The sequence below is a fragment of the Dromiciops gliroides genome, chromosome 3, assembly GCF_019393635.1.
Source record: "Dromiciops gliroides isolate mDroGli1 chromosome 3, mDroGli1.pri, whole genome shotgun sequence".
Classification (NCBI taxonomy): domain Eukaryota; kingdom Metazoa; phylum Chordata; class Mammalia; order Microbiotheria; family Microbiotheriidae; genus Dromiciops; species Dromiciops gliroides.
The window spans coordinates 600,079,400-600,323,189 of NC_057863.1; the positions used below are offsets into that span (position 1 = coordinate 600,079,400).

At 42.2% G+C, this 243,790-nt stretch overlaps 1 protein-coding gene across 6 annotated transcripts; it reads left to right on the top strand.

The window, feature by feature from the left end:
- Window positions 1–26,978: 26,978 nt before the first annotated feature.
- Window positions 26,979–200,263, top strand: PHC2 (polyhomeotic homolog 2). 6 transcript variants are annotated; one of them, XM_043991690.1, is made up of 16 exons: window positions 26,979–27,056; window positions 103,643–103,841; window positions 129,092–129,331; window positions 136,387–136,545; window positions 136,926–137,003; window positions 137,807–137,971; window positions 141,074–141,226; window positions 142,435–142,750; window positions 163,240–163,664; window positions 164,030–164,195; window positions 193,345–193,547; window positions 195,446–195,575; window positions 196,531–196,645; window positions 197,371–197,512; window positions 198,298–198,574; window positions 198,874–200,263. In XM_043991690.1, the coding sequence occupies exons 3-16, from the start codon at window positions 129,146–129,148 to the stop codon at window positions 199,026–199,028; spliced, it is 2,670 nt and encodes an 889-aa protein (XP_043847625.1). In that variant the 5' UTR covers window positions 26,979–27,056; window positions 103,643–103,841; window positions 129,092–129,145; the 3' UTR covers window positions 199,029–200,263. The 6 variants fall into 6 exon arrangements, with proteins under 6 accessions (XP_043847625.1, XP_043847628.1, XP_043847627.1 ...); XM_043991693.1 differs by having other exon boundaries at window positions 141,140–141,226; XM_043991692.1 differs by lacking the exon at window positions 103,643–103,841 and having other exon boundaries at window positions 26,985–27,056.
- Window positions 200,264–243,790: the final 43,527 nt, after the last annotated feature.

Genomic DNA, 243,790 nt, shown 5'->3' on the forward strand with positions numbered 1-243,790 from the left:
CATAGTTATGGCATGCCCACATTGAAGATAGCACCGTGCTCTGAGTGTTGCAAATTTCAGTGGCTTGAAAGAAATGTAAGAGGTACAAATTTGGAGTTATCTCCATTACAAATCTTTATATGGACTATTTGCGCCCTATTTTTGGTAGAGCTTCCTATGCTTGTGTAGGTCTAATCAGCTATAATCAGACACACTGTACCTTGACCCCAACGTAGTGATGTCATTTTGGTCCTCTTTGAGTATGAGGGAAAACAACTACTTCACAAAGTAGTAGGGTTCAAATTAATGTCAACATAAAGCTAAAAATAAAAACCTAAAATGACACTCTTAGATTAATTTTTCTCTAGGTGACAACTGTAATAGAATTTTATAGCACTATAAAGTTTAAAAAGTGCTTTAAAATATTATCTCATTTCATCTTCACAACAATCGTACCCCCTTTATTTCACAGATAAGGAAACTGAGGCATTAAAAGCTTAAATGATTGGTCCAGAGACCTATAACTAATAATTGTCTGAGGAAAGCATCAAATTCAGGTTTTACTGACTTCAGACATAGCACTCTATCCACTGTACCACCCAGCCAGATCTATGTAGATATAATAGATTATATTCATATGTAGTTCCTATAATTCTATTTTCAATTAGGCTTTTCCCCTTAGACATTTGAAAAAATGTGTTTTATAATTCATTCTATAAAATAATTTAAGGGAATGAGCTCTTAAACTACATTTTCATTAAAGAAACAAATTCTCATTGTAGATATTCTTCACAAGTAGAACTATAATTTATATTCTTTCTTAGTTCCTTGAGAGCACTGATAGGTTAAGAAACTTTTTCATGGTCAAGCAGTTAATGTTATCAAAGGCAGATCTTGAACCCAGGCCTTTCTTGACAGAAAAGCTGTCTCCCTGCCTACTCTATCACGCTGCTTCTCTAAATAAATGCAAATTAGAGTAAAATTTTTAAAATAAGATTTTTTAAAAATTGGAGATGTTGAACAGTAGGTAAAAAAGTTATTGTCAATTAAAAACTGAAAAAAATATATAACAAAGGCATCATTTCTTGAAGAAGAAAACCAGCAGAATTTAAGCTGAAATTGAACAGATGAACTAAAAAAAAAAATGTTAAATACTTACAGATGTTCTTTCAAAGTAACACCCTGAGCTAAATATCTGGTTTCTATATTTAGGACAATAAAGGAAAAAGGACAAAGGAAAAAGGAAATGAACTGACTGTATGGAACATACAAAAGTTTATGTTCCTTTGTGAATATTTCTTTCTTCATATATACTGAAATATGGTGGTATTTAAAGAAAAGTATTTTGAAAATCTGTAAACAGTTTTAAACTCAAGAAATTTTAGTAAAATAACAAATGAGGGACAGCTAGGTGGTGCAGTGGATAGAGCACTGGCCTTGGAGTTGGGAGTACCTGAGTTCAAATCCAGCCTCAGACACTTAACACTTACTAGCTGTGTGACCCTGGGCAAGTCACTTAACCCCAATTGCCTCACTAAAAAAAAAACAAAAAACAAAACAAATGACGCAACAAATTTATCAGCCAAGAGAAAAAAGAAATAAAAATGTTTACTTTCTCCCACACCAAATTCTTGAGTGCATTTTACATTTTTAGCAAACAATCCATATCTGAGAGATGATCGTAGAATGACTTGAACAGTCCAGCAGAGAAAATTACTGCAATGTGAGAATATTTCACATCCATTGTCTAGTCCCCTTTTACATCAACATCAAATATTCCCAGGATCCACATACTTATTACTCAATCACAACAAAGACAACAAATAACAGAAGGAAAAGGGGGCCATTTTGTATATTATAAAACACACACACACACACACACACATATATGAAACTTCTATCTTGTGAAGATTAACTATTAACCAATACAGCAATAGAGACCAAAGGGAATTTGAGGGAGTCTTTGGAGATAAAGGATCTAGGTTTAAATTATTCCCCTCCCATTTACCAATTATCAGTGCACCCTTGAGTGTTTCCCCTTATCTGGATCTCAGTCTCTTCCTCTGAAATATGAAGTTGGATTTGATGACCTCTAAGGTCTCTTTCCCCTCCACATCTCTGCTTAAATGAAGTTGAACAGTAAGACCAAGATCCAGTGGCTCTCTATCAAGTGTATTCAGTCACAATTTTATACTATAGAGATTTCATAAAGAAGTTCCAGACTCAAACACATCACAACATGGAAACCACAGGTTCTTGTCCTACTTCCCACCCACAGATAGAGCATAAGTTCTAAATACCATTGAAGAAACATTGTTCAATTCATTTCACCATTGACCTGAATTTGAATGAAATGCCTTAGCAGAGTTATTTATAAGGCAACACATTCATTTTTACGTCTGTTCAACTTACTGATATCCCACCACCACCAACATGAGTGAAATGAATCCAAAAATTTTGTCAAATTTAGCCAAGAAAGAGTAGGGTTCAGTTGGCTGTTCTTGGATATTGTTTTTATCATCTATTATAGACTAGGATCAAAAACTTATTTAATCAGAACCAATTGCCCCCACACAGTTTTCATTATTTAGTACATACCACTAGTAAACATTATTAGAATAACAGACTGTTGAGGATTTCAGCATGGTGTTCGCCTCTCCTCCTATATGATTTTGTCCCCATTTTGCTCTTATGGGATATGTCCAGTGGCACTAACAATGTTTTAGAATGATTTCAAACACTAGGGTTCTTTCCCAGTGACAAAAAAAAAAACCAACAAAAAAGGAATCGCTTCTCTTGGAGGCAGGTGGGCTGGAAATGAGCCCAGGCTTGGAATGCTGGTAAAACTGGGTGCTTCGACGTGGCTTTCAAATGGGATCTCATCAATATGGGTCCTTCTTCTGTTGGTGTGGAATATAGTCTTTGTCATTGTGTGCAAAGTATAGGCCACCTGGCCAGGAAGAGAAAATACATAAAGAGTTTAGAAAATGGGAGACTTCAATCATCTTAGACACCTGCCAGACATCTGCTCTGCCAACAGCAGGAGCAGCTCACAAGTTCTTGGCTTGCCTCAATGATAAATTTATCCTTTAAATATTCTATTATCCACCCAAAGGACTAGAGACTTTCCTCTACTCCTTTTACAGGTTGATGGGTACTGGTGCAATCTTTATACTATTCATTTGCTAATTTCCCACTCCCATGATATAATTTCCCTACCTCCTTTTAGTCATACCAGTCCTTGATGATTTATTTGACACCACTCCATGAGCCACCATAGTACACAGTAACAGGAGCCAGCAGTAACTATGTGCCCAGGGGACTAGCATCTGCCAGAGATAGAGTCAAGTGGGGGTCAATGGGGAGCAAGCTTAGGGGAAGTAGCCCTATTATAAGCAGTCCTGCAATGCCAGAGGCATGAGTTGTCCCTCCAGGCATGCACCCTGAACACATGGGTTTTCTATGTGTGAACTCCAGATGTGCACTTTAGCTATGTGTTTATCTCTCATTAATTTGCCCTACAGGAGTCTATTCTTCCTAGGGATGGTCAGTGTATCTGTGGGAGGGTATGATCGAAGTTTATTAGAGAAAATGTCCTATTATCACATTCCAAACCCTACTATTTCATTAAATGCTTTTTCTTGGAACAGATTGTACCCTCTGACTAATAAAGGTAAACATACTGATGGGAGGTTTTGAGCAGATATGGACTCAAATGGTACCTTGAACCTGGAATAGCTTTATCTGGGTGGCCCACTCTGTGCTACCTATATGTGCATGTATATACATACATATACATATATGCATGTACATAGGCATGTATATTGTGGTGGTATATGTGATATGGAAATGGAATAACAATAATAATAGCCAACATTTATATAACACTTCAAGGTTTGCAAAGATATTATATAATTTTATTTTCACAATAATCCTCGGACGTAGTTGCTATTATTATCCCCATTTTACAAACGTAAAAACTGAAGCAAAGTGACTTTCCCAGGGTCACACAGCTAGTAAGTGCTACAAGCCAGATTTAAACTCAGTTTTCCTGACTTCAGTTTAAGTGCTCTATCCACTGTCCAAACTAAATTACTGTTTCAAGGGCATGTGTAATATGGGCAATGTGTACTTGTCATCTGCTTTAAAGATGCTTACACCAAACTCCTCTAAGGGTAAGGAAATAGTGTATACATACATCAAAGGCATCATTAATGAAAGATTAAGTAAACAACCACTTTGTTGTTGTTGTTGTTGTGTCCTTTATTCTCGAAGAGTGCTGTGGGAATGTAAGTGGGACCCCAAGAAACCTAAAGGTCCCAAAGCCTAAGGAATCCTTAAACTTTCCCAAAGGAAAAACAGCTCTGTCTCCCACCTTAGGAATGGGTGTTGCCAAGCATGACCTGGAACACTGATTAGCAATACCAAGGTCTGTAAGGTGATATGCAAGATATGGATGGATGCTGCATATCCTATGGATACCCCATTACTCAAAGGTCCCCTCCTGATTATCTTGCCCTTCCCAGTTTTCGCATTTCCTCCTGCTTTGTAATACCCGCCCCCCTTTGTTTTATAAACATACAAAAGACCAGGTCTTCTCTGACTCAAGTGGGACAGTTTTCCACAGTGATCTGTCCCCCGTCCCCCCATATATTCCTCTCTCCTAATAAATCCTCCAATTCTTTGGGTGAGCTACTCTCCCCCCTCCCATCCAGGTCACAAGTCTCCCCAACAAGGGGACCAAAGAGAGCAGTGGGATGGTGTCTTGATTTGCAAGTGAATTGGATTTAAGTGAGACAGATCTGTGCAGAATCATCAGCCTCACTCTCCTCCAGAGCTATTCCGAGGTCAATGGCAAAACATAGGTCTGGATCACAGGTTGGCCCCATGCAGTGGGAGACCTTGGCCTTTTTCATAATCTGGCTCCTTCCTAGCTTCCCAACCTCCTCTTCCTCCTCCTCCTCCTCCTCCTCCTTCTTCACCACATTGGCCTTTTTAAGCTTAGGTCTTTCCCAGGTCTGAGTTTATCTGGGGCAACACCCATTCAGTGATTAAAGGATAGGTAAGAATTGAGGCAAAAGATGGCCTTTTGAGAAGGCAAAAGAATCAGTCTGGGTGGGGAAGATCCACAAGAGTTTCTGGTTGGTGTGGAGAAGAAAGTCTAAATTTGTGATTTTCTGCTTCTATTCTTAGAGAGCTTCCAGGGGCACTGAGAAATTAATTTACTTGGCTTGATGCACAGTCAACAGGAGTCACAGGCAGGACTTGAACCCAGATCTTTCGGTTGGTAAGGCCAGTAAAGTGTGCTGCCTATTAATCAACAATTCTTAAAGAGATCTAATATCTATCTATCTATCTGTATCTATATCCATCTATATATTTGTATACGCATGTGTATTAGAACATATATACACATGTTTTTATATACATATACACACATGCATGTATGTATTACCACAAAAGAGAGAGCCAAACTCAGAATCACTTTAGTTGACAGTTAGACATAGTGGTCAAAGGCAGTGATGGTTAGAATAAAAGTTCATTTGCAAAACATTATAGAGGAGAATAAAAGAAAATTGGGATTTCTATTGCTTCACAAACCAGCAACAAGTAGATGGAGGAAAGTGAGCCTGCAGAAAGTTTGGTGTGATCTTAATTAAGTCATTAAGAGCATTTATAAATGAAACCAAAAGGCAGGGAATGCAACAGATTCACCAGAATTTCTGGGTGATCAATTTCCATTATCAATGGCAATGTAACCACCATTTTGGCATGATGACTCCTCAGTGGTAATGCAAATTGGAAGTAGATGTGGTGCTCAAGATGAAGTTGGAAAAAAGCAGAAGAACCTAACCAAATACATGCAGAAGAAATTCATGTAATCAAAGGAATGCCCATCAATTGGGAAATGACTAAACAAACTGTGGTATATCATAGTGATGGAATATTATTGTGATAAGAAATGACAAGCAGGATGATTTCAGAAAGGCCTGGAAAGACTTGTATGAACTGATGTATAGTGAAGCAAGCAGAACAAGAGAACATTGTGCACAGATACAACGATATTATTTGATGAAGAACTGTGAAAGACAATTATTCTCAACAATACAATGATCCAAAAAAATCCCAAAGGACTAATGATGAAGTATACTATCCACCTCCAAAGTGTGGAGGCCAAATTTAATATATGGAGAGTTAATTGGGTGGCTTGCCAAACATTGGGGTCCCAGAAATAATGAGGGACCTCTAGGTTCAAAGCTCCCTCCCTTCCAAACTGCCCTTTTAGATATTTCTCCCAGGCCAATAAGAGAGGAGCCTTACAGCTTCTTTTCCACAAAAGGATCAGATTTTATTACTTGGGAATTCATTAAACAAGAAAAGTGAAATTAATAAAAATCAAAGATAAGGAAGCAGAGAAAAAGAAATATAGATAAATTCTCCCAGCTCTAGCCTAAGTCTATACAATCCCCAGCTCATTTCCAATTAAGCTAATTCAAAGGAATGCAGGGCTATTGTGTTCACTCACCATACCTGGGAAGTCTGCTAGTTGCTTGTGCCACCAGGAAGGCAAAGGAGAGAGCAGAGAAGCCCGAGTTCTGGAAGCGACTCAGCCTCCCCTCAGTGAGCGTTCAATCTTCCTCCCCCAAAAGGGGAGGTCCTTCAAAAACTGCCTATGGAGAGGTTTCTCCTTCTAACTTCAGTAGCATAAGTAATTTCAGGGTGGTCCAGGTGTGGCCCCTCCCAAATGAGTCAGCTAAACTCCAATAATTTTTACCACAAAAGAAAGAACTGATGTTGATTGAACGCAGACTGAAGCATGCTATTTTTCACTTTCTTTCATTTTTTTCCCTTTTATTCAAGTTTTCTTATACAAAATGACTAATTTTGTAACATTTTACATAATCATACATTTATAACCCATATCTGATTGCTTACCACCTCAGGGAGGGGGCAGGAGAGGGATGGAAGGAGGGACAAAAACTGGAACCTAAAATTATAAATAAAAATGTTGTTACTTTTTTTAAAAAGAAAGTCATTATTAAAATTCTAGACTGCAAAAAATGATTGACTGGAACAAATCTCTAATTTATGTAAAAAAAAAGAAGAAGAAGAAGAAGAAGAAAGAGGAAATCCACATGGAACCACACAATTTTAAAGATAAATTTTTAAAATATGGTGGAGAGGAATAATAACAATAATAGTAATAAATTACATTTTAATGATCCTTTTAGATTTGAAGTGCTGTGTATACAGAGCATCTCATTTGATTGTCACAAACAACCCTGTGAAATAGAAACTACTGGTATCATTATTTATAGATAAGAAAACTGAGTTTCAGAGGGGTGACTTGCCCAGCTGTTAAGTGTTAGAGATGAGACTTGAATCCAGGCATCTCTTGACTCTAGGTTTAGTGAGTTGTGAATGGGGTGGCATCTAGATGTTGCCAATCAACAATCAGGCAGCAAAGCTCTTAGATGAGGAGTTTTTAGGGATGAAAGGATTAAATCATTGATTCATGGTTTCTGATCTGTGTGGCAAGGTGGCTGGTTTTAGGGATGAAAACAAAAGTTATCAAGAGGTCATTAAAACTGTGCAGATATACAGGATAGTTACCAATTAGCATAAGTAGGAGTTCTCACAGGAAGTTCCAGCTCTAAACTGTCTGGTCAGTGCAAATTGGAGATGGCATCTAATAGTTTTCTGGAATGAAAGATCAAAGATTCTTTGGAGTCAATCGGTCAACAAGCATTTAAAAAATATTTAATATGAGCCAGTATGCTAGGTACCAGGGATACAAAGAAAGATCATTCCTACCCTCAAGAAGATAAAATTCCAAACATGCCAAAAATTATACATACAAGATGTGTACATTGTAGATAAAAGTTTATCTCAGAAACAAGGCAATAGTGGGGAGGGCAGGTGGGGCAGAAGGTGGTACTTGAGCTTGTTTTGAGGAAGACAAGAATCAGGTAAGAAAGGAGAGGATTATAGCCATGGGAAACAGCCAACACAAAAGGACAGAGTTGGGAGATGGACAGTCATCATCAAGTGCTTGGAGGGCAGCAAAGTATAAGAACATTAGAAAGGTAGGAAGGGATTGGGTTGTGAAGAGCTTTAAATGTTAAACAAGGGGCAGCTAGGTGGCGCTGCAGTGGATAAAGCACCGGCCCTGGATTCAGGAAAACCTGAGTTCAAATCCGGCCTCAGACACTTGACACTTACTAGCTGTGTGACCCTGGGCAAGTCACTTAACCCTCATTGCCCCGCACCCCCCAAAAAAGTCAAAAGGTTTTACATCTATATTTGATCCTGGAAGTAACAGAGAACCACTGGAGTTTATTGTGTGGGGATTGACATGGTCAGACCTTCAATTTAGGAAGATTGATTTGGTAGCTGAATGGATGATGGACTGGAATGGAGAGAGACTTGAGGCAGGCAGACCAGTCAAAAGGCCATTGCAAGAGTCCAGGGGTAAGGTAATGAGTGGTTGGTTGGTGGTTGTGTGAGTGGAGAGAAGGGGACATAGACCAGAGATGTTTCGAAGTATGAAAAGATTTAGCAATAGACTGGATATGTGGAATGAATGCAAGAGAGGAGTCAAATGTGATGCTGAAGTTAAGCACCTGAGTGAATGGAATGATAGTGGCACGCTAAGTTTGGAAGTGGAGGCGGTTTGGGGAGAAAACATAATGATTTCCATTTTAGACATACTGAGTTGAAGATGTCTAAAAGAAATTGAGTCTAAGATGTCCAGGATGTAGTTGTCGATGAGAGTGAAGATCAGGAGAAAAATTAGGGTTGGATATATAGATCTGGAAATAATCTGCATAGAAATGACGATTGGATTCATGAGAGATAAGTTTAACAAGTGAGAGCATATAAAGCAAAAAGAGAAGAGAACCCAGACAAAGTCTTAAGAGACCCCAACGTTAGTGGATATAGCCTGGACAAAGAACCACAAAGGAAACTGAGCAGTATGCAGACATGTAGGAAAAGAGCCAGGAGAAAGCAATGTCACAAAGACTTAGTGATGAGATAATATCCAGGAGAAGAGAATGATCATCTGTGTCAAAGGCGATGAAGAGGATTGAGAAATGACCATTAGAGATAGCAATTAAGAGATCATTGGTGACTTAGGACAGTCTGTTTATGAGGTTGGAAGCCAGTTTATAAATTATTTCATCTCCTTGAGCCCATTTTCCTCATCAGCAAAATGAGGAGGCTGGAAATGGTGGCCACTAAGGGGCCCTTCTAGCTTTTAAACCCCAACATGCAAATATAATCATCCAGTGCATCCTCTCCTCCTAGGGATAGCTAGGTGTATGGGTGTTCAGGGAAGACTGGATACCGCTAGTGTGAGAGCTGCTAAGTCCTTTTCAGGGCTGCTCATCTACCTTTGGTGTCCACTTCACACCCAACTCTCATCTGTGGCTCCAAGAAGCTGTAGTATGTGCAGTTGCCACACCCCAGTAAACTGTTTCAGCTAAATCTGATTGAGGGTAACCAAGAAGTCTCAAACCTTCAGTGAAGCATTTGAAGTAGGCGCTGTGGAGCACTTAGAGCTTGGTTAGACATAGAAGAGACCAAGGTCATCTACTGCTTCCCAGGCCGTCACCGGTCATCCTAATTTCTTTTGTCTCGCCACTGGACTTCAATGACTCTGGAAGAGAAAGTGATACTGACAACTTTGTGCAATTGTGCCTCACTTAAATCCAGTTTATGAGTGAGTAAGAAATACCACCCATACCATTTTACCATTTTTACTATCTCAAAGTCCTGTGGCAACAGGCAAGTGACAAAGTAGCAGGTGTGGGTACGCTGGAAGCTATAGTCACAGCCCTGTCCATAGGTAGATCAGGCCATAGGGCCATCTTCTCACCAAACTGAAGCAGCAGTGAGATTTAGCAGCCCCTTGGGTATCTGAGCAGCTTTTCTAAAGGACCACACTGCTTACCTCCTAGTGTAAGATAGGAGTTAGAAAAGGTACCCTAAAAATTGTCTGCTTTCCCTAACTTAACCCTGCTCTGCTTACCATGATAGGCAGGGATCCTACCCTGTGGCCCAAAACAAAAAAAAATGTACATCTTTTGCAAAGATGATTCTCCTCACCACTGGTACAAAGAATGTGTGCACACTTATGGAAAACATGAAATCCAGTAGACCTGAAAGACGAACAGCTCTTGTTGTGAGAGAATTCAACAGATATTGCATCCAAACAGTAGCCCTGAGGGGAACAAGGCTGGCAAATGAAGGCCAGCTTACCGAAGTCAGAGCTGGATACACATTTTTCTGGAGTGGCTGCAGTGATGGGAGAATGCTGTGTCACAGGCATAGGTTTCACAATCATAGCTAATCTAGTCAGGAAACGTGTATGCCTCCCAAAGGCATCAGTATGCATGCTTCCTCCATGATGACCCCTGATGAGGTCAAAGAAAAATTTTACGAAGACCTAGAGATGTTCATCATCAATGTGCCAAAAGGGGACAAGCTTATAATTCAGAGCAACTTTAATGTAAGAGATTATCAGTCCTGGCAGGGAGTCCTTGGAAGAAACAGAGTCAGAAACATCAACAGCAACAGTCACTTACTACTGAAGACTTGTGCATCTCATGACCTTTTCATCATCAACAGTGTCTTCCATTTATCTAAATACAATAAGACTTCATGGATGCACCCTCTCAGCAAACATTGGCATTTAATAGACTATGTCATTGTAAGGTACAGAGACAGGCAGGATGTGAAAGTGACAAAGGAGATGTGTGGTACAGAGTGCTGGACTGACCATACACTTATCCTCTCCAAGCTAAATATTTGCATTCAACAAAAGTAGCAGACACAAGGCAAGATGACTACCAGAAGCCTTAATGTCAACAGATTAGAGTACTTCTTTTTGTTTGGACAGTTTGCTGTTAACTTGGAGGGAAACCTGAGACAATAATGGTTAGCAAAAGGGGAACAGAAAAGGAATGGGAAGCTTTCAGAGATTTGGTTTATCGCACCACATTTACTCATCTGGACCAGAACACTCACAAACATTAAGATTGGTTTAAAAAAGATTATGGGGAAATTCAGAAGCTGCTAAATGAAAAATGAGAACTACAAAGGGTTACCAACAGGTTAGTTCATCTTTCTCTAAGAAGGAAGCATTTAACTCTATTAAAGTAAAGTACAAGTGAAACTTGGAGAGATGCAGGATTCTTGGCTCAGTAAGAAGGCAGATAAAATTCAGTTTTACTTTGATAGTAACAATGCAAAGTGCTTTTATGATGCCCTGAAGACTATTGATGATGCCCTGTTTGCTTCAGTTCCTTATTGTAAAATGAGCTGGAGAAGGAAATGGCAAATTACTCCAGTATGTTTGCCAAGAAAGCCCCAAATGGGGTCACAGAGAATTGGATATGACTAAAAAATAACTCAACAACAACAACAACAGCACAGAAGTGATTAAATGATGCAGTGATATATTTGTATGTCTGCCACAGTCAAATGATTATTACTTCACTGGGTTTGGAATCAGGAAGACTCATCTTTCTGAGTTAAAATCTGGCTTCAGACACTTACTCGCTATGTGACCTTGGGCAAATCACTTAACCGTGTTTGTCTACAATTCCTCATCTGTAAAATGAGCTGGAGAAGGAAATGGCAAACTACTCCAGGATCTTTGCCAAGAAAACCCCCAAATAGGGGTCACAATTCTCATTGTCATGGGACATGACCGAATAACAACAACATAAGAAGGCCATTTATGGACCAAAGACCTATGGTGTATATCAACTACTTAGCACTGATAGAGCCACATTGATTGGTAATAAGGACATGATTCTGGAGAGATGGGCTGAACACTTCCATAGCATTCTCAATAGACTGCCATCAACCAATGCAGAAGGCATTGACCATTTGCTTCAGGTTGAAGTCAGTCTCTCTCTAGCTGAACTTCCAACCGAAGAAGAGTTTTTGAATGTCATTAAGACTCCTTTTATGTAACAAGCCGCCTGGTGCTGACTCTATTGCAGCTGACATTTACAAGGCAGGGGATCCACTGCTCATACAAAAGTTGACAGAAATCTTCTAGGTTATATCACAAGATGGGGTTATCCCCTAGGAGTTCAAGGAGGTCTCCATTGTCCATCTCTATAAAGAAAAAGGAAATAGGTTGTTCAGTGGCAATCACAGGGGACTCTCTCTCTCTCTCTCTCTCTCTCTCTCTCTCTCTCTCTCTCTCTCTCTCTCTCTCTCTCTCTCTCTCTCTCTGTCGGCTTAACCAAATAAAACTTTATTACACTGGGAAAATCATATATACAGAGGGAGGATCCCAAGGGATCAGTCTTTACACTATATTCCTTTTGCACTGCCCTGTGGCTTTGAGGGTCCTGCCAGGGATCTGGCACTGTTTATGTGGTGGAAGGCCAGAGGGTCGAGGGGGAGGAGACAGGATAGACAGTAAGTTTATGGCCCAAGGAAGGAGAGATGGAAGTGCCCCTTGATTTAAAATGCAGACTTTCCAGGTAAACATTAATAGAGCTTTAGTATCTCAGTTCAGTTTCTCCTGATAAATCCCAAGGTCTGGGATTGGCACTAAAAATGCTTCCCTGGGAAGCTCTTGAGAATTTTCCCTCATATCGGGGCTGAACTATGGGTTAAACATGCAGAGATGGGCATCCGACTAAATCTTCCTGGGGTACACTGACCAAACCCTGAAGTCTTGGCAGGAAACTGACAGAAGCCATCTAGCTTGGGTTGAGGTTGGATACTCATTCCTTTGTCAAAAAGAGAGGCATCAGATGCCTGGAAGACAGCATGACCTTGGAGCAACACTGTAGCTCTTCTGGACCATCAGGTGGCCAGATTGAAAGGGAAGAAGAGGCCAAGAGGTAATGCAGCCACAGCCAATAGATTCATCCATCCCAACTTTCCTACAATAATACTCTCTCACAGAAACACTTCTCCCAGATTGCTGTAGAAGGGGCTGGGGGGTGGGGGGCGGCGCTGCTGCCTCTGTTTTATGTGTGCAGCCCCATGACTGATAGAAGCTAAAGGACTATCAATGCATCCCTCCTACTGTATGGCAGTGAAGGGTAAGAGCAAGAGGAGAGGGAGGGTGGATTTTGGTGGCAATAAGGGGCAGACGAATGAGAGGAAGGTGTGAGACATGTAAGAGAGCCTGAGTGGAAGGGAAAGAAGCAAAATGAGAGTTATGATAAATAAGGCTCCATTTTTTTTTGAGCCACGAATATGTAGATATGTGAAGAGACAAAGGAACTATTCTAATTCTAGCACTGTGGATGATTGGACGTCCCAGCTTCCCATGATCTTTTCATTTTTGCTGCCCTGTCATCCTTCCCTACTATGGGCAGAACAGACAAAGGGAAGTTGATCAGGGAGAGAGCCTTTTTTTTTTCTTTTTGCGGGGCAACGAGGTTAACATGACTTGCCCAGGGTCACGCAGCTAGTAAGTATCAAGTGTCTGAGATCAGATTTGAACTCAGGTCCTCCTGACTCTAGGGCTGGTGCTTTATCCACTGTACCACCTAGCTGCCCCCTGAGAGAGCCTTCTTAAAGAAGTTCTGGAAGCCTCCTGAGCAGGAGAGATGGGTAGGAAAGTGGATGAGAGGAGGCATGAGTAGAGTGATATGGAATCAGCTATTACCCACTCTTCTCTTTGCCCCAAATCTCTTCTATACACCTCAACATTCCCCATCCCTCCCCCAAATATAGCCCTGAAAAAGTCAAGACCAGCTAGACGATTGGGACCAGGGACTGCTCATTTAGCTTCACATAAGAAGGAATCTCAACTGAGCCATATGTTACTGATGGAATTTCATCCATCACTCCACTGGGGTCCTTTATCCTTTAAAGATTAGATTTAAGCCAAAATAGGAAGAGGCAGATGGGCTTAATCCACCACAGGACAGAAGGAAAAGAAGTCTCATAGCCCAGGACTTTCACCTAGGGAACAGAAACTATCTCTTCCCTTCCTTAACCTCAACGCCAATGGTGAGTAAACCGCGGAAACAGCAAAGAATCAAAGAGTAGCCAGAAATCTCAATTTCAGTTTTTCTGCTCTTCTCCTTGACTAATCCTCCCCTCCCAATCCAGACTCAAGAAAGTCCATTTCGGGGAGTCTCTCTCTCTTAATCTTTGCTGGCAAGATTCTGGCCAGACACTTCCTTAACAGGCTGATCCTTTGCTAGAAGATGGGTCACTTATCTGAGAGTCAGTGTGGTTTCAGAAAGGGCTGAGAAATAGTTGATAAGGTGTTTGCTGTCTGACAACTCCAGGAGAAATGCCAGGAGTAGAACAGAGGTTTATACACAGCATTCTTCAGTCTGACCAAGCCTTTGATACTGTCACTTGTGAGAAGATCATGGCAAAATTTGGTTGCCTAGAGAACTTCATCAGTATCATATGCCACTTCTATGATGTCATGATTGCACAGGTTCTGGATAATAGATGATGCTCTTGCGTTTTCATAGTCACCAATGGGCTAAAGTAGGGTTATGTGCTTGTTCTCATGTTCTCTCTCAGTTTCCCTATGCTGACATGGGCTGGACAAATCACTCATTACATTGTTGTTGTTTTTTCTTGAATTTCCAGTTCAGGACTCTCTCTGGTCAGTGTTCTAGATCTATTTGGAGGTTTTGTAGAGCAGGAGGGGAGGCTTAGCTGTGATTCTTCTTGTGAGCCACCTTATTATTTCCACTCAATTAATTTGAATTAAAAATAAGATTACCTTATGCTCCTTAACTTTCTATTTCAGCTTCTTCTGTCATTTCTCATTTTGGGGGGTGGGGTGGGGTGCAGGGTGAGGCAATGAGGGTTAAGTGACTTGCCCAGGGTCACACAGCTAGTAAGTACCAAGTGTCTAAGGCCAGATTTGAACTCAGGTACTCCTGAATCCAGGGCTGGTGCTTTATCCACTGTGCCACCTAGCTGCCCCCCATTTCTCATTTTCATAGAAAAGTTATATAACTATTGGTCCCCAAGCTCTGGGTTTATATGGGTTAGGTTCAAACTTGGAGAGTAGCTCTTCTCTATCCCACCCTAAATCAAATATCTTTGAGTCACTTTACTCATAGTCAGAGTTCCCTCTGTGAAATCTCAATATGGTTCATGTGTAGGTCTCCACAAGGATGAATAAAAGAATCCTTCAAATCTGTTACAAGAATTCAAAGTAACATACATATTGAGTATAAGGTGGCTTTTATTCAACTCCACAAAAATACTGAAAACACATAAAAGAATTACAGTATTCCATTAACAATTGATACAATCCTTCCTCTCCAATGAGCCCCACTTTTCCCCAGGAGTCTATAGTCCTACAGAAGAAAACACCATCCTATTTTTTTTTGGATTACTCTCAGAATAAAATCAAATTTGAAATTCCTAGTAGGACAATCCACTGACATTCCAGATACTTCTTTGGCCCTAGAGACACAGGCATCCAGGCTTTTGGTACCATCCTAAGTGCTTGGATAGCCCATAGAAGGAAAATAAAGTTGGGTTTGCTAAAGAGTCACAACTTTTCACTTGAGATTTGAGCCATATGACTAATTCATGGTAATAGCAGAAGACAAAACCAGGTGGTGGTTGTTTTTTGTTTGGTTGGTTTTGTTTGCTCTCTCATACAGTGACTTTAGTCCCTTTCTACCTCACTCTTCTGCTCTGGGGGTCATATCCATAATATTCTCTCTCCAGAAAGCTAATGCTATTGAGGAACTACCTTTTCCTTCTAAAATATGAGGTCTAAAACTCTTGAACTTGGTTCTAGTAAGGTCATACTAAGTCTGGTGGTTCCCAAGAAATCTCTATTCTCTTGCTAGAAGGTTGGATTCCAGTATTGTGCTGACCAGAACCCTGGAACACAGCTCATTCTCTTCCTCCACAAACCTTCCCTTCTTCCAAATTTCCCTATTAGTGTTGTGAGTACTACCAGCTTCCCATTCACTCAACTTTCAGTGTTATCCTTGACTCTTTTGCATTCATTCTGTTGCCATCTTTTCATTTTTATCTTTAAAACATTTCCAGTCAATGTCCCCTTCTGTCCATTCACATAGCTATCAATCCCACCTGGTGCAAGTTCTCATCTCACTGCTGATGGGTCTGCCTGCCTCATCTCTCTCTACTCTCGTACATCCTTCAATCAGATGCCAAAGGGATCTTCCTAAAGGAAATGTCTGACCATATTTCTCTTTATACAGTAAACCCCGATGGCTCCTTATTGCTTCTGTGATCAATTAAAAATCTTCTGTTCAGCATTTAAAGTTCTTTACAACCGGGTCCTTTCCTACCATTCCAATCTTCTTACACTTTACGCCCCTTTGTGTACTCTATTGATTCAGCAACAGGACCCTTCTTGCTTTTCCTCACATGATACTTCATCTTCAAATTTTGTGCCTTTTCTCTAACTGTCTATCACATTTTAATTCTTTCCTTTTCCTCATATGCCTCCTGGCTGCCTTCAAATCTCATCTCAAATCCTACATTCTACAGGATGCCTTTCCGATGGTTCCCTCCTCCAACTCCTTCCCTCACTAGGTCCTTTTCTTTGAGATTACCTTCTCCTCCTTCTCCTCCTTCTTCTCCTTCTCCTTCTCCTTCTCCTTCTCCTTCTCCTTCTCCTTCTCCTTCTTCTCCTCCTCCTCCTTCTTTGCAGGGCAATGAGGGTTAAGTGACTTGCCCAGGGTCACATAGCTAGCAAGCATCAAGTGTCTGAGGCCACATTTGAACTCAGGTCCTCCTGAATCCAAGGCAGGTGCTTTATCCACTGCACCACCTAGCTGCCCCTGAGATTACCTTCTACTTAGATTTTATATATCATATACATATAGTTGTTTGCATGAGCTCTTTGAGGGCAGAGAACACGTATTACCTTTCTTTTATCCCCAATATTTAGCACAGATAGTACATAGTAAGCACTTAATAAATGCTTGTTGCCTGACAGAAAGCTAAAGTTCAGTAACTCTTGAAACTTTCCCCAACTAGTTACTAGAGTTAAGGAACTACCGCTTGGACAATGTGGACACTTTATGGTTTCTACAAAGTTGAGACCCTGTGTGTCTATGCTACTCTTTCACCAGGGCTTAGTTCAGATGCTCAGAGTCAAGGAAGTATCTTCTTTGCCTGTGTAAGAGAAAATGCAACTATTTTGTGTCTCTTGCTACAAGGCTGCCATTAATGGCACCTGGGATGGCAATACAACACCACTCCACTTCTACAGGTAGAGAGGTCTGATTTTAGGTCTTCTGCTCTTTCAGGATCCCACATTTGAGGCTAACTCTGAAAATGATTTTCTTTTCAAAGTAGGCCCAGTAAAAAAGGGTGTTAGCCCACAACAGTATGAGCCAACCAGTTTATCCTTAATTACTGAGATCCATCCTCCATAAGATGTCAAGGGGAATGTTCATTCTATCCTCAGGAAGATATAGTCAAAGTCCTAAACAAAAGTTCACTTCGTTAAGTTGATCAGGGAAATTTCCTGATCTTGCTTCTAAGGAAATTTATAGAGTTATCTCTTTCATGTTGTAATCTTGAAGCTTGATAGTAAAATGTCTGGGTGAATTGGATTTTTGCTTCTTTCCTGTTGGAATCCTATGAATCAATTAATGTCCCTGATGGGCCTAACATTTTCCAGTTCTGTGGCATTTTTTGCTTTCATAATACACATCCAAAGGAAGACAAATATCTTTATCATGGTTGATACTATGTTGAAATGTGTCACTTTAGTCCTTGCTCTAATATCATCCCAAAAGTCCAACTTTAATGATTCAGGGTTCTCAGAAGAGCTTCATTATTGGAATAACACCACCCTACACATTTTAGACATGGAAGACTTCAGAAGTTATCTGAAAGACCTGTTTGTCAGTGGCATTATCTTAGAATCCCATATTTTATATGCATCATCCAGTATTAGTATGGAAGAAGACTGGAAAGATTCATATACATATACATATATATACATACACACACACACACACACACACATATATATATATATATATATATATATATACACACACATTCCTGTCTACACATATATACACAAAATGTATGTATACACATCTATGTATATATAGGTGTATATATATTCTATCAGATCATGAATAAAATAATTAAGGTGGACCAGAATATCATTCCTTTTTACTAGAATCCAATGTTTTTTTTAAATTTGGATTTCATTAATCCCAATAAGTACTTTATTAATTTTTAAAAGCTACATTTTAAAAATGATCTTCAAGCAGAGCCTAAGGGACCATTCATTGTATATATTATAGTGGAGATGCTTTCGTATAAGGGGTTAGACTAAATGGCCACTAAGCTCCCTGCCACATCTTAAATCCTGTGATTTTTAAAAAAAACTTTATTGATCATTCAGCTATTATAAAAATAGTACAAGTTGAATATGAACATCATATACAAACATAAATAAGTTGACTAAGAATTTGTAATGAAGTAAAAATGGGCATTAAAATTTAGTACTATAAACAAATATATGCAGAAATTAAACATAAGCAAATTACATACATTATCTATATTAATCTATAAAGCACAAAAATGCAGTAATGTTTCTTTTCTCCAGTAAATAGCTTTCACCAATAGTTGTAGATATTCCACACACATATAAATCTGCCAAGGTGGATTTTAGTTGACCTGCTACATACATACTTTAGTTAAAATGACATTACAGTGAGCTTTCTGTAGATACTTCATTAAAATAATATATTGTAAACCCCATGCCAGTATTAAGAAGCATTACTTGTCTTTCATTATTTTTGAAATTTCCAAGATATCAAACCTCTGACAATTTAATGTTTGTCAAAAGTAAATCTATTGGGGCAGCTAGGTGGCGCAGTAGATAAAGCACCAGCCCTGGATTCAGGAGGACCTGAGTTCAAATCCAGCCTTAGACACTTGATACTTATTAGCTGTGTGACCCTGGCAAGTCACTTAACCCTCATTACCCCACCCCCCCAAAAAAGTAAATCTATCCCTTTGCTACATTCCTTTACAGAACATCACACATACAAACTGGTTAGTGGTGTTTTGTGGTTTGTGTTTTATGGTTGATTAACAATGATAGCTGAGGGGCAGCCAGGTGGCTCTATCCCAATCCTGGATTCAGGAGTACCTGAGTTCAAATCTGACCTCAGGCACTTGACACTTACTAGCTGTGTGACCTTGGGCAAGTCACTTAACCCCAATTGCCTCACCAAAAACAAACAACAACAAAACAAAACAAACAAACAAAAAAACAATGATAGCTGAAATAGATGTAAAGGTAAGAATATTTTAACAAAATATTTTAGTAAAGCAATTACTTTTCCACTTGAATATAACAAATCAGACCATGGACTTAGCTGAAATGTTCAGAGGAATATAAAATGAATTTCAATGCTCTAAATTTATAGGCTGTAGCTTTTACCACTACATCAGAAAAGGTTTATTCTACATGTAGCCCAGATATTCTGATACTATACTCTCTGGAATGGTTCACTCACTCAGTCTGCATTCATTCTGAGAGGTCTGAGGTTCCAAAAGAAGGGTACAACATACTGCTACAAGTCATTACTCTTTCTCATGGTCCTAGGCATAATTTTGATGTGGGGGTATAAGGTCCTGCTACTCACCACTATAACTCCTGAGCCCCAAATGATGTATTTCTCATTCACATAGAATCAGTCACCATGACAACATTAACTATTAAACATAACACATTTACTAAATGAGAAGGCAAAAGCAAGAATGAACATAACATTCACTCAATAGGGCAAAAGCAGAAATAGCTAAAACATAAGTCTACCCATGAACAAGGGTCACACTTCTACCAATGAATTCAGTGTCTTTGGGAAAGAATGGACACATACTTATTAGCACGTAAGTGGGGAAATTCACATGCCCTGGGTGATTTACAATTCTGTACATCAGTACAGAACAGCACAGTACGTCTTTGGTCCCTTCAAAAACAATATGCACCAACATGAAGCTGCTTCTCTGCTAGCTTCTCTCTTTCCATTCCTCACTGTTCTGCTGGACTAAGTGACTCCTTTTCTATTCTCAAGTCAATAAGGCAGTTCTTTTTGTTCATATCCATCCTTAACAGGGGTCTTAGGAAAAGTGTTATGCTTTTTTGGTGATGAGAAATACCCATAAGCTAGAGAATTGTCAAATGCCTTAAATCTTCAAATAACAGGGGATTCTGCTGTGCCTAATATTCTCTAAGCCTCACTCACAACATGGCACAGTTCATAGAAAAACAGATACAAAGTCTGTCTTTCCCAATCATTTCTCAAGAGATTTGCCTTCTACTGTCTATGTTGTTTTTTATTGACCTCTCAAACCATAGAGGGCAATAGAAGGCAACACAGGGATCCATGAAAGTTTTCTCTTTTCTTAAGCTCATTAAGAGCTAAAGGTAAATGGAATGTTGAGAAAAGCAAGTTGTACTGAAAGTTTTGAAGTGATAGTTGAGAAATGTTTGACTATATGTTCCTCCTATGGATTCATGGAGAGAGTGTGTAGTTTTGAATTTTTATCTAAAAGGCTCTACTTGCCAAACTGTGGAGACTATTAAAAGTGTTAGCTCTATAAAAGTGGAAGAGATATTTCTTATCATTGTTGGAGAAAAGCTGAAGAAGGTAGAGAAAAAAAAAGATGAAGAATTATTTTCTGGGTAAGCCATTTCAATTTTATCTTTCAAAGATTTCTGAGAAGAGATGTTACTTAATATTTTGAGAAACTGAATAGTGTGAAGACTGAATTTCCAGACAAGTGAAATTAACAGACTTTATAGTGAGGGTTTGAAGTAACTCTGTTCTTTCTCACAGTGAAAGTATTGTAAATAATTATATAGTTTTGTTTATTGTTGCTTTCATTTGTTAATGACTTATAAATTCAGTAATTTTATTTTTTTACTATGCAGACAAAATAAAATTAAGAGCAATTGCCATTGGAAAAAGAGGTTTTTCAGTCCATTAAATGAACTGGGGTGATGGTTGACATTGAAAGAAAGAATAGGACCACTTCTTAGGATAGATAGGGTAATGATAACTGACAACAGAGAAAAAGAGTTGCTTAATTATTATTTTGCTTCTGTTTTCTTTGCCAAAGAAAATGACCCTTGGACTAGAAAGAACAGAATGAAAATAGCTAATTGGGAGTTGACCACAGACAAGTAAAGAGGTAGCAAAAGTATGAATTCAAGTCACCTGGCCCAGGTGGACTATATGTTCAAGTACTGATGTAACTAGTGAATGAATGGATGGATGGATTTACTAAGTGCTTAAAATGTGCCAAGCACTGTGCTAATCCCTGAGAATGCCTAAGAAAAAAGTGATTCAGTCTCTGGCCTCAAGGAGTTTACATAGAGACAACACATATATGGGAAGGGTGGCCTGGGATGTGTATTTTTGTTTGGGAAATTACAGGGATTGTGACTAGAAAAATAGTGCAGAAGTTTGATATACCCTTCCCAGAGGCAATGTATTATTGATTTGATAACAATTTTTATCTCAAAAGGTGGAAAGTGAGAGTTGGTGGAATGATTCTGAGGTCTCAAACCTGTCTGGAAAGATGGTGCTGACCTCAACAGAAATATGAAAGTTTGAAGAAGGGATGAGTTGGAGCATGGAGGGTAAATGAATTACATTTTGACCATGTTGACCTTGAGATGCCTATAGGATAGAAGTGAAGTTATCTAGCAGGAAGTTGGAAATTCAGTATTGAGATTAGGAGACTGTATATAGATTTGAACCCATAAGAGTTAATGAAATGACCAAGACAGGATATAGTAAGAGGAGACTACCTTGAAGGACACCCAGAGTTAGGGAGGGACATGGATTATGATCCAGTGAGATGATAAGAGAAGTCTGAGACAGAGAAAGTCAAGGGAAGAGAGAGTATATAGGAAGAAGGGATGATGTCTAAAAAGCAATATCAAAAGCTACTCCCAAATCAAGTAGAATACAGATGTAACAAGAAACCACTGGATTTAGCATTTAAGAGATACTGATTAACATTGGAGAGAACAGTTTCAGCCCAGTGGTGGGATCAAAAGTAGACTACAAGGAGTTGACAAATTCCTCTCCCCTCTGTTTACTAGTTACTAGTTTTTCCCCTTTCTCTCATAAAAGAGAGTCCATTAATCCCATAGAGCCTTGGCTATGATAAGGCTAGGGTTTTTTTCTCCCGAAAGAAGTCTTTAATCCAGAGGTTAAATTCTTTGGAATGCAGAATAGCCAGTAAATTTAATAGTGCCAATAGTCGTTAAATTTGTTAAATTCATTCTTTACCCTCGACTTGCTACTCACCAAGGGCAGTGTCTCTATGGAAAGGCTCCTTCTGGCTTGGGCATACAAAGCCCTAGCAATTCCTGCTTAATTCTCTTATGGGGAACCTATACCTCCAAACCTAAAGGAGTTTTCTGCTGAAGGAATTTCATAGAGTTGTGTGGGTCAGACACAACACTTTTTTTTTGAGAGGCTCTAAAATGCAGTGAGTCTTGCCATAAAACTTTATTAAAGCAAGCATAAAAGCAAGCTCAGAGGACAAGGTCATTCGTCTTCCTCCTGACTGGCCACATCTGAGCCTTTATTGTAAATGTGTGGTGCCAAGACTCCAGACTTTGAGCTTCCAGTGAGGGTTTTTTAAGAATGAGTTAGATAACTGGGAGGTGGAGCTGGGGGTGGACACACACCTGTAAGCCCTGCTACTGGGGACCTGGGGCAGATAGGTTGTTTGAGCTTAGGAATTCTGAGCTAACATAGGGCTAGAAGCCTATCAGAGCTGTCTGCATTAAGTCCAGTACCAATATGCTAAGTGTCCAGGATTAGTGGGCCACCTGGCTGCTGAGGACAGGTGAATGAAGTGGGTCAAAACTTCTGTGATGATCAGCAATGGGATCAGGTCTGTGAGTAGCTACTACGTTTTGAACTTGGGGCAAGATAGGGATCCCTAAGAGAGAGAATGGGGAGGGAAGGAGGGAAAGAGGGGGAGAGAGAGACAGAGAGAAAGACAGAGAGAGAGACAGAGACAGAGACAGAAACAGAGAGAGAGACAGAGACAGAGAAAGAGACACAGAGAAACAGAGACAGAGAGAGACAGACAGACTGACAGAGACAAGGAGATAGAGAGATAGAGAAGACAGAGAAACAGAGACACAGAGACACACAGAGACAGAAACAGAAAGAGAGAGACAGGCAGACAGCCAGACATATTTGTATAGAGTGGGAGAAGGATCCAATGTATAATGAGAGATTTGTGATAAAAGAGAGAGAATGACTGAAGGGGCAGGTTCCTGGAGGAGAACGATGATTCACATGTTGTTTTTTCCCTCACTTCCTTTACCTTCTTTGCTCTTTAGCTTCTGAAATTTGCACCAAAAGGCCCCAGTTCCTTTAGCTGGGAAGGACAGAATGAGTCCCTGACAGCAGCTCTCTTCCCTAATTAAGGAGTGAATAAGTGATTGAAGGAGTTTGAGCCCGACTGACGGCTTTCTGCCAGTCCGGATTCCAGCCACTTATCTGATACAGCGTTGCTGGATTATGCAGGAGCAATCCCTTTGAGTCTGTGAATTATTTATGATCCCAGGAAGGGATCACTTCTATCAGCCTTTCTAATATTGCCAACTAAGGGGCTGGGTGAAGGTGTGATAGTATTCCAAAGCTAACAACAATACTGAGGTTGGCTCTGAAGCTTCCTGGAAGTGCCAGCCTTAGGGCTTTGGGGGGGGGGTGGCATCAGATCATCTCAGGCAGGAGACAGGGCAAACAGTCGCAGAATTCCAGTGCTGGAAGCAACCTTGGAGATGAAAGAGAATCTGGGTTTAAATCTCTCTTCTGATGCTTCCTACCTAAGTGACCTTGTACAATTCACTTCTGTAAATGTAAAACTGTAAAATTTAATGTCAACGTCAATGTCAAAAGCCCTTCATCTGTAAACTGAAAAGGTTAGTGTCCCTTCCAGCTCTAGCTGAACCTTGAAGGAAGTTAGGGATTCCAGAGTCAGAGGAAAGTAAGAAATGCATTTCAGAGAGGGGAGTCAGCTTTGAAGAGGGACAGAGGCTAAGGACTGAAGGCAGAGTTTAGGGAAGAACAAATAAGTCTGCTTGGCTTAGAATGCACTTTGTTATTCAAGGAATCCCACAAGTAGGTTTTTATTAATATGTGACAGGTGCTGTGATGAACACTGGGAATCAAAAAAACAGAAGTGAGACAGATAGTCCTTGATGTCAAGGAACTTACAGGGTAGGAGCCATATACACCTAAGGGAGAGGTAAGGACGGAGAGAATTCCAGGCATGAGGCACAGCCAATACAAAGGCCCAGGAGCAGGAAATAGATGATTGTGTGTGAAGAACAGCAAGAATGCCAGTGTTAGTGATCCTTGAGTGGATGGAACTATACCAAAGTAGAAAGTCAAGTTTAAGAAGATCAGGAAGATAAAAAAGGATCAAGTTATGAAGGATTTCAAATGCTAGAGGATTTTATACTTGATCCTGTCATGGGAGGATTATGGGCCCCGGTTACCCCAACAGTTCTCTGGGGGGTTCAAGGAACCTTTTCTTGGAGTTTACTGAGTAGAGAGGATGATGGGCTCAGACCTGCATTTTAGGAAAATTACTTTGGCAGCTGAGTGGGGAAAGACTTGAGGCAGACAGAGCCCAAGCAGGCTATTGTAATAGTCTAGGTATGAGGCAATAAGGACTTGCACCAGGGTGACTGCATGAGTGTAAACAAGATGTATACGAGACATTGTACAGGTGAAAAATAGTAAGATTTGGCAACAGATGGACTATGTGGGGTGTATGTGAGTGAGGGATTGAGCATGACACCAAGGCTATGAGGACTAGGAGGATGGTAGTGCGCTTCCAAAGTATGGAAGAGGGAGAGGAGGGGAAGAAGCTAATGGGTTCTGTTTTGGACACATTGAGTTCAAGATGCATATAGGACATCCAGTTTGAAATATCCAAAAGGCAGTTAGTAATGAGAGACTGGAACTCAGGATGGAGAATTGGGCTGGTTATGTAGCTCTGGGAATCAGCTGCATAGAGATGATAATTGAACCACAGGAGATGATGTGATTGCCAACTGAGATAGCATAGAGAAAGAAGAGAAGAGGACTGAGCACAGAAATGAATGGGAGACAGGGGTGGCTAGGTGGCGCAGTGGATAAAGCACTGGCCCTGAAGTCAGGAGGACCTGAGTTCAAATTTGGCCTCAGACACTTGACACTTACCAGCTGTGTGACCCTGGCAAGTCACTTAACCCCATTGCCCCGCCAAAAAAAAAGAAAAAGAAAAAGAAATGAATGGGAGACACCTACAGTTAGTAGCCATCACTTGGGTGAAGATCTAGTAGATCTAGCACAATAATATAGCATCGCTTTCATATAGCACAGCTTGTTTAGTCACTCCCCAATTAATGGGCATCCCTTTGATTTTGAATTTTTAGCCACAGAACTGAGTCTTTTTTTTTTTTTTGCAAGGCAATGAAGGTTAAGTGACTTGCCCAGGGTCACACAGCTAGTAAGTGTCAAGTGTCTGAGGCCGGATTTGAACTCAGGTCCTCCTGAATCCAGGGCCTGTGCTGTATCCACCACACCACCTAGCTGCCCCATTGAACTGAGTCTTGGAAACCAGGGATTCCAAAGAGATTGAGGTGAGAAAGAACATTGTATGCATGGGAGACAATTGATGCAAAGGCACTAAAAAGGGAAATGAAATGTGTCAAGAATATTAAAGTACTATGACTGGATTGTAGAATGTATGGAAAGGAGTAATATAAAAGACTGGGGAGGTTGGAAGGGAACGGATTGTGGAGAGCTTTAAATAACAAATAAAGGGGTAGCAGGAAGCTACTGTTGTTTATTGAGTGGTGGGAAGGAGGATGACATGGTCTGATTTGAACTTATCATTTTGGCAGGTTTGGGGAGGATGGATGGATAATGTATGTATGGAGATGATAGATAGTCTGGTAAGTCATCTGCACAGAGATGATAATTGAACCCAAGGGAATAAGTCACTAAGGGAGAGAATATATAGAGAAAAGAGAAACCAGTATGAGCCTTAGGGGACACCCATAGTTAGGGAAGGCAGCAAAGGAGTCTGAGGAGCAGTAGGACAGCAATAAGCCTAGAGTCCTTCCTAGCTCAGCCACTTACTGGTTGTGTGGTCCTGGGCGAATTACCTGAGTTTCTTCATCTACAAAATGGGAACATTATCTATGTCTAACCCACCACGTTAATTGTTTCAAATGAAAAATTCATGTCCTGATTATTCTGAGAAGTGCCAAGTGCTACAAAAAACGAGAAATAACAATGAGGATTAAAAACAAATTCTTCTTGGCAAGTTTCCCCCCCTGCTCCTAGTCCTAACCCCTAGAGCCAAGCTTATATGTGGTGTTGTTTAGTCGTGTCTCACCCTTCCTCATCCCATTTGGGGTTTTCTTGGCAGATACTAGACTTGGTTGCTATTTCTTTCTCCAGCTCATTTTAGAGATGAGGAAACTGAGGCACATAGGGTTAAGTGACCTGTCCAGGGTCACTCCACTAGTAAGTGGCTGAGGCAGCATTTGAACTTGGGTCTTCCTGACTCTAGGCCCAGCACTCTATCCATCCTGCTACCTAGTTACCACTCTTCTACACGACAGTACTTCAAATATTTGAGGACAGCTAACAGGAAAACCTTCCCTCACCTCCCCAGCCCCAGCCCCAGCCCCCAATCCTCTCTACTCCAGGGCAAACACCTCAGGAGCCTGCTCAGCTGAGTAGCCCAGAAGCGCACGTGGGAGGCGGGGCAGCTAGACCCAGCTGTGACCACTAGGGGGGGGAGGCAGGAGGTCAGGACTGGGAGGAGTCCCTACCCCGGAGCCCCACCCACCTTTCCGTCGCCATGGTCACGGGCTCAAGTTCCCTAGCCCTGCAGCCTTCCATTGGCTGTAATAAACACGTGACCAGGGCTGGAATGCTAATGTGACGGTTCTGGTCCCCCGCCCCCTCAGTCGGAGGCTCAGGCTGGCCGGCAGGCGGGCGTCGCTCAGCCCGCGAGGGGCGGGCCGCGGGGCGGCACCTGGGAAGAGCGGCCAGGTAGGGGGAAAGGGCGCGCGGGAGACCGCAGGGAACGGGAGGGGCGGCGGCCGCGGCTCAGTCGGCTTAACCCTTTGGGCACCCAGCTGTCACGCGCAGGAGCGAGCCACCCGGCGTATTTCCGTGGGCGCAGGAGGAGAGGGTGGGGGGGAGGGGGGAGGAAGAGGGGACGGTGCGGAGCGCGCGCGTGCACGCGCGGCCCGCCCAGGACGAGGAGGGGCTGGGACGCACCGCGCGGCCCCGGGAGTGGCGTGAGCGCGCGCCCCAGGCGGAGGGAGCTGGGTCTACACCGGCGGCGCACGGAAGCTGGAAAGCCTAGACGTTAGGAGAGGCGGGGATAGACAGTCTGTTTGCTCCGGGGCAGGACACATCTGGACAGCTGCGGTATCCCACTCTAGGCATCCCAAGCCGGGAAGAGGGGAACAAGGAAAGGCCGGGGCCTCGAAGGACCATGGGAAGCTTAGTCTGGAGAAGAGATGAGGCAGGGGCGGGGCGGGGGGGGGGGAGAGGGTAGCCCAGATGAAGGTCTACAAGTATTTGAAGGAGGGATTGTCTCTGGCCGGGGTCATTCAGCAGGCAACCAACATTTATTAAGCACCTACTGTGCGAGGCACTAGTCTAAAGCCTGAAGTAAGACAAAGAACAGCCCCTGCCCTCAAGGAGTTCACTCTCTAATGGGGTAGTGGGGGGAACAGACATACCAGCTATATAAAGAATGGGGCGGAAATGGCAAAGAGAGAAATTTAGGTTTGTTGTGAGGAAAGAGTCGCTGACAATCAGGGTGGAATGGGCTGCCTCAGAAACTGGTGGGTTTCTTCTCCTTCGTGGTCTTTAAGCAAAGTCCGGGATGATCTTTTGTCCAGGAACTTGTACTGAGGATACTTTTTTTTGGTTTGGTTGGTTTGGTTGGTTTTGTTTGTTTGTTTGTTTTTGCGGGGCAATGAGGATTAAGTGACTTGTCCGGGGTCACACAGCTAGTAAGTGTCAAGTGTCTTGAGTGAGGCCGGATTTGAACTCAGGTCCTCCTGAATCCAGGGCTGGTGCTTTATCCACTGCTCCACTTAGCTGCCCCTAAGGATACTTTTTGAGTGTGAATTTTTGCATTGGAGTGTCCTTCGGGGCAGTTAGGGTCTCAGAAGGTGTGAATGTCAATACTGCCTCAGATATTTGCATATATGTTCCGGAGAACCTGACAGCCTCCGTTTCCTCCTCTGTAAAATGAGGATAGTTACTACTTGTAGTATTTGCCTCAAAGAATAGTTGTTAAGATCCACAGTGAGATGATACGTGTAAATGTGATTTGCAAACCTTAAAGCACTGTCGAGTCGTCACATAGTGTACCTTGATCTTTATAACATTGTGGTGTCATTGGTCTTCCAATATGAAGGACTAACAACATGTAGAGAGTAATGGATCTGAAGTCTGAGGACCTAGGTTCAAATCCTAGTCCTGCCATTTATTCACTTGTGTAACCTTGGATTTATTAACAGCCCCAGTTTCCTTATGGGGGAAACAAAATGAGAAGTTAGTTACATTCCTCGCTCTAAATCTGCGATCCTGTGACACGAAGCTTATTTTGCTTAACTTTATAGGGCACAACTATAAGCAATGGTGAAAGCTGTAAAGACAGATTTAAGCTCCATATGGAGAAAAACTTAAGAGGGAAAGAACTGCCTTGGCAAGTCAAATATGCTCCTATATTAGGGCTATTAATTTGATTATGTTTAATGACTACTTGCTGGGGATGCCTTAGAGCTTATTCCTTTTGGAGTATAGGTTGCATTAGGTGGAAATGTTCAAGCTTTTGGCTAAGAGCTGCCTTAAAAGACAGATTGCCCACCTCCTGTATACCCTTGAGTTCGCAACAGATTGAATAATGATAAAGAAGTTCAATGAGAAACTGCAGCAAGCAAATTATTCTACCCCAGAAATGACCAAGAGGTCACTCAGAAACCCGAGGTCATTAGGAAAGGGGGCCCATCAGCAAAGCCAGAGCCAGCCAGCACAGGATAGCTTTTCACTGCTATCAGAGAGAGGACTATTATGTATAGCTTGCAAGACTCTGTGTCCCCAGGCATCAAGAGTGAGGCTTCCCTTAGAAATCTCTAAGGTGGAGTTGGTACAAAGCCCCAATTCAGGAACTAAAGTTGCAGAGATTGAGTAAATCAGAAAACACGGACCAGTATCAAAATTCATCTCAAATCTAGAGCACCCTCAAAAGAAGGGAATGAGTTAACTCCATAACAACTGCAAACAGATTCTGAAAGGAAAAAATGGATTTTCTTTAGGGACTACATGAATACCTAGAAGAAATGATGCAAGAAATTTAAATATGAAATAAAAACTCAGGAGAAAATAATTTAAAGGAGAATAAATAGAAAAGAAAATGGTAAAAATTTTGACAAGAAATGAACTCCCTGAAAACTTTTTTCATTCTTCCTCAAACCTCCTATAGCTTCCCCTTTCACTACCCTCTCAGCTGAGGAACTTGCCTCATATTTTACAGAAAAAAAATTGAGACCATTCTTCCTGAGTTCCTTCTTCTCTCCTCCTCTTTCTTTCCTATCACTCAGATGCCCTCTGATGTTCTCTCCCCCATCATCCCTGTTTCACATGACAGGCGACCTTATTCCTTTGTAGGGCTAACTCCTCTACCCACTAAATTGATGCCATTCCTTCCCATCTCCTCCAACAGTTTGCCAATTTCTTTGTCATCCCTACTCTAACAGTTTTCAGTCACCTCCTGTACTAGCTCCTTCCCTAAAAACCTGCCTGTGTTTTTTTCATATTCAAAAAACCCTCACTTGATCCTTCTATCCCCACTCTCATCCTGTATCTTCTCTTTTGCTCTTTATCGTTAAACTCCTTGAAAAGGTCATCTACAATAGGTGTCTCCACTTTCTCTCTTCTCACTCTCTGCCTTACAGCCCAGCTTTCAACCTCATCATTCCACTGAAATTGCTTTCTCCAAAGTTACCAGGGATCTCTTAATTGCCAAAGCCACTGGCATTCTCTCAGGCTCTCTGTAGCCTTGGACACTAATGATCACTCTCCTCCTCCATACTCTCTTCGTTTTAAGGACATAGCTCACTCCTAGTTTTCCTTACTATCAAATGTCTCCCTCACTCTCTTTTGCCGAATCCTCTTCCAGATTACACTCTCTAACTTGTAGGCATCCCACAGTCGTGGGCTCTCTTCTCACTCTATATCAGAGCTTCTTCAACTTTTTCCACTTACTACTCCTTATGACCTGAGAAATTTTTCCATGACCCCAGATATATAGGTATATAAACTAGGTATACATAACCTTTTACTGTTGCCAAATTTTTGTGACCCCCACATTCAGTTATGAGACCCCACAGTTTAAGAAGCTTTGATTTATAGTACTTCACTTGGCTTATCCCATCAGCTCCTGTGGATTGAATGACCATTTCTCCACTGACAATTCTCAGATCTACCTATCCCGCCCTAACCTTTCTGATGACCTCCAGTCTAACAATTTCCAACTGCCTTTCAGATATTTCAAATGATGTCCAGTAGACGTATAAAGCTCAATATGTCCAAAACAGAATTCATCATCTTTCCCCCTAAACCTTTACCACTACCTATCTTCCCTCTTATTGTAGAGAGCAACACCATCTTCCCAGTCCTTCAGGCTTTCAACCTAGGTGTCATCCTCTTTGCCTCACTGTCGCTTCCTATATCTACTCTGTTGCCAAGACCTATTAGTTTTGCCTTTACAAGATCTCAGCAATTTGTATATGCAGTGTTCGGGGAGAACCAGCACCTCTAGTGTGAAAGCTTGCCGAACCCTTTTTAGGGCTGCTCATCCACCTGTCACCCACATCTCACCGGTGGCTCTAGGAAGCTGTAGCAAGCACAGGGGCCACACCCTGGTAAAACTGTCTAGGCAGATGGGCTAAAGCAGGTTGAGGGTAACCAATAGGCCTCAAACCTGTTGGTGAGTTAGTGGCAGGGAGAGAGTCTGCCCCAAGCATGTGAAGACTTCCCCAGGGTGAAAGGGCAGCTGAGAACAGTTTGTACCCATAGCCATGGAGGTGGCTGAAGCAGATACTATGGAGTGCTTAGAGCTTGGTCAGACACTGAAGAAGTCAAAATTGTCCACTGCATCTCAGCCCATTACCAGTCATCCTGACTTTTGTCTTGCCACTGGACTTGTAACTCTGGAAGAGAGAGTGAGGTTGATGTCTTTGTACAACTCCACTTAAATTCAATTCACTTGAAAGTCAAGACATCATCCCCCATTTATGTCATTGGTCCTCTTCAAAAATGAAGGACAGGGGCAGCTAGGTGGCGCAGTGGATGGAGCACCGGCCCTGAAGTCAGGAGTACCTGAGTTCAAATCCGACCTCAGACACTTAACACTTACTAGCTTTGTGACCCTGGGCAAGTCACTTAACCCCAATTGCCTCACTTTAAAAAAAAAAAAAGGTGAAGGACAAAGATCAACACCAACACCCCCCTTCTCTCCTCTGACGCAGCCACCACTCCTGTGCAGCCCCTCAGCACCTCATGCCCAAACAGATTATTACAATAGGTTGCTTGTGAATGTGCCTGCCTCAAGTCTCTCCTCACTATTCCAATCCCCATTCAGCTACCAAAGTAATTTTCCTAAAGCACAGGTCTGATCATGTCACTTCCCTCACTCAAACTCTAGTGGCTCATCTACTGCAGGATCTTTTTTTTTGGGGGGGGCTCAGCAGTGAGGATTAAGTCACTTGCCCAGGGTCACACAGCTAGTAAGTGTCAAGTGTCTGAAGCCGGATTTGAACTCAGGTCCTCCTGAATCCAGGGCCAATGCTTTATCCACTGTGCCACCTAGCTGCCCCTCCCCTACTGCAGGATCAAGCACAGAATCCTCTGTTTGGCATTCAAAACCTTTTATAACCTAGTCCCTTCTTACTTTTCCAGTCTTATACCTTACTCCTTGCCACATGATCTTCAGTTCAGTGATACTGTCCTCCTTGCAGTTCATGAAGAAGAGTCTCCATCTCTCAACTTCAGGCATTTTCTCTAGTATCTCCCATGCCTACACTGATTTTCCTCTTCATCTCTACAAGTTCTTCAGTCATATCTGACTCTTTATGGCCCCATTTGAGGTTTTCTTGGCAAAGATACTGGAGTAGTTTGCAGTTTCCTTCTCCAGCTCATTTAACCAATGAGGAAACTAAGGCAAACAAGGGTAAAGTGACTTGGCTAGGGCAACATGGCTGGTAAATTACTGAGGCCAGATTTGAGTTCATGAAGAAGAGTCTTCCTGACTCCAGGCCCAGTGTTCTACCACTGTACCACCAAGCTACTCCATCTCTACCTACTGCCTTCCTTTAAGTTTCAACTAAAATCCCATCTTCTACAGGAAACCTTTTTCAACGCTTCTTAATTCTGATGCCTTCTCTCTCAATTTACAATTTTTTTTTGCCTTTTACCCCCAATTTTTTTTTTTTTTGGTGAGGCATTTGGGGTTATGTGACTTGCCCAGGGTCACAGAGCTAGTAAGTGTTAAGTGTCTGAGGCTGGATTTGAACTCAGGTCCTCCTGACTCCAGGGCCCATGCTCTGTGCCACCTAGCTGCCCCTCCCCCCCAATTTTAATGTTTTTATTTAAAGTTTTGAGTTCCAAATTCTATCCCTCCCTCCCCCCTCCCAGAGACAGTTTACAATTATGTAAAACAAAGTCATTTTGTACAAGAAAGCTCAAAGAAAAGAAAGAAAGAAAGAAAGAAAGAAAGAGAAAAATAGCATGCTTCAGTCTCTTCAGTAAATATCAGTTCTTTCTCTGGAGGCAGATAGCATGCTTCATCATTAGTCCTTTGGAATTGTCTTATTGAGAATAACTATATTGCTGTTACTGTGTACAACGTTATCCTGGTTCTGTTCACTTCACTTATATCAGTTCACATAAGTCTTTCCAGGTTTTTCTAAAATCATCCTACTTGTCATTTCTTATAACACAATAATATTCCATTACAATCATATACCACAGCTTGTTTAGCCTTTCCCCAATTAATGGGCACCCCTTTGATTTCCAGTTCTTAGCCACCACAAAAACACCTGCTATAGTTTTGTACAAATAGGTCCTTTGCCCTTCTTTTAGATGTTTTTGGAATGTAAACCTAGCAGTGGTATTGTTTGATAGCCCTTTGGGCATAGTTCAAATTGTTTTACAGAATGATTGGATCAGTTCACAACTTTACCAATAGTTCATTAGTGTCCCAGGTTTCCTGCATCCCCTCCAACATCCAACATTTTCTTTTTTTGTCGTATTTGCCAATCTAATGGATACGAGGTGGTACCTCAGAGTTGTTTTAATTTGCATTTTCTATTCAATAATGATTTAGAGCATTTTTTCATGACATTAGATAGCTTTAATTTCTTTTGTCTGAAAACTGCTTGTTCATATCCTTTGACCATTTATCAATTGGGAAATGACTTGCATTTTTATAAAGTTGACTCACTTGTTGAAAAAAATTTTCTCCCAGCTTTCTGCTTTCCTTATAATTTTAGTTGTGTTGGGTTTTTTGTGCAAAAGATTTTTAATTTTATATAATCAAATTATCTATTTTACATTTTGTAATGTTCTCTTTATCTTCTTTGGTCCTAAATTCTTCCCCTGTCCATAAATCTGACAGATTAACTATTCTATGCTCTCTTAATTTGCTTTTGGTATCACTCTTCATGTGTAAATCATGTACCCATTTTGACCTTATCTTAATGTATGGTGTGAGATATTGATCTATACCTAGTTTCTGCCATACTGTTTTCCAGTTCTCCCAGCAGTGTTTTCCCTCACATTTGAGTTGTCTTATAGCACAAGAATATTCCATCACCATCATATACCACAGTTTGTTTAGCCATTCCCCAATTGATGGGCATTTCTTTGATTTCCAATTCTTAGCCAGCACAAATATTGCCGCTATAAATATTTTTGTACAAATAGGTCTTTTTCTCTTTTGGGGGATGTCTTTAGGATATAAACCTAGCAGTGATATTGCTGGATCAAAGGGTATGTGCAGTTTGATAGCCCTTTAGGTATAATTCCAAATTGCTCTCTAGAATGGTTGGATCTTTTCACAACTCCACCAGTAGTGGATTTGTGTCCCAGTTTTCCACAACCCTCCAATATCCAACATTTTCCTTTTTTGTTACATTTGCTACTTTGATAGGTATGACATGGTACCTCAGAGTTGTTTTAATTTGCATTTCTCTGATAAGATGTGATTTAGAGCATTTTTTCAAATGACTATGGATAACTCAGGAACTCAGCAGCAGTGTGACAAAGGCTCTTTTATTTCCTTCTCCTGAGAAGGAGGCACCCTAGTGTGCAGCTAGTGAGTGCAAAGAAAGGGGGCTCAAAGGCCCTGTTTTATACCCTAGTCTCTAATGGGAATGGACCCTCCCCTTTTTCATCATTGGTCTGATTACGCAAGGGTTACAATCTACACACAAAAACTAGCTAATTGGAATACAGTATTCCCATCCCTCTTCCTTATATGGGCATAACTTGGGAGTGGACCATATTCTTCCTTATATGGACACAACTCCAGAGTGGACCTTATTTAGAACAGGGCTCCTTGAACCATGTGATTTTTTTTTAATTGAATAGAATTTTATTTTCCAAAATATATGTAAAAACAAATTTTGACATGATTTTTTTAAAACTTTGTGTTCCAACTTCTCTTCCTCCCTCCCAGTTCCCACCCCCACCCACAAGAACTCAAGCAATTCAAAATAAGTTATACATGAGTAGTCATGGAAAACATTCCCACATTAGCTAGGTTGTGAGAGAAAACAGTTAAACAACAAAACTTCAGATTAAGGAATTGTCAAAGAAAAACATTTTAAAATGTGTTTCCATCTGTTTTCAGATACTATCAGTTCTTTCTCTGTAGATGGGTTGCAATTTTCATAAGTCCTTCAGGGTTATATTGGATCATTGCCTTGCTGAAAATAACCACATGCTTCCCAGCAGATCATCTTACACTATTGCTGTTATTTTGTATACAGTACATTTCACTCTGCTTCAGTTCATGTAGGTCTTTCCAGGTTTTTCTGATAGTTTCCTATTCATCATAACCTGTATATAGTACATTAGACTTGACAAAGAATTTTCTTCATAATAGCCCAGCAAAGTAGGTACCATACGATTTGCCATTATAATCAATCATCATAACTATTTCCCTCCATCCTATTCCCTTCCCATGATATTTAATCTATTTTCTATCTTCTTTTAACCTATTCCTCCTCAAAATTGTATTATTTCTGACCCCTCCCCCGTTCTGCACTCCCTTTTTTCACCCTTCCCTCCTTATCCTCTTCCCCTCCTACTTTTCGGTAGGGTTAAAAGAGACTTCCACAGTTGATCATCCTTAACAATATTGCTGTTACTCTGTACAATATCCTCCTGGTTCTGCTCCCTTCACTTTTCATTAGTTCATATGCCTTCCCACGTTTTTCTAAAGCCATTTTGCTTGTCATTTCTTTTTTTTTTTAAAATTAATAAAGTATTTTATTTTTTGCCCGTTACATGTAAAGATAGTTCTCAACTTTTGTTTATACAGGCTTTCCAATTTCAGATTTTTCTCCCTCCCTCCCCTCCCTCCCCCCTCCCCTAGACAGCAGGTAATCTGATATACTGATATAGGTTTTATATATATACATATATATATATATATAAAACCTATATCAGTATATCAGATTAATGTTATTATGTGTATATACATATGTATATATGTATATACACATAATAACATTAATCCTATTTCTGCATTAGTCATGTTATAAGAGAAGAATCAGAGCAATGATGAAAAACCTCAAAATAGAAAAAACAACAGCCCCAAAAACAAAAGAAATAGTATGGTTCATTCAGCATCTTACTCCACAGTTCTTTTTTTTTTTTTTCCCTTGGATTTGGAGATCCTCTTCTATCATGAGTTCCCTGGAACTCTTCTGTACCATTGCATTGGTGAGAAGAATATAGTCCATCACAGTAGATCAACACTCAATGTTGATGATACTGTGTACAATGTTCTTCTGGTTCTGCTCATCTCAGCCCACCCAAGACCCTCCAGGTTTCTCTGAACTCCTCCTGCTCATCGTTTCTTACAGCACAATAGTATTCCATTGTATTCATATACCACAACTTGTCCAGCCATTCCCCAATTGATGGGCATCCCCATAACTTCCAGTTCCTTGCCACCACATAAAGAACAGCTATAAATATTTTTGTACATGTGGGTCCCTTTCCCCTTTCCATGATTTCTTTGGGAAAAAGACCCAAAAGTGGTATTGCTGGGTGAAAGGGTATGGACAGCTTTATCACCCTTTGGGCATAATTCCAACTTGCTCTCCAGAATGGTTGGGTCAGTTCACAGCTCCACCAACAATGCATTAGTGTTCCAATTTTCCCACAGCTTCTCCAACGTTTATTATTTTCCTTTTTTGTCATTTTAGCCAATCTGATAGGTGTCAGGTGGTACCTCAGAGTTGTTTTAATTTGCATTTCTCTAATCAATAGTGATTTAGAGCATTTTTTCATATGGGAATAGATAGCTTTGGTTTCTTCATCAGAAAACTGCCTGTTCATATCCTTTGACCATTTCTCAATTGGGGAATGACTTGGATTCTTATAAATTTGGTTTAGTTCCCTATATATTTTTGAGATGAGGCCTTTATCAGAAGTACTGGCCACAAAAATTGTTTCCCAGCTTTCTGCCTCCCTTCCAATTTTGGATGCATTGCTTCTGTTTGTACAATTTTTTTTTAATTTAATGTAATCAAAATCATCCATTTTGCATTTTATAATATACTCTAACTCTTGTTTGGTCATAAACTGTTTTCCTTTCCAAAGATCTGATAGGTAGACTATTCCTTTCTCTCCTAATTTACCTATGGTATCACCTCTTATGTCTAAATCGTATATCCATTTTGACCTTATTTTAGTGTAAGGTGTAAGATGTTGGTCTATGCCTAATTTCTGCCATACTATCTTCCAGTTTTCCCAGTAGTTTTTGTCAAATACTGAGTTCCTATCCCAGAAGCTGGAGTCTTTGGGTTTATCAAACACTACATTACTAGTGTCATTTACTACTGCATTTCCTGTGCCTAGCCTATTCCATTCCATTCCTACCTTCCTGTGAATTTTTTTTCATTATTTCCCTGGATATTCTTGATTTTTTGTTTTTCCAGATGAATTTTGTTATTATTTTTTCTAGCTGTATAAAATAATTTTTAGGTAGTCTGATTGGTATGGCACTGAATAAGTAAATTAATTTAGGCAGTATTGTCATTTTTACTATATTAGCTCTGCCTATCCATGAGCAATTGATATCTTTCCAATTATTTAGATCTGATTTGATTTGTGTGAAGAGTGTTTGGTAGTTGTGTTCATAGAGTTCCTGGGTTTGTCTTGGCAAGTAGACTACCAAGTATTTTATATTATCTACCGTTACTTTAAATGGAATTTCTCTTTCTATCTCTTGCTGCTGGACTTTGTTGGTCATGTATAGAAATGCTGATGATTTATGTGGATTTATTTTATATCCTGCTGCTTTGCTAAAGTTGTTAATTGTTTCAAGTAATTTTTGAGTTGATTCTCTAGGATTCCTTAAGTATACCATCATATCATCTGCAAAGAGTGATAAGTTTTGTTTCCTCCTTGCCTATTCTAATTCCTTTAATTCCTTTCTCTTCTCTGATTGCTAAAGCTAACATTTCTAGAACAATATTAAATAATAGGGGTGATAATGGACATCCCTGTTTCACCCCTGATCTTACTGGGAAGGCCTCTAATTTATCTCCATTGCATATAATACTTGCTGATGGCTTTAGGTAGATACTGTTTATTATTGTAAGGAAAGCTCCACATATTCCTAAACTCTCTAGTGTTTTTATTAGGAATGGGTGTTGTATTTTGTCAAAAGCTTTCTCTGCATCTATTGAGATAATCATGATTTTGGTTGATTTTTTTATTGACGTGGTTGATTATGTTAATAGTTTTCCTAATGTTGAACCAGCCCTGCATTCCTGGTATAAATCCCACCTGGTCATAGTATATTATCCTGGTGATCACTTGCTGTAATCTCCTTGCTAATATCTTATTTAAGATTTTAGCATCAATATTCATTAGGGAAATTGGTCTGTAATTTTCTTTCTCTGTTTTTGCTTTGCCTGGTTTTGGTATCACCACCATATTTGTGTCATAAAACGAATTTGGTAGAACTCCTTCACCTATTTTTCCAAATAATTTGTATAATATTGGAATTAATTTTTCTTTAAATGTTTGGTAAAATTCACCTGTGAACCCATCTGGCCCTGGGGTTTTTTTCTTAGGGAGTTCATTAATGGCTTGTTCAATTTCTTTTTCTAATATGGGTTTATTTAAGGATTTTATTTCCTCTTCAGTTAACCTGGGCAGTTTGTATTTTTGTAAATATTCATCCATTTCATTTAGATTGTCAAATTTATTGGCATACAGTTGGGCAAAATAATTCCTAATTATTGATTTAATTTCCACTTCATTGGTGGTAACATCACCCTTTTCATTTTTGATACTGGTAATTTGGTTTTCTTCTTTCTTTTTTTTAAATCAAATTAACCAATATTTTATCTATTTTATTGGTTTTTTCATAAAACCAGCTCTTAGTTTTATTGATTGATTCTCTAGTTTTTTTGCTTTCAATCTTATTCATTTCTCCTTTAATTTTCAGGATCTCTAGTTTAGTATATAATTGGGGATTTCTAATTTGTTCTTTTTCTAGCTTTTTAAACTGCATGCCCAATTCATTAATCTCCTCTTTCTCTTTTTTATTCATGTAAGCATTTAGAGCTATAAATTTTCCCCTAAGCACTGCTTTGGCTGCATCCCATAGATTTTGGTATGTTGTCTCATTATTATCATTCTCTTGGACATAGTTATTGATTGTTTCTATGATTTGTTGTTTGGCCCATTCATTCTTTAGAATGAAATTATTTAGTTTCCAATTGATTTTCATTCTACTTTTCCCTGGCTCTTTCTTACATGTAATTTTTATTGCATCATGATCTGAGAAGGATGCATTTACTATTTCTGCCTTTCTACATTTGACTATGATGTTTTCGTGCCCTGATACATGGTCAGTTTTTGAAAATGTGCCATGTACTGCTGAGAAAAAGGTATATTCCTTTCTATCCCCATTCAATTTTCTCCAGACATCTATCATGTCTAACTTTTCTAGTAATCTATTCACCTCTTTCACTTCTTTCTTATTTATTTTTTGGCTAGATTTATCTAATTCTGAGAGGGGGAGATTCAGATCCCCCACTAGTATAGTATTACTATCTAATTCCTCTTGTAACTCATTTAACTTCTCCTCTAAGAACTTGGATGCTATACCACTTGGTGCATTCATATTTAATATTGATATTACTTCATTATCTATAGTACCTTTAAGCAAGATGTAATTTCCTTCCTTATCTCTTTTAATGAGATCTATTTTTGCCTGTGCTTTGTCTGAGATAAGGATTGCTACCCCTGCTTTTTTTACTTTAGCTAAAGCATAATATATTCTGCTCCAGTCTTTTACCTTTACTCTGTGTGTATCTCTCTCTGCTTCAAATGTGTTTCTTGTAAACAGCATATTGTAGGATTCTGGTTTTTAATCCACTCTGCAATTTGCTTCCATTTTATAGCAGAGTTCATCCCATTCACATTCACAGTTATTATTACTGACTGTCTATTCCCCTCCATTCTATTTACCCCCTTTGTACTTTTCCCCCCTTCTTTCACCCTATTCCTCCTCACCGATGTTTTACTTCTTACCCCTGCCTCCCCCAATCTGCCCTCCCTTTTTATCACCCCCCTCTCTTTTCTTTACCCTTTTCTCCCTTACTTTTGTCCTCCCTTCTATCAGTCCCCCCCTTTCCCTTCCCCTTTTGCTTCCCTAAAGAATGAGCTAAGTTTCCTTATCCCAGTGAACGTATATGTTATTCCCTCTTTGAATCAAATCTAATGAGAATAGGGTTGAAACAATGTTCACCCCTCCTTTCTTTCCCTCTATTGTAATAGGTTTTTTTTTCACCTCTTCATATGATATAATTCATCCCATTCCACCTCCCCTTTCCTCTCCTCCCCATAGACTCCCTTTTTAACCCCTTAATTTTTTTTGTATCATTACATCAAAGACAATTTATATTTATATCCTCTGTGTAAACTCCTTCTCTCTACCCAAATACATTTACAGTTCTTAAGAGTTGTGAGTATTATCTTCCCGTGTAGAGATATAAACAGTTTAACCTAATTAGGTAACCTTTTTTTTTTCCCCTGTTTACCTTTTTAAACTTCTCTTGAGTCTTGTATGTTAAGATCGAATTTTCTATTCAGTTCTGGTGTTTTCACCAGGAAAGATTGAAAGTCCCCAATGTCATTAAATGTCCATCTTTTCCCCTGAAAGAGAATGCACATTTTTGCTGGGTAATACATTCTTGGCTGCAATCCAAGCTCCTTTGCCTCCGGAATATCATATTCCAAGCCTTGCAGTCCTTTAATGTTGAAGCTGCCAGGTCCTGTGCAATCCTGACTGTGGCTCCATGATATTTAAATTGCTTCTTTCTGGCTGCTTGGAGTATTTTCTCCTTCACCTGATAATTCTGGAATTGGGCTACAATATTCCTTGGGGTTTTCTTTTTGGGGTCTCTTTCAGGAGGTGATCGGTACATTCTTTCAATGATGATTTTATCCTCTGATTCTATGATATCAGGGCAGTTCTCCTTAATAATTTCCTGGAATATGGTGTCTAGATTCTTTTTCTGGTAATTACTTTCAGGCAGTCCAATGATTCTCAGATTGTCTCTCCTCGATCTGTTTTCCAGATCAGTTGTCTTTCCAATGAGGTATTTCACATTTTCTTTTATTTTTTCATTCTTTTGATTCTGCTTGACTGATTCCTGGTGTCTCATGGATTCCTTATCTTCCAATTGTCCCATTTTAATTTTTAAGGCATTGTTTTCTTCAATGAGATTATGCACCTTTTTTTTCCATTTGGCCAAATGAATTTTTAAGGCATTATTTTCTTTAGTGAAATTATGTGCTTCCTTTTCCAAGCTGCTGATTCTTTTTTCATAGTTTTCTTGTTTTGCTTTCATTTCTCTCCCCATTTTTTCTTCTACCTCTCTCAATTGATTTTTAAAATCCTTTTTGAGCTCTTCCAGGAAGGCTTTTTGTTCTTGAGACCAATTCCCCTTTCCTCGTGAGCCTTCACATGTAGGCAATTTGAGGCTATTGTCCTCATCTGAGTTTGTGTTGGCTTCTTCCCTATTGATACAGAAGCTCTCAATGGAGAGGGCTCTTTTTTGCTTTTTACTCATTATTGCAGCTTGTTTGTTTATTTTTTAAGTTGAGGTCTGCTCTGGGGGCACCAGGGTCCCTGTTTTGGGCTTCTTGTGCAGGAGTATAGGTGCTGTGTGACTGGCTTTTTACTCTGAGGCCTTTATAGTGTGTGCAGTTTGACCCCCTGCACTTCCTGTCTGGGTGCGCTCGGCCAGGCGCCAAATCCCGCCTGTCCCGTTCGTGGCCCTACCACCTGCCCTCCTGGCTAGTGCAGATAGGTTTTTCTACTGTCCTTCTTGGCCACCAGATTTTTGAGCCAGGTTCCAGGGGCCTCAGTTGTTCGGCTGTGGCCCGCAGCTCCTACTGACTTGCCCCGACCCCCTCGGTGCTGGGCTGTTGCCCTGCGCTGGGCCTCCCTTTTACCTGAGTCAGACTGACCTTTTCCCGAAGTCTTCTAAATTATCTCTGGTTGGAAGACTGTGTCTCTCTGTCTCTTTGCAGGTTCTGTAGTTTCAGAATCCATCCAGAGGCTTGATTTAATGTTCTTTTTGAGGGAACAGAAGGAGAGCTCAGGCAGCTTGCTGCTTCCTCTCCACCATCTTGGCTCCACCTCCCGAACCATGTGATTTTGTTGGCCAGAGTGGGAGGAGGGGATCTGAGACCTTTGTCCTACAAACAGGTCCGGAGGAGGATAATTTTTGAAAATCCTGCGTTGTATGAACTGACAGTGAAGTGAACATATCTAAGAGAACAGTTTAGAAAAGAATAGCAACATTGTAAAGAAAAACAGACAGATCTTAATAACTCTGGTCATAGCAATGACCAACCATGTCTCCATGCTTTAATAAAGCATGTTTGTTAAACATATTTCCACATTAGTCATGTTAAAGAAGAATCAGAACAAAAAAGGAAAAGCTAAGGAGATTTAAAAAAACAACAAATAAAATGAAAATAGGATGATTTGAACTGTATTCAGACTCCATCAGTTCTCTCTCTGGATGTGGAGAGCATATTCCATGATGAATCTTTTGTAATTGTTTTGGATCATTGCATTGCTGAGAAGGGTTAAGTGTATCACAGTTGATTATCGTACAGTGTTTTTACTGTGTACAATGTTCTCCTGGTTCTGCTCACTCAGCATCAGTTCATGTAAATCTTTCCAGGTTTTTCTAAATCTGCCAGCTTATCATTTCTTATACCACAATAGTATTCTATTACATTCACATACCACAACTAATTCAGCCATTCCCTAATTGATGGACATCTCCTTTATTTCCAATACTTTGCCACTACGAAAAGAACTGCTATAAATATTTTTGTTCTTGTGGGCCCTTTCCCCTTTATTATCTCTTTTGGGATACAGTGTGTTGTTTTTTTTTAATCTCTTTGAATACAGTGATTTTGCTGCATCAAAGGGTATGCACAGTTTTATAGCCCGTTGAACATAGTTCCAGATTGCTCTCCAGAGTGGTTAGATCAGTTCACAACTCCACCAACAATGAATTAGTGTTGCAATTTTCCCACATTTTCTCCAACGTTTATTATTTTCCTTTGTCATATTAGCCAGTCTGGTAAGTGTCAGGTGGTACCTCAGAATTGTTTTAATTTGCATTTCTCTAATCAATAGTGATTTAGAACACTTTTTCATGTGACTAAAGATAGCTTTAATTTATTCACCTGAAAACTGCCTGTTCATATCCTTTGATCATTTCTCAATGGGGGAATGATGTATTCTTATCAATTGGATCCAGTTCTTTATATGTTTGAAAAATGAGGCCTTTATCAGGAACACTGACTGTAAAAATTGTTTCTCAGCTTTCTGCTTTCCTTCTAATCTTGGTTGGTTTTGTTTGTGGGAAACCTTTTAAATTTAATGTAATCAAAATTATCCATTTTGCATTTCATAATGTTCTCTCTCTTGTTCGGTCATAAATTCTTCCCCTCTCCATAGATCTGACAAGTAAACTATCCCTCTTCTAATTTGCCTATGGCATCACTCTTTACGTATAAATCATGTATCCATTTTAACTTTATTTTGGTATATGCTGTAAGGAATTGGTCTATGCCTAGTTTCTACAATACTGTTTTCCAGTTTTCCCAGCAGTTTTTGTCAAATAGTAAATTCTTATTCTAGAAGCTGGAGTCTTTGGGTTTATCAAACAGTAGATTACTATAGTCATTTACTACTGTGTCTTGTGTGCCTAACCTATTCCACTGATCCAACATTCTATTTTTTAGCCAGTACCAAATGGTTTTGATGATTGCCACTTTATAATATACTTTTAGATCTGGCATAGCTGGGCCACCTTCCTTTGTATTTTTTCTTCATTAATTCCCTTGATATTCTTGATCTTTTGTTCTTGCAGATGAATTTTGTTATTATTTTTTCTAGCTGTATAAAATAATTTTTGGTAGTTTGATTTCAGTATGACACTCAGTAAATAAATTAATTTAGGTAGAATTGTAATTTTTATTATGTTAGCTCAGCCATGAGCAATTGATAGATATGAATTGCTTAGATCTTAATTTACTTGTGTGAAGAGTATTTTGTAATTGTATTCATAGAGTTGCTGGGTTTTTCTTGGCAAGTAGTCTTCCAAATATTTTATGTTGTCTACAGTTATTTTAAATGGAATTTCTCTATCTCCTGCTCCAGGGCTTTGTTGGTCATATATAGAAATGCTGATGTTTGCTAAAGTTGTTGATTGTTTCAAGTAGTTTTATAATTGATTCCCTAAGTATACCATCATATCATTTGCAACGAGTGATAATTTTGTTTCCTTGCCTATTCTAATTCCTTCAATTTTCTTTTCTTCTCTTATTGCTAAAAACTAACATTTCTAGTACAATATTGAATAATAGTGGTGATAATGGGCATCCTTGTGAGATGTGCATTTTTTAACACACTGTGTGGATTTGTTTATTTTGACTATGTTTATGTATTTCATAAGTTTTTTCTTTCTTTGGCTTTTTCATTGAATAGGGAGGAGTCGGGTTGGGGGATTAACAAGAGTGATGCAAAAAAACAGTGATGCCATTGTAAGGTTTTTAAAAATGCACAGCAGAGAACAGAAGTAGTTTAGAAGGAAGCATGGGCAAGCAGAATAATTTTGAAATTAATGTGTGGAATTTATCATAGATTCCTAAAACGAGCAAAAATTATGGAATGGAGATTCATGATTCCTTATGGAATCCTCTTTTTGTATTCTGCTATATGTATGAAATATACTTTTTTCCCTTTCTGGTGTTTTTCAGAATTTTAAAAAAGGAAAGTTTCAAATTATTTAAACCAAGCTGGAAGGGTTGGGCAGTAGGAAGACCTGCCACCACTGGGGACCTTTCTCCCTTAACTTTCTCTTCCTATCTTGCTCCCTCCCATAGCCATGAACCACCCAAAATAACCTGCTAGTCGGAAGGCCCACCAAAAGCAGGAGTGTCCTTCACTGGTTTTTTCCTATACACTAGAACTGCCTAGAATTCATCCTAGCTATTTGACTCGACACAGCTTGCACAATATGGGAGCCAATAATTATTTCTTCTGTTGAAATGGAGTACCAGGCCTTACCACTATCATTGTCTGTCTTACCACTGGCTCTTAAGGTCCTCCAGACCTTACTGTCTTCCCTGCTTCTATATCTTGCTAATACTTCCCAACCCTGGCATGACCTATCGACATAACATATTAGACCCCTGGGCCTTGCCATCAGACCCCACCATTGCACCCTTGGGATTGCTGGGTTTTTCTAGCCACATTGGGTCTGAACTTTCTTTTATGTGTCATCTCCACTAATTAGAATGTGAGGTCCTTGAGAGCAGGCATCTATTTTCTTTGAATCCTCAGAACTTTGTGCAGTACTTGGCACACATAATACATGCTTTTCATTCATTCATTCATTCAAAGACTTGAGAGAGTCTTTCTGGTTGATAAAAACTGAAATCACCTTGGAATTAAAGAAGTATTATCACACCCAGACAAGCACCTCAGTAGTTCAGTTTGAACCATCCTCAGCTCTTGACTTTCTTCTACCATCACCACTACTCCCCATAACATATACACTCATATAAGTTTGAGGAATCTTGCGATCATCTTCTGTCTCCTTATTCATCCACTATCCTAGTTCAGGTTCTCATGACATAGACTACTGCGATAGCCTCCTAATTGGTTTCCTTGCCTCCAGTCTCTCCCTTTTCCAAACTGTCCTTCACTCAACTGTTGAATGGATATTCCTAAAGTACAGGTCTGATTATGTCACTTCCCTCCTTAAAAAGTTTCAGCAGCTTCCTGAGTGGCCCCTCTCTGAAATACAGCTTCCTTTTTTCACAATTGATCTTCAGTTTATCTTTTCAGACTGATTTCACATTACTTCTCTTCATGTGCCCCTATTCCAGCCAAACCGACATACTTATGGTGTTCTGTGTACCCAAGGAGGCATGGCACTGAATTTGAAGTTAGACAACCGGTATTCAAATTTTAGCTGTACAGCTTACTCCATGTGTTTCCATGGACAAGTCACTTCCCCTCTCTGGCTTCACCTATCTCAGTCTGTAAAATGAGGGGATGGAATAGATGCCCTCTAAGGTCAATTCAGATCAAGGAGTGCTTACTGTGTGCTATTATTGGCTAAGTACTGAGAACACAAGTACAAGCAAAAAAGAGAGGTCCAGTTCCTTGAGGAACTCTTGTTCTAAGGGGGAAGCTGCAGAGCAAAGGGAAAGGGGGCACATGGGTGGAGTATGTAGGATAAAGAAATCTGGAGAGTCAGACCCAGAGCCTGGAGAGGAGTGAAGGAGTGAAGGAGTGAACATGGGAGTTCTGGAAGGAACTGACCATTGAGAGGAAGGGGCCATAGGGTAGGAAGGTTGCTGGTATGTGATGGTGTTAGGAGCCAAGTGTGGAGAGGAACAAAGTCTCCCTTTTAGCCCCAAATCTGTGATCCTGTCACCCTGCCACCATGCCTTTGTACAGGCTGTTCCCCATGCATGGAAGGTTCTGTCTCATCTTCCCCTCTTGGCATCCCTAGCTTTCTTCAAGGTTTAGTTTAAGTGCTACCTTCTTTTGTATAACCTTTCCTGATTTTTCCCTTGTTGTTAGTACTCTCCCCCCTCCCCTGATTCTACTTATTTGCATAAATGTTCCCTCCTCCAACTTACTTGTATAAATTTCTCCCCTCCAACAATAAAATGTCAGATTCTTCAAGGGAAGGTTTTTTTGTTTTGTTTTTAGACTTTTATTTTCCAAATGACATGTAAAAGCAAATTTTGACATCAATTTTATTTTTAAAACTTTCTGTTCCAACTTCTCTTCCTCCCTCCCCTCCCACCTCCACCCCAATAACTCAAACAATTCAACATAAATTATATATGAGTAATCATGGCAAAAAATTCTATATTATCTAGCTTGTGAGAGAAAACAGATAAAAAACAAAACTTCAGATTAAGGAATTGTCAAAAAAAAAATGTGTTTCAGTCTGTTTTCAGATACCATAAGTTCTTTCCCTGTAGATGGACTGCAGTTTTCCTAAGTTCTTCAGAGTTATATTGGATCATTATCTTGCTGAAAATAACCATGTGAAGGGAAGGATTTTTAAAATGTGTATTCCTTGTATCTACTAGAGGGCTTGGTACATAGTAGGTGTTTAATAAATGCTTTTTAAACGGAATTTAATCCATCAAAAGATCTGTGGTTTGACTGTTGTGAGTACTTGCAGCATTAATGAAGATCACCACCCCTTTGTGCCTTATAGAGTTGCTGATTTATTGTAACCAAAAAATTCATCTGCTTTTGGAAGATCTTCTGGAAATCAATTTCCCTACACTTAGGTTGGTCCTCAAATGTATGCATTCCATTGCCAAATCTTGTACTCTATTTCTTTTCACTCTAACTGGACTCTGCACCTATATTGTATATTGTTAACCAGCTTCCTCAGCCACTCAAAAGAGACTGGGTCTAGCAGCCCACACAGGAAAATCCAAGTGGGTAAAGAATACTTGTTGCTCAAATTAAAACAACTCTGAGGTACCACCTCACACCTATCAGATTGGCTGATATGACAAAAAAGTAAAATAATAAATGTTGTAGAAGATGTGGAAAAATTGGAACACTAAATGCATTGTTGGTAGAGTTTTGAACTGATCCAGCCATTTTGGAGAGCAATCTGGAACTATGCCCAAAGGGGTATGGGGCTGTGCATACCCTTTGATTCAGCAATACCACTACTAAGTCTGTGTCCCAAAGAGATCATAAAAAAGGAAAAAGGACACACATGTACAAAAATATTTCTAGCAGCTCTCTTTGTGATAGCAAAGAATTGGAAATTGAGGGGGTGCCCATCAATTGGGGAATGGCTGAATAATCTAAGACAATTCCAAAGGACTTGTGGTAAAAAAATATGAAAGTTTTTAACAGTCGGTTAGGATAACTGAAAGACGCCAGTTTTTGAAGGACCACCCTTTTGGGGAGGAGATGAACAGTCCGCCTGCTGCACACGTCAGACTGCCTGCAGGGCACTCGACTTCCGGGGTGGAGAGAAGGGAAGTGAGGCTTTTTCCTTTAAAACAAGGCTTTTAGAGGCTTAAAGTCTTTAAGGGAGATTAGACAAAGGGAAAGTCCGTGGGGGAGGGGGGGTATTTGGAAAATCCACCGAATTAGCCGGCTTGTGGCCAAACTAGGGAGGGTGGGAGGGTCCTTAAGATCCCTTCGTGGTCGCCAAACTGTGAGATTTAAAATTGGATATTAGATCATAAATCTCCCCTACTTAACCTTTCCCTTAATTTATCTCCCAGACTAGTAAATGGAAGAAGCTTTTGGTTTTCTAGATAGACCTTTTATTGTCAAGGTAGTCACAAGGTGATGTTGATTAAAAGGATAGGAAAGTAGAAACACAATACAAATCGTCTTAAGTCTAAGCTTAGTCTATATTCCTTATAAAAACTCACCAAACCGAAAAGGCCACCTTTGGAGAGAGACCGTCTGTGCCGCGCCGTCAGGAGCCCAGCCAAGCAGGAAAAAGCCTCACTTCCCTTCTCTCCACCCCGGAAGTCGAGTACCCCGCAGGCAGTCTGACATGCGCAGCAGGCGGACTGTTCGTCTCCTCGCCGGCTTGTGGCCAAACTAGGGAGGGTGGGAGGGTCCTTAAGGTCCCTTCAGGGTCGCCAAACTTCCAATTTTAAATCTCACAGACTCCTGATGGAAAATGCTCTCTACATCTAGAAAAAGAACTGTGGAATCTGGATGCAGATTGAATCATACTATTTTTACTTTTTTTTTTGTTTGTTTGTTTGTTTTTTGTCTTTTTTTGAGGTTTTCCCCTTTTGTTCTGATTCTTCTTTCACAACATGACTAATGTGGAAATATGTTTAATGTGATTGTACATATATAACCTATATCAGATTGCTTGCCATTTTAAGGAGGGGAGAGGGAAAGAAGGGAGGGAGAAAAATTTGAACTGTAACAATTGGAATGACGCCACCTGCTGGAGACTTACTGTAGAAGAGTTCCGCCCATGAAGTGAAGGTCTTTGAGGGCAAGACCAGGAGTCTTTTCATTGGCGTCAGGAAGTGACGTTGGCTAGTGGGAGGAAGAAGGAAGAGACTGGCGCTCTGTCTCGCATTCTTTCCTGGGGACTCTGGCGGAGAGCGGATCTAGAAACGTGCTTTCCCTTTAATAGATAGATGAATGTAGGCCTTTCTCTCTCTTTACCAAATTCTTATTCTCCTTAATAAACGCTTACAAGCCTAACTCTTGCTGAAGCTTATAATTTATTGGCGGCCACTCATTAGATATTTTAGACAGAATAGCTAGAATTTTAGCCCTTAACAGAACTCAAAATCTTATAAAAACTAATGTTGAAACTATCTTTACATATAACTGGAAAAAAATAAATTACTATTAAGATTTTTTTTAAAAGAAAGATAAGAGCAGGAGAATATGTCAGGTTTACAGCAGATGAGGCCTGGGGGATTTTGATATATTGAACATAAGAAAGAGAAAGCTAGAAGTTTCTCAAAGTACAAAGAACTAAAATTGTAGCAATGATTGCTTAAAAGGTAAAATATACTGGAAAAGGATATTTCATTTTTACCCTGGCATTATATTTTCTCAAACCTTGCTTTTTAATATTGTATCACATTATTTATAATTAGAATATAATAAATATTTATGCTGTTATTTCAGTAAGATTTTTTTTTTTAAAGAATACTTGCTCAGATTTTGACAAGCTGTTAGGCTGCCCATTTAGGTAGTCTATCAGCACAAATATCTCAAACAAGAACTACAGATGCACAATGATGTGGGCCCTAAATTGAGTCAGAAGAGAGTGGGTTATATTGCATTTAAGAAATTGCACTGCGCTTTTAACAATTCCTGGTTATTTCCTGATTTCAAAAGAAACAAATCATGTTTTAATTTTTCGTTTATTTTTTAATCATGAGTTTAAAAAACATCAATAAATATGAACAAATCCCTTTACAAAGAATAGGTAAGAACTCTGAATCTTTACATATAGCTTGAGATTTTTTAAAAAAAAGTATTTATTAAATTGAGCATGGGCATGTCTGAGGCCAGATTTGAACTCAGGAAGGTTAGTCTCCCTGACTCCAGGCCTGCACTCCATCCACTGTGCCACCTGGCTGCCCCTGTAACTTCTATAAAGAAGAAAATTCTTGGAATATTATATTTCAAAAAGGGGGGGAAAAGGGCTTACAGACAAGAATCACTTACCCTGAAAAAAAGCATCCTACAGAAGAAACTGTGTACATTTAGTAGAATCAAGTATTCCTGAGGAAAAGATAAGGATTGGGTAGAATCTTTGTACAAACAAAGGAAAGAAGAGAAACCCAGAAAAATAAATACATTTGAGCAACTAGAAGGGGCTATATGATAATGCAGTACTTATAATATTCTAACAAGGGGAGAAGAGACATGCTTTCCTTCAGAATCCCACTGTCTGAAGGCTAAGAATTTGGTAAAGAGAGAGAGAAAGGCCTACATTCATCTATCTATTAAAGAGAGAGTGCATTTCTAGCTCCCTTCTCCACGGGAGTCACCAGGAAAGCGCAAGAGTCAGAGCACCAGGCTCCCCCCTTCTTCCTCCCACAAGCAGACATCACTTCCTGATGCCAAAGAAAAGACTCCTGGTCTTGCCCTCAAAGACCTTCACTTTATGGCAGCGCTTTTCTACAGTAAGTCTCCAGCAGGGGCGTCATTCCAATTGTTACAGGCAGCATCAGTTTAGAATATAAACTCATTTGCCCAGTTCAGATAAAAGTGAGATTTATGAGATGCATGCTTCCTCTATCACTATGTTTTGCATACACTTCTTAGGCACCTGGGTTTGGAAGAGTAGTAAGTTCCTATACCCTTTTATTTATTTCTTCCCTAATATGTCCCTTATCCCCTCCTTTTTCTTTCTCCTTTTAAAGCCAGTAAGAAGGAACAAAGCCATCTGTTTGTCTAATCCCTCTCTTATTCTCCTTAATAAATGCTTAAAAGTCTAACTCTTGCTAAAGCTTATAATTTATTGGCAAACACTCATTAGATATTTTAGACAGTCTAGCTAGAATTTTAGCCTTAACATGCCCTTGCTTGTGTTACCATAGTCAAGTCACTTAACCCTGTTTACCTCAGAGCTAGAGAAGGAAATGGCAGACCACTCCAGTATCTTTGCTAAGAAAACTCTGAATAGGATGAGGAAGAGTTGGACACAACTGAACAAACAACAACATAGCAGTTACATCACAATTTTGTGTGATCCTTACTGTAGTGCTTTGGTATTTGAACTCTCTTTCTGGCTAGTTGCAGTATTTTTTTTTCTTTTGATCTGGAAGTTCTGCATTTTGGCTATGACATTCCTGGGCATGTCAGTTTGGGATTTCTTTCTGGAGATGATTGATGGATTCTTTCTAATCTCACTTTATCCCCTATTTCTAATATGGGCAGTTTTCTTTTGGTTTCCTAAAATATGGTATAGAGATTTTTTGTTTGGTCATGGGTTTCAGTGCGAGTTTCATGATTCTTAAATTATCTCTCTTTGATCTTTTTCCTTAGGTCACTTGTTTTTGATAGTACATATCTTATATGTTCTTTTCATTTTTCAGTCTTTTGACTTTGATCTAATATTTCTTATTGTCTCAAGGAATCACTGAATTCTGTTTACTCCATTCTCTTTTTGGGGGTATCTATTATTTGTGTAAGGTTTTCTGCCTTCTAAGCTATTTATAATCTACTGTTTTTTTCCTTAAGAATTCTTATTTCTAATTTTCTTTTTCAAAAAATATTTTCCAGTATTTCTTGGTGTTTGTTTGTTTGTTTGGGGTTTTTTTTGTTTGTTTTTGCAGGGCAATGAGGGTTAAGTGACTTGCCCAAAGTCACACAGCTAGTAAGTCTCAAGTGTCTGAGGACAGATTTGAACTCAGGTCCTCCTGAATCCAGGGCCGGTGCATTATCCACTGCACCATCTAGCTGCCCCTTTTCCATTATTTCCTCCAGCTACCTTTGGAATACTTATGGCCAAGCCATCTTTTTTTCTGAAGTTCTGATTGTATTTGTTATGGCGTTACTCTCTTCTGGATTTTCCTCCTGGGCTTTGTAAAACTCATAGTATTTGATCACTGCATTTGTAGTTTTCTTCTGTTTACTCATGTCTGTGTCTCTTTTCTTAAATTGGGACTCACCTCCTTCTTCACTTTTGGATGAAGTAGTCAGGCTTTGTTTGTTCCTGTCCCCTCTGTGGTCTAGACGCCACTGCCAATGAAGCTCTATAGGGGGTGGCTGGTACTATGGCCATGCCCTCTAGAGTAGTCCCTAGTTTCTTTTTTTTTTGTCCCCTGGCAGCTCCACCAATGTGGGTACTGGCCTCAGGTCTTTTGTTTACTTCTCATTGTACATTCCCCAGTTGGGAGTTGGTTCTATCACTTGTAGGGTCCTAGGCCAGTTTTGTTACCCTCCTGCTGTTTTGACAGGCCTGGGGAGAGGAAGCAGGGCACTTATATGTTTCAGGCTCCATTTCCTAGGAATCTGACCTCCCTTCTGAGTCCCCATTTAAAGTTTCTTTGGGCTTCAGGCCCTGTTACTAGAGCTCATGCTGGATTTTGCTTCCTCTATGACATTTCTTTTCTAAGTATCCTTAATAGTCAATGTTCTTGTGTAGTCCTGAACTGAATAAGGGAACTCATGGATGTTGGTTTTTTTGCAGGGTTTTTTTTTTTTTGGCCATCATGATCATTGTTCCAGCTGGTGTTCTTTTAGGTCTTTGCTGGGGTGTTTGTGAAAGAGCTGAGCTTCTCTAAGATCTTTCACATCATCATTTTAACTATAAGCTCAAAAAAATATTTATTTTAAACACCAGTATACCAGTGGGAATTATTTCTAAAGCATCTGTCTATATATAGTCAGGCCACCTAATCATTAGTGCAAAGATCATGATTAGTTCTTGGATGAATTTGAGATATGCAGCATGCAATTAAAACAACTCCAACCTGACCTGTTTATTTTATTTTTTAATATAGATTTTTGTTGCTGTCTTCTGCTTTTATATCATGTATATTACCCTCACTGTATTCTCTCCTGGAGAGACACCTCTTATAATAAAGAGGAATAAGGAAAAAAAAAAAAAGATCTGCAAAACTAAGCAGCTTATCAGAAGAGTCAGACATACCATGCAGTATTCATCACCCATAGGCCCTCACTCCTGCAAAAGAGTGGGAAGAAGTATCTTCTCCTATTTTTTCTTTGGACTCAAGTTTGAGCATCATAGTTTTGAAGCACAGTTTCTGTTGTTTTGGTGGTGTTCTGTTTACATTGTTTTGGTTATCGTGTATGTTGTTTTCCTGGTTTTGCTTTTCTTCTCTTTGAATCAATTCATTTAAGTCTTATTGTGCTGCTTTTGGTTCATTATAGTCATGATTTCTTTTTAAGATAAATTTGTGGGGCAGCTAGGTGGTGCAGTGGATAGAGCACCGGCCCTGGAGTCAGGAGTACCTGAGTTCAAATCCAGCCTCAGACACTTAACACTTACTAGCTGTGTGACCCTGGGCAAGTCACTTAACCCCAATTGCCTCGCTAAAAAAAAAAAAAAAAGATAAATTTGTAATTTTATCTTTTGTTTTCACATTTCCTGGATTTCTTCTCACATCCCTCTGCCTCTCCCAGAGAGGCATTCCATATAATAGAGGATTTTTTTAAAGGGAATGAAGAAGCCAGTTAAATCAACAAAGCCAGTTAAAAAATTGGATTTTATTTGCAATGTTTCAGACCTGTAGACCCCAGCCTATACAAAGAGTTTGGAGGAGTTATCTTTGGGGCCAAGCTTCTTCCTAATTTCATGACATTCAGTTTCAATTGTTTAGTGGTAGTTGTTGCTCCCATTTGTATTGTTGCAATGTTTGTGTGTATTATTTTTTTTCTGGCAATGCTTACTAATATCAGTTCATGTAAAACTTTCTATGTGGCTTTGTATTCATGATATTATTATTTTAGCCTACTTATATACCATTACATTAATGAACCATAATTTTTTTTATCCATTCCCCAGCTGATGCGTATCCAGTTTTTCCCCAGTTCATTCCTCCCACCAAAAAAATGCTGTTATAAATATTCTGGTGTATATGGAACTTTCTTTTGTCATTGACCTCCTTAACATATATTCCTGGTAGTGAAATATTCAAGTTAAAAAGTATAGACATTTTAGACATTTTGTGCACGTCATTTACAATTACTTTACAGAACTGTTAAACCCAATTCACAGGTCCACTAACAATTCAGTAACAATTTGACCTATTTAAATAAGCTACTGACAACCCTCCCCCCCTTCTAGATGGGAAATAGATACAAGTGATTATATTCACATAGTCTACAATCATTTTTTAATGAAGTTAAGTAATCATTCACAGCATTGAAAAGACCCTCAGATCTTCCTTAGCCATCAAACACTTAATCTCTGCCAGTGAGAGAAATGTGATAGCCAAGGGCATGTTAAGGCTAAAATTCTAGCTAGTCTGTCTAAAATATCTAATGAGTGGTCGCCAATAAATTATAAGCTTTAGCAAGAGTTAGACTTTTTAAGCATTTATTAAGGAGAATAAGAATTTGGTAAAGAGAGAGAGAAAGGCCTACATTCATCTATCTATTAAAGAGAGAATGCATTTCTAGCTCTCTTTTTCACCGTAGTCCCCAGGAAAGCGCAGGAGTCAGAGCGCCAGTCTCCCCCCCTTCTTCCTCCCACAAGCAAACGTCACTTCCTGACACCAAAGAAAAGACTCCTGGTCTTGCCCTCAAAGACCTTCACTTCATGGCAGAACTTTTCTACAGTAAGTCTCCAGCAGGGGGTGTCATTCCAATTGTTACAGGCAGCATCAGTTTAGAATATAAACTCATTTGTAAAATATTACAGAGGAAGAGGAGAGGAAGATTACAAATCATAATGCCTTATAAAACAGCAAGAAGTAATGGAGGGAATAAAAGTTTGCTGAACATTTCTTGAGAAACCCAGATAAGCTAGATTAGCTGGAGGAAAGTTAAGGCTGAGTCCACAAGGACAAAAAAAGATGAAAAATAGAAAATATCTAGGTGAAGAAGTGAATAAAGTACTGGTGCTGGGCCTGGAGTCAGGAAGACTCCTTTTTATGAATTCAAATATGGTCTCAGATACTAACTGTGTGACCCTGGGCAAGTCACTTAACCCTGTTTGCCCTTGTTTCCTTATTTATAAAATAATTTGGAAAAGGAAATGGCAAACTACTCCAGTATCTCTGCTAATAAAACCCAGATGGGGTCACAAAGAGTTGGAAATGACTGAACAACAACAACAGTGTTTTTAAAACAAATAATATTATCTTTCAGTGACAGTAGAGCTACCGCATTTGTATCATAACATTGTAGTCCCCAGTGTGCTGTGCTGCATGACAAAACAGAATTAGTACTAAGAGGGGAAAAAAGTTGGAAAGAGCATTAGGACTAGACTCAGTGTGCTGAGAGGAGGTCTATACTAAGGTAGCAGGTGGTGTGGTGGATAGAGCACCAGCTCTGCAGTCAAGAAGGCCTGCATTAAAGTCTAGCATCAGACACTTAACAGCTCCTTGACCCTGGACAAATCACTTAACCTCTGTGTGCCTCCATTTCCCCAACTTTAAAATGGAGATAATAGTAGCACCCCACATCCCAGGGTGGTTGTGAGGATCAAATGAGATAATGTTATTTTTAAAAAGGTTATTAGCACAGTGCCTGACACATAGAAGGCACTATATTTTTGAGGGCGTTGAGCTATCAATTCTTCAGATATCTGAAAAAGAATAAGAAATGAATAATAAAAAAGAAAAAAGAGTAAAGAAATGAAAAAGAATAAGATTTTGAATACATGGGAAAATTGTGGGTGCTATTACTACCATAATAACTCTAAAGTGCTTGACCACAGAGGAAAAGCACATATTTGAAGAAAAACTATTGTTCAGACTCTGTTATGAATTTGGTTGGAAAATTTACAGAACTCATCCATCAACACATATACTTGGACTGCAAATTGGTTCAAAATTAAATAGAAAGGGATTGAATTTGGGAAATTATGCAATGTTTTTAATTACCCCAAGTTTCTTCCTGAAGCAAAGGCCCATCTTTCTAATACAATGTTCTTCCCATACTGCTGTGTATCTGTGAAGCATGGAATTCCACAGTCTCCAAAAAAAAAATCAGGGCTATATATCAGCAAAAGTCAGTGGAGAGATACATGGCAGACATGACCAAGCTACAGTGTACTGCCCATGAAAACTAGCACACCCAAAGTGGCAGAAAAGATGTCATCAAAGAAATGAATGACTGGAAAAGGAGGTAGATTGTTTTTATAGTGAGAGTGTGTAATAACATATGGACAGTCTGTGGACTCCCTGGAACCCAAAGCAATCTGAAGACATCAAGATTAGGCCCTTGTGGAAAATTTCCAGGAGGGCATAACATGAGAAGAAATGAGTGGGTTAGAATTCTCACTATTGGTGGGAATATATGGATTCGTTGAAGGTTTTTCCACTTGATGCTAGATGGTTATGAATCATGAACATCACAACATCTGAAGAATGGAAATTTCAGGTGACAAAATAAGTGATGAGGTTATGTTATAGATGTAGTAAGCTACAGTATGTTAATGATGATCACTTGTACTCAGGTGCAAGTCCTATCAAAAACAATATACCTTCAAAAGAAGAGGTGTGTAGTTTTCTAAAAGTTCCAAATAAGAGCCAGATTGTTTCACTTGAGCCAAGGAATATTAAAAGACCTAGAAGAATGCCCTCTATACTGGCAGATCCTTTATGGAGCATTTATGAGTGTATGCGGACTAGGATTGCCTAAAACGAAAAGGCAGGGAGACGCTGCCATTTTCACTGGTGGAGGGAGTATCACTACGGAATCACAGAATTTCAGAGTTGGAAGGGAGCTTAGTAGCCATCTGGTCCAACCCATTCCTGAAAAAGAACCCCTTCTACAACATCCCTGGAAAATGGTCGTTTTGCCTTTTCTTGTTTTTTCTTTTTCTTTTTTTTTTCATTTTGCCTTTTTTAAAATAAGACCTCCAGTAAAAGAGAACTCACCATCTCCCGAGGTAGCATATTCCATTTCTGGATAGTTCTAGTTGTTAGGAAGTTTGGCCTGTCAAGCCTAAATTGGTGCTTTGCAACTTTGACTTACTGTTCCTAGTTCTGCCTTCTGAGGACATACAAAACAAGTCTAATCCTCTGTGTGCCCGCCCTTCAAATACCAAGAGCTCTCATGTTGTCTCAAGTTTTCTCTTATCAAGAATAAACATAAACACCCCAGTTTGCTTTTTAAATTTTTATTTTGAATCATAAGAGTATTTTATTATTTTCCAGTTACATGTAAAGATAGTTTTCAACATTTGTTTTCATAAGATTTTTAGTTCTAAATTTTTCTCCCTCCCTTCCTTCCTCCCAGTCCCGATATAGGTTATATATGTACAATCACATTAAACATATTTCTGCATTAGTCATGTTGTGAAGGAAGAATCAGAACACAAGGGAAAAACCTCAAAAAAAAAAGAAAACAAAAACAAAAGTAGAAACATTATGGTTCAGTTTGCATTCAGAATCCACAGTTCTTTGGGGGGGGGGGGATGTGGAGAACATTTTCCATCATGAGTTCTTTAGAATTGTCTTGGATCATTGCACTGCTGAGAAGAGCCAAGTCTTTCACAGTTGATCATCACACAGTGTTGCTGTTATGGTGTACAATATTCTGGTTCTGCTCACTTCACTCAGCATCAGTCTACTTAAGTCTTTCCAGGTTTTCTGAAATCTGCCTGCTCCTCATTTCTTACAGCACAATAGTATTCCATTACATTAATATACCACAACTTGTTCATCCATTCCTCACTTGATGGGTGTCCCCTCAATTTTCAATTTATTTGCCACCACAAAGAGAGCTGCTAGAAATATTTTTGTCCATGTGGATCCTTTACCCTTTTCTATGATCCCTTTGGGATACAAACCTAGTAGTGGTATTGCTGAGTCAAAGGGATATGAACAGCCTCATAGCCCTTTGGGCATAGTTCCAAATTGTTCTCCAGAATGGTTGGATCAGTTCACAACTCCACCAACAATGTATTAGTGTTCCAATTTTCCCACAGCTCCTCCAACATTTATTATTTTCCTTTTTTGTCATATTAGCCAATCTGATAAGTGTGAGGTGGTACCTCAGAGTTGTTTTCATTTGCATTTCTCTAATCAATAGTGATTTAGAACATTTTTTTTCATATGGCAAAAGATAACTTTGATTTCTTCATCTGAAAACTGGCTGTTGGGGCAGCTAGTTGGTACAGTGGATAGAACACCAGCCCTGGAATCAGGAGTACCTGAGTTCAAATCCAGCCTCAGGCACTTGATGCTTACTAGCTGTGTGACCCTGGGCAAGTCACTTAACCCCAATGGCCTCACCCCCCAAAAATCAACAAAAACAAAAAAAACCTGACTGTATCCTTTGACCATTTCTCAATTGAACACCCCAGTTTCCTTTAGCTGATTCTTATATGGCATGAACTTGAGATCCTTCACCCTGCTTGTTGTCTTCCTCCATGCTCTTCAACTCATCAGTATACTTCCTAAAATGTGGCACCCAGAACTGGACACAGCATTCCAAATCTAGTCCAACTAGTGCAGAGTATATAGAATTGTTACCTTATTGCTAGAAGTTATTCCAACAAATGCAAAGGGATGAGAAGTGAGTAAGAGGAAAGGAGGTGGAGGCAATCATAAAAGACACATTTTTTTCTAGAAGTTGGCCAAGAAAGGGAGGAGAAATGTGGGATTATTATAGCTTGGGAAGATGGTAGGGCTACGTGAAGGTTTTTTAAGGATACAGGAGATGTTGTGGGCCATAAAAACAAACCTGGAGTTAAAAAGAAAGATTATAAAGAGAGAGGGTGGATGATTGCAGACCCAAAATTGTGGAGGAAATGCAAGGGGATGAGATAAAAGAAATAAGAAGAGGTGTTGGCCTTGGTGAGAAGGGCCACTACTTCATTAGAGTGAAAGAAGGGAGAAATGAGGAATTATGTCACAGGGTTTTGAGATGTAGAATAAAGAGCTCATGATGAATAGCCTTGATTTTCTTAGTGAAGAATAAAGGAAAGTACTCTGTTGTGAGGGTAGGTAGAGGAGGTGGTATAGGAGACTTTAAAGGAGAAGAGAAAGTTTGAAACAGCTCCCGTAGGGAATAAAAGAAAAGACTAACTGGGGGGGGGCAAAACGTTTGCCTTGATTCAATGAAGTTGATAGTAGATAATATAAATTTGTAGTGGAGCCATTTAGCATGGTTGTATGACCACACCATTCTGCAGTATGTGAATAGGAATGGAGGAGGTAGATGGGAGTAATTTGTCCAGGATGGGAGAGTGGAGGATAGTGTGATGTACTGGTTACATATAGGCTTAATGAGGTCATAAAGGGAGCAAAGTTAAAGCCAGAACAAGGTGATGTAAAGTTGGAGTTAGTGGGCAGGGGAGATGCTAACCAGGGGACAAAGTTCTTCCTTCAATATCCAGGATAAACCAGGGTTATTTGAAAAGACTCCATTTGAGGAGTAAAGCCTAAGATCATGGATAATGTGCTAGACTTTGTGACAGGAAAACATGGTTTCAGATCCTGCCTCTGACATGAACTGAGTAATCATGGAAGTCCTTTAATCATTCTTAATAGGATTTTTTTTTCCTACAAAATAGTAATAATATCTACCTTTCCAGGTTGTTGTGTGGCTAAAATGAAATCATGTACATTAATTACTTGGGGGGGGCAGTGAGGGTTAAGTGACTTACCCAGGGTCACACAGCTAGTAAATGTCAAGTGTCTGAGGCTGGATTTGAACTTAGGTCTTCCTGAATCTAGGGCTGGTGGTTTATCCACTGTGCCACCTAGCTTCCCCAAACATTAATTACTTTAAAAGAAATCTTTAAAGCACTATATAAATGCTAGCTATTATTGTTATTGAAAGGATAAATGAGAATATTTTTTAGCATATCCAGTTTCTGTCTCACTACACTGGACAGTGTTGGTCAAACTACAAGCAGAGTGGGATTGCTATATGGAAATCTCGTTGGGGCCATAACGGGAGGGGGAGGGAGAAAGTTGATTGGGAACATAGGAACTATCTTCATGTGTAGGTCCCTGTTTGGACCATTGCCATGATTCTGGTACAGTCTGTTCCTCCTGCATTTAGTGTCTTCTTTTATCTCCTGTCTTCAGGCAACTTTTATTCTGTACATTTTCATAACAGAAATCTTAACATTATGGGGTTGGCATGGAGACAGTTTCACATGGAAGCACTGTCTTTAGTCTGCATCCTCCCCAATCAAGAGAAGCATAATAAACAGAGATCTCTGGATTTTAAATCATGGGACCTGGTCAGAGTCTGCTACCTGCTACCAGTGTGACACTTAACCTCTCTGGGCCTCTGTTTCCTCCTCTGTAAAATGAAGCAGTTGGAGCAGATGATCTCTCAAGTCACTTTTAGCTCTAAATCCTATGATCCCATCACTGGGTATGGGGGAGGACAAGGAGGATTCCATTTAATTCATCAAGCATTTATTATGTTTATTATGTACAAAACTAGGCTCTAGGGATACACAGAGAAAGAAGAAAATGATCCCTGTGGTCACATAGTTGAGGTGAAGGAGATACAGTCTGTAGGGATCTGGGGATGGGACAGCAAAGGAAGTATTAACTGGGTGGATCAGGGAAGACTTTGGTTCTTAAGGGATACCTGAACTGAGTTTTCGGTGAACATGAAAATTTTGAGAGGTGGAAGTTGGGAGTGGGAGAGTGAATTTTAGACTTTGAAGAGCAGACTCTGCAAAGTAGAGAAACAAGATGGAGTACATAGCTAGTAGTTTTGCTGCAGTGTAGTGTGTGCGAAGTATAGGATTATAGAGTTAGAAGTAAAAGGGACCTCAGAGGCTATTGAGTCTACATTTCTCAATTTGCAGGTAAGGAACCTGAACAACAGAAAAAGTGAAGTGACTTGTCCAGGGTCACACAACAGGTGTCTGAAACAAGATTTGAACCTAGGTCTTCCTTACTACTCCAAGTACAATGCTCTATCCATTACACTGTGCCTTCAAAGAGCAGGAGACAGTATGTAAGCAGGTGTGTAGAAGCATGACATTATATCACAATAGATAAACGGTCATCTGAGATTTTTTTAAAGTAATAAACATTTTTATTTATAGTTTTGAGTTCCAATTTTTATCCCTCCTTCCCTCCCTCCCCTCCCTGAGGTAGTAAGCAATCAGATATGGGTTATATATGTACTATTATGTAAATCATTACCATATTTGTCATTTTGTATAAGAAAACTTGAATAAAAGAAAAAATGAAAGAGTGAAAAATAGCATGCTTCAATTTGTGTTCCATCAATATTAGTTCTTTCTTTGGACGTGGATAGTATGTTTCATCAGTAGTCCTTTGGGATTGTCTTGAATCATTGTATTGTTGAGCATAGTTGTCATTCACAGTTCTTCATCAAACGATATTATTGTCTCTGTGCACAATGTTCCATTGGTTCTACTCACTTCACTATAGATCAGTTCGTACAAGTCTTTCCAGGCCTTTCTGAAATCATTCTGCTTGTCATTTTTTATAGTACAATAATATTCTATCACTATCACATACCACAGCTTGTTTAGCCATTTCCCAGTTGATGGGCATGCCTTTGATTTCCAAGTTTTAGCCACCACAAAAAGAGCTGCTATAAATATTTTTGTACGGGGCAGCTAGGTGGCACAGTGGATAAAGTGGTGGCCCTGGATTCAGGAGTACCTGAGTTCAAATCCGGCCTCAGACACTTGACACTTACTAGCTGTGTGACCCTGGGCAAGTCACTTAACCCTCATTGCCCTTCAAAAAAAAAACAAAAAAAAAACATAAATACTTTTGTACAAATAGATCTGTTTCTCTTTTTTGGGATGTCTTTGGGATATAAACCTAGCAGTGGTATTGTTCGATCAAAAGGTATACACAGTTATATAGCCCTTTGGGCATAGTTCCAAATTGTTCTCCAGAATGGTTGGATCTTTTCACAACTCTACCAGCAGTGGATTAGCAGCCCAGCTTTCCCACATCCCTTCCAACACCCAATATTTTCCTTTTTTGTTATATTTGCCCCTCTGATAGGTGCAAGGTGATTCCTCAGAGTTGTTTTAATTTGCAAATAAATGGCCATCTGAGGGAAGGTACTAGCAGTGGGGGGGGGGGAGGAGCTAGAGTCTCAGAGATGTCTTGCAGAAGGTGGGATTTGAACTGAATCTTGAAAGAAAGCAGGGAAGGCAGGAGGCAGAGATGAGGAGAGAGCAATTCTTAGCATGAGGGAGTCATTGAGAATCACATACAGTCACAGGCATTAGATAGAGTGTAATGTTCAAGGAAAGAAGCCTGTGTCACTGGATGCTAGAGTACTTGGAAGAGAGTAAAATAAGACTTGAAATATAGGAAGGGGCCAGATTGTAAAGGACTTTTAAAAGCCAAACCGAACAGGTAAGAGGGAGTCCACCAGATTTTATTGAGTAGGGTTAGGGGTGTGCTGGAGATTGTTAAATATTTAGTATAAGCATTCACACCTTGGAAAATGGCAAATGCTTTAAATCAGGCCTTGATTTATTGATGTTGATTATCTAGACTTAAGATAAAAGTTTTGGAGAAAACGAAACTAAAGAAAATGAAGATTAAACACAAAAGGTTGTCCTGCTTTTTCCCCTAGAGAACTAGTGGTTAAATATTTACCAGCACACAGCTGGCTAATGGAGGTGTCCGTGGTAGTATGTGTGAGCGTAAGGAGTCAAGGGTGAGATGGAAGTTGTGGGCCTCTGTGACTCAGAGACCAGTGGTGTCCTCAACAGCAGTAGGACATTTAGAAGAGGGGAGGGTTAGGGGGAAGATCATTTTGTTTTCAGCATAAGGTGTTCGTGACATCTATGATGTCTATGACTATTCAGTTCAAAATGGTGGTGACGTGAGACTAGGTTTCAGGAGAGAAGTTAGAGAAGTAGGTCTGGGAACCGTCTGCATAAAGTGATCATTGAATCCATGGCAATTGATGAGGTCATTAAGCGAGATAGTGTAGAGGGAAAGGAGAAAAGGGCCTTGGAGGATATCTACAGTTAGTGGTCACGATGAGGAGGAAGATCTAGCAAAGGAGACTGAGAAGTAGTCAGAGAGCTTGGAGAACAAGGAGAAAACTGTTTTATAAAAACTGTTCCTCCTCCTATGGAGGAGAAAGTATCGAGGAAGAAGACAGCGTCAAAGGCTATGGAGAGGTTAAAAAAAGGCCATCACATTTTACAGTTAATAGATCGTTGGTAGCTTGAAAGAGAAGTTTCAGTTGAATGATGAGGTTAGAAGCCGAATGCACAGACTTTAAAGGCAGGCGAGAGGAGAGGAAGCGGAGCTACTGATTATAGATAGCTTTCTTGAGGAGTTTGACCGCCAAAGGGAGGAGAGATAGAGGGTGACAGCTAGTAAGGATGGCTGGATCAGGTGAAGACTTTTTGTTGTTTTAAAGAATGGAGGAGATGTGGGCATGTTTATAGGCAGCTGGGAAGCAGTGAGTTTGATGAGGAGAGATTGAAGATTAGTGAGAGTACATATGATAGGGGAGGAAATCTGGGGGAAATGGGATGGATTTGGATCAAGGCTGCATGTAGAGGGATTTGTTTGCCTTGGCAAGGGAAAGGGACACCTCTTCATGGGAGACAGGCATCTGAATGATATTAGCTGAGGGAACTCTTGGGGAATGGTCTCATATTTTTAGTGCATTAGGAAGCCAGGTTCTCAGCTGAGAGGCTGGGGGGAGTGGCAGCCATGGGAGATCTAAGGATGCATGAGAAAGTTTGGAAGAACTCTCTGGTGAGTGGAATAGGGAATCGATTAGGGAGGTGTAAAAGGATTGTCTATAGGTCATGGTCAGCAGTGTCAAAAGTTTCCAGAGGGTGAAGTAGGATATCTTTCTCTATACAGTCATCCTTAATCAAAGTAATTCTTACTGAGAATTTGTAGTTAATAGGAAAAAAAACCACATAATCATGTATTTTAGGGGGGAAATGTAAATTTGACCCATCATAACTGGATGCAAAAAAAAATCAGTCTTCAGGTTGGGCAAAAAGGTGGATGTTGGTGGTAAGAGATGAGAGAGTATAGGCAGCACTTTAAAAAGAATCCATTGAAATAGGGAGCCCTGTTCTTTGGATTCAGACTTGAGTTTGAATCTCTCTTCTTTTCTTTGCTACCTGTATGACCCTGGACACTTCTCTTCTCAAGGCTTAAGTTTCCTAGATTGCAAAATGGAGGAGTTGGATTAGATTTAAAGGTCCCAACCCTATATCTTATGATCTTTTGATTTCTGATGGCAATAGTTTGACAGGGCTGTTAGGTCTCTTAATGTCTTTAAAATGTTTTCCTAACACTTAGCTCTGGTATGGGAGACCTGGGACTATATTAAATATTTCTTGCTAAACCTCATCTCTTCTCTTCCCCCAGTTCTTCCAGGTAGTTAACCCAAGAGTCAGTGAGGAAGCCTCACCAGGGAAACATTCTTTGAGAGGGTTGAGATCATTCCAGTGGGGTAATGAAAATGGGGCAGACTTGGCAAAATGTCAGAAACAGAGCTGGTTGTGAGATGAAAGAGGAGGTCAGCAAAGGGAATGGACAGAGGTAGGAAATCAAGATGCAGAGCCCAGGCAGATGTGTGTTTTGGGAGAATAGATAGCTCAGGGATGGGCTACCTTGTTATGTTGGGGTAAATATGGACGCCCTATTCTCCATCTGTTACATCTTGACAGCCCCCCTTAGCTTATTTCATGTGGTTCATGTTTTCCTGGTGGTTTACTAGAATCTAGGGTCACAAGCTGAAAGATTCCCTAAGCATATACCCAATATTAACTGAATTTCCTTGTTTCCTCCCAGCTTCCTTCAAGTCTCAAGTAACATCCCACCCACCTTCTGTTAAGAAGTCTTAGGGGCAGCTAGGTACCGGCCCTGGATTCAGGAGTACCTGAGTTCAAATCCAGCCTCAGACATTTGACACTTACTAGCTGTGTGACCCTGGGCAAGTCACTTAACCCTCGTTGCCCTACCAAAAAAAAAAAAAGAGAGGAAGAAGTCTTTCTCAGTCTTCTTTAATCTTAGTGCCTTCCCTGTGAGACTGCCCCTAATTTATTCTATTTCTTGATTGTGAATTGTTGTTTACGTGTTATCTCCCCCATCAGAACATGAGCTCCTTGAGAACAGTGGCTGGTTCTGCTTTTCTCTGTATCCCCAGTGGGGCAGCTAGGTGGCATAGAGGATAGAGTGCCAGCCCAGCAGTCTGGAGGACATGAGTTCAAATGCTGCCTCAGACACTATGTGGGGGACCCTGGGCAAGTCCCTTAACCTTGTTTGCCTCAGTTTTTTCATCTGTAAAATGAGCTGAAGAAGGAAATGTCAAACTACTCCAGTATCTTTGCCAAGAAAATCTCAAATGGAGTCATGAAGAGTTGGATACAACTGAAAACATTGAACATATATGTCCCCAGCACCTAGCATAGCTCCTGATACATAGCAGGTACTTCATAAGTATGCTAGTTGACTGATTTGTTGGATTTAACACATAGTTTCAACATGATGAGACTTTTTATCCTGATTTCCTAGCTTCTGCAGATTGCTATGTATGCCATTTTGTCTTAATCCAAATCACTTGTAATATTGAACAAAAGAGAGCTTTGCAACATACCACTATACAGTGGAACTCCCTCCAGATTGCCATCGATTCACCAATAAACACTTTTTGAATATAGTTGAATCCAACTTCAAATCCTAATAGTCATTACTCTCATCTGACCTAAATTTGTCCATTTTATTCCCAAAGATGTTGTGATTTTGTCAAATGCTTTGCTGAAATATAGGCATGTCTACACATTTTCCTGACCTAACCATTTTTATAACAGCCAAAAAATGAAATGAAGTCTGTCATGATTTGTTCTTGATTAACCCATATTGCTTTATAGTGATTACCACTTCATTTTTCAAGTACTCACAGCCCATTCATTTAGTGATATGTTTCAGGATTTTTCAATAAACTGACATCCAGTTCATCTCTCTGTGGAATCTAACCCTTACCCTTTTTGAATATTTGGATCTTTTTCTGTCATCTTTCCACTTTTCTAATTCTCCAAGGTTCCTCAAAAGTCTAAAAAATCCAAAAAAGAAAATAGTTCAAGTCACAGCTGTAAGTTCCTTAAGTAGTGTTGGGTATAATTCATTCATGCCAGGTAACTTGAATTCATTTGGGGTAACTTTTTAACCAACTTAAAATTTAAGGTCAAGGAATGAGTTGAAGAAGTATGTTAGCATTGTTGTCAGGGAAAGAGATTGGAAAGAGATGCCCATGGGGTCTTAAGCAGACAGGCAAATGAGTTAATATGATATTTATCTTTCTGTTTCTTATCTGGAAGGAAAATGATACAGTCATTATGTATAGGGAATGTTGGCATAAGGGGTTTTTCCCTCTGTTAGCAGCCAGCCGGTTCTCCATTATGCAGATATTCCAGAGCTAATTAGAGGTAATACTGAACCAAATTAATATATTTTCTCTGATCCAAGTGATCTACAATCTATCTCAACTAATTAAGCTTATACTTGGGCCAGGAACTATGCTAAACTCTGGGTGTACTAAGAAAGACTCAAGGATCTCACATCCTAATGGAGAAGTCAACATGTGAATACCTAGACACATTCTCATTCTCTCTCTCTCCCTCTCCCTCCCTCCCTCCCTCCCCCCCTTCTCTCTCTCTCTCTCTCTCTCTCTCTCTCTCTCTCCCTCCCTCCCTCCCTCCCTCCCCCCTTCTCTCTCTCTCTCTCTCTCTCTCCCTCCCTCCCTCCCTCCCTCCCTCCGTCCCTCCCTCTCTCCCTCTCTCCCTCTCTCTCCTTCTCTCCCTCCCCCCTTCTCTCTCTCTCTCTCTCTCTCTCTCTCCCTCTCCCTCCCTCCCTCTCTCCCTCTCTCCCTCTCTCTCCTTCTCTCCCTCCCCCCTTCTCTCTCTCTCTCTCTCTCTCTCTCTCTCTCTCTCTCTCTCTCTCTATATATATATATATATATATATATATATATATATATATATATATATATATATATATATAAATGGAAGGTAATCTGTGAGGGGAAGCACTCCTTTAAAAGGTGAGATTTGAGTTCTATCCTGAAAGAAGGAGGTGGAGGTGGAGAGATAAGAAGAGGTTCCAGATTAATCTCACATTATTAACATGTCCTGTGTTAGTTTCCACTGTCTGAAATGATCTTCTTCAGCTTTGTCTGCTAAAATTCTATCCAGCCCCCACAAAGCCTACTTGTGACCTTGAGGCCCCTTCTAGTTCTAGATCAAAGATCAAAGATCTAGATCTAGATCAAAGATCCAGTGAAGGGTTTGCATGCCTTCTCCTCTATGGAGGATTTCCTTATTTCTTTCATCTCCCCCGGCTAATAGTGATCTCTTCCTCTTTTGATCTTGGTCTTCACTCTTAGTCTCTCTCTGGTTTCATCAGGAGTCCTCTGGAATCATGGTTGGTTATTGTGATGATCAGAGTCCCTTTAATTTGGTACTTGGGTATTGTAATATTTCTCCCACAAGTGTAGCTTGCAACTCTTTCACTCCTCATTCTTTACAGTTCTTGCCCATGTTTGCCCATAAGGAAGGCAGTGTGATATAGTGGATAGAATGCTGCTCTTAAAATCAGGAAGACCTGGATTTAAATTTTACCCTAGATATCCTGGGAAAGTAATTTAAATCTCTGATATTCAGTTTTCTCATCTGGAAAACAAGAATAATAATAGCATGTATTCCACAGGGTTGTTGTAAGAATCAGTGAGCTAATGTTTGTAAAGCTCTTTCAAACCTTGAAGTGTTATATAAATACCAGCATTCATCCTTCCCAGAGCTCTTCATGTCTACTCAATACATTGGAGAACTTCTTGTTCTTTCAGTATGGTAAGTATGCCCAAAGTATTCCTCAGGCTCTTATCTTTAATTCCTGCTACATTAGTACTCCAACGCCTCCTCCAGTAACACAGATCCACTATGTTTGGTTTTTAGAAGTAATTTCTCACAGAAGTCATCATTGACCTAGTATACAGCACTCTTTTGCCTTTTGGTATTTCATAGAACTGTAGAATGTCAGAATTAGAAGGGACCATGCAGAGCATATTGTCCAGCTCATTTTTAAGCAGACATCACTTGTCACAGATGGATCAGACTCTCCTTAGAGCTCTCCAGTGACAGAAAACTCCCTAGTATGGTAAATCGGGTTAAGTATTGAACTTGGGATCAGGAAGACCTAGTATCAAGTCTCTCCTCAGACACTTACTTGCTCTGGAAGCATGGAAAAGTCTAGATAGAGCTCTTGGCCTCAGGTCTTCATCTGTAAAATGAGAGGTCTAGACTAGATGGTTTTTAGGCCCCTTCTAGCTCTCAAGTCTATGATCCTGTGATCCTGAAACAGTCTATTTCACTTTTGGACAGCTCTGGGTTTTTAGGAAGTTTTTCCTCAGATTATGACAAAATACGTTTTTTATCTTCCACCATTTGTTCCTAGTTCTGTTTTGTAGGGCCAAGTAAAATAATCCTTTTTCCATATATAGTCTTCTATATATTTTAAGACAGCTCACCTATCTCCCCATGTCTTCTTTGGTCTAAATAGTCCTATTTCATTCAACCTATCCTTGTATTCAATCCCTAACCATCCTGGTTACTCTCATTTGGGACATAATTCAATTGTTCAGAATCTTTTTTAAAATGTGAATACCACATTCCAGCAGTGCCTTGATTAGGCAGAGTACAAGAGGACTAATAGCTGTATTCGCCTTTTGTGTTTAATTATAAAAGTATTTTATTATTTTCCAGTTACATGTAGAGATAGTTTTCAACATTTGGTTTTTTGGTTTTTGGGGGTTTTTTTTTGGTTTTGTTTTGTTTTTTTAGTGAGGCAATTGGGGTTAAGTGACTTGCCCAGGGTCACACAGCTAGAAAGTGTTAAGTGTCTGAGGCCAGATTTGAACTCAGGTACTCCTGACTCCAGGGCCGATGCTCTATCCACTGCGCCACCTACCTGCCCCACAACATTTGTTTTTGTAAGATTTTGAGTTCCAAATTTTTCTCCCTCCCTTCCCTCCCCCCTCCCCAAGACAGAAAACAATCTGATAAAGCTTATATATGTACAATCACATTAAACATATTTCTGCAACTTTGACTGTATTTGTCCTTGGTACTATGTTTCTGTTAGCACAGTTTAACTTTCATTAGCTGGTGTGTCACACTGTTGACACCTATGAAGCTTGCTAACCGAGTCCAAGGTCATTTTCACAGAATGAACTGTTGTCTGGCTACACTTCCCTCAGCCATTTGTGTGGCTTCATTCTTTTAGCTTAAGTGTAGGACTTTGCATTTATCTGTGTTAAATTTTGTCTTCTCTAAAGATCTACCTTGATGCTTCATTTTTGTATGTATGTAAATCTGGATCCTCAAAGGCAACAGAGTCCAAAATGTCCTACCAAACTGGAAAGGCTTCAGAAGTGGCCTTGGCACTGGACTGTATGTTATTCAAGGTTCATCCTAGCTAAGTGTAGTATGGTAGTAGTAGCAATAATAATAATCGACCTCTGCTCCACCTCCCCCCCCCCTCTCTATCTCTCATCTCTCTATCTATGCATCTATCTCTATTCCTCTCCCAGTGATTCCTCCCTAGGCTTCAAACTTTGGCTAGATGGATTAAATAAATAAGGGTAAAATTCATTTACCAGCTCAATGAAAAGTAACTGTATACTTAGTATAAAAAAAGGTATTATTTGAAATTGTTGCATAATTGTATATTATATTCTGAGTCAAAGTACATTCACATTTTTTGCAATCATTTATTATCCTCAATTTTTAAATCCATATGAGACTTGGATTATGGGAATTTATCATTTAAGACATTAATTGCCTTTATTCTGAGTTATCAGATGCCAAAGATGCCATCCAATCACAAGAAGAATACATGCAAGAGCAGACATTGAACTGTCACATGAGGGGAGACATGCATGAAGTCAGGGTATGGCCGAGGGAACGGCTTTTGACAAATGTTGAGGTTGGATTCTCTTGGTTTAAATTTGTTTTTCTTTTTCCCCACAATATTGTACAGATGTCTGGAAGTTTTGATCCCACCCGTCTCATTCTATACCTGGCTTCTATGCCCCCTCCTATATGCCTGATGCCATGGACATCTCAATCCCATGCATCTGATTAAGTCTGACGCAGTTTCCTCCAATATGTTCGGTGCCATGGACATATATTCTATCCACCTATTTTAAGCCTGGCATACTGCATGGGCAGTATATATTGCTCAAGTGTGGGAATGTTCATATCCCATCATTTCTCTGTTCTTTTATGGTAACCCCCATAATTTTCTCAGGTGTCATGATAAATACAGTATTGAATTAAGCCTTGACATCTGTTACCAATTATATTAGATTTTTTAATTTCTCATAATGGCATGAGGATAATTAGGCAGGGGATGCAAAAAGTGATGAAACAAAGATAAAAATTATTTTTAAAAATTAATATCGGGGGCGGAGCCAAGATGGCGGAGAGGAAGCAGCAAGCTGCCTGAGCTCTCCTTCTGTTCCCTCAAAACGAACATTAAATCAAGCCTCTGGATGGATTCTGAAACTACAGAACCTGCAAAGAGACAGAGAGACACAGTCCTCCAACCAGAGATAATTTAGAAGACTTCAGGAAAAGGTCGGTCTGACTCGGGCAAAAGGGAGGCCCAGCGCAGGGCAGCAACCCAGCGCCGAGGGGGTCGGGGCAAGTCAGCAGGAGCTGCGGGCCACAGCCGAACAACTGAGGCTCCCGGAACCTGGTTCAAAAATCTGGTGGCCAAGAAGGACAGTGGAAAAACCTACCTGCACCGGCCAAGAGGGCCATGAACGGCGGGATCAGACGCCGGGGTCTGGCGCCTGGCTGGCCGAGCACAATCAGACAGGAAGTGCAGGGCTGGGGATCTCCACACAACATAAAGGCCTCAGAGTAAAAGTCCGGTCACACAGCACCTATACACCTGCACAAGAAGCCCAAAACAGGGACCCTGGTGCCCCCAGAGCAGACCTCAACTTAAAGAATAAATAAATAGGCTGCAATAATGAGTAAGAAGCAAAAAAGAGCCCTCTCCATTGAGAGCTTCTGTATCAATAGGGAAGAAGCCAACACAAACTCAGATGAGGACAATAGCCTCAAATTGGCTACATCTGAAGCCTCACAAGGGAAGGTGAATTGGTCGCAAGAACAAAAAGCCTTCCTGGAAGAGCTCAAAAGGGATTTTAAAAATCAATTGCAAGAGGTAGAAGAAAAAATGGGGAGAGAAATGAAAGCAAAACAAAAAAACTATGAAAAAAGAATCAGCAGCTTGGAAAAGGAAGCTGAAGAAAACAAAGCCTTAAAAAATTCATTTGGCCAAATGGAAAAAAAGCTGCATAATCTCACTGAAGAAAACAATACCTTAAAAAATTCACTTGGCCAAATGGAAAAAAAGGTACATAATCTCACTGAAGAAAACAGTACCTTAAAAAATTCACTTAGCCAAATGGAAAAAAAGGTGCATAATCTCACTGAAGAAAACAATGCCTTAAAAATTAAAGTGGGACAGTTGGAAGATAAGGAATCCATGAGACACCAGGAATCAGTCAAGCAGAATAAAAAAAATGAAAAAATAGAAGAAAATGTGAAATACCTCATTGGAAAGACAACTGATCTGGAAAACAGATTGAGGAGAGACAATTTGAGAATCATTGGACTGCCTGAAAGCCATGACCAGAAAAAGAAGCTTGACACCATATTCCAGGAAATTATTAAGGAGAACTGCCCTGATATCATAGAATCAGAGGATAAAATCATCATTGAAAGAATCCACCGATCACCTCCTGAAAGAGACCCCAAAAGGAAAACTCCAAGGAATATTGTAGCCAAATTCCAGAATTATCAGGTGAAGGAGAAAATACTCCAAGCAGCCAGAAAGAAGCAATTTAAATATCATGGAGCCACAGTCAGGATTGCTCAGGACCTGGCAGCTTCAACATTAAAGGACCGCAAGGCTTGGAATATGATATTCCGGAAGGCAAAGGAGCTTGGATTGCAGCCGAGAATCTATTACCCAGCAAAAATGTGCATTTTCTTTCAGGGGAAAAGATGGACATTTAATGACATTGGGGACTTTCAATCTTTCCTGGTGAAAACACCAGAACTGAATAGAAAATTTGATCTCAACATACAAGACTCAAGAGAAGTTTAAAAAGGTAAACAGAGGGGAAAAAAAAGTTACCCTATTAGGTTAAACTGTTTATATCTCTACACAGGAAGATAATACTCATAACTCTTAAGAACTGTAAATGTATTTGGGCAGAGAGAAGGACTTTATATAGAGGGTATAAATATAAATTGTCTTTGATGTGATGATACAAAAGAATTAAGGGGATAAAAAGGGAGTCTATGGGGAGGAGAGGAAAGGGGAGGTGGAATGGGATGAATTATATCATATGAAGAGGTGGAAAAAAAAACCTATTACAATAGAGGGAAAGAAAGGAGGGGGGAACATGGTTTCAACCCTATTCTCATTAGATTTGACTCAAAGAGGGAATAACATATACGTTCATTGGGATAAAGAAACTTAGCTCATTCTTTAGGGAAACAAAAGGGGAAGGGAAAGAGGCGGACTGATAGAAGGGAGGACAAAAGCAAGGGAGAAAAGGGTAAAGAAAAGAGAGGGGGGTGATAAAAAGGGAGGGCAGATTGGGGGAGGCAGGGGTAAGAAGTAAAACGTCGGTGAGGAGGAATAGGGTGAAAGAAGGGGGGAAAAGTACAAAGGGGGTAAATAGAATGGAGGGGAATAGACAGTCAGTAATAATAACTGTGAATGTGAATGGGATGAACTCTGCTATAAAACGGAAGCAAATTGCAGAGTGGATTAAAAACCAGAACCCTACAATATGCTGTTTACAAGAAACACATTTGAAGCAGAGAGATACACACAGAGTAAAGGTAAAAGGCTGGAGCAGAATATATTATGCCTCAGCTAAAGTAAAAAAGGCAGGGGTAGCAATACTTATCTCAGACAAAGTGCAGGCAAAAATAGATTTCATTAAAAGAGATAAGGAAGGAAATTACATCTTACTTAAAGGTACTATAGATAATGAAGTAATATCAATATTAAATATGTATGCGCCAAGTGGTATAGCATCCAAGTTCTTAGAGGAGAAGTTAAATGAGTTACAAGAGGAATTAGATAGTAATACTATACTAGTGGGGATCTGAATCTCCCCCTCTCAGAATTAGATAAATCTAGCCAAAAAATAAATAAGAAAGAAGTGAAAGAGGTGAATAGATTACTAGAAAAGTTAGACATGATAGATGTCTGGAGAAAATTGAATGGGGATAGAAAGGAATATACCTTTTTCTCAGCAGTACATGGCACATTTTCAAAAACTGACCATGTATCAGGGCACAAAAACATCATAGTCAAATGTAGAAAGGCAGAAATAGTAAATGCATCCTTCTCAGATCATGATGCAATAAAAATTACATGTAAGAAAGAGCCAGGGAAAAGGAGAATGAAAATCAATTGGAAACTAAATAATTTCATTCTAAAGAATGAATGGGCCAAACAAGAAATCATAGAAACAATCAATAACTTTATCCAAGAGAATGACAATAATGAGACAACATACCAAAATCTATGGGATGCAGCCAAAGCAGTGCTTAAGGGAAAATTTATAGCTCTAAATGCTTACATGAATAAAAAAGAGAAAGAGGAGATTAATGAATTGGGCATGCAACTGAAAAAGTTAGAAAAAGAACAAATTAGAAATCCCCAATTAGACACTAAATTAGAGATCCTGAAAATTAAAGGAGAAATTAATAAGATTGAAAGCAAAAAAACTATAGAATTAATCAATAAAACTAAGAGCTGGTTTTATGAAAAAACCAATAAAATAGATAAAATATTGGTTAATTTGATTAAAAAAAAGAAAGAAGAAAACCAAATTACCAGTATCAAAAATGAAAAGGGTGATGTTACTACCAATGAAGTGGAAATTAAAGTAATAATTAGGAAATATTTTGCCCAACTGTATGCCAATAAATTTGACAATCTAAATGAAATGGATGAATATTTACAAAGATACAAACTGCCCAGGTTAACTGAAGAGGAAATAAAATCCTTAAATAAACCCATATTAGAAAAAGAAATTGAACAAGCCATTAATGAACTCCCTAAGAAAAAATCCCCAGGGCCAGATGGGTTTACGGGTGAATTTTACCAAACATTTAAAGAACAATTAATTCCAATATTATACAAATTATTTGGAAAAATAGGTGAAGAAGGAGTTCTACCAAATTCATTTTATGACACAAATATGCTGGTGATACCAAAACCAGGCAAAGCAAAAACAGAGAAAGAAAATTATAGACCAATCTCCCTAGTGAATATTGATGCCAAAATCTTAAATAAGATATTAGCAAGGAGATTACAGCAAGTGATCACCAGGATAATACACTATGACCAGGTGGGATTTATACCAGGAATGCAGGGCTGGTTCAACATTAGGAAAACTATTAACATAATCAACCACATCAATAAGAAAACCAACCAAAATCATATGATTATCTCAATAGATGCAGAGAAAGCTTTTGACAAAGTACAGCACCCATTCCTAATAAAAACACTAGAGAGTTTAGGAATAGGGGGAGCTTTCCTTAGAATAATAAACAGTATCTACTTAAAGCCATCAGCAAGTATTATATGCAATGGAGATAAATTAGAGGCCTTCCCAGTAAGATCAGGGGTGAAACAGGGATGTCCATTATCACCCCTATTATTTAATATTGTTCTAGAAATGTTAGCTTTAGCAATCAGAGAAGAGAAGGGAATTAAAGGAATTAGAATAGGCAAGGAGGAAACAAAACTTATCACTCTTTGCAGATGATATGATGGTATACTTAAGGAATCCTCGAGAATCAAGTCAAAAATTACTTGAAACAATTAACAACTTTAGCAAAGTAGCAGGATATAAAATAAATCCACATAAATCATCAGCATTTCTATACATGACCAACAAAGTCCAGCAGCAAGAGATAGAAAGAGAAATTCCATTTAAAGTAACGGTAGGTAATATAAAATACTTGGGAGTCTACTTGCCAAGACAAACCCAGGAACTCTATGAACACAACTACCAAACACTCTTCACACAAATCAAATCAGATCTAAATAATTGGAAAGATATCAATTGCTCATGGATAGGCAGAGCTAATATAGTAAAAATGACAATACTGCCTAAATTAATTTACTTATTCAGTGCCATACCAATCAGACTACCTAAAAATTATTTTATACAGCTAGAAAAAATAATAACAAAATTCATCTGGAAAAACAAAAAATCAAGAATATCCAGGGAAATAATGAAAAAAAATTCACAGGAAGGTGGGTTAGCGGTACCAAACCTGGAGCTTTACTATAAAGCGGCAGTCATCAAAACTATCTGGTACTGGCTAAAAAATAGAGTGGTAGATCAGTGGAATAGGCTAGGCTCAGGAAATGCAGTAGTAAATGACACTAGTAATATAGTGTTTGATAAACCCAAAGACTCCAGCTTCTGGAATAGGAACTCAGTATTTGACAAAAACTGCTGGGAAAACTGGAAGATAGTATGGCAGAAATTAGGCATAGACCAACATCTTACACCTTATACTAAAATAAGGTCAAAATGGATACATGATTTAGACATAAGAGGTGATACCATAGGTAAATTAGGAGAGAAAGGAATAGTGTACCTATCAGATCTTTGGAAAGGAAAACAGTTTTTGACCAAACAAGAGATAGAGTATATTATAAAATGCAAAATGGATGATTTTGATTATATTAAATTTAAAAAATTTTGTACAAACAGAAGCAATGCATCCAAAATTGGAAGGGAGGCAGAAAGCTGGGAAACAATTTTTGAGGCCAATGCTTCTGATAAAGGCCTCATCTCTAAAATATATAGGGAATTAAATCAAATTTATAAGAATCCAAGTCATTCCCCAATTGAGAAATGGTCAAGGGATATGAACAGGCAGTTTTCTGATGAAGAAACCAAAGCTATCTATTCCCATATGAAAAAATACTCTAAATCTCTAATGATTAGAGAGATGCAAATTAAAACAACTCTGAGGTACCACCTGACACCTATCAGATTGGCTAAAATGACAAAAAAGGAAGATAATAAATGTTGGAGAGGCTGTGGGAAAATTGGAACACTAATGCATTGTTGGTGGAGCTGTGAGCTGATCCAACCATTCTGGAGAGCAATTTGGAATTATGCCCAAAGGGCGATAAAGCTGTGCATACCCTTTGACCCAGCAATCCCACTTTTAGGTCTTTTGCCCAAAGAAATCATGGAAGGGGGAAAGGGACCCACATGTACAAAAATATTTATAGCTGCTCTTTACGTGGTAGCAAGGAATTGGAAGTTGAGGGGGTGCCCATCAATTGGGGAATGGCTGGACAAGTTGTGGTATATGAATACAATGGAATACTATTGTGCTGTAAGAAATGATGAGCAGGAAGAGTTCAGAGAAACCTGGAGGGTCTTATGTGAGCTGATGATGAGTGAGATGAGCAGAACCAGAAGAACATTGTACACAGTATCATCAACATTGAGTGTTGACCTACTATGATGGACTATATTCTTCTCACCAATGCAATGGTACAGAAGTTCCAGGGAACTCATGATAGAAGAGGATCTCCAAATCCAAGAAAAAAAAAAAGAAAGAAAGAACTGTGGAGTATAGATGCTGATTGAACCATATTATTTCTTTTGTTTTGGGTGCTGTTGGTTTTTTTTTTTCTTTCTATTTTGAGGTTTTGCATCACTGCTCTGATTCTTTCTCTTGTAACAGGATTAATGCAGAAATAGGATTAATGTTATTATGTGTATATATGTGTGTGTATATATCTATATATATCTATATGTATAGAGATATATAGATATAACCTATATCAGATTACCTGCTGTCTAGGGGAGGGGGGAGGGAGGGGTGGGAGGGAGAAAAATCTGAAATTGTAAAGCATGTATAAACAAAAGTTGAGAACTATCTTTACATGTAATGGAAAAAATAAAATACCTCATACATTAAAAAAAAATTAATATCGCAGCAATTGTCTTCTCAGTTAACCCTCCACAAGGGGGAACTATAGCAATATTAAGTTTTAGAGAATGTTTCCATTTTTGTTTTATTATATGTTTCATGTGTAACAACTAAGATTCTGAATTCGCTTAGACATGTTTTTGAGAACTTTAATTGTTTGATTTGATTATTGACAAAGCTATTTTAAAGTTGTGTTAAGCTCAATTTTGTAGGAAAGATTCCTGGCTTATTATCAGCATCCACACATAAACCCCTGAAAAGACTTCCATTTCATGACTACACCTAGAGGACATCTGAGAAAAGACTTTCAGAGACTTTAAATGAACAGTTTTGTTTTGTTGTTGTTGTTTTTTCTTTTCTCTTTCTGTTATGATATACACCATCTGTAACATGTACTCTCTGCAGAGGCCCTCCCTTTGCAAGACCAATGTCAAAGCGCTGGTTCATGAGGACAAAAAAAACCACCTCTCTGGACAAAACTTTCCTCTCTCCCTTTTCTATATCGTTATTAACATATTGTTAGTTAGCATAGGTTATATTCTGTTATTTTTGACTGTTTCATCAAGGAAACGCCCCGTTTCTTGAAATAAAATGGGGACTGTAACAATTGGAATGGCACCACCTGCTGGAGACTTACTGTAGAAAAGCTCTGCCATGAGGTGAAGGTCTCTGAGGGCCAGACCATAAGTCTTTTCTTTGGCGTCAGGAAGTGACATTTGCTTGTGAGAGAAAGAAGGGGGAGCCTGGTGCTCTGACTCGTTCTTGCCTGTGGACTCTGGCGGAGAGCGGAGCTAGAAATGCTCTCTCCCTTTAATAGATAGATGAATTTAAGCCTTTCTCTCTCTCTTTACCAAATTCTTATTCTTTTTAATAAATGCTTAAAAGTCTAACTCTTGCTAAAGCTTATAATTTATTGGCGACCACTCATTAGATATTTTAGAATAGCTAGAATTTTAGCCTTAACAATGATAGTAGTAGCAGTAATAATAATCGACCTCTACTCCGCCTCCCCCTTCCCCTCTCTCTCTCTATCTCTCATCTCTCTATCTATGTATCTATCTCTATCTTTCTGTCTGTCTGTCTGTCTATCTATCTATATTCTTCTCCCAGTGATTCCTCCCTAGGCTTCAAACCTTGGCTAGATGGATTAAATAAATAAGGGTAAAATTCATTTACCAGATCAATGGCATGAATATGATATGCAGGTTCTTGGGTCCATTAATCAGAAGTAGAAAAGAAATAATTTATGTGAAGTGCTTTGTAGATCTTAAAGCCCTATGTAAATAGTAGTTATTATTACTAGAACACCATCTCGAGCTGTAACCTATAATCATGGTTCCTGGGACAAGATTCATAAACCATTCCCTCAAATTAACATTTTTTAAAATAAATTTTTATTAGTATCTTTTGTTTTTAAATTACCTACATGTCACAAAATTGAATTAATGTTTTTGTTTTGTTTTGTTTTGTTTTTGCAGGGCAATGAGGGTTAAGTAACTTGCCCAGGGTCACACAGCTAGTAAGTGTCAAGTGTCTGAGGCCGGATTTGAACTCAGGTCGTCCTGAATCCAGAACCAGTGCTTTATCCACTGTGCCATCTAGCTGCCCCAAATTAATGTTTTAATACAAATATATTTCAGACGGGGACAGAGACCCTTGGTCACTGACATATATATATGAAGATTTTAGGTTACTTACACACATTCATGCATGCACTCACACACTCACTCATGCATGTGTATCCTGGTGGTGGGGTTGGAATGTAGGTGTGAGCCCTATTTCAAGCCCAGACACATGTCCCACCCCTTTTTCCCTTTGTTCCTCTCCTTTTCTCTCCTGAAGTGATCTGAAGTGATCTTTAGCAGCACAGAACACTATCACCACATTGGCTGTGCAGCTTCAGCTAATTTCTACAGCCTAGAGTCCAGATCTCTATGGCCCTGAAAAGAGGGAGGTTGGACAGGGGATATGGGGTTGGGTTTTATTGTAATCATGGGCCAGGTCCTTGAGTAAGCTAGTGCAGCCTGGCCCTCAGTAGTGTGGTGGGCACTAGAGGGAGGGGATGCTGAATGAGCTCAGGGTAAGCGCCGATTTATGGAGTTGTTTTATTTTTTTACCTTTCTTTCGGGGTTCCATCTGTCCCAAATCATGGAGACAGGTGAAGTTGCTTTATCTTTGGTCCATAATTTCTATTTTGGAGAGGTTCTGAGAAGACATGGGCATCAGACAAAATTTCTAGTCCTCCATCTTATTGGTCACATGACCCAGAAATTCTCAATGATCTGTGTGTGTGTTGGTTTAACTTTTATTTATGTTTTAAAATTTTATTATTTTTTTTTAAAAATTGAATTCTAAATTCTCTTCTCTCCAGCCCCTCCCCCACTCATTGAGAAGGCAAGCAATTTAATAACAATTATACATGTGAAATTATGCAAAACATTTCCATTTCCATGTCTCAAAAGAAAAATAAAGCGAAAAGATGATGCTTCAGTTTCCCCTCAGAGTTTATCAGTTTTATATCTGGAGGTAGATAGTATTTATGAGTCCTTTGGAATTGTCTCAGATCATTGTGTTGATCAGAGTAGCTAAGTCTTTCATAGATGATCATCATTACAGTATTGCTCTTACTCTGTACAGTGATCTCCTGGCTTTGCTTCCGTCACTACGTCAGTTCATATAGCTCTTTCAAGTTTTTCCACAACCATCCTCCCACCTACCATGGGCACTGCTATTCTTCCAGTTTTTTCTTATAGCACAATAATACTCTTATCACAATCATATACCACAGCTTCTTCAACCATTCCCCAGTTGATGGGCATCCCTCAATTTCCAATTCTTTGCCCCTACAAAAGACCTGATATACACATACATATTACATTTAGCTCCTTTTCCTTTTTCTATGATATCTTTGGAATACAGACCTAGTAGTGATATTGCTGGGTCAGAGAGTATGCATAGATTTATAGCCTTTGGGGCATAGTTCTACGTTGTTCTCCAGAATGGTTGTGTCACCTCACAACTCCATCAACAGTTCATCAGTGTATCTATTTTCCCACATTCCATCCAACATTTGTCATTTCTGATAAGTGTGAGGTGGTACCTCAGAGTTGTTTTAATTTGCATTTTTCTAGTCAATAGTGAGTTAGAGCATTTTTTTTTTTATATGACCACAGATAGCTTTGATTTCTTCTGGAAACTGGCAGTTTATATCCTTTGACCATTTTTCAACTGGGGAATGGTTCTTATTTTTATAAATTTTAATCAGTTCCCTGTATATTTTAGAAATGAGGCCTTTATTAAAAAATTTGCTGTAAATTTTTTGATATTACTTCATCATCTATGATACCTTTTAGCAAAATTTAGTTTCCCTGATTATTTCTTTTAATTAAATCTATTTTTGCTTTTGCTTTGTCTGAGATCATGATTGCTACCCCTGTTTTTTTTTTAGTTCAGTTGAAGCATATTACATTTTGCTCCAGCCCCTCATTTGAACTCTGTATGTGTGTGTTTCTGTTTCAAGTGTGTCTCTTGTAAACAACATGTTGGATTCTGGTTTCTAATCTATTCTGCTATCCACTTCTGTTTTATGCATGAGTTCATCCCATTCACATTAACAGTTATGATTACTGTGTATTCCCCTCCATCCTATTTTCTTCTATTTATTCTCTCTTTCTTTTCACCCTGTCTCTTCTCAAAAGTCTTTTGCTTCTGACCACTCCCTGCCTTAATATGCTCTCCCTTTTATTATCTCTCCTCTCCTTTTTCTTATACCCTTCCCATACTTCCCTGTTGGGTAAGATAGGACATTTCATTATAAATGTTCAACAGGTAGGTGATATAGGACTGAAATTCATGATAAGAGACTAGGACAGGACGTATAAATCTGTTAGATATCTTCAAAGAGATGATAATTAAACTCATAGGAGCTGATAAAGTCACCAAGTGAGAGAGTAGAGAAAGAAGAAAAGTCCCAAGATGGGGCTTTTGGAATTGCTTAAAATGAGGGGTGTGATAATAATAGCACCTACCTCACTAAGTCATTATGAGCATTAAATAAGGTAATAGGTATAAAGTGCTTTGCAAACTTTAAAGTGCTATATTAATGCTAGCTATAATAATAATGGCAATTATTATTAGATAAATATAAAATTTGGAATTTGGTCAGATCTGGTTTTCTTTGTAGGAATACTTCAAATACCTCTTTTTATTGAACATCCTTTTTTTCATTAATATTTAGGCTTAGTTTTGCACACTATTTCCCCCTGGGTTACATCTTGAGCTTCTTTGTTCTTCAGAACACATTGTTCCATTGCCTCCTGAAGTTCCTAATAGGTACAGAATAGTCTTGTGTTATTCAAATTTCCTTTCCTTTATATTTGAAGGTCTTTCTACTAGTACCTTGAAGAATTTATAGAATTGTTCAATTTAACCACTATATGTTTGCAAGCAAAGAGTTTTTTTCTTAAGTCAAAATCTATGAACTCTTTTGAGTGATACTTTGTTTTTTGTGTTTAGAAGTTCTCAGCAATTTTATTGTATTATTTCTTGCATTATGGTGGTGTTCAGATTTTTTTTTTGTCAAGTTTTTCTGAGGGACTTTAAAACCGTGAAGCTGTGTCTGCGCATCCTGTCTTTGAGATCAATGTTTTTCTTGTATAAAATCATGTTTTCTTTTAACATTACTGCTTTTTTCTTCTCTTCTTCAGATTCTTTCATATATGTGTATTTGCTTTCCCAGTCAGTTGTTCTCTTTTTTATTTGATAAGTTTTGCCAATTTGCCAATTATCTCTGCTTCACAGGGCATAAATTCTGTTTTCAAGATTCTTTTCTCTTGAAGCATTCAGAAATGTCCAGCTTGTTATTTAGTGCTCTTGGGAATTCACAGGGTCCTCTGCCCCTTAGGTGTTGATTATCATCTTCCTTTGTCTTGAAATATTAATTTACAGATCCCTAGATGATCTAGAGGCCATGTTCGCTTCTATTTTAATATCTCTCCTGTTGGTTTATGTACTTGGTGTCTTTGAGTTCTCTTCCTATTGAAATCTTTGGTAATGTCAGTCTTTTTTTCTTTATATTCCCCTATCATTCATTTCAGACTTCTGCTTTGAACTTTAGAGTCATAAGGCTATGGGTTCAAATCCTATGTCAGGTGTGACAGTGGGCAAATCACTTAACCTCTCTGAGCCTCGATTTCCTTATCTGTAAAGTGGAGTACCTCTGGTACTTCCCTCACCAGGTTGTTGTGTGGCTCCAGTGAGATGATGCATATATAATGCTTTGCAAACTTGAATATGCTATAAGTATCATCAGCATTATTATTATAAGGAAATAAGACATATATACCAAGCAGCGCACATTATCACAGGCCAAACTTTTGCCCACAATCATCCATGGAACTCTTTTCTGGAACTCCTTGCTACTTAAGTGTGAGATATTTTAGTAATCTTAATTATGAGTCAAACCTCCATTCCAGCACACCTATTCATAAATTTTAAAAGAACATCAAATCCAATAGAAAGGGATTCTATTGAAACTTAACAGCAAAGCAAATAAAAAGGGAAAATAACCAGGCAACAGAATCATTCTCAGCCCCACATTCACAAATGAATTAAAAAATTAAAATTAAAAATAAAAATAAAATTAAAAGGGTTACCCCTTGCAAGCTTCTAAGAAATTATAATTAAATTATTGCTTCTCCCAATCCACACACCTTAATCCTGAAGAATCCACCAATTTATCAGGGGAGATCCAGTAATTTCTGAGACTCACAGTCCCACTAGTGAAAAGGTTATAGGATTGATTGTCTTTTGCTTTATGGAATTCTGCTGATGCTAAAATTCTAGCTAGTCTGTCTAAAATATCTAATGAGTGGTTGCCAATAAATTATAAGCTTTAGCAAGAGTTAGACTTTTAAGCATTTATTAAGGAGAATTTATTAAGGTGAAGAGAGAGAGAAAGGCCTAGATTCATCTATCTATTAAAGGGAGAGTGCATTTCTAGCCCACTCTCCACCAGAGTCCTGAAGAAAGAGTGAGAGAGCCAGCTTCGCCCCTTCTTCCTCCCACAAGCAAATGTCACTTCCTGACCACAAAGAAAAGCCACGTGGCTTGCCCTCGGGCACCTTCTCCTCATGGCGAAGCTTTCCTACAGTAGCTCTCCAGCAGGTGGCATCATTCTGATCATTACACCAGAGAGCAAGCATTTACTCTCTCTTCCCCCAGAACCTGGAAATCTGCTTCTTTGGGGCCAACTAGAGATTTGTTGAAACCTCTCATCTTAATTCCAGGGTTTTCAGGATTCTGCCAGGACTCTAAGTTTGGGGACAACATGGTAGTATTGTTCCACATTTTCATCTTATATTTCCCGATTTTTGACTACAGTTCTATCTTCCTTCCCTCTGTCTCTTGCAACCAACTTCTGACACTCTACCTTTTAAACCTTCCATTTCTTTGTAGTCTCTCCAATAGTCTTTGCCTTGTGATATGACCCAACTACATTGAGAAACACAGGCTCCTGGGGAGTGGAGTCCTGAAAGTTTCTCCCAGTGAATAATTCTCCCTGGACCTGAAGTATTATGGAAAATGTCAGATAGGAAATGTAGTTCAACATGCTTTTATTACAAATACAACACAAAGTATTATGTGATAAGATAAAAAAGAGATAAAGTACTATGGGGAGATCCAAGAAGTGTAGAGACTACTTTCGTTTAGGGGGATTTGTGGAAGGCCTCATGAAAGGGGTGGCTCTGGACTGACTGGGGTTTGGAGGGAAAAAAGGAGATATTTTAACAGGTTAATCTAAGGAAGTAATACATTCCAAGAATAGGAATTGAACTACAGAAAGGCATAGAGACAGGAAACAAGGAAGCAGCTACTATCCCCAATTGAGAAATGGTCAAAGGATATGAAAGGGCAGTTTTCAGATGAAGGAATTAAAGCTATCTGCAGCCATATGGAAAAATGTTCCCAATTACTACTGATTAGAGAACTACAAATTAAAACTACTCTGAGGTACCACCTCACACCTATCCAATTGGCTAATATGACAAAAAACGGGAAATGATGAATGTTGGAGAAGATGTAGAAAAACTGGAACACTAGTGCACTGTTGGTGGAGTTGTGAATTGATGCAACCATTCTGGAGAGCAGTTTGAAACCCTGCCCAAAAGGCTATAAAACTCTGCATACTCTTTGACCCAGCAATACCACTACTAATTCTATATCCCAAAGATATCATAAAAAAGGGAAAAGGACCCAAATATACAAAAATACTTACAACTGCTCTTTTTGCAGTGGCAAAGAATTGGAAATTGAGGGGATGCCCTTCAGTTGGGGAATGGCTAAACAAGTTGTGGTTTATGAATGTAATGGAATACTATTGTGCTGTAAGAAGTGATGAGCAGGCAGATTTCAGAAAAACATGGAAGGACTTACATGAATTGATGCTGAGTGAAATGAGAAGAACCAAGAGAACATTGTACAGTATCAACAACATTGTGTGATGATCAACTGTGATAGACTTAGCTCTTCTCAGCAATACAGTGATCCAAGACAATGCCAAAAGACTCATGTTGGAAAATGTTCTCCACATTCAGAAAAAGAGCTATGGAGTCTGAACGCAGATTGAAACATACTATTTTCACTTTTGTTGTTGTTGTTGTTTATCCTTTCTTGCATTTTCTCCCCTTTTGTTCTGATTCTTCTCTCACAACATGACTAATGTGGAAATATGTTTAACATGATTGTAATATATAACCTATATCAGAATTCTTGCTGGCTTTGGGAGGTGGGAGGGAAGGGAGAAGGGTGGGAGAATAATTTGGAACTCAAAAAATATCTTTACATGTAATTGGGAAAAATTTTAAATCAAATTAAATTAAATTTTTTAAAAAAGAAAACTACTAGTATTCTGGCTAGAACTTAGGGTGAAAGGTAAGGATATAAAATAAGGCTGGAAAAGTAAGTTTTCTCCATAATGTGTAGGGTCTTTTATCCAAAGTGAAGGCGTTTGTATTTTTTTTTCCTGTAGGCAGTAGGCAGTTAGGAGCCACTGAAAGTTTTTAAATAATAAAGTGATGGTCTGATCTGTACCTTCACAAGCTTATTTCAGCAGCTGTGCAAAGAGTGGATCAGAGAGAAGGAAGACTAGAAGCTTGGCATCAAGTTAGGATGTTATTGTAATTGTCTAGATGAGAGGTGAAAGCCTGCCGATACTGAAGTGGTGGCTATATGGGGCTACAAAAACAAAAGATGAACAAGTAGAAACAACAGATTTTTTAAATGGTTTCATTAAAACTTTTATACATGATTTTTTTAAAGTATCTACAATACATAAGCTTGTATTTTAGGCAAATAAAATAATGGAAATATCTAGAGCTTTTTTAAAAATATATATATATCTATATATATATGACAAATATCACTCCATGATGGCAGTGGGACATAATGAATTGAGGCATAGCCTTAGAGGTTGGATAATTGTAATTCCAGTGCTACTCTCAACAGAAGTGTGGGTCACCTAACTTCTCAGTGTCCCAGGCAACCCTCCAAGAATTTAAGTTGGGGAAGAGTTGTCAATTTAAACTAGAGGAAGAAGCTTCTGCAAAGAGAATTCTCTATACCCATGAAAGCATAGGTCTGGGATCACCTTGCCCGCAATCTTTTAAATTTGAGGTTGTTGGCAATTGATGTGGTTCCAATTTGTTAAATGACACAATCAAACTTTTGTGTGTTTTTTTTCACCCATAGTTGGGGGAAAAGCAAATTTTTGCTTTAGTGTACATCTTAAAAATGAAACCTATTGAACAGCTAGGTGGCACAGTGGATAAAGCACTGGTCCTGGATTCAGGAGGACCTGAGTTCAAATGTGGCCTCGGACACATGGCAATTACTAGCTGTGTGACTCTGAGCAAGTCACTTAACCCTCATTGCCCCCTCCCCACCAATGAAACCTATCTCTTATGATTAAAAGTATTCAGTGCTACCCCCCAGTGGATTTTCTGGAAGACCAAATGTTCTTATTTATTCTCCCTGACTAATGATTTAAATGGAAATAGTTTTTATTTAAAAATTGAATCTACTCTTCATCAAGCCAGCATGAGAATAGAGGAAGATGTATTTACATATCCTTTCTGGGCTTTTGTTGATCTCATAATCTAACAAAAAGGAGCCAAAAATCTTAGCTCTTTTTAGATTTGTCTTAAGAAATACATTTATAGGAAATCAAAATTAGCTCGATGGTTGGCATCATTAAAGTGCTTAGAGTTGTTATCAAGTATCTTAAAAGCATTTTGGAATAGTAACTAACATTAATGTTCAGAAGTTGACAAAGCACTCTCCATACATATTTGGAGCCTCACAACCTTGTGGGGAAGCTAGTACAGGTATGATAAGCACCATTTTACAGATGAGAAGCTGAGACTTAGAAAAATCACCAGCTAGTCACATGTCAGCAGTGGGATCCAACCCAGTTCTTCCTAAATCCAAGTCTGACACTCTGCCCATCAGACCATACTTTCATAGTAGGGTGTAATAGATGGAATAAAATGGAATATCAGAACTCAGAGAAGCACCGAAGTGGGAGCTTCATCTGCATTTTTCATATGGTGTTAAACTGGACAGTGTCCTTGCTGTTTGGCAGATAGATTGGAGCAGTAACTAGCCTTAGCTTTACCTTTAGCAGATTCAGTTTGACAGTTGGGAAGGAAACAAGGAACAAGCCCGCTGGAGGTTTCGTTGAGTCAGGAAGAGGAAGTCTGATCCCAGAGAAAGTCCACTTGCACTATGTACCACCAGAGAGCCATGATTTCAAGTGATGGGATGCAGAGAAGGCTGTCACCATGAGGAAGAAGCACCCTTTCCTCCCATCCCATACCCTGGGTCAAAGGTCTTTTATCTGGCTGGTTATGTCTCTAAGCTTGATTTATTATGGTTCCAGGTCTATCCTTGTTTGCTCAAATATGATGACCGTTCTCCCAGTATAGAATTAATTTTGTGTTTACATGTTATTGCTGGGTCATACCATTCAAGTGACTGTTGTTTCTATTAAGGATATATTTTGCTTTTTATTATGGTTTAAACTTAGTAAGAATGATTCATTGCCCTCATGACTGGTTCCTGCCCCCTGCAAATGGAAATAGTACTGAGGGGGACATCAGCTGGTTGAATTTTCTGTTGGATTCTTATTTACATAGCTCTGGCTCCCCAAAGGATTGGTCTGCCCATTGCCTCAGCAGACCTATTGTATAAATAAAATTGAATCAAGCAGATGAGTGAATAAGTGTGCCTGGATAGCAGCCGTGGAATCTCATTGACATTCCCCTACTGAAATCTGCATTTCCCAGCTTGCCTCCAACACATTCTAGGGTACTCAGCTCCATTAGGTCCTCTCATCACCTCCTTTATAGCACTGGCCTTTTCAGCTTCAAGCAGCAACATGACCTAGCCCTATTCAGCTGCCAGTCACAGTTTGTTTCCTTGTATCTGCAGTTTTTGAACATCATATCCCAAACTAGCATAGAGCTAAGCGTCTCTAACACAAGGTCCCCTATCAGTCACATAGCCCTGTGTCAGGAGAAGCAATGGGGCTACCTGGTTGAACAAGGGAATGGGAGATCTGTGAGAACCATAGGTGAATAAAGTGAGCCAGGTTACAAATGAGACCAGAATCAGAGATCATGCAAGGCCAATTAGTGTTTAGCTGGCATTTTTATTCCAGGAAATTCCATCTTAGGCATTTTGTCTTCACAGAGTAAGGGGGCAGGTTGGATTCTCCCATATGACAAGAACAACCTAATAGCAGAGGTGATTGCTGCTTATTGACTCTACTTTGAGCTCCAAAAGAGAAGTCTCTTTATTGTGAGCCAGGATATTGGTGGCTTTGGGGGAGGTGTGAGTTAACTCCCCACACTCCCACAGCCCTAGCTTGGAATAATAGAAACAAGGAAGTTGGGCAGTTGGAGTTAACTTTGTCTGGAGGTGGAGAGCTGGGGCCCCTTTGGGCAAGACATTTTTAGAACTTTAATATGGTGCTTCTGAGACATCGGGGAACCTTCTTGTGCTGACTATTTTCTAACTTTCTTGCTTTGTTTTTATCCTTTGGACTACTTTTTAAACCATCTCAAGGACTATCCCTACCCTAGAGTGTTGGCATTAAAATGATTTTAGTAAAAGAATTGTTTATTTCAGACCCTTGGGATCTGGGTGACCTATTGTACCACATTCATAACAGCAACCTGGACGCCTTTTCTTTGCAATAAGATGACTGAAGTTGGGCAATTTAGGATGTTTTTTTTTTTTTTTTGCTCCTGAATTGAAGGAGTGAATGAACAACAACAACAAAAAGCATTGTTAAGCATTTACTTTTTTGCACAGCACAGTATTAAGCCCTGGGGCTAGTAATAGAAAAGTTAGACAGTCCCTGCTCCCAAGGAGGTCATTCTAATAATAATTTTTTTTTTCAGGCAAGGGGGGTTAAGTGACTTGCCCAGGGTCACACAGCTAGTAAGTGTCAAGTGTCTGGGGCCGGATTTGAACTCAGGTACTCCTGAATCCAGGGCCAGTGCTTTAAGCACTGCGCCATCTAGCTGCCCCAATAATTTTAATAATTGACGGCTAGTACAGAACCAGCCCCCAGTAAGAAATGGTGATTGAGAGTGGAATTTATTTGATAGACTGACATGCTCTTTACTTTGATGTTATACTGTCACTGGTTTGCAGTACTAGACTTCTAATTCAGTTCAATTCAAATTGTATTAAGCTTAAGAGAGGTGGTATGGTATGGTGGGAAAAAACAGAATCACAGAATTTTAGAATTAAAAGAGACCTCAGTGACCATCTGCTCCAGCTTGTACCTCACAAGAATTCCTTCTGTCATATCTTTGGCCAATGATCATCCAGTCTTTTCTTTTCTTTTTTAAATTTTTTTGGGGCAATGAGAGTCAAGTGACTTGCCCAGTGTCACACAGCTAGTGAGTGTCAAGTGTCTGAGGCCAGATTTGAACTCAGGTCCTCCTGAATCCAGGGCCAGTGCTTTATCCACTCCACCACCTAGCTGTCCCCAGTCTTTTCTTGAAGGCTTCCATGGAACAACTCCCCTGCCAGCTTTACTTTAGGAAATTTTTCTATTTGTTGATATGAAGTTAGCCTCTCTGCAGCCTCTCTCCATTGCTCCCGATTCAGCAGAACAAATTGAATCCCTCTTCTGCATGACAGGTACTCAGAGACAGATTTTGTGACCTTCCTAAGATCCTGTGGTTTTATTGGTGGGGGGGACTCCTGCTAAAGAAGCTGCCTGGCAGTAGTTGTCTGCACATTGAAAGGTTAAACAACTTACTCAGGCTTACAAAGCTTACATGTGGCAGGAGTGGCACTTGAAACCAGGTCTTCATGGCTCAGATCATGTCTCTGTTTACTCTAGTGTGTGACATCTCATGAAGTAGTTAGCAGGAGGGGACATTGGTCCCCTTTGCTTATATGGGTTGAATGCAGCCTTCCACCAGAATGACAGCAGGTCTCTTTTAACTATCCAGTGAGATAGTGCAAAGTCAGAATTGCCCACCAGGTGGTGCTCTGTTTAAATCGCCAACCTAGAATTGTGTCTCAAGCACCTGCAGGACATAGCCCTTTCTTAAGAGGTTGCATATATCCCAGATGGCCACTAGAGAGCAATCATCCTGCAAATATATAGCTGCTCCCCTATGTCATTAACTTGGATTAACTGCTTTCTGACCAGGTCCAAATTTAATTGCTCAGAATATTAAAATAGGAAATCTTCTGTGAAGACTCTCACTTCTCCCTCCACCCCCATTCCATCTGGGCTGTAATCTCATAGTTCACTTTTCACTGCATTCATGAACATAGACATTCATCATTCTGTGATCATAAGATTAATTGTATGTAGAATAAAATGAAAAGGAAACTAGGTTACATGAAGCCATTTGCTCCAACTATATCCTGGTCCTCTTTCCATGCCCTTGCAGATTTCCAGTTATCACTAGAAAGAAATCACCTGATACACACTGAAGGGAAATGGATAGGGCTTGGCATAATAATATTTTATATAACAAAATAAAACATAGTATTCCATTTTAAAACTAAGTCAATATGTGACCTGCAGGGATCCTTATGTAAGAATCACTGTCCCCCATTTCTATTTGAATTTGACACCATTGGTGTAGATAGTCAAGAATCATCTGTCGGGGCAGCTAGGTGGTACAGTGGATAAAGCACTGGCCCTGGATTCAGGAGGACCTGAGTTCAAATCCAGCCTCAGACACTTGACACTTACTAGCTGTGTGACCCTGGGCAAGTCACTTAACCCTCATTGCCCTGCACACACACAAAAAAAGTCATCTGTCTAATCTGATCCTATATAAGCATTTTGTAAGCAATTATGCTCAACTCTCATTCTGAACACTTTGAAAGAACTAAAATTAAAACTACTACTTGGCTGAAAATCAACTGCACAAGACATGTTGCTGTTAGAGTCAATCATATGAAGGCTCCACAGATTGGTGGAGATCTTTCTGGTAGACTAACACACTGTTGCCAAGCCTAGAAAACCAAAAATGTCATTTAAAATAAATATGCATCACATTTCCTGCTTCATTGGGTAAGTCTAAAACAAGTTGACACTTACTGAATCTTTATTGGTTTAGCAGCAAGTGGAAGTGGAACATGGCTTTACTCATAGTTTTGGGGAAAATGCTGTCTTCCTGAGTGTTACATGTCAAACCAAGACCAGAGTCTTAAGTACCATAGGGACCACCCCCTCACCACTCAAATCAGACCATGTTCATGCCAGCTTCAAAGCAACCCACAATTTCTATGTTACTCCCACAGGAGTTTTCCACTGTTGAAATTAAAATAATATTTTAAACCTCATTGTCAGGAATCCATTGACACTGATGGGAGCAACTTTCATATGCTTCTACCCAGGAATTTAAGCAGCACACTTAGCCTTTGTAGCCTTGAAAACAACATGTAACCTACCATATGGCTCTCAAAGCAGAGAGCATGGTACATTGAACTAATATCAGTGGAAAAGCTACTTCTTGGTCATAAATTTATATAATAACCTGTCAAATAGCTAGGGAGGAAAGGTAGATCAATCAATGAGCATACAGAGGAGAGGGGAAAATTCAAGAGATCTGGAGATGGAATTAATAGAACCTTGTAACTAATTGAATATGAGAGGTAAGGGAAAGAGTGAGTCAAAGATAATTAAGATGAAGAACATGGAAGACCAGCCAGGTGGTGTGTTATGGATAGAAGTAATGAGGTAAAAAGAAGATTTAAGATTTAGAGGGAAAGGTTAGTTTGGTTTTGCTATGTGGAGTGTGAAGTGCTAGTAAACCTATGCAGATCTGGATCTCAGAAATGGTCAGAACTGGAAATACAGATTTGGGATTCATTTATACCAGGGGCTCTTAATCATGGGTCTGTGAATTTGTTTTGTTTTAATGTTTTGAAAATTCTATTTTGACATAATTGGCTTCCTTTGTAATCCTATCTATTTCATTTTATGAATTTAAAACATGATCCTGAGAAGGGGCCCATAGACTTCACCAAAATGCAGCCCCTCATCTACATAGAAATGGCAACTTTAGCTGTGGAATTGTTGCGTGCCAAAGGAGAAAGTATAGAAATATAAGAGAAAAGAGTATATCCAAGGATAGATGCTTGGGAAAAACCCACACTAAAAGATCAGGAAGAGGATGAGAAGCAAATGATAGAAAAGAGATCAGGATTCAATTATTCAAGAAGTAAGAGAGCCAAGAAAGTGTGGTTTCTCTGAAGCTGATGGAGGAGAGAGAATATAAAAATAGGAAGTAGTTAACTGTGTCAAAAGCTACAGTAATATCAAAAAAGGAAGAGGATGCAAAAGGAAAACTATTGGTGCCTTTTGAAGGGTAGCGTCAAAAAGTGGTAAGGGAAGAAGCCATACTGCAAGGGTTAAAGGAAAGAATGAGTAGTTTTTTTAAAAAGTGAAGGTATTTAATCTAGAGTATTTTCCAGAACTTTGGCCATGAAAGGGAGGGGGGGTGGGTGGAGAAAATGATGGTAGCCAGATTGGGATTAGAAGGGTGAAGGGGAGGGTTTTTATTTGTTCTTAATATTCAGGAGACATGAGCATGTTTGTAAATAGCTGGAAAGGGACTAGGGCTAAGGGAGAAATTGAAAAAAGAAAGGATGACTTGTGGAGAACAGACCTAAAGGAGGCAGGAGGTTATGGAATTAAAGAGCCCAAGAAGAGGGATTAGCCATAGTGAATAGTAGGCATAACTCTTCTGTGATAGGAGAGAAGGAAGACAGGATGGTAATGGTGAGAAGTATTGAGAAATGGAGCTGAGGAAATTGTCATTGAATGGTTTTGGTTTTGGTGGGCAATGGGGCTTAAGTGACTTGCCCAAGGTCACACAGCTAGTAAGTGTCAGGTGTCTGCGGTTGGATTTGAACTCAGGTCCTCCTGAATCCAGGGCCAGTGCTCTATCCACTGCGCCACCTAGCTGCCCCGGTTTTAATTTTCATAATAAAATAGAAAGCTAAGTTATCTTGTTAAAGTATGGAAAACGATTGGTGGTAAGAGAAGAAAAAGGTTGGAGCAGTTACTATGGAGAATGAAATACTGAGTCAAAAAGGGTAAATTAGAAGGATTGTTGAATTGCAATGAGAGCTATTTGAGGGTATGACCTCTACACCTGAGTAAAGGATCTTTTAGGGAGGCCTTTGAAACTCTTGTTACTCAAATTCAAAAGCCCGGGGAAAACTTAGAATCAATTTTATCAGAGTTGCTGCTATCTTTTTTTTTTTTGTATGAGGTATTTTATTTTTTCCATTACATGTAAAGATAGTTCTCAACTTTTGTTTATACATGCTTTACAATTTCAGATTTTTCTCCCTCCCACCCCTCCTTCCCCCCTCCCCTAGACAGCAGGCAATCTGATATAGGTTATATCTATATATCTCTATACATATACATATATATATATATATATATATACACACACACATATATATATACACATAATAACATTAATCCTATTTCTGCATTAATCCTGTTACAAGAGAAAGAATCAGAGCAGTGATGCAAAACCTCAAAATAGAAAGAAAAAAAAAACCAACAGCACCCAAAACAAAAGAAATAATATGGTTCAATCAGCATTTATACTCCACAGTTCTTTCTTTCTTTTTTTTCTTGGATTTGGAGATCCTCTTCTATCATGAGTTCCCTGGAACTCTTCTGTACCATTGCATTGGTGAGAAGAATATAGTCCATCACAGTAGGTCAACACTCAATGTTGATGATACTGTGTACAATGTTCTTCTGGTTCTGCTCATCTCACTCATCATCAGCTCACGTAAGACCCTCCAGGTTTCTCTGAACTCTTCCTGCTCATAATTTCTTACAGCACAATAGTATTCCATTGTATTCATATACCACAACTTGTTCAGCCATTCCCCAATTGATGGGCACCCCCTCAACTTCCAATTCCTTGCTACCACGTAAAGAGAGTTGCTGCTATCTTAAAAGCAAGATTCCATCCTAGTAGTAATGAAGACTCTCACTAGGGTGGCTCACTTCATGCTCTGTCCTCGTTCTTTCACCAACACCACAGGGAAGTTCTCTTCACATTCTGTTAGTTTGGGGAAATGCTTTCATTGCTTTACCTCTCATCACAAAGAAAATTGGTCTTCCTCCCATCCATTATAAACACTTCCTCCAGGTGATTTTCTGTTATTTTCACTCCTACTTTTTTCATCCTCTCTCCCCCCAAATATATCAGTGACAGATGACTAGCTAGCAGCTTAGACCAGCCTCCAGAAGACACTCTTAAGTGGCTAAAGATGCCTGTGAACAGTGCACACAGAGCCCTGAGGGTCCTTTCAGAATCTCAAAACCCAAAGATGTCCTCAAAGAAACTGGTGAAGCAAACCCAAAGGACCTTTTGCATTGTTCAGAAAGTAGGGTTGGTGGCCACCCAGCTACATCTTCTAGCCTCAGTATGCGTTTACCCCATGTTTCATGAATTTTTGCTCTCTTGTATACACATAGGACCCAAAGTGATCATAAACCAGGGAGGCAGGGCAGCTGGCTTGTAAGAGTGTAAAGGCGGCAGCTGTTCCCAACACCAGTACCTCACACACTCTGAAATTACTTATAGACAGCATATAAAAACATAGAGTACCTGAGCCTCTGGGCTACTGCTTAAGCTGGCCCAGTGCACAAAAATGATAAATCTGAGGGAGGAGAAAAGTGGGAGAACAAGAGTCAAGTGAGGCCTCATCACAGCAGAGCAGTGGGACTGCCAAGGTATAGTATTTTGGGGCAGCAGTCTTTGTCTATCTTTATGTTTTCCTATTTTATGTATATACCTGGTTTTGTCCATTGGTTTGTATAGCAGGCTTCTTGAGATCATTGGTGCAAAGGATGTTCACTGAAAAACTGAGCACTAAATGTCATATGTCACAAGATCAGTAATAACAGCATCTTTGAACAAGACCTTTTGAGGTCTGTTTTATTGGGTACACCTGTGTCAGAGGTCACCTGATGAGAAACCAGGTATACCACACACCTACTGTATAGCTAAAAGCAGAGAGACAAGAGGAAGGTAGAAAGTGGCTAACGTCTGATTCAAAATGTGAAGAGAGGAAAGAAGAGTTAAGAAAGAGCTGAAAGCTTACTTGAGATCTTCTTAATAATGACAGATGAGGGCAGCATCTGTTAGATGAGGGCTTTGTGAGGAAGCTGCTAATTACAGATCAAAGGCAGCTGATCAATGGGTCAAATAAGCATTTTAGAGATTTTAAAACTCTCAAAGGAGCCTCCAGAATGAACAGGAATGGCAGGTAGACAGATTGCCACGGCATTAGGTAGGAGTTCACCACCATGGGCTGGCAGCAAGAACAAGAGTGCCTCTGAATTTCAACAAGTGTAGAGGGTCAAAAGAAATGCTAAATAACCTAAGACATCACACTAGATTTGAGCTTCTGCCTGTTGTTGCTCAGGTAAAATACAAAATGCTCAGGTTGACTTTTAAAGACCTGCACAATCTGGCTCCCATCTCCCTTTCATAAATGCCACATTCCTGTCAAAGCCCTGTTAGTTGTTCTGTTCCCTCTAGGTATAGTGCACAGGTGGCAGTGACTGGAATGCCTTCCCTCCTCACTGAGGCTTCAGAGAATCGGTAGTGCTGGTGTCATTTTTCAGTAGTGTCAGACTCTTCATGATCCCTTTTGGGCAGCTTTTGTGAAAGCACAGCTAAGGTTGTGCTGATTATTAGCACTGGTTCCCTATAGAAATGACTTTGCATTTATTTATCTGTGCCCATACTGGATCTCCTCCATTAGAACATAAGGTCCTGGAGGGCAGGAACTGTTTGCTGCTGCTGTTTTGTTTTGTTTTTTTGTCAATGTATCCCTGATACCCAGCACACTGCCTGGCGTATGAACAGAATACAAGTGATTTTCCCTTCTAGAGGAAAAGGTTATAAGACTTAAGGTACATTTCCCTATTTACCAGAATACAGCATTAAGAACAATGTAGTATTCCTTAAAGGAATGGAAAATGTTTGGAAGACAACAGAGAAGAAAAATAATGTAAAGGGACAAATGGGAATTCTAGTCTCTGTTAGAGGGTTGGAAGGAATAAGACAGCAAGGCAAAGAATGAGAAGTCAGATTAAAGAGTTGTTATTGATAAGTCAGTGTTAACTTGCAAGAAGTTTTGTAATGGAGCACTGTTCAACATTATCACCAGTGACTTGGGTAAAGGCTTGTTGAATGGCCACATCTTACTGAGAAGGAAGAGTGTGTGTGTGTGTGTGTGTGTGTACACACACGTATGTATATAAGATGCATATGCACATCTGTATATATACATATATGGTGTGTGTATCTATCAATCATAACAACTCGGATTTATCTAGTGCTTTTAAAGATTATAAATACTTTTCCTTACTGCTGCTCTGTGAAAAGGGGGGGGATATAGTATTAGTCATATTATTCCCATTTTACTGATCAGGAAACCGGGGATCCAAGAATTTAAGTGACTTGTAGGACTTGTAGAATCCTACAAGCGGCTAAATATCAGAGCTGCAATTGGACCTCAGGTCTCTTGGATCCAAAGTCCAGTGCTTCTTTGACTGTGCCATGAGGAGATAGCATGGTATAATGGAAAGAGCTCTGATTCTGAAATCAGAGAGGCTGGCTGGGTTCGAAATCCCACCGTTCATTTTTTTTGTTGTTGTTTGTTTGTTTGTTTTGGTTTTGGTGAGGCAATTGGGGTTAAGTGACTTGCCCAGGGTCACACAGTTAGTAAGTGTCAAGTGTCTGAGGCGGGATTAGAACTCAGGTCCTCCTGAATCCAAGGCCAGTGCTTTATCCACTGCACCACCTAGCTGCCCCCCTCTGTTGATTTTTACATTTTGTGACCTTGCACAAACCATCTATAAAGTGGTATGGTGGGTTAGATGCTTCTAAAGTTCCTTCTAGCTCTAAACCTATGAACTTTCGAAAAACATGTTTGATGATGGAACCAACATGAGTGAAGATGTGGCAACATGACTTAAATTCACCTTTCATTTATTAAATGCCTACTATTCACAAGACTGGGTACCGGGGATTTTTTGGGGGGGTCTAGACCTATGATTTCATTCGGTAGTATAGAAACTCCCTCCACCTATGCAGATTGTCAATTTGTCTGCAGTTTGTAATCTTAGGAAATTGCTTTGGGCACTGAGAGATTAAATAATTTAATCATCATCAGTAATATGTGTAAGAAGCAGGACTTGAACTCAACTCTTCATGACTCCAAAACTGGCCTTTATACTTTAGACCTCTTTGCCTCTTTCTAGAGTCCCGAGGATGTATATTCAAATCCCATCTCTGATACTTAGCTGTGTGGTCTTAGGCAAGTCACTTGAGCTCCATAGGCTTCATGAGTTTATTTATCTGTCAAGATAAAGGGCTTATCTGAGAGTTTAGACGAGACGGCTTCTGAGGTATTGTCTAGCCTAATCTTGATTTTATCCTAAAACAAAAATGAGAAATCTTTTCTCTTTTCAAGGAGCTTACATTATACTAAATTTAATTGAAATGTGACTCATCCTGTTAACTCCAAGTTTCCAGTTACATATTGGTTAAAATGTGGCAGGTTTGTAAGTGAGGAAAATGATCTACTAGGAAAGGGATGGAGATGCTAGGTGGGACTTTGAAAACTAATACCCCTTGGTTCCATGTATTTATCTTGGTTCCCTATATTTACCTAAGGCTTTAAAGTTTGCAAAATGCTTTCACATAGTTCTTCCATCTGATCATCACAACCACCCTGTCCTATAGGCAAAGCAGGAACTCCTTGCCCTATTTTACAGATGAGAAAACCTAAAGCTGTGTGGTCGGGTGGCCAGTAACAAACGGTGGGGTTATACCAAGTCTTCTGATTGCAAGTATGATGCTCTTTCCACTGTGTCAGCTCCTTAAAGCAAAGCCAAGAAATTTATATTTGATACAAAATAGCAAATCATTAAAGGTTGTTGAGTAAGGGAATAGGAGTAACGAAAGCAGCATATAAGAAGTCCATATAGTGCAGGATCTTTTGGAAGGGGGAGGAAACAAGACAAAAGCACTTTCTTGTTCAGTTCCTATAAGCTTGTACATTGTTTCTGTAGCTATTTTCCGCTCTTCCCACTCTCTCCTTTACCTCCTGTTTCAATTTTTTGCCAGTGTTTTTTGTCATTTTTCAGATAACCATCTTTCATGATTACTCAGACACCACCCTAACCTAGCTCCTTATTGTCTTTTGCCTGCACTCTTGTGATAGCCCCTTTGCTAGTCTCCTCAAGACTAGAGTTTCTTTCCAATCAAGTCCATTTTATACATTTTTATTAGAAAAAAGACTGTTTGGTAAAGTAGGAAGAATACTGTATTTGGAGTCAGTAAACCTGGGTTCAGATTCTGCTCCTGCCACTTATTTTGTGAATTTGGACAAATTACTTTACGTTTCTGGGCCTTCTGGGCCTCTCTTCATCTGTAAAATAAATTAGTCTGACAATTTTAAGGTCCTTTCCAGCTCTAACCCCAATGGTCTGTTTTACAGTTGTATTGATGCCTTTTGTGCTTGCTTCACTATCAACTTTAAATATGACGTCCTCTTTCCCTTAACCAGTAAGCTTTCCCTTTTAACAAAAAAGAAAAAAACAGTTAAGCAAAACTTCATAATACAGCCCCACACATTGAAACGTCTTTATTTCTTCAACAAAAGGAGAGGCTTGCATGTCCTGAATTTTTTCTAGATTCAAGATTGGTTCTGATAAGTAGTCTTTAGTTTTGCTCTATCATTGCTTTCATAAATGTGCTACATATTTAGATCCTAGGCTCTCTATCTCCCCCAACCCTAATTCTTCTGGCATTCCCTTCAAGTAAAACTACAGTTAGTAAGTGTCAAGTGTCTGAGGCCAGATTTGAACTCAGGTCCTCCTGAATCCAGGGCCAGTGCTTTATCCACTGCGCCACTTAGCTGCCCCCTGTTAAGGGCTAAAATTCTAGCTAGACTGTCTAAAATTTAATGAGTGGTCACCAGTAAATTATAAGCTTTAGCAAGAGTTAGACTTTTAAGCATTTATTAAGGAGAATAAGAATTTGGTAAAGAGAGAAAGAAAGGCCTACATTCATCTATCTATTAAAGGGAGAGCACATTTCTAGCTCCCTTCTCCACCGGAGTCCTCAGGAAAAAAGCCCCAGTCAAAGCACCAGGCTCTTCCTTCTTCCTCCCACCAGCAAACGTCACTTCCTGACACCAAAGAAAAGACTCCTGGTCTTGCCCTCAAAGACCTTCACTTCATGGCACAGCTTTTCTACAGTAAGTCTCCAGCAGGTGGCGTCATTCCAATCATTACACCCCTAAGTCATTTGATTTTATTAATATTTGATTTACCTTCAGCTTTTCAGGCATAAAACTTCTGTGTAAAGTAGAACACGTAACTACATATTAATAGAATCTCAGAACTGGAAAAATTTCAGAAATTGTGAAGTCTGTCCTATAGCTAAAATAGTAAGTAGAGGATTCTCTATTTGAAAATCTCCAGTGCTGGGAAATTTACTAGGTATGGAAATACATAGTTCATTCACTCTTGGAGACCTGAGTTGTTCTAAAGTCTAAATGTGTCTCTATAGCTTTCACCCACCTTTTCTACTACTATCTCATGGGAATACCCAAAATGATTCTAACCTGACTTCCTTTTGCCAACCATTCTGATACTTTAAGAAAGTTATGTCCTTCCCAATCCTTCATTCCTTTAGGCTAAATTAAAATCCCCAGTGCCTTCAATAGCCATTTGCCTGGCAGAGTCCACTTGATATCTTCTTTGTGGTTGTCCCCTAGACACACAAAGAGTTATATCAATGGTCTTCTCAAAATGTGGTATCCAGAAGTGAACAAGATACTTTTTTTGGGGGGTGGGGGTGGGACAATGAGGGTTAAGTGACTTGCCCAGGGTCACATAGCTGGAAAGTGTCTGATGCTGGATTTGAACTCAGGTCTTCCTGAATCTGGGGCTAGTGCTTTATCCACTGTGCCACCTAGCTGCCCCCCAAAATACTTTTTAAATGGGGTCTGACCAGGACAGAGGTAGCTAAAATCTTTTGTCTGCTAGGTGCTATAGCTCTCTTGATGAAGCTAACGTTATGGCACGATTGACACAGAAAATACTCAGCCAGGTACTTGCGGTGGGGAGAGAGAGAGAGAGAGTTTGTATTACACACATGCCCAAAGGGGGTTTCAAGCCTCCAACAGTGGGCTCAGAGTCTTGTAGCCCACCTGGTTATATATAAAAAGAGTAGGTGTGGTATAGTGGCAAGTTTATCAAATGAAGATGAGGTCAGTTATTCACTGAATAAAGGATGCATAATGACACCTAGTGGTTTAGTCATCATTACAGGAATACATAAGAATGAGGACCGTAGTTAAGGGGGGCCTGTCATTGCAGTTAGGGTACCTCAAGGTCAGAGCCTGTCTGAGAGACAAGGTCAGAAGGCAGAGATTACAGGCCTGCAGCTGTAGCTGGAACAAAGCAAGGCCAGGGTCTGTTTGAAACAGACGAGGTCAGGGGCTACACGTGATTTTCTACATCACTAAGATCAGGTTAGCTTTTTGGGGGGATGTCATACACTATTTTCTACCATCTGCAAACGCAGTCTTTTTTTTTTTTTCATTTGAGCTGTCTAGTGATTTCTTCTCTTTTCCTTCACTTGTGTTGTTGATTTGTTGAACTTGTGTAGGACTCTGCATGTATTTCTGCTAATTTTCATACTCTTATTAGATTGAAGATCACCTCCTAATTAGGTTTTTCTGGATCCTGCCTCTGTCATCCAACAAGTTAGCTGTCCCTCCCAACTTTATTTTATCCATAGTTTTAATAAACATCCCATCTATGCTTCCATCCACCAATAAAAATTTGAAACTGTGTAGGGGCTATTTCACTTTGTAGAGCACTTTTTAGTTAACAAATAACTGTGAGAGTAGATAGTTTTAGTAATATCCCCTTTTACAAATGAGTGTGCTTAGACTCAAGACATCAACTGGTTTGTCCAAGGTAACATAGCTGGTAAGTGATGGTATTAGGATTTGGACTTAGCTCTCCTGACCTCACAGTCAGAGTTCTTTTCACTACTCTCTTCTCTGTGCTCATTTGTTTGTTACTTTATAAATGTTCTGAAATCTTCAAATGTTTGAGCAGTGTTTTCCCAAATACACTGAATTTCTTGCAGGGCAGCTGAGGATAAGATAGGGTGGGGGTGGGAGAAGGACTGTCTTCTCTTTCATTATCTCCAAAAGCCCTCAGCATATGGTAGCTGCTCAATTAATACTGGCTGGCTGGCTGGCTGGTTGGCAGCGGAAGGCCACTGTAGAAATGCAAAGCAGTTGCATGGCTGAATTCCCCAGAACATAAATCTCCCATCTGGGTCAGGTTACGACTCAGAAAACAAGAGCAGTTGCTCTGAGGCTGAACTGCTTCCCCCCAGTTCTTTGGAGCCTGGCACTGGCATCTCTAGCAGGACATGCAGAGAGCTGCCTTCTTGTTTGGGCATCAAGTTGGCAGAAAAGGTGGCAATTGAATTTTTCATGGACTATTCGCCACCAACCATCCTTGGCTCATCATCCTGCTGATGACTCTGAGCTTCCAGGAATGTGTCTAGCTGTAATTATGTGGCTCCTCAGAGCTTTTAATTTGCAAGTAGTGACAGTGATGATGATAACATAATCGAAATGATGACCCTCACAGCTCTTACTGATGCTTACTCAGATTAGGGTTCTGACTAGAGGTAGTGTGGTAGAAGGAAGAACCTACCAGACTTAGTCTCAGGAAGGCCTGGTTCACATCCTGTCCTTGGTGCTTACCAGCTCCATGACCATGGTCAAGTTCTTTAACCTGCCTGAGCTTCAGTTTCCTCATGTACAATGAGAGAATTGTACTGGATAGTCTCTTCAGGTCATTACCATTCTGGAGTGATCCAAGTCTGTTATTCTAATTGAAGCCAATCAGTTGCTAAGCACTGCCCACAAGAATGAAGCAAAAAACCCTGAGGTCTTCAGGGGATGGTTAGCTTCATATGCCTGTTTCAGAGACAGCAACCTGGGAAATGGAGACCAGGTAGAGGTGAGGGAGGGAGTTCAAAGCTGAGTTCTCTGTGCAGAGGCAGCACAACCCCAGGTTTCTGGAAACCCTTTCTTATTCTCTCCTGCTGTCTGATGTAGAAGGGATCCCCAGAAGCCCCCCCCTCTCCCCCAGCCTTTGAAGTGGGCAGCTTATCAAGATCACTGTCAGGATGCCTGACAGCTAAGTGCCTTTGGAGCTCAGGGGAACTGCTCCAGAGGAAATACTCCTTCAGCCTAGACACCTCCTTCCCTGCCCTCCAGATTCTCGATAACCCTCTGAGAGGGCTCCATTCATGCACATCAGGCTTCCTTTATGAACCTGAGCCCCTTCTCCTTGTACAGAAGGTTTGCCCAGCTAAGGAGGCTGCCTGGATTGAGGTAGAGGAAGGGCACTGGTCCTAATAGGTCACATCTATTTTCATTTACCTTCTGAAAGAGGATTAAAAAGAAGATTCAATTTTGCCTAATGCTTTCCCCAAATGGCTAATTTATATGCTAATTAGCCAGATAGGAATCAATGAAGCCTGGTAATCAATATGATATCCCAGGCACCGGGAATGAAATTCATTTTGAGATGCGCTGCCAGTGGAAATGAAGCAATTATGCAGAATAAATGGGGCTGCTCAGGGACTGGAGAATCTCTAGACTGCAAATGGCTGTAACATTTCTCCTTGCCTTTCCCCTCTCCTCCATTCCATACTCCATTGATTCCAAACCCCATTCAAGGCACTTAAGGAATCACATCTAGCTTTCTTCTCTCTAAATGCCTGGTCATATCATTCGGGTGCAACATCACTACTGGGGGATCATGGGCTCGTGTGGGGAAATGGACCTAGGGCAGCTGCAGAATGTGAAAGGTTCTGCTCTCATAGCACTCCCGACAGATAGTTTTCCCTTCATCTCCCTAGGTGTTCATGCTCTCCTCTTCCTCTTTCACTTCTCACAACTTATTTTTCTGTTTATATGTATCCCCTCAGGATAATGTAAACTTTTTGAGGGCAGGGACTGTTTTTTATTTTGCTTTCGTGGGGCAGCTAGTGGTTAGTTAGACACAGTGGTTAGAGCACTGGACTTGGAATAGGGAAGACTCATCTTGAATTCAAATCCAGCCTCAGACACTTACTAGCTGTGTGCTTCTGGGCACCCTATCTGTCTCAGTTTCCTCATCTGTAAAATAAGCTGCAGGACAACAACAACAACAAATCTCAGCATTTAACACAGTGCCTTGCATATGGTGGTGGTGGTGTGGAATCATTTCAATCATGTCCAACCTGTCATGACTTCATTTGGGGTTTTCTTGGCAGAGAGACTGGAGTGGTTTGTCCTTTTCCAGCTCATTTTACAGATGATGAAACTGAGGCAGACAAGGTTGAATGGTTTGTCCAGGGTCACTCAACTGCTAAGTGCCTGAGGCTGGATTTGAACTCAAGTCTTCCTGACTCCAGGCCCAAAGCTCTATCCACTGTACCACCTAGCAGCTGCCCATGCCTTGCATATGCTAGGCACTTAACTATTCGTTGGATTAGATCTGTTTGAGAGGAAGTAAAGCTCATAGACACTAGAGGATAGATAAAAGCCAAACTAAAGACATGAGTGGGAGGTGATTATAAGATCATAAGAGCATAGATTAAGAGCTAGATGGGACTTTAGAGCTGAAGTCCTGGTTAACTTGAAGTCAGAGCCACAGCATGTCCATACGGTTTAGCCTACCTCTGGGAGGTCTGGTCCAACCCTGGCTTTGATCCAGTGGTTCATGTACATTTCATAATGGAACTCAAATATACAGCAAAACAAGCTGCAACGTCTTGTTTGGTGCTTATCCCTCAAACATTAATCACCAGTCCCTTACCATTCAACCTAGATTACCCAAATTGGATCTTTATCTTGTAGGTTCCAGGTGGGGAAAAAAAATGTCCCTTTTGGATGGGAAAAGCTGTTCCAGCTCAAGGTGACTCTTGCCTTCTTGCCTCCTTTGAAGAGTGGCTTCAATTGCCTTGGAAGCTCAGCCTTGGTTGCTTCATTTGTGCTGATGTGAAGGCCTTGGAATTATCTGGCACCCTAGACCATACCCTTCTTTAGACTCCCAGGGGTAAGTAGGATTTTGTTACCCAGCCATCTGAGGTGAGTAGGATTCTCCAACTCTTGTTTTCTTGGGAGAGACAGATTGGTAACTCTTATAGCTGATGCTATAATGTTATTCAAGTAAATGAGGCTGCCTGGTCATCTCCTAATTACAACTGCTGGAGCATGGACATCTACTCTCTGGGGTGTGGAAGAGAAGCATAGAAATGGTGGTATTAGTACATGGTATTAAACAGGGAAACTGTAAGAGATAAGCATTTATACCATATCTACTATGTGCCAGGCACTGTGCTAAGCACTTTTGTTTTGTTTTGTGTTTTGCAGGCAATGGGGGTTAAGTGACTTGCCTAGGGTCATACAGCTTCTAGTAAGTGTCAAGTGTCTGAGGCCGGATTTGAACTCAGGTACTCCTGAATCCAGGGCCGGTGCTTTAACCACTGCACCATCTAGCTGCCCCTGCTAAGCACTTTTCAAATATTATCTCATTTGATCTTTACAACAACCCTGTAAGGTGTGTGCTGTTATTATCCCCTTTTTTGAGAATATTATCTCCCACAGTTGAGTAAAGTGAGACAAACAGAAGTTAAGTGACTTGTCCAGGGTCACATAGCTGGAAAATGCCTGATGCTGGATTTGAACTCAGGTCTTCCTGACTCCAGGCCCAGCACTCTATCCACTACACCAGCAGCAGCCCCTAACAGCTATGAGAGAGCTACAACATACCATAAATAAGTAACTATGAAGAACAAATTCAAGAAAAATATAAAATTAATTATTGAAAAGGAAGGTGAACTGGTCATGTGTTGAACATGAAGGATAACTGCTAGATGGCATGTTTGTTTCAATGGTGGCCTCTCAATGTCAAGAGAAAGTGAGGAAGACCCAGAGCAGATTGGGTGGACTTCTGGTGGGGAACTGGTAAGAGAGACACACAGTGGGCAGGTGCAGATGGCTGCTGTCTGCATCATCAGAGGAAGCTTTCATCTCTTGTATCCAGTAGTAAGCAGGTCTTTTGAGTTCTTCAGGTAATGCTGAAGGATCATGTGGACCCATTCCCATGCTCTGACTTGGATCCCAGTGAAAAAGAACAGACTGGCAGAGCAGTTAAATGACTTGCTCAGGTCACAAAACAAATAACAGGATAGGCAGAATTGGGATTTAGGTAATCCTGAATCCATGTCTAGCACTCAGAGCATCAGGGTATACTGGCTCTTTGAGTGAGATTTAATTTAATACACATTTATTAACACCTACAGTAGTCAAGGTACTGTGGCAGATGCTTGTGATTTGTATCACATGGAAAAGGACAAGATCTCTACCCTCCCAGTCTTACTATGCACTTTGGAAATAGGGCATGAATATGAATAATGTCACACAAAGCAGAATATGGTAGGGGCAAAGGAAAGATCTAAAGTGCCTTGGGCAAATCTGAGGGGAAAAACCACTTTTGGCTCAGAAGGTTCAGGAAGGAGCTGGCACTTGAGGTCTTGAAGAAAAAGTATTTCAGTTGGTAGAGTTGAGGAAGGAGAGAATTCTGTGATGGGGGACAGACTGTACACATGTATAGAGGTGAGAGACAGTATAATGAGACTCAGGGAGATCAAGTGACTTGGCTAAATTGGCAGACTCACTGTTCATTTTGGCAAAAGGTCAGCCTTGGAGATTCTGAGATTTGATTGAGGCTTGGACTCGGGTGGTGGCCATGGCAATAGAAAAGAGAGAACAGAAACAGATACAAGGTATAGTAGAGATGTAAAATGAATAGGACATGGCAACCAACTGAATGTGGGGGACAAGGGAGAGTGAAGAATCAAGATACTAGATAATTCTCAAGCTTGAAGCCTTGATGACTGGGAGAAAATATGGTAGGGTTATCAAAGGCAAGAAGAAAGTTAGCAATTATGCACTGTTGAAGTTGTGAACTGATCCAACCATTCTAGAGAGCAATTTGGAACCATGACCAAAAGATTATAAAATTGTGCAATACCCTTTGACCCAGCAATACCACTACTAGGTCTATACCCCAAAGAGATCATAAAAAAAGGAAAAGGACTCATGAACAAAAATATTTATAGCTGTTCTTTTTGTGGTGACAAAGAATAGGAAATTGAGGGAATTCCCATCAATTGGAGAATGGCTAAACAAGTTGTGGTTTATGAATGTAATGGAATACTAGTGTGCTGTAAGAAATGATGAGCAGGGTGGGGCAGCTGGGTGATGCAGTGAATAGAACACTGGCCCTGAAGTCAGGAGGACCTGAGTTCAAATCCAACCTCAGACACTTGACACTTACTAGCTGTGTGACCCTGGGCAAGTCACTTAACCCCAATTGCCTCATTCCCCCCCAAAAAAATAGTGATCAGGAGAAATGATGAGCAGGCAGATTTCAGAAAAATGTGGAAAGACTTACATGAATTGATGCTGAGTGAAATGAGCAGAACCAGGAGAACATTGTACATAATATCAACAACATTGTGTGATGAGTAACTATGATACTAAGCTCTTCTCAGCAATACAATGATCCAAGTCAGTGCCAAAAGTCTCATGGCAGAAAGTGTTATCCACATCCAGAGAAAGAACTATAGAGTCTGAATGTGTATTGAAGCATACTATTTTTACTTTTGTTGTTTCTTCTTTCTTGTGTTTTTTTCCTTTTGTTCTGATTCTTTTCTCACAACATGTTTAACCTCTTTGTATGACATATATTTAACCTGTTTGTATGATATATGTTTAACCTGTTTATAATGTATAACCTATATCAGATTGCTTGCTGACTTCGGGAAGGGGGAAGGAAGGGAGGGTAGGAAAAAAATTTGGAATTCAAAATCTTACAAAAATGAATGTTGAAAACTATCTTTACATGTAATTGGGGAAAAATAAAATACTATTAAAACTGAAAAAAAAAGAAAGAAAATTAGCGGCCTTCCCATAGCCCAGATCCCACTGGGGTCTTCCCTTTTCTCCAACATTCTTTTTTATTTATTTAATTATTTACTTGCTTATTTATTTATTTATTTTGGTGAGGCAGTTGGGGTTAAGTGACTTGCTCAGGGTCACACAGCTAGTAAGTGTTAAGCAAGTGTCCGAGGCCAGATTTGAACTCAGGTCCTCCTGACTCCAGGGCTGGTGCTCTATCCACTGTGCCACCTAGCTGCCCCCAACATTCTTGCTAATATCCTTCTTAACCCCTCATGTCTGTATGCTAACCTCTATCCCTATCCTTATGGGAGCCAAGGTTACCAGCTCTACTCTGACCCTTGGGCCTACTCACCACTTCCCAATAGTTATAGGCGCATTCATTGGTTACCTCAGAAAGAGTAGCTTCAGTAGATTGGTGGGAGTCAGAAGCCAGACTGAGGGGAGTAGAGTAGAGTAGTAAATGGGGAGCAATGAAAGAAGAGCCTTGTTCTTGCTTGGTCCAGATTAGTAGTAAAGGTTTTCAAGACTGGGCAGGGGGGCAAGGAATAAGCATTTATGTAGCCCCATTTATGTGCCAGGTACTATGGTAATCACTTTACACATATTATCTCATTTGATCCTCATAACAACCCTGGGAGGTAAGTACTATTATTACTCTCATTTTGCAGATGAGGAAACTGAGAAAGATTAAGTGATTTGCCAGGGGTCATATAGCTAGTAAGAGTCTGAGGCTAGATTTGAACTCAGTTCTTCCCAACTCCAGGCCCACCACACTGTCAACCACCTAGTTGCCTTTTAAGCTTCCTTACCTATTGTCTTTATTCTAAAGTTTTGTTTATAGCTGTTCTTTTTATATTTCAGCCATTTCCAGACATACCTCTCACCCTCACACTCATCTTCTTCCCCTGCCCCCTCCCAAGCTTCACAAAGGAAAAAAAAATAGTTAAACATAACAACCCAATTAATTGACCACATCATTCCATAGTCCTCCACCTCTCTAGGGAAAAAAGGGAGGCCCATTTCCTCTTCTCTGGATTCAAGATTGGTCATCATAGAGAGATCAGCTTCCTTTTATTGTTTTCATTTATATCATTGTAGTAATTATGTATATTGTTCCCCAGGTTCTGCTTGCTTTACCCTGTGTCAGTTCATACCAGCTTTCCTGTGTTTTTCTGAATTTTGCCCGTTTGTCATTTCTCTAACTGCAATAGTATTCATTTGTCTTCATTTGCCACTGTTCATTTAGCCATTTCCCAGTTAGAGGATCCAAGGATGATAGCTAGAAGGGACCTGAGATGCCTTCTAGTCCAACCCCCATATCTTACAGTTAAGGAACTAAGGCTTAACTAAAGGTTAAATGACCTGTTCCAGGTCACATCTGAACATTTACTTTGTTTCCAGTCTTTTGATACCACAAAGAGTGCTGCTTTAAACATTTTAGTCTATTTTGAACCCTTTCTGTCTTTAACTTCCTGTTTAGGCATATGCTAAGCAATGAGCTCTCTGGTTCAGAAGGTATGAACATTTTGGTAACTTTTCTCCAGAATATTTCCACATTGTTTTCCAGAAAGGTTAGATCCATTCACAGCTGTACCAACAGCATGTTGGTGTGCCTGTCTTCCCACAGCTTTCCCTACACCCCCTATTTCTGTCTTTCATCAGCTCTGCTAAGTCCTAACCATTGTCTTTAGCAGGGCCTTTTCTGAGAGGCACCAGGCTGAATGCAGTTGCAAAGCCAGGGTTTTACTGCCGCTCATCTAATAGCAGAGATGCCTATAGAGCTGGTTAAACAGGGCAGAGCCCCACCAGCTGGGAAGCCTGAGGAAGTGGTCGATGGGAAGGAAGAAGGAAAGGTAATTGAGAATGCTCTCTCCTGGTGTTCTCTGTTGACTTGCTGCTGGGAGAGTGACTTTTGGTGCTTTTCCTCCTCCAGTAGAGCACAGGTCACTACAGCCCAGATCTGTCTGCACAGGTAACCAGAGCAAAGGGGAAAAAAGCTCTTGTGAACTTTTGAGCTTCTCTGAGTGAACCAGCTTCAGGGGAGTGAGCAAGAGTGCCCCAGCCAGCAGGAAAGGCTTAGCTGCTTCCCCTGCACACACAGGGGGAAGGAGGCAGTGAGAATGCTCAGACGGCCTGCTATGCAAAGCATGTGCGTGGTTTGGGTAGTCTCCTTTTGGGCTTGTTTTATTCAGTAACGTGTCCCTTGAGAAGAGCAGCCTAAGCAGCCTGGGTTACCCTGCAATTTCTCCAAACTATTTGCATGAAATACTGCAGGCAAAAAGCCTAGCCCCTGATAGGCCGTTGCTAGGTAACAACATAATCATCAAGAAATTAGGCTGTCCTTTTTTTTCCGACCCAGAGTATGTGTGTGATTGCAGCCTTGTGCAGGAGGCGAGAGGCAGTGGAACAAAGAGATAAATGGGATGGTCTCACAGGCCAGGAGGCTGCAGCCACAAACCTGCATCCCACGGTAGGACAATCTGCTTGGGGCCTGGATCTTTCCTCTGTCGGGCCAACCTTGGCACCTTTCCTTTTAAGAAGCCAGACCTAGCAGGGGTGTACCCAGTCACAGGAAGCAGCAGCAGGGGCTAAGCTGGGCAACTTTGACCTTTGGAGTGGTTTTAGGGGCAAGGGTGGTTGGGGGTGGAGGCATGGGTGGTGGTGGGGGTTGGAGGAAGTGTCGCTTAATGTACACATAGGAACCACTCTAAAGACAGGCAGTGTGGTAAAGTGCCTGCATCTGGGAGAATTGAGTATGTGCGCACGCGCATGCACAGGCATGTGCACACAGAAGAGACTGTTAGTGCTTGAGTCTGTCTGAGAGAAAATGGGAGAATGTGTTCATGAGTGGATATGTGTGTGAGAGAATGAAGGCAAGGGCGGGGAAGGGGAGAGAGAAATGGATGGGCAGGCAGGCATTTGAATTGAGAAGGAAGAAAGGACTATGGCTGAAGTTAGAATCCATGTAATTTTTTCAAGCCCTCTTTCTGTAGAAACTTGCCCCATCTTGAGGCATTTGGTTGTAGCATCTTTCAGTCATGCCAGAACAGGCCAGCCTTCTGCCCTGTTAGACTTGACAGATGGATGGAGAGGCAAGAGTACAGAGACAGCATTGGCCTCTGCACGTGTGTGTCTGTGTGTGCGCACACGCGCTCGCACGCATGCGTGCATACACGCACATGCCTGTGCACACACATAGATGTGTAACAGCTCTCTTGTCATTCTTTTCATTTCCATGCTTTAACACCATGTGTACTCACAGCATACAGATAGCCATTTCATACCTGAATGTTTGTTCTAGACATTGTCTATCTGCCTTCTCCCTCATGCTGGACTTAAATTATCTCTTCCATCTTTTAGCTTCCTGCCTTGGCAGTCCTCCACCAGGCCTTCACACCAGGTCTCCCTTTGCCACAGCACATACCTCACTAGGTCACTGCAACCCTGGGCAGCCTAATTGTTTTTTGCCATTCACTGTCTACCAGATTGATGACTCCTCCTGAGTCTAGCTGCCTGGAGTCCCTCTGGGGTCCCTCTCTGTACTGTCTGGCTATTCTTCCTGATCAGTTTCCCTCCACCCCCAACCCCCACCCAAGATCCCTACTTGAAATCTCCATATTCAGCTTGTAAGAATCTACTTAACCTGATTCAGATGGAGTCGGTGTTAAGCCCAGACCTTGGGCAGGGTGGGGAACATTCAGCTTGGCAAAAGAAAAATGGAAACTGTCTTTAGTGGAGACAAGAGCTGCAGAGGAGAAACCTCTGCATTCTTTATCCCCGAGGTGTACAGGTCCAGCTGCTGCTCCAGCTTTGGGATCTTTCCAAAGTACTGAGTGAGCACTTGGCCTCCCGGCCTCTGCAAGCTCTCCCAGCCCCCTCCTCTGCCTGTCCTCATAGGCAGGCTGGTGTGTTTGGAGCCAGAGGACCTGGGCTTGAATCCGGGATCTGATTGCAGATTGTTTGCCTAACTTTGGCCAAGTCACAGCCTCCTTCATCTGTAACATGTGGGAGTTAGACGATCTCCACGGTTCCATGGAGCTCTGAACCTCTGATCTTGGAGCCCTCTGTCCCATGGATCCTCACTCTCTGATGTGCCCAGACTCCTCCCATAGGCATCCCTGCCACCTCACCTCAAGTGGAGATCCTTGGTCACCCCTAACTCTAGTGCTGACTTTCCACAGGACCTTGGACAGCTTTTCTCTTTATGCTTCATTTTCCCATCCGGTCAAACCAAAATGCCCAGCGCCTGCAATCAGTAGCACCTTAGTGTGCAGCCCAGGGGGAGCAGCTGCTCTGGCTCTCAGCTGAGAACCATGGCAGCGTCCTCTTTTGTCCATCTCCACTGGGCGGTGAGACTCATAAAGGTCATTCCCAGGGAACTTAATACGGGGAATGGAAGGCACAGAACAAGCACAGAAGTCCCTGCTAGTCAGCTTAACAAGCATTTAGTAGAGGGTCTGCTGTGCGCCAGGCTGGACCCTGGGACATAAACACAAACCTGAAGAGTTCCTGTCCTCCAGGTACTCACCTTGTCAGAACAACCTCAGGAAATTGGATTAAGGGAAGTAGCTAGGAAGGGATTTGGGGGCCTCCCTTGGGGATCTTACAGGCTCTCTGCAATTTGGTGTAGTAGGTAGTAGGAGTAAGGAAAAGAGGGAGCATGGATCCAAATCTCACAGGGTCACACAGTCTTCGAGCTGTGCGGAGCCTCCAAAGTTATCTATTCCAGCCCCTGCCTGAAAGAGTGGTCTCTCCCAAGGCCTCCCTGACAAGTGGTTCTTAGACTTCTTCCTAAAGATTTCTATTAATGAGTAACCTGCTCTTTCCCAGGCAGCCCATCCTACTTCAAGATACCGTTCTGATTTGTAGCAAATGTTCCCTTAGGTTGAGCCAAATATAAACTGGCTCCATTTCCTACAACCTCCAGACTTGGCCATGTCAGGCCAAGCAGAAAAGTCTAATTCTCCTCTTTCACACGACAGCCCTTCAAAAACTTGAAGATAGCCTTTATATGTCCCCTGAGTTTTAGCTTCTCTAGGCGTGGCATCTCTGAGTCCTTCAGCCTGCTCTGGAAGAGTATTACATCTAGGCTCCTGAACTGACTTCATTCTAGTTTGTATAGAATTCCAGCTATTGGCCTAGAAATGGGAGATGGAAAATCTACTACTACTTTTAAATTTAGCTTGGTAGATCTTTAGCAGATTATGGAGACCTCAGTATGTTTTTCAAGAAATGGTTACATGCACATACATAATCTGCTGACTCAAGCACTGGAAAGATCAAACTTTCAGGTTCTGAAAGTGACCAAACTTGTCCAAGTACAGAGGGTCATAGTGGAGGGATTATTAGGAATGAAGTCAGTAGATCCAGGCTTGAATGCTGTCCCTGCTGCTTTATGGACATAGGCAAATCACTTCAAAGGAAGAGGGGGAAAAAAAAAAGTTCCGGGCCTCAGTTTCCTCATGTAGAAGTAGGATACAGGACTAGATGGCCTCCCAGGTACCTTCTAGCTCTGGAGTTAGGAGAGGCACCTCGTGTACTTGTATTTTTTTTTTAATTTTCATTTGGGGGGGAGGGGTGCGGCAATGGGGGTTAAGTGACTTGCCCAGGATCACACAGCTAATAAGTGTCAAGTGTCTGAGGCTGGATTTGAACTCAGGTCTTCCTGAATTCAGGGTGGTGCTTTATCCACTGTGCCACCTAGCTGCCCCCATGCACATGTATTTAGAAATCAACAAGTGTCCCTTCCTTTTCTTTATCTTCTTTTTCCCCCCAACATAGGCTTTTCTCCTTTTCTTTTACTTAATTACTTTTTTTTAAAGCCCCATGGGGTACAAGGGAATGGCTGGCCTTTGTCTTGGCCCTGGCCAGAATCTGATTGAAGCTATCTGGTATGCTCGGGGCAAGTTTGCTTTTCCATACTTGTAGGCATAGAATCATAGATTTAGAATTGGAATGTACCTTGGAGACCATCTTGTCCATCCCCTTCATTTTATGGATGGGGAGACAGTTTCAGAAAGGGGATGTGATTTGTCCAAAGCAGCTATAGGACAAATCTGAAGCCCAAGATTTAAGCTCAGGGCTTCTGATTTCAAATCCTGGGTTTTACCTACTAGACCATACTGCTTCTTGGGAAACAGTACCCCTTAAATATCACTCCCCAAGGAAACCCAGCTACCTTTTGAAGTTGACACTTGTCTTTCATTTTGCATTCTTCCTTCCCTCAAGAAAGGTATTATACAATAGTTGTCAAGGTGATTTTTCCAGTTAAACAGATGAAAATCAAGTTTGTTTTGAAAATATTGGGATACTTTGATAAAGCTAGTCTTTTTGGCAGGGATGTGGAACTCATTGATGCAGATTAGAGGAGTCAGGAAGGTTTCTGAGACCAAAATAATTCTTCTCCAGGCTACCTGATAGTACTTCATCATTTTTCTAAGGTTCCCTTTCCAAAAAAATAAATGGAGATAACCAAGAAAGACACAAAATTAGGGCTTATAGTCACTAACTTAGCCAGAATCAATCCAATCATTGGAAGAGCATTGAGTGCCTGCTATGATCTGGGCACTATGCTGGCACTGGGGATACAAACATAAAAATGAAACAGTGTCTGCCCTCAGGGAGCTTACAGTCTATCAAAAGAAGACCACAAATACATATAAAACTACATACAAAATAATTACAAGGTGTTGTGTGGCAACTGCAGATTTTTGTGAGAGTAGAGTCCAGCAGCCAGGGGATTGAGGAAAGACTTTATGTAGAGGTTGCTTAAGCAGAGTTGAAGGAAACAAGGAATGGAAGAGTCAAAGGTATGGGAGTGTCCAGGCATCTGTTGTTTAGTCATGTCTGACTCTCTGTGACCCCATTTGGGGTTTTCTTGGCAAAGATACTTTGACATTTTCTTCTCCAGGTCATTTTACAGATGAGAACTGAGGCAAACAGGATTTAAGTGACTTGCCCAGGGTCACACAGCTAGTAGATGTCTGAGACCAGATTTGAACTCATGAAATGCAGTGCTTTATCTGTTGAGCCACTTAGCTACCATGTCTAGGCATCACAGATAGCCAGTTCAAAGGCATGGAGATGGAAATGAAGTGTCACGTGAGAAACAGCAAGAAAGCTAGTTTGGCTGGACTATAAAGTTTGGGAAAGGGACTAATGTATAATAACTTTAGAAAGATAGGCTGGAGCCAGATTGTGAAGGGTTTGAAAAGCTCTAGAGAAAGGATTTTTACATTTTATCCTAAGGGCAGTAGGAGCCATTGGAGTTTATTGAAGGGTTTGAGAGGGAACCCGAGAAGAAACAAAAAGAGGAAAAAGCCCTAGAAAGAAGAACTGAGGGGAGCAGGTGAGCTGAGGTGGGAACAGTTGGAGCCCTTGACCTAGCACTTCCTCAAGACAGAATATGAAAGTGTTTCACTTAAAGAAGAAAAGATGCTGGGACATGATTTTTTCTTTTTTCTTCTTTAAACTTTTGATTTCATCCCTTTCTTGGAGAAGTAGGCTTTTCCCTACTCATGCTGTGGCGGTTGATGTGGTCGCTGCTGTAGTCATCTGTAACTTACAACGTGTGTAGGTCGTTGAAAGGGATGAGGGTCAAGTGGCTTGACCAGGGGTAATACAAAAAGGAGGCATATGGAAGACCTTGAGCCAGGCCCTCATTTGGACAAGTACCAGCTGTGTGACCCTGCAGAGCCCCAATTGCTTCTAGAAAAAAAAAACACAGCAGGTAATAATTGAGATCATAAGGTTTAGAAAGCAACTTAGAAATCTTCTCCAGTCTCTCCAGATGATATAATGTAGAAGTCCATAAAAGGGTAAAATAAACTTCCCAGTCACAAAGCTAGTTGGTAGCAGAAATGAGATTTGAACCCAAGTCTTCTAAAACTCTCAAGCCAATTCTCTTTCCTCTATATCATTTTATACTACCTGCTTTTCAGGCTTGTTTGTGAGGAAAGTGCTTTGTAAAGGCTAAAGTATTTTTAGAAAGGTGAATTTTTATAAAGCAGTAAAGAGAATTTCTGTTCAGATACAAGGTTTGACTAAACAGTTTGTGGTTCTTCCACTTCTGAGACTCTTGATTCTGTAAATTATCACTTAGCAGAGTGGCCAGCAACTTTCTTAGGCCTTAATGCCACCTGGAAAGCTGAGGAATGCAAAGCCTTCTGGGCCAAGAGTCTGGAAACCCAGAGGAAGTGAAGACTTGGCTATGTGATCAGGTGGCCCAGAGCAAAAGTCACTTCTCCCTCAGTTCCTCAGTTCTTGTCTGGGTAAACTTTAATGTTATAAGACCTATACTACTTATTTCACCACATTTGGTGAACTTGATGCTGCTATGGAAATGTGGGCTATTATTAAGGACTGTTTGTGGGGGCCATTGGCATAAGTCATGGGCAGCGGAGAATGGAAAAAGAGAAGAAAAGGAAGGGCAGGCAGAGGGATGGGGACCAGCTGTGCTTTGTCACTACTAATGTGATTCCGCTGTGGCTTTTGGAAACTACCAGTGGCAGAGGCACCAACCTGGGATCATTATGAGCAAAATTCAAGCCCACGTCAGCTCTAAGAGATGGAGTTTGTTGCCTTCTAGAAAGATTCTGTGGCATTCTTCATAAAATCTCCTGCATTGGAAAGGCTCTCGAAAGGTGTCTAATCCATTCCTCCGACAATATTCAAGGACCATTTATTAAGATATGCAAGCTGGGGCTAAGAAAAACAGCCCTAACCCTTCTTTGAACCGACAGCCTTTCAAACACTTCAAGATTGCTCCGTACCCTACTAAAGCCTGCTATGCATCCCCTTCTTCCCGGCCGGTGCCATCCTGGGCAGCAGGTTTCAGATGATAGGGCACTCAAAAGTGAAGGGAGACTCCAGGTGTTGTCTGGACAGCTGTGATCATCCCTCCTTTGACTACAATGGACAATGGCATTTGCTTTTTGGGGCTGCCTTGTCCTATTGAACTTGTGGTCCAGTCAGTCTCCCAGGTGTTTTCCACAGGAGTTGCTGCCTGACCATTTTCCATCTTCCTCTCCCACTCCCACCCCCAGGCCATAGTTATACAGTTGGTTTTTCAGAGCCAGCCCTACTGACCTGGGTTCTGGGTTTTTCCAGAAAGATTATGTAAAACTGGACTGGTACAGACCAGTACTTGAGCTCTGGCCCCTCTTCCCCAGCTCTTTGCTGCTCCTGTTTCCCTTGCCCAAGTGCTGGCAGGGACCCAGAGCAGCAGAAAAGGAGCCCACTCACCTTGTCCTGCCATGGCCTGCTTTGCCCTGCCCAGTTCCCTGGAGACTCCAGCATCTGTTGTGGCAATTGTCACACCAGCTTTTATGGAGCTGACCAGATCTCTCATTTCCTGTCGACCCCTGCCTGAGTCCCTCATAAATGCCCCTGAGAGCCTTCAGACAGAGTTCTCAGGGCTCTGTTTCAATGCCTTTCTCCTCTGCTGCAGCAGAATATCAGTCACAGCTGCAATCCACAGCAAATGGATTTCCCTGACCCTAGAGACAGAAGCCCAGCATTTCCTAGACTTGGTGGCACCTGGGGGGAAGGGAAGAACCTCATCAGCATTTCTCCAGCCACTGGTCCTGGGCCCTTTGGGCAGCAGAGACCTGCAATAAGATCACCATATAAGCCTGTTACAGTCAACATGCCATTGAAAGTGCCCCTCTGATGAAGAGAGTATTTATGGGAAGGGGTATAGAAGAACAAGAACTTAGACATATAGTAGCTTGGAAAAGCCAGCAGCAAAGACCCTAGTATGCCTGGCTTCCAGTTCTTGTTTCACGCTGCCCTTCTCTGTTTGGACATCTTCAGTGTCTCCCCATTGTCTACCTAAAAAAGGCCATGCTTTTTAGTTGGGCTTTCAATGCCTTCCAAAATCAATCTCTGATTTTCTGAGAGCACAGAATCACAGAATGTTAGAACTGGAAAGGACCTTAGAAATAATCTAGTTGAGCCCTCTCGTTTTAAAACTGAAGAAAACTGAGTCATACTTAGAGGAAATAACTTGCTTAAGGTCATACAGCCAGTAAATAGCAGAGGCCAGACCTAACCCTGGGTTTTTGGACTCCAAGTCCAGTATTCTTTCCACCCTGCCATTTATATCTTGATTTTAAACATGTCTAATCAATCCTTCTAGATTGTTGATTGCTTGAAGGTAGGAACCATGTCTTATTTATATTTTTATCTTCTTCAACAAATGCATACTGCATATCAGGGACTTGGTAAATGTTTTAACTAGTTCATGGTTTTATGGATCAAAAGTTGCTGCTGTCACCATGGGGAGGAACTAAAGAACTGAGAAGAAAAAGGGCCTAAGAGATGATGGGTGTGAAATGTCAGGCTGTGAGATCCTGTTGGACACAGTGGATTTGTCAGTTGGGTCTTCTTTGAATCTTTCTTTATTATAAGGGGGCTAAGTGAGGGAGGGAGGATCCTGGGAAATGACTCAAATATTTTTAAAAGGCATAAATGCACAATATTCCAGTATACAATACTCCAGTAGATCTGTGCTCACTTTTTAGAGTTCCCTACAACAATGCAGATTGCATCCCATCCATGCCTAACCATTCTGTAAAGCTGTTGCCCATGTTCTATCCAAAGTTCTCCATGATAGGTATTGCTCGAGGCCTTCCTAAACTTTCTTTTGCTGTTCTGAAGGTAATGGCAGAGAGAGTATTTTGGTGGTTCACTTTTTGTCCCCTTTCTTTTTTTCCCCAATGAATAACTTTTATTTATGCCTTTTTGCAGCTCATGAACAAAGGTTATAAATATTATTCATTGGGAAAAAATGAAGGCAGGGGAAGAATTAAGGGAGCATATTATCTTAGAATCCAAGGGAAATTAAAGTATACAATAGGAGGTGATGCTCAACAGTATAGAAAAACTGCAGAAAGGATAAGGAGGATTTTTTCATGTCCTGTCTACCTTGCTAGACCACAAACTGATTGAAAGTAAGGACCGTGTTTTCTGCTTCTTTGTCTAAGGAGGGATTAGCACAGGACCTTAAATGCCCTAGGGATTCATTGAAGTTTTAAAGATTTTATTTTATTGTGGAAGGAATGAAAAAAATCATAGAATCTCAGAGTTAGGTGGACCTCAGAAAGCCCAACCCTGATCTGAAGCACACAAGCAGTCATCCTGTTAAGACATCTGGTTAAGGAGAACTCACAGCAACCAAGGCAACCTACTCCATTAGTGTTAAACATTGAGTGAAAATCTACATCTCTGTAATATTCATCCATGGGTCAAATTCTTAGAGGCTAAATGAAATGTTGAAATCCTCTTCTACCTAACCACTCTTCATGTGCTTGAAGATAGTGATGGTGTCTCCTGAATTATTCATTAATTTATAAAATTATTAAATGGAGGCAGGTATGCCCAGATTTGGGGTACTTGCCAGGAAAGACCAGAAGTTGGGGGTCTCATTTTTATAGAGTTTTGGTGGGGAACGGACTAATTTTTATCTATGCCACCTTGGGGTTAATTCATTAACATAGCCATATCATCTCAAAGTTATCATCAACATTTGGTATTTTTCTGGTCTTACTGTGGCTGTATAGAACTTATCTGAGGCTTACAGAGCATGGGCAATCACCAGGACCAAAAGTCTCTTATAGCTAGGCCTAGCTGTATTCCCCTAATTTAGCACATCATCTCAAGGATATGATTTTTACTTAATTTGTGATACAGTTCAGCAAGTCGCTGTTATATTCCTTTGATCTATGGGACAGTCTGTAAGTGACTTCTAGGTTCTCCTTTGCAGGCTAACTTCCAACTCTAATTACTTTATCGATACTGTGTAATAATACTGTAAACTCAGATTGAGTTTTGTCCCTACTACAACTCTCCCATGTATTTTTTCACATGAGCTGCAAGTAATATGTCATGGTAGACAGAGTGCTTGACCTGGAATCAGGAAGACATGAGTTTAAAACCTGCCTCTGACAAAATCAATGAGTAAGCCTCTAGGTCTGTTTCCTTATCTCAAAATGGGGATAATAATATACATAGTAGCTACCTTACTAAGGTTAGTATGAGGCTCAAATTAAGATACTGTATTAAAGTACTGTGTAGGGGGCAACTAGGTGGATAAAGCACCAGCCCTGGATTCAGGAGGACCTGAGTTCAAATCTGGCCTCAGACATTTGACACTTACTAGCTGTGTGACCCTGGGCAAGTCACTTAACCCTCACTGCCCCTTTAAAAAAAAAAGTACTATGTGAAGGTTAGAATGCTACATGTCAGTTGCTATTAGCCAGTTATACCTCCCCATTTTATTTAGTGTATTTGGAGGAAATAATGTACACACTCAATTGGGTGGAGTAATCTGTCTAACCCTGCAGGAAAATAGGACTGGAAGGGGATAAAGAGAGAGGGGCAAAAGAAGGAAGGGCAGATTGGGGGAGGGGACAGACAGAAGCAAATCCCTTTTGAAGAGTGATAGGATGAAAGAAGATGGATAATAGAATAAATATCATGGGGAAGGGAATAGGATGGAAGGGAAACAGTTAACAATAGTAATCATGAAAAAGAGAAAAGGGAGGAAATTGTACAAAAAATATTTATAGCAACTCTTTGTGGTGGCTAAGAATTGAGAATCAAGGGAATGTCCATCAATTGAGGAATGACGGAAGAAGCTGTGCTATATGATTGTGGTGGAATGGTCTTGTGCTATAGGAAACGACAAACAGGATGATCACAGAAAAACCTGGAAAGACTCATGAACTGATGTTTAGTGAAGTGAGCAGAGCTGGGAGGACATTGTGCATAGTGACAGCAGTATTGTTCAATGAGCAATTGTGAATGACTTAACTATTCTCAGCAATGCAATGATCCAAGACAATCCCAAGGGACTAATGATGAAGCTTACTATCCACCTCCATAGAAAGAACTGATAAAAAGAGCACTTGTGTATTGTACATATATAACCTGGTTGCTGTCATGTGGAGGGGGGAGGAAAGGGGGGGAAGGAGAAAAATTTGGAACTCTAAATCTTATGAAAATGAATGTTGAAAACTACCCTTACATGTAACTGGAAAAATAAAATAAATGTTTGTTGCTAAAATTAAAAAAAAAAAAAGATGAAATGTACAGGGGAAGCTAGGTGGCACAATGGATAAAGCACTGGCCCTGGATTCAGGAGGACCTGAGTTCTAATCTGGCCTCAGACACTTGACACTCACTAGCTATGTGACCCTGGGCAAGTCACTTAACCCTCATTGCCCTGCAGAGAGAGAGAGAGAGAGAGAGAGAGAGAGAGAGAGAGAGAGAGAGAGAGAGAGAGAGAGAGAGAGAGAGAGAGAAGATGAAATGTGCAGGAGATTGAAGCTAGACCAGGTAATAGAATGAATATGACTATGGCATGTTCTAAAAATAATGTAAGACCTTTGTCTTAGCATAGTGCTGGGAACATACATAGGAGGCACATAATTATTTCTTGGGAAAAAAAGAATTCTAAAAATCATAATCAGCTGTCGAGGGAAGCTAAGGACTACAAAATAGGCTTTTTAGCTCTATTGGGATAAAAAAGAGAATCAGAGAATGGATGGGACCTTTGCTTGAGGTGAATGGGAAAATAACTGACAACAGAAGGCAAAGCTGCTCAATACATATTCTGTTTCTATTCCCTCCGCAAAGCAGAGTAAGTTTTACACTGGAGATGACAGATTAAAATGATTCACAGGGAATTGATAGCCAAGATAAGGAAGGAGATAGTAAGAAAGTGCGGAGCTACTCCTGATGAATTCAAGTCACCTGGCCCAGATGAATCCATCCTTGGTTCCTGAATGAACTGGCAGATGTGATTGATGAGCCACTCTCAGTGATATTTGAAAGATCATGGAAAATGAGAGGAGTGCCACAAAATAGGAAAAAAGCAAATACCCCAGTTTAAAAAAAAAAAAGGAAGAGGTATGTGAGGGCCAAAATTTGATATACAGAGTGTTATTTGGGTGACTCACCTTAATATTGGGGTCCCATAAATATGAGGGACCTTTTAGGTTTAACCCTCCCCTCTGAACTTTCCTTTTTAGATATTTCTCCCGGGCCAATAAGAAAGGAGCCTCTAAGCTTTAGTTCACAAAAGGATCAGATTTTATTACTTGGGAATTAATTAAACAACAAAGGTGAAACTAATAAAAATCAAAGATAAAGAAATAGGAAAATAGAAATACAGATAGATATTCTTAACTCTAAACTTAGCCTATGCAATCCTCAGACCATTTTCTATTAAGCTAATTCAAAGGAATTTAGGGTTTTTCCGTCATTAACTCACCAAACATCCTAACAGCCCACCAGTCTAAAGTTGCTCACGTGCTACCAGGACAGCAGTCCCTGGACAGAGAGCAAACTAGAGTTCCAGAAGTGCCCTCCTTTCTCCCCCAAAAGGGGAGGTCCTTCAAAAGCTGCCTATACCACAAATAATTTTTATCACAGGTAAAGACCACCAACTATAAGCCAGTGACTATGACTTCAATTACTGAGAAAATATTAGAAAAGATGATTAAAGTGATGGTTGGAGAATATCTAGAAAGGGAAGCAGTGGCTTTATAGAGAACAGGTCAAGCCATACTAACCCTGTCTCCTTTTTGCACATGATTAATAAACTAGTTGATGAGGCCAATGCTGTGGATATAGTTTACCTAGATTTTAGCACTATTTTTAATAAAGTTTATCCTTGTGGACAAAATGGAGAAATATCAATTCTATGATAAAACAATCAGATGGATTCAGAATTGGTTGTGTGAGTACTGGGCTGAATTTGATAAGTTGAAAATCAAAAAGGACAAAATAAATCTGAACTTGGATACAGTAATCAATTAGCTTCAAATATTCAGGGTGGGAGAGGCATGGATGGAAAAGGGTCTTGGGGCTTTTAGTGGATCACAAACTCGGGAGGAGTCAGCAGTGGGATATGAAAGACAAAAACGTTAATGTGGTCTTGGGCCATATTAGTCAGGGCATAGCTTCCAGAGGTAGGAAAGTGATAATCCCACTGTACTTTGCCCTTGTCAAATCTCATCTCTAGTACTGTGTTCCACTCGGCACCACAGTTTCAGAAGACATTGATAAAATGGAAAGGAAGGCAACTGGGATGGTAAAGGGTCTTGAGTTCATGACATATGAGGATCAGTTGAAGGAAAGGGTCATGATTAGCCTGGGGGGAAAGAAGTATCAGGGAGCACATGAAGGATAGCTATATTTGTATATTTGAAGGGATTGTCTCATGGACAAGGAGGTCAGAACCAGGAGCAATGAGTAAAAGTTTCAGAGGTCAGCGTAGGCTTGATGTTGGGAAAACCTTCCAACAGAGAAAGCTAATTAAATGCAGAGTAGCCTTCCTTGAGAGACGATGAGTTCCCTTTCCATGGGGGTCTTCAGACAAAGGCTAGATGAAGGCTTGTTGGGTGTATTATAGCAGTCTGGTCTAACTAACATCTAGTCTAACTCATGGCCAGATGGCGGCTGAGGTTTATTCCAACTGTCAAATCCTAGGATTCTGTGATTCTTGTTACCTAGGAAATATGTGAACAACAAAGAAGGTGGGCCAGTCTTAGAGGAAGAATAAGGAAGGACAAGTATGTGCTCAGGCTGAGGCTGTTGGACATTTTAATGAATGACTCTGCCAAAGACATAGATGGAATAGTTGTTAGATGTACAGACGACACAGGAAGGTGAAGAGGAGTGACACACTGAATGACCAGACCAAAAAGGCTCTTGATGCCTAGAATATTGAGCTGAATCTCAAATGGTGATGTCAGATAGGGAACAATGTAGTCTTACTTTGGGGCTCAAAAGGGATAGGTAGTACCTTGTGGTAGATAAGAGTAATAGACTAGGAATTGGGAAAACCTGGGTTCAGATCCTCCCCAGATACTTTCAAGCTGTGTGACTCACTTAACCTTTCTAAGTTTCCTTATCTAAAAGGGGGATAATAACAGCACTTGCCTCATGAAGCTTTTTCTGAGGTTTAGATGAGATAATGCCTATAAAGCATTTTGCCAACCTTAAAGTGTCACATCAGTACTAGCTATTTTCTAAATAGTCATCTGAAAAAGATCTGGGGTTTTTAGTGGACTACAACCTCAATATGAATCAACATTGTGCTATGGTAAACAAGAAGTAATTCAGTCATACCAGATCTCAGGCTCCTGAAGAGCAGATTCTGCTCTGCAAGCCCTACCCTCTGCTGCTTCAGCCTGTCCTTCAGCCCTCCCATCGCCTAGCCTCGCACTGTGTAGCCCCTCCTTTCCACCGTGTCCTGTGGAATTCCTGCTCTGTTGTTACAAACATCTCTTCCTTTTAGACCCATTCCTCTCATGCTTCCATCTTCTGGCTCTCAGGGAGCCCAGCCACCCAGTGACACTGTGTCCTTCTTTCATACTGCCCACGCCCAAGCCCCCCACTCACTGGTCCTAGGGGTGGAGTAAATTTTCCTATCTTTTCATCCCTGCTATCAGATTTTCCCTTTCCTGCCTTCACTTAGTAACTTTCCTCCTTTGAGGTTCTCTCTGTCCAAATCATCAACCAATTCAGATCTTAGCGACTGTTATCTAGATCATTCTCCCTCCTTTCTCAGAGCTTAGTATCTAGCTCATAGTTTTCCCCTCTATCTTAATTCCTACACTAATGTGAAAGGGACTTCAAAATATATATTTGGGGCAGCTAGGTGGTGCAGTGGATAGAGCACCAGCCCTGGATTCAGGAGGACCTGAGTTCAAATTTGGCCTCAGACCCTTGACACTTACTAGCTGTGTGACCCTGGGCAGGTCACTTAACCCCAATTGCCTCACCAAATATATATATATATATATATATATATATATATATATATATGTGTGTGTGTGTGTGTGTGTGTGTGTGTGTGTGTGTGTGTGTATATATTTGATTCCCATGATTTACCCTCCATTCTACCTTAACTGCACATAGGGATAGTCACACTTTTGATCTTGCCTTCACCCACAGATATTACATGTCATAGCTGAGGTCTCCAAAATTCCTTTATCCAAGAATAATCTGTCATTCCCTCCCTCTATATTGATTATTCCTTCTGTACTTCTTCATCCTCACTGCAGTTATCAATCCCTGCATCTGTTGGTACTTCACCAGGCCACCATCCCTGATCTGCAAGATTTGTTTTTCTTCCCAGTGTCTCCTCTTTAGTGGACCACTTCAATGTCCTACTGGCCCTGTTCTTGAATCCCTTGCTTCCTTCTCCTCTCATTGATCACAATTTGCTGAGCCCCAAACTTGGAATATTCCCACAATCCACTTCCTCTGCCCCTACTCATGTTACTAAAGTGCTGCAGGAAGTCACTCGTGTGTGCTACAGATGTATGTCAAATCTGCCCTCATTGCATCAAGGCAGTCTTTTTACTCATCATCTTATTGTCCACAGGACCAGTACAGATCTTCTCTCCTCAAGCCTCCCTCACATGTAATCCTCATCTCACACAGCAAGAACAGACACACAAATACATCCCCCAGAAGTAGGGGCACATACATTCCAATACTACCTCCTTCTCTTTGGAGAGTTGGGTTCAGTTGCTACAAAGAATTTGCCTCACTAAAATCATGAATGCAGCATAGTTGATGGATCAATCAATCCTCTGCTTGAAGGACATGGTGTCTTGCTGCCATCTGCGTCCACTTTTGGCAGGATCCTGGAGACTGCTCCTTGGGGCTATGCTTGGGCATGCATTAGGCTCAGCTGTCAATGGACCTCTTGGTCTTCCAATGTTTCAAGCCTCTTAGAATCATTCTGTCTCCAATATTCCTTCACCTAAGAGCAGAAACAGATTTGCCATAAGTGCCATGTGACCCCAAAGTCACATAGTGAAGCTTCTATCATTTCATTCTCCCAACTGGAACATAGCCAGGAAATAGAGCCTGTTTGATGGATTCGTGACTTCTGTAGGCACAATGTGTTCCAGTTCAGCAGCCAATCAGAAGGCTCTTTTTTTTTTTTTTTTTTTTTTTTTGCCACACAGGAAGCTGACAGGAGATAATCCGGGGTATATCCTGAAATCCACATGGGAAACTTTGCATCAAGAAGAACTTGCTTGACATATTTAGAAGGACTTTACTCTCACAGCCCTGATATCATCCACCTAATGTTTTTACAACATAGTAATTTTTCTCCCAAACCTTACCTGTCAACAACAGCAACAAAATCATTTAAACCAAACGCCGCCCCCATATATGCTGTCGGGGCAGCATATATGAAACCCCACCTTTCTCCTCTCGCCCACCCTCACCACTCTACTGAGAGGAAAATTTCTTTTAGAACTGAGATTCTTCAGTTTAGAGTTCATCTGGCTTTTGTGCTATTATCATTTACATTTTTGAGTCATGTGTAAGTTTTTTTCTTGGGTCTGTTTGCTTTGTTTTATTTCATATAAGTCTTCTTTCTATGTGTCTCTGAGTTCCTTTCATTTCTCATTCCTTACAGCACAACAATATTCCATTATATTAGAATACCACCATTTGTTCAACTATTCCCCAAAATTACGGATACTCATTTTGAGAAAATTAATAGAGGCTGGAAGTCTTGGGTTTTGGGGATAGCTTCCTCACAAATCTGTGAGAGGCCACAATTCAGAAAGAGAAGAGGCAAGAGAGAGGTGACTAGGAGGTGGGAGGCCTGGAGGAACTTAAAAAAAACTTCACTCGCTCCCCACTTTTATTAGGTATGGGCCATGTATGGATAAAGTAAAAGAGAAGCTTTACAGGCCAACCGATAGATCCCCTTCTGCTCTATATTCTCATTCAGAACAATCTTCACAAAGAAATTAGAGATGAAAAGGACCTTAGAGATCATTTATTTATAAAATGCCTCTCCATTTTATAGCTCAGGAAGGCCCAGAGAAGGGATGTAACTTACCCCAGGTCACATGACTAGTAAGTGGCACAAGGAGAGTTCAGGCCCACGTCCAGAATTGTTTCTGCTCTACCATGCTGACTTTTTTCTCTTTGCAGAGGGACTTCATGTACTCTCTTTAGAGTTCTGCCTGACCAAGAAGTCCACTGCAAACTGTATAAGATTCACGTGTGAGATGCTGAGAATATTTACAAAATAAATCACAGAGCCTTCATTATGCTTATAAGCTGGCCAATTTGGCCATTTGACTGCTTAGTAATACTTCTGGTAGTTTACCTTAAGGCACAGAGAGGAGTCGAAACTCACTTCCAGTTTTGCTGAACATTTTGGTTGAGCATGAATCACATAGGATTTTGGAATCAGAGATCTGGAGTTGAAAGGAACTTTAGATGTCATCTAGTCCAATTCACCCATTTATATGAGGAAATGGAGGCCCATAAAACTGAAGCAGTCTACTCCCAAAGTCACTTAGGTAGTAAGTGGCTAAGCTAAATTTGAACCCAGTTCAGAATCAGAATCTCAGAGTTGGCCTGAACCTCAATAACCACTTAATCCAGCCATACCTGAGAAAGAATGCTATTGACACTCCCAAATGATCCTCCAGGTTTTTAATACCTCCAGTGAATCACTTATTCCACTTTGGGATAGCTCTGATTGTTATACTTAATTCTCTCTTTGCAGTTTCCACCATTGCTCCTACAACTGACTCTTTTAGGCAAACCCCGCAGATCAAACAATGAATTGGGCACAGATTTGACTAGGAGGAAAGGGTGGGCTGGGTTGTATTTGGAAATTATATACGGCTTTTATTGAGCCCAAGTTCTCCCTGAAACATTTTTTTTAATATAAGTATTCTTCTGGTGATTCTGTGTTATATCTAGTATCTTCTGCCTTGGAATATCACACTTTTCAAAGAATTAAAAAGTTGCAGGTTATTCAAAGAGTGTACATGATGGGTCTGAATTCTTTCAACATTCCTGAGGAAAAATGAGTCAGGAGATAGGTTGTAAAGGTTACCATTACAGATGTCCAGAAAAAAATAGGTAGACTGGTAATTGCCAATTAATTGCCCAATCTTGATCCCAGAGAAAAAAGGAGGAAATATACTTCCCTCCCCTAGACAGAGGTGAAGGGCTATGGGTGTGGAATATTGTATATACTATCAGGGGAAGTCAGTTTTTTGGATTGGATTTTGTTCCAATTTTTTTTGTTAGAAGAGAGGAGAAGAAGGAATGTATTGGGTAATGAGTCGTTTTCTAAATTTTTATTTATTTTGGGGTTTTGGGGTTTTGGTTTTTTTTTTTTTTTTTTGCAGGGCAATGAGGGTGTGCCCAGGGTCACACAGCTAGAAGTGTCAAATATCTGAGGCCATTTGAACTCAGGTCCTCCTGAATCCAGGGTTGGTGCTTTATCCACTGTGCTACCTAGCTGTTAAATGTAATAATTGTTGATTGAAGAATTGTATACTCACTGAAAAAAATTACCAACTTGTATGGTGCTTTAAAATTTACAGTGTTCTTTACATATATTATATTTTGATCCATGCAGATCCATTTGCAAATGAGAAAACAGTATAAGAGATTTGCCTGGGATTATGCAACTAATAAGTGTCCAAGACAGGATTTGGCCCCAGGTCTCTCTTGACTCCAGGTGCTCCCTTCTTGTCTCTGTACGCTGCTCTCACACAGTCACTCCTGGTACTTCTCAGCTGGTTCTTGGTGATCAAGGGTCTGACAGCCCTGCTTCTGTTTTTAGTTCAGCTGCCTCACTCCATCTTTCTGTACCAGCACAGAAATACAGAATCTCAAAGTGAGAACTCTTATTAGAATGTATGTCTTTATATCCCCCAACACTTAAAATGATGCCTGATGAGCAATATGACTTGCTGTTGTTTAGTCATTTTCAGCTTGTACAACTCTTTGTGATCCTTTGGGGTTTTCTTGGCAAAGATACTGGAGCGATCTCAAGCTCATTTTATAGATGAGGAAACTGAGGCAGAGTGAAGTGACTTGCTCAGGGTCACAGCTAGGAAGTACATGAGTTTGGATTTGAACTCAGGTCTTCCTGATTTCAGGCTTAGCACTTCATCCACTGTACCACCTGGCTTCCCCACAGTATGATGTAATAGATGCTGGATGCGTTTAGACATGATTAGGAGGGATCTTAAAAAGCGGCTAATTCGGCCTCCTCGACCATTACAGATGAGGAAACTTGAGGCCCACGTTAGGTCAAGTGATCATTCAGAACCTCATCTAGGACACAATGGAGTTTAGACGAGCAGCCAAGTTCTCTGAGTCCAAATCCAGTGATTGCTTCTGTGTCTGGGGGGAGGCCTAGGGTGGTGCAAAGAAAACAGGACTCAGAGTCAGCACAAGATGACGTTTCTGTCATGCCTCTGCCGTTAGCTGTTTTACTGTGGACAAATTACGGAGCCTTCATCTCCATGGCTGTAGAATAGAGAGAATTAATAGTGACTGGAGTACTTACCTCGCGTCTGTGTAATAAAGTACCGCACCACTTTCTCTTCCTGTTGTCACTGCTATTGGCCGTGCACTCCTGCTTCAGTGCTTAGAGGGACTAGATGAGCTAAAGTGCTCCATGTTCTTCAAGGTTCTAGGCTTGCTCTTTATGTCTCTTGCAGCTAAAAGGGAAGACTAGGAGCCTAGAGTGGAGGAGAAGGTACAGTAAGGAAACTGGGGCAGTGAAGAAAAGCAGAGGTTTCAGAGCCATCCTTGTGTGGGAGCTGGGCAGTCTCCATCGCTCCTGCTCAGTGTTGTTCCCAGGAATGGGAATAAGCCTTTATATAACATCTCACCATGCCGTGCCCGACAGCTGCCAAGAACTTTTATCAGTATTATCTCATTTAATCCTCACGACAACCTTGTAAGATAAAAGTAACATTATTTGTTATTCACCAGTGCATTGCTGGTCAGCATATTCTGTGATCTCTACTCACTCTATTTCACCGCATCTTACTCTTGACCCAATGTAAAATTGAATTAAGACCTGAGCAGTCTTGTCTACCACTATAGGGCAACCCTAGGGAGACTAATTTCTAATTAGAGACCTAGATTCTGAAATCTTTTCACTACAAACTGTTTGTAAACCTGCCAATCTTGAGTTCTCAAAGGGGTTCGCTGACCCACTCACCACACTGCTTCCCATATAGAATGGAAGGTCTTTGAGGGTAGGCACCATTTCATTTTTATCTTTGTGTCTCTAGCATGTACCATAAATGGGGTTTTTTGGGGGGAATGGAAGACTGGGGGTTAAGTGACTTGCCCAGGGTCACACAGCTAGTAAGTATAAAGTGTCTAAGGCCCGATTTGAACTCAGGTCCTCCTGAATCCAGGGCCAGTGCTTTATCCACTGTGCCCCCTTGTTGCCCCAATAAATTATTTTTTAATGAAAACTAATTGAGGTCATACTTATAAGTTCACTTTTCTCTTTCTTTACAGGCCTTATTTGCCCACCTGTCTCCTGAGCACCCTGCTTGTGTTACCCTGTAGGCCATGGAGAATGAGCTGCCAGCCCCACCCACATCCATCAGCACCACTGTTGCCAGCAGTACCAGTGGAGTCAGTAGTAGCCACAGCAGCAGCAGCAGCAGCAGCAGCAGCAATGGTGGTAGTCGTTCTACTGGAGCTGGGCCTCAGATTTCAGTGTACAGTGGTATCCCCGACCGACAGACTGTACAGGTAAGCCTTAAATTGTTTGGGTAGCTCTACATCCTGGATCCCAGGGCTAGGCCTTAAGGCTCCAAAGTAGAGAACCTAGAAATAGCCTTTCTTAAGTCAAAATTTTTAGTCTGTGGAAATCCTCTGATGGCATTCCGGAGGAGATTAGACTAAAAAATTAGACAAAGGGGAGTATGGTGCTATGTCTTAGGGACTCCTTATACTGAGCAGACATTGCCTTAACTCAGTGGCTCCCAGTGGGATTTTGGCACTCAACAGTCTTGTAGTAAATGTGTTAATCCAATTGTAGCCTCATAGACTTCACATTTTTTCCCCCTTTTCCCTTTTATTTAATCATAAAAGTATTTTATTATTTTCCAGTTACATGTAAAGATAGTTTTCAACATTTGTTTTCATAAGATTTTTAGTTCCAAATTTTCCTCCTTCTCTCCCTTCCCTCCCCCCTCCCCAGGACAGCAAGCTATCCGATATAGGTTATATATGTACAATCACATTAAACCTATTTCTGCATTAGTCATGTTGTGAAAGAAGAATCAGAACAAAAGGGAAGAACCTCAAAAAGGAAAAAACAAAAGTAGAAAGTAGTATGATTCAATCTGCATTCAGAATCCACAGTTCTTTTTGGATGTGGAGAACATTTTCCATCATGAGTTCTTTGGAATTGTCTTGGATCATTGAGAAGAGCTAATGGACTTCACATTCTTAACCTTGTATTGAATTACTTTAGCTTCACCCAGTCTTTGTATTCCTTCTCCCTTTTTTCCTTTCACTGCTCATCTTTTTTCAAACCCCAACCCTGCATTTCTCCCACCATCTACCTGCTCTGCTCCCACTTACATGCTGCATAATGTTGTTGAATAAAGTTGAATAAAGTTCTCTACTTGTGCTGAGTCCACTAGAAATGTATGCCCTCCACTCTCAACTGGACTTTACCAGTTACAGGTCAAACTTTTCACAAGTCTCTGGTTAACCATCATTCTCTCCACAGTCTCTGTTCCAGAACACTCCTAAAACACCCCCTTCCTAATTTTTCTCTGCAAAGGACCTCTCTTCATACTTGATTTTTAAAATTGAGGCTGTCTATTAGGAATTTCCTCAACTCCATAGCTCAAATCATTTTATCATCATTTCTCATTCTGTTCTCCTTTGTTTCACCATGAAGGATGTATTGGCCAAGGCCAACTCCTCTACTTGTCACCTTTGTCCCATCGTCTCTCATTTCTTCTGGCAGATTGCTCCCAAAGTTATCCTTCCTGTATCCTTTATTTTCAACCTCTTCTGGTCCATTGATTCTCTTTCTAATGCATACAAACATTCTCACATCACCTCCATTCTTAAAAATCCTTCACTTGACCCTGTCATCCCTTTAAGTTGTTATTTCCTATACTATATCTTCTCCCTTTAAGAGCCAGACTCCTAGAAAAAGCTGACAACACTTATTGACTCAACTTACTCCCATTTCATTCATTTTGAAAACTTTGAAATATGATGTCCATCCCCCCGCACTCAATTGAAACTAAATCTCCGTAAGGTCAATAAATACACATTGTTGTGTATTTATCTCTTTGTTGCTTACTCTCCTAGCTTTTTTTCCAGTTCTCAAACTTGTTGACCTTTCTGCAGCATTTGACACTGTTGATCAAGTCAAATAAAGTCAATAAGAATTGATTGTGCCAGGTACTGTGCTAGATAGATACTAGGGATGAGCAGAAAGACAGAAACAGTCCTTGCTCTCAAGGAGCTCACAATCTAATAGAGAAGAAGATGTGCAAACAGCCACGTACAAACGAGACACAGAGAGCTATCTTGAAGATGATCAGCAGAAGGGAGGCACTAGCATTAAGGGGGATTTGGAAAGGCTTTCCACTGGAAGTGGCCCTGGAGTCGATTTCCCTTTTCAATTTTGTAGTCATTGTACACATTGTTCTTCCTTTCTGCTTCCTTTGCTTCAGTTTGAGTCTTCCTGCATTTCTCTGAATTCTTCCCATTGTTTCTCACAGTACCCTGATACCCCACTACTTTCACACGTTGTGGTTTGTGCAGCCATACCACAATCCCTTGTTTGTTGGCTCTCAGGGCTCCATCTCTGCCAACATGGGTGAACATGTCTGGATCCTATCTGATTCCTCGTATTTCTACTCCACAAAAAGGGTCTTCTAGTTATCGATTCCCCTTAGAAACACAAAGGGCCCGGAAAAGAGAGCAGCCTGGGCAAAGAGAATGAATGAGACGAGTCCCAGGAGGAGAGTACATGGTAGGAAGGGAGGAAAGCAACCCCAGTGGAAAACAGGGTCCTGAGGAGAAAGAGGAAGAGAGCAAGGGGAGAGTCAGACTTTAGAGAAGGAGGCATGGAAGAGAAAAGCCCCATCAGAAACTGGGCCCAGGTCGGCCTCATCAGAGTCCAGGCTTCGGAAGCTGGCATGTCTGCAATCCAAAGGTTTTCCCCACTAGGAGGCTAGGAGAGGACTTGGCTGGCCTCTAGGGAGGGGAGGGGCTGGTACTAAGGTTGCAGTTCAGCCTGGGCATTTGGCTGAGCTAAGGTCAGGAGGTCCACTCAGGCCAAAGCCCAGCTTGGGGCAGTATTTGCCAGAGAGCTGCAGGTGAGTGACAGGAGAGCAAGGGGGAGGGGCAACGGGGCAGAGGAAGAGAACGTAGAGCTTGGCTTTTTTTTTCTGAGAAAAGGCTGTGTGGGGCGAGGTCAGAGGGCAGCTCTTTGTCACTGTCCAGAGGCCTTTTCTGAGCCAATCACATTGGGAAGGGAGGGCTATGCTAAGAAAAGGGAAGGGGGGGGGCAAGGGAGAGGAGAGCTTAAGCTAAAGAGAGAAAGGGAGGGAAGGACGGACCGACAGAAGGAAGGAAGGAAGGAAAGACGCCGGGCAGGCCAGAGGCCAGCCCCAGCATCCCTGTGGAGCTGGGGCTATGAGGAGCCTGAGCCTTAGGAGCAGAGCTGCATTCTGTAGAGGCCCAGCACTGTGCTGTGCAGCCCAGCCCAGGGGCCTTTGCTTTCTGGGCAGCCACAGGCAGGCCCCTGGAGAGCATCATCAGGAGTCAGAAACACGGACCTTTCTGAAACTGCTGGTGCCTAGAAGGAGGGTCTGTGGCCCCTGAGCTGCATTCAGGTAAGTCCTGGGCCTGCTGCCTACTTTTGCAAACAGGACAGGAACCCTACTGGCCTTTACTCTTCACCATTGCCTCCTTCTTGCTTTTGGTTCCTTTCCCTGTCTGAGCCTCCTTTTATTTACTCCCCTTCATCTTTTTCTTTCTTTGCTACCTACATTCCCACCAAACTGGCCTACTTGCCATTCCTGTCCACCTTTCTCCTATGGGCCTTTACATGGGTTGTGTGTTTCATGCCTGGCAGACAGAGTGGCACATGGATTTGGAGTCACAGAATTTCAAAGTTGGAAGGAAATTCAGTGGCCAGCTAATCCAACTGATCCCAGGAGAAAATTGATTATCAAGCATTTATTAAGTACCTACTATGTACCAGGTACCATTCTAGGCTTTGGGGATGCAAGGAGCTTACCTTTTTTCTCAGGTGAACCATTATATTCCTCTATAATTGTATACAGAATCAGTATTAGATAATTTAGTGGGGAGGTTCTGGCAGCTGGAGGGCAGGGGCAGATCAAGAAAGATTTCATGTAGTTGGTGATTGAGATGATTTTTGAAGGAAACTAAAGGCTTCTAAAAGGCAGAAGAGAGGGAAAAGGTTTTAAATGCCAAACAGAAAAGCTCCTAGTTGATTCTAGGGTTAAAAGGGAGTCAGTGGAGTTTATTGAACAGAGGTGTCACACGGCTAGACTCGTGCTTTAGGAAAACCTTAGGCAGTTGTGCAGAGATGGATGGGAGAAAGGAGAGCTTTGAGTCAGGGAGCCCAATGCATTAGAGTCCAGGTGGCAGGGGATGAAAGGGCTGTATGAGTGGAGAGAAGAGTATGGGCACAAGAGGTATCATGGAGGAATAGACAATAACATTTGGCAGTTTGATTAGATATGTGGGGTAGGGGAGAGTGAGGAGTTGAGAATGACACCAGAGGTCCTAGCCTGAGTGACTAGAAGAATGTTTCCCTCACTAGAGACAGAGGTGATCAGAAGAAGGAGGTAAGTTTTGGGGGGAAAGATAATGAGTTTTGTTTTGGACAATTTAAATCTGAGTTGCCTATGGGACATCCAATTGGGAATGTCCCATAGGCAGCTGGTGGTGTGGGATTGGAGACCAGCAAAGAGGCTATGGTTGAATATAATGTTTGTAAAAAGCTTAGCATGGGGGCAGCTAGGTGGCACAGTGGATAAAGCACTGGCCCTGGATTCAGGAGGACTTGAGTTCAAATCTGGCCTCAGACATTTCACACTTACTATCTGTGTGACCCTGGGCAAGTCACTTAACCCCCATTGCCCCGCAAAAAAAAAAAAAAGCTTAGTATAGGGCCTAGCAAATAGTAAGTATTTAATAAATGTTTATTCTTTTTTTCCAACATATGGACCGTGGGAGGCATCTGTGTATAGTTGATGACAAAAAGGAATTCCCACATTACATACTGGGCCAGTGGTAATCCAATCTTTACTTGAAGGTCCCTAGTGAGGGAATATCCACTCACTTCTGAGGCCACCAATTCCACTTTTGGAAAGTTCTGATTGTTGGAGACAGAAGACATGGGTTCAAATCCTGGGTCTATGTAACTTCCGGCCGTTGCTTAACTTTTCTCATCTTCATAATGAAAGGGTTGGACTGGACAGTTCCTGAGGCACCTTCCAGTGATGTATTCTAGAATTGTGAGAGTGAGCACAGACTGGGAGAATATTCTGCTAGATATGGCCAACAGTCTAGTATAGTCCCGCCTTCTCATTTTATCACCAAGAGGCAGCATTCCAAAACAAATATGTTTCCTTCCTGGAAATGGCATGCATTGAACCTCTCACATTCAGTTTCTGCTCCCCTCCATTCTTCCAGTAGCCATAGTTCTCTAAAAGTAAGGCCCATTTTACCCTTCCTGTTCAGTACACACTTGGAGCACTTCCTGCCACTGGTTCTTTCTCACCAGACTCCAGTTGGAGGGAGACAGAGTGCCCCTCAGCCTGAATAACCAAAGGAAATAGAAGACAGAAAGGACAGAGAGTCACAGGCTAGATGAAGATAAGAACTCGGGGTCCTGGAATCTAGCTCCTAAGCTTATATGATTAGTGCTGAAAGGGACCTTAGACATCCTCAAGCCAGCCACCTCATTTCATAGTTGATGGAACTGAGGCCTAGATAGGTTAGTTCTTACCTAAGGCCAAACAACCAGTAATTAAAGGAAATGGGATTTAAGAAAGTCAGTAAACATTTATTTAGTACCTACTATGCACCAGACATCGTAGTAAGCACTAGAGATACAAAGAGAGGCAAAAGAACAGTTCCTGCCCTCAAGAAGCTCACAGTCTAAGGGAGGAGACAAGCAAATAAACATGTCCAAACAAACTATATACAGGATAAATAGGAAATAATTAAGAGAGGAAAATCACTAGTCTTAAGAGGATTTGGGGAAAGCTTCCTGTAGAAGATGGGATTTGGAACCAGATGATCCTGGCTCCAGATACATCATTTATCAGTTATACTCCTTTGCTTGCTGATTGCCTTTCAGGTGCTGAAAGAGTAGGACTTTGCAGTCTCCTGGGTGTCTGCCTGTGTTGGGCTTTATTTCTAGCCAATATAGAGATCAAGGACTACCTTGGAAGATTTCTCAGTGGACAGGATCCCAGCAGGGTGGTATCCTTTGAGTTAGACCAGATGAGAAAAGGAAAAGATTAGCAGAAAGCATCATGGTAAAGTGGAAAGTTCTCTGGGCTTGGAGTCAGAAGAGCTCTGCTTATGATTCCACCTTGGACATATCCGTGTGGCCAAAGTCAAACCAAGTAACCTGTCTGAGCTTCAGTTTCCTCATCTACAAAATAGGAATAACAATACCTTTAAATCTGCTTTGCTGAGTCACTGTAACAACATAGATGTAAAGCACTTTATAAACCTTTAAGCCCTATGTCCATGTCAGCAATTATCCTATGAGCTGAAGACAGGCAACTTAGAAGAAGAGTCTTGATAGGGTAGGCTACTGGACAGAATAAGATGAAATCTAATAGGGATAGATGGAAGGTCTTACACTTAGATCCTAACCTCAGATTCACACATCCCAAGATGAGAGGCGTGGCTAGACAGCAGTTCATCTGAGAACGATCTAGGGGTGGGGGAGGTTGGGGTTGTTTAGGGGGCCGTTAAGCTCTGTATCAGTTCATCGTGTGATGTTACAGCCCAGAAAAGTGATAGTCTTCAGAGTCATAAAGAAATGACAGTATACTCTGCTCTAACGAGAGTTTATCTGGAGTAGTGTGTTCAATTCTGGGCAACACAAGTTAGGAGGCACTGGCAGGTGTCTGATGGAAGTTAGCCAGCCTGGCGAAATGCCTTGAGTTCAAACTGTATGAGGCTCAGTTGAAGGAATGCTTAGCCAGGAGAAGGGAAGATTCCAGAGGGATGTCATGGCTGTCTTAAAATATTTAGAGGCCTATCAACCATTTGCTCTGTCTGTCCCTAGAGGGCAGAATTAGGAACTTTGGGAGAAATTGCAAAGAAGCCAGTTTAGGCTTACTGTCAGGGAGGAAAACCCTCCTAACAATTAGCCTTATTTCAGAGTGACCTGGCCTGCTTTGGGAGGTTCCTCTTCATTGGAGGCCTTCAAGAAAAGGCTGCGTGACCACTTGGCAGGGACATCCCAGACAGAATTCTTTTTCAGGTTTAGGTTGGAATAGTTGGGCAACTGAAATTCTGTGATTGTGTTGCCCCAGGCCAGGAGAGGTGGCAGAGGAGGTGGAAGGAGCTTGTGCAGTTTAGGGCACGGTGTTCTGCCCCATTCATCTATGGAACATCACTTGGTTCAGTCCGAGGCATAAATTGGAGAACCTGAAGAGGTTAAAACGTGAGTGTTGGGCCTGTTTGCCAAATGGCTCTGGCCGTCATCCTGCTGCTCGGAGTAAACAAGATTTGTTTCCCTCAACTGAGCCATTTCGGTGCTTTCTCCTCAGGTGATACAGCAAGCCCTGCACCGACAACCTAGCACTGCAGCTCAGTACCTCCAGCAGATGTATGCAGCCCAACAGCAACACCTCATGCTGCAGACGGCAGCACTGCAGCAGCAGCACCTCAGCAGCGCCCAGCTCCAGAGCCTGGCAGCCGTGCAGCAGGTGCCAGCCACACACACACACGTGTGTGTGTGTGTGTGTGTGTGTGTGTGTGTGTGTGTGTGTGTGTGTGTGTGTGTGCGTGTGTGCGCGCGCGCGCCAGACAGACAGAGCTGGGAAACCCCCTCAGAGGCCATATAAATGAAAAGCTTCCTGGCCACTGGCCCTCTCTCTGGTGACCCAGAGTAGCTGCTCGGTTTCAAGGCTCCAGTAGCTAGCTGAATTAAGCAAGCTCTCACTGCCCACCGGGTAGGGAGTGCTGGAGTGGTAGAGGAAGGAAAAGGGGCTTTGGATGGGAAAGTGGGGAAAGCACAAAGAGTTTCTGAGCCTGGAGAGAGATTGTGGGAAATCTGGAACCCCAATGACGGGGTGCTTTTTTATAGGCAAGTCTGGTGGCCAACAGACAAGGGGCCCCTTCAGGCAACAATGGCTCTGCACAGTCCTCAGCCCAGTCACCGTCGGTAAGTAGGATGGTGAACAACTGAAGGTGGGTGGATATTCACAGTTCTGGGGCTTATTTCTTCCATCCTGCCTTGAACACCCATGTGTTCCTAGTTTCTGTACTGTGTAGAATCTTTACCTAGGTTAGATGAAAGGACCAAATCAGTCCTTGTCTCTCTCTCTCTGTCTCTCTCTGTCTCTCTTTCTCTATCTCTCTCTGTCTCTTTCTCTCTCTTTCTCTCTCTCTCTGTCTCTCTTTCTCTCTCTCTCTGTCTCTCTCTCTCTCTGTCTCTCTCTGTCTCTCTTTCTCTCTCTCTCTGTCTCTCTCTGTCTCTCTGTCTCTCTGTCTCTCTCTCTCTCTCTCTCTCTCTCTCTCTCTCTCTCTCTCTCTCTCTCTCTTTCTCTCATGCACTTTCCATAACTGGCTAGATTTTAGAGGAACTCAGACTTGCCCCCACTTTGATGGGGTCTTTGCTACCCTGATCAGTCAAGGAGGCACGCATGCTTCTTTCTGTCCTCCTTATTTTCTTTCCCTCCCTCCAAAAGCTCTTAACCATTCATTCACCCATAACAAGGTTATCTTCTCCCAAAATAGTCCTGAGTCCACTGAATCCTTTCCGTAGCTGAGAATCGGGGATAGGGAAGGAATGATGGCCACCTGAGGCCACAGAGGTCACATTGATTCCTTATCTTCACAGAGTTGGATCCAAAAGACTGTGGGCCCCCTAAGGAAGCCAGAGGTGGACAGCAGTGCTTTACAAGGGGATGGGTATGGGGGCTGGCCCGCTGAACTTGCTGTTTTTTCCTGTTCCCATCTCCCCAGATAAACCTGGCAGCCTCCCCAGCAACAGCTCAGCTCATCAACCGTGCCCAGAGTGTCAACACAGCCGCAGCCTCTGGCATCGCCCAGCAGGCTGTGCTATTGGGCAATACCTCGTCTCCGGCACTAACAGCCAGCCAGGCGCAGATGTATCTGAGGGCACAGATGGTGAGCATTCTTGGCTTGGGCACATGGCTGGACTCTTCTATGGATTTAGAGTAGGGAACCCAGGAGAATTGAAAGAAGTCCAAAAGGGAGAGGAGGCACAGAGATTGGAAGAAGGAAAGTCAGGAGCAAATGGTAAAAAAAAAAAAAAAAAAAAAAAGGCAACTGAGGTATCAGGAGACATACAGGAAGAAAGGAACAGGCAGGTTAGGGAGTGGGATAAAGACGGGCAAGGCTGGGGATCATCTCATGATCTGAGGAAAGAGGGATTCATACACTCTGTTGTCCCTGTCCCTTTCCTTGCCACTTGCCACCTTGTTTGGGCCCCCTCTGCAGGGGAGAGGACATGCAAAGGACCCACAATTCGCCCAATGCATGGTTTACTTCGATGAGCCTGGGTTCAGATGTTGCCTGTGCCCCTCACTACCTGAGTAATCAGGAAAGTCTCTTCTGCTCTTGGGGCTTTAGTTTTCTCCTCTAACTTCAGGAGTTGGACTGGTTGATCTCCAAGGCTCCTTCCAGCTCTCAATCCTTTGATCCTACTTGACAGGCATATGTCACACAGAATAAAAAATGGGGAGTTGTTCATACAATTATAATTGTCCCTTCTGGAGATATCTATGTAGGACCCACCACCACTATAGAAACAAAGTAGTAATACCACAAGTGCCTGAACATGACATTGATCAAAAAATGTGGTTATAAATGTCACCATATGGAATATTCATAATCTCAAAACTGTATACAATGAACAGCTTTCAAAATGGAGAGACCTGGGAAAGAATGTGGAAACAGGATGAGGTAACATGTCAGCTTCTCTGTGCCTCAGTTTTCTCATCTGCAAAATGAGGGGTGGAAGGGTTGGACTGCCTAAGGATTCTTCCTTAGATCTCTAACTTGATGCTCTTCTAATCCCTGACCTCCTCTTGCTATTAGAGTTCTCCCTATGATGCTTTCATAGATTCTATAGAAGATGAGCTTACATCCCAATACTCTTATTCACTTGCCAAAAAAAAATAATATAATCCACCCATACAATAATCCAGAGGTACTAAATATTAAGGAATAATAGCAGAATAACTACTTGTCCTTGAATCAGTTCTATCTGACCCCTATCCAAAAAAATGCATAAAACATAATAATAGTATATCAATGTTTTCCAAGTGCTTCACACACATTGTCTCATTTGATCAGGCAGTAGAGTGATAAAAGCCCACCTAGGCACTGTGTGGGCCTTACCCACAGCCTTACCCCAGCACTGCAGCCTCAACTCCTTGAAGGAGAGGATTCCCTTCAAAATCATGACACTACCCTGAGCAAACACCCCCTGAGCCAATGTTCTTGTTGTCAGGGAATCACCTGGGTACAAATCCACTCTCTCTGCAGAGGGCTGCAGCTGCTCCATGGACTCTGGGCCTATGGCTGAGTATGGGAAAGCAGATAGCATCTCTTCCTGTGAGTTTGTAGTCCATCTGGCTAAGCTGGTGTATGAGACTAGGAACCTTATTGGGACACTGTTCTTTTGTCCCCTCAATCTTCATGCTTGCAGTGGTGAAACTTCCTGGGAAGCCTTATTCTCTGTGGAAAAGCTCCAATAACTGAATTAGACCCTTCCCCAGGCCCTTCCCCTCCGATCCTCTACACTGAGAGGGTACTGCCTCCTTTCTCCCTTCTCAGTCCTTTGAGCTGGCTGGAACCTCGTTCTTTTTTTCTTGACCATTCTTTTCTCATACATACCAGAGTGTTTGTGAACAGATCCTTTTCACCATTCAGAGAACAGCATTTTCCTGTGCCCAGAGGGCAGGCATAGAGTTTACAGGCTCTTTCTCTCCCTGTGTCCTCTGACTGATGACTTCACTTGAGAGTATGGCTGGGTCTTCCTTCATTTTACTCATCCTTAGCCAACTCCCAGGGCAGAATCAAGGGCCTTTGGGGATTGGCTGAATTTTCACCGTGTGTTCACAAAGGGCCACACGTTGACATACTCAAGGAACCCATGCTCACAGTCCTGTAGAATTTGAGAGCTGGAAGAGACCCTTAATGAGCATCTAAGCCAGCTGAGACCTGAGTAGGAATCCCTCTCATGGCATCCCTGACCATGTATTGCCTGTCAGAACACCTGCCATTGCAGGCGGCCTATTTCATTTTGGGTGCCTTTGATTGCCAAGAAGTTCTTCCTGATGTATCAAGCCAAATCTGCCTTTTTGGAATTTCCACCCATTGCTCCCAATTTTTCATTCTGTAACTAAGAGGAAGCATAATTCCTCTTCCATGTGACAACACTTCATCCACCTAATGAGATGTCATCGTGTTTCCCCCAGGCCTTCTCCAAGGACAGAGACATGAACATACATATGGACCATCCACCCAGTAGAGCAAAGCTAGTCATACACAGGTGAAGGGATGAGAGAGAGCAGGGAAATAATGGATGTCCTCAGAGAAAGAGCAATAGAAGGAAGGCACGTTCTTTGTGATGTGCACAGAAGGCCACATAGATTTCACTTAGAGAGGAGCATGTATATATACACACATACAAATACACACACACACACACATGCTCACAGTACTAGTCTCAATCTATCCAGTGTACAGTCAGTATTTCCAGGTCTCTTGAAAGTGTCTGGCATCAAACTAAATAGCCTAATCAGGTCGAGTTTGTGTAGTTTATTTGATCTGTTCTGTAGTCCAGGACAGCTCTAGGCCAGACTTCTAGTCCAGCTCAGGAGTGAGACAAGCCTGGGTAATGTCCCTGGGCATGGGGTAAGGTGGGAGGCTCTGGCCCAGCCTAGGATTGTCCTTGATTTCCAGGACCTGAGGAAACTGAAGGAAGCCAAGACTTCCCTGGGGAGAGTTGCTCCCATGGTGAGCCTAGGGTGGCCCCAGGGATCTTGGGCCCAATCTAAGCATGTGGATCTGTCCCAGAGAAGCTCCTTCAGCCCCTTCCCCACCAGACCTTTGCCCCTAGAGTCCCTGCTTTATTGGAAGCCTTCTACTTCTACTTTCTTGGCCTTCCCCATATCTGCCTCCTGGACCAGACTACCCTCCTGCCTTGTGGCTGAGCCCACACTGGGCAGGTAAACGGCACCTCCTTTCCTGTGATTCCAGACCCAGCCAGGTAACCTGGTGCAGGTAACTAGGAGCCTAGGCGGCACTGTTCCTTTGTCCCCTCAGCTCATCTTCACGCCCACGGCCACCGTCACTACCGTGCAGCCTGAGCTCAGCACCGGCTCCCCTGCCCAGCCCCCCACCCCCAATCAGGTGAGGATTCCATGGACTGGGCCTGGGGGAGGGAAGGGGAGGGATAAATGGTTCCTAGGGAGGTGGGCACCCCTGGAGAACGGTACTCCCATTTGGGTTGGCTTAGTGGATCTCCAGAACTTCTGGTAGGATAGGGTTCCCTAGGAAAGCAGGAGACAGAGTAGCCAGAAGTTTCCATCCCGGGGCCCTTTCACAGCTATGTTTCACTACCTAAAGCATGTATGTAGGTGAGGAACTTGGGAATAGCATGCTGAGGAAAGAGAGTAAGTAACTGCCATTGGGATTCTCGGTGCCCTAAAGCCTCCCAAACATTCTCTTCAGTGCCCTAGAGCTCTGAAATTAACTGTCCCACTTACCCATTTCTCCTTCCACCATCCCTGAAATGAGTCGCTTACTCTTGAGGACATTAATCTACCCTAGTGGGAAAGATAGCCTGGAATGAGGAGGAACCTTTGGGTTCTTTTGCTTGCCCAGGATCTATGGGCCTTAGGGTGGAAAGGAAGATTCGGTGGACAGCCTAGTGGTGGCAGGCCTAGAAAAGAACATGAATAGCAAGATGCCTGTCCTGAGCATGGCCAACCCTTGTGTCCAGCAGAGGGCACCAAGACCCAGGTTGTGTAATGATTTTTGATGCCTCAGCAAAGAAAGGCCATAGAAGGAAGGATCAAATTACTGTAGGAAGCAAGAGAGCTATATGCTTGGTTGCCCCAGCAGGGCAGTGATCTGCCCTTTTGTGCCTTAATCAGGGCAGGGGGAGGCCCACAGAAGTTGTCTGCTTCCCTTGGACATATGCCTTAGTGATATGGCATCATGGGAATTTGTTCAAATACTGGGTAGCTGTGATACTTTTCTGGCCCCCAGAGGACTGGTCATGGAGGGAGCCCTGGTGGATATACAGTGCGGAGGTCTGGCCTACCTGCCCTGTCCTAGGTTGATAGTCCCTTCCTAGAATTCACTTTCTACTTTCATTCTCCTCCAACCGTTTTCAAATCTACCCCAGATCCTGTCCCCTCCAACCCCAAACAATGTATATCTGGCATCAGTTTTCCACCCTATTCAGCCATTCCTGGATCGATTCCTGGTCCCAGTGCTTCCATAGCTTCTTCGCACTGCTCTGAGTGTACTGGCATTGCCTCTGCCTCCCATTCCTACCCTGATCCCTGTTGGTTGGTGCTACCCCCAGACTCCCACAGACCCCTCTTTTCCAGGTACAGAACTTGACCCTCCGAACGCAGCAGACAGCAACCACAACAGCCTCGGGCCCCACCCCCACCCAGCCTGCACTGCCCGGCCTGGCCCTGAAACCCAGCCCAGGCAGCAGCCAGCCTCTGTCCACCCCCTCACAGGGCAGAAGCACCACTCAGGGCTCCCCGGCAGGTGCCAAGCCTGGCATAAGTGACAGTGTGGCTGAGCAACTCAAGAAGGGGGACAGCAGCAGTGGCAGTGTGCCAGGGAGCACTGAGGGCCGGGGGGGACTGAGCCGGATGGTGTCCCCTGTGGCCACACAGCCCCTCATTGCACCAGGTAAGGCCTGAGACAGCATCTTGCTCGAGAAGATCCCAAAGCACTACAAGGTTGGCAAAACATTTAGGTACTTCCTTTCTCCGAGGAGGCCCCTGACCCAGCCCCACTAGGGGAAAAGGATAGCCAGTCTCACCCACTTTTCCATCTATTTCCCTGCCCCAGGTCCATTGGCCTCTGGTTTGATTCAGTGCTTCTAGCTTGACAGAGGAGATATTGTAAGCTGGAGGGAGAGGAATGCCTGCGGTTCCTTGTACACAGTGCACATGGCGGAGAGAAGCTTCTTGTCTTAGGAGAACTAAGTAATAGCTCTGCCCCCGACTGGGCCCTCTCTGGCTAGGGAAGGTGGGTGGCAGCTCGAGAAGGAGAGGTAGAGGGTCTGGAGGAAGAGTGGTCCTCTGTCACCGAGAGAGGAGCACTCTTTGTGCTTGGCTTGTCGACCCCATGTGAAGAAATCAGAGAGGAGGAGGGGAGGAGGAGGGCAGTGGTGGCATGTAGGAGAGGCCTCTCCTGGGCTGGTCATCCCAGCTCAGATATTCAAGAGCCGTATGAATGAAGGCAAGTCACATAGTCTTCTAAGTCTGTTTTCTCTTTGTAAAATGGGAAGAATAATACTTGTACTACTTATGTCACAAGATTGGTGCAAACTTGACAAAGAGACAAAAATTATCCAATGAGCAAGGATTGGAGGCAGATGTGGTACAGGAGGAAAAACCACTGCATTCTGGCCCTGCTACTTATTGCTTCTATAACCTTGGGCAAGCACTTTATCTCTCTGGGCCTCAATTTCCTCATCTGCGAAATGAAGAGATTTTACCACCTGATCTCTTCAGTCTAATTCAAATAAAGCAGCTGTTGCGTTCCAGGCTCTGGGCGTAGAAAGATAGGAATGAGTGTGGGCACTGCACTCATTGTACTGACACTGAACAGACAGGAACAACACACACACTGAGAAGTCAATACAAAATAGGAAGTCATTGCAGGGAGGGATGGCTAACAACTAGAGAATCAGGAAGGGCCTCATGTGTGGAGGGTGCCAGCCCTCAATCCTGTGATCCCACTGGCCACCCTGTGGCAATGTGCCCGCTAACTAAATGCAGGCATTTAAATCAATGTAGCTTCATTCAAAACATTTTATCAGTAACTTGGATAAAGATAGAGACCCATCCTCTGTGTAAGGGACACAAGGCTAATATGTTGAATGACAGAATTGAGACTCCAAATAATCTCAGCAGGAGGAAATAATGAGCTGTAGGGAATGAACTAAAACGTGATTCTGTAGGGAGTCAATGAGAAGTGTGGTGTTCAGGTGAAAAAATCTGCTGTGCCCATAGCAGGTGGGGGAGGGAGGGTGGCTGGAGAGCATAAAAAGACCTCAAAGGCACAGGGCCTAAAAGCTCTCTAGGAGTCACCAGTGTGGCCTGTAGCCACACAGAAAGAGCATCTAGAACAAGGCGGGACTGGTAATCCCAGCACCTTCAACATGGTCAGACACATCTATAATCCTTGTCTCAATCCCAGGCCCCACCTTTTAGCAGGGACAGTGACACCCCCAGAGCTTGTTAAGAGGAAGGCAAAGAGGATCAGTCAGGCAATAACCATCTTTTAAGCTCCTGCTGGAGGGGGAAGGGATTCAACAGTGTATCATGTATTGGAGAGCAGGGCAGGGACATGGCAGCTGTCTTCAGATACTTAAAGGGTCATCTTGTGGAAGCAGGAGTAGACTCATGCTGTGTAGCTCCAGAGTGCGGAACTAGGACTGGAGACTCTGGTGGTTCAGCTCAGGGAAGAGCTTCCTCAAAGTTAGAACTGTCCAAAGAAGAAGTGAAGAGGAACATCTGGGCCAGAAGGGCTCAAGCAGATAGCTCCAGCAGGAAGTTCCATTAGCAGCTACTGCTAGTGGACCAAAAGGTCTGCAGGACCTCCATTGAAATCTAGATGGGGTTGGGGGAGAGGGAGACAGGAGAGGAAGGGAGAGGGGAGAAGAGAGAAAATTCATTAAGCACTTAGAGTATGCGAGGCACTGAACTAGGAAACCCTTCAGAGAATACATTGTGTCCTGAGGCTGCTGAGCTGGTTGGACTCAAAGGAACCGAGAGAAAGACACATGACAGCCTGCCTTCTCCTCAGGACTCCTTCACGTGGGTTCCAGTTGGTTCCAGACAAGCCAGCCAGTTGCCCCAGCCCAGCCCACACACCCTAGCCAATACAGCTCTGGCTGTGAGCTTTCCAGGACCTAGCCCCTGAACCTCCAGAATTGTTGTAGAATTTATAGAGACAAGGAGGGTGCTGTTTCCATAAGCCTTATTTAAGCAGAAAGGTCTGTGTGGCCATCAAGGTCTGAGGGGTCGAGGGTCAGAAGGCTGGCTGAGGAATGCTATTGCCACTGCCCTAACTTAGCTTCATCCTAGCACAGAGCATGCTAGCCCCCACAGAGCTTTCTGTCAGCATCTGTGAGCTACAGAGGCACAAAGCCCCTTTCCTCATGGATTCAGACCAGTGGGTTTCGCATTGTTCTAACAACCACAATCCCCTCCCAACCTCCCCCTCCTTTTTCTCTTTCCTCAGGGCCCCCAGCCCCACCTCTCCGCAGCCATGGCCCCTTCCATCTTGAAAGCTATCTGGGGGAAGGTTTGGATGGCCACAGGGGCTCAGGCTTTTGGAACAAAGAGTGGACTGAATCGGGGAGGAAAGATGGGCCTTATAACCCCCTGGGAGGCAGCCTGGGGTCATGCTTGTCCTTAGCTTCGCAGTCCCCTAGCATCCCATCCAGCCTACCCATTGGGACAGAATTGAGGGATTAGGAAGCTGAAAGGGGGAGATGAATTGGAGGTGGGGGTGGCTTGGCCAGTCAGAGTTGGTCTTGAGCTGACTGCTGCCCCTCAGGAAGATCGCCAGTGGGGGGCTATGGGGTAGCAGGGAGGAATGCGGTCTCCTAGGGGCTATTTCCTCCTAGAGCAGGCTTCTAGTCCCAGCTGGGGCTGTTCCCACTGACAGCTGTTTGGGGGCAAAGCCCCTCCCCCATGGCAAGTTCCCTGCTGCTCTGGTCCTGTCACCTTGGCAACCAGGCTTCTTTAGGCCTTACAAACAGAAAAGGCCCCCTCTGCCTTGAAAAGCTTTGAGGAGGGAGCAGAGCCTGGGGGCTTGGCTTTAGGGAGGGAGTAAGGGAGGGAGGGAGAGAGAGAGGGGGAGAGCTGGCTTTGCCTGGCTTAAATCTGTGAGCCCTGAGCCAGCAGGATACTCCTGGCCTTGGCCTCCCAGAAAGCTAAGCCAAGCTCGACACCTGGTACCAAGCCCCAAAGGACAGGGGGCCAAACAAGGACAAACTTGGGACCTCAGGTGTGGTGATACCCAAAGGGTAGCCTTTCTACTAATGCTTGCCTCCGGGCCCCCCCCCTTCCCCCAGCTCCAACTTGGGGCAAAGGCTTACAGTGTGAGAGGCAACGATAGGAGAGAGGAGGGGGTTGGTAATATCAGCCCTGAAGGGTCATTGAGAATCAAAGGCTGTTTTCACCCACTGTTTCCCAAGATCCCTCGCAAACTCTTTGTTCTGCCTTCTGCCACCACTCCTCCCCTTCCCCCTCCCCCTTTTGCTGGGCTCTTCATGCCTACTCCATCCTCAGCAGGGCAGAAGGCACTATCTGCTAATAACAATTACTATAGAGTTGCTTTGTTCCACTTCAGAAGTAGTTGCACAGGAGTGGGAAAAAATATCTGCCGGTGATTGGCTGAACAATTTGGGATAGGGAGGCACCACATTCTTCTCTACAAACAGCCATTGTTGATTGACTGATTGATTGATTGATTTGGAGTAAAAATGCCATTACAAGAAATTGAATAGAGAAGTGGATATCACTGTCTCTAGAAAGAGAATATACTAATGGGCCTGCTTGTGTGAGAGGATCCAGGCTCTTTGGCCCATTATTCATTATACTGAATTGAGTCCTCCCATGACAGTTGTATGGGTGGAGTCATTGAATAGTTGCCTTAAAAATGATTGTGGGTGGTCACTTCACCAACCCCCCTACACACACACACACACACACACACACACACACACACACACACACACACACACGAAGACACTTAAAACATAAGGATCTTTTCCGTTAATTAAAAAAACCAAACTTTTAAAAATGGAAAAGCATTGCTAAGAGAGGAGTCATGGGTATTGGTTAGCATCCCTCTCTGCCATGATGCACATGTGCACCCCACACAGACACACATCCACATTTCACTTGCCATTGGTGATCACCCAATTTCTTTTGGAAATTTGTTCTACTCTTGGCTTCCTTAATATGATGTTCATACTATTTCCTTAACTTGTTTCTCCTTTTCTCTTTCCTCTGTCTTTGCTGTGCAGCCTTCCACATAATCCAGTTCTAAGCTTTCTCCTTTTCTCCTTTGACATTAACTGCTCACATGGTTTTAGCTACCTGCCACCTGTGTGCAGATGGTTCCCAAATCTACGTCACCCTCCTCGATCTCTTCCCCCTCTTCAGTTCCCAAACTCTATAGTTTCCTCTAGGACAGCTGTCTCAGGAATTGACAATACCCACACTTGAATTTGGAAATGTTTTCACATGAGTTGACAGTTTTCTTTCCCAAGAAGACCTCTCTCCTAATTTCCTCATTGCTGCTAGCACTGCTTTCCTTTCCAGATTTCCCAATTGCTCTCAACCTTAAAATCTTAGAGTTAGAAGGAACCTCAGAAGCCACTATGGACCTGAATAAGAATCTCCCTTACAACATATTTGACAGGAGATCATCCAACCTTGCTTGAAGACCTCAAGTGAGGGGGAGTGCACAACCCTGCAGGGCACCCCATTCTACTTTTGTGTTGCTCCAATGGTTTATTGTCCTTTGCTTCCCCTTTCCTTCATTATCCTACATCCAATTCATCATGAAGTCTAAGTGATCCTCTGTATGGGTGCTCAGATCTAGCCCATTCTTTCTCTTTCCACAGTCATCACCATAGTCTAACCTCCCTTAATTATATGCCTGGATGACTACAATAAGCTCCTTCTGGATTAATTTATATCTTGGTCACCAAGGAATCAATCTTTTGTGACTTAGTTTTCTTATCTGAAAAATGGGGAAGATAATAAGTCATATCTGTAGTACTGAAAGGTTTCCATGGGGTTGTTGTGATGGTTAGTTCGCAGAAGTGCAGAGAAATAATGCCATTTTTTTCCTGATTCCCCCATGGCATCTGGTAAAGGGTTCTGCCCAAGGTAGATGCTCTATACTGTCATTTGAATGACTGACTTACATGGTATAAACATATGGCCAAGTATATGTGCTTCTCCCTCAGAAACTTCCCATCTGTAGCTGGAGACCTCCAACTATAGAAACAAAGCTATTCCTAAAACATTTTCAACTGCAGAACAACTAGTAGTCGACTACTCTAGTTTCATAGCTAGCTTTCTTCCAAAAAACAAGCCCCCAGACGGACCTACTTCCTGTCCTGGACTGCCTAGACGATACAGTGCAGGTCAGCAAGTTTAGAGAAGATATAGTCCCTGCCCTCCTGAGTCTTACAGACTAGTAGGAGCTATCACACATACTCCAATAACTACACTATATAAATAATAATAGCAGTTTGTATTTATATAGTGCTTTATGGTCTGCAAAGCACTTTACACACATGATCTCATGGCCAGAGCCTGTAGTACATTTCTTTTAACAATGAGAAAACTGAAACCCACTCCATTAATAGATAGTGGTAGCTGGACCTGGCTTTAGGAAGGCCTGACTTCAAGTCCAGACTCAGACATTTACTAGCTCTATGATGCGAAGCAAGTCCTCTGTAAAACAGGGGTGGTGATGACCCCTACTTCCCAGGGTTGTAGTGAAGATACATTTAGATAATATTTGTAATATGCTTGGCAAACCTTAAAGCATTACATAAAGTCTAAGTATCGTTGTTGTTATAACTACTAATAATAATATACAGAATAGATGCAAAGTAATCTCAGAGAGAAAGCCTCTAACAGCTGCAGGAGGTGAAGTGAGGAGACAGAAAAGCCTTCTGAAGACGATTTGAGCTGAGTGCAAGGAAGCTAAGAGATGGAGGGGAGGAGGGAGAGCTTTGCAGGCATGGAGGCCGGACGGGACAGAAGGGCCCGGGGACCACGGGAGCTGGACTTTAAATTCTCTTGCATTGGTGCAAATTGTAAGATGACTGGAGTGGTGGAAAGGGCTAGGGAATGAAAGACTTGAATGGCTAGGGGACTGTATGTTTGGTCCTGGGAGGTAATAGGGAGCCACTGGAGTTTGGAGGGAGTGAAGGAGTCAGATCTGTGCTTTAGGAAAACTACTTTCCAGCAGTCACTGAGGGACATGGAAATAACAGTACAGATCTAGACATTTTCACTTTGGAGGCAGCTAGGTGGTACAGTGGATAGAATGCTGACCTTGGAGTTAGGACCTGAGTTCAAATGTGACCTCAGACACTAGCTGTGTGACCCTGGGCAAGTCACTTAACCCCAAATCTTCTGAAAAATTAAATAAAGTACACATGTAGATATTTTCACTTTGCACCACAGAATATGCCATATTTACTAGCAGGACAGAGATTCCCTGTGGTAGTTAGGGCTATGGTCATGGTATAGAGCCCCCTCAGCTGCCTTCATCAAATGCTCAAGACTCTGGATTCCCCCTTCTCCCATTGCCACCACCACCCCCCAGCCATGGTAAAGGAAAAAAGAAAAAAACTAGTTCCTTTCACCTTCATAGAACCATAGAAGGGTTGTTGGAAGGCCTCTCCCATATTGTCTAACCCCTCCTGGAACAGGGGTGCTCACTCCAACATCCCCAACAAAGAGTTATCTAGTCTTTGCTTCAAAACCAATGGGGATGGGGAGCTCACTACATGCTGAGGTGACCCATGCCACTTTGGGTAGCTCTAATTTGTAGGGAGTTTGTCTTTATAGCAATCCAAAATTTACTGGCCTGACTTCCACCAGTAGCTCCTAGTTCTGCCCCCTGCAGCCAAGAGGAAAAGGCTCAGCATCCCTGTTCCTTATGATAGCCTAACAAATATTTGAAGATAGTCATCATGGCCTTTTTTCTTCCTCATCCCAGGCTTCCTTTCCCTAGGCTAAACATCCCCTAATTCTTTCAGCTGGTCTTTGTCTGGTGTGTTTCTTCACCTGTCCTAGTGCCCCTCCTATGACCATGTCCCAGTTTATCAATATCCTTTTTAAAATCTGGTGCCCAGGGCTGAACACAGTACTCAGTACTGACTGATGAGAATAGAATAGAGTGGGATCATTATTTCCATAAATCTTAATACTTTGTCTCTATTAATGCAATTTTAGATTTCATTAGATTTTTTTGTCTGCCAAATCAAACTGTCCATAGCTTTATGTCATCAGCAGATCTGATAACCTTCAGATACCTGTCTTTATCTAAGCCACTGTTTAAAAATGTTTCACAGCAAAGAACTAAGGACAGACCACTAAGAGTAGTCTGCTAGACCCCTCCATCCAGGATGACATCAGACTCTTCATCAAACTCTTTGGGTCCAGGAATTCATTCAGCTCTGAATTGACCTAATTGTTACATCATCTAACCCTCATCTCTCCAGGCTGTCCAGAGCAATAGCAGTGGAAACTTTATTAAATACTTTGTTGAGGGGCAGCTAGGTGGCACAGTGGATAAAGCACTGGCCTTGGATTCAGGAGGACCTGAGTTCAAATCCAGCCTCAGACACTTGACACTTACTAGCTGTGTGACCCTGGGCAAGTCACTTAACCCCAATTGCCTCACCAAAAAAAAAAATTTAATTAATTTTTTAAAAATACTTTGTTGAAACTTGGGTTATTCCTTCCCCTAAACTACTGATATAGTAAGGTTAGTGTGGCATTCTTTGCTTGTTCTCATCAGTGTGATGATCTTTCCACCAATGCCCATCACAGCCCTTTCTTTGCATCTTCTCTACTCTGTACTTCCTGTTTGTGTTTCTTCATATGGAGAAAATCTATCCATTTTCCTGGAGTTCTTTTTGTTATTGTTTTACTTGTTTCTTGGGAATACTGATGTGACATCCAGCCTGTTCATCTGCTCTCCCATTCTTGTTCATTAACTGACTCACTTCCTTCTTTCAGTATATACCTTTCCCCCCCCCACCAAGGTCTCTTATCCTCCTTCTTGGTCATAAACCATCCTTAGAAATGCATTTTGCTGTCTTCTCATGGCCCCTTGAGTCAGTTTAACTGTGAGGGCCAAAATTTGATATACGGAGCATTTAATAATTTTTACCACATAACTCATGGCATCCTAGCCACAGAGCACCACAAGAAAAAAATCGTGTTTGAGAGATGGGCGTTTGTAGTGGCAAGCAATTTGGAATCTCAAATGTGATCCAGCCCCAGCTTCTCCTGCAGCTCAGTTCTAAACCCAGCTCCTTGTCCATCTGCACTGGCTGACTGGCATACACATTGGGCTAGACTCATTTGGTAGGTTGCCCACCTAGCTTCATGTAATAATCTAGGTAATATGCATTTTTTCCTACTTTGTTTTTCCCATTTGGCTGGATGACCTTTTTTGCATTACAGTGGATTTATCTTAGAAGGTTTTATAGGGTTCTAGATCTTGATACAGTGAGTACATTGTCATCTGTAAATAGGAGCATTTAAAGTATCTTACCATCAGTAAGAACAGTCTTTTTCTTGTGACAGGAAAGAGAATGGGGCTGTGGAAGTTGAAGAGGCCACAGCATCATATGTATCGTGAAGGAGATGCTTCTGCCATAGGGTGGAGGGATTGCCCTATGGAAAACAAATAAATTGAGAGGCTGGTGTCTCGGCCACTTCTGTCAAGAGCTACAGCTCATCAGAAGACTCAGATATCAGGATACAATTGGTGCATCATTGATTAAACTTAGTGTGTCTTGAATGTAGGCAGAAGCTGGGCATAGTAATGCAATCCCAAATACCAAGGAAACTGAGGCTGGTGGGTCTCTTGAGCTCAGGAGTTCTGAACGATAGAGGTCTATGCTAATCTAGTGTCTATACCATTGCACTGATACCAGTATGGTAAGTCCTTGGGAAAGGGTTAGTATCAGGTTGCCTAAGGAAAGGCAATCCAGCCCAGGTCAGAAACAGAGCAGGTCAAAGCACTTGCACCAGTTAGTAGTGAGATAAGGGCCAAGAGTAGCCCATGTACTTCTAGGCTGGGCAAGGTAAGGAGGCCCAATCTTTTAGAGAAAGACAGAGAGACAGAAAAAAGGAGAGGGAGAGAGAGAGAGAGAGAGAGAGAGAGAGAGAGAGAGAGAGAGAGAGAGAGAGAGAGAGAGAGAGAGAGAGAGAGAGAGAGAGCGCGAGCGAGCCAGCCCAGGTCATCAAGGTGAAGTTGTTAGCAGTGGTGAGGCACCAGGGCCTTTCACTTTTCTCTTTATTGCAGTGTGTGAGACCTTTCACAAATGTATCTCTTGTTCTGGGGTTATGGTTTCTGCTGTTGCAGAGTCTCTCAGAATGTAGTGTAGACCAGAATCAGAGAGCTGTGCCATGATGAGACTCTGTTTAAAATCTAGCCTAGAGCTGCTTTTCTGATCATAACAGCTGAGCTTTCTCCTAAGCCTGCAACCCCAGAGAAGGGATGCTCAACAGCAGGCACTGGAACATAAAAAATGTGCCACCCTAGCATGTAATGCCAGGTTGCAGTACAGCAACCCAGTATGCCAAGTGAGGGGAGAGATGTAGGCACTAGTCAATGTTGCCCCGACTCAATACATAAAAAGACAAGATGGCCATCCTTCCTATCAGGGGAGGATGGGTTTTAGAAAGGGTGGCGCTATTATTATGACAGAGAGAAGGGCATATTGTAGGGTGTGGAAAAGGGCAGAAGTGGCACTGCAGGAGTGTCGCTGTAGGAGATTCCCTGGGGCCACTTCTGCCCTGCCAGGATTGTGGGGAGCAGCTGGCTGCTATCTAGGCCCACAGCAACACCAGCATAGTAGAGTGAGGAAGGGCCCATGAAAAATAATGTCTCAAGCAGAGGCTTTTCAAGAGAACAGTCACCAACTGGCTGACCCCCATTGTTTCCCTTCTTGCTATGTTTTCCCTGACTTTCTCCTTTCTAATTTTTTTGGCTTTGACCCAGAAACACTGGCTTTGAGAGGAACTCCCCTTCATTGTACAATATGGTATTATTTCCAGTGAGGTTGGGGATGACCAGTTCTTCAGGTGAGTTACAGCAGAGACCCCCGAATCCAAACTTTAGGGAAGCCTGCCTTTGATTCACATTTGTCAATGACTAAATTCACCAGCTCAGGCAGAACACAGGACTGGGTAGCCTCTTAATATTATATCCCTACCTCAACTGATAAGGTTAGGGAAAGTGTAGCCTATCTGGTGAATTTTAGTCACCAGACTACCCATGGTCATCTGGCAACATGACCACATTGAGTCTCACTGTCAGCTGTACCTACTTAATTGTTATTTACACATAATGGGGGCTAAGGGGACTATCTATAGCTCAGGGAAGTAAAAGGTCCCATCTACCCCTATCTCCCAGGCCCTAGGCCATCTGAGGATCACCTTCCCTACTACTATGGGGTCATAACCTGCCACTTCACCAACCAGTCCTTAAGGACCCTCCCCCACAGCCATCAGTGTTTTGATTTTCCAAATTGAGCCTGCAAATCAACAAGTGTTCTGGATCCCAGCTAGGGTAGACTCGGGAGTCTCTGAAAACTTTAGGGACTTGGTTCCTAAAAAGCAAATGCTCCTGTCAGCAGTGTTAGTTAAAACTATTCTCAAGAATGATCCAGGAGGGGGCAGCTAGGTGGTGCAGTGGATAGAGCACCAGCCCTGTAGTCAGGAGGACCTGAGTTCAAATCTCCCTAACCCTAACTGTAACCTTGGGCAAGTCACTTAACCCCGATTGCCTCACACACACACAAAAAAAAAAATGATCTGGGAGGCATTACAAATTATTCTCCCTAAATGGAAGCTGTTCCTTCCCCTTCCTGGTGGTGCTGAGGGTCTCTTGCCTGGTGGTGTACAATACTGCCATTGCTGCACTCCTCATCCTGCCAGAAGCATTGCCTGGAGCAGACATAGGCTGTATCCAACTATGGCCGTTTGCCAATTCCTGAGCCAGAAAGTCTTTCAGGGTATTGACAGTGCTTTTTGAGTCAAAGAAGTGACTCCACGAAGGTCAGTCAGCTGTCATCAATCAGGTTCCCCAGACCATCAATTCTAATAGCAGTTCTAGTGAGGTCAGAGACTACAGGTCTGCAAGGGTTTTAGAGAAAAGAGACATCAGAAGGAGGTTAGAATTGAGGCAAGCTGTGTTTATCCAGTCCTTCAGCCTTCTCCTCAGAATCCCTGTGACTATTTTTCAGGACGAAGAGAAGGGAATTATAGCTTGGCCATATCTGTATAGCCATTTGGGACTGCCTCCCATTGATACCCAACCTGCTGGACCAGCTGGCAGGAGTAGTGATATCAAGGATTTAAGCATACAAGGGATATGCAACCTGAACTGTATGAATGGAATGAATGGAAGATGACCTTCCTGGCCTACTGTCATGACCTATATGAATACCAGGTGATACACTTCAGTTTGTACATTTCCTTGAATTTTTTCAGATTCATGATTCAGTATTTTTAAATTTTGTAACAGGTATTGATATATTTTGCTTCTATATCGCCTTTGTTTCCAAATATATCCTTTTCTGCTCCCTTAACTTCCTTTTAACAAGGGAAGCAATTCCTTGTAACAAAAAAATAAAAAGAACAAGAAGCAAAAGAAAGCAATTCAGCAGAACTAACCAGTATATTAACCAAGTTTATACAATATTCCATACCCATAGTCCCCTACCTCTTCAAAGAAGGGGGAAAGGTGCATTTTCTCATCTCTACTTTGGAGATAAGCTTGATCATTATAATTATCAGTGACATTTTAATTGCCTTTTCCGTTGACATGATTGTAGTCACTGTGTCTGGTTTTTTCCTGATTCTGCTCACTTTACTCTGTATTAGTTCAGATAAGTCTTCCCAGGCTTCTCTGAATTCTTCGTATTGATTGTTTCTTAGGTGCAGTGATATTATACTCAGGTCTCATAACTTGTTTATCCATTCCCCAAATAATGAACATCTGTTTTGTTTCCAGTTCTTTGCTACCAAAAATGGTCCTGCTAGTGAACGCTTTGTTGTATATGAACCCTTTCTCTTTCTGACTTTCTTGGAGGTTTGTCAGGAACTCAGTCTTTCAAGACGTTTTGGACTGATGATTGGTGGCCTAGTGCAGTGATGAGGATGTCTCTCTTCACATGAGGAAATCCATGCCATCTTTCATTTGCTCCCTATGCCACCACTGGCTATTTGTGAAGTTGGAAGAGATGGGGAAATTGGAAATTCATAGAAAACCAATAGGAACCCCTAGATTCCACCTCAAACCATATCCCTGGATAGAACCCTGGTGCTGCAAAAAGACCCACAGTGGTGGTTCCTTTTATAGAAATCTCCAGGTGTTTTACCCCCAGACTTCTCACTTGGATGATTCCTCTCATTAACCTGCTGAAGTACCTCTAGACTTAACACTAGACTGAAAAGAGAAAGGGTATATACCATTGTCATAACCTTTAGTTTAGCTCAGCTCACTTTGATACATGTAAACACCCAAGGTTCATCATAGGGACAAGTAGATCTACACAGAAGTGGTCCTTGTGCTCAAATTGGGTCTCTCCCATATATTAGTCCTGAACCTATTTCTCCTGCAAGCTGACTGCACCTGAACGAAGCTAAATAGTAGGGGGAAAAGAAGCTCCTCACAGTACAAGCAGCCTGGCAATCTTGTCTGGAGGGAATGTGGCATCTCCTCATTGTCCTGACCAGAAATGTTCAGTGTACCTCCCAAGCCACAATTTAGTAGTAAGTTCACCTTCACATTCCAGGACATCACAGGGCAGGGACGTTGCTTGGAAAAACAATTTGGATGCCTGGCAGCACCACCACCTCAATAGGCCCTCTTACAGACAATAAGATTTGTAGCTACTCAGCACCGACTGGTCTGATTAGAAGCAGTTTGCCAGCAGTTTATACATAATGCCTTTGCCCACATCTAGCCACCTTCCCTTGAAACTGTCATGACTCCTCAACCCAAAGGAAACTGATTTCTCGAAGCCTCCCTTAGAAGTGAGTGGGTGAGGGGCAGCTAGGTGGTGCAGTGGATAAAGCACCAACCCTGGATTCAGGAGGACCTGAATTCAAATCAGGCTTCAGACATTTGACACTTACTAGCTGTGTGACCCTGGGCAAGTCACTTAACCCTCATTGCCCTGCAAAAAAAAAAAAAAGAAGAAGAAGTGAGTAGGTAGGTGGCAAAGGTAGAAACCTCTGTTATGATGGCCCAAAGGTGGGTCAGAGAAGCATGCTTAAAGCTTGACATATGGTCACCTTGGACTTTCAATGGCCACAGACATGTCATAGTATCTGCTGTAACCTATAAATTATAAGCATTGTACTTGATTTTTTTATTTGGATAATTCTAGGTTCAGTTATTTAAGAAATGGTTAGTGAATGTATAGAAAAGCAGATGATGGTTACAAAGATCCAGCATAACTTAAGAATACATCATGCTGGACCAACCTTATTTTTTGGATAGGTTGTGTGTGTGTGTGTGTGTGTGTGTGTGTGTGTGTGTGTGTGTGTCAATTGGAGTTAAGTGACTTGCCCAGGGTCACACAGCTAGTAAGTGTCAAGTGGATAGGATTTTTAAGAGTAACGTAGTAATGTCATTTATCTGGACTTTTGCAGTGTTTAATGAAATATCTCATACTATTCTTCTGTAAAAGAAAGACAGATGTTAACTAGATGGTCATATATTTAGATGAATTTGAAATTAGTTGAATGCCTAGACTCAGAGGATTGTCATTAATGGTTTCATGTCAACTTTGCAGGCTCTCTTCATTGGAGTTCACCAGGGGCCTGTGCTTGGCCCTGTGCTGTTTGACATTTTTATCAGTGACTTAGCTGAAAGATGTAGATGTCATGCTTATCAAATTTGCAAATGAATCAAAGCTAGGAGCTATATCTAACACATTGGATAACTGAGTCAGAATCTCAAAAAATCTTGACAGGCTAGGAATCAGCAAACTGTTTTTGTAGGAGTGGCAAGCTAAGTTTTTTACATTTTTAAATACAAATTTTCAGAGCTGGATTTTCTTCTATCGAGTCAAAATTTATTTTCTTGAAACCAATACATAGTAAATACAAAAGGATTTTCTATCCTCTGTTTTTCTTAAGTCAGTTGTATGGTTATAAAGCTAAAGCCCATTATAGAAGAGTACTTATAAAAGCCATCACAGAGGACCCAAGTTGGAAGGGACCTCAGAGACTATCACCTACCCCAAACAGGAATCTCTTCGATAGCCTCCTTGACTCTCTGAATAGTGATCAGCGGGCCTCAGATTGAAGACCTAACACAGCCAACTCTATTTTAGGATAGTTCTCTAATTGTTTGAAAAAAAAGTTTTTCCTTGCATCAAACCAAAGCCTGCCTCTCTGTGACTTTGATCCACTGCTTCTTGTTCTCCCCACTAAAGACCAAACAGAACAAATCTAATCTTTTTGCCATATGGCAGTCCTTCAGTTACTTGTAGACAGGTTTCTCTTTGCAGGTTAAAAATTCCTAGTTCTTTCAGCTAGTGTTTGTATAGCATCACCTTCAGCCCATCACCACCCTGGTCACCTTATCTCTCTCAGATTTCTTTGCATGTGATCTCTTCTGCTCCTATGGGGTCAATTATCTTCATGGCCAACTTTCTCTTAAGCTCTACTCCTACCAAAGCAGGACTGGAGTAACTGCTGGATGTCTCTACCTGAATATCAAACTGAAACTATCCAAATCAAAACTTATTATTTTCCCTTCTAAAGCTCCCCCTTCTCCAGACTTACCTTTTTGCCCCATTTTTGTTAAGGATAATTCCATTTTGGGGGCAGCTAGGTGGCGCAGTGGATAAAGCACTGGCCCTGGATTCAGAAGGACCTGAGTTCAAAGCTGCCCTCAGACACTTGACACTTACTAGCTGTGTGACCCCGGGCAAGTCACTTAATCCCCACTGCCCCGCCAAAAAAAAAAAAAAAAAAAGGATAATTCCATTTTACCAGTCTCCCTGGTCCATAGCCTTGGAGTCATCCTTGACTCTGTTCTCCATTACCCTTGTATATATAGTCATTGGCTAAGTAAGTTCTATCTCTGCAACATCTTTCACCTCTGTTCTCTTCTCCATGCCTGCTCTCACAATGCCAATGCCAACCCCCCCTAGTTCTGACCTTTATTACCTCTCATTTAGACTACTGCAATATCCTCCTGATTGTTCTGCCTTTTTCCAGCTCACCTTCTGCCAAATTAATATTTCTGTTACACAGGTTTACCCTGCAAAAGAAGATTCTTCAGCTTGGCTAATTTTTATTTCATATTACTTACTCCTCTCTGTTCCAATAAAACTGGTCTACTAATTCTTCCCCAAATTCTCCATTCTATCTCATATCTTTATGTCTTTGTATAATAGGCTTTCCTCCTTGTTGCCTCTTTAACTCTACCTCTTAGAATCCTTTGCTTCCCTTAAGAATCAGCTCAGGTGCCACCTCTTACTTTCTTTATTTTCCTTATTTTCTTATTTCCCTTGATTGTTAGTACTCTCTTCCTTCACAGATTATCCTGTATTTACTTATCTTGTTATATCCCCATTCTACCTACCAGCAAATAAAAGCTCCTTGAAGGTAGGGACTATTTGTGGTTTATCTTTGTATACCCAGCTCCTACTATGGTACCTTGCATATAGAAGACTCAATACATGTTTATTTTATTTTATTTTTTTTTTGGTGAGGCAGTTGGAGTTAAGTGACTTGCCAAGGGTCACACAGCTAGTAAGTGTTAAGTGTCTGAGGCCAGATTTGAACTCAGGTCCTCCTGACTCCAGGGCCAGATCTCTATCCACTGTACCACCTAGCTGCCCCCCATGTTTATTAAATTAAGTTATATTGAGGTCTTGGAAGCTTTTCAATAATTACTTCTTTGGATTATGTCATTTGGGCAGTTCAAATGTAATGGTCCCATTGTCATCCACTGATGAAAATAGGCTATAAAAATGTTGGAAGATCTATCGATTTTATATTTATTTGTTGTCCTAAGTTCATCTACAAATGTCTCAGGATAATCTCTTTTTAGGCTTATTTTTCTCATTAACTACCCTTTCATTGTTTTATGAGAAAAGAGTACTAGTAATAATTTTCCGTCTGGCAAGAATTGTTTTTAAGTTACTCATGATTATTTTTAGTGACCAGCACCCTTCTAAGGTGCTCACAGCTTAACTATTAAATTATAAAAAAATTTGCTAGAAATTGACAACAGGCTCATCATCCTGTATTTTGTAGAATCCATCTTCTTCCCCTTTTTGGAAATTGACATCTCTGACCTCTATTCATCACCTCTTCTATTCTCCACAAAAATCACTGATTAGTGGTTCAGCAGTGTTATCCACAAGTTTTTTTTTTTCAGTGTCTTAGGATACAATGCCATCCAACCCAATAGTATTAAGTTAGTTAAACTAAATGGTGTTTTATAATCTCATTTATCTTAGATTTCAATTTCCTGTTAACCATTTTTGTTTTATTTTCCCTGATTCCCTGATCTGGAGATCATTGCCTTTGATGTTGAAAACAGAATGAAAGTAGGAATTCAGTAATTTCACATTTTTCTTGGTTATCCCTGATCACTTTCCCATCCTTAATAATCATTGGGACTATCTCTTTCTCATTTTCCTTCCATTAAATTGAATTAAATTTGATTTATCAATTTTTGATTAACACCCTGTTGTATATAGAATATTCCTAGTGAGATGCAGGGTTTGGATGAGTCGTTGTCAGGGCTTTCATGGGCTTTACAGTCTAGGAAGTAAAAATGTCATGTCAGCCCTCCTCAAGACCTGCACAGTGCACATGATTCATGGTACCAATGAAAGGCATGGTCCAGGTTTGTTCTTACATCCTCATCATGTCTCTTTGCCTCATTGTTCCTAGGCTTTGACCCTTCTGTTGGTCCTTCAGTTCATGATTCCGTGCAACATTTATGTCTTATTCCCCTTCAGTGCCAGTGAATGTGAAGCTTAGCATTGCACTGGTTTCTTACCTGCCTTTGAGACTTGGAAACTCTTCTGTGGCTGCACTGCACTAGCATTGTTGCTGTCTTCCCAACAACTGCTATTACTGCCACCTATTTCTCTACCTCAGAACAGTATTACAGCTCTTACAATGGCCACATTCCCATTTCTTTTGTTTTAGTCAGGACACAAAAGAGCCCTTCAGGTCTAAAGGTTGTGAAGATGTCTGACTTGCTGGGCTTAACCAGTCCTCTTCCAAACAAGCTAGTGTCATTGAAGCCCATGATCCCTTCTTATCTAATTCAGGGTACAGGCAGTGCCCTCCAACAATCAAACCCACCTGGTGACTATTATGAGGTGTGGAGGAAAACACTTTCCATTTACCTTCCTGATTTGTCACGCCCTTTATCCCTTTTGGTGACTCAGGCTAGGTGATACAGATTTTCCTAGAAGTTTGGAGAAACCTCCAAAAAACCATAAAGACCTTAGAGAGGGAGGGAAATCCTGCTGCAGGGGCAGCTAGGTGGCTCAGTGGATAAAGCACAGGCCCAGGATTCAGGAAGACCTGAGTTCAAATCCGGCCTCAGACACTTGACACTTACTAGCTGTGTGACCCTGGGCAAGTCACTTAACCCTCAATGCCCTGCAAAAAGAAAGAAAAAAAGAAAGAAATCCTGCTGCAAAGACAAAGGCATGTGTCCCTTGTAAAGACACATAGATAGATGTAGCACATAATACAGGTACTATCATTTATATGATAGTAATAGTTAACATGAAGGTGTACTTTTAGTTTTACAAAACAATTTACTTAAGACAATGCTACAAGGTAGTTAATGGAAGTATTATTATCCCCACTTTGCAGAGGAGACTGAGCTTAGAGAGACTTAGCCAGGGACCACAGCTAGAACATTTCAAAGCCAGGACCCATCTCTTCTGTACTATTTCCTACAACTTTGCCCACATTGTTTTTGTCAGTTTTTCTTATTTTAATGGATGTAAGTTGATATCTGAGTGATTTTCATTTCTTTGTTAATTAGTGAAGTTGAACATTTTCAAATAATACTTTAACATGTTTTCTTTTTTGTAAATTGTCAGCTGATATAAATTTAATTCAATTCAATAAATATTTTCTAAGTACCTACTCCACACAAGGCACAAAGGTGACACAAAAGTAACTATGAAATATTCCCTGTCTTCAAGGTATTTACATTCTACTGGAAGCTGTGGGAGATGAGGGGGAGAAAACAACACATAATCTATGTACAAATAAGTCAACAGCACCTGAGAAGCAATAGGGCCCTGTTGGTCACATGACAGTAGAGGGTAGAATCAGGATCCAAAAGAATCTTGACAGGCCGTGGACTCCAATTGACTGAATCTAGTAAAATGAAATTCATTAGGAATAAATGTAAAGGCTTGCATCTGGATACAAAAAAATCTCCTAAGTATAAGGTAGAGGAGGCTTGGTTAGACAGTTTTAAAAAAAACATCTGGTGGCTTTCTTAGACCATGGTCTCTACATGAGTTAGCAGTATGAAGTAGCAGCCAAAAATGTTAATGCAATCTTGGGTTCATCATGCAGGGCATGACATCCATGAATGGGTAGGTGGAAGGCCTACTCTGCTCTTATAATACCTTATCCCGAGTATTGATTATCTATGGCTCCAGGCACCGTGATTTAAGAACATAGATGACCCGGAGGGTGTCCCGAGGAGGGCAGGCAGAATAGTGAAGGGCAATCCTGTATGACAGAACTCGGCATGTTTAACCTGGATAAAGTCTTGGAGGGAAATAATTGATGTTTTCAAGTATTAGAAAGGGTGTCATGTGGAGGAGGGACTCACCTTGCTTCATTTAGCCCCAGAGGATAGAATGAACCATGAGGAGATGGAAGCTGATCTAGGCCTGAGGCCAGAAGAAGCTTCCTGACTATTTGAGTTGTCCAAGGTTTACCACAAGTGATGGGCTCTCCTTCCTTGGAGGTGTTTAATCAAAGGCTGGACAACCACTTGTCAGCTAAAATGTAGGGAGGATGCCTTTCCCACATGGATTAGACTAGGTCACACCACGGAGTTCTCTACCCATTTACCCATTCTCAAATCTTGTGATTCTCTGATTGAGTGGGGCAAGAAAGGTGACATCTTCTAATGGACCTGAGCCAGGGACCTTTAACCATGTCCTCTGATCATTTGTCTGTTGGCAACTGGCTCTCACCCTTATACATTTATATCATTATAGAGATGCTACAGGTCAAGTTTTTAATCTGCTGAATTTACTCTGATCTTTTTTTTTTTACTTTGGTTGTATTTTTATTGCATATTTTAACATAATCAAATCTGTTCACCATGACTTTAGCTTTTTCTTCCATTTGTTCAATGGATAAGAAGTTTACTTTCCTCCATTACTGAGATATTCCTTTCAAATCTGCCTTTTTTATGATTTTTGTTTATGTTTAATTCTTTGATCCAGTCATTTCTTTTTACTCTGGGACTTCAGTTGCATGCTGAAAACACATAGCCGTGAACATAGGCTTTTTCCAGGCAGTCCCTGCCTTTCCTGAGAACACTGGAAACCTATTTATTTTGCATTCAGAACCTTTTCTGAAATTTTGGCTCAGGGCCCTAGAATTTAAATTCCCTCTTGTTTGTTATGTGCATGCGATTGTAATTGGCCAGTTGTGAATATCTCATCGTACCCATACATGGCCATGGCTCTCTGTAGATCTCTAGCTGGGAGTCTCTTTCTGTGGAGGGGCAGATGTGAAGAAGGCAAAGTGCAGTGGTCATCCTCTCGAGCTTACCGAATGCCTTCAACAGCTCCAGGGCAAGGGTGTGAAGTGGAGACAGGCCATCCCAAGTATATTTCTTGAAACCCTGCTGTATACTAGTGAACTGTGCTAGGCATTAAGGGGGGATACAGAGAAGTATAACAAGGTGCTGGCCCGCAGGGACTCCTCTCTGAGGAGATAAGATGCATAACACATGTGAAAAGACAACCAACCACCCAAAGCCGTAAAAGGTAAGTCCCAAACACACAATAAGCACTGTAGGGGCTCAGAGGAGGGAGAGAGCACTTGCAGCTCTCTCCAGATTCCAGGACAGTCACTAGGAGGAGGTGAGATGAGATGAGCCTTGAAAATGGGCAGGATGGCTGAGCAGGAGGCAACCTAGGGAACTCAGTCTATCAATCTCGGGGGGATATCTGTGAGAACAGGAATATAGCTGTGTCAGCGACCAGACTAGGCTCTTTGGTTCTGTGGAGAAAGCCAGGGGGTATGAAATTGGGATGGAAGTGTTGGGGCTCAGGGAGGTGGATACAGTGGGAGCCAAGGCTGAGTTGAGCCAAGCTACCTAACTTGAATCTTTCTCCCCACCAGCCTATACCCAGCTGCAGCCGCACCAACTCCTTCCACAGTCCCCATCAAAGCACCTGCAACCCCAGTTTGTTATCCAGCAGCAGCAACAGCCACCACCTCTACAGCAGCAGCAGCAGCAGCAGCAGTCCCAACAGTCCCGGCCCCAACCACAGTCCCAATCTCAGCTTGCCTCAGCTCTGCCAGGAGTGACCGTACAGTCCAGCCCTGAAGTCCATGCCATGTCACTAGGCCCAGCAGTCCCTGCCCTCCCACTGCAGTGCCCTGCTGCCAATCAGCACAAACCTGGCCACAGCCAGCCAGGGCAGCCAGCCAGCCCAGAGGCTGGGCCCCAGAATGGACATTCTGAGGGCCTGCTCCATACCCCTCAGCGCAGGTTCCAGCATGCATCAGCTGTCATCCTCCAGCTACAGCCTGCTTCCCCGGTGGTGAGTTAGCCAGTCCCCAAGGTCTGTGCCACAGCTCAGGCAGGTCACACCCAGCTTGGCAGCCTTTCTCCCATTGTGGGATGGGGTGCTGGATGGGCTGAGTGTTTTGAATCTGCCTGGATATTCCAAGAGCCTCTTAGGTACCATTTATCTGAAGAGGGGCAGGGCAAGGTAAACAGGAGATTGATGAATAGACAGCTCCTGTGAGCCTACAGAGTCTGGATTTCAAAGTCCTTGTCAATTTCCCTCCTAAAAGCTGTGTCTCAATACTTGGGGTTCCACCTTCAGCAGAATTGTTCCAATATATGGTGGGAGGAACAGGGGGACTCCTAAAGAGACCATCCCTCTCCCCTATTCCTTGACAGACCCAACAATGTGGTCCAGATGCCTGGAAGGAGGCAATGCCCAGGGAGAAGAGCCTGCCTGAGACCCTGCCCAGCCCAGCAGCCCAGCAACCAGCCACCCTCACTCCCCCACCTGCTGGTCCACTCCAGACCACAAGCTCTGATGTTCAACAGTCTCCAGCACATGGTAGGGGGAGTGGGAGGGCAAGATTCCTTGGGGAGAGGAGGCAGTTTTCCTCAGATACTTCTTGGACATCTGACATGGGCACCAAAGTGAGTGGGAAATTGGTAGTCACTGAAAGCACCTAGAAGCAGCAAGGAGACCAGGTGAATAGGGTCTGGATACAGGGAAAAACAGAAAGAGGTAACGGGGGGGAAAGGCGAGTGTCTAGTTGGCTCAGAAGAAGGGAGTCTGAAAAAGGTGACAGATGAGTGCCACAAATGGAAAGCCTGAACACTGAGCTCTGCATCTCAGTGGTAGCTAGAGTATCTGAGGAAGTGTTAAGGTGGGGAGAGGGGTTAATTCTCCTGAAAAGTAAGACCCCACATCTCTTTTGCTTGAAATGCATAGAAATTGAGAAAGTGTTTGGGGCCTGAATTATTAATGTGAGTGTAAAATGCAACCTAAAAGTGTTATTCGTTGGAGAGACATTCTGGTGGAGTGGGTTTGAATCCCAATTTGGGGACCTTGGCCCATCAGTTCACCTCCATGGGAGTCATTTCCTCATCTGTGAAATGGGCAAAGGACATAAAGTTGGGCTTGGTGACTTCCAAGGCCTTTCAGCTCAAAATCCATGATCTAAATATTTTTAAGAGATTCCAGGACTTTGTAATATGCAGTAGTTATTATATACCCACTTAGGAATGTTTTGTATCAAATATTTGCTACAATAATAATTTTGACCACATAGGCATAAAATCTGAGAATTTGGTCCAAGAATTTGAAATAGCAAACCTGGCAAGACAGCCTTCGTGCTGAAGCTCATGGATGAGGACAATGGCTAAGAGCCACAAGGGGTGGGAGGTGAGGATTCAGGTTAGGGCCAAGGAGAGCACTTGAGTCCAACCCAGTTAGAGTGTCCACATAGGATCTAGTATCCACTGTTAGTATTGCCATCTGCCCAGGAATGGGCACACATGGATTTTTCCATGTTCTCCATGTCAGGCAGCTCTGCTAGAACCCTGCACCCTGGTGAAAGGCAGTAGCACTGCCTTAGCCTCCTGCTTTCATTTCTCGCCTTCCTCAGATTGCCTGCAGAGTAGTCTTGGCCCAGAGTTCAGTGGCATCATGAGCCACCTATAATTCAGGAAGACACTTCTGCCAGTGCCCTGAGTGGTTTTCAAAATAGAGGAAAGGAGGGAGGGGGAAGGAAAGGGGGAGAGGGAGAGAAAGAATGAGAATGAAAATGAAAATGAACAGAGAAAAAGAAAGGGGAAATATCTCATGGAGATGGGGAAAAAAGGAAAAAGGGATTCAGGTAAGAAAGAAAGAAAAAGGGAATAAAAGAAAAGGTTGAGGAAGAGGAAGAATTCATGAGGCAGGTAAAGGAGAGAAAATGACAAATTACAACCAGAAAGACTCAGGAAGGGACCTGAAAGTTCATCCCAGAGATTTTAACCCAGGGTCTATGAACTTTTTACATATATACATATATATATATATATATATATATATGTATATATATACATATATATATATACGCATACTATATATATATATATATATACACACACACATACATTATTTCAACATAATTGCTTTCCTTTGTAATCTTACATTCTATCATTCTATGCATTTAAAAACATTATTCTGAGAAAGGATCCTTAGGCTTACTAGACTAGCAAAGAGCTCCATGACACAAGATTAAGAATCCCTATTCTAGTCCAACCTTCCATCCAGCCAGAATTTCCCTACATACAGATAGTGCTCCAGCTTCTGCCTGAACATCTAGAGAGAGACTTAAGAGTGTACTGCTTTGTAAGACAGCCCAGCCTGCTCTCCTGGTCAGAAAATTCTTCCTTCTTTCCAGAATCTGCCGTCACAAAACTTTGACTCATTAGTACTAGTTCTCTCCTCTGGAGCTAATCTTCCATATTTTCCTTCAAATATTTCAAGACAGCTATGTCGTCTCTTTTCAGACTAAAAACCACTGGTTTCCTTAGCTGTTCCTCAGCTTTGTATGGTTTCATGTGCATCCCACATGTTATACCCAGCCGCCATCTACACATCTTGGTCCCCCCTTCTCTGAACATGCTCTAGTTTGTCAGTGTCCTGATTAAAATGTGATGCTTGGGGGCAGCTAGATGGCACAGTGGATAGAGCACCGGCCCTGGAGTCAGGAGTACCTGAGTTCAAATCCGGCCTCAGACACTTAACACTTACTAGCTGTGTGACCCTGGGCAAGTCACTTAACCCCAATTGCCTCACTTAAAAAAAAAAAAATGTGATGCTTGGAAGTTCATAAATTATCAAAAGTATATGAGACTTTAAAGATCATTTAATCCAACCCCCTCATTCTACAGACTGAGGCTCAGAAAATGGGAGGGATTGCTCAAGAATTTAGAGGGAATAAGTGGAAAAAATACTCCTGGTCAAATAGTCAGTCTCATCTGCACCAGGCGTGGTCTGACTAGGATAGAATGGGCTCATTACCTACCTTTGTCAGGGTAAGTAAGCATGTGATCAACTTACCTACTATTTCAAGCTGGCTCTCTTGTTAAGCCTGGCAACCAGGTTGATGAAGAGCCTTGGATCCATGATTAGCCTAGAGAAAAAATCACTTGGAGATTTGAAGGACTTTCCTGTGGAAGAGGGAGTAGTCTTGTTTTGTTTGACCCGAGGGGCAGAATTAGGGGGTACATGTTACAGAGAGGTGAATTTCAGGGGTTTTTTCAATATCCTTTTAAAACAATTTTTCTCAATTAACAAAAATCTATTTCCCAAACTTCACGCCTCCTCTCGCCATTGAGAAAAACAAAACAAAATTATTGTAATAAATATGCATAATCAAGCAAAACAAATTCCTGGATTAGCCATGTCCAAAATATCTATGTCTTAAGCTGTCATCACCTGCCTGTCATATACTCACAAGATTTTATTGTTCTTGGTATTAACATAGTTATGTGTATAGTTTTCCTAATATTGAACCAACCTTGTATTTCTAGTAAAAACCCTACCTGGTTATATTACTGTGGTTCATTGCTAATATTTTATTTAAATTTTTTTGCATCAATATTTATTGAGGATATTGGTCTATAATTTCTCTTGCTGACATTACCAAGTTTACGTATTAAGACCATATTTGTATCACAGAAGGAATTTGGTAGGACCCATCTTTTTTCAAGTAGTTTTTATAGTATTATAATTAATTAATTTTTGAATGCTTGATAAAATTTACTTATAATCCATTTTGTTCTATCTTGTCTCCCCCCACCCCGATGGAAGTTCATTTATGGCTTGTTCTGTTTCTTTTTCTGAAATTAGATTATTTAAAGCCTTTATTTCTTATTCTGTTAGTCTAGATACTTTATGTTTATGTAAATATTCATCTATTTCATTTAAGTTGTCCTATTGACATATAACTGCATAAAGAGATTCTAATAATTTTCTTTATTGTGAATTCACCTTTTCATCTTTGATGTAGGTACTTTGGTTTTCCTCTTTTAAAAAAAAACAAATTAGCTAATGGTTTATCAATTTTTTTCTATTTTGTTTTGGGTTTGGAGTTTTGGGTTTTTGCGGGGCAATGGGGGTTAAGTGACTTGCCCAGGGTCACACAGCTAGTAAATGTCAAGTGTCTGAGGCTGGATTTGAACTCAGGTACTCCTGCCTCCAGAGCTGGTTCTTTATCCACTGCACCACCTAGCTGCGCCCTCTATTTTGTTTTTTTAATTGGTTTTTCTCTGAAAAAACAGCTCCTTATTTTATTTATTTGTTCCACAGGTTTTGCTTTTGTATGTGAGGGAGGAAATGCTTTCAATTTTTTCAATCTTTTCTTTGATTTTCAGAATTTCTATTTTGGTATTTAATTGATACTGTTAAATGTGTTGCTTTTTTAGTTTTTTTTTTAATTGCATGACCAATTTGTTGGTGTTCTTTCCCTTTTGTTGATGAAAGTGTTTAGTGATTTAAAAAATTTCCCCTAAGCACTGCTCTGGCTGAATCCCCAGCATTTTGGTGGTATTCTCATCACTGTCATTATTATTAATGAAATTATCTATTGTTTCTTTGATTTACTCTTTGACCTACTAGTTACTTAGGATTGTTATTTAGTCTACAATTAATTTGGATCATTGCTTCAGTGACCCTTTATCAATATCATATTGTTGTGATCTATAAACGATATTTAATATTTTTGCTTTTTGATATTTGTCTGTAGATTTGTATAGCCAGTTTTTGTAAAGATACCATGCAAGAAATAGATATACTCTTTTCTATTCTCATCTCACTGTGGGGTTATCATATCTAACTTTTCTAAAATTGTGGTCAGGTCTTTAACTTCATTATTATTTTTGTTTTTGTTAGATCTGCCTAGGCTGGAAGGGATACATTGAGGTCCCCTATTTTATTTTGCTGTCTATTTCTCCTTGAAACTTATTTAACTTTCAAGTTTTTAATTTTTTTTAATGCAGATGCTATGCCATTCAGTGCATATACGTTAAGTGCTGATATTAATTCATTGTCTGTGGTCTCTTGAAGCATAACATATTTCAAAGTTTCTACTAAGCTATGGTCTTTTATCAGGAATACTTGGATTCCACTCTTTCATTAAAGGTCCTTTTCCCCCTGTAGAATTATACTCAGTTTTGCCAGGCAAGCTCCTTTATAATAGTGGCTGCTAAATCTTCTGTGATTCTGATTGTGGCTCCTTAGTACATGAATTCTTTGTTTTTGGTTGCATGTAGTTTCCGTTTTGTTTTGTTACCTGGAAGCTGTGGACAATTTTCTTTCATAATTTCTAAAAATATTATGTCTAGGCTTTGGTGTGGGTGTATTTCGGTAGAGGTGGGATGGGCTGGGAAGTGTTCATGGCTTTTAGGTAGTCTAATGATTAACTTCTGTTTGATCTGTTCTGATTTTCAAGGAATCTGTTGTTTGGGTCATATTTTTTGTTTGTGTTGTTTTGTTTTGTTTTGTTTTGCAGGGCAATCAGGGTTAAGTGACTTGCCCAGGATCACACAGCTAGTAAGTTTCAAGTGTCTGAGGCCAGATTTGAACTCAGGTCCTCCTGAATCCAGGGCCAGTGCTTTATCTACTGCGCCACCTAGCTGCCCTGGGTCATATTTTGTACCTCCTATACTAAGCTGTTAATTCTCCTTACAAATCTTTCCCCTATCTCTCATTTTTTCCCCTCATTTGTCCTCTAGTACTCTCATTTAAAATTTAAATCATTAACTTTTTAAAACTCGTTCATTTTTTTGTAGGAATTCTAGTTGGATTTATGTTCAAGTGTAATTTTTCTCTGAAGCTTTACTCATAAGTATTTTGGCGCCACTCTTCTGGGTTTGTGTTTTGAGTGTTCCTGTCATCATAATAGCTTTTTAGGGTAGGATTCTCTTTTCTGAAAAATCATTCCTCCAGACTTACTTTTTGAATTGGGACTTTGTGTTAGTGCCAGTTTCTGTGTACTTCTGGAAGAAATGCTTGGGCTTTTGTTTGGTCCTGACACTTCAGTTTCTCTGGGTATTCAAGGCTCTCATAGGTGGCTCAGACTGGACATCTGTAAGCTTTCAGTGCTTAGCATAGTGTTTATCATATATAGCAAGTGCTTAATAAATGCTTATTGACTTATAAAATGCTTGCTGATCCAGAGCAGTCTGATTGCTACCCTCTTAATCTGAACTTTGCAAGCTCCTAACTCTGGCTTAGGTCTATACAACACCACTGTGGACTTTCCCCTGGTTGGAGCTCTAGTAGACTGCTACTAGTCCCAGCCATTGTCAACTAATTGGAAGGATCTGAAGGTTTAGAGTGACAGAACTACAATTTCCCCCTTGATTTGAACCTCTTGCTCTGTTTGTAGACTGCAGAGTGAGGTGGGTGCTGGATCTAAGATCCTACTCCTGGGTTGGAGCTACACAGTTGCTGTCAGATTCAGTTTCCACCCTTTGCCCAGATCCCAGCCTCAGGTTTTGACCACACTATGCCCTGGAATGTCACCCTTACCCACAATCATCTCCTCAGTACTTACTGGATCTGTCTCCCTGCTCTGGGGTGCTCTGGGCACAAATGAAAGAGCTGCCAGTTGGTGCCTGTTTCTGCTCCCTTCACAGTGCTAGATCACTCTATGCTAGATCTGAGACCTCTTCTTGGTCTCGTAAACAAGTGCAGTCCTAGTTCAGTTAGCATGCTGAAAGACTGTGTATGACTTCCTGGCTAGACATCCTCCTCCTCCCCCATTGTCTATAGTCTTTATACCAATATAGTCTGAAAAATTATTTATGATGATTTTCCTTGAATTTCCCAATCATAAATCATCAATCTGGTACCCTATGTCTTGTCTGAGAAATTGGAGCAGTGGAGGTAGCAAATGGAGTTAGAATGTACTGGTTCCTCCTAATCTGCCATCTTGGCTAGTCTCTCTAAATTTAGGTTTAATGTAAATAACAGTTTCCTAACAATTAGAAATAACTAAACAAAAACAAAAAAAATAAAATAAAATTATGGGGCAGCTAGGTGGTGCAGTGGATAGAGCACTGGCCCTGGATTCAGGAGGACCTGAGTTCAGATCCAGCCTCAGCCACTTAACACTTACTAGCTGTGTGACCCTGGGCAAGTCACTTTGACCCCAATTGCCTCACCAAAAAAAACAAAAACAAAAAAGAAAGAAATAACTAAAAGTGGGTTAGGTTGCCTCTTTAGTGGTAGATTGACCCTTGTTAGAGTACTTCACACAAAAGCTGGACTATCACTTGTCCAGTATGTAGAGAGAATTCTTTTTCAAGTATATCCCAGCCCAGATTCTGCTGTGGTCCCTTCCAACTCAGAAATTCTGTAATTATGTGACCCTAGACTTGCACAATTTATTTTCTTCTTAGCCTAAATACATTTTAGCCCTTCTATAGTTCCATGATCTCATCTGTGTAGGCCTTCCCCACACTGTGCCAACTGTAGTCTGCCCACACCTCTTCATCCTCTCCTTCTGTAAATTCTCCACAGAGGATCTGGCCAGCATACTGTAGGACTTCCTTGAGTTCTTTTCCTATTTTGTGGGTATAAAACAGCACTTATGCTGACAATCTGTTATCCTTTATTTGTATGCTCTGACTGGTCTGCCTGCTTTTGTGTTACCAAATATCCTTGAAGTTGTCTTTAAAAAAATATAGAATTTGCAAGGTGGAAGGGACCACAAGAGCCATACAGCCCAACTGCTATCCCAAAGAAATCCCTAATATAAGATACCCAACAAATAGTTATCCAGTTGTGCTTGAAGACCTGTAAGAAGGGAGAAATCACCACTTCCAAAGGCAGTCCATGCTATTTTGGGACAGCTCTAATTGGGAGGAAGGTTTTCCTGACATCAAGCTTAAATCTGCTTTTTGCAACTTCAACCCATTGCTGATTCTGCTCTCCGGAGCCAAATGGAACAAGTCTGGTACCTCTCCAACATGACAGCCCCTTCACATATTTGAAGACAGCAGTTATGTTGCCCCAAGGCTTCTCTTTTCCAGGCTAAACTGGGATTCCCTCAACTTATTGTAATATGTCATGGACTCAAATCTTCTACCATCCTTGTGGACCTCCTTGGACATTCTTCCACTTATCAAACCCCTTCCTAAAAATGTAGTGCCCACAACTGAACAGCATACTACATATAAGGTTCAGTGAGGGCAAAGTGCAGTGGAACTATGACCTTGGAATTCCTGGAAGCAGCGCCTCTCTTAATATAGCCCAAGATTGCATTAGCTTTTTTTTATTATTATTCCCATAACACAACGCTGACTTATAATCAGTTTATGGTCCAATAAAACTCCAAGGTCTTTTTCGGAACAACTGCTCTCTAACTATGCCTCCCTCCTCTTATGTTTATGAAGCTTTTTTGGACCAAGGTACAAGACTTTTTATTTATCCTTATGGAATTTCATCTTATTAGATTCAGCCAACTGGGGTCAATAGCTTGACAAGATCTTTTTGAATCCTGACTCAGTCATGTAATGTGTTAGTTATCCATCCAAGCTTTTTCCGTCTACAAATTTAGTAAGCATACCATCCATGGCTTTACTCAAGTCATTGGTAGACACCCAGGGCTAAGCACAAATACCCCAGGTCCTTCACTGGGGACCTCCTGTCCCATTGACATTCAACCATTAATAGGTACTCTTTGAGTCCAGCCATTTAACAAGTTCTGAATCCATCTGATTATCTTATTGACTATAATCTGTATCTGTCTTCCCCACAAGAAGAATGAGATACTTTATCAAAAGTTTTGCTAAAATCTAGGTGAACTATATCTTCAGCATTCTCCTCTTCTAGTAGTAATCCTGTCAAAAAAAGGAAATGAAGTTAGTAAGGCATGACCTGTTTTTGATAAACTGCTCCCCTTTCTAGACATTCTCCAACCATCTCTTTAATGGTCCATTCTAGAATTCCCCCCTCAAAAAAAGAGAGGGAGGGAGAGAGGGAAGGAGAAAAGGAAGGAAAGAGGGAAGGAAAGAAATATACTTCAGTCTGTTCTCTTAGTCTATCAGCTATCTTGAGGTGGGCAGCATGTTCTTCCATGAGTCCTTTAGAATTGTATCATTCAAAGTCTTTCAAAGTTACTTGTCTTTACAATATTATTGTTCTTGTATAAATTGTTCTCCTGTTTCTGGTCATTTCATTTTCTTTTGGTTCATAAAAGTCTTCTCAGTTATTTCTCAAAACATTTCTTTCAGATTGATTGATGATGATGATGACAAAACATTGCTTTCATCATTTCCTACAGCACAATAATATTACATCATATCCACATGCAATAACTCGTTCAGCCATCCCCCAATGATGGGTATCTCCCCAATTTCTAATTCTTTGCCACCATAAAAAGAGCTGCTATAGATATTTTTGTATATATGGATCCTTTTCCTCTTTCTCTGGTTTCTTTGGGGTATAGAGAACTATTAGCGCTATCACTTGTTGAAAAATTATACAAAGTTTAATAGCTTTTAGGGCACAATTAGCATTGCTTTCCAGAATGACTGGACCAGTTCAGTCTCTAACAGTGTGTATTATTAATGTTCCTGTTTCTTACATCCCATCCAGCATTTGTCATTTTCTTGTGATGTAGTACTCCAGAGTAGTTTTAGTTTATATTTCTCTAATTATCAGTGATTTAGAACATTTTTTCATATGGCTTTTGATAACTTAGATTTCTTCTTCGGAAAATTATATGTTTATATCCTTTGACCATTTATCAATTGGAGAATGTTTTTTCCTTATAAATTTGATTTAGTTCTCTGTCCTCATATAGTTTTACAGGACTGTGTCATACTTTTATGTTCATCTTCTGTTACCTATCCTTGCTTTAGAGGCAGCAAAGACCCGATTTCAAATGTGGCCCCAGACACTTATTAGCTGGGTGAACCTGGGCAAATGAAATCAAATAATTATTTGTAAAGAATTTAGTGCAGTGCATGGTACATAGTAGATGTTTGATCATTGTTTTTTGCCTTCCTTCCATCCTTGTAACTTGTTTTGGTGATTTTATACCACTTCTCAGGTACAAAATATTATTGGTAATCAGCCTCAGACTACTTTCACCTACCATCTATTTTTCTATTGCCCTCTGATATTCCTAGGATTTTCATTTTCTAGGATTATAGTGTTCTATTATTTGTAATCCTAGAACATCACCAGGAGAACACTGCTGTTAAAAAGCTGGGGTTGGTGACGGGGAACACTTTGGAATTATTGAAATCTCAGCACCATTTCCCAAATGCAATCTTTTCCTATATCCTTTTATTCAATTCTAGGTTCAATTCATTCCCACCTTTTAGCTCCGGTTCAAGATGTGCGCACTCATAGACTCACTCAGTTTGCTGCTCATCCAAAAGCGTGTTCTAATCAGGGCTTGATGGCCCAGCGAGATCCCAGCTCCATGAAGTCTTCCCCCCTTTACCTCCCAACTAAAAGTGTTCCTTTCCTTCTCACATTTTCCTCTATGACCTTTTCTGGATCTCTCCTTGCCTTATTTTACTTTGTATATTGTTTATTAGTGAACATGTTGTGGTTCCTCACCCCAAGCTCCCTGAGGGCATCTTTGTAACCTTAGTGTACCTAGCAAAGTGCCTTACACAGAATAGGCAATTGATAAATGTTTGTGAAATTAGAATGCTTGTAGTTAAACAGCATATTAATGTACTTGGCCCCAGTTCTGATTGCAAAGTCCAGCATTTTTTGACTACGTTTTCCTACTCCTCAATTAAATCTTTTTTGGCTGAAGTGGCTTCTGGATAGTGTCAGTCTCCTCACTGTGGCAACTATTTTGAACTAATTAAAATATGGGGCAGCTAGGTGGCAAAGTGGATAGAGCGCCAGGCCTGGAATCAGGAGGACTCATCTTCCTGAGTTCAGATCTGGCCTCAGACACTTACAGCTGTGTGATCCTGAGCAAGTCACTTAACCCAGTTTACCTCAGTTTCCTCATCTGTAAAATGAGCTGGAGAAAGAATTGGCAAACCACTGCGGTATCTTTGCCAAGAAAACCCCAAATGGGGTTACACATGACTGAAAATGACTGAACAACAACAAAACACCATTGAACAAATGATAGAAACTGTGACCCATTTCCCATTTTTTTCCAGAGCTTGTTTTAAAAGGTAAAATTTGAAATGATGTCGTAATACCCAGCATCTTCTCATCTTTATCCTTTCTTTTAATTTGTTTTTTTCTTGGACCTTTATTCCTAGTAGTCAGTGACCTGACTACTTACAGAGGATTCTGGAATGACTGCCACTTTAGTAGTCAGTTCTTTTGCAACCTCTGTGACATAGTCATTTCCAAAGTTCTGTGCTTATGCATCTAGGAGTTTTTAATGCTCTTCTTGAAAGAAAATATTTTGATGTAGATGTGAGCTTTCTGAGCAGCATGCAAAACTTTGGCCTTTTTCATTCCTCAATTCCCAGACATGTTTTTCCAGCATTAATCTTGCCATCCTTTGGCTCAAAGTTGCTGAGTATCAAAGTGTAATTTGGCTTGGTGTGGAGCATCTAATCAAGTTCTTCAGGGAGTTTCTCCACTTCTTCATTCCTTGCAACAGATAGGGCCAGATTTCTTCAGAGTAATTTTTTACTCAAAGTGATTGTAAGCATTACAAGATGAGGTGACCAAGGATCCTGCGAAACTATTTCTTCTTCACCTATGGTTGCAGAATGGAAGCCTCTCATCAAACTCTTTTATTCATCTCTTCAGAAAGAATGTATGAGCTGCCCCTCAGCTAGCTGCATTTTCTTTATGTTTTCTGGTTTCATTTACAACAAAAATGTCAAGATGGCTGTGGTTCAGTTCCCAAAGCAGTGTGTCAACTGGTTGGTCATTGGACAAAGCTTCCCCATTGAGCACCAACAGCCCAATTAATCTTTGTAGACAGTCTAAGTGTTCTTAGCATCCTCTGCTGCCTTTTCCAGCACTCTGCCATCATGACTGTGGAAGCAGAAGGGAGGGGGCTGCCGAGGATCAAGAGCTGTTTGGCATTTTTAGCTGTTTCACTGGTTGCCATGGCCCCCAAATCCATCACCTAGCAGCCAGCAATGAGCCTCTCCCCACTTAGTGAGGCTGGTCCTCAGACAGCCAACAGTCTGTCACCAGGACTGTACTTGAAGCCTCTCCAGCTTGGTGGAACCTGCCAGAGCCTAAATTCTGCTGGCTCTGGAGCCCCAGGGTCTCAGTTCAAATCCTCATCTGTAAAATGAGGGAGTTAGACAGGATGGTCTCTGAGGTCCCTTCCACAGTGAGGCACCAGAACAGGACTTTCATAGAGCAGGATTCCAAACATGTTCCCATTGAAATATCATCTTTTTTTCTTATTGTTAAATGGTAGTAATAGCTGTTACCTAAAGTAGCATTTTTAAGTTTGCAAAGTATTTTACATGTTAACTCACTTGATCTTCACAAAACCATGCATGGTAGATGCTACCAGCTGAGGAAACAGGGAGGTTCTCTCCAACCTCTTATATTCTAAAACCTTGATTCTGGCATTTAAGGTACTAGCTTTTCCTTCCAGCTTCATCATTTGAAAATCCAGGCATGGCTTCTTTCAACTTTTTTTAATCAACAATTTGAATGCACTTATAGGAAGAAGCAAAGGACAGGTCCCTGTGGCATAACTTTAGAGAGACATCTTATTGCCATCAGTCGACTGATCAATGTTCTCCAGTTATGGTTGTTCAGTTATCTACAAATCCAGCTATTACCATTCGATCCACATCCATCTTGTCATTAAATATAACCTGAGAATTCTTTGTTACAGGGGATGTGGCTTTCCAGGAGAGACAGAGGAATAGGAGGGGGAAATCTAGGCAATGCAAAAACAAAAGCTATCAATTAAAATATACAGAGAGACAGACAGACAGACCTCTCCTGAGAGATTTTGCCAAACGAGTGAATGTAAGCTTCTTCAAGGCAGGGACCATCCTTCCTTAAAACTCTCCCTAGCTCCTTGCACAGGGCCTGGTCCATATCTGAGTCTTAATAGCTGTTTGTTGAATTGAATTGCGGGAATCAAGTCAAATCAACACAAAAGAAAGAAAAACGCCAAGCATTTCATGTGTCTGATACTCTGCAAACATGTGGCAGGCACTAGAAGCTGAGGACATGATCAATTTTTTCAGGAAGCTCATAATCCTAAAGAGAATAGCATTAGACACTGAGAGCAACAATCCGAGAGGATTGCGAGCTGGGAGGAGCCCAGAGGTCATCTGGACCAGCCCATTCTCTTTAAAAAGGAAGGAATGAAAGGCCCCGAGAGGAGGGACAACAGTAGCTGGCCAAAGAAAGGGAGGAAGCAGCGCACCCTGGGTTTTGAACCGAGGTTTCTAAATCTGATAAAAATATGACAATGCATAAAGAAGAGCTAAGTCAGGTGCTCTGGACCAGAAGCGCTAAGAAAAGGGAGTGGTGCTAACACAGAGGAATTAAGTGTTTATTTAGTATGTGCCAAGCATCGGGATAGGGATACCAAAAAAAAAGGCAAAAATCAGAAAGAACCCCTGTCCTCTAGGACTTCTAGCTAATGTAATGGTGGCGAAAGGGAAGTAAGGAATTGAGAAAAATGGGAACTGGGTATTTCTAGCCCCCTCACCATCCTGAGAGAGTTGTGATGAGGAAAATAAGGTATTCGGATGGGGCTGGGTCAGAGAGGGAAAAGGGGTGAGAGGGAAAGTCAAGGAGGGAAAGAGGAACAAAAAGCAAGCAAACAAAAGCACAGGAAAAAATGTGTGGGGAAGTTAGGAAAACAAAATCACTAACTTTGGCACCTGTAAGGGAGCGGCAAGATCTCGGGACTTAAAGTCAAAGGACCTGGGTTCAAATTCTGGCTCTTGTGCTTCTTCTGTGGGTGGCTTTGGGAAACCACTTGGCTTTTGTGAGCCTCTGTTAAACGAGGCCGCTTTGGGCATTGCTTCAATTCTGTCACCTCGAGTTCCGTAAGCAGCTAGTCGGCGGCTCCAACTTGTAGTTAAAGCCCGGGACTCAGAGCTCCTGGAAAGCCCTGTTGGGTGTCTTACCCACTTTTCTATTCTCTGGAGCCCTGAGCGAGGACCATGTTTATGACCGACTCCAAAAAAGCATCTGTGGTTGAGTGATTGTGGGTTGTGACCGTGGCATTCAGCCGGTGAAAATGGAGATGGCTCGTGGCTTTTCGATGCAGAGCCGGGCTAGGTGTGGTTGGAGCAGAGCTTGGGAGAGAAGGCCAGGGTGGAGCAGGACTCGGAGCCCCTTCCCCGGCCCCAGCTCTCAAGCCCTGGGGCAGTCCTCCCTCTCCGGCCCTTTCCTCTCCCGGCTCTCTAAGAGCTTCACAGACAAGTAGTGTTCTAACCTAGCTCTCTACGGAGAGCAGAAACCCGAGCCGGGGGCTGGGGAAGCTGCTTTCTGGGGCAGCTGCGGACAAAACCTCTCATGGAATGCAGGAGTCCTGCTCCTGCCCTTCTGGGGACGCGGGGGTTGGCCGGGAGGTCGGAGTGGGTATTGGGGAGGGGCGGGGGTCCTCAGGGAGACGTGCCAGGCCTCTCCTTACTGTGTGGATTCTTCTCGTTCAGGCCTCGGGAGCTCAGCTCACGTGGCACCCAAAAAAAACACTTTCCTCACGATTCCCCCCAGAAGGTGCGTAATTACAAAGGATAGGGACTCCCAGTTTACGAAGGAAGGAGCCTTTCTCGGCTCGGAGAGACCAAGAGACTTGCCCAAGGTGACACAGCTAATACGTGTCACAGCCCAGTCCAGAGATGCCCCCTCTGCAGGCATTTAGATTTCTATACTGGCATCTTCGGCTCTCTTACTTGCTCTTCCACGACTTTCTCGGTTTCCTTCCCAGCCCTCTCCTCGGGCGTTCTCCTCCCCCGTCAGACTCCTCCTAGTCTTTGCAAAGAGCCCTGGGTGTCCCTCTCTGAAATGAGGGGCAAGATAGGCTTTACGCCTCCAGAGGCCAGGCTTTTCGCTTCTCTCCCTTCTTTTCTCCCTCTCCACCACCTAACAGGCCTCCCCTCCTAGGCTTCCCTTGCACCTTCCCTGCTCCCCCTTCCCCCGTCTCCTCCTCTGCTCCCTCGCTCCTTCCCTTCCTGCCCCCCCCCTTTTCCCCTTCCCTGCTCCCTCCCTCTTGTCTCCCTCCTCCCCTCTTTTCCCCTCTTTCCTTTCCTTGGCTCCTGCTCCTCCTCCGCATTCTTGCCACCCACCCACTTAGCTCCTCCTCTCCTCTCACCCACCTTCCATTCCTCCTCCTTTTCCTCCCCTCTCCCTGTAGCTCCTCCCCCACCCCGCAGCCTAGCTCTTCTCTGCAGTCCCTCCTCTCCGCCTCCCCCGCAGCCTCGCGCTGCTCCGAACCCCGAACCCCTCCCTCTCCGCTGCCCCCGCTGGCCCGCCCCCGCCCCTCCTTCCCCCCCCGGCTCCTCCCCCTGGCGGAGGCGGCCGCGGGAGCCGGGCCCGGACGCACCGCATTGTCTCCGCGGCGGCTGCAGCCCTGGTGCGCCCGCCGCTGGCCACCTCTCCCCGCTCGCTCCTCTCCCAGCGGCGCGGCGCTCAGCCCGGACCCGCGTTCCCGGCGTCCCCTGGCCCGGACCTGCCCCCGCTCCGGCCGCCGGGCCCGCAGGGTCGGATGCGCCGCGGCGGCCCCGGGCCCCGGCTCGGAGGCTCCCGGTGGCCGCGTGAGGCGGCTCCCGGCCCCGGGGCTGCGTAGGCCCCGCCCGGCCCGGCCCCGTGCGGCCGGGCCCCCGGACAGGTCAGTGCCCGGGGCGGGAGCGCGGGCCGGGCGGGCGGGGCGGCCCCCGGGTAGGTTCGGCGGGGCCGGCTCCGCGCTCCTCCCCCCTCCCCCCCCAGCCCAGCGACCTGGGCACACGCGGGCACCGCCCTCCCCGCCCCGGCCCCAGCCTCGGCCTACTCTCCGCCGGCCCGACCCAGCCTCCGCCGCCTCTCCCGAGCCCGAAGCCCCGCCCGGCCCGGGAGCTGCTGCGCCCAGGGCGAGGGGTCCCAAAAGTCTCTCCCGACTCAGTTTCCTCCTCTGGTGTTTGGGGGTGGGAGCCGAGGGTCTCGAGCCGGTTCTGCTGTGGGCCCTCTCTGGTTTCCTGGGTCGAGGCGTCTCTGACCCTCCCCGGGATGGGGCTGCCGGACGGGGGCGGGGATGGCCGTGAACTTGGGGGGCTTTCCCTCTGGTGGGCTCCGTTTCCGGGGTGTCCTGACCCCCTCCCCCCCCCCCACCAGAGAAACCTGGACACTTTTAGAAAGGAATCCTAAGTCTGGGGGGCTGTGAGGCTGCTGGCGGCCGGGACGCTGCGTCCCTGCTGCTGCCGCCTCCACGCTCCGGCATCTTTTGTCTGTTTTTAATTTTTAAGAGGGGTGCTCAGCTCCTCCCAGATGGTAAACTGCCATCGGGGAAGGGAAATAACTGGCCCAAGGTCTCCTGGAAAGCCTGTGAGCAGAGAAGCTAGACCCCGGCGATCCCGGCTTCTTCCGCTTACAGCATTCTGTTCCAGGGACCCCCCTTGGTCCCTGCTGAGGTTTCTGACGTTCACTTTCAGTTTTCGTAGCCCAGCCCAAGTGTGGCTGCTAGGATGTTCACTTTCACCCACCATCAGAAAGACTGCCCGGATTTGGTGCCCTTTCCTCTCAGTACTGCCAGGTTCTTTTCCCTGTCCACCCCTTAACTCATCCCCACCTTGTTTGGGGGGCGTGGGGGGGGTCCTCCTGGACTGGGCCACGCTATGTTGCCTTTTCAAGCCATTTGGTGCTGGGGCACAACTAGATAATCCAAAATCTAATTAGAATTACTGTGGGATTTTCTTCTCTTCCTAGATCAGCTTAAATGCAGGGCCTGCCAGGCTTTCTGGTTCAAAATAAAAATGGCAGGCTAATGAGGCAGGAACCTTCTTTTCATACTCCAGTACAGACAGATACTTGAAGTGAGCTTCGCACAGCGCTGATTTCATGAAGCAAGAACTGTTATTTTCTTAGTTAAGAAGTAAAAAGACCTGCCTCTTCTCCCACCTAAGATACTTCAGGTTATGTCATACTATCCAGATTGCTCAGTGTTATTCAGAAATGTTAATCCCTGCCCCCCCCCCACCAACAAGCTGATAAATATTTGTGTTTACTACTGCTGACTCATTCTCAATCAATCTAAATTCCAGCCCAAAAGACATGGGGCAAGATCTTTTCAATTAGCTTCTTTTAGTGATGAAGATGGTTATTACAGTTTGTTGAAGATCCACTAACTGCAAGAGGGAATAAATGACAGGCCCCTAACCCCTGGGGATCTCCACCTTATTGTTGCTGCAGTAAGTCTCCTGGCTGCTTTGGGGACCCACCTATCCCAGGCACCTTCTTATCCAGCTAACTGGTATAGAACTGTAATGGCAGAACATGCCAAAGAATTGTTTCCAGTTATTCCTTGGATACAGCCCACAGCTTTATTCTCTAACCTTGATCTTGAGAAGGTAGGTGGCCTTCCTGGTAAGTAGATCCAGCTCTAGACCCACCTTCCTCTTTCTCTCGGGATGCTTATGACTTCCTCATCACTGTTCATTTCTGTGAGGCTTCAGAATGGAATCTCCAGTTCTCTCCTCCTCTTCCTGGACTGTTGGCTCAGTGACCTTTCTTTCCCTTTCCGGTCCTGGTTTCCCTTCATACTTTTGTTCAGGACATGCTATTTACTCCTCCCACTTCTACTTGCTGCTAACTAGTAAAGAAGCTTCATCCCTCTCTTCCATCTGTCCCCACAGATTCTCCTAGCTTCAGGTTACCTCAGACATTTGTTCCTTTATATATCAGTGGGGAGTTCTCTCACCCCACAGCTGACTCTTCCAAGCTATAACTTCCTATGTTAACTTAAAAAAACAAAACACTCTGGTTATAATTTATTGAATTGAACACAAGCCTCATTACCATAATTGATTGGAAACTAACTTCTCATTAAAGGCATATTTTGTTTCCTAAATTCAAGCACTTGAATTTTTTCATGACTTCTCATTTATAAGTTAACTTTTCAAGGGACATTAAGTTCACTCATATTTTCCCTTTCTAATTATTCAGCTCTTCCAATCCCCTTTTCTCCCTTTTCCCACCCCCTCCCCCATGGCTCTGTCTGTTTCTGACTCTGGCTCAGTCCCAGAATCTACTCTTTCTGGAAGCCACATCCTTTTTCCTGCTTTAATCATTTCATGTCTCAGCTACTTTGAATCCCATGATTCTGATATTTTCAAAAGGAGAGTGGATAAATTAAGGAGCTAGATCCTATGAAGAATTGTAGTTCTTACTGGCCTTCGGTAAACACACATGACTGTCTTTTTGTTTATCCTTTATTTTTCTGAGTATGGTGCAGTGTTCTCTTTTGTCTGAAATGTGCCTTTCTTCCTTAGTGCACATTAGACCTTTCTTCTAAACCCTGTGAAAGCCACAATCACTGGGTCAAAACCCAGACTGGCCACACCTACCTATCTTCTCTCTGAGCTCTATTCCCCCTAGTAGTAGGCACTCCCAGTCCCCAAATCTGGGAATCTTGAGGCTGTACTGCTACATGGCTCAGTAATCATGACCATGGGGTTTTCATCCCTTCCTCGGGGAAGTCTAACTGTAGGCATATATTTTTAAAACGTCCACTGTTGAAGCCGTTGCAAAATGCCTGTGCTGACTCGGCCTTCCCCCTCAAAAAGCCTCTCTTGAACTTAACACAGAAATACCTGTGCTGGCTTTGGGCGTGGGGAAACAGGAATAGGGAACCTTTCAAAATAGTGTCTTGTACCTACATTCCATCTGTTTTGTGCCTGTGTTCTCAACTGGAAAACAGGAGCGTTCTCTGCCAATGGGAGAAATTGGACTAAAGGGACACTGCAGGCTTCCCAGTGGTGGTCAAGAAATGCCATGTGACTGCCCTGCATCGGGCTTCACTTGAGTGCCTAGCGCCCGGTGGCAGCCCTGGCAGAAAGGCTGTGGAAGGGCTGCTGTCCCCTCGGGGCTGTGCAGGTGCTCTCTTAAAACCCTGTGCTTTGTGCTGGTGCATAATAATCCCCTCTAGCACTTTATTTAGAGACCTTCAGGATTAAGCACTTTCCAGAAAGGGGGCCGATGAAAGGAGGTTTGGTTTGAATTCAGTTACTTTCCCGACTTCAGATTGAAGTCTCAATTTATCGCACCAGTTGGGAAGATTCAAGCATTTTTGTTTCTATAAAAAGGGTCTTCCTGTTTGCTAAAGCCTTGTTACAGATGCCTCACACCGCAGACAGGTACCTGGGAAGGCAATAAACAGTGCTCTCTGATTGGCCTTTCTGCACATTGAGTTCACAGTCACATCAGAAAACTACTGCTTTTGGATATTCTGTTGGCCAAACACTAATTGAGGCTTGTATTTGTAGAGTCATTGTGGAAGGAAGCCATTACTAATTCAGCAGGTTAAGCATGGTTATTCAGGGAATTTTTTCGCCATAATTCATTAGGAAGATAGAACTAAGGAGAGATGATCGCTGTCAGTTCTTGTCCAGCAGTTAAGTATTCTGGTATTTTGAAAATATTGGCAAGAATTCACGACCCCTTGAGAACTAGTTTCAGACCTTTTTTCTAAAAAAACACTTTCACAGATTTCATATTCTTACTATACAGTTTGAAGCTCCAGTCACTTAAAATTTGGCCTATATCTTAAGTTTAAACAATATTAATATGTATTTCTTAAAAGCTAAGTGAATTTACATTTGTAAAGATTAATTTTGGGGAAAAGATTTTGTAGTCCACTTTGGGAACACATCCACTAGGAAACCTCTTTTCTATTATCATTATTAGTGTGCCACCAATAGTCTGGGGGGGGGGACACAGTATGGGCTGAGAGCTTAGTGAGAAAACAATTATGGAAAAGAAGGAGGAGGAGAGGGAAGTGTTTCTAGGGAACAGAGGTTATCATTAAGTCTTTATTTGCAAGGCCAGTATTTTCCAGAGGCATGACCCAAGAGAGCACTCACTGAATCCTAAGCTAACAGCATCCTCTATCCTGGGTTAAGTCAGATTCATCAACACAATCAAGAAATGTGTTGTGGGTGAAGATGGTTGCCCTTTCATGACATCAGCTTCATATGTGTATCCAGAAGGGCCCCAGCATTCCTGGGATGATACCATCATCAGTAAATTTATCCAAACCCTTCCGAAGCTCTTTTTTCAGGTTGTACCACGTTGAAAGGGCAATGAGTTGTCAGAGTTCGTGCTGTGTAAAGTAACCCGTTTGAAACAAGCTGCCTGTTTCAAGCTAGTTGGGCTTGCAGAAGGCTTGGGATTTCAAGATCCAGTAAACAGGGCCATGGTCACCTTCTGTCCCCTTTATTTTTTTTTTATAAAAGTCTTATTTGTTCTCGGCCTTTGTCTTCTCAGAATGAAACATCCCCTCCCACATTGGGAGGAGGGGGAGAGGGTAGGTTGAAAGGGGGATGTCCAATCTGAAAATAAAATCCATATGTGTCTAGTCCTCTGACACCGAAGGAGAAGGGTGAATATGGGTAGTGAGAAACTAGTGGCCACCTTGGTGCCCTTTTGTCAGTTGGTTTAAAAGTCTGTTAGTGATACAGGCTAGGTAGGCAGTGTATGTTTGCTGAGTGAATGATTTGAGTTGGACCTTTTTTTGGTTTATCTTTATGACTGAAGTGATTTCATTATGGTCTGCCAGACAGAATAGAAAGCTCTCTGCAGCCCAAGTCCTGAAAGAAAGGAAAAGACTAGGAGTAAAATCAGATTAGGAAGGCTTGGATGGTGGCTGGTGCAATGAGAAGTGCCAGGTTTGAAGTCGGAGGACTTGGGTTCAGATCACTCATCCTCATCTCTAAAGTGAGGGGGTTGGGCTCAGCTTTCTGAGCTCCCAGGCCCCTTGCAGCTCTGTGATCTCATGTCTCAGAGGCCTGTTCGTTCGGATCACAGTGATGCTGGCTCCCTGGTACACAGCCCAGTTCTTTCTATTGGGCAGCATCTGGAAGACCAGTTTGCCTTTGTATGGGGCCTCAGCCCAGCATGCTCAATAAAGAGCATTTATTAAGGCCTTGCTTCTCTGCCAGGCGCTGTAGTGGAAAGATCGTTGCATCTTGGAGGCAGTAGATCTGAATCCAAATGGCCCATGGGCAAATCATTGAAACGAGGGCCTTGCCCTGTGAGCCCCTTGATTCCTCCAAAGCACCCTCAGCCGTGTCTTAGGAGAAGAACTGGAAGCTCTCCCCTGTAAGTCTGGGGGTATCGGGATCACTCTCAGGTGGAAAGTCATAGTATTTTGGGAACCACTTCCTGGGTCTTCCAGCACCTCAGATGGTGCTTTGCTTCACTTCGCTTTGCTTTTGCCCATCACTCCAGTAATAGCCTCTGCTGTTGTTGCTACCGAGTTTGACCTGGGAGACTCCAGTTAAAGGCAAAAGCCCCAATTTTAGAGCTGAGGTGGTGGGAATGGAGCAGTCTGCAGCTGTTTGGAAGGGAATCTGTTCACCCCGTTGATTTCTTCTATGCCCGGTACATACAGGAGCCTGAAACCCTTCACTGCTTACAGTTTGGCTGGTCCACCCTTCAGCCGGAGGAGGCCTATGGGCAGCTCCTCTTTCCCTTTCCCTGTGCCCTGAGGGGCAGCGTGAAAGACAGCTGTATGGTAATTGGGGGGGGGGCGCTCAGCTTTTCTGCCTGAGAAGGCAACCCTGTGACTGCTCAGCTCTCCCTTCCTTGTTTCCAGCACTTGGGCCTCAGAAACCAGAAACATGGATTCTCTAGCAATTTGGCTGGCTCTGCGAAGCAGCTCCCCTTAACTCAGAAGTAGCTCCCAGGCTTCAGCCCTCATTCGGATGAACACATACATCATTTTGGTTTCAAAGTAACTGAGTAGTATTGGAATAGAATATTTAGAACTTTAAAGACATCGAGCATTTCTGCCCCTTTCACAGTGAAGACTGGAAGAAGCCAGCCTTGTTTCAGTTGACAGCTAGCTAGCTGTGAATTCTAGTAGTAATTTGGTATTAATGGTGGCATCTCTTAGTACTCAGTGCAGGATGACTTAAGAGTGACTATCAACTTGGTGACAGGCAAAATTGTAAATGGTAGCTCACATTTCTTTAGGACTTCTAAGATTTAATCACTTTGCTTAAAAAGGCCTGGTGGCTGAATTTGAGACCCCAGGGTCCCAGTCATACCTATTTTTTTCCTGAGCCCTTCCCCAGTGACCTCGGCTATAGACGAAGACATCATTCAGCAGATCTGTGGCAGACCCTAGCCCTACCCCTACAGATCTCTCACTCAGACTCCATCTTCCCTGATGATTGGACAGTATCAAACAGCTGCAGTTTCCCATGGCCACCACTATTATTAAGCCTTTCTGAACTATGGTAGATAACGTCAGAGCTGGAACTAGAGCCCAGGTTCAAGCCTGAAGAAGAAAAGTCTTAGGGTCAATGGGATTCAGTTGAAGGGATCTTCCATGGAAGAGTGGACTTGTTCTGCTCTGCCCCTGAGGTTCTAAGTAGGAGCAACTCCGGCCCCTGCCTAGAGGATCATCATGACATTGAAATGCAAAATAAATACAGAGTAACTGAGGATACTTGGATCAGGGAAGGATTCTTAGAGGAGGCAGCAACTGGAGTTTAGCCTTGAAGGGGAGGGATTGCAGTAGGTGGAGGTGAGAGCATTTCAAGGCATGGGAAACAGCCCAGGAGATACGCCCATATATAGGTCACTGGCTGAAAGTACATGAGGGAAAATAAAGGTTGATGGCAAACTGAGAAGAACTTTCAATACAAAACTGCAGTTTCTATTTTATCTTGCATATCATAGGGAGCCACAGAAGCATCTTGAGCAGGGGAGTAGCGAGATTATCAGACCTTTCCTTTAGGAAACACCCAAATGAACTGTATGGACTAGACTAGAGAGGGGGTTCTTCACATGCTTTGGAAAAGAATCCAGAGGTCCCATGTTCTGTGCCGGCCCACCAAGCTTGTTGCAGTAGGCCAAAGGACAAGGAACAGAGGCTTGAACTAGGGTGGTGACTGTGCAGTGGAGAGGAGGATGTGGGCAAACCAACCTAGAGAGGTAGAATCTTTAAGATGTTGAAAGTGACAATATGGCAGGCGAGGGAATGAGGAGATTCATCATGATGATTCCAGGCTTATAAACCTGGGTGACTAAAAGGATGCTCATATCCTCAGGGATGATAGAGAAGTTTGGAAGAGAGACAAGTTGAGCTAGTGAGTTAGAAAGTGAATGAATTCCATTTGGGCTACATTGAATTGGAGGTGTCTAGGGGATATCCAAGTGAAAGTGGCCAGAAGCCATGTAGTGTTGGAAGAGTGGAGCTCAGGAGACAGAAGAGGGTTTGAGAATATACAGAGATAATTTTGAAGTCTTTATGAGAACTGATGACATCAGAAAGAAAGTTAGAAATCAGAGATTGTGAATTGTGTCTTGGACCCTTTTGGCAGTCTAGTGAAGCCTATGTTTTGGCTTTTAAATAATTCCTAATGGAAGGAAATTATTTAAATAATAATAACTATAATAATAATAACTTCTTTAAAAAGAAGTTAGTAAAAATTATGGTATAATTTTTTTTCCAATCCAAATTGACAGATCCCTTGAAATATATATGTGGGTCCCCGGATTAAGAACTTCTGGTATAAAAAGAAGAGACTATGGCACGGGGGTGAAGAGCAGGGCAGGGGGGGGGCACCCATGCCTAAGGGGCACTTCTGAACAAACAAATAGAATCATCTTAGAATGGTGGAGCTTGGAGGGACTTTGAGAGATTTTTAGAGATTCTTCATTATCTAGGTAAGGAAGCTCAGGCCCCAAGAGAAGGTAACCATTCAGCTGGTCAGTGACAGAACCAGAACTGCCATCTCGGTCCCTTTTTCTGGATGCCGGGGCATTACTAGCCCAACCCTTTCCCCACTTCAACCATGGGGGTAGAAAGGACAATCCCCTGCTCCTGTAGAGCACACAGCACCTGTGACCAGCTGTCCCTTGATGGTGTCTCAATATGAACATCACCTTGCACAGGTGCCCCACTTAAACTGTATGACAGAGTACTTGTGAATCGAACTGTCACTTTTCCTGTCCACATGTGAATGAGCCAGCTTAGCTGAGATGCAGCAAACATGACTTCAGTGCCAAGAGCTTCAAGTGAGCTCTGCGCCCTACATAGGGGACCTTGTTTTATCATTTGAGCAGTCAGTTCCAGGTTAATGATCCCCATTATGCCTCCTTAGAGTGTCTTTTGTTGATAGCACTATCTGCCTGGCCCCTACCTCCAGCCTAACAAGGACTTCAAGAAACCTTTTAAGTCAGAAGATTGAACTGTTCCCATGACCTACAAAAGTGAGAACCAGAAATAGAGCAAGTCAAGGGGAGGATGTTCTCCTTGAGCTGGTGTTTGCTTCTCTCAGAATCACTCTCTCTTCTCTGAGGGAGAATCGAATGGGAAATCTGGACCCTTCCCAGCTTCTCTGGAGTAAGACCTTTCGCAGGAGCTAATTTACTGAATCACAGCATGGTGCGATTAGAAGCACCCCTATGCATATGTTGGTGCTGAAGCACATTGCAAGGTGACTTAGGAGAAGGCATTATCAGTGGCCCAGCTGTCAGTCATCATCTCGAAGCACTCTTAATCAGTTCTAATTCTATAGTAATAACCCCCGGGTTAGAGTTTACAAAGCTCTTTTCTCACAATAACCCCACAAGGTAGGAAATGGCAATATTACTATCCCCAGAGTTTGGGCAGGTTAAATATCTCTGCAGCAGCAAGATTCAAACCCTGACAACTTTCCTTCCGAGTTTTAATTTCTCCAAATTAAAAAAAAAAAAAGGAAAGAAGAGCTCTTGCTGGAGCATAACAAACACAGACTTGAGGTCCATAGTTACTGATGTACCTACCATGCTTGGCTTCCACCAGGGCCCACTAGTGCCTGAACGTGGCACTTGGCACTGGCTGGTGCTCTGTGCACTACAAGACTGCACTGTCTCATGCTGAACTCCATCCATGTCTCTTTCAGCACAGGTTCTGAGGTGGGACTTAGTCTTAGCCCCTTAGGCTGTATAGCTTATAAACCTTGTGATCAGTTTGGAGCTTGGAGGCAGTGACATCTGCTGGCTTCTAACAGATTGAATGACTCTTTAAGCATGTGCAATGAAGGGGAGGGATCTAGCTTTAGGGGGCTCACTTCTGACTTCCAGCCCCACACTGCAGGGGGAGGAACTGGGCCAAAGATTTCTTAAGTAGCAAGCATCTATCTGGCTGACAGCGTTCCCACAGTAGACAGATGCCCAAAGATGCTAGTGTAGGCAGGCACCAAACCTAACAGCCTCTAAGTCATTCTTGCTTTGGGAAGTGCTTTGCAAACACCAGCCAGTGCCAAGTGCCATGTTCAGGCACTAACGGGCCCTGGTGGAAGCAAAGCATGGTAGGTACATCAGTAACTATGGACCTCAAATACATGTTTGTTATGCTCCAGCAGGAGCTAGTCATTCCTTTAAAAAAAAATTGGAGAAATTAAAACTCAGAAGAAAAGTTGTCAGGAAGAGTAGAATTAGAGTGGAATTTGGAGCAGAGCATGTATTATATAATCTCCCTTTAAGGCACCTTGATCTGGTTTTAGGACACTTGCACCCTCCTGCTGTGGGATAGATCGCTGACCATTACTGCCCCACCCACCCACCCAATATAGTCAGTATACCTGAGCTTTCCCATCATGTCACATGCCTCATTCAGGGCTCTGGAGTCTTAGGGGACTGCCTAAGGTATGCCTGCACAACTCCGTTGTTTATTAAGAAAACGGCATGAGGCACTGACTCCAAAGATAGATCAGAGGCAGAAAAATCGGTTTATAGGTACAAGGAACCTTAGAGGTCATCTAGTCCACCCTTTTCATTTTGTAGTTGAGGATACCACCTGAGTGGTTAAGTGACAGAGCAGGGATTTGAACCCGTGCCCTCAGGCTCCACACCCGGTCCTCTATTCCTAGCTCCCTCCTTATTTAGATCGAGGGCCAGTAAAGCAGGTCTAAGTTTCAGCATGTCTCTTACCAATGTAAGAGAGCAGCAAGTTGTCTTTGGAGCAGGTTGGGAGGCCTGGGAAACATTATGTGAGCTTGTCAGAGGGCAAGGCTGTATTTGGGTATTCCAGAAATAGTCCAACTCCCTTTGTTATTAGAACAGGTAAGGAATGGCCCTCCAGGGTGAGCGCATAGAAAAGCAGCTCCAGATCTTGATAGGACCCCCAAAATGTTCCCCTGGCCATATCATGGCAGTGTTGTGTGTTCCTCAGTAGTAGTATTTTAGAACCTAGCTTCAGATCTGACCTTGACCTCATTCGTTCCATCACCAAGTCCAGCTACTTAACTTTCAGCCTAAGGAACAGTTCCTTATCTGTAAAATGGAGATACTAATATTTGTCTTCACAGGCTTGGGAGGGTCCATTGAGAATGTATGTAAAGCACTTTTTCATAGCCCCTTGAGCTCTGCAGTGTTTAAGGTCCCAAGGGTCAGAGTAGAGTGATTGTTGCAGTGGTGTTTTAAAGTTAGCAAGGTTACCTCATACCCTCAGTCTCTCCAGATAGGGGCCTTTGCTCTTCTCTACTCTTTAAAATTCTGCCTTTGCCAAGGGTAAAGGAAAAACAATCCCAGCCCCTTCGTGAGCCATGGACTCCTAGAGCATCCTCAAATACCAAAGCTGGGAGGGACCGTAGAGACTCCCCATTCTTGTAGAGAGTGGATTTGGGTTCAGCTAAGAGCCATTTGCCTTACTGCCGTACAACTAGTGAATGGACTAACCAAGATTAGAACACAGTTCTCCTGACTTTGGGCCAGTGTTGGGCTGAGTAGAAAATGTGGCATTGGGAGTTACTCTCCCACCTACTTACTCTCTACTAGGATAGTTAGGTACACAAAGGATAGAGCCTGGGGCCTGGAGTCAGTAAGGCCTGAGTTCAAAGCAGTCCTCAGACACTTATTAGCTGTCTGGGTCCTGGGCAAATCAGTTAATCTCCATGAGCCTTAGTACCACTTACCTCAGGTTGTTGTGATGGTCAGATGAGATAATAATTGTAAAGTTCTTAGCACAATGCCAGATACACAGTAAGTGCTATATAAATGTTAGTTATTATTATTATGACTAGGATTTAAGATTTTTTTAATATCCTTAATGAATGACTTAATAATTTACATCCGAGATGAGAAACAAGAATCACAACAAGGTTAAAGGAAACCATATTAAGGGAGATAGGAGATGAGATGTTTGGGAGGTCAGTAAGGTTCTGTTGGGAGCATGTCCATCGATATTTGTAATAGGGTGAAATGATTTAAATCATTAGCCAGGAAGACTCGATTTGGAAATAGATGTAGCTTTCATTTTTAGAAGACTCACTTTGAATTTTGAAATTGTTGCTTATTTTCACAAACTTAGAAACTTTTGAGATAGACCTTAATGGTTAGATCCCACCCCATTTTGCTGATAAGAAAATTGAGGTCCAGAGAGAGAGATACAGTGATTTGCCAAGGATCACACATGCAGTAAATTGTGGAGCTTATTCAAACTCAGGTCCTTATACCCCCAAAGCAATGCTTTTGTCACTGATGTTCTTTCAGATTTATTTTTGCATATTAGAAATTTTATCTACTTTGGTCTTTTTGTTTGTCACATTAATTGAAGCAAAAACTTCTGAAGTCATTGTGAGATGACCCATTTCCAGTTCATCAAATTACTCATGAATTAGTTTAGGAGATATTTTTGCCAGGATGTATTTAGACAACAGTCCAAAATACAGCACTTAAAAAAACAGCAACCAGATTTTGTGTTCGTAGTATTTTTCCTTAGCCTATTATAATTAAATGACAGAAAATATATATGCAAAGTATAGGGCTTTAAGCATGAGAAACTTAAAATACTGGGTTGAGAAAGAGGTATCTTTTTGATGCCTAAATAATTCTCTATTATAAAATTGTATCAGAAGAAAAATGTGCTTTATTGGGAATTACTAGTCTTAAAAGCTAGGTTATTACCATTTCTGTATTCTTAAATGAATCCAAAGTAACTTTTGTAAATACATTAATGTGACCTTTGAAAATCCCATCAACAAAACCCTTTTTCTTGGCTGATTCCCCCTTAACCCTGATTTCAGTCATAAATGATATTATAAAAAGAGATGGTTGCTTATATTGCATCCAAATGCTTTGTCAGTAAAGGATTGAGAATACTTGTAATCAGTCACAGTAGGCCTTAAACTTTTCTATACCATTCATATTTCTCTGTGTGTGTGTATATACATACACATGCATACATACTACATAATGTACTCACATATATGTATATATTAGGGCAGGCTGCATAATTTGAAATTAAGAATTTCTGCTCTGTGATGACAGCTTAGATCTTTATTGTCTTTTTTAAAATAAAAGTATTTTATTATTTTCCAGTTACATATCTTATATGTAGAATTTTTTTTGCTTTTGTAGAAAGTCCTGCAATACCTTTAAAATTTGATTTCATTTAGTTTTGTTTTTAATCAGTAATCTGAATGCCCCCAATTGTAGTTATCTGACATTTACTAAGCTAGTTCCCAGCAAAGGAATAGAAATATTTAAATGAGCCAGGGTTAGTGGTAATTTAGGATTTTGGTAGGCTCCAAACTGTCCTGTTTTGTTTTGAGATCTGTTGTTCCTTGGACTAGTGGATGGTTCCCAAATGTTTGTTGATTAAAAGTGGGGTGGGGATGGAGGTGGAGTTGGTTGTCTTTAATGAGAGCTCCCAGAAAAGAGTCGAGGTAAGATTTGGGGAGTAGTGATGTGTAGACGTATGATGTTGCTTGTTGTGCTGATGAGATTCATCTGGCCAGACCAGATGAGAGCTCCTGAATGTTGTTGTATCCTGGACCCCTTGGGCAGTCTGGGGAAACCTGTGGACCCTTTATCAGAATCATATTTTTAAATGAATAAGATAAAATGCATAGAATTACAAAGGAAACCAAAGGTTAGAGAAAATAAGTGATTTTTTTTTCCCAACCAAGTTCATGGACCCCCTGAAATCCCCAGATATCCTTTGGGAGTCCAGGTTAAGAACCCCTAGATGAAATGATTCTTAAGTTTCTTTCCAACTCTCTAGGATTTTGTTCTTTGGTTCACTTGAAGAACAGGTGAGAATCTATAGAAAAGGAGTGGCCATGCAAGTAGCATTTTGCAGAGAGATGAAAGCCATTGGGATGAATAGTAGGAAGAGCCTTGGGGAAGCAGTGGATTGGGCAGGAACTTTGGCCAGGTTAGGGTTTGGGTAGTCGCTTTGTCTCTAGATTGGGTAAGTGTTCTCTGTTGATCAGAATGGGTTTGGTACTCAATTGTACAAGTTAATGTTGACTGTCCTAGATTACAAATTCCCCAAAGACAGTGACCATGTCTTTGTAACCCAAATTGTTTTGAGTACAGGGCTCCTTCATAGGGATGTTTTTCAGGTGCTATTGGAGGATTTCATAGTTGACCCCCCTTTTAGGTAGGTATGAATGAGGGTGCTGATACTGGTTGTTTTATAGTCTAGTCTCCAGTCCTCTCATCCCCAGAAAAAGCCAGGCATGTTTCTGTTGGCATTGTTTCCCTTTGACCCAACTTTGTCCCATGTGCATCTCTGCCCTGGCCTCTGGTTCTGATCCCTCCTTCTTGTGTCTTCATATTTCCCCTGCTACAGAGACAGGTCAGGGCATTGTTTATGCACTGAACGACCTCAGCAGCCCCGGCATGACCTCAGGGAACGGAAACTCTGCCTCCAGCATCACTGGCACTGCCCCCCAGAATGGTGAGAATAAACCACCACAGGCCATTGTGAAACCCCAAATCCTGACGCATGTTATCGAAGGGTTTGTGATCCAGGAGGGGGCGGAGCCTTTCCCGGTACGGACTACTTCTTTTCCCCTTTTTCAAAAAGTTTACTTTGGATGTGTGTTAATCTTTTTTTAAAAAAACAATTCCATGCAAAGTCCTGAATATGCTAACTATTCCTCCTCCTTTTTTGACTATGTCTTAAAAGCCCATTTCTTTCCAGGACCAAGTAAGTATTTACCCAGTTCCAGATTGGCGCAGTGAACATAAATAAATGAATTAGCAAATTCTCTAGGAAATTCATACTGTCTCTGGTCCGAGAGGCAGCACTGACTTAATGCAATGTGGTCAGACCTGCAGAAAGGAGCTTTCTAGAAGTTAAGGCACAATATTCTTTGGATTGGAACAACTCTGTCCCAGTACCAGTGTGAGAGTCAGTAGCATAACTGTTATTCCCATGATGCTTACGTTTGTTCACCTGAGAACGTGAACTCAGATGGGAAATCACATAAGTGACTAGTTGACAAGCAAGAGAGCCTTGTAGAAGGGAGTTCTTAATATGCTGCACAAGTGAGAGATTGAAAGAACAGCCTATAATGTGATTGGGCAGCTGCTAAGGTCAAGAGTTGTGTGAAAGGACACCAGGGTCCCCTGAAAGACCCTTCTTCAAAGCAAGGGCTTTCAAAAGACCTTAGTGGAGACAACAAAATTGAGAGGATCGTTAGAAAGAAATGCTCTGTAACAGCAAGAAGCCGTGTGAAGGACAGAACGTGGTCCAGTGGAAGCGTGTTAAATTTGGAATCAGGGCATAGGTTCAAATTCTTTCTCATTCACTGACTATCTGCTCAACCTTGGGCAAGTCACCTACCTTCCCTGGGGCCCCGTTTTCTCATCTGTAAAATGAGGGGGTTGGATTAGATGACTGTACGTTCCCTTCCATTTCTGTATCTTTTCCCATCCATAGTCCCCAAAATACAGAAGACCAAAAAAGTAGTTTCTTTGAATAGAAAACCCAGGGGAAACCGAGGAGCTGGTTTGAGGGACTTCAGAACAGATGCTTTTTCCTGTTTGTTTTACAGGCTGAAGGGCCATTTTCTCCTTTAGATCTGGAAGGGCATCCTGTAGGGATCCTGCACATCATCCTGAGGCAGAGGAGCTGACACTCTGAAGGATGCTAAAAGAGAACACATTTTGGAATCAGACTCAGGGCCTTGTAGACCAGGAATAGAGTGGTTCTAGGTGACCCAGCCCTAGACGGCCCCAGCCTGACTAGACATTCCAGAATGTCCTTCCTTCGTCCTGCACTCACTAAAGAATGCCTGATTCTAAGAGTAGCACCAGAGAGCATTGTTTAACCCACCATTCACTCCCTTCATCTCAGTGCAATGTGATTTGACCATTTGTATGGTGACGTTTTGAAGCCAGATTCTACACAGCAAAGGAAGATTAGTTGAAATGAAGAATGTGGGCTAGCATCCTAGTAACTCTCAGGTTGTCACGTGGATCTGTGACTGGTTTTCCATTTTCTTCCCCTTTCTCCCTGGCCTTTGGGAGCAGGAGACCAGGAGCCCTCGGGCTGGGGAAAGAGTAATCATCCAGAGGGCACCTCTGAGCCTCCGCTGATTGCCCCAGCTTATTTCTCTTATCGCTTCTCAGCCACAGTCGTGCGCTGATTAGTTCAAAGGAAAAGAAGAGGAACTTGTGTTCTTTGGACACTTCTAAGAGTTGGCCTGTTCTTAGCGTCTCAGGCCAGTCATTTGTTCCCATTTAAAGCCAGCCTTCCCTGTTTGCTGTTCTGCTTTGTGAGTTAAAGGATGATGCTAACTTAGCACCCACTGAGACTTGCTACTGGGGGTGCTCTGCACCAGAACACTTCCCGCATGTTACCTTGATGAGGGTAGAAACCATGATAAGCCCTTGAACTGTGAGCTCTCCTAATCCCCCAGGCCCCCTGTCTCCTTATCCTGTAGGTGGGACGTTCGTCCCTGCTGGTGGGGAACCTTAAGAAGAAGTATGCACAAGGGCTTTTGCCTGAGAAACTCCCACAGCAAGAGAACACCACCACCACGGATTCAGAAATGGAGGAGCCCTATATGCAAGGTGAGTATCCCAGGCTTTGGGCATGCTCGACTTCTGCTGTGCACTGCATCTTGACCCTTGGGTGGGCAGCAGTGGCTCAAGAAGGCCTAGACTAGTTTTTCATGATGCCAAATGGAAGAGCCTGTATGTATCAGCCTTGTGAGCTTTCAGTCACAGAGTCCTACAGTTCTTTTCCAATTTCAGCCCTGGCCATTTGTCCCTCGAGCCGCCTGCTTTTCCCTCATAAATTGTTGGGTGTACTCAGTTGTTGGGGGCCTGTATTAGAATGCTGTGAGGCAGGCCGCTCCCTTCTCGGATAACTCCAGTGGTCTGCTTTCGAAGGCGAGCAGGGGTGGGAGATGAAAGGAGGAGGACCTGCTCTGGGGGAACATCACTTTGGTGGGTGGCTGGAGGATGGGCTAGAGTGGGGAGAGGCCCGAGGCTGGCAGACCCTCCCTCCCTCCACCAGCAGCTAGGGCCTGCATCAGAGGAGTGGCCGTGGCAGGAGAGTAGGGGGTGTATTGGAGAGATGTGGCAAAGGTAGAACTGACACCGGGCTTTGCAACAGCTTGGATGGGGGTGGAGGTGGAAGAGAGAGGAGTAAAGAATGACACCCACGTTCTGAGCCTGGGTAACTAGGAAGATGGTGGTTTTCTGTTGACAAGAAGAAGGGAACTGCCCTTTCCAGCTTCTGTTTGACACTTGGACCCATAACAGTTGAAAAAGAGCAACCAAGGGAGTGAATCCTTGGAGGGGATCTTCAGATCCCCCTGGGTAGTGCCAACCAATGCTGCCCCACCCTCCCCAACCAAAAACTGGACTAGCCCAAGTCCTTGGGATTGCCTGTAGTGACGTGGTGGGGCTGCTGCTGGGTCTGGCGGGGGCTACAGGGATTCTGAAGAGCATGGAGTAAGGACCTGCTAGACAGGAAGGTGACTGGAGTCCTCTCAGACTAAGAATTTATTGTGCCTTTCAGAATCCAAAGAGGAGGGGACTCCCCTCAAACTCAAGTGTGAGCTTTGTGGCCGGGTGGACTTTGCCTACAAGTTCAAACGTTCCAAACGCTTCTGTTCTATGGCGTGTGCCAAGAGGTGAGTGGCTTCAGCCCTGCTGCCCTGCCCTCCCCTCCCCAGTTTCCTCCTTCTCCTGGCCTGAGGCCTCCTTGGCTTCTGCTCTTAATCTGATCAGGTTCCTGATGCCCCACAGGGCTTTTTGGCCATCCCATCTACCAGAGACGTTTTCTGTCTTTGGTGTCTGTACTGAGTGCACACTGGAGAGCGCTCAGCTGCCTCCAGTGAAAACTAGAATTTGGGGGCCGCAGGCACAAGAGGACAGGGAAGAGCCAATGAGCATCTTTGCATACCCTCCCTGAGGCCCGAGCCAGAGCCCTGGCATAAGCTTGTGTTGGAAGCTTTCCCTAAAGCCCCAGCCATTCTCCCCAGCTGCTCCCCGTGTGGAATCACACACCAGCTTGATGATGGCTGCAGGGAACTGCCTGCCCCCTGCCACTGGCAGAGGCAAAGGGATACCCAAGGAGGAAGCCTCTGGTTCCTGGATTGAGGGTCAATGTGACCAGTGACTACAAAGGATCTCTGAACGAGGTCCCTACTGTTATCTGACTCCTTGGGGAGAGTGGGGCCATCTCAAGCTGTGTCCAGGTGCCCTGGCTCTGCCTAACAAAGACCCAGCTGAAGTCGTGGTATCCATACTGTTACCGCCCTTCAGAATGTTCTCCAGTTGAGAGCTAATGGGTGGTTGGTGTCTGTCTGTTCAGTCACCTAGAAGCCTTAACCCTTTTCTCCCTGGGCTTGGGCAGGTACAACGTGGGCTGTACCAAGCGCGTGGGACTCTTCCACTCTGATCGTAGCAAGCTGCAAAAACCAGGGGCTACCCCCCATAACCGCCGACGGGCCAGCAAGGCAAGCCTTCCAGCATTGCCCAAGGATGCCAAGAAGCAGGTGAGAGGGCACCCAGGTGGCCCAGCCCCTTTCCTGTTTATTTTTCCCTGAAAAGCCACGCTCTGGGCCGCCTCTCTGGTACTTGTAGGTGTTGTTGGTGCAAAAGCTGCACTGTGTCCTTTGTGCTGGGTGCCATGCTCAGGGCTTCCTGGCAGCCAGGAACCTCAGATTTGAGTCCATCCTGGGGAGAGCTCAGCTAACAGAGGCAAATGCAAACCAAGGCTGGGCATGATTAGTGCATGGTGGAGGCGGTGTGGCCCAGGGGGAGCACACTGAGCGTGGAGTCTAAGGACCTGCATTTAGGGCCTAGCTCTCATGCTTTACTACCTATGGTCATGGGCAGCTCACTTCCTCCCTCCACTGTATGATTAGAGGATTGGATTGAAGGACCACTCATTGTGCTCCTGGCATGGCCTGGAGCCTTTCAGGAGGCAGCTTTCCCTTGTCCCTTGCCTCCCAGTCTCCTTTGAGTCTTACCATGCCAACCTCCAGGGACATCCCCTTAACCACTTAGATTTCCCTCTTTTCCCCCATGCAGAGACAGGTTGTCCATGGAAGCACCTTTTTGGTTATAGAAGGGTTGGGAATTCCTGGAAGATGCTGAGAGAGTCCTGTGATCTTGACTTTTCCCTTTTTCCCTGGCCATCACCCCTTTCCCAGGGCGGTTGGGCACTAAGTCCCTATTCTTCCCTCCCTCCACCCAGCCCCAGCCCCAGCCCCATAGATGCTGCCTAGGAGGGACCTTGCCCTGCCCTAAAGCTCAGGCTCTGTGTTTGTTTCCCTAGCCTGCAGGGGCCGTGCCTCTCTCAGTCACAGCCGCACTGCAGCTGACCCACAGCCAGGAAGACTCGAGTCGCTGCTCAGATAACTCCAGCTATGAGGAGCCCCTGTCACCCATCTCAGCCAGCTCCTCCACCTCACGACGGCGCCAGGGCCAGCGGGACCTGGAGCTCCCGGACATGCACATGCGGGACCTGGTGGGTGTTGGGCACCGCTTTTTGCCCAGTGAACCCACCAAATGGAATGTGGAAGATGTCTATGAGTTCATCCGTTCTTTGCCAGGTAGGAGCTCCAGAAGATCCCTTCTCCCTGGAATGAAGGTGGCTCACAGTTGGGTGTTAGGAAGGGCCTGCCCCCCCTCTTCCTGGCTCTCAGGTGCTTTTGTTTCTGTAGGAGGGAAGAAGGGGCATTCTGAGACATGTTACTGCCCAGGGAGAACATTGCCCTCACTATGAGCTCTTCTGCTCTGCCACCTTCTTTGTCTCTGATGCCATTTACCTAGAGATCTTTGGTTGCTCAGGAGGGACACTCAGTCGTGCCCTCACTACCCATCTTCTGACAGATTGCTCTTCCCTTCCCAGGCTGCCAGGAGATTGCAGAAGAGTTCCGTGCCCAGGAGATCGATGGGCAGGCCCTCTTATTGCTCAAGGAAGACCACTTGATGAGTGCCATGAACATCAAGCTGGGGCCCGCCCTGAAGATCTATGCACGCATCAGCATGCTCAAGGACTCTTAGGACCTGGCCGTGGAAGAGCCCCCTTCTCTTCTCCCTGGGAGCTCCTCGTACCCTAACTGAGCAGAGCACAAGAAAACGTTCCCAAGGGGCATAGAGAAGGGACCAGGAGCTCCTTCTCCTGGGCATGCCGAGGAGGAGGGGCTCTTCCAGCCTCCTCGCTGACCCGCAGGGCCCTTGCATTTCTGCAGGAGAGGACGGAGGTAGGCAGGTGGCTGCAGAAGTTTGGGGCATTGTGCTTGTAAATATTGGTAGCATCAGCTTCTTCTGAAGTCCCACAGCTCTAGCCCCCATCCTCCCCCCTCAGAGGCACAGGTGGCCAGAGCTCCCCAGCCTGTCAAAGATGACCACCAGGCCTGGACAGAAGCCAAGGCAGCCCTTGCCCGCCTATGCCCGCCTATGCCCTATCCTTCCCTAAGCTGGGTAACTCTTTCTTCACCAACTTCTCCCCTTCAGCCTGGTTCTGAAGTAGCCACGGATCGCCAGACACGGGCACTCCTGTGTCCAGGTGGAGAGAGAGAAGCTGGGCCAGATCTGGCTCCGCCTGCTGGCCCTACGCCTTAACGCTATGTGTGTGACTGTGTGTGAGAGCCCGGACTGGCCAGCGGGCTGAGCTCCCTCCTCCTGGCTTTATCTAGGCATCCTCTTAGTGCTTTGTCCTGGACTCCTCTCCCCCTCAGGTGGAGAATGAGGGGGCCTCAGCATCGAGGCCGAGAGCATCTGTAAGGGGGGCCTGGGGATGCTTCTTTCTGGACTCGTGAGGCCGTCATCACATGCTGCGAATTGCTCCCAAGGGCCCTGCTTTCCCACGGGCAGCATTAAGGAGGCCAGAGTGAAGGTCACGGCCTCCTCCATTTACACCGCCCCCAACGACCGAGGCCTCGAGGACCCAGGGACTGTTGAGAGGGATCGCACAGCCCCTGTGTCACAATCGGCCTGAAAAAGGCCACCTTCTCACCTCCTCTGCCTACACCCCTTTGCCTCTAAAACTTCCCAGCATCCGTTTGGGCCTCTCAAGAAGGTAGGGTGGGAAGGGAAAAGAGCTCCCCCGGCCTCTGACTTGCCCAGCCTCAGGCAGACTAGGAAGGGGTTGGGGGAGACTGGAGCTTTTCCCTGAACAAAGTGGGTACCTCCTTCACTTGAGCTATTCCTCACCCTCTAGACAGGGTGGAAATGGGAAATGAAGGACTTTTTAGAGACCTTTTTTTTTTTTTAATTAAATAAATCTCTAAAACCTGCCTTTGCTGTCCCCTTACTCCCCCGTGGGTTCCTACCCTCAGTCTTGAATGGCAGAGGTGTGGCTACCTGTGTAACAGTGGCGAGTTCAAACCCTGAGCACTTGGCAGGAGAGGTGGTGGCCCCTGTGCCTCAGCATCAAATAACACAGAAGGGCAAGAAAAGTGGGAAGAGCAAACCACGGGCAGCATTAGACAGGGGAAGGAGCCTGAGCTCTTAGGGCAGGCCTGTAAAGCGCCACTCCTCTCCCTCTTGGAGATTCCAGTTAGGGGGAGTGGGGAGGGAAGGAGAAGTTGGACTTGGACTCAGGAGTCCTCGCTCCATTCACAACTAGACAACGCCCTTTGGGCAGACTGCCACCTGTGCCCTTCCTCGTTGGTACAGTGTGTGTAAAACACTTGAGAAGAGCAGTCACTATAATTACCTGAGGCAGAGGACAAGGGGCCGGCCCCTTTCTTCCCCTCTTCTTGCCTGAAATTCTCACCATCTCTCCTTTGCATCAAGGCATTGTCTCTGAGGAGTCCCTGCTAAGATGTGCGTACATGGCACCGTTTAGTTTCCTAGGGGAGCCCAACAAAGGGTGGATATGAACTCTAGGCTAGCAGGTTCTTATGGGCCAAGTCTGAGAACATCAGGAGTGTGGACCACTGCCCTCACAAGGTGCTTAAAGCCTGGGGAGAGGTTGCCAAAGTGGGGAGAAGATCATCCTTAGAGGATGAAGATGCTAAAAATAAATGGTGTCCAGCAGTGTGAATGAGGAAAGGCCAAGGGGTGTCAAGCCACTGGCCTCCAACCCCTCCTGGGTATTTGGCAAATGAGCAGGGTTTAAGAAATAAGGAGAAGAGCCCAAGAAATGTTTGTGGTCTGCTTGGATACTTTGGGAACCCATGATTCTGTCAGTCTTTGTGATTTGCTGTGGCTGAAAAAGTCACTGCATGTGAACTGAAAATGTTCATCTCTGACATTGTGGTCAGTCCTCTGGCAGTGAGCCTCACGGGATGAAAAATATGGCCAGGCCTGTACTCCAAAACTTTCCAGCTCACACTTTGGCATCACAGCCTCTGACAACCAGGGGCACTTCCATGTTACTATAAGACCTCAGAAAAGCGTCAGTATAAAAGAAAATTAGCATCCAGGTAATTTAGGCTTAGACCCACTTTTGTTTGTAATGGTTTTTGTCTCTACATATTGGAATGCTAAGAACTAGGGCACAATTAAAGGGGAAAATGTCACGCCCGGGCCTGCCCAGGTGCAGAGTGCTCTTGGGGCTTCACCACAGCCAGTGCTGTGGTGAAGAAAACAGCCCAGATCACCCCTGACCAACACACCCCTTACCAGACCCACGAGGGCCTGGCAGCCAGACTGCCCATAACGAGAAGGGGCAGCCTGTTCTGATTCTGGCTTGAGCACTTGTCCTTAGGGCAAACAAGGGCTGGTAATTTCACTGAGAGATGGATGTTGAAATGGGATCCCAAGGGACAGGTCCCTTTCTTAATGTCTGTCCAGGGAAGGGAAAGAAGGGCACTGGGCCTAGGACAGGCCCGTGGTTCTGTGGAGAAGGTGGGGCTACTCTCCTGGAAAAGAAGGGATAGTAATGGGAACCTAGTGGAAGATGATAGCACTTCCCTAGCTTGACTTAAGATCCCCCTTTGCTAAAGGGGGTAAATAGCTTGGCTCCCTCATTTCTCCAACTGCTTGGGTGAGACCAGAATATGTGAAGGTGAGCCTGGAGATTGATTTCATGATTCTGACACTGTGTTGAAGGGTTGCAAGTGTGTCAGGGAGATCATTCAGAGGTTTGTGAGTGTTAGTCAAGAAAAGGGTTTCCAACCCTTCATCTTCCCGTTCCACTTACTAGGGGGCAAAACCTCCCTTTCCAATCCCTTAGATCTTGTCCTGGGAGAAGGAGCACTGGACACCTGCTGGAGAGGAGTGTTCCCTGCCCTCTCCCTCCCAGAAAACACACAACTTGCAAATATCTGGGTGGCCCTAAATGTCTACCACTACCTTCCTCACTTGCCCAGGCCCCAGGATCCAGGAACAGAACTTCAAAGCTGATTTGGGTATAGTCAGTCAGCATTTATTAAGCATCAACTATGTGCCAGGCACTGTGCCAAGCATTTTCCATCTCATCTGATCCTCACCACCTGGAGAGGTAGATGCTATTATGATCCCCATTTCAAAGCTGAGGAGACTGAGGCAGCAGTAAGGTGACTCACCTAGGGTCACACAGCTAGGAAGTATGAGGCTGGATTTGATGTCTTCCAAACTCTGGGCTCAGTGTTCTATCCACCGCACCAAACAGCTGCCCCCTAATAGCACTCCTTTGGCCCGGCAACAGTGGAATGGTAGGTTTGGGAGTCAGGAGACCAAGGTTCTCTACCTCCCTCCACCCCTCGGCTGCGTGACTTTGGGCAAGTAATTTCCTCTTTAGGAGCCTGTTTCCTCTTCTGTAGAATGAGAAAGTTGGACTAATCTAAAACGTCACCTCCCCCATTCTCACAAGTGTGCCCAGTACCCGGCTGTTTCTACAGCAGCCTAGGGCCTACATTTTCATAGGTAGCTACTCAAAGCTGTTACTGATCTGAGACTAAAGGGAACAGATCAGCACTTAATAGGGAGCCACAACTGCAGGTGAGAGGCACAAAGCTGCCCAGGGTAGTCTAGATGCCTCCTTCTTGGAACTGGTCTGCCCTTCCAGCCCTTCACTCTATCCTCCACACTTTCACCCCTCCATTTCCCTCACGGGAATCCAACCACTTTCAGAATAATTCTACTCACCCCGAAACAAGCACCTGAAGAACAGTCAGATCCCTGTGTATTTTTTTTTTTTTTAGTGAGGCAATTGGGGTTAAGTGACTTGCCCAGGGTCACACAGCTAGTAAGTGTTAAGTGTCTGAGGCTGAATTTGAACTCAGGTACTCCTGACTCCAGGACCGGTGCTCTATCCACTTCGCCACCTAGCTGCCCCCCCCCCATTCCTTTTGAAAAGTACTTGTGTAGTATGAAGTGCTGGATTTGGAGTAAGGAGAAGTATGGGTTCAAATCCGATCTCCAGTAGATAAACTGGCTCTGTAACCATAGGTAATTCACTAATGTCTCTGGTTCACCATTGTGGACTAGGGATAACAATTTGTATTTACCCCATGAGAGGTGGCAAGGCTCAGACCCAAAAGGCCAAAATTCAAGTTTTGCCTCCAACGAGTATTTTTGGTGTGACCTTGGGCAAGTCATAACCTCTCGGTGCACCAGGAATTTAAGATTTTTCCATTGTAGAGCCAGTGCCCATCTGCATTGGTAGAAGGAATTTCTTAATAAAAATGAGAAGTCCATGCCAAAAAAATTTTTTTTACCACATGGAGTTGTGAGGATCCAGTGAGATGCAGATATCTACAGATATAACACTATGCAAACCTTAAAAGTAGTTAACAAGTAAGTACCTGCTGTGTGTCAGGCACTATGCTAAGGACTTTACCAATAGTTCGTTTTATCCTCACAACAGGTAGGTGCTATTATCATCTCCATTTTACAGATAAGAAAATGGAGCCTGAGAAGTTAAGTGACTTGCCCAAGGTCTCACGGCTAGCGAGTATCTGTCTGATGTAGCATTTGAACGAAGTCTTCCTGATGCTAACTAAGCACAGGCTCTATCCACTGTGCTGCTTCCCTGTCTAGGGGCAATAGAGAGAAATGGTACCTTAGGAACATCACTTTGGAAGTTGTTTGGAGTTTGGATTAGAGAAAGACTGGGGAAACCAAGGAGACCACTTAGAAGGTTTTTGGAGTAGTCAAGGTCAGAGATCCTGAGAGCCTGATCCACGATAGTGGTTATGGAGGTAGAAAGGAATGAATGTAAGCCATGCTGATTTAACCACTGGTGGCATGTATGGGTGCCTGGGAGTGAGGCATCCAGCATGGCACCAAGGTTACAAGCCAAAGTGCACGGAAGGACCATGATGCCTTCCAGAGTATTAGAGAACCTCACCATAGGGGAGAGTTTAATTAAAAATTAATGATGAGTTCTGTTTTAGACATGATGAGTCTGACACATCCAGTAGGAGGTTGGTCTTGTGGGACTGGAGCTCAGGAGAGAGACCTCAATAGTTAGATCTGGAAATCATCGGCCTTGAGTTGATAGTTAAATTGACCAGGGCTGATGAGGTCACCAAGTGAGAGGATGGAGAGAGAAGAGGAAGGCCCAGGATGGAACCCTGGGGAACACTCTCAGGGAGGGAACAAGATAAGGACAGGGATTTAGCAAAGGAGACAGACTGAGGAGTGGTCAGACACCTGGGCAAAGGGAGAACCAAAAGAGCAATAACATCAAAAAACACCCAAAGAAGAGAGAGAATCCAAGAGGAGGTGATCGACGGCATCAAAGGTCAAGTCAGGCAACAAGAATGTATTAAGTGGTTACTACGTGCAGCTAGGTGGTGCAGTGAGTAAAGTGCCAGCCTCTTGTGTTAGAAAGATTCATCTTCCTGAGTTGAAATAAGTTCTCAGACTCTAGCTGTGTGACCCCGGGCAAGTCACTTCACCCTGTTTGCCTCAGTTTCCTCATCTGGAAAATGACCTGGAGAAGGAAATGACCAACCACTGCAGTATCTTTGCCAAGAAAACCCCAAATGGGGTCACAGAGAGTCAGACATACCTCAAAATAACTGAATAATAAATGTGCTAGGTACTGGAGATACAAAGAAAGGGAAAACCTGGTCCCTGCCCTTTGTAAAAATTAATTGGTAGGATAAAGCACCAGCCTGGATTCAGGAGTACCTGAGTTCAAATCCGGCCTCAGACACTTGACACTTACTAGCTGTGTGACTCTGGGCAAGTCACTTAACCCCAGTTGCCCCGGAAAAAAAAATAAATAATTGGTGGTAAATGGTCAATAGAATGTATTTTATTTATTTATTTATTTATTTTTTGGTGAGGCAACTGGGGTTAAGTGACTTGCCCAGAGTCACACAGCTAGTAAGTGTCAAGTGTCTGAGGCCGGATTTGAACTCAGATCCTCCTGACTCCAGGGCCAGTGCTCTATCCACTGTGCCACCTAGCTGCCCCAGAATATATTTTATTTAACAGAGAAAGCAAGAACAAACATACATTTTCCCCCCAGTGTCTGAGGAGCATACTCTCCTACTCTACCTTGGTCTTTGGGGGGGGGGGGATAGGCTAAACTTAGCCCATCTCTTAGGTAGTTGTTCCCATCCAAAGACAGGTTCACAGCCAAATGAGTCCTTGTCTCAACTACTTCTGAACTGTAGTCCTGAAGACCACCAAGGGCAATGATTGGAGTTACTGGCTGTGGGACTCAGATTCCTGAATGTTGGAAGGCCAAAGCACTTCCTTCACCTTTCATACAAGGTCAGAGGCTCCAAACCCCTTCACCTAATAGTGGAAAGGACAAACGAGGCCAAGGACTGAGGCTCTTTCACAGAGCGATTTCCCTCACTGGGAAGAAAGCACCCACTTTTCCCCTTACAGGACTGTATCATTGCACCAGCAAAGGAGTCACTGGGGAAGGGGATGGAGCCAACAGGTCTTTTGGATGGACTCCCCAGCCAGTCGAAGGACTTCCTTGTTGACACATGGTGAGCCAACTGGAACTGGTTCCAGAATGTCTACAACCTCTCCGAGGCACTTCACTCACCATAACTCCTGGAAGCAAGCCCCCTTGCTTCTTCCATGTAGAGAGAGATCACCCAAGGTGCTGTCAAGGGAACCGATTTGAGATTGTCCAATGGTTCATCTTCTCTCCCTAGCTTTGCTGCTCAGTAGCTGTATGAGCTTGAACAAGGTAACTCCTCTGGAGGATGTGTACCTACGTGGTCACAAAGGCACCTTCAGTTCTAGATCTATGATCCTTTAGTGTCCTCATCTACAGTGATGGGGCTAGACTAGATGACTTCCAAGGTCCCTTCCAACTCTATATGTATCACCCCATTATCTTAATGGGGAAAAAACTGCGCCAAGGGGATCTACTGCTAACTGAGCCTCTGGTTTGTCTGGAGGTGTCTTAGGTTGGTATGGTCTGTGAGGGTCTTCTCTGCATTCACATAAGATGTGTTGCCTCTTTGTGCTGAAACTGTGACTGACAGCGGGCAACTCTTCGACCCCTTAAAGCATCCTTCTTTTGCTATTAACCAGCACATAGAAGAAGGGCTCCCAGAGGCAGGGAGAAGACAATGGGTTGATCTCTGAGAGGATGGCCATCACATAAAAGGTGGTGGTTCTCCACAATGGACTTTGCCTGTGTACAAATTTATCAGAATGTGTGTGTGTGGGGGGGGTCATTATAATATACCCTCTGCCTCCCATCTCACTCCTTTATCTAGTTCTCCATACCTTGAAATCTACCAAAATAGCTCCCTCCTCTGGCTTCAGCCCCTTGGATTTTGAGAGAACAGTGGAGTAAAATATTGAATAGAGCATAGACTTTAGAATCAAGAGACCTGAATTTGAATCATATCTCAGACACATAATAGCTATGTGCTCTTGACCAAGTCCTTTAAAGGCCCAGACCTTCAATTTACCCATGTATCATATAGAGTGATAATAGTATTTGCATCATCCACCTCACAAGGTCACTTTAAAGAAGGCATTTGGCAAACTTTAAAGGACCCTACACATGTGAGTTGTTAAGTCTCGATAGGGAGTGGGGAAGATGGAATCAAGATGTTGACATGGAAGTGAATGTTTAAGGCAATTGGGGTTAAGTGACTTGCCCAGGGTCACACAGCTAGTCAGTATCTGAGGTGAGATATGAACTCAGATCCAACTTCAGAGCCAGTTCTCTATCCACTGCACCACCTAGCTGCTTCCAGGTTGCACTGGTGGCCAGAGCAATGAGGAGTAGCCCAGTGCTCAGGGATGATAGGGGCTTGAAGACCTGGGTAGAAAGAGATCTCAGGGGACCCTTATATTAGGACTGGGAGCAGGAACAAATGCCTTTTGGCAGCTACTGCCTGTTACCAAATTCTGGATCACAGTTCCAGGGCAGAGGAGCAATCACAGTCATGAGGGAGCAGGGACACTATCTGTATAAAGACAAGCACAGACCAGGAAGACAAAGATCAGTTTTCTCCCTGGTCACACTATGTTGGAAGTGTTGAAAACTCAGAGGCAGTAGCAGGACACAAAGACAGATCAGACCAGATGTTCCCCTCTCCCCAGAGGGGAGCAGGCTGAACTCTAACAATGTTCAATGTCAAGAAATAGGCTGGGAAAATTAGCAAACAACAGAAAAAGAATCTGACCATAAAAATCTACTATGGCAACAGGGAGGTTCAAAACAAAAACTGAGAAGATAATGACTTTTAAATCTCTACAGATTGGATACAAGCCCAACAAGAATTCCTAAAAGCTAAAGAAAGATTTTTTTTAAAAGCCACCAAAAAATTTGATCAAATAGGAGTAAAGGAAAAATGAGAAAATGAATAAGAGCTATGCAAGAAAATTATAAGAAGGGAATTAACAGTTTAGTAAAAGAGGCACTGAAGAAAATAACTCCTTTTAAAAAATTGGCCTGGGGCAGCTAGGTGGCGCAGTGGATAGAGCACCGGCCCTGGAGTCAGGAGGACCTGAGTTCAAATCCGGCCTCAGACACTTAACACTTACTAGCTGTGTGACCCTGGGCAAGTCACTTAACCCTCATTGTCCCATAAAAAATAAAAAAGTATTGGTCTATCTGAAAGACATGTCTAGGATCCTAGACATCATGTTTCAAGAAATTTTATAAACAAAAACTGCCCAGATACCTTAAAAACAGGACAAAGTAGAAATGGAGGGAATGTACTGATCATTTCCCAAAAGAAATCCCCAAATAAAAACTCCCAGGAAGATTATAGCCAAAATCCAAAGCTCCCAGGTCAAGAAAAAATACTGCAAGAAAATAGAAATAATTTAGATATCATGAAACCACAGTCAGAATCACACAGGACTTAAGAGCTACCACAATAAAGAAATAGAAGGCTTGAAAAATGATAGTCCAGGAGGCAAATGAACTAAGATTACAACCCTGTAAAACTGAGTATAATGCTACTGGAGGGAGGGTGGGAGAAATGGATGTGATGAAATAGAGGATGTTAAAGCATTCTTGATGAAAAGACCAGAGCTAAATAGAAATTTTGACATTCAAATATAAGAATCAAGAGACACATAACAAGGTAAATGAGTGAAATAAGGAACTAAATAAGATTAAACTGTTTACATTCCTATATGGGAAGATATAACACGCAAAACATAGCATATATAACACAATGTCTAAGAACTGTGTCATCATTACAGGAGTTAGAAGTCCACTTAGACAAAGGGTATGAGTTTGCCTATTATGTTGTGATTATCTCAAAAGAAAAATGGAAAGGTGAGAAAGGGATGCACTGGGGGAGGAAGAATGGGGAAAATTGACACAAAGAAGAGTTCATACAATGGAGGAGAAAATTGTGGGGTTAGCAGGCAACGCTTGAACATCACTCTCATCTGAACTAGTTCAAGGAGAAAAGAAATAAATATGCACAAATATGCATACATATATATATATACATATATACATACACTTGTATAAAAATTCATCTTATCCAATAAGGAAGTTGGAGGAACAAGTGATAAGAGAAAATAGGAGGAGGGATAAGAAGGGCAGTTTAAGGGAAACAATGGTCTAAAAGCAAAACAGACCTTTGAGGAGAGGGTATGGCAAAAAGGAGAAAAATAAAAATAAGAGAGTATAATGGAGGGAAATAAATAGTAGGAATTATAACTGTGAATGTGAATAGGATGAATTCATCCACAAAATGGAAGAGGGTAGCAGACTATATTAGAAACCAGAATCCAACATGTTGTTTACAAGAGACACATTTGAAACAGAAAGATACACAGAGTTAAAATAAAGGCTAGAGGACAATCTTTATTCTTCAGCTGAAGTAGCGTACTGGAGAAGTGGTGAGATACTGAGGGATACAGTGGAAGAACTCTGGTTTGGAGGTCAAAAAGCCTAAGTGTGAATCCTGTCTCTGTTACTACCATTTGACCTGGAGCAAATTAGTTCCCCTCTTGAGGGCTACAGTTTTCTCATCTGTAAGATGGAATGCCAGATTCTAAGGACCCTCTCAGTATATAAAACACCACCCTCTTATCACAGAAGTAAGCACTGATCATTCCCATTCTGTTTGACATATAGTCTCTTGCCCCTTTTACTCTAACAGAGCCCATCCTTGTTTCATTGTGTCAGAATTCCTTTGGGGACAGACAAGCAGAAGTTCAAGAGAGCCATATATCTCAGCTTAATCCAGGGAAAACTCCCTAAAGTTCTAACTGTGCAAAAAATGGAATAAGCTACCTTTAGGGTTAGTGAGTTGCCCATCATTGGTAGTATCCCAGCATATGTTGATTGTTATATGTTAGGCAGTATCAAGAAGACATACTCCTGGGGGCAGGTAGGTGATGCAGTGGACAAAGCACCAGCCCCGGATTCAGGAGGGCCTGAGTTCAAATATGGCCTCAGACACTTTATACTTACTTGCTGTGTGACCTTGGGCAAGTCACTTAACCCTCATTGCCCCGCAAAAAAAAGAAGATATATTTCTAGCTGTAAATCAGTACAACCATTTTGGAATTTTGCAAATAGAATAACTAAAATGTCTGTTCCTTTTGACCCAGAGATACCCTTATTAGGCATGTGCCCCAAGGGTGAAATTGATAAGAAAGATCCTATATAAAAATAACAACTACAACAAAAACAATAATAGCATTTTTATAGTGCTTTAAGGTTTGTAAAACACTGTACATGTGTTATTACATATGATCCTCACAGTGACCTCATGAGGTCTTTGCTATTATTTTACAGATGAGGAAAGTGAGGCATACAGAGGTTAGGTGACTTGCCTTTGGTCATAAAGCTAGTAAGTGTCTGAGGTGAGATTTGAACTCGGGTCAGCTTGACTATCCAGCACTCTAACCCACATTACCCCCTAGATATCTCCATATATACTAAAATATTTAAAGTGACACTTTTTGTTGTATTAAAGATATAGAAACAAAGTAGGTGCTCATCAATTGGGTCAAACAAATTGTGGTCCATGAATGTAATTGCATATTACAGTGCTGTTAGAAATGACAAAGGTGATGACTATAGAGAACCATTAAAAGATAATTTATACCATCCCTATTTTATTTTATTTTTGCAGGACACTGAGGGTTAAGTGACTTGCCCAGGGTCACACAGCTAGTAAGTGTCGAGTGTCTAAGGTCGGATTTGAACTCATGTCCTCCTGAATCCAGGGCCGGTGTTTTATCCACTGTGCCACCTAGCTGCCCCAAAAAGATAATTTATATGAACTGTTCAGAGTTAAAACATATGTATAGTATTATGTCATATGAAGAAAAAAGAGAAGGAAATACACAAAGCTGAAAGACTTTTCTGATACAAAGGAAAGGCCAAAAAGTATACATGAATTTTCCAAATTGCAGAGGTGCTGCTCCCCTAACTCCCACAATGCGGAAGGGATAACTGTATAAATGCTAGTTAATATTCTACAGAATAAATTAGCTTAAGACAGACATGTGACTCTTACAAAAACATTCTGCTATCACAAATACAAATGATTCTGGTAAGGAAGAAAAAGAAGCATCATCTAAAGAGACCAGTAGAGATAACCAAGGATGGATGCACATAGACACTGCTAGACTTTTTTTTTGGGGGGGGGTGAGGCAATTGGGGTTAAGTGACTTGCCCAGGGTCACACAGCTAGTCCATGTCAAGTGTCTGAGGCCGGATTTGAACTCAGCTCCTCCTGACTCCAGGGCCAGTGCTCTATTCACTACACCCCCTAGCTGCCCCAACACCACTAGACTTTTAAAAGATGTACATAGAAGGTAGAAACAAGGACAGGCAATGGAAAAATAATGCAAAGAAATGTCAGAAGTCTATAAAATTAGAGATATGAGAGCAAAAGTTCAGAAAAGGCTGAGACTAGTGAGGAATTTTAAGGAATGCAAAAAATAATTTTAGGTCTATTAGAGACAAAAAAAGATCAAGGATCAAAATAGGACTCATTGAAGCATATGAAATGATGATGAGAGATGATAGAAGCAAATTTCTTTTTTTTTAATTTCTCTTTTGTCTAGCAAGGAGAAATGATCTTCACACTGGGAAATACAGAACAAAAGTGACTAATGGAAATGAAGTTCAAGATGAGTAAAGAGTTGTTGAGGGAGTACCAAGCTTAATGAGTTCAAGTCATAAAGGCTCAGATGAATTACATTTCAGGGGACCCAAAGAACTTGACTAGGTGATGAGCTGAGCTGTCACACATGATCTTTGAAAAATCCTAGAGCACAAGAGAAGAGTTGGAAGATAGCCCTAGTTTTCGGGAAGGTGTTGGTTGTTCAGACTATAGGCTAATGAACTGAACTTCCATCCCTGGCAAAATTCTAGAATGTACTGTTAGAGGTACAGTTTGTGAACATTCAGAAAGGGAAGCAGTGATCATTATTGGGGTTCATCATGGAAGAGGACTCCTGTTCCCCTTTTTCCCCCAACAAAGGCCATGGAAATACTGCTAAGAAAAAGAAAAGCAAAGGAAGAAGAAAATTCTCCCCACGCCCACCCCAAATTGTCTCTTTCCCTCCAGGCTGGATGTGCAAAAGTTCACACTGGCCCAATCCCAGTACCGATCAACATGGAAGCTTTCTTTTCTTTTCTTTTCTTTTTTTTTTTAGTGAGGCAGTTGGGGTTAAGTGACTTGCCCAGGGTCACACAGCTAGTAAGTGTTAAGTGTCTGAGGCCGGATTTGAACTCTAGTACTCCTGACTCTAGGGCTGATGCTCTATCCACTCACTGCGCCACCTAGCTGCCCCAACATGGAAGCTTTTACTAGCTCTGTGTCTGACCTGGGCTGGTTCGCTCCTCCTTAAGTAGTCTGGTGGCTTTGGCTCCCAAGGGCTCACCATATTGCTGCCAGACTTCATGTAGACACCTGATTGACGTTAACTCTACTGCAGCTCAAAACTCCTAAATTTGAAAAATCCACCAGTCCCAGCCTCGCCTAGTACCAGAGACTACAGCTCCTCCGCTAGAAAGCATGCAAATTCTTTTAATTTTTTTTTTAATTAGAAGAGACCTAGTTGGTGCTATAGACAAAATAGCCACCTAAGTTTCCCACTTCCTGCCACGGCTAGAGCCACTGCCTTAGACAATGACATATGTTCCCCAGGACTAAGAAGGCAAGGGCCAGAGAAGCTAATCAGTTATCACTGCCCCATGCTACCCCAAAGAGGAAATAAGGAAGAAGAGCAGGCCATATTTAGCACCTCTGACCCAGGGGCTCCCCCAGATTGTAGCTGATGATACAAATATAACCAAGCATGTTAATCTCTGACCTTAAAGAGATTTCTATTTTAATAGGAGAAGAAAAAAGATAAAGAGGAACTGAGGAGGAATAGAGAGGTAAAGGCTCCTCAGCATGGCATGGAAATGACCTCAAAGTCATGTGGAGACCTGGATCTTCACAATATAAGATCCAAATTGACCGATTGGAGCCCACAGTGGTTAAAGGGACAAAGTTCCATTTTTCTGTGGGGAAGAAATAGAAGTGCTGGTGTGGAGATGGCCCAGAAGTGACCACCCTTGGCCTATGCTACCAGGATGAGAGATAAGGAGTGGGGAGGGGACAACTAGGTGGCACAGTAGATAAAGCACCAGCCCTGGATTCAGGAGGACCTGAGTTCAAATCCGGCCTCAGACACTTGACATTAGCTGTGTGACCCTGGGCAAGTCACAACCCTCATTGCTCCATAAAAAAATAAAAAATAAATTTAAAAAGGGGGCAGCTACGGGGCAGCTAGATGGTGCGGTGGATAGAGCACTGGCCCTGGATTCAGGAGGTCCTGAGTTCAAATCCGGCCTCAGACACTTAACATTTACTAGCTGTGTGACCCTGGGCAAGTCACTTAACCCCAGTTGCCTCACTAAAAAAAAAAGGGGGGGGCAGCTAGATGGCGCAGTGGACAAAGCACCGGCCCTGGATTCAGGAGGACCTGAGTTCAAATCTGACCTCAGACACTTGACACTAGCTGTGTGACCCTGGACAAGTCACTTAACCCTCATTGCCCTGCCAGGGGAAAAAAAAAACCAACAACCCCCTCACCAAAAAAAAAAAATCTAATGTGAGGAGTGGGGAGGAAGCTGAGCCAACCTCAGAATGGAAGGCTGAGGGGCAGTCTACTTCCTAGCTACTTCCTAGACTTTCTCCCCCTCACCAGTGTTATGGCCCAGGTGTGAGAAAAAGAAGGGAGAGAGACACAGCCTTGAGACGCCACAGTTGCTACAGCTGTCTCTTCAAGGTCACGGACTGGAGAGACATCTGAACTTCAGCTGACATGCTTTCCCTGGACTAGAGCAGGAAGAGGGCAGAAAACCTTAAAAAGAGATATCAGGAAGAGGACCAGAGCTCTTATGGCCTCTCCTAAGAGCACCAGCATCCTCCAGGTCTCTCTCCTCTCACCCTGAACTGGGGTGGAAAGGATTAGGGATGTCACACCTGGAGGACCCCCACTGCTTCTATAAGTTGTCCCAGAGCTGGGATGGAGGGCAGGCAGAGGGGCACCTGCAGAGGTGCCCAGAGACAACTGATTGCCAGGGAAGCAATCCTATCTGCAACGGGAGGGGCCTTAAGCATCCAGCAAGCATTGTCACCACAGCAGCTTGCCCCTGATTCTACCCAGCAGCGAGGACAGGCCAGACCTTCACCTTTGTTGTAATCACAGCTTGAAACACCCTCTATCTGGTATTTAATAATAACTAGAATTTACATAGTGCTTGGAGGTTTGTGAAGCCCTTGATACATATCATTTGATCCTTGCAAGAGCTCTGTAAGGGAGCTCCCCTTATTATCTTCATTTTCAAAGTGCGGAAAGAAATGAAGGTTAAGAGGTAAAGGAACTTTCCCACAGTCACACAGTTTATAAGTGTCTAAGATGGGATTCGAACTCGGGTCTTCCTGACTCCAAACTCAGCAGGAAAAGTGCCAGATTTTGCATTCAAGTGTCACAAACCTCCACGAGGAAACTGAGGCCCAGAGATTGTGATATACATTAGGTCACATGAACTCTATCAGAGGCAGGATGTGCTTCTTCTGTCTACATCCATGTCCACTGTCCATGGCGGGAAAGGAGATCATCAGAAACCCCAAATCATCTTACTAGTCACATGACTGTGAACAAGTCACTTAATTTTTCTGGGACTCAGTTTCTTCATCTGTTTGATAAAGTAGTTAGACTAGATGGTCTTTCCCAGTTCTAAGTCTGTGGTCCTATTATGATTTGTCTTTTTTTTTTTTTAAGTGAGGCAATTGGGGTTAAGTGACTTACCCAGGGTCACACAGCTAGTAAGTGTTAAGTGTCTGAGGCCTGATTTGAACTCAGGTACTCCTGACTCCAGGGCCGGTGCTCTATCCACTGCGCCACCTAGCTGCCCCCATGATTTGTCTTTTTTTCAAATATTAAAGTGGGAAGAATCTCCGCCCCCCATGGAAGCAAAAAAGTGGAGGCTGGGGGGATGGGTTGTGGTGTGGAGCTCAACTGATGGATAAGGAATAATCCGCCTCAGTAAAGAAATTCTGCAATATTAAAAACCCAAGGGACAAAACTAATGCAGAATTGCTAGCTGAATCTGCAACAAAGGAGAGAGAAGAAATGCCAAAAGATAAAATAAATTAAATAATGAACATATTAAAGAAATGGAAAGCAGACTCTAATGGAGGGGTGTGGGGGGAAGGCAAGAGAAGAAACAAAGGGACCACTGACGAAAATGCAAAGCATCGCAGGTGACTCAAAAACGTTGGCAGAGGAATTGAAAACAGAATAAATGGAGTCAAGCAAAGCTCAATGGGTAACGAGGAGGAAAGGGGAGAACAAGCCTCAGCGGTCATATTCCTCCCCTAAAAATTAGCAGCCGTAGCCCTGGGTCTTTGGGAGGGACAGAGGAACCTGGAGTGACAGATTTTTAAAAGGACTAAGCATGAACAAAAAGAGGTTATGGAGCTAGTACTCTGCTATGGGCTCCTCTGGCTAACATCCTATGGGAGGAAATTCCCTTCAGACTTAAGATGGTATTAAAGGGACAGTGATACAATGAGAGCTGGACAGGAGGAGAAAGAGAAGGCAGGGGGGTGGAGAGAGGGAGGAGGAGGAGGAGGGAGAGGTGAGAAAGAGCCTGAGGAGGGAGAAAAAGAGGAGGAGGGAGAGACAAGAAAGAGACAGAAAGAGAAGAGGAAGAAAGAGAGAGAAAAAAAGACAGAAAGAAAGGAGACAGACAGATGTGGAATCAGTCATGTCTCATGCCATCTTGCTTGCTTGTCCCACTCTGCCTTTGGGAGAGAGCAGTTGATCACTCACAGTTCCTGACTTGAAACAATGGAAAGCTGGTCTACCATGGCAGATTTGTGAGTGTTAAGGAGCCCTGAATGAAAACTCTGCCTACACCTAGCCTAAGAGTTAGGAGAAGTTGAATTTCCTCTCCTTTACCCTGCCTGCCACTTGAGAGGGGTAGGGGTGACAGGGTTACAGCCAAGGAATGTATGTATTGGGTGCACTGAGCATCACCTACTGTGATGATTTCTGCCATTCTACTTGCAATGGTTAGGAAGTATGACATAAGAAAAACAGCAGGTAAAGTGATGAAGGGGAGAGGCTCCTGGGGTGGGGGCCTTCAGTCATGAGATTTGATGGAATGATGCAGATGCAACCCCAGGCTCACATGAGAATATCAATACCACCCACGAAGGGATCGGTGACAGCCAGCAGCTCTGAGTCTGAGAATGGATTGGAGAGCTAGGAAGACAACCCAGAAAACCCTCTGGTGCTTAGCGGCCCTTCTTCCTCTGGACCTTTGCTGATGGCCTGACTGGGTTCATTCTTGGGAAAGCCTAGCCTCACTGAAAGGAGTTGGGGCCTGTTCTCACCTTCTTTGATCTTCAAAATCTACTACCACAGAAGGGTGGGGAAAACGACTTAAAGATTTGCTTTTTTCGCTATTGTTGTTTGGAGATTGAGCCTCCTTATCTTGCCTGGGCAGGAAATGCAGCAGCCACTCATAGACCCGATTCTAGTGCTGCTCTGCTTGGAAGCTTTGACCCATTTTCTTTCCAATCTGGACTGGTTTGCCCCTCTTTAGTAAGCCTGGTGGTCCCACCACACCTGAGGATGCCAATCTTAGTGCAGGCACCCTAAGCAACTTTAGCCCAATTTCAACTCAGAAGTCCCTGACTCAAGCAATCCACACCCTAAACCTCCCCAACTGCAGGGACTGCAAACATTGCACCACCATACTCAGCTATGGTCAGTTTTAAAGGCCTTCTAATTTATAACACTAAACATGTATTGAGTTATTTTATTTTTTCAGTAATCGCATTTTTTTTTAGTGAAGCAATTGGGGTTCAGTGACTTGCCCAGGGTCACACAGCTAGTAAGTGTTAAGTGTCTGAGGCCAGATTTGAACTCAGGTATTCCTAACTCCAGGGCCGGTGCTCTATCCACTGCGCCACCTAGCTGCCCAGTAATTGCATTTTAAAATTCCAAATCCCAATTTGTTTATATTTCTCTTTCAGAAGCTTGCATATTTTCTTCATATTTTAAACTAATCTAGTGCTAGATTTCTAAATAAAAGAGTAGTATCTTGTTTTCCTGATCTGAAGCTTGTCTTGGTCTTTTAAATTATGAATTTTTACATTTTTTAATCTTTCCAATTTTTAAATATCTTTTCTCAAGCAAAATGTTGAAAATTTCAGGAAATGTAATTTTTTACATAATGGGTAGTTTTTTTTAGAGAACAGAGAAGAAACAGATCCAAAGAAGAGATATGATAGAAAAGTGATGGAGGAAATGGGAGATTCCCAGAGCAGACAGGGGATGTAGGGGATAGGTGGCCTTGGTGAGGAGAGGTACCACTTCATTGGAGATGGGAGATGAGGAATAGAGAATAAGAATTGAAGGAGAAAAGACTGAAAATCAGTGGAATTAGGGGAGAATTGGAAGCTCATAATAGCTAGCCTCTTTTCTCTATAAAGTAGAAGGCAGTCTTCTTCTGAGAGGGAGAAGTGGTATAGGAGGCTTGACAAGAGAAGAAAAGGATTTGGAACTGATGTTATGGGGAATGGGATTGAAGTCCAATTGAGGAAGAATAAACTGCTCTTCGGTAATGAGAGCCCAGTTAAGACACTGCTATATTTCTTTAATGGGTGACCCACAATTTTAATTCTTCTGAAACTGTGATATTACACAATTTTTAGTCATACAGCACCTTGCTACAAAGTGGGGGGGGGAGGGAGGAGGAGGGGAGACTTTGAGGAAGAAGCTTAAAATGATTACAAGCACTGTACAATTTCCCAAAAGAAAGCCCATTCTTGCTTTTCCTGTTCAAAATTTATAGTACACCCACAGTGAATTTCTAAGGGATACCTACTAATGGACCAGTTCTGTGGGTTCTCCATACAACTACATATCAAAGCCTGAACAATTGGCACTTTTCATCGACTTAGTTTTTCTTGTGTAGATTTTTAAGCCAAATTCTTTTCAGTGACTATGAATCTCTCTTAGAAGACTCTGCAGTGTTCTGAGGCTTGTTGCAATCAACACAAGGTGCCCCACCATAAAGGAATATCCAGAAGAGCTCATCATCTACAAAGAATCTCTTTGGTTTTGACTCTATGCTAGACAATCCCCATAATGGTAACAGACCCTTTTGGTGAGCATACTTCCCTATAAATATTAATAATCAGAGGATCATTAAGCAAAAATATGTCTGTTACATCTTCTAAGGAACTTAAATTATTTGGATAGGTGTGTATGTATGTACGTATGTATATATGGATGTATGTATCTTCTTGGAAAATACCTTGTAGAACAAGGAGTTCTTAATCTTTTCTGTGTCATGAACACCTTTGGCAATCTGGTAAAACCTATGGACCCCTTTAGGACAGCTAGGTGGTACAGTGGATTGAGTACCAGCCGAGGAGTCGGGAAAACTCATCTTCCTGAATTCATACCTGGACTCAGACACTCAGCTGTGTCATCCTGGCAAGTCACTCCACCCTGTTTGCCTTAGTTTCCTCATCTATGAAATGAGCTGGAGGGGGCAGCTAGGTGGCATAGTGGATAAAGCACTAGCCCTGGATTCAGGAGTACCTGGGTATCCATCCTCAGACACTTGACAGTCACTAGCTGTATGACCTTGGACAAGTCACTTAACCCTCATTGCCCTACATAAAATAAAATAAAAAATTAGCTGGAGAAGAAAAGTCATGAAAGTTATCAATCAGCTTTGACCCCTACACTTGAATCCTCTTGTTCCTCTGGGAGAAACAGCTGAACAGTGGCCAACAGCAGACCCATCTTGGACATCTTCTGCTTTGGATTCAGAGCCTCTCTCCTGAGGAAATTGGCTGGAATGGCCTGGGAGATCACTTTTCCTTGGTTTAGCGTATGCTTGCTGTCTGTATGTTCCCCCTCTACTTCCCACATCAGTTCTATAAGGTTGGCCTATGGGGGAAGAAGGAGGGAGGGACTGACTGTTCCCACTGCTCAAGCAGCCACAAGAGTGTGAATACCATGATAACATGCAGGGTCCCCCTGAGAAAAAGAATCATAAACCATATTGAAAAAACAAAACAAAGACATTGACAAACATCAAGAAAATTCTAAATAATTTGGGAGAAAGTCAATGTTCCTGAATAGTTTGAATTCACAAGTAATTCTTCCTAAATAAATCTTTAGATCTAATGCAATAATTTTTTTTTTTTATGGAGCAGCTAGGTGGCTCAGTGGATAAAGCACTGGCCCTGCATTCAGAAGGACCTGAGTTCAAATCTGGCCTCAGATACTTGACACCTACTAGCTGTGTGACCTTGGGCAAGTCACTTAACCCCAATTGCCTCACCTGCCCTCCAAAATAGTAATAATATATTTTTTTAATACCAGTAGGTTTCTTCTTAAAGGTGCATAAAATCATAACAAAACTTACATGGAAAAATAAACAAACCAGAAATACCAAGGATTAATTGAAGGAGTGAGGAGGAGGTTAGAAGGGAGAAACTGGATAAAAGTAAGAGGAATTCTCCTTCCAGACTTTGGAATGTTATAAAATGGTCCTCATTAAAATGATCCACCCCTGGGCAAAAAAAAGAAAACAATAAGACAGTGAACCATATTAGGGATCCCCAAAATAAAATAAAAAACACGCAAAAGATTACTGTTAGATAAACTCAACAGCAATAAAAACTTAGGAAAATATTTAAAGTGAATAGAGTGAAGGGCCTGGAGTCAGGGAGACTCATCTTCCTTAGTTCAAATCTGGTCTCAGACATTTACTAGCTGTGTGACCCTAGGCAATTCACTTAACCTTATTTGCCTCAGTTTTCTCATCTGTAAAATGAGATGGAGAAGGAAATAGTAAACCATTCCAGTATCTCTGTCAAGAAAAACCCAAATGGGGGGGGGGCAGCTAGGTGGCACAGTAGATAAAGCACTGGCCTTGGATTCAGGAGGACCTGAGTTCAAATCCAGCCTCAGACACTTGCCACTTAACTAGCTGTGTGACCCTGGGCAAGTCACTTAACCCTCATTGCCCTGAAAAAACAAAGCAAAACAAAACAAAGAAAAACCCAAATGGGGTGACAGAGTCAGATACAATTGAAAAACAACTGAACCAAAAAAAAGAAAAAAGAAAACCAATGGGCAGGAAAACCAGGTAGCACTATGGTTTTTAAAAAATAGATCTTCCATATGCCACAATAATGTCAAATGCTGAATATGCCCAACTTGAAAAGCAAACAGTTCAATGTGGGGCAAAGAGGACCCAAAGACCTCTTTGATTAGCCTCCCACCCAGCTCTAAGAGAGCATCAAGATGTCATCCCAATGCCGGTAAATGGTGGAGTCACTAGGATTGAAGCCAACTTTAAAGAGAAAACAAAGTTTGAGTGCTTGAAGGATAGGAATTGTGTGAGGAAAGGAGACTTTTAGTGACTGAAAAGCTAAAAATATGGGCGTGGCATGTGAGTTGATGAATATCACCTCGAATGAGCTGGGGTGTTGTTTAACTGTGGATCCTTGGACAATCTGAGGGGTCACTTCAGGTCTCTGGGTACAGATCCTTAGGAGGGTTAGATCATCCCCTTGGGAAGCATGGGACTGAGAGGTAAAAATGAGGGCGCTCTGAGTCCAACCCAGAATGATTCAGCACTTTGGGGACAATGATGACAAAAATCTGATGATAGAGATATCTGATTGGCACAGTTCTGAACCCCTGATGGTTTCTTCATGAGAAAGAAAAAAAATCTAAAGTAATGTAAGCAAACCAAGAGCCAAAATAGAGTGTGTATGTGTCCGTATCAAATCAATTCCAGCTGGATCCCAGAATTAAACATTAGAAAAATAATTTTTAAAAGTTAGACAAAAAGGGAATAATATATCTGTCTTCACTGCAAAGAACGAGTGGGCACTTAGCTATTAAACCAATGATTCAATATTGAAAAGATCTGTAATGTCACCAAAATGTGAACATTTTCCATAACTTAGCAGATGGTCTTAGAGAGTTATCATGGCTCCCACATCCATCACTCCCAATCAATCAAACAATAAACATTTATTGAGCACCTACTAAGTGCCAGGCACTAGTTCTGGGTATATCAAAAGAGGCAAAATAGTCTCTGCCCTCAAGGTGCTTACATTCTAATCTGGGAGATAACAAATAAGCTATATACTGGATAAATAGGAAATAATTGCAAGAGGGAGAGTGCTAGAATTAAGAGGGGTGGGGGAAGGTTTCCTGTAGAAGGTGAGGTTTTAGTTGAGACTTAAAAGAAGTCAGTAGGTAGGATTAAGGAAGGAGAGCATTTCAGGCATGGGGGATGGCTAGAGAAAATGCCCAGAGCTGAGAGATAAAAATGAGGCCAATGTTACTGGATAGGAAGCCACTGGAGTTTATTGAGGGGGGAGGGGTGCAGGGGTTGGAGGGGGTGATGTGGCAAGACCTGTGCTATAGGAAAATCTCTGGTGGCCGAATAGTTTCTGTGGCCAACCTGATATTGAGCCTCTCTGAACTAGGCTGGTCCTCAGAGGAAAGACACATGGTCTCTTGTTGGGTCCAAGCTCATCTTTCTAGTTTGGTGACACCTACTAGAGTTTGTATTTCACTGGCATAGCCTTTGAGGGCAGCTAGGTGGCACAGTGGATAGACTGCCTGCTCTGGAATCAGAAGAACCTGACTTCAAATCTGACCTCAGATACTGCCTAGTTGTGTGACCCTGGGCAAATAACTTCACCCTGTTTGCCCCAGTTTTCCTCATCTGTAAAATAAGCTGGAGAAGGAAATGGCAAACCACTCTAGTATCTTTGCCAAGAAAACACCAAAAGGGGATTGCAGAGTCAGACATGAGTAAAAAATGATTAAACAACAATAAGCCTTTGAGAACCCAGAGTTGTCTCCATGCCATGATGAGGACTTTAGGAGAAGTAAAGAAAAAATGAAAGAATTTACTGGGAATATAGTAAGTAGATTTTACTACCCAAAGTCAAAATTTGCTGCACAATAAAAACAACATGACAGAGGTGAAAATTAAATGAACAGATTGGGGCAAAATTTTGTAGCAAATATAAGCAAAAGATATGAATGTTCATGGACAGGATCCAATCTACACTGGACAAATGGTCAAAAGTTACAAGTATTTTGGGGACAGCAAAGTGGCACAGTGGATAAAGCACCAGCCCTGGATTCAGGAGGACCTGAGTTCAAATCCAACCTCAGACACTTGACACTTACTAGCTGTGTGACCCTGGGCAAGTCACTTAACCCTCATTGCCCCACCAAAAAAAACCAAACCAAAAAAAAGTTACAAGTAATTTACAAAAGAAGCTATATAGATAATGTGAAATAGTATGACATATAGTTTAATATGATATGATATATATAACATGTATGATACACATAATCACTTTCATCTTTTTTTTTTTTTACTAATAAGCACGGGTACAGGGACTGGACCTATGATTTCAATGATATAAGGAAAAACCACATGAGGAAAATTCCTCTACCTGTGCACATTGGTACCTTCACTGCATCTTATAGTCTTAGAGAAATGCCTGGGGAGGGTAGGTGAATTGTCCAATGATCACATTGTCCAGTTGTTTTCAGTTTACTACACAGGGTCAAACAGCTAGTTTGTGTCAGAAATGGACTTAGACCCAGGTCTTCCTGGCTGCAAGGACAGCTCTCTACCCACTCAACCACAGTACCTTTCTCTGTGTTCATTAATAAGCAGGGAATGCTGATTAAACCAATTCTCAAGTCCTACTGTCATACCCATCAAATTGGAAGAGCTAAGGATAACAAAAGTCAACACTGATGGCTGTGGGGAAACAGTTACACACATTCCTGGAATTACAGATCAGTAGAATCTATTTGAGGGCAATCTGTGGGGATGCAACAAGAATCACAAAAAACAATATCCGGTTTTTTTACTCAATAATCCCATTATTGAAAATATAACCTAAGAATATTATCTTAATTTTAAAAAGAAATATAGGTGGCACAGTAAATAGATTTAGAATCAGGAAGATCTGAGTTCAAATCTAGCCTCAGGCACTTTCTAGCTGTGTGACCCCAGGCAAATCACTTCATTTCTGACTGCCTCAATTTCTCATCTGTAAAATGGAGATAACACTAGCACCTGTCTCCCAGAGTTGTTGTGAGGATCAAATGGTATAATACTTGTAAGCACTTTATAAACCTTAAAGCATTATATAAATGTTAGCCATTATATTATTCTATTTACATAACAACCTTATTTGTGATTTCAAAAAACTGGAAATAACCTAAATATAGAATAGTAGGTGAATGGCTAAATACATTAGAATAAATTAATAAAATTAATTTAAAATCATAGATTAATTAATCAGAATACATTAATATAGTAGAACATCATAGTGGCAGTATAATGGTCAGTACAATGAATGTAAAGGAATTCAGAAAGAGCTAGGTAAAACAAAGAAAAAACTGGAAGGCCAGATGGACAATGAGGTCCCAATTATTGCCAATAATGATTCCCCTGAAGTGGCCACATGTATTCAAATTTGCCCTATTCAAAATTACAGTTATGCAAAATAGGGTAATTGCTTCCAACCCAATGGAAATCTATAGTGCAAATTTGAATAATGTGACCAGTCAGGGGGAAATTTCTTGCACTAATTGGAACTTAGCTGTGTACTGACCATGGTTATATTATATCAAAGAAAGACTTTCACAAATACAGAGATGAAGGAACAGAAAAATATGAGGAAACAATGAGGGAGGGACTGATATGCTATGCTAAATGCATCATACAGACGAGTCCGTTTTGATATAGAAATAGTTGTTATTGTGTGGTTTTTTGGTTTTATTGCTGTTGAGAGTTGTTATTTTTTCTTTTCTTTTCTTTTCTTTCTTCTTCCCCAGCCCCTTTTTAAAGAATAAGACCCTGCCAGATTAACCACATTTCCTTTTTTGGCAGTGTTATTGGACTGCTGGTAGATCAGGAGAATGTTACCGACCTGGATTTCAACTAGGCACTGGCAAAGTCTCTTGTGATAGCTTGGAAAAGACAGAGATCTGTGAGCTGCCAGTGTAGTAGTAGATTTGAAGCTGGTTGAATGACTGGACCCAAAGTGTAGTGATTAATACATTGATGTCAACCTGGGAGGAGATCTCTAAGCTTGTGCTGTTCAGCATTTCTATTGATGACTTAGATAAAGCCATAGATGACTGCTTATAGAATTTGCAAATGCTTCAAAACTAGGAAGGCAAACTAACATTTTGGCCACAGACTTGGATCTATAAAGGTCTTAGCAGTCTAGAATAGAGATTCTCGACCTGGGCACCATAAAACATGTTTATAAAAGAAATATTTTGATGACTATATTTCAGTATACTGGGTTTTTTCTGATCTTATGTGTTTTTTTTTAATTTAAAGAACTGTTTTGATGACTGTATTTCAATATAGTTGGTTTTCCTTCTGACCTTATGTATTTTATGCTTTTAAAAACATTATTCTGGGGCAGCTAGATGGCGCAGTGGATAGAGCACTGGCCCTGGAGTCAGGAATATCTGAGTTCAAATCCAGCCTCAGACACTTAACACTTACTAAGCTGTGTGACCCTGGGCAAGTCACTTAACCCCAATTGACTCACTAAAAAAAAAATTTTTTTTAAAGCTAAAAACATTATTCTGAGAAGGGGTACATAGGCTTAATGAGACTGTCAGAGATCCACGACACAAAAAAAGTTAAGAACCTTTGGACTAGAAATATGAGTTGAATCTCATGAGATGAAATGTGATCTCTATGAGTATAAAGTCCTTCATTTGGGTACAAAATAAAGCATAAGATGTCGGGGTACATCTAGACTGCAATTCGTGTGACAAAGGCCTGGGGGTTGAATGGTGTTACAGTTCAGTGAGAGTGAACAGTTTGACATGGAAGGCAAAAGACCCAATGCTTTCTGAGAGGAGAGAGTTCCCATACCAATGGTCTTGAGGATAATGTTACAGCTAGAAAACCAGTAATGAGAAGGAACTGGCTACCTTCTGGGGCTGGCCATGTCACTTATAGACAGCTCCAATCGTTAGGAAGTTTTCCATGCATCAAACTTAAATTTGTTTCTCTACAATGCCCACATTTTGCTCCTAATAATAAATAATAAATGGGGGTCCAGTGTCTAGAGTGAGGGAGATCCTAGAACCTATGTTCTCTGTAGTCACATTTGGAAAAGGACATGGTCCAGAAGATGCAGTCTAGAAGAAAATTAGTAAAAGAAACTGAGAATGTTTCATCTGAAGAAGAGTTAGGAGAGACTCGGCTGCTTTTTGTTGTTGTTGTTGTTTTGCAGGGCAATGAGGGTTAAGTGACTTGCCCAGGGTCACACAGCTAGTAAGTGTCAAGTGTCTGAGGCTGGATTTGAACTCAGGTACTGCTGAATTCAGGGCTGGTACTTTACCACTGCGCCATCTAGCTGTTCCTCGGCTGCTGTTTTTGAGTCTATTTGAAGGTGTGTCCTGCCGAAGGACTGGACTTGTTCTGCCTAGCCCCAGAGAGCAGAACCAGGAATAATGGGCAAAAGTCATAGAGAAGTAGAAGATATTCTTCCTAAAATGTGGTACCTAAAACTGGACATAATTATCCAGAAATCGGCTAACTAGGGCAGTGTAGAGTGGGGATAATAAACTCCTTTATTCTGGACACAGTCAATAAACATCTGATGAAGTACCTACTATGTACTAAGCACTAAAGTTGGAGAAAGAGGCAAAAGTCAGTTCCTTCCCTCAAGGAAATCACACTCTGATGGAGGAAACAAGTACATAAATATGTATGAAGAAGCTATATATAGGACAAATAGGATAATTAAGAGAGGAAAGGTGCTAGAATTCAGAGGGGTTGAGGAAGGCCTCTTGTAAAAGAGGAGATTTTAGTTGGGACTTGTAAGACCAAGAAGCCAGGGAAGTCAGTAGTCAGAGGGGAGGAGGGATAAAACATTCTAGGCAACATGCACTGGGAGAGGATAATTCTACTGAGCGATGCTTCCCTGCCTGAGTTGTCCACTATTGTCCACCAGCCACCTGGAGCTTCTTGGGGGTGTATTGTAGTCAGACAGCCAGGAAGTGATATCAACAACTTGCACCTTAATTCTCTGAGCCAATCCATTCTTTCAGATGGATTCAATACTTTCTATGAAAAAACTAACTCAACTTGTGTTGGGGCAGGACTCTGCTCCTGTCTCACTTGGTATACAGTTTAATTTGGTCCTTGCCAATCTGAAGATCATTCTCCTTGATAGAGAAGAGAGAAGATGAATTGAAGATCTCTGTCTTCTCTCTATTGTCCATTGTCATCATTCTGTCCACCTTGAGAAGCAGTCCTAACCTTTCTTTAATCCTCAGTGCAGCTAAAGGGGAAAAAGAATTTCTCCTCCACCTTACTTTTGTCCTTAGTTTTTCTCACCAGTCTCAGCTAATTTCTGATGTTTAGTCTTCCTAACATTTCCCCTTCCCACCCCCACCATGCACTCCCTGATCCTCTGACACTGGCTTTCTTGCTTACATATGACATTCCATCTCCAGATTCCCGGTGTTTTCACTGGCTGTTCTCAGTGCCTGGAACGTTCTCCCTCCTCATCTCTGCCTCCTAAAGTCCCACTTTCTGCAAGAAGCCTTTCTCAGTCCTTGTTAATCTTGGTGCCTTTCCTCTGAGATGACTCCCAATTTATCCTGAATTTAGCGTGTTTGTACATCATTATTTGCATATTGTTTGCTTCATTAGAGTGTGAACTCCTTGAGAGCAGGGACTGGTGTATATGGGGAGGGGGATGTGGGGGGTTGTCTTTTTTCGTTTCACCACTATCTAGCACAGTGCCTGGCATGTAGTAGGTGCTTAATAAATGCTAGTTGACCAACTGACCACAGAGCCATGCCACTTACCTGCCCTTGCTTCCATCTCCAACTTTGGTATCATCTCTTTTTTAATGTAGTATTAAAAGATTAACATTGAACAACAATGCAACTAATGAAAATTGTTTAGGAGTTATTTGCAATTCAATTAATTAATCTCACTACCTAAAGTAGCCAAAAAATCAGTTCTCTGTATCCCACCCTGCCAAATACTCATCAGGATCTCTTGCTGGTTTCTTTCATTGCCATTAACTTTTCTCTTATATGATCATAGTGTATCTTTTCTTCTTCTGGTTCTGATTTTTTTCACTTTGCATTATTTCATATAGATCTTCCTTGGTTTCTTGGTCTGTCATCTTCCTATCAGTCTTCACTGGGTTGTAGTTAGAACAGTTTTACATCATTCAACTATCTCGTTTTCTTTCCTCAAAACATCTCTTTGTATCTTAAGAATTTCATTCTTGAGAATTTTCTATTCTTCCTGGCTTGATTTTCCTTGCAGAATTTCAGTCCATGGGATCATGACTCTGCACATTTTGGGAATGTGGTCCCAGCTTCCCTTTCCTGTATCACACATTTTGGAAATAGAGTGGTCCCTTCTTTCCAGGGATCTTATTTCTACCTCAGCAATGCATTCCTCATTATTAGTAAGAGTTGGCTCACCATCATCAACAATAACAATGTTTATTAAGCACTTACTTTGTGCTAAGCACTGTGGATACAAATAGAAAAAAAGACATTACCTGCTAATCATAGCTAGTATTTATTGAGGGATTAAAGAACTTTATAATTATTATCTCATTTGATTTTCACAATACCCCTTAGAGGTAGGTGCTATTATTCTCATTTTATAGTTGAGGGAACATTGGAATGTTAAAAGAGGCTAGGAGACTTGCCCAGGGTCACACAGCTAGTAATTGTCTGAGACTGGATTCTAACTCATGTCTCCCTGACTCCAAGTCCAGCACTCTAACCAGTGAATCACTTTGCTGCCTCAGTTCCCCTCATCTGTCAAATGGGGATAATAGTAGGATCTTTTGAATGAGAAAGTAATCATTAAGCAAAGTCAAAAGAATGATCATTTTTCTGCTTGGGAGAGAAAGAACCCCAATAGATGCCTGGAAAATTGAAATCCCCCGTCACTTCTATATCATGCTTCCTGTAAGGGCTAAAATTCTAGCTAGACTGTCTAAAATATCTAATGAGTGGTTGCCAATAAATTATGAGCTTTAGCAAGAGTTAGGATTTTAAGCATTTATTAAGGAGAATAAAAATTTGGTAAAGAGAGAGAGAAAGGCCTAGATTCATCTATCTATTAAAGGGAGAGAGCATTCCTAGCTCCACTCTCCGCCAGAGTCCACACGAAAGAGAGCAAGACAGAGTGCCAGCCTCCCCCTTCTTCCTTCCACAAGCCAACATCACTTCCTGATGCCCAAGAAAAACCGCATGGTCCTGCCCTCAGAGGCCCTCTCCTCATGTTGGAGCTTTCCTACAGTAAGTCTCCAGCAAGTGGCGTCATTCCAATCATTACATTCCATTTGGGGATTACTATCTGTTCTCCAAACCTCTTGTTTTCCTCTTTCTGTCCAGGTGGTTTATAGCTCATTCTGATGACAATGTCATTTCTATTTCCATTGACACTCACCCAAATGCTCGCCATGATGCTTTCCCACTCTGGCCCTGGATTTGCTCCAGAAATACATCTTCTTAATATTCAATGATCTTTCTACCCTTTTACTTATTCTGTTCCTGTTGATCCAGGATTATTCTTCCATGGTCATATTCTTGTCATAGAGTTCATCTCTCCAAGTCTCAATGATAGCTATGTTAAAGCTAAAATTCTAGCTAAACTATCTAAAATATCTAATGAGTGGTTGCCAATAAATTATAAGCTTTAGCAAGAGTTAAACTTTTAAGCATTTATTAAGGAGAATAAGAATTCGGTAAAGAGAGAGAGAAAGACCTAGATTCCTATCTATTAAAGGGAGAGCACATTTCTAGCTCCCTTCTCCACCAGAGTCCTCAGGAAAGAGCCCCAGTCAGAGTGCCAGGCTCCCCCCTTCTTCCTCCCACAAGCAAATGTCACTTCCTGACGCCGAAGAAAAGACTCCTGGTCTTGCCCTCAAAGACCTTCACTTCGTGGCAGAACTTTCCTATAGTAAGTCTCCAGTAGGTGGCGTCATTCCAATCATTATAGTCCCCCCTTTGTTTCTTCAAGAAACGGGAAGTTTCCTTGATGAAACAGTCAAAAATAACAAAATATAATAGCCTATGCTAACTAACAATATATTAATAACAATATAGAAAAGGGAGAGAGGAAAGTTTTGTCCAGAGGGGCAATTTTTTATCCTCATGAACTGGCGCTTTGACATTATTCTTGCAAAGGGAGGGCCTCTGCAGAGAGTACATGTTACAGATGGTGTATATTATAACAGAAAGAGAAAAAGAAAAAACAACAACAACAACAACAAAAAAACTGTTCATTTAAAGTCTCTGAAAGGGGGCAGCTAGATGGCGCAGTGGTTAAAGCACCGGCCCTGGATTCAGGAGGACCTGAGCTCAAATCCGGCCTCAGACACTTAACACTTACTAGCTGTGTGACCCTGGGCAAGTACTTAACCCCCATTGCCCCACAAAAAAATAAATAAATAAATAAAAAATGAAGTCTCTGAAAGTCTTTCCTCAGATGTCCTCTAGGTATAGTCGTGGAATGGAAGTCTTTTCAGGGGTTGATGTGTGGATGCTGGTAATAAGCCAGGAAAATTTCCTACAAAATAGTTTCAAATTGCTTAACACAACTTTAAAATAGCTTTGTCAATAATCAAATCAAACAATGAAAGTTCTCAAAAACATGTCTAAGCTAATTCAGAATCTTAGTTGTTACACATGAAACATATAATAAAACAAAAATTGAAACATTCTTTAAAATTAATATTACTATATTCCCCCCTTCTTCCTCCCACAAGCAAATGTCACTTCCTGATGCCAAAGAAAAGACTCCTGGTCTTGCCCTCAAAGACTTTCACTTCATGGCAGAACTTTCCTATAGTAAGTCTCCAGTAGGTGGCGTCATTCCAGTCATTACAGCTATGATGTCAAATTTGCTTCCTTTCATTAAAATTTCTAGTTCAGCTCTGAGTGCAGAGTGAAGCATACTTTTATCACTTTAATTTTCTTTGTGTGTGTGTGTTTTCTGTTGAAATATGGCTAATATGTAAATATGTTGTACATGACTTCACATGTATAATCAATATTATTGCTTGCCTTCTCAAGGGGTGGGGGAGGGGCCAAAGGGAGGAAGTAAAAGGATTTGGAACTCAAAATTTTTAAAAAATGAATTCTAAAATTATTTTAATATAATTGGCCACTATTTAATGAAATAAAAGGATATATTTTAAATTTTTCATATTTTTCCAGTTATATATAAAAACAATTTTCAACAATTGTTTTTTAAAACTTTGAGATACAAATTCTCTCTCCCTCCTATCCACCCCTTGAAAAGGCAAACAATTTGATATAGATTATACATGTGCAGGCATTCAAAACATTTTCATATGTCATATTGCAAAAGAACACACAGACCAAAAAACCCCCAAGAAAAGTAAAATTTAGAAAGTATGCTTTGATCTGCATTTAGACTCTATTAGTTCTTTCTCTGGAGGTAGAGCATTTTTCATCATAAGTCCTTTAGAATTGTCTTGCATCATTTGTATTGCTGAGAATAGCCAAGTTATTCATAGTTGATAATTTCTCAATATTACTTTTACTGTGTACAATGTTCTCCTGGTTCTGCTCATTTCACTTTCTATCAGTTCATGTAAATCTTTCTGAAATTATCCTGCCCTTAGAGGGCAGCTAGGTGGTGCAGTTGATAGAGCACCAGCCCTGAATTCAGGAAGACCTGAATTCAAATCTGACCTCAGACACTTGATGCTTACTAGCTGTGTGACCCTGGGCAAGTCACTTAACCCTCATTGCCCCACAAAAAAAAAAAAAAAGAAAGAAAGAAATTATCCTGCCCATCATTTCTTTTTCTTTCTTTTTTGGCAGGGCAATGAGGGTTAAGTGACTTGCCCAAGGTCACACAACTAGTAAGTGTCAAATGTCTTAGGCTGGATTTGAACTCAGGTCCTCCTGAATCCAAGGCCAGTGCTCTATCCATTGCACCACCTAGTGGCTCCCATCATTTCTTATAGCATAATAGTATTCCATCACAATCGTGTACCATAACTTGTTTAGCTGTTGATGGGCATTCCTTCAATTTCCACTTCTTTGCCAACACAAAAAGAGCTGCTATAAATACTTTTGTACATATAGGCCCTTTTCCTTTCATTTAAAAAAAAAATCTCTTTGAGATACAGACCTAGTAGTGGTATTGCTGGGTCGAAGAATTTGAGCAGTTTTATAACCCTTTGGGCATAGTTTCAAATTGCTTTCCAGAATTAGTTCACAACTTCACCCACAGTGCATTGGTCTCCTAATTTTCCCACACCTCCTCCAATATTTATCATTTTCCTTTTCTGTCATATTAGCCAATCTGATAGGTAACTCAGAGTTGTTTTAATTTTAATTTGTCTAAACAATAGTGATTTAGAACATTTTTATATGACTATAGATAACTGATTTCTTCTTCTGAAAACTGCCTGTTCATATCAATTGGGGAATGATTCTTATTCTTATAGATTTGACTCAGTTCTCTATATATTTGACAAATGAGGCCTTTATCAGAGAAACTTACTGGAAAAATTTTCTACACAGTTTTCTACCTTTCTTCTAATATTGGCTGAACTGGATTTGTCTATGCAAAACCTTTTTAAATTAATGTAATCAAAATTATTCATTTTACTTCTTATAATGCTATCTCTTGTTTTATCATAAATCTTTTCCTTATCCATATATCTGATGGTAAGATAATAAAAATATTTTTTAATTAAAAAAAATTCTAGTGGATAAAGCACGGGCCCTGGATTCAGGAGGACCTGAGTTCAAATCCAGCCCCAGGCACTTGACACTTACTAGCTTTGTGACCCTGGGCAAGTCACTTTACCCTCATTGCCCCACCCCCCAAAATTCTAGATCACCTTGCTTTCTCCCTATTTAACAGACCTGAGTTTTTTTGCTGGCCAAAATATAATAACAAAGAAGCACTTAGGCTTTGCTATTAACAGATACATAATAATGAAAGGAATTTAGGCTAGGTGACTGGAAAACATCTTACCTACTTAGCCTAACTTTTGCTGCATCCAGAGAAATCTCTAAAGTAGTTATCACTATAATAATAACAACAATAACATTTATATAGTGCTTACTATGTGACAGAACTGTGCTAAGTGCTTTACAACTATTATTTCATTTGATCTTCACAACAATCTTGGGAGGTAAGTGCTATTATTATCCCTGTTTTACAGATGAGGAAACTGAGGCAGACTTGCAAAGTCACACAGCTAGAAAGTGTCTGAGGCTAGATTTGAACTCAGGTTTTCCTGACTCCTGACCCAGGATTTTATCCACTGCATCACCTAGCTACCCTAAGATGACTTTGTTCTTTGATTTAGGCAGAAAGGTTGAAAATGAAAGAGTGGGGACACCCCACCTTAACTTTTGCTAGCTGGGTGGGGTGGTTTTAATAAGGAGTTGTGCCTCTGTCCTTATCAGGGAGAGATTTTAACCACCATACCCTAGGTAACTGAAGGTCAGATGGCTTTGAGGAGACAAATACTTTAGTGTTCAGCCAAACGGTATACTTAGCAATGGGTGGGCCCAACACAAATGCCACATCCTTTGAAGAATGGCCTCAGTGAGCCCAGTGGAACAACTCACCCAGTGAGGAATAGGATCAGTGAAAGCAGTGTGATGACATCACTAGATGTCAGGGGTCCTTCAGCATTAGAGGCATGAATTGCCCTCATTCACACATATTTCCCACGTCATGCTCACTCTTCCTTCTGGGGATATGTATATTTGTGAGAGAGGGTGTGCCCTACATTTGTTGGGCAGGGCTTCAATTTCTTTCTTTCTTTTTTTTGTGGGGCAAGGAAGGTTAAGTGACTTGCCTAGGGTCACACAGCTAGTAAGCGTCAAGTGTCCGAGGCCACATTTGAACTCAGGTCTTCCTTTCTCCAGCATCGATGCTTTATCCACTACATCACCTAGATACCCCAGGGCTTCAATTTCAAAGCTTCTTATTAGGCTTTTCTTTAAATTGCTTTGCTTTGAACTGATTGTGTCTTCTGGCTCACTGGAAAAAGTAAACACACTGGTGGGGACTCATGATCTATTGGCTTGAGTGGCTATGGAGCCACAGAATATCTTGAACTGGGGGTAGTTATTCTGGAGAAACCGTGTGTAAGAGGGTGGTGCTCGGGGCAGCTAGATGGCACAGTGGATAGAGCACTGGCCCTGGAGTCAGGAGTACCTGAGTTCAAATCTGACCTCAGACACTTAACACTTACTTAGCTGTGTGACCCTGGGAAAGTCACTTAACCCCGATTGCCTCACTAAAAAAAAAAAAAAAAAAGAGGGTGGTGCTGCAGGTGCTACACTCATATATTGTATACTCATGTATAGACATGTGAGGTCATGGGTTTCATTGCTGGGTGTTTTGGGTTGTAGTTCCACATTCAGTGCAATGGATCACTCAGAAACTAAGGATTCAAACCAACAATCCTTCTCACTATAATTTTTTAAAAAGTATAACACTAAGGAGAATGGGGGTTAAAAGCCACAAGTTAGGAGATAAAAATCAATTGGCGAAGAGGTCCCCTGGGTTCTGGGAAGCTTTTGGCCAAAGTCCCCAAAACAGCTTTCCTATTCTTCTTGCCCAAGGAATCCACCATGGGGACCCAGATCAATACAACTGGGACAAAGCTAACCTGAACTGCTCCAGACTACGCCGGCACTTCCTTTGCTTGTAATGAATGATACCAGCTGGTTATTTGTTTTGTTTTGTTTGTTTTGTATGGGGGAAGTATTCCTTCACTTCTCTCGGTCCACCAGTACCCTGGCCCACAACACTGGGTGCCTGCTTGGATTTTTTTTCTCCTGGGAATATCTAAATATTTCTACCTTTAATCTCCCTTCATTGTGGCTACGTCCCATAGCGGAGACCAAGGTAGAGATGGAGATAAAGATAGATAGAAATGGAGACAGAGATAGATTTGCGAGACTCTGTCCAAGCGTATTTTTATTGGCTGTTACCAGACACACACCACCCCTGGCCTGGAGCACGTTCTTCCTACGTTTCAAGCCGCGGTTCAGATAACTAGGCCTGGTTCTCAGAGCTACTTCTCTTTGTGGCGGTTATTTTTGTTTGGAAGTCTTTTATGTCCTTTGGTTTGACATCAACATCATCGTCTTTCCTGGTCTCCCTGTCCTTTCACCACGGAACTTTCCTGTGTGAAACCAAACAGTCAAAACTGACTGACTCTGGGGCAGCTAGGTGGCGCAGTGGATAGAGCACCAGCCCTGGAGTCAGGAATACCTGAGTTCAAATCCGGCCTCAGACACTTGACACTTACTAGCTGTGTGACCCTGGGCAAGTCACTTAACCCCAACTGCCTCACTAAAAAACAAAAACAAAAACAAAACAAAACAAAACAAAAGTTCAAGTGAAAGGTCTACAAACAAAAGTAAAAGGGTTAGGGGCAGCTAGGTGGCGCAGTGGAGAGAGCGCCGGCCCTGGAGTCAGGAATACCTGAGTTCAAATCCGGCCTCAGACACTTGACACTTACTAGCTGTGTGACCCTGGGCAAGTCACTTAACCCTCATTGCCCAGCAAAAAACAAACCTGACGGTCGACTCTGTGACTACTTCAGACAATCTTTTAAGCCCCTAGAGCTACCAAACTCTGCATACATTTTGTTTTGTTTTTGTTTTTTGTTTTGGTGGGGCAATGAGGGTTAAGTGACTTGCCCAGGGTCACACAGCTAGTAAGTATTAAGTGTCTGAGACCAGATTTGAACTCAGGTACTCCTGAATCCGTGGCCGGTGCTTTATCCACTGTGCCACCTAGCTGCCCCCAAACTATGCATACATTTTGACCTCTGCTAGGCCTATTATGCTCCCCAAAGAGGTCAAATAAAGAGAGAAAGAGCCAATATGTATAAAAATATTTATAGCAGCTCTTTCTGTGGTGGCAAGAGGTGTCCATCCACTAGAGAATAGGCTAGATGAATTATGGCATATGAATGTAATGGAATACTATTGTTATGTTAAGAAATGGTGAAGGAAATTACTTTAGAAAAAGCCTGGGAAGACTTGTATAAAACAATGCAGTGTAAAGTGAGAGCAAAGAGAATAATTTAAAACAACCCTGTGAAGTGAAGTCAACAGGCATTTATTAAATAAACACTGACTGTGTGCCAGGATGCACTAAGTAGCAAGGAAGATAGTCCCTGTCCTCAAGAAGCTTCCATTCTTTTTTTTTTTTAAGTGAGGCAATTGGGGTTAAGTGACTTGCCCAGGGTCACACAGCTAGTAAGTGTTAAGTGTCTGAGGCCGGATTTGAACTCAGGTGCTCCTGAATCCAGGGTTGGTGATCTATGCACTCCACCACCTAGCTGCCCCAAGAAGCTTCCATTCTTAAGGGGGACAGACAACACATAAAAGGAAGCTGAGACAAGGAGAGGGTAGCAGAGGCAGAGAAGGTGGCCAGGATGGAGTATAATAGAGAAAGAAGCTTGGAGAGTCAGGAACAGAGCTGGGAAAGGAGAGAAGTAGCTTCACGGCTGACCAAACTATTCTTCAAAACAGGGACAGAGGAAACTCCCACCACAAGAAGGCTGTGCGAGCAGGGTGGGGAAAGAAACCTGGATTTGTTTCTACATTGTAAACATGTTTATATTGTACGAACAAATAACTCTGGAAGGCTTAGTATCTCCCATCAGCTCAATGATCTGCAATGACTCCAGTCACTCAGTAAACGTCCCCCCACCTCCTGGCAGAGCAGCGATGGATGGACTCAGGATACAGACATTTCTGGATACGGTCAATATGGGAATTGGTTTTGCTGTTGACTGTGCATATTTGTCACGAGTTTTGTTTTTCTTTTTTCAGTGGAAGGGGTGGTGGGGTGGGAAGAGGAAGGAAGGGAAAATGAATGCTTGTTAATGGAAAACAAATGTGTAATTATTTAAAAATAAATAAATAAAGGGGCTGTTTGCTTCCTAGATTTTCCCATCTCTTTAGAGGCCACTGCCTTTGGTCAGCAGCAGTAATGAAACAATGTGTTCTCTCAAGACCCTATTAGATTGTGGTCCCATGCTCTAACTCATCCATATCGTTGACTACATCATAGACCAACCTTCCGGCCTGGTGTCTTTGGCAGATCAAATAAGCAAAGAATAGAGACCTTCGTCCAAGTCACTGATAAACATTTTGACAGTGTTCCCACACTCCTCTTTTTAATTTTTTGTCTTTTTTTTGGGGGGGGGCAGGGCAATGAGGGTTAAGTGACTTGCCCAGGATCACACAGCTAGTGTCAAGTGTCTAAGGCTGGATTTGAACTCAGGTCCTCCCGAATCCAAGGCCAATGCTTTATCCACTGCGCCACCTAGCTGCCCCACAATCCTCTTTTTAAAAGGCTATAGCCCTATGGATCAGAACCATGAGATCCGGTGCAAAGATATCTTTACCAGCCTTCCTCAGCCCATCACATCTATATTCCAGGCCCTGGCCCAACAGTAGAATTCTCCTTCTAAGACACCACCTTTTTATTTAAACAAATAAGTTTTTATTTATATCTTTCGGGTTTATATCACTTAGATTTTCTCCTCCTGCAGAGTCATCCCTTAGAAAAAGAGGAAGAGGGGGCGGTTAGGTGGTGCAGTGGATAAAGCACCAGCCCTGGATTCAGGAGTTCCTGAGTTCAAATCCAGCCTCAGACACTTGACACTTACTGGCTGTGTGACCCTGGGCAAGTCACTTAACCCCCATTGCCCCGCAAAAAAAAAGAAAAGAAAAAGAAAAAGGAAAAGAGGAAGAAGGGGGGAAAGAATCAGCAAAACCAATAAATAATTTTATAAAAATCTGACATTTTAAACAATGTTCCAAACCAGTGACATTCTCCACTGTGATGTTTAAAATCTATATTGTGTGATCGCCTTAAATTAAAAAGCTTCAGTACCAGTCTTTGGGCATTAAACATTTATTAAAGCATACAGATATTTACAAGGAGTTCAGAAATTTAAGAAAAAGAAGTCCTACCTAGCCTAGAGTTCCAGCCTGGTTGGGCTCTGCCTCAAGTCCTCCTCCACGAGCCTGCTTTAATCAGGAACTCTCTAGCAAGCTGATTGTGGAAGCTTTTTATAGGTCTGGAACAGAGGTGGTCCTTACACACTGCTTCAAGGTGATTGGTTGCTGTCCTCCAAATCCATTGGCCTTGAAGGTGTTCTCAAGTTGAGTTCACAGTCTAGTTTCTGAGAACAATACCTTTTTTTTTTCCTTTTTTTTGTGGGGCAATGGGGGTTAAGTGACTTGCCCAGGGTCACACAGCTAGTAAGGGTCAAGTGTCTGAGGCTGGATTTGAACTCAGGTACTCCTGAATCCAGGGCCGGTGCTTTATCCACTGTGCCACCTAGCCGCCCTGAACAATACCTTCTTAAGGGCTAGCCAGGTGTGATTACAATCCAGTTAACTTGAAGTAGGCTTAATCAGCAGTCAATCACTCTCACTTGATTCAATCAGTCTAGATTAATCTCCAGGTGGGTCTTTGAGTATCTGCTAAATCCCATTATTTCATCACACCAGCCTTACCTCTTCAAAGGACCAAGAGAAGGTGTCAGACACCACCTTTCTTTTTCAACCCGAATTTGCCTTTCTCTTCTGAGGCCTCCACTTTTGATTTTTCATAACAATGCGCCTTTTGTTGTTGTCATTGTTGTTCAGTCATTTTTCAGTCATGTCTGACTCTATGTGACCCCTTTTTGGGGTTTTCTTGGCAAAGGTACTGGAGTGGTTTGCTATTTCCTTCTCTAGCTCATTTTGCAGATGAGGAACTGAGGCCAATCCGGTTAGGTGACTTGCCCAAGGTCACACAGCAAGGAAATATCTGAGGTCAAATTTGAACTCAGGTTTTCCTGACTCCAGGCCCAGTGTTCTATCCACTGAGCCACCTAACTGAAGAGTCCATAGATGTCCATTGGTAGATTTCAGAGAGTCTGTGAATTTGAATAGGGGGGAAAAATCACATTTTAATTTGAATATAATTGTTTTCCTATGTAATCCTCTCCATTTTATTTTATGCATTTCATGATAGTCTGAAAAGGGGTCCATGGCTTCACCAAAGGGGTGCTGTGAAACAGACCAGGCTATGAGCCCCTGTTGAAAGGTCTCTGGCTTCTTGCCTGGGATTTCCCAATTCCTAGCTGTGAGTGGTATCATTAGTCCCATGTAGAACCTGATTTGGGGATTGCTCATTTGACAAATCTTTTCCATCTTGACTAGGATTCACATTCTAGTCTCCCTGTCAGGTCAGCAAAGAACTCTTTCAGTACCAAGGAGTTAGCAGTATGGCTTCTTTCTCTTTTTCTTCTTACGACTACTGGTTGGCCTCTTTCCTGGTGGATCCACATCATCAATTCTTAGAATAATAGCTAGCCTTTCTACAATACTTTGAGGTTTGAAAAATGCTTTACATATGTTAGCTCATTGGATCCTCACAATAACCTTGTGAAGTAAGTACCAGAATTATCCCTGTTTCACAGATGAGGACACTGAGTCCCACAGGGGGCTAGTGACTTTTTCATGGGTAGTAAGGGGCAGAAGAAGGTTCTGAACTGAATCCAAGACCATAAAACACAGACTCTCAAGCCACCCACTGTCACCGGTGGGTTAGACTTCCCTTCTCTATGCTTCTTCAGATTAATTTTCTTTTTGTGTGTTTGATTTTTTCTTTGAAGCACCTCTCCCCTTCTTTATTTTTTATTTTTATTTTTTGTGGGACAGTGAGGGTTAAGTAACTTGCCCAGGGTCACATAGATAGTAAGTGTCAAGTGTCTGAGGCCAGATTTGAATTCAGGTCCTCCTGAATCCAGGGCCAGTGCTTTATCCACTGTGCCACCTAGCTGCCCCCAAATTTAAATTTTTTTCTTGGGGGGCAATGAGGGTTAAGTCACTTGCCCAGGGTCACACAGCTAGTAAGTGTCAAGTGTTTGAGGCCAGATTTGAACTCAGGTCTTCCTTTATCCAGGGTCGGTGCTTTATCCACTGTGTCCCCCAATCTCTCCCCTTCTTTCATGAAATAATGGATTCTCCCTGATAACCGTGCCTCCAGCTCTCAGGCCATCTCCTCTAGGCAGGAGAAGGCCAGTCAGGGTCACCAGGGTTGTTCCTGGCACTGGCACGAGGTCCATCTCCATCTCCATCTCCATATGTGCAGGAAGTGGGATTCTCAGGCCTCTGGAATTTCTCCCTTTTCCTGGCCAGCATCTGTGGCCAACTGCTTTTACAGATCCCTCTATGACATGACTGTTTGGTTAAGGGCTCAGGGGATGGAGATTTTCAGACAAAGCTTTATCTATGAGTAACAACGGGCTGCCTGCCTTCCCTTCAGGGATTCCCCTTGACACAGGTGCATGCATGGGGTTACAGAACGTCAGGACTGCTCCCTCGGGGTTCCAAAACTCTGACCCAGGGCCTGGTTTGTGAACCCACCAATCTTTGTAAACCCAGAGCCCAAAAAAGTGGACCTTACTCCTGGGCCAGGGCTCACGGGGCATCAGTGTCCGCAGGAGCACAGACAGGCATAGCTGTGTGCTGATTGAAACCAGCTGCTCCTTCTCTGTCCCTGTCCTTGCAAATTCCATACTATGTCTGCATCTCATGTCACATTCACAAGTCATCTAATTTAGGCTATGCTGGTGATGAAGGCAATTAGAAATTGGCCTGTTCTTGGCTTCCTTGGGAGAACACAATCAATCAACAAGCATTTATTGAGCACTTACCAGCCGTTGTGTTAAGTATTGGGATATATTTTTTTTTTAAAAAGGCAACTAATGCTTGCTCTCAAGGAGCTTACATTCTAAAGGGGGTGGGTGGCCAAGGAGAAGACATGCAGCTAGGTAGCACAGTAGAGTGCTAAGCCTAGAGTCAAGAAGACCTGAGTGAAATTCTTGCTCAGACACTGAGTGACCTTGGGCAAGTCACTTAACCTCTGTCTGCCTCAGTTTCCTCAATTTTAAATTGAGGAGTATAATAATAGCACCTGCTTCTCAGGGTTATTGTAAGAATCAAAGGAGATATTTGTGGGTTTTTTTGTTTGTTTGTTTGTTTTAGTGAGGCAATTGGGATTAAGTGACTTGCCCAGGGTCACACAGCTAGTAAGTGTTAAGTGTCTGAGGCCAGATTTGAACTCAGGCCCTCCTGACTCCAGTGCTCTATCCACTGCACCACCTAGCTGCCCCCAAAGGAGATATTTGTAAAGTGCTTAGCACAGTGCCTGGTACATAGTAGGCATCTAATAAGTGTTTGTTCCCTCCCTTTTCCCACTGCCTAAATAGATATAGGCAAGATAGAAAGTGAGTATACAGGAAAATCATGTGTGTCAGCTGAGTGGAGGTTGAATGAATTGGAGAGGGGAGAAGCTTGAGACAAGGGGTCTATTTAGAAAGAAGCCTCTCCCACTAGTCCAGGAGAGAGGTGCTAAGAGTTTAAACCAAGATAGTGGCTACATGTAGAAGAGTCTTTGGGGAAGCCTTGGAACACATGAGGGGAGTGGTGCAGATGTGGGAGCAATGGTATGTATTAGGGCTGTGTCGTGGAGAGGAGGCAGTTGGTGGAAGCTGTGGTGTGGGGCCGGTCTTGCCTCAGAGGCAGGGGTGGTGGTGTTGTGGTTTGTGGGAGAACCATTATCTTCTGCTTGGGGATCTGTGGTGAATGTGGCAGCCATTGTGCTTGAGGGGGCCGTGGTTGGCATTAGAAACGTGGTGCAGGACAGATCCACGGTGTATGATGGACTCAGCCCATGTCATTTGTATGTCTGTGGGATGATGGGACCTCTGGTGCTCTGAGCAGCCATGCTGTATGTGGAAGCTATACATTGAGCCTATATATCCTTTAATGCCATGTCCACCGATCCCTCCAAGTTCTGCCCTCTGGGGCCAATCACAACAAATAGGGTCAGCATGGTGTAGTGGATGGCATAGTAGATCAAGAATCAGGAAGATCTGGGTTCAAATCCAGTCTCAGAGATGTACTGTGTGACCTTGGGCTGGGTTCAAATCCTTCCTCAGACACTTATTAACTTTACTGTGTGGCCCTGGGCAGATAACTTAACCTCTCTATGCCTCTTCATATGCCAAAGAAGAGGATTGGACCGGATGGTCATCTAGAGCTCATCCCAGCTCTAAATCTATAATCTTAAATCCAAGTTTTCTTCCAGGAGATAGCCCTTCCTATACCTGGAGGGAGCTACCAGATCCCCCCTAAGTCTCCTCTTCTGGAGGTATATCCCCTGTTCCTTCAGTGGACCCTTGTCAAGTCTTTTCACCATCCTGCTTAACCTGTTCTGGATGTATGAGCTCCAGTATGTACATGGAAGCCATTGTAAGTCTGTGGAGTCAAGGATTGTAGGGGAGAGCCATGATGTGTGTAGAAGCTGGAGTTTGTGGGCAGGTCATAAAAAGTGTCATAGTTGTGGTAAGGGTGAGATGCCCTAGAACTGTACTGTCTGTACTGGGGAAAGAGATGGGGAGCTGGGACATGTGAAAATGTGATCACAGAGAGGGAGATGCCCAGAGACTCTTGAAAAGGAACCCTGAGTCCCATGAGAAGTGGAATGGTTGGATGGTCTGCGGTTGGGGACTGGCCAAGTGATCCACTCACCCTGCTCAGAAATACACCAGCTTCGATCACAAGAGGTGCCTGCCAGCAACAAGTCAGTCAAGGCCAAGTTCCACCCTTTAGCTTGAGCTAAGATCCCAAGTCTACCCAAATCCCTCATCAATTCCCCGTGCCCTCAGCCCTAGGACCAGTTCTTCCCTCATTATCACCTCCTTCTTTAGTGAGTTAAGCATTGAATGGTCATTCTTTTGCCCACCTGAAGGGGAGGGGGAATGGGGAGTTCAATTTATCAAACTCCATTTCTTAGGACTCCTGAGTCCAAGCCCATTCTGTGTCTAGGCTCAGGAGAACAGTTTGCTTGTAGCCAATCAGTAGCTATTGCTTTATTATGTATTGTTTTCTCATCATTATGTACTATTTATTTGCCTATCATTTCTATGTCAAAAGTGAAAAACAATAGTAGACAACATTCAAGCATGCACGCACACACACATACACACACACACACACACAATTAATTGTGATTTGGGGTTTCCATGACCACATCTTTGCTTCATTATGGTCAGACTGAAAAACCCAAATCACAATTAATTCCTTACACACACTTGTGTGGAGAGCCAATCCAATATCCTAAGCTCACATAACAAGTATTCATTGAAATATAGAAAGTCAGGGGAAAGGCAGTTTTACCAATGCGTGGGGGCTCAGAGCTATATAATAAGAATAAAACACTTTGGAAACCTCAAAATACTATATAAATGTTAACTAATATTATAATTATTATTAATTGGTTAGATACACAAATTCCCATGCCCCTTGAAAATGAATCAGTGTCGGGGCAGCTAGGTGGCGCAGTGGATAGAGCACTGGCCCTGGATTCAGGAGGACCTGAGTTCAAATCCAGCCTCAGACACTTAATACTTACTAGCTGTGTGACCCTGGGCAAGTCACTTAACCCCAATTGCCTCACTAAAAAAAAAAAAAAAAAAAAAATGAATCAGTGTCATACTGAAAAGAGTGAAGGGTAGAACTGAGTCTGATAACCATAATGAATATTACAGAATTTACAATTTCAGGAGGAATTGTGCAAACTGCTATGATGACTGGAGGACTCCATATTGAGTGACTCCCAGCATCACCTGCTGATGAAATGGTTTGAACTAGATGGCTTCTGAGGTCCCTTACAGCTCCTTAGTACCTTCATTCTGAGATCCACGGGTAGGGAGGGATGGGGGAGGGGGATCCTGGTTTTATAGGTTCATAGATAGGAGTTAGAAGGGGCCTTAAAGTTTCATTGCAGATGAGGAAACGGGCCCAGAGGTTAAATGGATGAGCCTGAGGTGGGGTTTGAATATGTCTTGGGATCTGTGACATTTGTGGGGAGCCCCAAGAATGAGGTTGGGGGAGGTCTCCTGCTTCTTCGGGCACCAGAATGCAGACCCCACCCAGGGAGCCACCCGCTTCCACCTTTCTTCCTTGCATGGAGGTCTAAACTGGAGAACCCATCAAGAGAACAGAGAACAGGGTTCTCTTGGGAATAAAAAAAAAATCTGCTTTCTTTCCCTTCTCTTCCCTTGACCATTGCAATCGGTCATCCAACAAGCATTGATTAAGTACCTATAGTATGCCACATCCTATACCAGGCATTCCCCTCTGCTCTGGGCTAGACCTGGGACCAGGACCTGGCTGTGAGGAAGTGGGGTCAAGCAGAGAGGAAAGAAGTGAAAGCAAATCATAGGAGAAAGACCGAGTCTGTGGCCAGGACTGATCACCTTCTTCCCTGTCTTCCCACCTTGATTGAGCCAGGAAGTTAGATGACTATCAGAATCCTTGAAGGATCTGAATGGGCTAGTGGCACTGGGAGGGGACAATGAGAGGAAGGAGCTCTGTTGCCCGGCTCCTGCGTCTGAGATGCCATTCTGACCAAGAAACTTTACCCCCCCCTCCCTTTAGGGTTCTGGGTGAAGGCTCTACAGATCCCCCTACTCCCTAACTCCAGAGTCCAGCCCATCCTCCCATCCTAGCAGTGACATCCTCCCCAGGCCCCCGATCACTAACAAGCTTATCTAGGGGATCTTCCTGGAGAGTTCTTCCAGGGTGTTTGTTCTGTAAGAGATCCTGCCTTCTCAAGGCTGGGGACACCATCAATTTGGGGAAATCGGGGAAATGACAGAACGTGAGCTCCTTTTACTGGGATAGATAAGATCCAGAAGAGAGCAAGGGGTATGCCCAAGCATTGAAAATGCTTTTAAAGGCACTTTATAGATACCTGTTAGTTTGAGACTCAC

Coding starts and splice junctions, on each gene's coding strand:
- PHC2 (XM_043991690.1), top strand. CDS start 129,146: ATGGAGAATGAGCTGCCAGCCCCACCCACATCCATCAGCACCACTGTT. Junction 129,332..136,386: donor CCGACCGACAGACTGTACAG/GTAAGCCTTAAA, acceptor CTTTCTCCTCAG/GTGATACAGCAAGCCCTGCA. Junction 196,646..197,370: donor TCTATGGCGTGTGCCAAGAG/GTGAGTGGCTTC, acceptor GGGCTTGGGCAG/GTACAACGTGGGCTGTACCA.